Source organism: Python bivittatus, unplaced genomic scaffold (genome assembly GCF_059951505.1).
Source record: "Python bivittatus isolate LINGU-HERP-01145 unplaced genomic scaffold, Pbiv_v1 ctg000220_np1212, whole genome shotgun sequence".
In the NCBI taxonomy this organism is placed as follows: domain Eukaryota; kingdom Metazoa; phylum Chordata; class Lepidosauria; order Squamata; family Pythonidae; genus Python; species Python bivittatus.
This window is the reverse complement of record NW_028277048.1, coordinates 11809935-12098292: the sequence shown is the minus strand read 5'-3', so window position 1 is coordinate 12098292 and position 288358 is coordinate 11809935. Positions and strand designations below refer to the sequence as shown.

General features: G+C 40.2%; 7 protein-coding genes across 13 annotated transcripts in view; 3 read left to right on the top strand and 4 right to left on the bottom strand.

The window, feature by feature from the left end:
* The window catches only part of LOC103048663 (hepatic lectin-like), a 13210-nt gene extending 5046 nt beyond the window's left edge, over positions 1–8164 (top strand). Inside the window, exons 3-6 of the mRNA XM_007421422.4 lie at positions 1570–1611; positions 2413–2564; positions 4597–4709; positions 7140–8164. Coding sequence (XP_007421484.3) covers positions 1570–1611; positions 2413–2564; positions 4597–4709; positions 7140–7275 — 443 coding nt within the window. The 3' untranslated portion in view covers positions 7276–8164. The remainder of the gene's footprint in view (positions 1–1569; positions 1612–2412; positions 2565–4596; positions 4710–7139) is intronic.
* A 65903-nt stretch (positions 8165–74067) lies between these two features.
* Positions 74068–138648, top strand: LOC103048895 (LIM homeobox transcription factor 1-alpha-like). Its single transcript, XM_088138484.1, has 7 exons — positions 74068–74240; positions 127726–127958; positions 129726–129883; positions 132751–132828; positions 135487–135646; positions 137650–137808; positions 138494–138648. The coding sequence occupies exons 1-7, from the start codon at positions 74068–74070 to the stop codon at positions 138646–138648; spliced, it is 1116 nt and encodes a 371-aa protein (XP_087994610.1).
* CHCHD5 (coiled-coil-helix-coiled-coil-helix domain containing 5) lies at positions 125244–156980 on the bottom strand. 5 transcript variants are annotated; one of them, XR_015795658.1, is made up of 5 exons: positions 156713–156976; positions 155733–155873; positions 154138–154289; positions 152690–152803; positions 125250–130050 (listed from the first exon to the last, which is right to left on the bottom strand). XR_015795658.1 is itself a non-coding variant. In XM_025171873.2 (4 exons), exons 1-3 carry the CDS (start codon positions 156898–156900, stop codon positions 154139–154141), a joined length of 480 nt encoding a protein of 159 aa, XP_025027641.1. In that variant the 5' UTR covers positions 156901–156980; the 3' UTR covers positions 125244–130050; position 154138. The 5 variants fall into 5 exon arrangements, 4 of the variants coding, with proteins under 4 accessions (XP_025027641.1, XP_015744890.2, XP_087994031.1 ...); XM_025171873.2 differs by lacking the exon at positions 152690–152803 and having other exon boundaries at positions 125244–130050; positions 156713–156980; XM_015889404.3 differs by lacking the exon at positions 125250–130050 and having other exon boundaries at positions 151854–152803.
* On the top strand, positions 156977–192893 carry ATP13A1 (ATPase 13A1). 2 transcript variants are annotated; one of them, XM_007421412.4, is made up of 26 exons: positions 156977–157409; positions 160498–160587; positions 161256–161446; positions 162928–163000; positions 168488–168643; positions 169302–169371; positions 170366–170472; positions 172113–172242; positions 172620–172675; positions 173337–173463; positions 174082–174219; positions 176615–176735; positions 176905–177062; positions 177390–177565; positions 178992–179102; positions 180244–180369; positions 181217–181325; positions 181663–181862; positions 184000–184096; positions 184949–185130; positions 185488–185602; positions 186031–186227; positions 188345–188487; positions 188727–188838; positions 189825–189968; positions 192476–192893. In XM_007421412.4, exons 1-26 carry the CDS (start codon positions 157107–157109, stop codon positions 192584–192586), a joined length of 3543 nt encoding a protein of 1180 aa, XP_007421474.1. In that variant the 5' UTR covers positions 156977–157106; the 3' UTR covers positions 192587–192893. The 2 variants fall into 2 exon arrangements, with proteins under 2 accessions (XP_007421474.1, XP_007421473.1); XM_007421411.4 differs by having other exon boundaries at positions 185485–185602.
* A 132-nt stretch (positions 192894–193025) lies between these two features.
* MVB12A (multivesicular body subunit 12A) lies at positions 193026–215667 on the bottom strand. The gene is made up of 9 exons (XM_015889406.3): positions 215444–215667; positions 202692–202790; positions 202510–202606; positions 200646–200772; positions 200447–200557; positions 198516–198616; positions 194476–194540; positions 193652–193708; positions 193026–193438 (listed from the first exon to the last, which is right to left on the bottom strand). Exons 1-9 carry the CDS (start codon positions 215507–215509, stop codon positions 193376–193378), a joined length of 786 nt encoding a protein of 261 aa, XP_015744892.1. The 5' UTR covers positions 215510–215667; the 3' UTR covers positions 193026–193375.
* Positions 215668–215926: 259 nt separating this feature from the next.
* On the bottom strand, positions 215927–233438 carry DSN1 (DSN1 component of MIS12 kinetochore complex). 2 transcript variants are annotated; one of them, XM_025171804.2, is made up of 12 exons: positions 229731–233438; positions 229018–229054; positions 228163–228220; positions 227134–227493; positions 226071–226144; positions 225596–225668; positions 224903–224990; positions 223511–223570; positions 220950–221021; positions 220069–220216; positions 218546–218633; positions 215927–216873 (listed from the first exon to the last, which is right to left on the bottom strand). In XM_025171804.2, the coding sequence occupies exons 3-12, from the start codon at positions 228203–228205 to the stop codon at positions 216782–216784; spliced, it is 1098 nt and encodes a 365-aa protein (XP_025027572.1). In that variant the 5' UTR covers positions 228206–228220; positions 229018–229054; positions 229731–233438; the 3' UTR covers positions 215927–216781. The 2 variants fall into 2 exon arrangements, with proteins under 2 accessions (XP_025027572.1, XP_007421475.1); XM_007421413.4 differs by having other exon boundaries at positions 229996–233438.
* A 148-nt stretch (positions 233439–233586) lies between these two features.
* Positions 233587–275471, bottom strand: PBX4 (PBX homeobox 4). The gene is made up of 9 exons (XM_088137901.1): positions 275035–275471; positions 256082–256155; positions 245074–245315; positions 244161–244351; positions 242235–242370; positions 239890–240046; positions 235370–235476; positions 234504–234590; positions 233587–233775 (listed from the first exon to the last, which is right to left on the bottom strand). Exons 1-9 carry the CDS (start codon positions 275226–275228, stop codon positions 233683–233685), a joined length of 1281 nt encoding a protein of 426 aa, XP_087994027.1. The 5' UTR covers positions 275229–275471; the 3' UTR covers positions 233587–233682.
* Positions 275472–288358: the final 12887 nt, after the last annotated feature.

Below are 288358 nucleotides of genomic sequence, written 5' to 3'. Positions count from 1 at the left end.
CAAATTCTTAGTATTCTAGAAAAATCAAGTTCCTGAACCCACAAAACCTACATTAATTTCCAGCTGGCCTTGTACGATACAGTGCTATGTGCACCAGGGGACAAAATATAAGTATCTGCAGTTAATCACTGTACTTTACAACCCAACACTGTCTTTAAGGTTAGGTTATAAATTGTTTTAATCATGGTTTGCTGAACAAGTAGAGAAAGTCATGCAGATAAATAAAATAATCAGGCTTATTCAGTCAGTTTTTAACAGTTTTGCCTTCATCTCTTCTGTCAGTACCCAAATGGGACATAAAAACAAACCAGAAATAAGCCAAGATTCTGGGTTCAGACACAGGACTTACAAATCAATTGTTGTGGACATTTTATTTCCTGACCAAAATAAAATACAATGTAAAGGATCCGTCTGTCGATGGATTTATTTGATCAATGGTGAAATCAACTTTTACAAAATGGATGGAAAGGATTTAGGAAATGGTTCTTTTATGCTATTTCCCATTCTGCTCCTTAGCTACTTCATTAAGTATGTGATCCACCCGCTAACTACCTCATTAAACATTCCATATGCACGTGCAAAGGCCCAATCATGTACAAACATTATTTGGAACAGTCAGACATGTTCCAGCTGCTCTTGGCTAACTGCCAAAAGTTGAAAAGTTCATAATGAGTTGAGAAGTTCATTTGCCCCGGCACTGTTCATTTAATACAGCGAGGTTTGCTTTAATAATCAAAAAGAGAAAACTAAACTTACCTCTATTTCTACTGCTTCCGGCTTTTTCTATATTGTGGCAAGTGATTAGACAGATAGAAAGATAGAAAGATATATAAAATATAAATACTATGGCTTGCCACAACAAAATCATATTATTTTAAATTGTGATTTGCTGCAAAAAATAAACTATGGATTGTTACAATATAGGATGGGTTCTGACATTCAAAGAAACCACAATTAGGCAAAGCAAATCCTGATTAAAATTATGCATAAATTAGGCCAAGGAAGGAGGACAAAGAGGATTTTAAGAGTTTCAGAGGTAGATCAATTGCATTGAGATATCATGGATGGCCATCTAATCTGCACCCTTGAACCACAGTTCTGCCCCAGAGTTGTAAAACAATTCCACTTTTCCACCCACTATTTAAAGCGTATTCTGCCCCGAGGAGAGTTATGGTTCTGCTAAATATAGTCAAAACACTTGCAAATCAGCCCACAGTAACAAACCCCAAAATGCATCTATATATGTTTTAACTGTCTCCATGTCTCCCACAAATGATGCTTCTTTTAGCTCTGTACAGCAAAGAGGATGAAAGAACCTAATTTAAGTGGACTCCCCTCTGAAAGCCATGTGCTTTTCAAAGCACAAATATATTAATTGCGGGGGAAGAGAGAGAGACTTACTGTAATCTGTGCAGGATACTTTCCTATGAGGGTTGAGACATATGGTGTAAAATTGTAAAGTTCTTGCAAAGCTAGCCCCAGGCCTGCATTATTTCAAGGTGCTTAAGATCTTTTTTGAATATTGCTTCTCAACTAGTAATATTATTGTGTGCATTTCTATTCTTATAGAAAGGAGCAAATTGCAGCAACAAGGCCAAGGAATCAAAGACAGTAAGTAATTTTCAAGAAGTCCAGGGGCTCCAGGCCCTAATCGTTGGGTGTGGGGAATACTTGTTGAATTAGACCCCATCAGAGTTCACAATGGAGCCTGAGAGGAGAACACACACCCCAAATCATTGTCTGATTTATTAGGAAAGTCTTCCAGTCCACAGAAGGCTGCATTTTCCATGCAGGTTGAACTCCAGCACCTCAGTTTTAAGCAACTAATTTCTTTGCCTGCCATAGGATCCCGGGAAACCTGGCAAACTGAGTAAGCATTCTGTCCATTGAGTAAACACAGTCACTGCCTTGAGAATCAAATTCCACCATAAAATCTGCTTTTCACACTGAGTCATTGTTGAAGTGTGGAAGGCATCTTGGAGACCTTATAGTCCAACTCCCTGCCCAGAGCCATAATTTATTTCCACTAAAATTGTGGTTCAGACATCTCTAAGGCAATTGTGCTTCCCTCACTTCTAAATTCCTAGCATGCTTTCTTCCTCTTTTTAATATACTGAAGAATTCACTGAGAGCAAGTTTATTCCTATGAGTTTTTCCACAGGGGAACATCCCTTTACTTTCTGTTTCCGCTGCTCAGCTGTAGTACCCTTCCAGTCCCCAGCTGATCATACCTTACAACAAAGTTAGCTTTCTGCTTTTCTACTGCAGGCTAACTACATGCTTCCAAAATGCCAGTGCAGTGTAGCAGACACCAAAGCCATTAAGTCTGAAAAAAAAATGCTCTGAGCCTGAAGAACAGCCTTTGGAGTAATATACAAAGGGGCTCACTCTCAGTCTTTTCGTCTTTGCCAGTGTACCCATGTGGAGCCAAAAGCAGAGAATGGGACTATTTTGATGGTGCATGTTACTTCTTCTCCTTCCAACAACTCATTTGGCACACAGCTAAGAGTCATTGTGAACAACAGCATTCACAACTGGTGGTAATTACCAATCAGTATGAACAGGTAAGGATGCTGGGGTTTGTCTGAGGGTAGATGTAGGTTTAAATATCCCATAGAAAAGTTGTTACCAACCCCGGACTACCCATAGCAACATTGGGAGGGGACATTTCTCTGCCCACTACTTCTCTGTTACAAATTATTGCCTTTTTTTCTCCTTGATTTTTCAGGGAGAACCTAGCTGTTTCACCCCTGGGTGAAAAAGCAGCTAGGAGTTGATTTACACTGAAGACATTAAACAGATAAAATATGCTGAGATATGTCCTCTCCTGCATTTTCGAACAGAGCAAGATGATCTGTACAAAGTACTCATTATTTCGGTACATCAGCATGTTCATTAAAGCTGGATATTTTTTTTGTTTCCTTTTTGGAGAGCAGATTCCAGGATCCCTAAATATTGCACTACTGAATTGCTTGCATCATTTGGAGGGCAGATGCTCTGCAGAGATGAACAATGCTTTCAGCATATGTGTGGTTGCTATTGTCATTCCTTCTAAACATTGCATTAGAATAATCAAGGAACATATCCTCTTTCAGTTCTCATTGATCCTACTAAGAAAACTCAGTAGACAGTGGGTGCTTGCACATATGAATTCTACGCCATTTTGAAACCACTCTAGACCTCAGTCTTGGAGAACTGAACTGATTTATTTCTGGCTCAGCTGCATTGTGGAGAAACCCACTAAGAACTTAGGGTGTCTGTTGATATTTTTAAGTCACTCCATTTCCCCATTGAAGGGAATTCTTGCTTATCCCACCTTTCAGATCCTGTAAGAGGAAGGCTAACTTGAGAGCTTCGAGGTTTTCCCTCAGTTGCCACTAGCTAGAGAAACAAGCAGGGATGAAACTGAATTTTGTCAGTTTCCTACTTCCCTATACTGTCAGATTGGCTTGGGAGGTACCAAGCAGCTCGGTTTATTTATTTTTATTTATTTCAAAATTGTATAACGCCACCCAACTCTATAAGGACTGAGCAGCAATTAATCATTTAATACAATTAAAACAAAACAAAAAAAATCACCCAAGATTTTTGGCTGGGTGGGTTGTTTTCTTTCTCTCTGTTTGTGTGATGTAAGGGTGAGATTTTCAGGAGGGGCAGAGAAATCCCTGCTCATAACATTTCTGAGTTGGTGGAGGTAAAGACAAACACAGATTGCCTTTCAACTGCTTTTGATGGCTTAGGGAGTAAAAAGAGTGGTGGTACAGAAATGTCCATTTAATGGCACTGCTAGCTCTGGAAGACTATTTTCAATCAAATATGCCTACCGAAGTAACCCTCAAGCCATGTTTCATGCAGAAATACAATGGGCCAATACCTCAGTGGCAAGGATGGGAACACACACATTTTTCCAGATCTGGTTGAACTACAATTCTCAGCAACCCAACCAATGTGGTCTATGGTGAAGGAGGCTGGGAATTATAGTTCACAGAATCTGGACACCCACAAATTCCCACTTGTAAATGATGGGTGATGTAAAGAAATGTGATACAACTCCAGGTCTCTGGGAGAAGATTATTGGTTAATATAGGCTCTTATATTTTGATTTGTTTCTCAAAGCACACTAATGTATTCCAGCTCAGCATCTGTAATTAAAGCTGCTAAAACATTTCCAGAGAAATGGCTCCTCCCTACCAAAAAAGGAAGGGAGAGGTATTTCTCTTCCATGTTCTTTTTTGATAGGAAAGAAACATAGAACTAGTGGTGGAAAAAGACAGGAAAGCTGCAAATTGAAGATGATGTGTGTAGAGCAGAACAATTTCATAAGCAAAGCCTTACCAGGATGATCTCTTACACACACCACTCAAAGTCACAGCCATTGAATTAACCAAGACATATTTTTGAATAAACACTTTAGGATGGTCCTAAATTAAAACAATAATACTAATACACATATACTACTGTGGTTAGTTACTATGAGTACAGAACAAAAGTATAAGAATTCTTCCAGATCAATTCAACCTAAGCATTTTTCACACACTGTTGCTGCTGCTGTTATAACTTTGATTCTTCTTCCCTCCCCACCTTTTGGCACCCTAGAATTTCCTTCAGTCTCGAACCAGGGGTGAGCGCTACTGGATTGGCCTCAGTGACAACAATATCGAAGGGCATTGGAGATGGGTTGATAACACAGACTACAGAACCAGCTTCAAGTAAGACAAGCCTATGCAGTGCACTTCTCATATCCTACCATTAGCCAGGTGTCTTGACAGATTTCCTGATTTTTCCATCCTGAAAAGGCAGAAATGGGAGTTTCATGTAGCTCCTTCCATATTTAAAGTATTTGGCACCCTAAACTAACAGATACACAGACATGAACTCTGCCACCAAACCAAACTTACCATAATCCTTGGGAGAAAAGATTAATATAGGACTGCACTGATACAAGCCTCTCCATACTCTTTGTTCACTTGTTCTACTATGATGCAGGAGTAGAGAACCTGTAAACTACAACTCCCAGCAATCCCAACCACAAAGTTGATAGTGGTGGATGTCAGAAACTGAAGTCCAGCAGCCCCTGGATGTCCAGAAGCCTGCTATCTCAAAATGTTGCCATTGCACTGGCTAGGAGGGAAAGAATTGCAGGAAGAATAGCAGAGAAGCTATTCTAAAGCTAGAATAGAGAGGAATCTGCGGTGAAGAACTGCTGAGTCCCTGTTTGCACAAAAGAATTGCCTCTGTGTTGCCTAGCCATTCTGTATACTACACAATTCTATGCTGCACTGGACATTTTTCAGTTGTCTTCCTCACACCCTCCATTTAACTCCCACACACATCAAGAGTGAACTCTACCTGCACTGAACTTTTCCATGAAGTATTCAGATAATAGTATCTGACTGTTACTTATGTCACTGTCAAATACAATATTGACAACTGGCAGAATCAAGGAACAAAGATAGCAATTATTTTTTAACCATAATGCATTAGGGAGCCACTGGAAAAAAAACCACGATCATCCTTTAATATATAAAACAATGTATAGTTGATCTGCTTGAAATGACAATTCAGTGAGATCTTCCAAATGAAGGCATCATTTATATACTCATGCAAGATGAGCCTGTTGGTCACATGACTTCATAAGTCAGTTCTTGCCATTAGCAATGTAGCCAGTACAGCTGCCTCAGCCTGTGCTCTTTGGCCTCTCTCTCAACTCCTGAGATCACATCAGAGCAGTGCTTGGCACAATAAGATAAAGGAGCCTTAATGTAGAATTGCCAACATGCTACCAGTAGGAGTTTAGAAGGCAATGGAGAGCGGTCAGGAAGGGCAAGTACTGAATGGCTGGAAGTTCTCTGTAAGCTCTAGAGACTAGCAAATATGTAAACATGTCCATGCTTATAATGTCCTAATGTCTGAAAATAGCCAAAGCAGCCCATATGCATTGGGCTTGGAAAAATTTTGAGATGGAAAAGCTGGTCATCTAACAATGGCTTTATATATTGGTGGTCTCTTCTGCAAGATGACCTCACGGATGAAGAGGATCATTTGGCCATTAGAAGCAAGCATAGCTGCCTGCTTCTCCATGTTTTCATTGCCTGTTCATTTATCCCCTCTAACTAGAGTAAGAGCATAATGAAGTTTCTTCCACTTGCCTTGTTCTCTCCTTTCAAGCAGTTGTTCAGTTTGGGCTCAGAGAGAATGCAGATGCTTAAGTAACAGTGAGGAAGAACTGCTGAGCCTGTTTCAGGATGGAGCTCAATAAGCACAGAGGCATATCTAAAAATTCCTACAAAATCTGGAACCCACCCACTCATTCATCACTACTGTCCTTGTTGCCCATTCATTGCACACTGCTTTGTCAACCAACTTCCCTTTCACTGCTTGCTCACCTAAAAGGACAGATGAACAAGCAGTGTTAACAAGGAGAACATGGAGACTCAAGTAACTGGCAGTGGACTTCTACTGAGCTTTGGCCATTGACAAGAGGTCAATAATGTCAACCATTAGGGATATACCTGTTCATGGGTAAGAAGTACTATGGAGAAAGTGATGAAGGTGGCAAATGTGGGAGACAGTGGCCACCCAAAATCATTTTTAATGAATTAACTTGCATTTAATCCCCAAGAAGCAGCATGTCAAGATTGGGATTATGTGTGAAAAAGACTTTAGGGAATAGCCTTCAGATGTTGCTGAATTATAACTCCTAGTGTCCCTCACTATTGATTATGATGGCTAGTGCTGTTGGGATTTGTACATCCAGAAGAGCACTAATTCCCTACCTCTGCCATAGACACTAAGAGTCAGATGAAGAAACAGCCTTCTCTATAGATATAGGTATAGGTGTAGGTGTAGATATAGATGGTATATAGGGCATGACCTACAGATAGATAGTGTAACTACCGTGCTAATGTTAAACCAGTCCCAACCTGGCAGATACTCTGCTGAGCCTTGGAGGCCTATCTATGCTTCCTCAAGTTTCATACTGGAAAACAGTGGGATGTACATGTAATAACTGACTCAAAGCCACCACTGGAAAAGTACAGTTTGGATATACTTGGTGGGCAGAAGATGATGTGGGTGAAGAGGAAGGACATCTCTCTCTGAATTTCTCTCAGATTAATTTGACTATCTTCCTTATTTAGGAATTGGGCAAGAGGTGAACCCAATGACCATGGCAATAATGAAGATTGTGCCCAGATCCATGAGGCTGGTGAATGGAATGATGTATCCTGTAACACAAAAAGCTTTTATGTGTGCAAGAAACCTTTACCTTCCTAAAAAATCGAAGGGGAGAGAAATCATCTACTCTGGAATCACAATGATTCTGGAGAGCCAGAATGAAGCTATATATTAACAACAACAACAACAAGCAAGCAAGCCAGCATAATCAAAGAGCACAACAGAGAATAGAATAGAATAGAATAGAATAGAATAGAATAGAATAGAATAGAATAGAATAGAATAGAATAGAATAGAATAGAATAGAATATGCATGTAATCTAAACAATCTGTTGATGGAGACACCTTTGTAATGGTGGTGAAATAACTGTTCATATCCCAGGGTTCTCTGAACAAATGGATGGCAGGGCTTAATTTACACATGATCACACACAGCCACACAAATCATACAAAGGCTCATATTAATCTAGAAACATTACCCGTGACTTGGGATCATTTCTCAGTCTAATCCCTGAAATAGCTAGAATTCTCTGTAATAATTGTGAGGGAAATGTACTCTGAACCTGCTCAGAAGCCTTTGAATCTATGTTTATTTACTGTTCCAAGGCTGAACCTTGGCTGTGAAAACTGGTGCCAGTAGGGATAAACCAAGAAGCAGATAAAGCCCTGTAAGCCGATGGAATTCTATAGCATATATTAGTTAGGGTGATCTTGTTTAAATTAAAACAATAATACTAAGACTGCAGCCGGCATCCTTGCCCAAGAAACAACAGGTCTTCATTGTATTTAAATCTTCATTTGAAATCAGCACATCACCTTAGAAATAGTGGTCTCTATTGGCGCTAAACAAATTGTGCTTGTTCAAGTGAGGACAGGCAAAGTCTGTCTATTTCAGTCTTCGTTGTTTTCCTACCTATCCTTTCCAAGACATTTTGCAAAGCTGTACACAAGCCTCCTAATAAACTTATATTTAGACATCTTTGCTTCATGTGAGTGCCCCTGTGCTTTCCTCTAATAAGCTAATGGTGGTGTACATTTTTCCTATATATATGTGTAAGCTCAGAGATGCATTTATACGTATTTTTTAATGGCAAATCACATTCTGGACAGCAAAGGTGTCCATGTATGCTTCACATTACATAAAAGGGCAGGGGATGTGAAGAGGATAAGTTCATATAAAAACCCAGACCAAATGAATTTTCCTCCATCCCTCATGGAGAAAGCTGATAATATTGAATGAATGAAAATGAAAACTAATTTCCTAACTTACCTAATATATATCCAGTATCAACAACAACTGGGACCACTAAGAAAGGAAATGGAGAAAAATTATGTCTTTCAAATTGTTGGTGATTATGGAATTGCAAAGTGGGAAAGGATCCCAAGGATCATTTAGTTCAACTCTCTGCCATGTGCAGCAAAAACAATTAATCTTCAAAGCATGGCTGCCCAGCCTTTCCTTAAAAACCTCCATCCTCTGTAGATAGGCAGTTCCACTGTTGAACAGATCTTACGGTCAGGGTGTGTGTGTGTGTGTGTGTGGTGTGTATGTGTAATCTACTTAGATGCAGCCTAATGCCCATTATTTCTGGTCCTCATTTCTGTGGCAATAGAAAATAGTTCCTGAACATCTTCCCTATGTCACCCTTATATGTACCAGAACACTGATTCTGTGTCATATCTCCCCTAAGTTTGCTTTTCTCCAGACTGAACGCCCAAAGTGCTTTCAGCCTGCCCTCATATGGCATGTCCTCAAGTCCCAGTATCATCTTTGTTGCCTTCTGAACCTGCTCAACTCATCAATGCCTTTGTGGAAATGTGGTGCTCAGAATCATACACAGTTCCAGGTGTAGTCTTACCCATGCAGGGAATAAGGACTTCATGGGTCTTTGATATTGGATAGATCTATTCATTGTTATAAAAAGCAAGTTATGGAACACTGTAGCATCAAAGTTCTCGTTAGGAATATCTCTGGAAGCTGACCTTCCAAACCAAGTATTCAAAATTGACCCATTTCAGCTGTAAATCCTCCGTTCAGCAATACACAAATGGAACTGCCATACCACACAACCAAGCAGGAACTTACAGAATTTCCAGCAGAGAAATGGCAGGTAGCCTTGCATCATTCGGATGCTTTTTCCTGCAGAAATCTGTGATTTCAATAGAAAAAGCAGCTATGGAATGTAAGTGGAAACGGAGAAGAGGCTTACTGGGGCTAGTGTATCTGGACTGCAGAAATCTGAGCAACCATCAGATGACATAGCCTTTGCTGCCATCCAATAGATGTCCACTTTTGCAGCCCAGATACGGTAACCCTAGTCACATTTCTCTCCTACCAATTGCTTCTCTGCAAATTAGACCCTCCTAACTGCTTAGCAGTTTTGTGATTTTCACTCAGCTTCCTCAACATGTCAGATAGGGTTATCCTGATGGTGAATATGCCGGTCATGTTTGGCAACGTGGCTGGCTTTCTCTTGGGCTTGGCTGCCGTGTCTAATTCTTCTTCTCCAAATAGGAAGGAAGGACTGACTATGCGTGATAAGAGTCAAGACAATGGAGGGCAGGAAGAAGCTGGTTTTAATCATCCTCTGTTTTGAGAATATCACCCTGGCAATAAAGTTACAAAGTTATAAATGTATAACCTTTAATAATTTTCCTCTGAAAACTTTTCCTTAAAGTGGGGATGCAACAAAGAGCTTGCTTTTTAGAAATGAGTAAAAAAAAAAAAAATGACCCCTCATCCCTGATTGTTTAGGCCTGCCTAGGCAACCAATCCAGGAAAAAAAGAAATTAAGCAGAAAGCGGAAGGAGAAAAAGGGTGCTGATGCAGCAGCAAGAAGTAGGGAAAACAATGCCACTGCAAAATGACAAAAAGCAAAATAATCGTTTTTCAAGAAATATTTCCACACATACTCCCTTGAAAGCACTATTCAAAGCAGCTCTCATTCTCTAGCTGACAGTTCCTTCCTAACCTTTCCATTAACAACAGGGGACAAGGGAGTTGCATTCTGCCCCCCGCCCCCCAAGCATGACATGGTTCTTAATTCCCCTGAAGTTAATGAAATGAGTGAGGTCACTTCCCAACTTCAGTTTTTCCCAGTCACGCAGATCAGGTCCCATTTCAGGAGCCTTAACGTGTTTGAGGAACACACAAAAAAGCCAGAAGTGGACAGACCACGAACGAGGAGTGATTTGGACAAATGGGAGTGATAGGGAGAGTGACTATGTGCCATTAACTCTCCCTATTGTTTTGAGATTTGCCTACTTCTGTACTGAACATTGAAACCCTCCAACTCTGTTCACTGATGGTGGTCCATATCCAATGGGCATCGACTCTTCAGCACTTTGTGACCTACTGACCACAAGAGGGATGGCTGAGTGTAGAGAATTAAGGAATTACTTGTGTCTCCTCTTCATCTTCACCCAGCTGCCTTTTGTCTCAGGGTTTACTAATCTGTGGGCATTTCCTTCTGCCTTTTCCCTAGACGTACATGTTGAGGGCATCTGCTTTTGGATTCTCCTCCTGGTAGCCTGCAGATAGGCTTTGCCAACCTGTAATATATTTGCAGGAAACCTGTATCAAAATTCACATCACCAGCAACTCAGTAGTATAAACTGGGGGTGGACACAATCACTTTGGATTGAAGATGGCATAACAGCAAAGTTGTTGCCTGCAGTTCATCTACTTATTGGTTTGTTAGATTTATATCCTGCCTTTCTTCTAGGAGCTCAGTGAGAGTAACGTGGGGATCTCTGCTCATTTTATCCCAATAACAACCTTGTGAGGAGGGCAGCAGTGGAAATGGGAAGGAAAAGGGAGACAAATGAAAGGAAAACTAGCCAAATTCAGGCAAAAACTTACAACTCTGAATCACTCTGGCTGCCTGCCTCTGATGTCACTCTCATTTCCAACAACATCTCATTCCATGCTCATCCATGGAGAGCAGAAGATGTTGAGGGTATGTGTTTCAGTTATTTTTTCTTCACTTGTTTTTAACCTGATGTTAGCCACCCAGAGTTACAATTACAAGTTGGGAAGGCATATAAATCATTCAATGGATGATTAAATGCATAGTTAAATTATTCAATAAATACATTTGCCAGAGGGAGCTCTGTAAACAGACACAGAACAAGGGGATACATCGCCAGCACCTTTTACAGCCTAACTCAGCTTCAGCATAATTTCAACAGGCTTCTTCATAAATCACAGAGCCATGCATGGTTATAATGATTTGTCAAGCTATAAACTGAATCCCATTCATTCATCCGAGTTTCAAGGGCCAAGTAGTAACAGTCAATAGATTTTGACTCTTAGCTCAACAGAGTAGTCAAAATCATAGTGAGCAATCTGAATAAAGGGATCAGATTGAAGAAGCAAGATGGTTGCAAATATCTGGCTGTAGGGTTACAAATACAAGAAGTAGATATTGCCAAAACATAAAAATAAGAAAGGATACAAAAATAATTCCAGCACTGAAACCTACTCTGAGAGGTCATAAATACCTGAGATTCCTTAACTTCCCACCCAGGCACAGCTGAAGCTGAACAGCCTGATTTATTGAACCAGGCTCAGCAAAGCCTTGGCTTCAGTCGGTGAGGTTCATAGCAAGCAGCCACTCCTCCACCTTGCAGTCATTCATTTTTGACATAGTGCCAACAGGATTCCCAAGAGTTACATGACCTAGACTCTAGCTCAAGATCTGAAGCCATCTCAGGAATTAATCTGTTTTCCCAGTAGTTCTTAGGTTCAGCTGCACAGTTCCTGGGCGAATTGGTTATTCTGCTTGCTTGTCTTCAAATGAAGACGAAGTGTCCTATTCCTACCGTACTCCCTCTGCAGCTGAGTAGGGCTTATGATTATAATGATGATGGAACTCAGATACTAAATTTGGGGGTGGATATGCCTAGCATTTTCCTAGTGTCTTTTTTCTGAGCCATATCAGATTCAGGGCTGAAAACATTATCTGATCTAGAAGATGCTGCTGGTATGTTCTTGGAAGAAGCATCAGGGAAAGAATAGCAGTCTACTTACTGTATAGAACCATAATAACTGTTACCATTTTTATGGCAAATGGAGTCCTTAGCTTGTGGGAAGCTTCTGTATTGTCCCTTCAGAGAGTCCATGTAGTTATTGCTTTTTTAAAGTGTTGTTTTAACTTTTGGAAATGTTTATTTCTTTTTTTGATGTCCATAATTGTGGGGGGCAAGGAGGATCTATTTTTTATTTTTAATTTTAATGTTGGGTTCTCAGTTTATTGAATATAGTTTTTTCTCTTCTTTCTCTCTTGCATAGCTCTTTTCTTCTTTTTGTGGGGAGGCTCCAAGGAGGGAATATTGATCTCATATGAGACCAAATACAAGTCTCTTAATATTCCCACCAGTAAGCAAAAGCATTCCGGATCTTCCCTCTTTCTTTAGATGGAACAGTCTGTGTTCCCCCAGATTTCCAGCTGGTTTCAGTCACAGGAAACTATTGCCCTTTTCAAAATAGGTTCTATAACTTTGCCTCCCCAGGATTCTGATTGCTTGTTATTTATTAAAGATAGTTATTGTTTTCATTCTTTCAACCAACTCTCATTTGGAACAATTTCTCCTCTCTCTCCTTCACTTTACAACGAGAAGTCTTATATCCTCCCTGCCTGCACCCCCTTTTAAACAAAAAGTTATAGGAAATATTTGAGGAAACATCTAGTGTTGAGGGAAAATGCATTGGAGTTTATACCTTTATTTCTTTTTTTAAGAAATTCACAGTGTGCTTATCATCTATTCTACATTTTATTCTTTTCGCTTTGTTCCACCAGGAGGACCATCTTTTTTTTCCCCCCTGTTTGTGCTTGTTGCTGTATATCAGAGTTGCCTTAGCAATGGGAATTATAATGTTCAACCACATACTGAAAACCTGAGCGTTACTATTCTATGAAAAAAAATTGGAATGTAGCTGGACTGATTTTTTTTTTTTTAATACTTTGTCAGAAAGAAGCACCATTCCAGATTTAAAACTCCTGGTTTAAAACTCTCCCTTTTTGAACTGACATTGATCAATATGATTCCATGGTTAAGGCTTAATTTGCTGCTAAAAATTATATGCAGGGTATACCAAACGTCAGGCCCCAAAGGCCAGTCATAATCAATTTTACTGTTCTTAGGAATGTTCAAGGTCATGCATCAAATGAGTGAGGATGGGTTTAGAAGAAAATGGCAACCATCTTCTTCTAAACTTGAGGGACTATTTCTCCCCAGTTTTCCCTACCCATTCAAAGTGGTGAGGCAGGATGGGTGTGCTTCGGATACGCTGGCTAAGGAGTGCTGGTTGACGGGGCCTAGGTGAGGTGCCTTTTCTGCCTTAGCACCCGCTCTGTGGAAATTCCCCTCCCCTCTGAAGATCAGGATGGCCCCGATCCTGCTGGCCTTTCGTAACTCCTTAAAGACCTGGCACTATGCCTGGGCTTGGGGCCCCGAGTGTGTGCAGGGACCTATTTCTTAGTTGTATTAGTGATTATGGGATATGCTATTTTCTCGGCTGCTATGTCTTTTAGTTTTTGTGTTATTGCAATTGTTTTTATTTTATTTTAATTTTGTTTGCCACCCAGCATCACTTGTTGAGATGGGTGGCCGTACGAATTGAATGAATGAATAAATAAACCAATCTGAACATTTCATGTAATTAAATAATAAACTGTCTACGTGGCCTGGTTTTGGGGACACTCTGTATGTGTGTGGACACATTTGTGTGAGGGTCAGTGTCTTGCGTTTCTTCCTCTTTTTTTTTTGCTTTGTATTATTTTATTTTGGACCTAGATCAGTGTGCATATATACATACTATATATATATATATACATACATACATATATATGTGTGTGTGTGTGTCTGTGTGTGTGTGTCTGTGTCTGTGTGTTTATACACACACACATACAGAATATGGGTGCCCCAAAAAACAATCCAAATAATAAGTCAGTTATAAAAATCTAAAGCTTAATACCATCATCTGCTGAGGTTATCATCTAATAACCATGACCATGGCCCAATTTTGGCAGTTTTTTATACATGTTGTATTTAGTCTGCCAACAACAGCAAAATATAAGAAGTGTTCAATCTACCAAGGAAATGCCGTAATACAGGTGTGATATATCTATTACGAATGTCCTTCTTTAGTGAACAGAATAAGGAAACATGGTCAAATAATTTCACATTACCCTCTTGACATGAATACAGATGCTCAGCGTCAATATCTTTCGGCATTTGCCATATTCTATGGCAGACAGTGAGGCACTGAAATGGATATACTCTGTGTTGCTGTAGAACCTCCAAAATATTTAAGCAGTTTGCTGGCTGGAAAATGTTATTGGAGGGGTATAATCTCCCTATCCACATAATAATATTTTGTTCCTCCATATTCCAGTTGCATTCTTTAATACATTCGAAGACGTTTTGTGGGCCAGGTGCTATCAAGAGAGGGGAAGAGAAGCGAAGTGTCAAGAGTTCTCTTTTTAGCATTTTTACCCAGCTTGAAAATTGTTGGCAAATGTAAGGGGAGCCAACCCTCCAAGATAAAAACAGTTTCAGCCAATAGTTGATTTTGATTAGTCAGATGCTCACCTCCAGGGAGACATAGTTGGGCTTTAAATGGAGGGCTGCCTTGCGTACACAAGATGATACCCCAAAAATTTATCTCAACAATCTTGTTTGGATTTTTACTAGAGGGGAAACGCCTTTATATGCAGAAGCCTGGAAATCATACTGGGCTTGTACAACTATTTTCCTATAGGAAACACTGAGCCCTGAGAGACTTCTATATTTATTTAATGAGGTCAAATGTTGTAACTGATATGCTTCACAGTAAAAATTCATATTTGGCATCCACCCTCAACATATGGCAGTGGTTCTTAAATTGTCTGACCCAATTTACCCTTTTTCTCAGTCTTATATAATTTCATTACCCTCACCAAAAAAACAACAACCAAGAATCTGTTGTTTTACTCCTCAACTCACAAACAAACAATTACAAATTGCTCCATTAACCCCAGGATATGCCTAATTAACTCACTTGGGGGGAATTACTTCCAGTTTAAGAACCATTGACATATGGGAATAAAGAAGAGATTGATTGAATGATTGATTGATTGATTGATTGATTGATGGCTTTTTTTCTTGGAAGATAAACCTCTTTTTTTTTTTCTTTTGGCTACACACACACACACACACACACACACACACACAGACAGATGCACCAAGTTTCTCAGTTACCTGAAATGCTAATGTATAAAAAAGATAAGTGTTTTTAGGAAATAACATCAGGTTTATGGTAGAGAACATGTCCAACTGTGCCCTGACAGCACCCAAAATTTTTAGCCAGGAATTGGAAAACAGGGCAGCAGAGTTAAAAACCCTTTCTCCTATATTCTGTGCTAGACCCACAAGTCATGTCCCCTTCCCAAATAACATTGTTTGGAGCACTGTTGCTCTGGTACTTCTCTGCTGAACTAAAACTAAAGGCACATTTCACCTCTTACTTTCAGAGCCCACCATCAAAGTTTCTTGCATATCTGCAAGGTTCCTAAGTGTATTAGTATTTAAATATACATAGTTAGAAGAAAACAAGCTTAGTTCTTTGGCTTGTTCAGAGATACAGAGAGGCAACAGCTACCTTTGTCTGAGGATGATGCTTACCACCCATCTTGTCTCCTCTTTCACTTTCCCCCTAAACCAGTGTTTCTCAACCTTGGCAACTTAAAGATGTGCAGACGTCAACTCCCAGAATTCCCCAGACAGCATGCTGACTGGGGAGTTCTGGGAACTGAAGTCCACACATCTTAAAATTGCCAGGTTTGACAAACAGTGTTCTAAACCCTGAACTAACAGATGCCTACAGCAATAGCTCTACAGTAAAGCAGACAGATGATTGGGCTTCAGCCCAAACGTGTGAGAAAACATTGCTTTCCCAGCTTGTGAGAGGCCAGAACTCCAGAGACTATGTACTTCCAACATCCAGTTTTAGATTATAGAAATCTCAGAGCAGCTGAAATATTTCCAGAGTCCCAAAACAAATAGAGTAGAAGGCATGCTGAAGCTCAGCAATATGAGAAAAAGTTATTTCTATTTTTTGGTAATGCCAAAAAATATCTTGACTGGGTAAGCATGAGGCCTTTTACCAGTTGAAATAAATATAGATCAAGCTGCTTTTCCAAGGAAGCAGGTGGTTAAGTCAAAATGCACCATGCAGTGATCTGGAAACCCCTCCCTTTCTCACATAGTGTTCAGTAAGAAGGGAAATGCATTCTCAGAACTAGCAGAGACAAATTGTGGCCTATTCCTCATTCCTTTTTTGGGGGCTGCTTAAATGTTTCCCTCACTTCAAGCGCATGGTGCTGAGGCCCAGAGTAAATGAACCTCATCCATCAATGCTCCTTCCTCCAGGATTATTGAAAGTATTTCAAGATACAAAGAGTAATAATCTAGCCCCATGTCTCAGAAGCCACACAATTACATTGGCTACACTGATTTCAGTGAGGGGTCTGAATCCCAAACCAGATTTCAGAGATATCCAGGTTGAAGCAGAGTTCCCCTGAAGCAGGCTGAATCACGGGCTGATCAGCCTCAAAGCTTTATTCATGATTCAGAGGGTCATGGAGTTGAAGAAAACACAAATCTCACCACCGCCCTTCTGCTTTCTGTACCAGGAAAATGCCAGAGTGGGGAAAAGAGGTGGCAGAAACAGAATTGTGACAGGCTGCTTATAAGCATGGCAGATGAGTTCTCAATCAAAGCACTTTGCCAGGAAATGCTGAAGTACTACATTACAGGGTTATTCCAGCATGCGGAACTTTTTGCTAATTATACACCCAGGAGCATAAATGTTCCAAGGATTCAGGCAAAATTTGCCTTTAGAGGTCAATGAGAGAAGGGCTAGGACGTCCAAATGCCTCTGCTGTTCTTTGATTCACACCCATCTCTGTCTTGCTGAATGTCTCAGTTGGTCTCAATTCACAACAGGACACTAAAACTAACAAGAGAAAAACCTCACTCTTCCAAAAGACTGGAAGAATGTGGAGCTCTCCTTCTTTTCCATCTCAGGATGTAGAAGTTGGGGAGGGGGGAAGCAATCTGAAGTGAGCTGTCTCTGCCCAGTGTGGGAAGTTGGTCTTTACCCTCAAAGAGGAAAAGAGAATCTTCTGATGCTGGATACAAGATTGCAGTCTCGGTGAATTACAGTTGGTCAACTTGGGGGGCAATTTTAAAATTGGTTTTGTGAAAAACAGGCAGATTATAGTAAAACTGCAATGGTCTGTTCTTTTCATTCAAGTTCTTTCCACCTTCCTGTTACAGGGTGTCATTATTTATAGGTGAACCAATTAGATAAGCATACCTTTTGGCATGTTATTGATATTGTTGCCTAACACTTCACCAGCAGAAATGTCTTGAGAGTACCCCTCCAAGTTTTATTTCTAATGCATTATGAAAGCATTCCAACTTTATTTTTTTTTCAAATAATTTTATTACAAATTATAAGTGAAAAGAACAGAAGCCAATACAAAGTACAAAAAATACAAACAGAAAAACACAAAAGGAAAAAAAGGGGGCTGTGGAAAGGGAAAAAGAAAGAGAAAAAGGGGGGAAAGAAAAAGAAAAAAGAAGTAACTTCCCCCTTCATCCCAGCAAGTAAAGACAATTTTAATAACTTATCACTATCTCTAAATACAACATAATCTCTCTCTTCCCCATAGCTTGTCTCGTAAGTAAAAATGCAAAATCCAAATGCTTTGTCCATCGTTCTTTGTCAGCAAAAGTCCAGTAAGGGCAACCAGATATAATTATTTCCTCTTTTAGCCCTGATTGAGCAAACCAACCTTGTATTCCTTCCCTACGTTTTTAAAAATATTCCTTAACCCCTTCAAAGAGAGCCTCAGAGGTAATTTGCTGGTCATCTGTGTTTCAAAGCAAAAATCTTTCAGAACTTTAACAAATTTCTTTTGTATATCCAATAAGTAGAGTTTATCCTTTTGCTTGTCACTTGTAATAAAGTCCTTCAAAACCTTAACAGAGCTCTTTTGTATATCAGTAAGAAAAATATTATCCAAATCACTTTTCTGGTTTGATATCTGTATATCTCCTTTTGGGAGTAAGTCATCCATCAAATCCATTTGTGTTACATTTAAGTCCCACTTCAAAGTAATTTCATAGACATCCATTGCAACTTGTTCTTGTTATATAACTTCATTACAACATGCTCTATCCATCATGTCAAGCAAATGATCCATTCTATCAAGAAGCTTGGTAGAGATATTCAAAAACTTGCAGTATAAATTTCTGCTCCATATTCTTTATCCTCTAGCTCCCTCTAGTGTCCAATCTTCAAGGTCTCCTTATTGTGAAAAAGCCAAAACAATCACCATTTTCCCATGGGAAAATATCTCCTAATTAATTCAAAGCTATAATTCCAAATCATTCCAAATTCATGCATGGTTTACTCTGGTCCCTTAATCACAACATTCCAACTTTAAAACAGTTGATTTATTTGAGCTTTTGTTTTTAAACCTTCAATATCTACCAATGTGTGGCCCTGCATATTCGGAGTTCATGACACAATTCCAGAGAAATGAGAAGGGGGGGGGCACAAAATTCAGGCAAAAGAACAGTAATAAAGGGGAGAGTCTAATCTTTTGACCACATTCTGTTTTTTATCTGCTAGTAGGCTTGTTCTACTGTTGCTACATTTTGGTCTGAATTATACATAATTGTGGAACAATCCCTTGTAATTTGTCTCATTGTTTTAAAGTATTAGAACAAACACAAAAGGAATTAGAATCTTTCATTTGTTATGGAATACACTAAAACCATCCTATTTATTCTGTGAGTTCTCCTTGGCCAAAGTCATGCATGGTTCTGTCTGTCTGAAGCTCCTGGTTATTGGATTCTTCCTTTTCATCTGCCCCATTTTTGGTGTTTAGTTCACCATTCTCCAGTCCAGAGAATCATCTCCAGACACCATGGCCATTTGCTGAGAATGATAAGAGCTCTAGTTTGACATAATTGAAAGGCAACCAGTTGGAGAAGTGAGGATTAATCAGTCTATCCCTCTTCCCTCTCCCAATTTTTGGAGAAAAAAATTCACCTTTCAAATCTTAAATTCAATGTCCTCTCTCATAAAGGAATCTTCTATATAAAAAGAAAGCAGGTAGAGCAATGTCATAAGAATGGTATTACTGGCTTTTTCTACCAACAATCAAATTGTAAAAAGGGTGTTAAGACTCAGACAATAGTTTGTACCCTAAATAAAATGCAGTGTATGAGAATCCTCAGTTCAGACATTACTGTATACTTCGTATATCTTTGACTTTCTTGATGGGGAAAGCTGTTATGCAACTAAAATAAGTTCTAATATAAACCTTTCAGATCTGAACTGTATAATAATAGATTTTGCCTTTCGTTTCCGCTGAACAATAGATATATCTTAAATGTGTCTAAATGTGGATGTTTTGTTGATATATTATGAAAATTAAGCGGGCTCAGGAACCACAAAACCTTGAGCCTGTATAATAAGGTTTGGGAGAAGAAATAGAAATCAAGAAAGCTGGATCACAAGGAAATGGGATAACTGGATGAAGGTATGCCTGCCTTGAACAATAAACAGGAGCATTTTGTGTCAAATCCCTCTTGTTTATATGTTATTTAACAGATACTTCAGGATACTTTCAGATGGCCTTGCAGCTCCTTGTACCACAAATCAAAGGGCTTTGTGCAGCTCTTCTGCTTATCATTCCAAGACATGTCTAAAAATTGTTCTACAAATTGGTTCACAACCCCCCCCCCATAAATATATGATAAAATACTTTTCTTTTAACTTTTAATCTTGATCATCTCTTTCCTTTACTGCCCTCTGTAGTTGAGCACCTACCATCTGCTTTACAATCTTTCCTCAAAAGAGAAGGTGGAAATTGGGCAAAAGTTATCAAAAATGGCTGGGTCCAGGGTAGACCTCTTCAAGACAGAATCCACTATCACCTTCCTCAAGGCAAATAGCAGGATCTCCTTCTACAAAGAGGTGTTGACAGTCCCTCAGGTCCAGTCTTCATGTTTGGCTTAGGTATCCAAAGACATTAGGAAGTTCATGGATCAAGCACATGGCAGGGAATGTTCAAATCACAGAAAATCCTATCCAGTTCCTTAGGTTCCACAAATTCAGAAGAATCCAAGAAGATTTCAGGAGACCTTGCCTTGTGCACCACAGTGGACTCTGCTCAATTGACATTCAAACCAGAGCAGACATGGGCAACTTTATGTGCAAAGAAACCTGCCAATTCATCTGGCATGCTGCAGGCACTGTATCCTGCCCATATTTCCCCAACAACTATCAAGCAACCCCAAACAGAGCTGTCAAGAATCTGCAGACACAACAGGCACCAAAAATTAACCCTTTAATGCTCTTATCACCACTGTGTAAGCTCAAACTTGAGCTTGAACCAGTGCTCCATGACATTCACTTCTGATTTCTCATCATTGTCCCTTTAGGCATCTTCATTTCCCTTAGCTCCTTGGTATTTCAGAGAACTGTTTGGGAATGATGATAGTGCAGAGGTCTCCCAATCTCATCTAGCACCCTCACTATCTCTTTATTCCAGGAGTCAACCAGACATGAGAGGGAACTGTCTGGCTAATGGCCAGGAAGGAACCCCTGAAAAAGCCCTCTGGAATCCATCCAGATTCATGAGATGCCTGGGGCAGACCAACCTAAGGGGCTAACTAGCCAAGTAGAAGTCTGAGATATTTGCGATGCACAGCTTAATAAGGAAGTGATCTGATAATGAAAAAGGACGGATGTTAATGTCCTATCTAGATCATGTCTCATTTACTCCAAAGCAAATGAGATCCAGCATGTGCCCACTCAGGTGTATTAGGGCTGCAATGACTTGCCACAAACCCATGATCACTACAGAGGCTATGAACATTTGGGCCTCCCTGCAGAACATGAAAGTGGAAGTCACCCAAGACCAGAAGACTTGGGAACTCCAACATCAACCCCAAGAAGACATTCAGGAGCAATGGAAGAACTGCTGCTGAGTGCCTAGATAGGTAGATGGTACACCAGCAGGAACCCCAACTTGTCCCACACAATGGCATTTCCAACCAACCACCTCTGGGGCAGTGTCCCTTGCAACTTCTAGAGTCTAAGGAATCACCACAGCGATGCCACCTCCTTGATAATGACATTTTATTTATTTATTTATTTATTTATTTATTATTAAATGTATATGCCGTCCATCTCCCCCAGAGGGTGACTCTGTGTGGCTTACAATTAAAAACCAAGACAATAAAACAATAAAAATATAAATACCCCCAATTAAAACACAAATAACAAATCTATAAAAATAATATACAAATCAAGAAGATGGGGAAAGCACCATCACAACTGAGGCAAGACTTGAAACACCAGAGAGGAAAATCCCACAGGGCTATAGCCCTGTCACTTCTCTACAGTGACTCAGTTACACACACCAGGTCTTCATGCTTGTCCATCAGCATATTATAAATGGGCACCATATTATTTTGTATGGACCTGGCATTTACCACAGCAGCTGGAGGCCAAGGCACCCAGCCATTTGGCCACATAAGTCTCCCACTTTAAAAGAGGAGACCAGCATCAGATTGCTGATTTCCCTTCTCTAATGGCCTAGCCAGCATGATCATTTATATTGTGAATTCACAGGAAAAGAAGATTCCTACCCAGAAATGTAGCTACAACAAAAAAATGTTGCCTAATCAGGTTTCTCTTTTTCTGAAAGTTGCCTTTGGATCAACCCTGTGATACAGTTAAAAGGTAAACATTTTTTTTTCTTTCTCAGAATCCTTTTGTCTAAAACAGGAAAGCTACCTTTTTAAATTGAATGAAGTATCTGTATCTGCCATCTAGAACATAGCAATAAAATAGGAGCAATACATCTGGTGTTCTGTTGAGTCAAGAAAGAAGTTCTTTGTCAGAAATAAGTCGACATCTTTCTTTACCACTAGACAGAGACTCACCTAGCCGAAAATGACTGGCAGTATAGCAAAATCACATAATCTATGATTATTGGGGACTGCCTATAAATAGTTAACCCAAGAAAAAGGAGAAAAATAGAAAGCAGAAAGCATAAACAGGATGCTGATGCAACATCATGAGACTGAGTAAAATGATAGCCCTAAAATAATCATTTTTCAAGAAATATGTTTGCACCCCTCCTCTTGCATACACTTATGACCCCCAAACTGAAATAGGAAGGATATTCAGCCCTGACTTATTTCTACAGCTTTCATTTCCTTCTTACTTTTCCCTGTAACAAGAGGAATTATACAAATACCATATATGAGGAAGTGGTTGGTAACCTTAAATCTCTGGTGTGTATAGGAAAATAACTGAAACAGAGTCTCACGAATGTAGATGTGAAAGAAAGGAACTGGTTAGAGTAGCCAGACAAATTAAGAAGGATAAATCATTTGATAGAATAGAGGCAGTGAGGGATAAATTTCAAAATATCAAGCACTGATAAGGAGGAGTAAACAAGATTAGTATAAAAGCCAGTGGCAAGAATAAAGACCATCATATTTACAAAATAATGATACAAAATTCTGAGAACTAGTTTCCCAAGGCCACAGAGAAATAAAAGTAATAATAGAAGCACCAATTTCACCTGAAGTTTGGATAGCTTATTTCAAAAATAAATTTGAGGATATTAGATTATCAAACCAACAGTTAATGGGTATAGATATATTAAAAACATCGTTAAAATGGCTCCTAGTAACTGCTGCAGAAGTTAAAAAATAATTTCACAACTGACAGCTGGTAAAGCCCTGGGAGAGGATATGCTACCACCAGAAATTGTTACGGCATTCCCTGATTGTTGGGCTCTTATGCTCACCTCCTTGTTTACTTATATCAATGCTTCTGGGCAAATCCCTGTAAGTTGGAAAAATAGCGTAGTAATTCCAGTATTTGAAAAAGGAGATTCCACAAACCCTGCTAACTTTTGCCCCATAAATCTCATTGACATAGGGTGTAAATTATATACAAGGTATTTTTTAAACAGATTTATTGGGTGGATACTAGGCAAATAATAGCAGAAAAACAGATAGGCTTCAGAAAGGGACATCGTACTATAGATCAGTGTTTACAACATCTGATTCACAAATCAATGAATGGTCCCTCAAAATGCCTGTATGCACCATTTATTGACTTACCATTTGCCTCTGATACAATAAATAAAGGAAAATTATGGGAGAAGTTTTTAGCTACTGATATAGATAGAAGATTATTTTACCCAATATATAAATTATACGAAGACACTTACATGCAAGCATAGATAAATCAGAGCAGCTCCCTAACAAAGCAGATTAAAACCATAAAAGGTGTCCACCAGGGTTGTATACTGGCTCCTTTCCTCTTTAATTTTTATATAAGCAATATTGTAGAAGAGCTTAATAACCCTTCCTTTTATGCTCCATCAATAGAAGTAGAAAGGTCCCTATATTACTGTATGCGGATGACATGGTACTCATGACAACATTAATTGGAATGAGAAGAATCCTGACAGAATTTGGCACTTATTCTAGGAAGGAATATTTACAGATAAATTATTCCAAAACAAAGGGAGTAGTATTTGCTAAAAGACCAAAGAGACATAGATGGACACTAGATGGTAAGGACAAGTGAGGTCATTTAAGTATCTGGGTATCCAGTTTACTGAACCACTATCACATCAAACACGTATAGCATCAGCAAGAACAACAACCATGAGATCAATGAAAGCCATTTGCTCCTTTTCCTATTCAAAAGGAGGCTGGCTAGTACAGCCTGCGCTCAAGATCTTCCAGAGGAAAACAATCTCACAGTTGACATATGGGACCCCAAGCTGGGGTTTCAGTAAGCTAGAAGAATTAAAAGTGGTCCAGAATAAATTTGTGAGATCAATCTTAGCCTTACCCCCATGTATACCAGCAGCAATGTTGAGATTAGAAATGGGCCTTCCAACAATTAATATAAGGGTAAGGAAAGCAGTAATTTTATATTATAGAAGACTAGCCCTCGTGTCCAACACTTATTTGGCAAAACAATGCCTCCACAAACAATTTAACAGCAATAGATGAACTTGTGTCTAAGACTATTCTCACAATTATCGCTAGATCAGGGACTGTTGAATGGCATAAATTATCATACACTATTGAGGGACTACTTATTTTTTTTAAGATTTTAAGATAGAGAGCAGGTATGTAAGCTTAAGTTGGCCAAGTGGTATAGATCTTTTAAAGACGGACAAGGAATGTTATATTATTTAGTTTCTTACATCCCATCCCCCGACAAGCTTTCACAGAACTTCATTTTCAAACAATGTCAACAGCCTATTTGGATGGAAGATATAAAGGATTACCAACTACACATTATTTATGCATTTGTAATAATTCACAGGTGGAAGATCTGATCCATTATTTATTACATTGCAAATTATATCCGGAACCTAGAGCTAGATTCATCATGCCTTTGTTAATCCAACTGAATCTAGTCTAGCTTAGAAGAAAAACATCTATTTTCTGCTGACTGATGCAGATGAACATGTAACAAAACAAGTTGTGCTGTTTGCAATGGCCACAAGGAAGTTACAAAAGCAGATGTTGTTAACATTAGAGGGGATGTATTGAATTCATATGGATTGTTGTAATTTTATATGAATTTTCTAAAACCTATGGTTGCAAATAAATGTATATACAATACAAGAGGAGTAAAGAATTTTATGTATTTTTTGTCTGTGATAAATTTTAGCTGGATTTGATCTCCAATTAAGTTGGTTATAGCAGCAATCAGGATTGGGAACAAACAACTGAATAACAAGTGTCTTTGAGCCCGGATTAGATATTGTAGGAAGACAGGCACGTTAGTCTATGGTAGCCAAAAATCAGGAGGAGTCCACTAGCGCCTTTTCAGTCTAACAACTTTTATTAAAAGGCACAACCTTTCATGAACTACAGATTATTTTCTCAGATGCATGGAGTGGCTAAACTGATGTGGGATTTAAACTGGGATGAGGTGGGGAGAGAAAAAGGAGGGAAAGACAGACTGGTTATGCAAATGCAGGTTATATGTGATGCAGATTGCCAGTACCTGTGTTAAAATTCCATTGTCTTTCTTGAGACCTTCTGAGGTTGCCTGAAACCTTTTGATGTATGTGAGTTCAGCAACCTCTCACTCAGTGGTGGAGTTAAAGTCCCATTTTTCCAAAACAGTCAATTTGAGGTCTACTATAGAGTGTCCTGGGAAGTTGAAATATTCTAAAACTACTTTGTCCTTGTTTTGAGTCCTGATGTCAAACGTGTCCATTGTTTTATGTGTGTGTGTAAGTGTGTGTGTGTGTGTGTGTGTGTGTGGAGTTTGGCCTGTTTGCCCCACCTAGAATGCAGAGGGCATTGCTGGCAGATGGTGGCATACATTACATTAGAGGAAGAGTGTCAAGGAGGATCTAATCTTGTGTGTGAGTTGTTGGGACCTGTGATGGTACAATTGATTAAATGTGGGAGCAAAATAGACCTCTGGATTTATTGTAGGGTCTGGTTTCCATGTTAGCATTATTGTTATGATGTTTCTTGTTGCTTGTGAGACTCAGGTTGGGTGGTTGTCTGTATGTAGGTATGAGCCTGCCACCCTGTGCCTGAAACTATACAGTGTCATTGTCCAGTATAGGTTATAGTTTATTAATAATACAACCAGGGGTGTTCTGTTGTTCTATTTTTGTGATTTTTATTTTCATAAGTCCTCCTTAAGAATCAATTCAGCTGTATTGATTTATTGATTGATCTCATTAGGTACAGTTCAGTCTCCTGAATGCCTGGTTTAATTTTATCAGTTGAACATCTCTGTCAAGTGTATCAGAACAAATGCAGTTGACACATAAAGCGTGGCTATCAGTGATAAATTTAGTGGTGTGGTCTGGATGGAAGCTGGAAGCATGTAGCTATGCATGGCAATCTGTACGTCTCCTATATAATGTGCTGTTTATATGTATATTGCTTTACTGTGACTCAAGGAAGCGGATTATTCTATAGATAGGTTGAGGCTAAGATTGATGGTGAGGTGGAAGTTGTTAGGTCTTGATGGAATTTGATGAGAGATTCTTTTCATGGGTCCAGATAATGAAAATGTCATCAATGAATTTCAAGTAAAGAAGGGGATCAGGAGGTAAGAATTAAGAAAGCATGGTTCTAAATCAGCCATGAAGATGTTGGCATATTGTGGAACCATGTGTATGCTGTGGCTGTGCCACTAGCTTGCAGGTAGATGTTGCAGCCAAAGGTAAGGTAGTTAAGGGTGAGTAGAAAGTCATGCAGTCTAGGGCAAGGTGTGCTGTGTTGACATCAGTGATGATGTTCTTGATAGTTTGAAGTCTATGTTTGTGGGGAATGGTGGTGTACAGTGTCTCACCATTCATGGGAGCTAAAATGGTGTTATTAAGGAGGCTGCTAAAATAGAGTGGGTTTTGTATTTTGGGAAATAGGTAGAAGATGCTCCTGGGGTGTTTCCATATAGATATAATCTTGTATGCCATTAGGAAATTCTTGTAAATGATTACATAGTTCTTTCTGTAGCTGTAGGATCTGAGGATAAAATAGGCATCTTCTATCTACTTCCCAAAATACATAAACCAAGCAATACCATTGTCTCAAGTATTGGAAACATCACAACTGTAATATCAGGTTTCATGGTCTCTGTATTCTTATGATCTTATGACATCAGCATTCCCAGATGCATAAGAGACACCACAGACTTCCTAAGAAGACTGAAATCCACTGGCAATCCTTAACAAAACCATTTTACCTGTCATGGATATTGAGGCACTATACACCAACATAGAACTGGAAAAACTTATAGATATGCAGCTCAAAGCAGTTAGCTTCTAGCTTTCTTTCTCCTGCACCTTTAGTGAAAGGGAGGATGTGGGCCAGTCTGCACCTGGACAAGGTTTACCCAGCAACTACCAGCCTCCTTCTTAAAGTGAGAATCCACTTTCTTCAATTGCAACAAAAGGTGAAATGATGGATGATTTTTCTCAAAATCCATGTTTTCTGTTATACATGTTATGCTTCATTTTAGGAGTTCTCAGAAGACTTGGAGAGGCAAATAGAAGACCATTAGAGGAGAGACTGGGTTCTAGGGGAACCATGAAGAAATTGGTTAGGTGGAAAGGCCTCATTATAGACAGAGATTGCTTAATTCTCAGTGCCAGCCCTTGAAACTAACTCTGATAACTGAGTTAGATATAAATTGGGACATGAGTAATATATCTGAATTAGACAAGGGGCAACAGATCTCCCAGTGCACCACTTACTTCTTTTCCTGCTGAGCAACAAGGGCTGGGCAGCTTTTGAGGCACTATAAAAATCAGTGAACAGAAATGTGATTGGAATGGGGCAATAGGATCAAAGTAGACCATTCAAACTCTGTGGCCCTCTACTAGGTGGCACTCTTCATACGTTTTTGAATTGAATTGCCATCATCCTGTTAGCCATGCTGCCAACCCATCTGGAGGGCATCATATTTGGAGAGGATATCCAGTGGCCTGACAGCTTTCTGAATCCCTAAAGAGCAACCCTCCACTTGCCATGACAAGAAAAGCCATACCTCCACAAAGAAAGTGCATGCATTGCATGTCAATATTAAAAAAAAAAAAACCATAAGAGAATACTTGCTTCTCAAGAAATGGTGTTGAAATTTCCATCTAGAGACAATTGATTTTTTTCCAAAAGCCAGTGTGATTCAGTGGCTAAGACAAGATGATGATAGTTCCTCAATTTCTGGAACATATTTTAAAGGGAAGCAAAAAAAAAAGACGACCTCAGAGAATGATGATTGCACTCAGTACCAACGAACACAGGAGACATAGCAAGTAAGGGTTGGGAGAACCAGCTAAGAACAACAGATAAATTAAAGGGTGCCAACATTTGAATTAGGGGATTGACTTTTTCTGACAAAAGGGCAAGGAAGAAGACTTCCAATGTTTGTTTGTTTATAAACAATATTTTATATAATTTCAGTCAAATGCTGGATTGCAAGCTGAAAAATCTCAACAGCAGTCTCCATACAAACACAAGACATTGTCAAGAAATAACAACAAACTGAATATAAATCCAGATGGCACACATTAAAATCTTAACTTAAAACAAGATACTGAAAGACATATTATGTGGGCGTCTTCCACTGGGGATCAACCATGTTTGCATTCTCACCATAATGGTCTATATTTTTAAGGTTTCAGACAAACAATGGCAGAAGTAGTTTCAATGCAACTATTTGTGGAAATTATACTGAAAACCCAAACAGTGATTATTTCCTGATATTTATATTAAGAGTGTAATACTGAAACTACCACCTCATTAGATGTGAAGAAAACCTTTGATATAGTGCAAATTAAGTTTCTGAAGTAATCCAAGAAAAAAAGAATTTCTATTCAAATTTATCTTTTGGATAAAAAATTATTATTCCAATCCTTCTGCTTGGATAATATTAACAGGATTATTTCTCCTATAATCAAGATGAGATATGGATCAATATGCTCCCTATATTCTTTAATGATCGTTGGTGTTTAATAACCTAGTGATATTCAGGCTGTGCTTCAAGCAGAAAATTAATATAAATTGTTATATGTAGATGGTGTTTGTGGTCTCAATTATTATCAAAGATATTTGTCTCAGTTTGGAGAAATGGTAGAGCAATATAGTGTGTACTCTCGGTACACAATAAATAGGAATATGTTGAACATAATGCCAATCATAATAAAGTAACCATAGAAGAGTGTAAAAAAACTAGAATGTCATTGCCTGGGTTATATTAAATACCTGAGGATAATTATTCAAGGAGAATAATTGTTTAGTTGATATTAATATTTGAAATTGCATTACTCAAATAAAAGGGGATATGAGAAGAAGGGTGAAAATACCAATAAGTTTGTGAACAAGAATACATGTGTGAAAATGTTTATGGATTTTAAAAAGATATATATCTTGAAAGCATTGCTTAGATTGGCTCCACTTAAATACTTTCAGTAGTGAAAATAATACTGTTATAATTGTATAAATCACTATAAACCAGTTTTTAAAAGTAGACCTAGGCTATATGGAATGATATTGTCCAGTCTTGCTTCTCCACTAATAAGTAGCCACTTCAAAAGCTTTTATTAAGCCAACCTTTAGAGTCCCATGTCTTTCCAAGGAGGCACCGTCATATTCTTTGCAACAGTCCAAGTATGATGTGTCCAAAGCTCTTTATAAAAAGCCAACTTGAGGAATATAGTTCAACAAGACAATAACACATATTAACCTGAATTTCCAAGGACTAGTTCACTATAGTAATCAAATCTAACCACGGAGGAACTACCGATAAATAAAACCAAAGCATATACACTAGGGCTTCTTCAAATTAGGACAATAATTAACCCTTAAAAAGTCTCCATTGATGAGATCAACAAACCTGCAAACATTTTTTGGGGTTGAACTTAGTTTTTAAATCATAAGAAATGTATTTATGTTTCTTCAAAACTGGAACCATTGGTTTTTCATTGTAGAGTATTCCAGTTCTCTGTTCCAAGTTTCTTGTATATCATTCAAATTTATTTTGGCAAACTTTTTATATTGTTGATAATATTGGGTTGTTGATTTAGCATCCATAAAAGCCCAAGAACATCTTGATTTCTGTTCACTACCAATGGAAACACCATTGGTGGTAGATGTATGCACATCTGGTACTACCATTAAATTACTTGATTTAATTTGACTGTATAAACCAGGCTGAGAAATGTTATATTAAAGGCCTGCATAGAATTGTTTAAATCTTCATTTTCCAAAATAAAATGCATAAATAAAACAAAATTGAAATGACATCCATTCCAAATTCTCCCTTCTTTTCCCTCCTTTGAAAAATAAAAATGCACTAATTAATATCCAGCTTTCTAGTTCATCTGTTGCTACATGTTACACATACTGAGCACCATATTGTTTAAACTTGCCTTTCTCAGAGGTAATCCAGTTTCTTTGATGTTTGAAATGCTATACTGTAGCTCAGATTCTCCCAGCTGTTGGCCACCCTGTGTTGGAGATGAGGAGAGCTATACTATAAGCTTTGTTATAGCCTGAAAGTATATTATGAAAGGTATTATTTAAAACATACTGATTCTCACCCATGAAAGTTGCCTTTGGTCATGCTGGTTTAGTGTTCTGGATGTTATCCCAACACATCTGAAAGCATAACTTGGGGAGAAGCCATGCTTTAGACTGCAAATAATGGACCATGAAGCCCAACAGTGCCCCCACTGGCAGGAACAGGGAGACATTTTCTAGGGCTTTCTGCAATTTGACACACACACACACACACACACACACTCACCCTAGTGCATATACACATCATTAAGTGGAGATATGAGGCTGCATAAGTGAACAATCCCACTTCTTTTAGTCATCCTATGCACTACAGCTATTAGATCTGAGCTGCAAGATGGCCACCAGATGGTTGAAATAAGGTAGGAGATGACTACTAGATATTTAGAGCAGGGATCTAAAACTTGTGGCTCACTGGCTGCATGTACAGTAGCTAGCCAATCATTTTGCAGCCCTCAACAATTGTTTTAAATACTGCTAGACAACCCACGCCCTGTTGGGTTATTGTTTCCTTACCTAAACAAAGAAACAGAATTACCAAGAGCAAAAAAACAGTAGGAGTGTGAGCAACCTATGACTTGCTGCCGGCTTCCCCACTGACTTTGCTTGTGGGAAGCTGGCAGGGAGCATCAGAAACCCTTCCTTCCTTCCTTCCTTCCTTCCTTCCTTCCTTCCTTCCTTCCTTCCTTCCTTCCTTCCCTCATTCCTTCCCTCATTCCCTCATTCCCTTCCCTTCCCCTTCCCCCCTCCCTCCCTCACTTTCCACATATAATACAGGCTTGCACCATTTGCCTTCCCCTCAAGACCCTCAGAAGACCCCGGTGAAGCCGCTGCCGCCGCCTCCTCCTCCTCCTCCTCCTCCTCATCTGACCTGCAGAACTGCCTGCCACTTTGCTGGGGGAGTTGGAACAAAGGGAGTCATGGACCATGAGGAAAATGGCACCCCCACTCCCCATTCCAGCATGTCCCCAAGGGCCCCCTCCTTCAAGGGAGGAAGAGGGCTCATCCATTGATCACCAGCACCCTCCCAGCCAGCCCTACCTCGCCAGCAGGCATCCAAGTCACTCCCTTGCCTTTCCCTCACCACCAACTGCCATTAAGAGATTTCAAATTTCTGCCTCGTTTCCAAAGCAACCATTCTCTGCTCATTTGTCAGGCCTTGCAGCCAGCCGATTGGGCACAGGGGACAGAGGGAGGCAGGAAAGAGGTTGGGGATATGCCCATGATGATCATGTGACCTGGGCTGACCACAGTGGTGCAGCAGCACAGCATTGCTGAAGCAGCCACAAATTTCCCAAATTTCAATCCCACAAGAGTAACGGGTCCAGGATTTTGGACACATTCTGGAAGTTAGCCCATTTGAGATACGTTGAAGGAAGAGAGCCCTTGGGGACAGGCCGGAATGGGGAGCAGGGGTGCAGTTTCGCCCAGTTGAAGGTTACAGACCTGAGAGTTTTAGTAGGATATAGAAATATATTGCCCAGAAGATCAAGATTCTGAGCACAGGCTGAAGCTTGGAATGTGCTCCAGGACAGGATGGTGGCTTACCTTAGCTAAACCTTGTGGGTCTCCCGGCAACAGCACACAATTGGAGCTCCAAGGCCTCTTGGACTGAGTGGTGCTGTACTCCAGGAACTCCTACCTGCTCTTGCAGGCTTTGCTTCTAAGGTGGCCCTGGGCTTTCTGGGCATGATCAGCAGGGAAATGAGACTTGGCCAGGGAAGATGGGTTGGGAGTCTGGAGCTGTCCAAGGAAAAGGAGGAGAGGAGGGAGGAGGCACCTAGGAGGAGGAATACATCTGGCTACCCTGCCACAAAGGTATCTCTAGTGGCTGGGGAAGGAATGGGAAAGTTAAGCAAACCAGATTTCTCTATTAGGCAAAGAAAGGAAGGAAGAATCCTGGTACACAAAGAGAGAAGGGTAGGGAAAGTGATCAAGAAAAAGTCCAGAGGAAGGAAATATCTCTCTGCTCAGTAAGGGAGGAGGAGGGGGGGGAGATTTAAAGATTTGGGCAGCTCTTGCTGAGGACTGCCTAGATTATATTAACCTAGATATGATTTTGAAAAAGTACTATATATCACATCATTCATAAAAGCAAATATTGATGTTCTGGTTAATGTAAAACACTGCCAGCTAAATAACCAAGTGAAGTAACTTTGTTCTGCACAATAACAGTCTTTAATTCAATCAATGCAAGTTTAATGGCAAACTGTCATATTCTTCATTTTTTACTCACCAGAGCCTCTGATACTGATATATGAAACTGCTTCCATGTGGTGGCCTTCCAGCTGATGAATGAATAACTTGGTATAATTTCTGAGGATGAGATTCCTGAGTTAGAGTTTTCTGTATCTTTTCACTGCCATCTAATGGTTGCTCAGACTTCTGCATTCCAGACTTGGTAGCCCCCATGTATGATCGAAGTGTTTGCTTGATGATCATGAGAATTTGCTTGGGGGTTTTTCGTACAGAACATGCTACAAAACACAGTACAAAACTGTGAACTAAATGGATCGATCATCTGACTCATTCTGAAGCCACTTTGAAAAAGGCTGCAGCACAGAGACATTCTAGGGCTGTTTCTTGCAACATTAATGTTGACATCGTTTTTCACTCCAGTAGAGGGCAGTAAAAGCTCACTCGGTGCTCAGAAGTTCAAGCCAAAAGATGCTGCTTCCACGTCCTTTCTGAACCGAGCGCTCGCCTTTCAGAGTTAATCCCTTTTCTTCCTTCCTTGAAGATGCTCCTGCATCATTCAAAGTTGCATGCAATCAGGCATGTCAGCAGAGGTAGCACACCATGAAATCTATGTGGCTGGATCTCTCTCTCTCTCTCTCTCTCTCTCTCTCTCTCTCTCTCTCTCTCTTTGTGCTTTGAGTCAGTCTTCTGACTCAAAATCCCTGTGGTTTTCTTGGCAAGATTTTTCAGAAGTGGTTTGCCCTTGCCTCCTTCCTAGGGCTGAGGGAGAGTGACTGGCCCAAGGACACCCAGATGGCATCGTACCTAAGGCAGGACTAGAACTCACAGTCTGCCGGTTTCTAGCCAGGTGCCGAACTACTACACCAAACTGGGTCTCTTCTATACACCTATGATAAGAGGTAAGCAATCTGCCTTCTTTTGCACCTGGCCACCCTATCAGACATTAACAATGCCTTTGAGATAATCTGCAGTTAAATAGCTGGAAAACATATCAGCCGCTTGGTGCTGATATTAAGAAATCAAGCCACACCCAAGGCTTCAGTGGGTCACTGGATCACCTGGCAGAGACTAAGCTGACAGCTGCACTGTAACCCGCTGTCCACTTGCAATATTGTATCCAAAACACTCAGTCAACAAACCATCTCCCTTAGCAGTTATTTGTCATAATGGTAAAATAAGATGCTTAGCTTTCATTGCTGGGATTACTTGTAAAGCTTTATCTGTGTAGAGAGCACAAATTGTAAACTTGTGGCTGGATATACAAGAGAATGCTTCATTTTAGCTTTCTTTAAACTGGCAGGGATCTCAGGTTTATGCCATAGCTCAGTGTTGTCCAAACCTGGCCACTTTAAGATGAGTGGACTTCAGCTCCCAGAATTCCCCAGCCAGCATGGCTGGCTGGGGAATTCTGGGAGTTGAAGTCCACTCATCTTAAAGTGGCCAAGTTTGGACAACACTGCCATAGCTGAACATCTTTATGGCTTTCTTGTCTCTTCTGCAGTCCCATCTTTCTCCACACATTCTTAGCATCAGACTGAACACATCTGACAAAGAGTGGTACCCTACTCCAACAAGGGATCCTGTAGAGCATAAGGGACAAGCTTGCTCTTCTGCCCAGACTCTGGGTGGATTCTTCTCCTTCTTCTCCCCACCTTTTAAGTCAGCGCTCTTGAGGTCCTCCAGGCAATACATTGACTGAAAGCTGGTTCTGATCCCTCCGGCCATTTCTGCAATTTGTTCTGAAGCAGCGCTTCCATTTACGCAGAACACACTGTGTGTGAACTCACTGGATGCAATGAAGGGATGCCCAAAGAGGTGAGAAAATTATAAAAGAGCTTTCCGACAAAATGGAAAGAAAGCAGGACCAGAACTGCACACCACAAACTGCCTCAACGGAAATGAGCTGTGAGAAGGGAAAACACTGTTGCTTAGCTACAAAGAGAACATCCCAGTACTTAGCATTCCAGTTCCATCCATGCATATGACAATAATGCCACCATTAACTCCTGTATCTGGCATACTTTCGGGAATTTTGAGATGTGGTGGCTCAAGCCAGATTGGGACCACTGAATTTCTGAGGACAAACAGCCTTCATTTATTCTCCTTCATACTCTGCCCTACACTCTGACATTGCCAAGGCAAATTACAGAGGGTTAAATAACGCAAGCACAGCAGAGGGCAGCACCAGCTAATGGTGGTTGACCTCAAAAAAGCTAAGCAAGATGGGATCTGATCTGGCCACCAAGGAATCCTGGGATTGTTTTGTTTGCTGCTGGCAAGCAACACTTTCTCTTTTTTTTTAGATTTTTAATCCCGCCTTTCTTATTTTTATAAATAAGTCAGGGTGGCAAACATACCTAATACTCCTTCCTCCTCCTATTTTCCCCACAACAACAACCCTGTGAGGTGCGTTGGGTTGAGAGAGAGTGGAAGGCCCAAAGCCACCCAGCCGGCTTAGGAAACAAAGCCATGGAATCCACCAATCACCTGCTTTGGCATTGTAAAATAAGGACAGCCCCAGTCTCCAGCTTTATTAACATGGCACCATAGGGCTCAGCCACCTGGGCAACAAATTTTATGCTGGCTTTTCTGCCAGCTCAAGGGCCAGTAGAAGGAACTTGAAAGTAGTTGTCTGAGTATAACTTTAGTAAGACCTCCCTTGTAGCTGAAGAAATAGCTTGTCCAAATTCAAGGAAACAACTGGATGGACTGGAAGGGTTTTTCCCCACTATGGAATGGAAGCGCTATTCACCCATTTTTGAGTGGGTACAAAATACTGGCCTAACACTAGCTGTCCCCTCTGCCAATTCCTATCCTTCCTCTCTGGTGTCTGTTTGAGTCCCTCCCTGCCAAATGGGGTTGTCCTGATTGGCCCATGTACCCGTTGAGTTGGGCAAGGCAATTGGTTTACTCTTCTGGCTTTGCTGCCATCCTCCTTCAGCAAGTTGCCAGGCAGCAGGAAAAACGTCTGCTGCAGGAAGGGGGTGAATCTATTTGGGGATTCTGCCTATCTCCTCTAGGCTGGTTTGTCTGTCCCCACCCAACCCCCATTTGCATATCTTCCAAATTAAAATTAGATGAAATAAAGAGAGGCAAAGTACCCAAGCAGAAATAGGCCCGAGAGGAGAGTTGCCATGATTGCGCGACTAGCAGGTCCTATCGATTAGGGGAACTGAAGCTGACCAACAACTGCCTTTATTTCAAAGGCAGTGGAGGGAAAGTGAGTGAAACTGATAAAGACTTTACATGGAAAGTGGCAAATAACCATAAACATGCTCCATCTTTCCCATTTATTTGTTTGTTTGTTTGTTTTACTGGACTGATCAGCTGCTCCAATTGCAAATGGTGATGCCTGGCATATATCTCGACATTTGTGAAACGGGTAGAAACTTACAAGTACAATAAAACCAAAGCATATCTGCAGCACTGTACTTTTAAAATCATAATTATAGATTGTGCATTATTGTTATTATTGCATTGGCTGTGGCTGTTGCATTTGTACACTGCTTACAGTCACCTTGACTGAAGTGGTATATAAATTCATAAATAAATACTTCATATATAAATTTAATGTACTGATAAACATTTCTTTTTCTTCCCCAAACAAAAGAGGGGAGTTCTGTTCTTTGTCATTCAGGGTTCTCTTGGCCAGTACTGGAACTAGAAACCTCACAGGCAGTAATTCAGGAACTTAGTTCTTAGTACTGTATTGCAAGGACTTGGAAAATTGTATATTGGTGTAGGCTGGCATCAATGAATGGTCATGGTCTAGTTTTCTTTTGTTCTGACTTTTCTCCAGAACTGGTATTCTTAGAAACTGGCGCTCTTAGAAGTTCTTCAAAGTGGACCCATCAGGTGAGGAACCAATCAGGACCAGCTTTCTTGGACTCCCATGACATGGATCAATCAAAACTCATCTGGCCAGGTTCAAATGCCCGTTTCAGATGCCCATGGGCTGCTGAAAGGTATAGCACTAAGCAGCTCACTCTGCCTCTGAAGATGCCAGCCACAGCTGCTGCCAAGACATCAGAACAAAAGAAAACTAGACCACGGCCATTCAGCCCCAAAGCTCATCAATGCTTCACTTGCAAAACGATCAAAGAAGTCCAGCAACTACCAAACTGCTGGATTCAGATGGGAGATATCAATCATTGGTGTGGTAGAAGTTATTCATTTGGACTGAGAGTACCATGCAATTTTTGTGCCTTTTTCTTCTATCCAAGCTGCTCCTGGGTGGGTGGAACAGTTCATTTATTTATTTATTAAACCAATGTATGTAGCCGCCCATCTCACCACAGGTGACTCTGGCCTATGCACAACAAAGTTAACAGGTATTGCGGTTGTAACTAATACGCTGAGGCACTTTGTTTCTGACCTTGCTGGACCAAGTCTTCACTCCTCAATTCCAACCTTGTTGGAAGGTTGATGAGAAGCTGGTGTCAAAAACTTTGTGAGGGTGGGCATGGAGATAATGAGTCAGAAAGGAACTCAGAAAATAAAATGCTAATGGAAAAGCAGAGGCTGTGAGAGAGATGGCTGAGCGGACCCAGGGCTGGCTAGTGACCAGAGGACAGGGTTTGTACCCGTGTCCTCCAACTTCCCCCAAACACTCTGATTCCCTCCTATTAGCCATCTGACATTGCCTTCAAGGTCACATAATGGTAAAGCACAAGAGATTGTATATGCCTGCCTAAAACTAATTCTTTTCAAGCAAGATTCCCATAGTGTTCTCTTTAACAAGATTATTTCTGAAGGAAGGGATGGAGTTACAAATTCCAGCAACTCAACTATTATTAGTTAGAACCAATATATCCCCATATACATTAGGACAGATTTTATGATTCTCTTTCTATTAGAAATCTGGCAAAGAGGTAGGTCTCTTCACTGATAACGGGGAATTTTGCAGCAGACTGTTCACATAACCATCCTAGAAGCTTTATCGATCTGGGAACTAACTCTTACAGCAGCTGTCTTTGGATGACCCTGGAGTAAGGAGAAAAATACTACATTTACAGGCCTGTCTTGGCGACATGTATTTTTCCATGAGTTTTTTTAAAACACACACACACACGAGCACACACACATTTATTCATTTGTTTATTTATTATTAAAGTTATGTCCTGCCTTTCTAAAGTTACATAAGCACTCAAGGAAGGTTGCAACCATCAATACAAAGCACAAAAATATAAACCATGACAGGAAAATCTGTACAATAAAAATCAAAATTAAAATCAGTTAAAAGCTTAACAGAAGAGATGCATTTTGCCATTTTCTTTAAGACTGAGAGGGTGGGGAGGAAGACTATTCCATGGCCTAGGAGTTATGGGTTTTTTTTTCTTTCTAAACCTCCTGGAATATTGGGAAGAATACAATATATAAGTGGATGTATACTGTAGATACAATTAATAAATAAATATTGCTGAATATACGGAACAATGATGTGGCTGAGTTAAAACAACTTCTTTCTTCTCCATTATCCTCTCAAATTGAACCTACATATTTATTTGAAGAATTTATATGGCCACCTATCTCATATAATGATCCTCAGTGGATCCCAACAATCAATAAAAACAGGGATGAAAACAAAGCCACCCTTCCCACCAGATTCCAGACCAAACAGCCTCCTGATTCAACCCCCATTCAAGTCCAGAGCTTGGGAGAATAGCCCAGTCTTCACACCCTTCCAGAAGGCGAAAATGGTTGGGGATCCCTCAAATCTCAGAATAGTCCATTCTGTACTCAGTGTCATCCCTAAGGACTGAGTTTATAATGTCTGCCATGGCTGGTCCAAGCCCTGGACACCCACACAATTTCTATAATTGCCTCTCGCACTGCTTCTGAATTTGCATTTGTATGTTTGGCCATTTCCCCACTAGTGACCTATAGCATTTTATTGGCTCATCCCGCTGTTATTGCACCAAAATAACCATAACGAGGACAGGCTTTAATTAAATTGCTGCAGTGCTGGCTAGGTGATGCTATAAAACGCTATAAGTTGCTAGTGGGGAAATTGCCTCCTAAAAATACCATAATATCAAAGCTGCCTTCAGAGTTAAACAACAAGCTGAAGCCCATTCAAACAGCCAGCTTGAATATATGGTTATTTCTTTTATTTATTAATGTACTAATGTACTTTTATAACATATTTAACATGTTAATTAATATGGCATTCATTTTGCAATTGATGAAAAATTATTTAGAGTGGTTAAAGTGAAAAAGTCTAATGGAGGATCTCTCCAATCTTGCAGAATGGGCATTAAAGTAGGAAATAAAGCTCAGTCTAAACAAATGTAAAACTGCTCATGTTCAGGGGGAAAAATCATGGTTCTTAATTTGAGAAAGCCCATGCTGGTGATGAGATCTTGGGCAGCTCAATGAAGGTGTCCACGTCAGGTTTGGGGATTATTAGGAAAGGATATTGCCAAAAATAAATCTGGCATTTTCCTAATGCCTTTATACAGAGGTATACTGTGGCCTTAGTTGGAATCCTCCATATGGAACCAGTCACAGCATTTCCAAAGAATATTGTAAAGCAGGAAAAGAGCAACTGATACAATCAAGAGATTAAAAAAAAACTTCCTTATGAACATCACATTTGAAGTTAACTCACTTAGAAAAGATGAAAATATGATAAAGGTGACTAAAATTATGAAGGGTGTGAAAAAAGTGGATAGGGGAATATATATTTTCCTACTGTGGCTTTAGAAAAGGGATTTGAAGCATCACATGAATGTCCACCAAGAATGTTCCATGCATAATAAGAGATGAAAGAGTGAATAAATGGAATTTCATTGCACTGAGTGATTTTTGGATGGCTGGAAATTATAGAACTGGAGAAGCAAATGCCATGGGCAGACTTCTAATCAGAAACAAAGTAAAATTAAGACTTGGGAGAGCCTTCTCTAGACTATCTCAGATTATGATTCAACCACCTTCATCAGTTGCTTCTGTATCCCTTGCTTTCTGTTTTCTTCTTTATGTTATTATTCCCTATATCTATGGATTTGGGATACCCAAAAGAGGAGAATCTGAAAAGAGTCAAACCTGCAAACTGGACTTCAGGAGAGCACCTTTTTATGAATTCCAGTGGAAGGGGTTCATTCAAATCTCAAGATTTCAAAATCTTGAAATCCTGAAGGAGACAAGTGTCCAAGAAGGATGGGAAATCCTATTAAATGAGATACTGAAAGTGAAAACAATTTCTACAAGGAAGAAAAATGGAGAAATTTAAAGAGGTAAATGTGACTATATGTAGAGCTCTCTAAAATGCTGAAGAAGAAAAACAACATGGAAGCAGGGGCAAATAACAAAAAGAAAAAGAAAAAAAAGAATGCAGGCTAATTCTCCCAAACTGTTGGAAGAGTGTCACACAGGCTAATGTTCAGAATGACCTGAGGCCTGTGAGAAGTACAAAAACAACAAAAAGGGTTTTTTGAGTATGCCAGAAACAAAAAGAAAGCCAAAAAGGATTTAGCTCTCTTTCAAGGAGAGAGTGATGACTTAGTCATGGATGATGGTAAGAAGGCAGAATTTTCTTAACTCTTATTTTGTATTTGACCAGAGAAATGGATCCCATACCTGGTCATCATCATACCACTGGAGGAAGAGAACTACACATTTTATCCCTTCCAGACATAACTAATTCAAATGAATTCAAGTCTCCAGGGCCAAATAGATTATATCCTAGAGTAGTGAAGGAACTAGTGTACATGATCACAGAAGCAGACTTGATCATCCCTAAGAATTCCAGAAGGTCCTCCTTCTGGTGAGGTCCCAAAAGACTGGAGGAAAGCAAATGTCATCCCCATCTTCTAAAGGGGGAAGAATGAGGATCCAGGAAACTACAGACTTGTCAGATAGATGTCTATACTGTACAAGTTCCTCAAACAGATTATTAAACAACATGTTTCTGAGTAGTCAAATAGGCATGCTACAATTAACTGGAACCAGCATGGATTTGTTGCAAATAAAGCATGATAGAATAATTTTATACCCTTTTTTGAAAAAGTGACTGGTTTAGTAGATAAGGGGAATATCATAGGCATAATGTACCTGGAACTCAGCAAAGCCTTCAATAATATCTTTCTTAATAGTTGTCTTAATAAAATGGTTAAATTTGCGTGAGATCAAACAATCTCACAATTGACTCAGAGCCCTTGTTAATGGCTTTGCTTTGGCTTGGAGGATGTTTCAGGTGGGTCCTGCACTGTTTAACATTTTTATCCATGACTTAGAATAAAGAATTGAGGTGATGCTTTTCAAGTTTGCAGATGACACAAAGCTGAGAGGTGGGGCTAATACTCTAGAGGACAGAGAAAAGATTCAGAAAGGTCTAGACAGGCTTGGGCAATGGGCTGAAATGAATAAGATGGATTTTAAAAGGAGAATTGTAAAGTTTTATATCTGGGTAGGAAAAACAAAAGGTACAAATAAAAGATGGGAGAGAACTGCCTTGGTGGCAGTACGTGTGAAAGACTCTGTGTCTCTGTAGAAAGAGGAAACAGCGGGCTGATTCATAATAAAAAGGGTTTTATCATAAAAATATACATAAAAATACATATGTTTATATAACACGAAGGATTTGATTTGCTTTTGTTTTCTGTTTTTATTCCCAGGAATTACTCTTTCTTTTACCCCGAGTTCGTGCCATTGAGAAAAGCAACCAAAAGAGAAAGGAAGGAGGGAGCACAGAGGCTTGACATCAACCCAGTGTTTCTTCCTTCCAGTGTCCTTCTTGGCCACAAATTAAACAGTGTTTCAGTTGACCCCACAGTGTGAAGCAGATGCTAAAAGGGAAATGCTATCTTGAGGTGAGCTAATAAGAGCATAACATCCATATTGATGGGGAGTAATTCTTCCATTCTGTTCTGCTCTGATCACACATCCCTTGGAGTACTGTATCCAATTTTGGGCATCACAACTCAAAATGACAGTGACAAATTGGAATGAGTTCAGAGGAAGACTACCAAGAAACTCTAGGAAGTGAATCAATTAAGTGCTCTGTCTACTTTCTATTCCCTTCTGATTCTGCCTTCACGGAGGAGAGATTCTCAAGAATGGTTACACAAGCATCTGTATAATATTTGTCCAATTCTAAATGACGTGTGTTTCCCCCTTAAACCAAGGGAATGAAGTCTGTGGTCCTTCACATGTTGTTAGGTTCCAGCTCCCAGCTGCCTCGACCTACATGGCCAACAGACAGTCCTCTCCCCTTCCTATCCACCAATTTGGCATTTGGGGGCAAAATATGTTGTATGTTTGTAGAATGCAATAAAAGGGGAGAAGAATGTTTGAACCTTTTTCACCAGCTTATTGATTTACTTGTATATGTACAATCATGTAAAATATTAGATATATTCCCTTCCGTTCCCCAGCACAATACACCCACATCCAAAACTTCAGTTAAATGGAAAAACAGTCCTCCAAACTCATCACCAACCCTGTACCACAGACTAACTCTGCCTTAACTATAATTCTGGATTCTCAGAGAATTCTAATCATTTTTATCCTTTGGCAATCTTGGTGTATTTCCTGATGTCATGGACTACAGTACCAAATGTCCCCACATAAGGTGACTGTTGGTTGCATTAACTGATGTTAATAGGAGTTGCAGTTTAAAACATCTGAAGGAACCCCCCAGCTTGGGAAAAACTATCCTCTTCTGAGCAGCTAAAGATCTTGAACAACGTATTCCCACTCTTTCTCCAAACTGTATCTCCTGGGATTCTTTTGGAGAAGCTATAATAAAACATAAATATAATTGCATTTAAACAAAGCCAAAGAGCAAGCAATGAGTCCTACAGGGCCCTTTTCCTGTAGCATCAGAAAATCAGCTTCTCCTAATAGTAGCACATGATGCTACATGGTGCTGCCTGTTGGGCTAAGTAACTCTACATGCCCAAGGAAGGGTTAACTGTAGCAGCTAGTACTTTTTGTCCATATGTATAGGTGGTCCTTTGGTGGTTATGAGATTCTGGAAGACTCCTTTAACCTTGCCCTGTTGTCCCTTTTACTCTTTCTTTCTTCTTCTTCATGATTGCACAAAACAAGGTTTTTTCTCCTACTTCCTTATGAACATTGGTATTGTCTGAACTGTAAGTAGAGTACATGCTTGTTTATATGAAGATGTCATAATTCTTTAAGAGGAGCAATTGATGCAAGAAAGGAGAGAGAAAGTAGAGGGGGAAAGCGAAGATAAAAAGCAGAGCCAGAATCAGTTAAAAATAATAATCCCAAGATTATCCAATAATAGCTATTCTTTACCATGCATTTTGCTGCCTAAAATAACATGCAGTACTGCCCTTAGTCAGTGTTTCTGTTTCCCAAATGGCATTTGACCTCATTCCTGGGACCCAGAAAGGTGCAACATTACAGGATGACTCAGAAATAGATCACCTATCATGAGCCACCTATCTTATCACTTTTCTTCTACAACCTGTCACACAGAGAGTATTTCCAGTGGGATGCAGTAAAAATATAATCCCAGGATACTGGTTAGGAATGGAGGGGGGAAATCACAGGGGAAAAAGTAAGCATGGAAGAATTCAGTCATGCAGCTATTTAAGAGGCAAACCTGATGACTAGTGCAGAGAGGCAATAGGTACCTTGATATGAGGATGCGCATAGGAAAAGTTGAATCATCCTGTGGTCCTCTTTACCTTTCGTATAAAGAACTGATTGAATTATCTGCCCACAATGGAAGTTGATATCCAGAGCAGCAATTTATCCAGGGCTACAGCAGTCAAGATGGATGTTTCTAGTTGAGTATTTAATTTGTTTTTCATGGTTCACCTGGGTATCTCAGCTCAAACTTTGTTCAGTAATTGGTGACCAGGGAAATGAGAGGTTTTGAACGTGGGACAGGCCATTATTTGATGGAGTCAAGAGTGGATCTTGAAGAAAATTAATATGGAAGAAGAGGAAAGAAGTGAAAGAAAGTAAACTGGAAGGAAAATAACCGAAGGAAGAGAAAATATTAATACTGTATGAAAAAGTATTAAATATAAGATTAATCTCCAGACAGAATTAGTGGAAAGTGGATGTAAGAAAAAATAATGGGGAAGCTTCCTGAAACAGATTTTTTTTTAAAAAAATTATAGCTATGGAATGCCACAGAAATGTGTGAAGTTACGCTAATGGAAAGTATGGAAAAGGATGCTTGTGGAATGATGAAGTAAAGGAGCTTGATGGAATTTGGTGGAGCCTGAAGGGTTGAACATTGAGTGTTTGCATGCAAAGTTCTGGATCTGCAATTACTCCTGCTATTGTCTGCCCTACATCTATAAACCAGCATGCCCTATTACCCTTTCTTCCAATTTGGTACAACCGAACAGAAGTAGCTTTGATTCCTTTCCGTTCAACATAAATAACTGCCTAGGTTTGGCATCGATCCTTCTGAAATTGTATTTCCACAATATGCAAATACAGTTTCATACTAGCTGATAAGGTAAGCACCAGCGGGGTTCTCTTCCCTTCCAATCTGTAGACTCCACTTTCACAAAAATTCCACAGCTACCCTTCTGAAATTGTGAAAGTGCCTTACCTGGGGGATCTTCTGTGTGGGATAGGTTATTTTCACAAAAATTATCCACAACAAAAATATTTGCAGTTCCTTTGGTTAAAAAATCAAAAATGCAAAGTCTCCTAGACAAAAATAAGAGCACCTAGTGCGTTTGGCTGATCTTGAAAAAAAAAGGTTCATTGTGAACCAAATGTTCTTAATTTCTAGGGGAGGGATATGTTAGTGCTGAACAGAAAGCTGTTTTGGTCTTATCCTTGGTATGTGGAGAATGTGTTGTTATTACCTAAAAGTAAGAGAAGTATATTTTGTACCAAGTTAGAAACATTTGATTCTGCTCCTACTTAAGATTTTGCATGGCTGAACCACAGTTTTAACAAATATCGGCACTGGAATCCCTCAGTGCAAAAATAAGTTTGAGAACCACTCTTCTTAGTACTTTATTATTTGTTCACTATAATGAAAGAGGTCCAGTCATAATATTCGTCCCCCTCCCATACACACATTACATGTTATAGATGGGGAAGCCATGCCATAATCTTATGTATTCTACCAAGGTTCCTAGCCAGAACTTTGCCATAAGAATGGATTAAGAATGCTATCACTTGCCATCCATAGTGAAATAGGTGTGATTTCTAAGCAATAGTATCCAATCCCATCCAGGCCATATTTGAACGAGGCTGATAAAGCACCCTGTTGCAGACCTCCGTTCAGATAAGTGCACGTTTTTGCGACTTCCTAAAAAGATTGGAAAAGTGGATAGAGTCAGGAGAAGACATCGATCACTTAGACCAAAGGACAAGATGATAGCTCTTTCCCATTCTGTCAAACTAATTGGATTGGTAGCTGAATTTCACTTCCATACTGGCAATGTGAGAGTGTCATCCACTACAGTGAGGCAGGAGGCTAGTTGAAGGGGACTGGTAAAGATGGCATGACACACAGAGTGAGGACTTTCGGAAGAACAGCCAAGAGACAGACACCACTGCTTCCAATCATCAGCTGTCTGAATGGCTGGTCCTGGGCTGTCACTCAGCTTGAAATATCCCCCTGTACAGATTCAGAGCCCCTTCTGTTATCTCATTGTCCAGATTTTACATTCTAATAGAGTTTGCCTTTCTTCCTCCCCTCCAAAACAGGTGAATATCTGAATATCCATACCTTTGTTTTTCCAGGAGCCCTCTTGGAAATCAGGATGTCAGGCATGACTGTATCCAGTTAAAAAGCAGGGGGGGGGGGGGGGAGGTGCTATGCCACTGTGTGGCAAAGGAGGATAAAATGGAGGAGTGAGATGGCTTTATGTTTTAGAAAATTTAAAAGGTGGACAGTACTGAAGGTAGAGTTTGGTCAAGCTGCAAGGCCCTGGAGCTACACCCATGGCTTAGCACTAGCATGTCAGTGGAACAAAAACAGACTCTTGTGTCTTCCAAAACATGACAAAATACATTTAAAAAGACAGAAGAAACCAGATTTATAGTAGTGATGACAGAGTATTTGTGAAACTAAACAAAATCAAATGAAACGTTTAAAAAAATATAATCCAGTATACCTATGAAGCTTTTATGAACTGCAGAAGGTCTTTGCGCTGAAAAGTACCATATCATCCCTCGTACTGATGATATTTAGGGGTGAGTACTCAAAACAACATTATTCACATAAAAGAGGAAGATCTGAGCTGGCTCAGGGAATCACCAAGGACTGCAGAAATGGTGACAAGAGGGACTGTTAACCGGAAGAAAGACAAACTAAATGCCAAATGTTGATTAAGAGGGAGTAAAAAAAAAAAAATAAGGAGACAATGCAGAAATAGTTGAAATGGGTTGTTCACAGGCTACATTCAGCTTCCAGCCCTCTTTATTATACACTTCAAGCACCTCAGGATTGCACTGCCAAAAACTTCCCACCTGTTTTGGATTTTCTTATAGGAAAATTCTGGGGGTTTTTAAAGAAAAGCAGGGCATTCTAAGATAGGCTTGCTAGACCTAGAACCTAGACCGCCTCCCACAAAACTGAGAAATGGGCCCATCTATATCTGTGATATCGCCATATCGCTGCTCAGCCTTCGGTGGCCACTGGCTGTTGAAAATATTCCTTAAAAGAAAAAAAAAAGGCTCCTTGCTCCCAAACTTCTCACTGCTAGGAAATATCCTGCCATTCCAAAGAGCTGGTGCTATTTTTTTTTCCTTCTTTGCTTCCTTAGTGGATTTTTTTAATGGTTAAAAGAAGAAGAAGGAATAAGCGGACTCTCCTTATATCCCAGTTCTTGAAACTGCCAAACTGATGTAATCAAGTCATTTCAAGTTAAAGGAATGGCTTCTAATTTAATCCAGTTACTTTCTAAAAGAAATTAACATTGGTATCCATGATGTTTTATTTGGAAATAAGCACTCCCCTCCCTCCACCAAGGCTGTGGGACCCTAAGGTTCAACACTAGCTATGTCACTACTCAATCTACGGTGCCATACTACGCATGTCTGCTGAGAGATTAACCTCACTGAGTTCAGTGACATTCCCAGGACTTCCCACTCAGATTCCATCTTTCTAGTGGTATCAGATCAAAAAGCCACTTTGAGCAGAATAATGAGATACAGATACAGATATATAGATATATAGATATCAACAGCTTTAATAAATGGAGTCCCCATCCTTGCATTTATTTATTTATTTATTTATTTCTAGCCTATTCTAATTTATTCATTTCATTTTATGGAAAGATTTCAGTTTGTAGGTTAACAGCAGCAGCCCCTACACATAACCCATGGGGCTTGACCTTGAGGAGTGATCACTCCAATGGTTATATTCTATTTCTCACCCAGTGCAAACCTATCCATCTTCACTCCTAAATTCCTTTTATTTCACTGGAATTTATTCCCAGATAAGTGAGGTTTGGATTACAACTTAAAGAAACATTAATATACACTCATAGGACTGTTTCAGGTGTTTGTTCTCCTAACTGGAACATATTTTTTAAAAATATATGCCAGTATCTATTGATTCACATTTTTTGTAACAGCATGACTTATCAAAAAGCAGAGTATGCACATAATTAGATTGGGTTTGTTCGTTGTTGTTTTTTTCTTCTTCTTTAATGCCCAAGGTTTTTGTGATCTCTTGCTTTGTTTTAATTCTTACTCGTTTTTTTGAAGGAAGCTTCTGGGAAGCAAGCAAAAATCTGAGATACTGTAATGGTACAATCCTGTTCTAATGTATCTATCATAAGTGATGCATATGCTAAATTACAGCAGGCTGGAACTGTTAGAGCCATCACCATTATCAGCAGTTTTTCTGTATTGATTCTATATCCACCTCTCTAGATTACCTACCAAAAGAGCTCTGTGTGGAGTCTATGCACCCATGCTGGAATCTTAAAGGATGCTGATGTGATGTTAATCAATTTATGAATGAGACTATTCAGGCAGTGATGGATTAAATTAATTAATCTTTATATTCCTTATAAATACTTAGAAGTCATCTCCTCCATATTCATTAGGTTGTGTTATCCTGTGACATACACAAATGGCAAACCATTTACGTATTGTTACCAACTACATGGAGGTGTCCATGAAGCCACCAGGAGTTAAGGGACTATTTACCTTACGATGACACATCCAAGCATCAATTTTTTAAAAAGGAATTTCCCCCTTCTCAGAATAAAGTTTTATTTAACTGATTTGAATCAACATCAATGCAGTCTTTTTCTCAGAAGGAAGTCCCATTCAATTCAGTGGAAAATATGGATCATAGTCTAAGAGTTATTAAATTGCAGAATAGTTCAATTTTTTAAGTGCTATTGATCATTCAATTTTTGTAAAAGATGCAAATTGTTTGGTGAATTTTTTTTCATCTGGCATTTCAGTGGTGGGGGTAAAAGCAAAAGAAGGCATGAAATGTGAGCCTTAAAGAGAGGCTGCAACTACACTGTGAATCACTGATTGGGGTAGGCCTAAATTCTAGAATGCAGTACATTTCTGTGCAACAGTGTATACAAATGTGGAGCAACAGAAAAAGAACAGGCTTGGGAGCCATACCTATCCTTGAATTAATAGCAAGAAAAGACTGCCTCACATATCAGGACTGTGAAAAATCCACTCTGAGTGCTATCAGATGGGTTTGGGAGGAAATGCCAGACTTTTCACAGCAAAGAAAAGCACAGACAGGCACAAACACACATTTTGGCACAAGCACAAGCCAGCAAAGGCATCATGAAGACCATCTGTGAAACTGGACTGCATGGGCCACACTGGTCCAGAAAGACTCCAGGGGACAAGGCAATGGAGATGTTGTCCCAGCACTGTTAGGCTAGATGTTTTAGGATTACAACTCTCAGAGTTCCCAGCTCAGCCAAAATAACAGAGTGATTTGCAGCTGATTAGTGAGAATTTGAGACTTGTACCTTTTCAACATGGTCATCCCCAACCTTATGCCCTCCAGATGTATCGGCACTTATCACTCCTAGAATTCTCATCCACAATCATTCCAATGCAGGGGATGGGGAGGGGTAACAAGAACACAAAACAAGCCGCACCCCTCCAAAGATTACTTTGTTATAATCCCCAATGAATAATAATCCCCCTAATCTTTACTTGAAATCCCAATCCACTGTTTTACTTCTATATGTAAGTCATCCCAAGGCATACCTCATGACATGAAATAAGTAACTGGCATCATGCCGAAGTTACTATTGTATGCTGTATTTGCCTATGGCAGGTGGACCTTAGGATTTTGGAAATAAAAATTCTGTAGATACCACAACTGTGAAGTTTATCCATGTCAAGTGTGTTTGTTTTTGCACGCACACACTTGTTTTAGGAACAAACAATAAACATTATGTCAGTAAAGATGTGTCTCCTAAACTATACCCTCTCAGAATATAAACAGAGATGCAGAACAGGCATTTGGAGGGAAGAATTTGGGGGGGGGGGTACAAAAGGGCTGGCACCCATTGCTGTTCTTCAATAAACATTCTCCAGCTGCTCTCCTCTTTCCAACTTCATCCTTAGTTTGTTTTCAGTTTGGGCATCTGGCTGGGAGGTAAGGAGATTAAAAATTCAGGAAATGGGAGCACTTTCAGGCAAGAATCAGAAGATACCTCCTCTTTGTGCCCATCAATCTCTCCCAGCACATATCCCCTGTGCCCTGTTCAAAGTTAGCCAAAATAGGTTTTACAACAATAACATCTCGGCAAATAGAAAAGGGTAAATCCTTTTGCCAGTAAAAAAAGGAGAACAATATTACTCTATTATTATGCTATAAGCAGGGTCTTCTCTGGCAACTCCCTGAAATAGATGGAAATGTTTGTGGGGACATCTGTCCCTCCACACAGACACATAGCTAACCCAGTGAAGCCTATACAACAGAACTATAAAGGACACACTTCTTTCTAGCGGTAATATGAAGCATTCCAGCCAGGAAGAAATTCACTGGCCCAATCAGAAAGTTTTAGTTAGTAGAACTGAAGATTCCAAGAGTGAAATTCTGTCCAGCCAAACTGTGGTTGCTGTCTGCATGTGTCCACATGTGTGTGTGTATGCAGTATGCATTGCACATACCTGAACACTGAGGTATCACCAGGGAGGCTGTATTTTTAGAGATCTGGAAGAGGAGTCAGAAGATAAAGCTTTAGCCCATTGGGATCCAACAGCAAATTTCTGAAGCACTTGGTCCCATGTGGTTGCTGAATCAGAATCAGTTAAGGCAGACTGATTACACTGTAACACTGATGAGATCCTGAGGAAGCAGATATGGGGTGTTAAGGAGGGATCTGGGCAAGATTTATTTTATTTATTTAGCATATTTATATGGCCATATCTACCAAAGGCACGCTGGGTGATGAACAAAATAAAAACAAATCCAATTTCATCATCCATTAAAGAAAAACCAGGTTGAAGCCCCTAAAATATCTAAATAACAGCATAACAAATACCCCGCCAGAGCAAAATTAACACCCCAGTCCCAGTGCCTGGGGGATTAGCCTTCAGTGTTCCAGGAGGCCAGCCGGATCGGACTGTCCCTATCTCAGGAGGAGGCTGTGTTTAGGTTTAGAAGAAGGATATTAAGGTCAATTGATAGCTTTGTAGTTGATTTACTGTAGACTTACAAGACTTTATGGGCTGAACAATAGCAAGCAAAACTGTCAGTTCAAAAATATCCCTGATCTACCTGGTTTCATTCCCCATGATTATGAGATGGTGGCCTTTGTCTCACTCTTCATGCAGAAATGCTGGGACACCTTTAGAACAATATGTCAGAACAATCTCTGATCGGTAAGAAGCCCAGTGTTAACTAGTATTTGTATATATGAGTTTATTCCCATGAATTGCACATAGGATGCAGTTGAAGTTAATGGGATCTTCTCTCTGTGCCATGAGGCTGCTTCTCCATCAGATTGTCAGTATTTCAAAACTGTGTGTTGAAGGATCCGATGTTCAGTGGTGGTGGGCGGGCCGGAGGAACACAGCAACAGATCCAGACTGCCCAAAGGCTGCCTGCCCTCTTCTGATATTCTCACAAGTATAGAACACAGACCGACTCCTCATTTTGCCTCTGTGGGTCAATTGTTCTCCCAGCTAGACCACCCAGTAGACAGCAATGGTCCTAATTTATGTGGTGTACAAAAACCTACTCCGGGTAGGAGTCCATGTTCCACAGCCCATCCTGGGACATCATCGGATCAGACTCTAGATTGCTTTTCTGAAAAGCTCAAGAGCCTCTTGAACTATTTATAAAGAAATTATTGTTCTCTCCTCTCTTTCTCTCTCCCCCCCCCCCCACTCCTTCTCTGGGAATGCCAGGTTCTTGGGGTTTGTTGTTGTTGTTTATGTAAACAAATGGTAGCAACCTTAATCGGGAGAAACACCCCCCACCCCCACCCCCACCCCCATCAAAGCAGGGATGATGCTTCTAATGCTCCACTTCCATGAGTTTGCTTCCTGGATGGAACTCCAGTTTAGGAGCCCTGAACCCTAAACGTGGTGCCGGGTGTCTTCAGGCGGGGATTTATCCCCAAGACCCTGGCGACACGGGAGCCCACACCTGTTTACTCCGATGCCCGTGCCACAGAGGCCGAGGAGACAGAGCTGTGCAGCCCCACGCGGCGAGCGCTGCCTGCCCTCTCTTCGCGGGCTCCCAGAATGACAGGTAGCGTTATGGGTTCGGGGAGCGGGGGGGGTGTCAGCGCCTTGAGGGGCTTCGAGACATCCCTGCTGGCGCGCCACTTGTTATGTCTGGAGAATTCACGTTGAATTCCCCCCGATGCAAGCTTTAGACAATAGTGGGGGGAAGCCCCCACCCCCCTCATCTTCCCCCTCCCCCGCCTCCTTCTCCTCCTTCGCCTCCTCCTCTCCCCATTTCGCCGCCGCCGCTGAAGGCAGACGGGATCGGTTGAAGGAAAAACAGCGCCAGAGCTCGGTAGGTTGCGAGTTGGACGGCCGGGTGGGAAGAGGGATCTATAGATCCCTCGCTTTCCGAGGCTCGAGCGGCAGCCTCAGAAGGCGGAATGGTGGAGTGGCGCGGCGGCGGCGCGGGAGAGGGGGGGTCTCTTCAGTTTTCTCCTCTCCGTCTCTCTTCCCGCTTCCACCTTGGCGGTTAGTTCAAGGCTGTGGCTACGAACCCCGCAAGTGGGAAGGTTGGCCAGCGAAGGGCGATCGCTTGCTCCGAAAGCCTCCGTCTCCCTTCTCCGTTTTTCGAACCACTGGGAGGATGCCGGGGAGGGGGGCGGATAATCAGTCTAGTTTGTACGTTAAAATTAGACGCGACTAATCCTCACCCCTCCACAGAAATGATTATAGGCTCGAGAGATTCCCTCCCCCAAGGGGGTTAATTATCGATAGAAAGTTTACTTAATTATAGCGGGGGTGGGGGACGAAGGGGAGAGCGAGTTAGTGGATTTCAGCTGCCCGGAGAGAGACCTACAGCTGGCGTCCTGTGAGTAAACTGGATGGAGAAACGCGTGCCTCCTCTCTTCCTCGGTCGGGATCCTCCAAAGATACCAGCCAGCAGAAGGATAGATAGGGGAGGGTGCGGGTGGGGGGGCGATCTTAAAAGTTCAAGGTATCAACAGCTCTTATTCTTTAGGGCGACAAGGGACGATAGAAGGGACGAGTTCCCTCCTTTCCAGCAAGAGGCGGTCATTTGACCCCCGTGGAGAACCGGGCGCTGTATTAAAGCCTGTGGGATTGATCCACAAGGGTCTTGCGCTCTCTAGCCGGTGCATGTCGTGGGGTCGGTGGGCACACAGTCTATGGTAAATTCCAGGCTCCCTCGGAATAAGCCACGCTGTTTACTGAGAGGATCGCTCCCAAATAAATCACGCACATATTTAAAATATGCCAAGTTGCCAACCCATGCGAGAACATGGTTATTGGTCTTAGGTTTTTGTCGTCTCCCCCCCCACCCGGACAAGTCTAAGTATACTTCCTGGAAATCATTTTTTTTTTAATGTGCGCGCCTTTTAATGCTCCTAATTCTTTCTCTTTGGGATGAAGGGGGGAAGGGGGAGTGAAATGCTTTAATTAAGTACATTAGTGCAAGCAATGTACATTTCCAGGGACCTCTCGGGAGCTGAGTCCTTCCAAAGCCCCGTCGAGCCCAAGGAGAACAATTTCAGCAAGAACCTCCACTGTGGAAATTAAAAGGGACGGAAACTCTTCCAATTGCGCGAGGTGGATTTGGGCAAGAAAGGGGCCGAGAGGAAAAGTGTACAGGGTCTCCTAAGGGTGGGGATTAGTGAATTCGGAAGGCCGGTCGTGAGACATGGGAGATCAGGAAAGTCTAACCTCATCTGAGTTAGAAGAGAGGAAGAACCTTTTCTTTCCCTTCAGTCATCCTTCTTTCAAACCCTTCAAACCCTTTCTCTCTAAAGTGGGGGGGGGGGGGGAGGAATTAAACACTCAAAAGGACTTTACCAAACTAATGTATCATCCTTCTCTTTGTGGGTATCTAAGTGAATAACGGGTGGGTTGTTTGATACAGCCATAAGCATATGGAAGCATGAAGTAACCATTATTCCGGGGCACAAGCTGAAGTGTAATCGTGCAACTCAGTAGGAGTCTGCTCAGCAGAAAGTTCTACTGACTTCAGACGGCTTGCTCACGGGTAAATGGGGGTAGGATTGCACCTTGAACCTGTTAAGATTGCAATACAATGCCGTCTTTCCCCAACGACTGGCCCATTACGTCTCCAAGTGGAATTTGCAGATGGTTGCCAATGTTTTAAATGAGGTATACCTTTTGAGATGCTTCCTCAGGTATGAAACAGTTGATCTATAGCTTTGCACACAAGTGTGTGTATCTATCTCTATTTCTATCTCTATCTCTCTATCTCTCTATCTCTATCTCGAAGTCCTATAGTGTATCTCCGACCCTGCTTAATTTCATTGCTTTACGGAGGGTGGCCGGGTTCCAGGTGGCGGCCCCTCAGTTACTCTAACAACAATTTTGGATGCGTTCTGGGGCAGCGCCTCTTCTCCTGTGAGCTTTAAAGTTGCTTCTCATATCTGCAAAATGACAGGAGCTTTAATGTAAAATAATCGGCGGCCACTAAACTAATTAACATTTCCTTCAGTGGCTTAGATAAGATTTCAACCTATAAATCAGAATGCCTATTTTGTCCTTGCAGAGTGGTGGACTTCGTGCGTGTTTCTCCCTGGTTGTAGCCTGTTATTGCACATTGCGATAAATAAGACCATAACAGCATTTTCTACAATACTGAACAACTACTTCTATCGCTACCACTATGTCTCCTTTCCCACATTTTTTGTAGTATGGCTAAGGCCCAAACAGATCCCTATTCCCACTGGGCTATGCACTTCTCCATGCACTTTTAATTGGAATTAAAAATCCGTCTGGCAAATTCAGTAATGATTTTTTAGGCACACAACTCTCTCTTGAAATAAGGGCAAATGAGCAGGCTGAATTTCTGTTCCTTTCTTTTTTTAAAACAAGCATCCAGATTTGATAGAGGCTACAGATTAGGGCAGAGGGGAGGGAGGGAGGGAGGTCTCTGTTGCGAGAAGGCTACGTGCAAAGATCCCTAAATGTTCCCTTCCTCAACGGGGAAAAAATGAAAAACCTGTGGGAAATGTTCCTCAGAGACAGTACAGTTCTTCCTATACATATCTGAAGATTTCAAGGGGCTTTTTGGTGGTGGTGAAGAGAAATAAATTACAATATCATCCAGTTGTTTGCACCAGAATGTCCCAATGCTTCCAAAGTTCTTTGTTCCTCACACACATTTTAATTTAATTAAAGTGTGAAATTTAAACCAAATGCTTAAATCACATAGAATGAATGAATATGAATATATATATATATATATATATATATATATATATATATATATAAAGCCAAGCTCCCAAGCGGTCCCTCTTTTCACATTGACAGACTTGGACACAAATTCAAGAGTGGTGGCTCTGTTAAATTTACTGCAACCACAAAACCAATCAGTTGGGCCCTGCTAGAGCCAGACCTGTTGGATTAAGTGGTTGAAGTTTTCGTGGGAGAAACTCAGAGACAACCATATGCTCTTGGATAAATTGATTGGGTAACCAGTCCGAAGGGGGTTGCTTCAAGAAAGGTTGAAATGTAAAAGGTGGGCTTTATAGTCCCATCAAAGCTTGCAGTGACAGAAACTGTGTTCACATATTGTGCTAAGTTGGAATGGGTTTGGTTTGATTTTTGGCTTAGAATGTAAACCCAGTCATTGTGATTGGCAAAGCATGTTTTTTGGCTTAGTGCCACATGATCCCACCCGATTGTGGCCAAATCAACAAACCATAGTTAAGCAAACAAGGCTTGTGTGATGTATGCATCAGCCAGTGAGGCTGAATGGAAATGGAATTTGGACAGAAAATATATTTTAGTTAGAACTGGGAAAGAAAGCAGCTTATATCATGTCTCTTATGATTCAATCTATTCTTTTTCAGGGATATCTCTTCATTTGGATAAATGGCTTCTAATTAATTTCAAAATGTTATTTGGACACATTTATGTCTAGTTTTCCTTCAGATAGTTCAAACTATTTTATCCACACAACTGGATAAAGCAGGATAGTCTGTTCCTTGGACTACTGAAGAATTTCATCCCAAAGTACAGATTCGAACCATGACTTCCCGATTTGACCCAACAATCTCACCCACCCCTTATTCCATCCTGTTTGCTCCGCTTCTCCCACAAAGCATGTCAGATGGGTGAAAATAAGCTTATGTATATAAACAAATCCATTTACCTTAATATAGACATGTTTGCTTTTGCATATATCTATTTATTTGATGTTTAAAACAATAGCCTAAAAGATTACAGGATGATTCATACCAGGCAGACATTATATAAAATAATGCCTAACCTCATCTTCCTTCCTTCCTTCCTTCCTTCCTTCCTTCCTTCCTTCCTTCCTTCCTTCCTTCCTTCCTTCCTTCCTTCCTTCCTTCCTTCCTTCCTTCCTTCCTTCCTTCCTTCCTTCCTTCCTTCCTTCCTTCCTTCCTTCCTTCCTTCCTTCCTTCCTTCCTTCCTTCCTTGAGCATTTTCAAGGAAGTACTGAAATATAAATATCTGATGAAAAGAATATCCATAGGTGCACTATAAAATGTAACCCACGTCAGAACAAGGAATAGCCACTTCAAAACAAACTCGGATTTAGCAAATGGGTTCCTGACTTCGAAATAGGAAGGTACAAAGACGCAAAATGTAGCTTTACCAGCGGTTTTTGTAATAATGTTAAAACATCACAGAATCTGTTTAAAAAACAAACGCCTCACTTTAGCCATTCGTTTAAATATATCCAACGCGATCATGAATGAAAGAAACAACATTCCATATCTGGCCAAGTTTCTGTTACCATAAAAGTCTTTAAGCGGCATCTAGAGAGTTTAGTTTGTTTTTGTTTTTGTTGTTGTTGTTGTTATTGTTATTGTTGTTATCGCTAGTAGGGGAGAATTAAGCGTTTAGTCCAAAGCATTTGAAAAGATCTTTTAAAAATAGGAGATCAAAAGAACGGATTTAATTGTGCTGGAACACCGAGCGCGGAGACTTCCCAGTAGCCAAAGCTTCGCCCGTGACAAGCTTCGGCACATTCGAACCCTCGCGGCACAAGTGAAATTCTGCACCTTTGAAGAGAAAAGTTCCATTGGAACGTTGATTCTCGCACCGTTCTTTTTCCGTCGGCGGAGATGAGCAATCACTAGGCGCAGGGCGTTTCTGGAGGGCTCTGGCGATCGCGGCGGCGTTTGAAGGGACCAACCAACACTCGTCTTGGTTCTTCCCTTATTTCTTTATTTTTCATCGCTTTAGCCATCGCACTGATAAAAGGATTAAGAACTGGATAAGTGATCAAAGAGAGGTGCGCGTGTAATGGGTTCAACTTCAGATGGAAGCAGCAGGAATGGTCCTTGACTGGAGCATTCATGTAACCTCCGTCCTCAAATTTATCTACCCCTGGTCGATTTTCTACCTTATGCCATTTTCTGTTTTTTGCTCCAATCAATTATCCAACCTATCCTCTGCCTCATTTAATCAACAAGTTTTAAAATAATTTTTTATATGTCCCTACCAATAAAACCTGGCTGACTAGGAGAACGCACCTGACCTATACATGTTTTCTCAAAGGTAAGCCCAGGAAAGTGTGCGTAGGATGTTCCACAGGAATTATGGTATGCAGTTTACAGAAAAGCATGCATTTGATAGACGTAAGCTCCACTGAGCTAGATAGAATTTATTTTCAAATAAGTGGGAGTAGGATTGCAGTTAAAGTAATACAGTGAAACAGTTTCTTTCTTGGCTATTGGAACTGCAAGGATTCTGGGGCTGTTTCCACATAACACGCTAAGCCAGGATTGGCTTAACCATGTTTACTGAATAGGCCTTGTTGAATGAGTTCACACAGCATGCTAAGCCACAAAGAAGTTAACTGTGTTTTGATTTAATATATCAGTCTCCGATTCAAACATCGTATTGGGTTTGGATCCTTTGTCTAGATCTGAGGTCAATTGATTTGGATTGGTTATTGCCCTGAAGAATAACTTCAGATAATGAAAATGCTCCTATGAGTTCAAAGCCACACAGAAGAGGCTGTCTCACTGTGTCTCTGAATGATTTACTGTTTGGCTCTGCCCCCTTCTTTGCTTAATGTTTGTGTGTCTTTGCGTAGCGTATCTCTGCATCAAGCCTGATGCTGGTACATTCACGTATTCCCTCTAAATTGCTTAACTTGACCGAAAGCTTCTAGTTGCATTCCTGCATGAGTTACTCCACTGGTTTTGCCATTTTCTTATAGAGACACACCTAGAACAATGCACAAAGAACAATATGGGTTCTTTTGAGAGCACATTAATTCTTACCTTGCTATACAAATCAAAGATTGGGACTGCAAAGTGTATTTTAATTTTAAGTTGGGAAAACTGTATCCTCCCCATCAGAAGTTCAGCAAACCAAAATTTCCTCCCCTTCCCCCAAGAACGTTGTATCTCTAGAGCAAATAGTTGCACTTTTCTTTCCTTATTCATTTGCCCCTGCATAATTAAGGCCATCCTGCATCGGGTGCCCCACCCCCCAGTCAGTGTTGACTCCTGGCAACTGCCTGGACTAGTCCCGGTAATTTTCTTGGCAAGATTTTGGAAGTGGCTTGCCTCCTTCCTAGGGCTGAGAGAGAGTGACTAGCCCAAGGTCACTCAGTTGGCTTCGTGCCTGAAGGCAGGACTAGAACTCCTGGTCTCCTGGTTTTTCTAGCCTGGTGCCTTAACCACTGCACCAGACTGGCTCTCCCTCTGATCATACCTCATACAATATAATTAGCTAATCTAGGATCTCCAACCCCACTGGCATCCTTCAGCTGCTTGCCTCATTCTCATTCATTTATTCTTCCGGGTCCCTCTGCCCCAGCTCCATAGACAGAAGAAGCTTCATCTCAACAACCTTGCTGTGCAGAGGATGCCCAGAGCTTGCCCTAATCAGGATACCCCATCAGTATCAAAGTTTTGTCTTAAAACATTAAAAAAGCAAATAGTCTCGGAGCAGAGTGAGTGAACTTATACCAGTTCCTTCGCACTAGTTCAAAAGAGGGTTGAGAACAACCTCACTCACACTTTTTGTGGCCAATGCGGTCTGAGAGAGCTCTATCCTCTTTTTCTCATCAGCCAGCTACTTAATTGGGCATTAAGACACAAATCATTGTTAACAGCTACTATGCAGGCTGCACAAATCCAGGAAACCACTGGATGGCTGCAAAGAGGTAGAGACCGTACTGCCGTCTAGTGGTGGTTCAGAGAGTTGCAGTCCAGATCTGTTAGCCGTAGCATAATTCTCAGACAGTATGGTTATTACTTGTTTTGGGTTTAGGGAAGATGGGCACCATAGTACTACATATCTGGAGGGTATCAGGTTGTGGAAAACTAGGCTTATTGTATTTGGCATTGCACTTCCTATTATTGCAATACAATGGCTCTTCTATGTGTGCGTGGGGGGGGGGGGACTGTGCAGGAAAATAGGAATATGTGAAGGAAAGAAGCTGATATTTGCAAAGAAACAAACAAACAAACAAAATTCTACAGTAGCCAGAACATGATCATAGATAAATTCTTTATAACTACAATCCTGTGACACAGCGATTATAATTTTAATTTAACCTTAGGCTTAGCCCTAGAATATTACAAGCAAGTAAAAGCAAGGGCATTTCTTCTGATCATGTATAAACTGATTTGGCCTCCCCAATGAATAATCACAGACAGCATTCATTTAATTGGCATTAGAAGCAAACCTTTCCAGGTAGGAATTTCCCATATGACTCTTTTTAAAACTAATGAAGATCTCAGGTCTCCCAAGTAACCCTGTCATGTGTCTTTCATGCTATCTCTTGCCAGAGACATTGTTAAAAGTGAGGATATTTGTTTATTATAGAGTTGGAGGACCATAAATGAGTATGAAATAAGAAGTATGTGGATTTTACCTTGACCATGAGCTCCCTAACTGAATTCACTCATCACTCTAAGCTACAGACTAAGATTTGTTACATAACTATCGTTGTCTAGATTCACATAACACCCTAACTAAAAAAAAAAAAAACCCTAAAAAACAAAGCTAAAAACAAAACTCAGATCACATTGTTGTTTCACACAATGTGTGAACTCTCTCAGATTTATCTTCTCTGTTATAAGGGGATTAAAATAATTCATTTACAACTTGGAAGAACTATGGGGAGAGCATTGCCAACTGATCAGAAAAACTGTAGAACTGCTCCTATGCTTTTAGTGTGAATAAATCAGCAAGTAACTCTTCTTTGTAACATGAAGAAGAACAAAGCCCCCACCTCAAATAGCAGACTCACAGAATCATGGAGATGGAAAAGACAACTGAGGCCAGTTAGTGCAACTTCTGGCTTGATGCAAGAATTCCAGCAAAGCCATTCAGGACAGATGGCTCTCCAGCCTCTGTTTGAATACATCTAGCAAAAAGGAGCTCATTACCTCCTTCAGTAATTTGTTCCACCACTGAAATGTTCTTACTGTTGAGAAATGTGTTTAGTTCACCTGGAGCAGGGGTGAAAAAAAGATATCATTGGCAGCCCTGTATTGTGATAATGTCCACAGATTGCTGTAGACCTTTCAAGCATACTGTATATGGCCATCTATCAAGGGGTTATGGCCAGCAAAGGATATAGGCAGGCTCCCACAGCTACAAGAGCTGGACTTTTTGCAGTCAAGGACAATATGTTGCCCACAGATTGTCTATCCCTGATGTAATTGCTAAAGACAAATACAAGTTATGAGGTTAGAAAACAAATGATGACAGTTCAGTTCCAAAATCCAAAACAGTCTCTAACTAACTAGATTATTTACCCCATTTGGAGTTTCCTAGTTGGCAGGTTGAAGATGGATTTATGGAAAATACGCTTTCTTCTTTTTATCCCATCCTAGTACAGCATAAGCTGGTCTGCATCTCCTTATCTCTCCTATTTTGATGACTAGCTTCTCTTTGACAGGCCCGTCTTCTGCTGCCAGGCCTGGAGGATGAAGACTGAAGAGGCCCCGTCTTGTCTGCAGCAGGCCATGCCAGTGCTGGGCTATGGTAAGTTCCTGATCTTGGGGAAAATGTGGAGCTCCACAGAAGAGGATGTTGTTGGGTAGTGAGATTATACAGGATACACACTGTACAGTCCTCTAGTCCCTGCTGGATAGCTGCTAATTTGGTTCTAGTTTAGCATGACTTTAGGGAACTCCAATTTAGCTCCCTATACTCTGCTCAAAGGAACTGTGTCAACCCAGTTCACACTGCCTCCACTGATAGTCAAGAATGGAACCCTATACTTTCTGTGTTCACATAACACACTGAATAGGGCAGTTAAAGAATTAAAGAGCTAAAGGCTACATTTGTATAACACACTGAGCTTGGTTAGTTTTAACTCTGATTATTTGTTTGAACCGATGCACAAATCTGTCTGTTTATGGTTCAATATATGGTGCAACCCCCCAAAATAGATAAATTCAGTAACTAGGTTGTGTGAATGCCATCAGCATGGCTTAATGGAGCAATGTCATGTGGAAGATGACTGAATCCTCTGTGTGCCATGTCACCTTCTTAAAGCAGCCTGGATTAGCTTTGCTGTCCTCAGGTAAAGTAGAGGAAATCCCATCTCCATGGTTAAAGTTCACACCAACTGGCTTTTGGTGTCCATCTCTAAGGCTTTTGCTTTAGGAACGGAGAGAAGGAGACCCATCTCTTGTGCTTCGCTTCAAGGAGCAAAATGTCTACAGATGACTCGTTCTTTCTCTGCATCCCAACATTGGTTGATGCCACGTTAGTCAAATCAAGAAGAAAAATCAGAAAACAAACTGTGACTCCATCTTCTCCACAAGAATAAATATGAAAAGCCAGAGGAAAACCTTTCTCCATAAAAATAACTTTTCATACCAATGGAAAGTTTAACATTTTCACATTAGTCAAGAAGCTATTAGTAAAGTAGACACAAAGCTGGATATAGAGACACACAAATAAGGACTAAGTCAAACACTTTTAAACTCCAAAGCTCTTTGTTAGACAAAATATACATCTTGGTTCAGAAGGAAGAATATTATTTAATTGTTATTAATTGCTTATTTACATAGGCTTCCATACTATCTAATATGTTGGAAGAGCTTACCAAATCTTAGTAATTAAGTAAGGTTCAATTAAGGATAAAAGCACACAAGCAAGCACACAACATAGCAGTAATCTCAACCATTCATCCCCATGTCATCACTTCTTTAGAAAAGCGATCTTTCATCCTTTTCCATAACCCCTCTTAAAAAGCCATGTCTTCACTGCTCTTCAGAACAGTAACAGAGATGAGGCAATCCTTATATTTGGAAATAAGCTGTTCCAGAGACGAGTGTCATCATTGCTGAGAAGGCTCACCCCAGAGTCCCTGATGTTGACATTCCTTCAGCATGGCAACCTGGAGTAAACCCTTCATCTTGCATCTCCCTGGGTGGGCAGATTCTACATGGAATAGCCAATCTTGCAAATACCCAGGTCCTAAGCCATGAAGGGCTATAAAGGAGATAACCAACACCTTGAACTGCACCTGGAAGTTGATTGGCAACTTGTACAGCTCCTCAGTAGTGTGACATGAGAGTAACAGGCCAAGCTTGTTACTACTGGGGCTGCTGTAATTTGGACCAACTGTAGCTTCTTGTTGATCTTCACGAGCAGTCCCATGTAGTGCAAATTGCAATAGCCCATACATGAAATGACAAGACTATGGATGGCCCACAGCCTCTATGTGCAAGGAGGAGCCCTGATTCCAATATGACATTTGGGTTCTATGCAGGGAAGCACAACCCTTTCAAGAGTTAAAAATGGATTACTTCCAGAATCAGGAGGCTTCTAAATCCATAGCCACTCAATCTTGCTATGGTTAAGTCAAAGCTTTTTTTCCCCATCCAGACTCTTATACTCTCCAAGCACAGTGGACTTACACTGTCCCCCACCTCCAAATCTTGCAAGTGGCCCAAAGGATATTTTGTTTATACCAATTAATGCCACCAAGCCCTCCATGGGTCATCAACAAGAGTTATCAAGGCCTGAACCCAGATGGAAAAAGATCTAAATAATGACCTCATCAAGAGTATTCTGCAGCTACAATCCCACCCCTTTCTCAATAACCTTCCCTAAAACTACAGGCCAGCAGTTGATCAGAATAGATAGGTCAAGTGATGGCTTCTTGAGGAGGTGACATACCACCTCCACTTTCAAGGAAGGTAGCATAACCTCCTCGTCCAAGAATGCAGTGATCACCATCCACATCCACCCTCCCATCACTTTCCTGGAAGCTTTCATTAACCAGGTTGGGACAGGGATCCAATATAATGATGGTGGACCTAAACTGTCCACTTCTTCAGGAATCCACAGGCTCAAACCAATCCTAGATAACATCACAAGATAACGACTCTATCATGTCTATTAGGCTTGCCCAGCCAGCATGCAATTCCATGTAACTGTGAAAACTCACAGTTTTCCAGATGCCTCACAAACTCTTCCCAGTTTTCTACTCCTAATTTCAAGTATGAGAGAAAGAGAGAGAGAGAGAGATGCTGAACTTGTTCCTCATTCAAACTTTCCTTTGTGTAACTCTCTTCCTACCTTCAAAAGAAAAATTATCCTTCCAGTTGAGCTTGCTTCCTGGAGACTTCTTGTACACATCCATGTGATTTTCTCAGCAGCAATTTGGAAGTGGTTTGCCACTGCCTTTTTCCAGGTGTTTTCCCAACTTTCCAATCCCTCCTACCTTCTCACTGTTTGGTTCATATATATTTATACATTGTCATAGCATATATTATCATTATCCTTTTGAACTTCAATATATTGTTAGCCACTTCAGTGTTACATCATTTTAACCAAAAAGGAGAGCCTACATTATCCTACCAAATACACAGTATTGTATCTCAAGTCTCGCAATGAAGCATAAACAAGCTTTATCAGTGTAAATTCAAAATGCCTATAGTTGATTGAAAAAGCAGAATACCAAAAAAAAAAAAAAGATATCTTTGTAATTAAGGCTCAAAGGGAATTAACTGCTGGTAGTGCAAGTGTGATTGTTATTTTATTTGTAAATAGTTTTTTTCAATAAAATGGTACAGAAATAATAATAGTAATAGTAATAAATCATTGAAATAATTATGGAAACTGACCTATTAATATCCAGTTTATGTAAGATAGAGGTTTCCAAAGCAATACACAGGTTTTCTGATTTCTAGGGCTTTAGCCCTATTCTAACTTTTTAAGTTTCTTTTAAACACCCACATATTTTAGTACTGTGCTTTTCTCAGGAAATATGAGGGCTAGAGACTTGAAACAAAATATTAATTTAATTTTGGAGCCTGTTGTTGGTGAACATCTTCCATTCACTCATATGTGAACATGCATGTGGACATTTATGAGTCCAGAGAAGGAAATCTTGTCCCAGACTGTGTTACATCCATAGTACATTAGTGCACGGTGAAGGGTACGATTGGAAGATAGCATCTACCAGAAGAGAAGGAATAGATGGCAGGGGAGATACCCTGAAAGATTATTTATTCTTTGCATGGAAGATCATGCAAATGCAATGTCCTTGCCAAAGTGAGCCACTGTGGTCAAGAACTAAACTGGGTTATTACCATGGGGGCCAGACATGGTCTTCAGCTGGGTGGGAATTACTGGAGAGACACTTCTGAAGGTTCCTTGCTCAGAGAAAGCAACTATACAAAATTAAGCATTTTCTGTAAATTAGCCTCCATCTAGGCTAAGAGTACAGAGGTGAGGAAGAAGGTAGGATTCTTGCAGATTTTTAAGAACTGTGTAGAAAGATCTTTTGTTGTCCAATTGTTCTCTTTATGACTCTTAAAGGAAGAGGACCCCTTTCTTTACTGCAGAGTAAGTAGGTCTGGTCAGTGCTTTATTCAATGGGGCTTACTCCCAGGTTAGTCTGTATAGGACCACAGCCTGCACAACACGCCTGGCTTGCTCTGTAAGCACTGGTGAGGTCTGGGGAAAAATATATCCCACTCAGTAACTCTCAAATAAACAATCTGGAAGCAAATAATATGTGGAAGGGAATACAGAGACCGTTGAAATGGTATCTCTGGGACAATTATGCCAGAGAGTTTCCACTAACGCAGCAAACCTCGGCATTTTGCCGTTAAATAAACAGGAATAACACTGCACAAGAGAGGATTATTTTCACAAAGCCCAAACCATCTCCATTTCTTTATGACTTTTAATTTCAATCTGAGTGTAGGCATGATCAGGCTGTGGATGTGAGGAGAAAAACAGACCCCAGTTAGAAGAAAAAGCCTTGCTCCCAGCTATTACCATCTCCCTTTGCCCTCATTGTGTGTCTGTGTGTGTATTAAATCTGCCAAACACTGGAAGAGAAATATACAGCAGTTAGAGTATCTGTGAAAGTGAAGCTCCAAGGAATTGCAAGGCTGATTCTGATAAAACCTTTGTTATTTAGTTATGCTCACTACCGCTTGGTTCACTTACTCTGAATTAGTTCAGATGAAAAATTAGGTTTTGCGTATATGAAGAAATCAGAGAGCATGATTGTCATGCCAAAGAGGACAGGGGTCTCCTACCTTTAATAACCAGGTAGAGGAGGAAAGTTTCAAAGGTGCTGTTTCTCCAGAGAATTATACCTTATTCATAGCAATAACTCTGTCACTACGTCCCTGCCACTCTTGGTGCCCCTCCCTTGCAAACAAAAGGAATTTATGATGAATGTGGCAACTGGGGACTTGCTTCTCTTGTTTCAGGAAAGCACATGGCAATAACGAAATCTGCTATTCTTTTGATAAAGCCTACAGCGGTGTGCAATGTATTGCTTCTATATTGTGGGGGTAGATTAACCCAGCTTTCCCCAGTGTGATATCCTCCAGAGGCTTTGGGAGAAGAAATCCTGACATTCTGATGTCATGATATGCTGGCTAGGAATTCTGGAAACTGTAACCATCAACACACCAGTTCGGGCAAGACTTACTCTTGCGCACCTTCCACAATCTTAGCTCATGCATCTCTGTCAAGTGTGTATCCTCAAACATCTAAAAGACCTAAGTCTGCACAATCCATGATACTTGCTAGGTAATTGCAACAGGCATGTTCAGAAACACCTGAGGCTTGAATTGAAGCTAGCAATTGGGAAGTGAAGGGACAATACAGCAATCTAAACAAACTTGGCTTTAAAGCTAACTCACAGATAGATTTTCTGCTGTGCAGGGCTCCCAAAAAGTTTGGAGAGAAGCATTCTTCCTGCAAGTTTCCCTTGCCACTAATTACCCTCAGAGACAACAAAAATTATCATTTGCTCAGGTAATCCATACAGAAGCTAACAGCAGAGGTGATCTGCTGTTGTGTATTTGTGTAGGATAAACACAATTAAAAACAAATGAGAGCTGCCATGAGGTATAGCAGGGGAAATGTTCCAATTCAGATTCAGACATGTTTTTCTTTGGAATGCTGAATTCCATTTTGTATCCCCTTTATTGTTTCCTTCCCTCCCCATTATTAGAGCTCCTTGCCCACTGAACAGTCTTCATAGGACCGTTGGGACTAATTTCTTTCTTATGGTTTCCCTCCCCAAATATTTTTCCTATTGCTATTAAACTTAGTCTTCCCCTAAACTTGCAAATTCTTCTTCACCTGCTGATAATGTTCTTTTGACTGTATACTGAATTCATTACGACTATATTGATGATAATTTGCGTTAAGTATTTTTAAGAGAAAGTTGTTTCTTATGTTGCAGTGAAAGGCAACCAGATGAAATACTCAACTGAAATGCCTTCGCATTTAGAATTGAAGAATGTGCTAAAAGCCTATCAAAACTTTTCAGATGACTCCCCATGCCAGTAATTCAAATGCTAATGGAATGGGAAGATGTGTCTAATTCTTTTTTCTCCAGTAATGTACCTGCTTAGTGTCCCCCTTTGATTAATATATAATATATGTTTAATATGCTTGAACAATAAAGAATGGCCTTTTTCCTACTTTTTTCACACTCTTTGATGGGCTCCCACCCATTTCTACTTGGTTGGGGTTCTGATCACCAGTGAAAAGCAATTAAACAAGTAAATTGTAGCTGCTTTTGTGGCTCATGGATCTAAAAATTGAACTGCTTTCCCCCTTATTGAATACCATTCTATCCCCCCCATGTGCTTCCTCTTTGGATCAAGACAAATTAAATATTAAGGGAAACAAACCTCCTGGTTCTTTCATCCTTACCTTTCTTTAAAAATAAAAAGTAAGCTATTTCAAGACAATCAGGCCTGTGACCCAATAATCCCTGAGGTGTGACTTGTAACCCAATAATTCATGTCTAAATTGGCATACCTGATGCTGAGTAAAGACCCATACAGTATATTGTTGATGTAAGTCTTGTCAGCCAGGTTGGCAACCAGCTCAGTTATAATTTAAAATCTGTTTCAGCAAGGAAAAGCTAAGCTGATAGATTTCTCCAGTTAAGTTCTGGATGCAAAGCTTATTTTTTCTAAAATAGCTCTGCGTATACTACACTTACCACAACTAATAAAATATTTTCAATATATTAAAATTAATAGTATACTAACTCGGTTTACACATTGTACTAAGCCATAGTTTGTTCTGACTATACTCGAACTGAGAAACTGCTGTGTTGTGTGACGCTAAGAACGTTGAGGCTGACCATCAAGCGTTAGCAGGTGAACAAAGGAGAAAGGAGGCATCTCCCTTGCTGTGCTAAGCTATATTGCATTTCTCTTAAAATTATTCAATTTGTACTAAGGTAATTTTTTTTTTAGGTAAGTTGATGTAGTAGTCCTTTCATATCAGTCCGGATTTTTTTCCTCTGGAAAGCACAATTAGCTTTGTTTTGTTTTGGTTTTTCCGTAACTTACTGCTTTCTGAATTTGTATTCCTACCTATGAATTACCGTTTGCATTATGCAAATATTCCCCTTCTGTTTCTGTGATGCATTTGCTCTCTGCTGAAGATGGGACATGTAAGGGACTATCTCAGTAGAAAAAGAGTCACTTCTATTCCTGCTCTGGGTATGGAGGTGCTTGAAGCCTTTTCTATACATTTATTTATTTATTTATTTATTTATTTATTTATTTATGTATACATACTTAAGTACGTACAGTTTATAGTAGCCCATCTCACCAGAATGACTCTAGGTAGCGTACAGAGGATAAAAAAAAAGTAGCAGAATTTACAAAAACAAATATCCAAAAGCTATAATATAACATATGCGTGGGGTTGAAAAATAATTCCACTTGTAGTCAGTAAAGCTGTTCCTCAACAACCCAGGCAATGGGGCTTGTGTAATCTCCCACCCCAAATACCCATGGAACTTCCAGGTCTCAAATGCCTTACAAAATGCCAACGGGGTCAGGATGATCCAAATCCCTGGGGGCCGATTGTTTCACAGGGCAAGCCCAGTGACAGAGAAGGCATGGCTTCTAGATTCCACAAGATGATACTTGCCTAATAGACAGGACCTGGAATGTGCCAACCCTGCTGGTTTTGGTGGAGCAAGCAAAGCAATCAGAGATAGGTGGTCCCACAGGTAACCTGGCCCTCAGCCATAGAGGGCTTTATAGGAGATAACCAACATTTTGAATTGCACTGGGAAGCCCACTGGGACCCTGTGCAGGTTACAGAACAAAGGTGTTATATGGTAGAATACTCAACACAGCTCACACCACTACATTCTGGACCAGTTGCAGCTTCCAAACTCTCTCCAAGGGCAGCCCCCAGCCCCCCATAATAGCCATCTATAGCTCAGCAGTTGATGTGGTTTTATGACTGGGATGTATTGTTTACCTCAGGCACCATGGGCTGTTGTTTTAACTGTTGGTTTTAATCTTTGTATGCCACCCAGAGCCATTGTTGTGAGATGGGTGGCCATATAGATGATTTAAATCAATAAATAATTCAACTGGGAGGTGACTAGTCCAGTGTTTCTCAACCTTGGCCGCTTGAAGATGTGTGGACTTCAACTCCCAGAATTCCCCAGCCAGGCTGGCTGGGCAATTCTGGGAGTTGAAGTCCACACATCTTCAAGCGGCCAAGGTTGAGAAACACTGGACTAAAGCATGAATGACTGTGAGTAGGGCTTCCCAATCCAGAAAAGAACCCAAGTGGCACACAAGATGAACTTGTGCAATGGCCCTCCTAGCCCCAGCTGCCACCTGCTCTTTGAACAGGTGCCGTGAGTCCAGGAGGACCCCCAAATTGTTCACCAACTCTGTCTGGGAGAGTGCAGCTAATGCATATTAAATTACCTATAAGCTAGTTATTGTTTTTGACCACAAATATAAATGCCCGAGTCCTATCCAAAAAGGTATCTGAAAATGCCGTTGAGTTATCTGATGAGAGGGGTGGCCTATAAATGTTTTAAATAAATAAACAAATACAGCCTCAGACAGAGCAGCTGCTGGAGAAGCCTTCTAGGGCTTAGCTCAAAGGTGCAATAAGAATGAGATCCTTCAGGAAATTGACCCATTTTACATGTCACCCAAATGGAAGCAGCTACTTATTAGACCCCTTTCTTTAGTATTTATTTATTTTATTTATATATCAAATTTATATCACCGCCCAGAGTCCCCCACAAGGAGGGACTCTGGGCGGTTCACAACCAAACAATTTAAAATCAATAAAAACATAAATAAAACAGTATAAAATACAATTATTAAATATAATCAAATCCAAACGATGGTGGTATTCGTTCAGCCTGTGACCAGATAATATCGGTCAAAGGTAAGACTAGGGAACCAGACATCCCCAAAACGGACCATCCCCATCCCCACCCCATGCGTGATGACAAAACCAGGTCTTCAGTTTTTTTCTGAAGTCTAAAAGGGAGGGGGCCAACTTCACTTCTGGGGGGAGGGTGTTCCAAAGGGCAGGGGTTGTTGCAGAGAAGGCTTGTATCATAGTATATGATATCTATCTATCTATCTATCTATCTATCTATCTATCTATCTATCTATCTCATAGCATATATCATAGTATATGATGACCCTAATGATTTTTGATTCAAAACTCAAAAAAAAGAATAAGAGTGCCCCAGCTACATTTCCTAATGCAGCTATCTACAAAAGTAGCTTAACTGAAAGCCATTTTGTGTACTAATGATAGCTACATGTATTAATTGGCTTCAGGAATTATCCATCCATCCATCTTTCGCACTACCGATATGGCTGAGCCATATAATTATCTGAGGCCAGAGAGAAGGTTTTTGTTTTTGATCGAGTGGCTTTGTAAAATCTGGAAACTTTTCTTGGAATTTGGAGGGGGGGGGTTTATGCTTGAAAGCCATTTTAAAAGAGTAGTAGAATAAGTGTGAATTAATCGCCAGGACATCTGACTATACAAAGTAGAAGCTATCCTAAACAATTATTATTTTTAAAATATCTATAGTCAACAGAGAACAGCTGTTGTCCTCGCCAGAGCATTTCTGTAGTTCTAACTGACATCTATTCAATATAATCACAATTCCTACCCTTTCTTTTTGTGTATCGTATATATTTTTGTTATTCTGTAGGGTTCACAAATTTAGGTTTTTGGAAACATGCCACTGCTAGAACGATGAGCTGAATAAGGAGGACATCCCAAGATAGATAGAGATTTAAAAGATTTCCATAGCAGCCCATGTTATACAACATAACCCTGGGCAGCTCACAAGCAATAATAAAACAGTACAAACAGTAAAAAACAGAAAAGCCAACAAAGAACCTCCCACTGCCTCCAAACACAACACATCCCCAGACATCCGGGGGGGGGGGGGGACTTTAGAGCTTCACTGGGCTCCAGCCTCACACTATCTCAAGGCTTGTGGGAAATGCCAGGTTTTCAAGGTTTTTCAGAAGGACAGGAGGACAGGGGTCTGCCAGTTCTCAGGGGGGAGGGTGTTCCAAAGGGCAGGGGCTGCCACCAAGAAGGTGTGCTGCCTAGGTCCTGCTAGATGCAACAGAGAGCCTGGAGTGCATCCACCCTGTCAGCTCTAATGGAACAGGCAGATACCCTCAGGGAGAGGCAGTCCCGCAAATAACCTGGTCCTGTGCCACTGATGGCTTTAAAGGTGATAACCAGCGCCTTGGATCACACCTGGAAAGAAACTGGAAGCCCGTGCAGCTCACTCAGCAGCGGCGTAACATGGGTGAACCACAAGGTACCCCAAACTGTGGGTGCCACCAATTTTTAGATGGTCTTCAAGGGCAGTCTTATGTACAGTGCATTGCAGGAATCCAACCAGGAAGTGACCAGGATGTGAGTAACCGTGAGCATGGCTTCCCAGTCCAGGAATGGCTGCAACTGGAGCACTAGATGAATCTGTGTGAATTGCTCACCAGCTCTGCCCAGGGGAATGCAACCTTGCCAAAAGACAAAGATGATATCTCACCCAAACCAGGGAGAACCAAAAAACTCAGAGCTACTCCATCTTGCTAGGGTTTAGTTTTCATTGCACACTAATGTTGTGGTACACATTTGCAACACCAAGGAGTCAGCAACACTTTCTAGGAGTGAACTGGTAGAGGTGATCCAGGGCTGCTTTGATATTTCAGGTCACGCACAGTCCGGAGAAGGTGCTGCCAAATCTTGACCAACCTCTACTACAAATCTAGTTTATCTCCCTTCTCAATGGGATTTTCAGGCATGGCTGGAGAGAATTATGTCGCCTGAGTTAAATTTAAACACACAAACGAAAAAGGGTGTGAGCCATCCTACCCAATCTGGCCAAATTCTTTCTGTCCCTGAGGCAGAAATCTCCTGAAGCACCTATCTCTGGATGTAGTGGGGTAAAGATAACAGTATACGAAATAATTTGCTGCTCATATATAACACCAGGTGTTGCTCTACATCTAGCTAAAACTAAGTTCAAGCAGGGAACGTAAGAAGAGCCAGCAGCCCAGTTCTGTAAGCAGCCACTTGCATGGAAAACAAGGACCCGGCTTCTCATCCTTGCCCTCAGTAGCATTCTGGTAGAAGCCACCAGTCTTGTTACAATCCTAATGGATATTGCTTGTGGATTTTTGCAATCATATATTCATTCGAACAGAATCTTTACCTATTTTTTTTAAAAAATAGTTTCATCTATTTTTAATCTTATTTTAGACTCAAGAGAGCATCCTTGAAATGTGCTCAGAAACTACAGTTGGTACGGGCAGATGGCTGTCCTGGTTGCAATTTACCGGCGAGATTCCATTATCAGCGGCTTCTCATTTGTTTCTAGCCAAACTGAAGCTGCGGGTGCTTAACGATAAAAGCCTTGAAGTATGTTATTTAGTTATGAGAAATATTTCTGTACTTGTCATCCTGTTGGACAATCTGAACGCATTTTACAAAACGATGAAATAGTTCTGAAGTAAGTAAGTTAAAAATGGGAGGATAAAGCAGAATAAGCTTGGCTTGGGATAAGAGAACAAAGATTTCTTCCAAAATAACTTGCCCATGGATTACAGTATTCTTTTAGGACTTTGTTGTGGGTCTCATCACACAATGAGATATGTAATCAAGGTGCAAATGAAGAAGACAGCTTTTCTTGTGGTTGCCCCCTGTGTAAGAATTCTCAGACTGGTTCTATTTCTTTGTTAAGACATTTACATTTTGTAGAATCTAAAGGTTTAGTTCCGTTCTTCTCAGCTTTAAGTCTGTATTCTGATTTATTATTTGAATCTGATCTAACAGTTTGTTCTGTGTACTATGGGAGTGCTGAACATCCAAAAAAAAAAAAGATCTATAGGTGCTTGACGAGGCTCAGCTACAGATTTTTAGAACACATTTCAAGCTTGTCAGCCCGTTCTGTTTAGCATATGCCCTCTATCAAAACCCCATGTGGCAAGCCCCATCTTAAGAGGCATCCCCAGTTTCCTGTCTCAAAGTGGAAAATTCCTTTTCTAAGACGATGCCTAGCCTCACTCGGTGCCCATCTTAAAATCAAAATCTGCTTTTTGCCCTTGGAACAATGATGCCCATCTTTTTTTAAGTTCTCTTTTGCCCAGAAATCTTTCTGGATTTAGATAAATGCAGATAAATATGTTTTCTGCCTACAGGGCATATCACTTTCTTTTGGTTTAATCAAAGGATGAGTTAGCAGTGACTACCTTAAGTTCCACAGTCATTTAATGGCTCTGCTGTAACTCTGAGTTTTGTGATCTCTTTGTTAGTTGCCTCTAATTGTCCATGCGTTTTTCCTTTGCGCTCTGTTAATAAGCTCAGTTGAATGAGGAAAGCCAGTGGATGAAGTGTCTGTCGACCAACGAAGCCACTGACCGTTCAAGCACTTAACCTAGATTTCTTTAGTCATGTGACACCAGCCAGGCATTTGCCTCAAATCTTCACCTGCAATCAGGAGCCATTGCCCTGGAAAGGAGATGCACGGGTTTTCTTTTTGCATGCTAAAAAGCAGCAGCAAGCAAGAACACAAATCAGCTGGCACATCTTCTTAAACCCGCAAAGCATAATATCCAACGTGGCCATGCAGCTTCAGTCTAAGCCGCTGGGCAGGGATGTACATAATAAATCGAGCCTGCAAAATGAAATGTTTAAAAATGAAAAATAACAGCAGGGAAGGCCAAAAGCAAATGACACGTGCCTAACATAATCCAGCAAACTCAGCCTTGACTGAAGAATGAAATCCACTTGACAAAAGTTTTATGCCTGTTTACTTCCCTCCTGAACCAAATCTTCGGTGCTGGATGGGGTGTTTTTTACCCACGTGTACTGCTTCGTCTTTGCAGCCCCTGCTGAGAAGCCGCTGAAGGGCTGACATAGGTCAATGCCCTGATAACCCTAATCAGATGGTGCCAGATTATTACACACACACAATTTGAAATGAGTCCATCCTGCTTATGTCAAAATACCAGAAATGGAAAGATTGTCAGTGGAGGTGCTTTGCCACCTGTAAATTTTGGGAACTGACTAGATTAGCTTTCCCCACACTGATATCCTCCAGATGTTGGACTTCAACCCCAGCCTTGTCAGACAGAGCATGACATGTGAAATCTAGCACATCTGGAGAGCACTGAAGTGAAGAAAGCTGAGCATCTAGGGAAGCTGAGCTAGATAGATGGAAAGCTATGAGAAGATGAGTAGCAGTAGTTCTTAGAGCAACAATAGAGTTAGAAAGAAGGCAGGGTAAGGATAATCATATCTTCTGAGTTTCAAGGTTTGTGAAGCATCTGGATTTAGATTGTTGGAATTCATTATTTTGGGACGTTGACAGTTATAGATGCTTGACTTGGGGATTGTTTAGAGTTAGTAAGAGAAACCTCTTTTTTGAAAAATAGGGTTTGGTCATGTAATAGAATCCTTGTGGATTTTACTTCTTTATTTATCAAATTTATGTCCACTGCAATCGCCAGATTCTCAGACTGGGTATGCGGTCAAGTCCTTGGTTTCATTCATCTGTCCATGACATCGCCAGGAATCAAGCTCATTGGAAAGAGATTTTACTTATACCTTACCTGAAAAGTATTTGCAATAAAGACAAATTAAACTTAATAGTAAATGCACATATATGGTTGAATCAGAAGTTCATATTTTACAAGATCAAATTATAAAAAGTTTTAAAAGTCTAATCCATACTGTGCAAATACAATAGAATTATGCAATTTACTTGCAATTAGACATAACTTACTTGCAGAATATGGATGAGCTCTTAGGACCTGTTCCTTCAGGAATGTTTGCTAGATGGCACCTGGTCGCAATCCTGTACATAGTTATCTAAAAGTAAGTCCCATAAATTTCAGTGGCACATCGTTCTTAGGAGACAAGCATAGGATCACATTGTAACCAAGGTAAAATTCCCAGTTCAAAGGTAGGAAACTGCCCCCTTCAGATATTGCTGAACTACAATATCCAATCCTGCTGTTGGATATGTTCTACAAGATCTGGGGGGCTACAGGTTCCCTACCCCTGTTCTATGCCCCAGACTTTTACCTTGAACTTTGTGGAATGTTTTTGCTCATATATAAGTCAGGTGAGATTGTCAACAATGATCATTCTTTTCTCCCACAAGGCTCAGAGTCGAAAATGCGGGAGGTTTGTGCTGGTTGCAACACCCCAATCTCAGATCGCTTCCTGCTGCGGGTGAATGAGCGCTCCTGGCACGAAGGCTGTGTGAAATGCGCTGCTTGCCTCCAGCCTCTCTCGGGCACATGCTATTGTCGCAACAGGCAGCTCTACTGTAAGCACGACTATGAAAAGTAAGTGCTAGAAGTTTGACTGTCTGATTAGCTAATATATTTGTCTTTGTAAGTAATTCAAGTAAGTAAGAGGAAAAGCAAGCTCTTTTCCAGGATGATTGTCAAGGGATGTGTTTATATATGAATGTGTGTATGAGTATCTATCTATCTATACATACGTACACACACACATGCACGTAGAAGTGAGTTGATATATTTGCGATAATACATGTATGAACAATTTTCAGTCTATATGTAGTGGTAAATGGCTGGTGCTATCTGATGTCGCAACAGGAACCTGCAGAGGTTGTGGTGTCATCAGCTGTCACACATGCAGTTGTGACATCACAGAGGAGCAGAGCAGTTCATTGCTGAGCCGAGATTTAGACAACCTAAAAATTGGTGTTGTAGAACCACTTAGTCCCTTTCGTCAAATTGGAATGTTTGTAGAATGACATATTGTTGGTGGAAATCAACTGAGTAATTCTGGAACGTTTTTGACCTGCTATGTATGATAGAGTGCAAGTTTTTATTACAATCTTTTCTTATCTAAGGACCGTAGTTCTCAAAGGGAAGAAGACTTCTAATGAATGAGCTTACTGCCATGTGAACAGATTGTTAACAGTGTGTTGAAATCCATTCTTAGATGGAATCTAATGAAAACTGTGTATTAGTTTTCAGCAGCAAAGTAAATCTAGATTCTGCAAACAGAAAACTCAATTTTGAGGCAAGAATATATTATGAGTATTAAGAGAGCCTGCAGGCTTTAGCTTATTTTGTGATCATTTATTCGTCTGCGTTGAAGTTGGGTTTCAAGGAACCGTTTGGCAATTGAACAACACTACTTAGACAGTTATTGACAGAATGTAATGTAGGGATCATGAGTCAGTAATGCAATGCTACTACAGTTAGTATGAAGGCAATAGTTGTTAAAAAAAACACCTTTGGTGTCTGAGCTCCTAGTGGCTAGAATTAGGAGCAAAAATCAGACAAGATATTAAAGTTTTTCTCTGGGAGATAAAAATACCCAAATTAGGAAATATAAACAAGGTGTAAAAATAGACATATACAGTACATACCCCTCCGGCGACTCCCTTTTAAGGCAAGCAATGTGTTCTCTATATCTTATTCATTTCATTGATTGTTATTGGCCTGAGGGCATGATGCTTGACAACCATCTTTTCCATAAAGCAGTGTTGTCCAAACTTGGCCACTTTAAGATGAGTGGACTTCAACTCCCAGAATTCCCCAGCCAGCCATGCTGGCTGGAGAATTCTGGGAGTTGAAGTCCACTCATCTTAAAGTGGCCAAGTTTGGATAACACTGCCATAAAGGAAGTAACTCTCCTGGATAAGTGGGAGTCATTTTGGGGGTTGCCCAGAACCAAAGAACTCCTTTTCTTTTCTTTGATGCCTTTGAGTTAGTCTTGATTCCTGGCGACTGCCTGGACAAGTCCCTGCAGTTTTCTTGGCAAGATTTCAGAAGGGGTTTGCCCTTGTCTTCTTCTTCTTCTTAGGGCTGAGGGAGAGGGACTGGCCCAAGGTCAGCCAGCTGGCTTGGTGCCTCAGGCAGGACTAGAACTCATGGTCTCCTGGTTTCTAGCCTGTTGCCTTAACCACTACACCACACTGGCTCTGCAGTTCTTTACTGATTCCTAATTACATGGATTAGATTTAACTATATAGTTTAGAGGATGTTTTTCTTCAATGACGATTGTGTTGATAACAAAGAGATATGTCTGAATGTTTGAAAGGCTTTTTTAAGCTTGTGTGAGACAACCTATTTGATTTCATAATAACAGAAATTGTTGCTTACTTTTGAATCACTTCCAACAACCTTTGTGAATGGGAAAAACAAAACTGTTTCACATTTTAGTATGTTTTTTTTATGCTAATCTGACTTGGTTCTTTGCCTCAGACTCCCGACAATTTCACAATTATTTTAAAATTCAACTTTCTTTTCCCTCAGCTAAAACAACTTACTACACTCAAGTCTCCTGTCATGAATCCCTAGGGCCTTTGTCTCCTTTCCAGAAAAAATGTCCAGTGGTTTCTGTGTGTGCACACATTACATTTACTCTGTGATTTGCATTAGAAAAGTGAAGATGAGGAGAGAAGATTTAACCTTTTCCCTACCAGTTCCTTCCCCTTTCCCACAAAACATTCTTGACTCCAGCTGCTTTTATTTTTGCCAATGTTTCAGACTTCTATCTACCTGGCAAACATGGCTCTGGATACCTGAACCAATAAAGAATCAAGAGTTGGGTGGAGGGCACTGAAGTTCCTTTTACTCCCATGCAAATGTTTATCTTCTGAGAGCAATAAATAGACAGGAAGAAAATAATAATAATAATAATAATAATAATAATAATAATAATAATAATAATAATAATATACATGCTGCCCGACTCTCAGTTGGAAAAAAGCTCTAACTTCTTTATTACAGCCAATTGCAGAGGACTATACCAGTTTACTGCCTGGTATAGCAGTGTATATGGTAGGCATATGTGTACTTTTATCATTTTTCATGCTCTCTCCATCCTTTGGTGATGTTAAATGCCAAGTTTCTCTATTAGGGTCAAGAGAGGGAGAGTACAAGGAAGGCATGGCACCTTTTGAAATAATCATCCTCAACGATCATGGCTGTTTCTAGATCATGCAAACAAAGCCAAAGAGCTTAAATGGGGTGTGAACTTATGAAACCGTGAAGTAGGATAAATGAGTCCAGCGTTATCCAAGGTTACACTGTTTAGAACAAAAATGATTTGATTTCGAGAATTCTTTGTAAAATCTAATGCTGGATATTCTCGGAATATACAATGTGGTTAAATGTTGATCAAATGTATTTAATATATTGAAATTAATGGATCACAGTCAATATTTGAGATTCCATGATAGTTAAAAGTGTTGGATTATTTAATAAGTAATAGTGGTGATTAGCACCTGAATGTACTTATTAGTTGGCATGAAACCTCCTGTAACAGTGACATGTAACGGCAACTAATGTTTAACAGGATTTTACAGAGAATATGCAATGGTATTGACATTTGAAAACCTGTTTCTTGATTGATGTCAGGCAAACCAAGCTGGACATCTACAGATCTAAAGATCTTTAACTGTTTATTTTGTGATAAAGCCATACATTCTATCTACATGCTTTCTTGTTGTTGTTTTTTCATTTCCATAAATATTTGCAAATATTCATTTCAGTTTTGACTCATGGATCTTCATGCTAAATAGGATTTAAATTTGCATGTCCCATATCAAATTTCATTTTCTACCAACTGTTCCATGTTGGCTTTCATAACAATGTTAGCAGTTTGCTTCAGTGATATTGTTAATTGAATTGCTTTATCTATAAATAGATTTATCAATGTATCTATGTGGTGGATAAAAGGAAATTCATGCTTAGGGCTATGTGAACACTACAACAGAGAGAAGAGTCCAGAAAAAGAATTGAAAGTAATATTAAACACATATGCTTGAAAGTATGTAAACATCTTAAAGGTCAGAAGTGTTAAAGATTTCCTTTGACTAGAAAGAAAGTGTTGGTGTCCTAACTCCAAAACCAGATTAAAAAATAAATAAAAATTGCAGAATAAGCAATTCATTCTTAATGAATACTACTATGTCAATTGGCATTAATACATTGCAAAATCCAGCTTTCTAAGTTTAAAAAAATCTAATAGAAAAAACCTCCAAGTGGGACAACTAATTATTTTCTTAGTGTATTTTTAAAAAATCTCTACAAGTACACACATGAAATACCTTTCAAAGACAAAGAAGGAGACTCATGCTTCTGAGTACAGAAAGCCAATATCAGGCTATACCCGTATCATTGGGAGAGCCCTTGCAGTTACTGTTTTATCACAACCACACATCCAGAATGTTCCTGCATGAATTTGCTATCTTCTGTTGCTCCCCGTTGGCATTACTCCCTCTACCTTCTAGAAACTAAATCCACTTTTCCATTAAGTCCTTAGACCTATTCACAGAAAGAGGTGTGCAATTAAGCAATATTAGTCTCTGTATCTGATGGTCTTTCAGAGAGTCCCCTTCAACTTAGCATGTCAACCTGGAATCTCCCTTTTTAGGTGATAATATGCCTTGTTTCACTTGCTTACTTCAAAATTGTGCTAATCCAGCCAGCTGCCTTTGGAGGCCTTCCTCCTCATTCTGCTGAGAACAGCCCTGGACATTTGCCCTGCAATCATACATTTGGTGCACCCTCCTTGAACCCAAAGAATGCCAGTAAGCATGTGTAAGTTTCTTCTACTTGCCTATCCCTTCACTCCCCTCCCTTTCCTGTCCTCCTATCACCACTGTTGAGACTAAGCTTGTGTTGTATGCTCCTGAGGGCAAGGACCTTCCTTCTTTATTTACGTGATCTAGAAACAGCTATGCTTGTTAAGAATGATTAAATGAAATTTCCTCCCCCAGTCCTTGCACAAAGACTGTTGCCAGCTAGTGAGAATATCACAGATGTTTTGCAAAAATTCCTCCACCTTCTCGAGTATGTTATTATGGACTCTTAATAGAGGGCTTTTAGGTTGCAACTTCAAAAACAAATGGGCTGCAGGGAGCATCCACCACCCTGGATGTATTTCCTTCAACACTTTCCAGTGATAAGCTGGAAAAGAGCCTGTAGTAATTGCTCACCCTGAACATGTTTTGAAATGATTAACCAACACTCCAGATCCATTACATTCTGCTGCTGAGCCTGAAAGTACAAGGCTGGAGGAGAATAGGTGGGAGGTTTCTATCTCCCAACATCAGAGCTTTGATCAACAAGCAAGGGAAAAACTCATCGAGCTTCACATTCCCATTGACTACAGGGGTTACATACGTTCAGCGTTCTACTTTGAGGCTTCAATCCCAGGTCCAGAACATATTCAGCAAGGCATCTTATTAGCTCTCATTGAAATCAGCTTTTGGATAGAAGTTGTTGTCTTTTATCAATCATGCCACTGACCCATCTTGCCCAGTATGTCACTGGCATAGAGGCTCTTCAAAATTTAATGCTGGGCTATCTCCTAATGCCCCCAGGAGAAGACAAGAACTGAATCATAGAATCATTATAGAATCATAGAGTTGAAAAGGACCTTCTAGTCCACACATACCCTCCACCTACCCACCTTCACACCATCCCAGACAAATGGTTGTCCAACATTAGCTTGAAAACCTGCAATGAGGGAGCACCCATGGGGCTTAATACCTCACTGCTTAATAGCTGTCACTGTCAGGAAATTTCCCCAGATTTCGAGTTTAAATTTCTCTTTGTAAAGTTTCCACCTATAGATTCTTGTCCTACTTTCAAGCACTATGGTGAAAAAATCCACACCTTCTTCCTTGTGACAGCCCTTCAAGTATTGGAAGACCGCTCATGCCTCCCCTTAGCCTTCTCTTTTTTAGGCTAAACATATGCAGTTCCCTTAACCATTCTTCATAGGATTTAGCCTCCAATATCCTCACCATCTCTGTCACTGTTCTCTGCACTCCTTGAAGTTCTTCAGCATCCTTCTTGTATTGTGGTAATCTGAACTGGACAAAGTATTCCAGGGTTGACCAGTGCAGCACAGAGCAGAACTATCACATCCCAGAATCTCAACACCATACCTCTGTTGATGCAACCCAAGATTGCATTGGCTTTCTTGGAAGCTGCAGCACACTTATGCTTAATCTGGGGTCTACCAGGATACCCGGATTCTTCTCACCAGTATTGCTGCCGAGCCAGGGACTGCTTATGGATCTGTTTTTTTCTTACTTAAGTGCAGAACCTTACATTCTTGCCATTGAAGAACATTTTTGCATATCTGAGGAGCATCCCTTCTCTCTGGGTCATTTATGAAAATGTTAAAGAGCACCGAGCTCTTATTAATTGCCCCCTCTCTATGAGAAGTCTAACCCAAACCTTTCAAGGGCAGAGCAATATATTTTGCAAGGCTCTGCTCCAGTCTATCTCTTTTGTCCTGAAGATGCACGTGTGAGAAAGTGGTGTGGGGGCAATTAATACTAAATAATACTAGTAATATTATGATCCAGAATCTTTTGTCAGGATGGCTCTTTAGCAAAATGACAAAAGTGAGGAGAGAAAAATTGAGGTCAGCAGAGAAGAACCCCGGGGTCTCCTGAAGGTCGGAGGTGCCTTGCAAGTGCTGAAACAGTCTTATACCTATCCACACAGAAATAAATCCAGTCTCTTCCACTGGACTTTCTCCCAGATAAGCACACATAGAACTGTAGTCTTGATGGGGGGAGAGATGATACATAGTGCCACCCAGATTTCTGATTATATCAAAGGCTGGTAGCCTTAGCTCAGACTTTAGGTTAGCCTTATTCAACTCTGAATTGGATGGCAAAAAGTTAGGAATGGCGATGAAGCCCTAAAACAACCTCCTCTGTAGCCTGACATGTTTCAGATAAGTTGAACTACAGATCACACCATCCCCAGGCAGCATAGCTGATGATAGCTTTGCTCTAAAGTATCTTTTTTTTTTTTTAAATCTGTTTAATGCCTGGACAAGTCCCTGCAGTTTTCTTGGCATGGTTTTTCAGAAGTGGTTTGCCCTAGCCTGCTTCCAAGGGCTGAGAAAGAGAGAGAGACTGGCCCAAGATCACCCCCTAAGGCGGGACTAGCACTCACGGTCTCCCAGTTTCTAGCCTGATGCCTCAACCCCTATACCAAACTGGCTCTCAAAGTATCTAAATCTAAATCTAAAGATAAATTAAAATTAAATTAAAAAGATATCTAAAGTACCTAAAGGGCGGCAAATTGGAAAAGGCTATTTTAGGGGCTTTCCCATGATCAGAGCTAGGCCTTTTCATCTCACCCACCAAACATCTGCTACGGATACTATTCATTATTTAACAACTTTCCTGAAGAATTTAAAAGCTTAGAGGGTATTTGGACATTGTAGTTGGCTGTCCTAAGAAGGGTATATATATATATAAAATCCATATATGTTAACTAATAATGTAGAGATGCATACAGATTTAGAAAATGTTGCTATTATATGCTTTAAATGGAGATAAAGATATTTCATTTTAGTGGAGATCTGAGTACCTGCTCAAGCTGCTGCCCAGCTTGATGATTGATGATGGGCAACTTCAAGGCTCCATATTCCCTTAAGAAGGTTCTTAATAGTTCTTTATTACTGAACCTGCTTTTTACTGAACTATACATGGTCATCTTCATGATAGAGCTTTACATGATTATGACTGGAGGGAGAATGTGGATAAAGAGAGACATGATCACTCTAAAAACAAGAGTCATCTTGGGAAATAAATCACTGATCCTGGCTTCTCCCATCAGAATAAGCATTATAAGGGACTACAACTGAAATTCTGGGTTTATGTAGCTCTTGAGGATCCTATGCAGAGCTCAAAGTTGTAACAGTGTCAGTTAACAACACTACAAATTAGTTTGTCCTCTAATGATTAGAATACTGGACTAAGGCGTATGGAGACCTACTGTAGATACAAGTCTCTATTCAGCCATTGGGCTCATTCTGGATCAATTCATCCTCACCTCAACCAAGAGTTAAGCAAAATGGTCCTCTCCAGAGATTTTGGAGTACAATTCCCATAACATAGAATCAGCCATGGCTGATACTGATGGGATTTGTTGTCTAGAACATCTGGCAAGCGCAGGTTGCCTAGATCTGCCGAACCTAATTTTCAGGCTTGCTGTGAGAAAAATATAACACCTTTTCTGCTGTTTTGAGCTTTTGGGACAAAGGGTGGGATGTGTATATATTTCATAAATAATGCAAGGCCGTGCATACCATTCAGTAGAGAACTATGAATGGGCATGGCATGAGTTCAGAACTCTTGGTAATTTATTGGTGTTTTTTTTTTTTAATCCATTCCTTATCCGCCTTTCAAGGCATAATCTTCCCAAGTTCTTAAGCACAAAACATTAATTAAGATCAGATTAAATATAAGCTATTTTAAATAAAAAATAAATTATACTTAGAGACAATACAATTTCACAATGCCGCTAGCAACAATTGTTTAACAGGGATAGAGAGCACAGAAGGATTTTCAAAACTTGTTAAGAAGCAGCCACAAGAGAAATTAATCATTTTACCCCTCAGGAAGGCATTCATAGGTTAGAGGCCAATACTGAGAAGTCTCTCCATTTGTTTGTCCATTTTATTGATTTTGATGGTAGGCAAGCAATAGTCGCTCTGACAATTATTTGAAAACATGCACAAGTTCTTTCAATTTGCAGTACACTTAATAGTAAATGGCATTAATGCTGAAGGTGGACAGGGGTTAAATCTATTCCATGGTGCATGAATCTGCCATCCATCTCAGAAGTATGATAATGGTGTTGTTTTGAAAGGGAAGATTCAGGGCCCTCTATTGGCAAAAGGCCTGATGAGAAAGGAAATGCAGAGACAGCACAAGAGTCTTCTGAGAAGTTTTGGGGAAAACATCGCACATTACTCAGGAGAGTTCTCTGAATCTTGGCAGCCTCCTTGAACAGTTCCCTTTTAACTGTCCAGGCTTATCTTCCTTTTCAGAAGAGAGAGCACAGCCTCCTTCCAGGGACTGATGCAAAGCTTTGGCAGCAAATCTGGACTGGGGTAATAAAAATACCAGCATTTGCCCACTTCCTAGTGATGCATAGCCAGAGGTCACAAAAGAGAGAAAAAGAGATGTAAGAAGACACAAACAGGGCTTTCACTGCCTCTACATTTAAAATAGCTTTGCAGGAAAGAGCCTGGGCATTTTAATACATCATAAATGGAAGACAGGTCAGTGAGGTGATGAAAGAAAAGGCAGGGGATGTCATGGACAGTTTCAAATCCTGGACTGGTATTTTGGACTGTACGTTTGAAGAAAGATTGAGATGTATTGGATGGGAAGGCTGCTAGAGAGGATTCTGAAGGCATCAAGGGCTGCACTTTGGTTGGGTCCCATCACAGATTTGCCACTGTCAGTCCCTTTAGGATCCATGGATATCAGCAACAGATCCCACATAAACAACATGATTCTTTCTTTTCCCATACTTATATGCCAATTCACACGGGGATCATTTTTAATGTATTCAAATGAATCAAAATTGGACTTAGACTGTTTGGACCAGTGTTTCTCAACCTTGGCCACTTGAAGATGTGTGGACTTCAACTCCCAGAATTCCCCAGCCAGCATGTGTGTTGCTGGGAGTTGAAGTCCACACATCTTCAGGTTGCCACGGTTGAGAAACACTGGTTTGGACTATTAAACTGATGACATTGAATGAGGCAAATGCCGGTATAGTGACTCAATATCTCCTGGAAAACCTCTAGGAAAACACGTCAAGGTTTTAATGAACTAGATAGATAGATGGAATACGTTAGCCAAGGCAAGCTCTGTCGGCTGAATTCCACTGCAGAAGCCACTTTACACCGACACCCCCCCCCCCCCCCCGTGTAAACATGAGCTATATCTGGATTCAAGACTTCAGTAATTTGGTTGATTAACAGACTAGTTTTGTTATATTTTCTGAGGACTTCCTCAGTTCCCTGGTACAAATTCATCTTTATCCTAAGTAATATTAAACATTGCAGCTGATCTCTGCTGGCCATCAAAAGGTTTCTCCATGATGGTCCTCCATGTAGTGAGTCTAATGCTTAGAAGTTCAGTTCCTAAGGGATGGAGATCTCCCCAGTTATATTCTAGGGAGGCAAGCGATGCATAGTCTGGAGTTCAGAGATCATTGTGGCCTTGTGAACTCTGCCTGAAAAGATAAATTTGTCAGTGCTCTCCCAAGAGGACCATATCATTTAACTCTAAATAAAGTAGGAGAAGATGTTTCACCCCACCAGATGCAAAGAAATGGATTAAACAATCTAGGCATGTCTATTCAAACTTAAAACCCATTGAGTTCAGTAAGACTCACTCTCTAATAAGTGAGCAGAAGATTGCAGCTAGCAAATGATCCATTTTCATCACACTCAGTGCCATGCTGGGCTTATCTTTGCAAAGCTGAAGGGATCAGAGGAGCAGATTTTCTACAATTATTACTATTCTTGTTTTTGCTACCTTACTCTTGTAAATATAGAAATAATGCATATGAGTTGCAGAAGTGGTTTAATTTTCTCCCAGTGTTAGTGTCATGGCAGAGTATAGGGGACCATTCAGAGGAAGATCTATAGCTCTATTAGCATTCCCCAGTCCCAATTTCTGCCTCCAGGTCTTTCCCACTTTTTGGGGTGGTCGAAAAGAAGCAGCCTTAGCAGTTAGAAGAGAGGCAGGAGGGGAAAATGCCCTTATGAAGTTGGCACTACTTCTGATCTCAGAGGGGGGAATCTGAGGAATGGTCTGGTCCCTAGGATGCTGTCCTATCAGCCATAAAATTATAGCCTAAGAGCTGGAATTGAAGAAAAGAATATAAGAATAGCGCTCAAGTTGGCAAATAATAATAGTAATAGTAATAGTAATAATAAATGTTGCCAGAGACATGAAAGTACACTAAAGCACCCCCCCCCCAAAATTCACTATGTGAATGAGAGAGTATACAGCCTCCATGATTAGCTTGTTCCTCCCTGAATTTCCTTAGTCTTCTTTCAAAGCCATCCAAGTTGGTGGACATCGCTATGAGCTGCAGAGGCAAATTCCATGAGTTAATGAAGCACTGAAAAAATAATTAATAATTTTTATCTATCCTGTCTCCCACGTCCACCTTCACTGGAAGAGCCTATATTCTTGTATTATGAAAGGGGGGGGGCGGGACACACACACCTCTCTCTCTTTTTCACTTTTTTCCACACTGTGTAATGCGCTGAACTTTATTTATGGTTAGAGATTTAAATAAGAAAAGCAACACAAGTTCCAAGAAATAACAGGCAAAGGATAAAGAAAAAAGAAAAAGAAAATGAACTAAAATAAGGTAAAATGGAAGAAGAGAGATAGCACAGTGTTACATCATCGGGAGACATCGATAGTGGGAAAAGAACATGGCTAATCGAATTGTTTTTTTTAAAAATTGCCTAGCCTTATATATATGTCATAGGAAAGATAAAGAGCTGCAACCAAGTTTCTAAATTGTTGATAGACTAATAGAAATAGTAATTACACAGAACTTGGCTACCTTCCTGGATACTTCAGGATCCATGTCAGCCAAGAGATATGAGTTTTCTCCTTAGCACATCAGCCAGAACAGTCTAAGGGTCTATCAAATCTGCACACTCACCGACACAGAAAGGACACCCATGCCCAAGTTTATCAACCTCAGTCACAAGTCCTCTCCCTTACTGTCTTTTTCTCTTGGGGGGAAAAAAGGATGGCTTGGCTCTATTCCCTCACTTTTTCCCACTGGGAATAGATTCTTAGCAATGCAACCAGGATTCATTCCTGGATATTTAGATTGTCTAAATATGAAGGTGAAGAAAAGTTTGGACTCTAAGCACGGGTATCCACACCAGGATGGTGACGGTGGTGGTAGTGTAAAAAAGCCATCAAGATGGCAGGTGTAACAATGCAATCAAGGTCCCACCCTTTTTTAATGTGCGTCACATACACTGCATGCATGAAAAAAGGGAGTGGGACTGCTCAGGATGGGGATACAAAATGCTAACCCAATAAGCTGCTGTCCCTAACGGAAAATCAAAAGTCAAAAGGAAAATCAAATTATGCCTGTTTATTACAGGTGGAATAAATAGCATCAAGTATGCAGTTCATTATTTGATTGCCACTGTTTGAAAGGATCTTTTTAAGTAGGTGCATACTTATTTATATACATATTGTTTAACAGCATCATTTTATAGATCCCACTTGGTGCCTTGCAGATAAATTGGAGTTCCGTTCCTAGGATTCCCAATCTTGAGGAATATAAAGACTGGAGAAAGCCTGTTATAAAGTATAAAAATACATATCATTACCCCCAAGAAGCTACATTCAAGAAAGCAGGGTTTTTTTATTCAGGTGGGGAGGATGTGAGAGATGATAAGACTTGACAAACTCTGAGATATTCAATCTTATTAAAACAATATGCCCCAATGAGCTTTCAATTAACATGTAGAAGTTTGCAGTGAAAAACAGTGACTTAATCTAGTGGACCGTCATAAGATGAAGTGTCTCTAACTTCTGAGCCTCTCCCAGTGCAAAATAGATTATTAATTAATTAGATTAGATTATATCCTGCCTTTTATTCAGGAGCTCAAGACTCCCTCCTCCTAACTTTCTCTACAACAATTCTGAGTCAGGTTGGGCTGAGACAGAGTAACTGGGTCCAATGACTGAGGATAGATATAAAACCAGGCCTCCACCCTCCTAGTCCAACACCTTCACCCTTACACCATCCTAGAATGTGGGTGAAGTACCTCCTTCAAATAATAGGGCAAAGCCAGCAGACTGGGAAACCCAAGGTTCAACTAACAAATTGTGAGCCCCTCCATAGAGAACATTTGGCAAGAATTGGCTTCTATACAGCAGTTGTCTCCCTTCTAGCTGTCGTGGATGATGAGGCATCATGTTGGGCACGGCTGCATTAAATCATAGAGACAATTATGATTTTTCATGCCTTCTAACTACATCTGCAGTGTACATAATGCTGGTGTATGCTGAATAGATCCCTAATATTGAAGCCCAGCAGTCAACTGTATCTATTTAAGCAAGAATATTGCTATGAATGCCCCAGTTCCCCAAGCAGTGAGAAGTTCCAAGGGCAGTGCTTCCTTTGTAAGGAGAGGTCTCTAGAGACTCCCCCTGCCCCACTTCCAATATTTGGATTTATTTACAATTATACAACTTGACTCCACAGTTTAGCACTTTGATAAAGCCGCTGATTCACTGCTTTGCATCTGATCTCCAAAGAGATATCCTCTATCTCCAGATGATTTCATTTTAAAAATCCTAGTTCAGCTCTCTCTTGTCCACATCAAGCTGCCTTTTTTATTTTTTTCTTTATTTTTACATGCAGATAGTTTGCAAAATTGCTATCATTTTCCAGGGAAGTCTATACTTATTTCATAGCCATTCTGGGCTAGTTACCCATAATTGCTCTATCTAAAGATGTGATGAGAATAGATATGCTCTGACTTTTAAGGAGTGTGACCGAATATTCTGATCCCTTTAAGTACCTTTCACCCTAACCTCAGCATCTTTTACAGTGATCCTATAACAAATATACTCCATTTTACTGGTGAGGAATGTCATAGAAGGAATGAATTCAAATGTTAAGCCAAAGGATTTGACATAAATGTCGGGAAATACTTTTGAGCATGGCAGGATCCCGACTAGTAATTCATAGCAACTTGTATAGCAGCTGCAGAGTAATCCATCCACCCTTCTGCCTAACAGTATTGAGAACAGGCTTTATATCATTACAATGGTGCCTGGATGATGTTAGAAGAAGCTGTAAGTCACTAACGGAGAAATGGCCTGTGTGATCTATTTGTAGGGCAGAAATCTCTTTGGAAGGTGGTGTGGTCTTCTTACTTGGGATTTTTAAGCAGGGGATTGATGGCTGCCTCTCCAAGATGCTCTAGCATCAGCAGGATATTAGACTAGATGATGTTTGAAGTCCCTCTCAATTATGGGATTCTAACCGTGAACCAAATTTGCAGGTTGGAGAGCTATCGAGATCTCCTTGAAACCTTAGAGTATACTTTAAGCTAATGATTTCAAAATCTTTTTTCTTCCTTCCTTCCTTCCTTCCTTCCTTCCTTCCTTCCTTCCTTCCTTCCTTCCTTCCTTCCTTCCTTCCTTCCTTTCTCTCTCTCTCTCTCTCTCTCTTCTTTATTCCTCCCTCCCTCCCTCCCTTCCTTCCTTTCTTGGCAAATGAGTAGTGGAAATGTTTGTCTCCTTTAGTCTGCCAGTACCATATATCATAACTATTTTCAATCTCAGTCATGATCTGGCTGGCTTTATACATCATACTGAGCTATTGTTTGCTTCAGTCATGACTTGTTTAAAAAGCCTCCATATCTAATGCTAAGCCATAAACTATGGTTTGCAAATTTCAATGGCTGGATTCACACAATATGCTAAATCACAATCTTACCATCCTATGGCTTAACAGTATGTGAATATAAGTGGCTTTTTAAGGGGCAAGAGATGTAAACCAAGGGCTTCAGCATTTTTTCTTGATGTAATCTTAGAATCAAGCTACCTGTAAGCAGTGAGGTGGTGTAGTGCTTCGAATGTTCTACTCTCATAATCCAGTTGAATTCAAATTCACCCAACTCACAAGTTTGTGAGACTACTCTCTTTTTCTCATTTTCATTCTCATCCTAGCCTACCTCCTTGAGTTTTGGTGAAGATAAAATGTCAGAGGGAGAGCTGCATATGAGCTTGTTTCCTCCTTGGAGGAAAGGCAGGATATCATGGTAATAAATATATGATACTCAATCACATAGATATTTTTCCTGAGATTAACACAAAAACCCAAAGCAGCTGGAGGAAGCTGCAGTCTGGATCAAGAGCTTGCAAAGAGAGACACTTACCTTTTTCCTACTGGTCGTTTTTCTTATCAAACTCACCCCAAGAAAAATCTACAGCAGTTTCTCTGTGGAAATGCAGCAAGTCTGAGTTTAAATTTGCTCCTTGCTGTATGCGACACTGGTGACATAAGTGTGGTCTATTAAATGCACGAAACTTCTCTTAGGTTGGACTTTTTTCCATCCAGCCCATCTATGGTTTACTCTCACTGCCACCAGCTCTCCAGGGTATTAGTAGAGGTCTTCCTCGTCACCTTTTCCCTGATCCCTCAAAATGGAAAGGCCATCTGGGACTTTTTTGCCTACAAATCTTGTGTTCTGTGCTTGACCTGATTCCCTTCTGGCCCTTGACTATACCAATGTGGGGAGGGTTTGCAAACAAATGGGTCTGCATTCCTTTTACAACTTTCCTATAGATGCTTCTCGGCACTCATGTGTCAGCCGGGATGAATCAGGTTCGAGCCAAGTTCACCCCGGACAAGCAAATCATCTCCACATGGGACAGACAGGAGGGAAGGAGGTTCCTTGGCAGCAGAGGGCCGCCGTTCAGGTCCTTCCTGACAGCTCCTCGCCATCCCCCGCCTTTGCCTGCTCTTCCATAAAAACAGACTTCAAAGCCAAACAAGGGCGTCCAGGATGGAGGAGCTGAACGGCTTTATCATAGGGCCAGGCAGGCACGTTTCCTCCCCTTATGAATGAGGATTTACAGGGCAGGTGCCCAAAGTCAGTGGCCAGGATTGCTGGGGGGGAGGAGAGCAGAGCAGGCCAGGGATTGGGGGGAGTGGGAATGCTGTGGGGGGGGGGGCGGAGAGCAAGAAGCACCAAAAAGCCTTGGAACTGCAGAACTGGAGCACAACATCCATCTTCTTTTTAACATTTCATCTTTGCAGCAACAGGCTTTTCCTTCCCCCGCAGCCAGCTGCAGCTGTCAACTTATCTCTCTCCCCCCACAAAGAAACACTATTTCCTTCAACTTGTAAAGAAGGCTTTTAGCAAAAAGGTACTGTGTTTGGAGGGGTTTATTGAGGAGTGGGGTTTATTGGATAAGGAAGTGGTCGGTAACAAGGCAAAGGCTTTGGAAAACAAAAGTCATACATTCAATTCTTCTACTGATTTCTTCAACTACAGCTAAGAAAAGACCTTGCTTGAGACGCTGGAGAATCATTGCTAGTCAACACACAGCAATCTTTGCTCAAGTCTCTCAGACCCATTGGATTAAAATGCCGTTAAATCCAAGCAGCACAGCCAGGAAGGCTGGGAGGTGTAGTTCAAGACATCTGGAGGTCACCATGTTAGAGAAGCTGGTCTAGATAATTCTGAACTATCTGAAGCATTTATAAAGCAGCATCCTATGTCCTCAACTAAGCTAACTAGAGAAAAAAAGAGATGAAGCCTTTTATGTTCTTTAAACTTGTGCAGAAGAGTTCAGAAAGTCCAGGATCATTTTTATACCAGCACAACAAGCTGCAGCAGCCCAAATCCTCTTTTCCACTGGATAGAACTTGTAGCACCTTCAGAGCTAATCCATTTATTATGGCAATTTTCTCCAACAAAGGAGTTTCAAAAGGAGACTCCAAGACTATAATAGCTCAATTAGAGTTAATAATTAAATTTGGCTCTGTTTGGGCTTAAATAAAAACAATAGCCTCTTGCCTGACACTAACTAATTACTGCCATTGTGAATGCTCATTGTGCATGCTTTACATACTATTACACTTTAACTGAATTGTAACAGGATGCTTTGCTATTCCCAGTATACATATTTACATTTATTCTCCTATGCACTCTGGGGGGGGGGGTGCACACAGTTGTGCATATTCTGCCAGGTTTTCCCCTGCAAAACAGGCTTTCTATTTCAATCTCTGCTTGGTTCGCAGGATGCTTGAAAATTGTTCAATTTTCTTCTGATGTATTCTATTGTTGTGGGGTGGGGGTAATACTGCTTGTCTTTTACACATATAATTGTCCCTAGTTTCCCATGAGTCCTGATCTGAGAAAGACCCAAAACAGACATTCTTTCTGATGACTCCACTTGTGCTTTAATTCAGGTGTGAGATAGAAGGAGACTGTACAACTGCCAAAGAGATGATGGCATACTGAAGCTGAGTTCATGTATTACACTAAGCCATGTTTGGTTTTAAGCATGGTAGGTTAATTTGCACAACACTCTAAACGAGAAAACATGGTTTATTGACTAGTGCCAACATACTAAGCAAACCCAGACCAACCACATTATGGCTTAAGGTGATGTGTGAACATGGTAGCATATTCACACACAACCTTTAGGTAAATGCAAGAATCTCACATCTCACCCATAAGAATTCTACCAAAATATTCTTTTTTCTTTTAATTGAATCAAAGGAGAGTGATAAAAAATGCAGAACTTTTTTTAAATTTCTCTGCCAACCATGGTTTATACTTATTGCATCTGATGGACTTTAATCCATTCATGCCTGAATTTAATGGTAGATATAAAGGACTACAATTCCAATAACTTTTTTTGTCTATATTAATTAAACTTATGACTAATTATAGCACGTTGCCTATTCCTGCTTTAAAACCTCAAGGAGCTACCAGTCTGTTGTTTTTCATTGCAAAGGACAGGCACCACCTCTTTTCTGGAAGTTGTCAGTGTGAAAAACTCTCTTCTCGGTAAATCTTCTTCACAGTTAGCTTTGCATCTGATCAGCTAGGAATCCTTGACCTTGCTGCCTCTCCTTCTGAAAGGAAGGCTTGAAGAAGAGTCAGAGTTGCAGGCAGACAAGTACCAAGATCCCTTCTTCACCTCTGCCTTCATTTTAATGGCCAATTATTCCCCTCCATTTGATCAACCAGGTTGCCTTGCCTAGCTGGAATGAAGCAACTTACTCTTACTTGCACCAAGAGGTGAAGGAACCTGCCCTGGTCCAACCCCGAACTAAAAAAACAGCCAGAAAAAAATAAAGACCACAAGCATTTAAAAAAAGAACCTCATACAAGCTATGACCCCCTCCCCCATTTCTGGGTTAGGCATTTGAGGGATGAGGAAGGTTGGGGTAAGGCAAACCTTCCTTCTTTCTCTTGAGTCCTCCAAGTTGTTCAGACCAACGCTTGCTAATTTTCTCCTCTTAATCCCATGAAGTGCATTTATCATCTCATTTATCATATGGATAGATTTGGCGGACTGAACAGAAAGGGTCCAAGGCTTTGGAACGAAGTGTGCACAATACCTACAAAATAGCTTCCCCTTATGCAACTCTCATATTGAGAAAGGCAAAGGAAGAATTTGGGATCAATGAAGAGCAGCTTTGAATGTTAAAAGGGGAGACAATTGTTGCATGATTCATATTAATTATTGCATCCTTCTTCCAGGAGCTCGGAGGAGTCTATCTCTTTGCTCTTACTATTTATTTATTTATTTACTATACTTGCAACAGCCCCCTGAGATTACATAGGTTGAGGAAGAGGGCCGGTCATGGACTCTGCCACTTAATGAGCTTTAAAGGCTAATGGGGATCTGAAATTGAATCCAATACTTCAAGCACTCTACCATTGCCAGGGGGAAACCATCTTTCCCACCTTTCCTGCAAAACAGCATCAGAAGCAGAAAAGGGCAGTCTGTATTAAAGAAGACACCCCAAATTTAAGGCGATTTCTCTTCAAAAGGAAATAGAAATAGAAAACAATTATAAACATGTCTGATGCGATGTCCAACCTCCCCACCTTATCAATTTTGGGTTGCCAACTCCAGCTGAGACGCTCCCAGGGATTTCCTGCTCCCCAACAAATGTGTTAATGTGAACGTGTGTGGACGGGTAGGTGGATATGTATCTGCCAATAGTCATACTCCAAAAAAGAGCAAGGCCAAAAAAAATTATATTAATTATTAAGAAACATTAATTGCTTCTAAATATGGCACTCTCTTTATAACATTAGTTAATCCCCCGTCTGATTATGCCTACTTCCCTCCCAAGAAACACCCTCACACAGAGAAGCACGCTCTATGCACAAGCATTCCCTTCCTTCTTTGATTGCTCCTGCAGAAAACTGCCCCTGGAACCCGTTCTTGCCTAGCAGAAGGAGAGAGCGGGAAGCCAAACATTTTACAAGGAAGAGCAAGGCGTTGTTTGCCTCTTGGCTCAGTCAAGATGAGAGTGGAGGGGAGCATTTCACAGCAACAACACACTTCTTAATTGTACTCTGGGCCCATCTGAATGTGTTGTTTATACATTTGCCTTGATTATGAAGTTTGCCTTTTAATGTTCTGGGCTCTGTCAGTCTGCCAAACAGGGTGAACAAAGAGAGGGATAAAATGATGTCTAATTAGCATCATTAATCATAAGGTGGGTAGAGGGAGGGGGAGATTTCCTCTCCCCTTGAATACAGCATGATAGCAAAAGTTCCTGAGACATGAGGAACCACCTGAATCATGGTGATTGGATAAAGGAATTGGCAGTAGAACTGGATATACTGGTTTAGCAGGCTGCTTCTCTAGCAGCCTTCACCATGCAGTCACATGGCCATGATGATGACGACGATGATGATGATGATGATGATGATGATGATGATGATGATGATGATTGAAAATATATATCCCTTGTCCAAACGGATGTGTCCATAGCTCAAAAAGACATCATTATGACACTACTCACATTTCAAAACATATTCTAACATTTCCAATAAACATTCCATCAAGCTGTAACATTTCATTACCAAATGTCAGAATCAGTCAGAAGAGAATACCAATCCTTTGCTAAGAAGTATTTTTATGTATTGATTCATGGAATACAGTAAGTGTCTCATCCAGATGCAGACTGGAGATGAGATCCAACACCGAGTAAATGGAATTCCACATGAATAATAGCAGTTCTCTGTCTTCTCCTCCATCTTGCAGTCACTGTTACCACTATCCCATGCAGTACTCTCAAATCTGTTCCAGTGTCCCCCCCCCCCAGTCTCAGCTGCTGCAGGGAGGATGGGTTCTGTTCTGCTGAGAAAGGTGATTCCATTGCCAGAAAGACACAAGTGAATCTTAATCTATAACGGTGCATAGCAGCAAACAACCTTGGAATCCCTTTGGAGCTCAGAAGGAGACACGCAGTTTTAGAATTAAAACTGGTCCATAAGGATGGTCATCTGGCCGACTTCTGTCTAAAAGGCAATACCATTTAGTTCCCCTATTTTATACACATGAATTTAAACCCACTCAAGCTGCTTGTGGTGCCCAATTTTGTGAAATGATGGGGCTGAAGCCAGAAGATGCTCTGATTCATCATGACACTTTCTTCCAGATACTAGGTTGCTTCTCTTGGTGGTGGTCTTCCAGAACATAGTAAAAACTGAACTCTTCCATATGGCTTTGGGGAATGATTACGTGCCTTCGGAAACTGAGTTCTATTAATTCGTTTCATTGGTGCTGTTTTATTTATTGTAGTTTTGTTTTCTTTTTACTTCGACTCTATTGAGATTGGGATTATTTTTATTGTGTTTTACACTGCTGTAAACTGTTGTGAGTTAATTATAATTCAGTGGCATAAATACATTGAAGACAATACAACGAATGGATACATTGATCCTAAATTGGCTAATCCAGCAGGCTGCAAAAGCATGGACCTTTGTTAACTTGTAATGCTACTTTTAGTGAGAGAAAAACCAGAAGATAAGAGGAAACCTGTTACATGCAATCGGGGGTTTTACACCTTGAACAGTCTGAATGCTACTCAGATGCTTACAAGCAACTGTCTATTTGCTTGTGATACACATAGAGAGTGACAAGGAATGGATTGGGTTCAGATCACCATTCATTTTTCTGAGTAATCCTGAGTCAGTCAGTTTCTTCCAGCTGAATGTACCCCACAAATAGGAGGAAATGGAAGAAGAGCCTGTATGCCTTCAGAGCCGTTTGGATAAAACTGGGATTTTTAAAAATAGGATTGTTGTTATATCATTGCCTAAGGGCAGCTAGATTACATCTTATCTGAAATCTAGATTCAGTGGAGATCTGGGAAATAACCTGGAAAGTTACAATTGTTTGCAGATCAGACTTTAGGAGGGTAGCCAGATTGGGTCCCCCTTATGCCCACTCTGGCAAGCCAGGAGGAAATTAAAACCAAAATTCCAAAGAAGAGGGAAATCTAATTGTTCCTGCATCTGAGGCAATAACTGTGCAGTCCTATGCCCATTGCCTAGGAGAAGCCCTATTCCGTTCAGTGGATTTCCTTCAGAGTCGATATATACGCTGAAAAACAAAGAATTACAAGTCACCTGTCATGAATATAACCACATACATAAGATTTTTGCACTCTAACTGGATACTTTTCAGAGTTGACTCACTTTGTCCAGGGTGGGCTCGAACTCAGGCTTACCACCACCACCATCACCACCACCACTTTCACCACCACCACCACTCATATGCACAGTTTCCTCTTTCTGCTGCCTATTGCACTGCTGATTGCGCTGTTGTGCTTTAGGCGAAATGAGCGGCACCTCCTATCCATCACTGCCTTGTTGAAGCGTCTTTTTATCGTATTGGTGTGTTGGGCTCTTTGCTGGGCAGTCACTTTTCATTAGCCTGTTTGCCAGACTACGAGGTAGGCAGTAATGCATTGAGGCAATTGTAAGCACTGAACCTAATGACCCTATGGGAGGGGAGATTCTCTGCTTGCTTTAGAATTATCTTAATTACTTTACCTGCCATAGGGTTGGGGCAGGGAAGATGTTAATATTGAAGCATGAGCCCTCTCCCCTTTTCCCAAAGATTTGCCCTGATGGAATCGGGGGTGGTGGTGGAAATGGGGGTATCTTCATGTGAGCAAATCAAGAATTAAGAAGCCAGCTTCTGTGGGGAGGAGAAATTGGCTTGGGAGATGAAGGACATTTAGAAGGTGGATATAGGAGAAAGGGCAGAATTCCAATGCATCCAGAAATGGAAAAAGGTAGACTGGTTCTTTCATACTTTTATCCTAAAATAAACTACTATTCCAAGAATTCTATCTATCATCTATCTATCATCAATCTATCATCAGTTATATAATCACAGATGAAAATACTCAATTTTTCAGTAAAACCCAATAAAATATAATTATCTAAAATATTAATTTGTCTATCTCTGGATTAATCTAAATTCTGTATGGTAGTCCTGGAACATGATTTTATAAAACAGAGCCATGATTCAGAAAGCATTTAAGGGACCAAGAAGGACTTGTTCACTTCTGCTCCTATGCAGTTGTTTCAGTTACAATCTGAGTTTCAGAGCAATCCAGCTTTCCTTCCTGAAGGATAGAGTTGGACTGATGGGGATTTCATTACATAAAATGAAAATTGAGAATGGTGTTATGTGGGTATATGCCTTTCTCTCTGTGTGTATCCCTAAACCTTTCAAGAAGTTAGTTACTTGAAGGAACTGAAGATGGAGCTGTAGATGCTTAAAAGATCTTCAGTTCCTTAACCCTGCCAGAAGCCCCACTCAAGGAACAGCGATGATAAAAGAGATGACTTTACACTTAACATAGATGCTGTGCTCAGTGCTGTAGACTTCTCAAGTGAGGAACTCTGAATATTCTTTCTTGAAAACCTGTCCCTCAAGACAGGATATCCCTCAAGAGAGAATATATCAGAAGTTTGCACAACAAGGCTCCAAGTCAGAACACTGGCGTATTAAATTGCTGCAAACTTTCAAGATAGATAGATGATCATCATTGCTTAAACATTCAATGGGCTTTGAATATCATTTATTAATCATGTTATCCCTCCTCTGCCTCTCAGGCATCCAAGGAAGTAGGAATATAACATAAAAGTGCAATGAAAACTAAATGAAAACTTCTAAAGAAAATAAATAATAAACATTTGAATAAAGATACAGTAATGTTTATAGGGGAATAATCAAGAGTGAAATAAACCTCAATATGCAGATGATACCCAGTTATACATTTCCATCCCAGGTGATTTGAGTGATGTTGTGACTACCCTTTCATGGTGCCTGGAGGCTGTGGGGGTCTGGATGGGGAACAACAAGCTTCAGCTGAACCCTGGTGGCTGTGGGTTGGGGGCTCCTCTGTATCCAGAAGTTTACTATCTTTGGTTCTGGATGGGGTGGTACTACCCCAGGCAGACCCAGTGTGTAATCTGGGGGTCCTCCTGGACTCGTGACTCCTGCTCAAAGAGCAGGTGGCAGTCGTGGCCAGGAGAACCTTTGCTCAACTACGTGTTGTGCACCAGTTACACCCTTTCCTGGATCGGGAGGCCCTCTAGTCAGCCACTCAGGCCCTAGTTATCTCCTGTATAGACTATTGCAATACACTCTACATGAGGCTACCCTTGAAGAGTACTTGGAAGCTACAGCTGGTTCAAATTACAGCTGCAGAGGCAATTTTGGGTGCCCCAAAGATGGCACATGTTACACCTTTGCTACACGAGCTGCATTGGGTGCTAGTTTGCTTCTGAGTCCAATTCAAGGTGTTGGTTATCACCTTTAAAGCCCTACATGGCATGGGACCGGGTTACCTGAGGGACCACCTCACCCCCATTATATCTACCTGTCCCACCCGGTCAGGCAGGGAGGGTATCCTGTGGATCCCATCGACTAAAGAATGTTGACTGGTGGGGCCCAGAAGGAGACCCTTCTCTGCTGTGGCCCCCACCCTATGGAATACCCTCCCCTGAGAGGTGAGGCAGGCCCCTACTCTCTTGACCTTCCAGAAAGCAGTTAAGACCTGGCTCTGCTAACTTGTATGGGGTGAGAAAAGGGGCAACCAACCCTGGGGGTGGCTAGCACCTTGAAGATGCTCCCATATGTTAATATCTTTTCTATCAGCAGCACCTTGGAAGATATTATTATTTATATATGTATTTGGTTTTATTGTATTTCATACTATTTCTATTGTATTTTAATTAATATCTATTTGTTGTTTTTATTGTAAACTACCCAGAGTCACTTCCTCATGAGATGGGCGGTGTCCAAATCTGAAATATAAATAAATAAACCTTTAAGCCCAACTCAAAACCCAGGGGAACAAGAGAACCTTTTCTACCTGCCTAAAATATAATTTAAAGAGCCTATTTAATATCTCTGTGGAAAGTGTTCTTATTTTGAGTGCAAGCTGAAGCCAAGTCTGCCATCCCCGGGAGCTCTCCGATGTCCTGGAAGAGTTGTCCTGCACTGGTGATCAGAAAGTATACTCACCGTCTCTTAAATTCAATCCCTCTATAAGTGTTGCTCAGTAAGCATCCTGCAGTACGTAGAGCTCATGTCAAGATTTTTGGAATTAAGCCTGTACTCTCCTTTTGGCTTTCTACAATTGTATAAGGCGGCCTATGAATTTAGGAGAGAAAAAAAATGAATTGTTTCTTCCAGCTCCACACCCACATTTAAACTATTAGTGGGGATTATTTAAAAAAAAATCATAGGAAATGTGTTTGTTTGTTTGTCTAACAATACTTGTAAACTGAACCACAAAGCATAAGGACAACAGCCATCAAAACAACCAGTACAAATAATGAAAATTCTTATAATGGACACCCACAGTAAACAAGAGCCAAAGACACTGGAAGATAGTTTTTACCTACTTGCAAAATGCAAGAAGAGATGGGGCCAGAGTATGAACCAAAGTGTGAGGCTGTCACAGAGGAGATCTATTGCCTAGCTCTTACCTCATGAGCCTCTTGAGCAGGGGGGCTGTCAATAGCCCCTCTTTAGATGTTCAGACCAGACAGGTGGGTTCAGTTCTGCCAAGGTATGGCCCAATATATCCTGGTATGATACTGTATATGGCTTTAAAGATGATAACCAGCACTTTGAACTGGGTCTGGAAGCCTACTGGTAACCAATGCAACGTCCTGAAAATCGGTGTTATTCTGCACTGGCTTGGGGGATGGCAGTCTGCTTTTCTTAGTCATCTCTAAAGGCAGCCCCATGTGGAGTGCATTACAGTAGTTCAACTGAGTGGGATCAGGTTGTGAGGTACCATTGCCAGGGCAACCTGCTCCAGGTAATGTCATAACCAGCACAGCAGCTGCATCTGAGGGAAGCCTTCCCCTGCCAGGCCTCCACCTATTGCTTGAGCAGGGGCTCCTTGTCATTAGCCATCTCCTTCAGAGAAGCATGAATCCTTCAGGAGGAATTACCAGATGTTATCAGGTTGTCCATTTGTTCAGTGACAAATAGCAACTCCATCTTGATAGGATTTAATCTTAGCTTGTTTTGCCCCACCCAGATCCCCACACCCTCCAGACACCAGTTCAGAATCTACATAGTATCTGCAGCTTGGCCTGGGGTGGTTATGTATAACTGGGTGTCATCAATATAATTATGACAGCTCACCTCAAACCAATGGATGACCTCTCCCAGAAGTTTCATATTGAATAATATGGGGGAGAGGATCAATCCCTGGTGGATCCCCCATTGGAACACCCAGAGACATGAATGCTTCCCCACCATGATCAGCAACTAGAACTGTCCCAAATGGAATGGGCCTGAATCCTGACAGATCTAGATAACCCATTATCTCTAGGATCCTCTGTAGTTGATTCCCCATCACCTTCTCAACAACCCTCCCTAAAAGAAGTTGGAGACTCAACCAAGGTTATAAAAATGGTTGGATCCAGGGAAGGCTTCTTCAGGAGAGAGCATGCTACTGCCTCTTTCAAGGCAGGTGGCACTACACCCTCCCTCAAGCACTTACTATCTCCTGGATCCACCCACTTGCACTCTGCCTAGCTGACCAAAGGAGCCGGGAGGGACAAGGATCAAGCCTGCAGGTGGCAAAGTTCACACTAAAAAGAATCCCATCCAATTCTTTGGGTTCCACAAGCTCAAATGAATGAATCCCAGACTACACTAGAAGATGAAGGCTTGCTCATCACAGTGTATCCTGCCCTTTTGGTGTCCATCCCAAAAGAGATGAAACAACTTTATCCTAAAAAAAAAAAAAAAAAAGCTTGCAAATTCATTTATCTTGCCTGCAGTCACCTTTTCCATCCATCTTTCCCTGTATTCTGAATAGAGGTATCAAACAGGAATCTTTAGATGCCCTATTCACAAAGAAAACATGACACTTCGCCACTTTTATCATCACTTTATAGACTCAAAATTAGCCTTTGCCATTTAAAGGCTTTGCTCAATTTCTGAATGGTTTTTCTAGAAGACCATACTCCAGCCTCCACATCTGTCTCTCATCCAGTGTCCAAAGTGGCACACCATGGCTTGCAGATATGTGTTGATATTGGAAGGAGAGGAGGAGAGTCTTTTGGAATGTAGGTATGGTTATGCTCCCAAACTTTCTTTCATCCAGATAAAAAAAATGATAAGATTAGCCACCAACCCAAAGTCATAGGGATAAGTATGTGACCACAGTGAAATAAAACTTGTGCCCTCTTTGCTCATTCATACTGGCCATTAGGTCTATGGCCTGTTCTAAGGCTGGTTAGCAGCAACTTTTGCAGGGGGGTGGGTGGTCAAAATCAGCAAAATGGTGGATAAAGCATCACAGTGCAAGCCCCATCTCTTGTGAACTTGTGTGCAACATCCATGCACACTCAAAAGGGGCAGGGCTTGCATTGCAAAACTCTATTAGCCTTCTTGCCAATTTTAACTTCCTTCACTGGTGGCTAGGGAAAGCAATACAGGTGCTGCATGGAAAGAAAATATAAAGGAAATGGGAATGGTCTGAGCCGTTAAACCCAAAGAATAGATAATCAATTATTTACATTCTTTACAGGCCAACAAAACTAGCAGAAACCTTACATATGCAAACAATGTCTGCACCCCTCCCCATTTTTTAAAAGAATTCATGTACAAATAAACAGCAGTGTTATTCTTTATTGTATATCGTGCCTAGTTTATGTATTTGGGATAGTAACTCTATCCCTAATACATAAACTAGCTGTGATGTACCATAAACTAGCTTTATTAAATGTTATCCAAACATCCTCTGGATTTTGTTGCCTTCATATAATGATTTATGCTGCAACCAAAACATGCACATTCCTGTGCCCTGTGCGGTTCCAGATGTATGCCATCATTCAGCAACAGGCATACCTGTTGAGACTGGCTACATAAGTATTGTGTAAAAAATACCATTTCATACTGAGAAGAAAGGAGCAAGAAAAGGAATGGTGATCAGGTCGTCAGGTTTCATCCTTGGGAGAACCATCCTCTCCTGTCCAACAACCAAGTAAGAAGATGGGAACTGTGGGTGCAACTTCTCCTACTCATGTTCTTGCACTTCTCCAGCTTTACTGCTCAGTCTTCTCTTGTGCTTACTGGATGGTTCAGGAATCTGCAATATATGCGAATATGTATACGTACACACACACACACACATATACACACACACACATAACATACCCATACCTATATCCATACCCATGGATCTTTTTTTTTTTTTATCCGCATGCAATCGTGACCGATTCTGCGGCGACTGCCTGGACGAATCCCTGCAGTTTTCAAGGCAAGGTGTTTCGGAAGGGGTTTGCCATCGCCTCCTTCCTAGAGCAGAGCCCAGCTACACTATTCCCTTTTGGGGCAGTCAAAGTTATCAGTGCTCACAAAAGGAATAAGGAATAGTGAGCCAAAGAAAGGAAAGGCATAAGGGAAGAAAGGAAAGAAAATATAGCTAAAATTAATTTATGCAAAGATCATTCACTATGTCTCTCCATGCCTTTCTATTCTTGCAAGCCATCCTTGCTTCCGCCACAACCATATATAATTCCTACATGGCTGGTGCAAATTTCAGTATGAACTGACCCAGCTTGAACTAAAGTTCAGAACAGAAGGTAGTTTTCCTTCAAATGTTATGATTCAGCTATGGCTCCAACACTACATTCCAAAATATATTTTAGGTAGAAAAAATGTTTTAAAATGAACAAAAATCCATTTAGGAATGTATATGGCAAAAAATGTAAGGCAAAATATATTCAAAAACACCCATTTAGATACGGTTTAATAGGAATTTTCACCCAGATTTTTAAAAACTCTACAGATTCCTACAGAAGTGTAACAGAACAGACTGGGGAAATTAATGTGCGGAGAAGTGACAAGGACTAAAACTTGCTGGAGCTAGGAATGGACTAATGAAGTTATTTCCTTGCTGGAGCAAAAGTATTCCTCAGAAATAGGAATAGTGGGTGGGGGAAGCCAGGATGGTATTGTACTGCTGTGGGCGACAGCATGAAGCTGCTTTGCACAAACTCAGATTAAGTCTGTATCCAGTCAGGTATAATCCACATCAGATGGTTGCTGCTGACCAGGTTCTCTCAGGCAGAGGTTCCTTATAATTTGCTAGCTGGTCCTTTTTTTTAAAAAAAAATAGGATTGTGTGGCTTGAACCTGGAATGTTTTGCATGCAATGTATGTGATCTACCCCTGAACGGTAGCCTTTCTCCAGATCTGGAGATGGGGGGCCCTGAAGGATTCATTGCTCAGCATGGCCCAAAAGTGGAAACAGACAAGAAAGGGTCCAGAAATGTCAGGAGACCTGCAAATGGTCCCACATCTGGCTTTTGCTTCTCTTTTCCAAACAAGAGATCCTGCCTTGTCTTAGCATCTTCCAATCAGAGCAGCAGGGGCCTCTGTGCTCACAATTGTTTCAAAGAACAACTCCTTTTATTTTATTTTATTTTATTTTATTTTATTTTATTTTATTTTATTTCTTTTGACTTAATAATACCTTGCATGAATAACACCTAACTGAAAAAGCAGAAAACAAAAATTGCAATTAGTAAAGGAAAACTGTAAAGGAAAAGGAAGGTAAAAACTGCAATTAGTACAGTAAAAGGGGGGGGGGAGCAGTTACTATCCAGCAAACTTTCTCAAGGATTAACCGCCTGACATTTTATCTGTGTTGTTTTTTCAAGTGTTTGTGGATTTGGTGTGTGAAGCCTTTACATAAAGCATTTCAGACATGTAAATGCGATTGTAAAATTAATGTAAAGTGTTCATGGAGGAAAAAAATGCACATGGGAACTGACAAAAATCTTGCACAATCTACTATGTTGAAAATGAACCTACAAATGGGTAAGCGTTGATTATAAAATCACCAGCATCAGTATTGCACTTAAGAAGAGAGTTTTCATTATCGGTTGCTGGACCTAGGTGCGGGATCCAGTCTTTTATGCATCTGTACAGATTTAAGTCCCATTGAGTTCATCTGTATTTATTCTCAAGTGATTGGATATAGCTGCAGGGTTTTTTTTTTTTTTCTTTTTCTGAAATCCTGAGGTGTACTCTGATTCTGCCATTGAATCACCACTATTCTGGGTCTTTCTGCTCCAGCTTTATAAGTGGATTTTCCAAAAGGGAAAAAAAAATGGAACTTTTGCACTGATGAGGAAACTAGAAGCAAAGCAATAGGGTTTCCCTTAGGTATACTGCTCTTTTGCTATGCTGTATCCTTCTTTTCTGAAGGTAAAACCATGTTCTTTCAACCATTGCATCTCTCTCATTTCCTCAGCAAACAGTGACATACATTTGTGTGCACACACAAATACATACACACATACGCACCTATACATAGACAAAGTCTATTTTCTTAGCAAGCCATTCTTTTCTCTAGCAACCTGGTAAGACTTTTCTGGAGCCTTTTTTAAAAATCATAATAATAAGAAATTAAGACCCAAAACAGTGCAGACTTTAATCTAAACCCTCACTGTTTCTTTTTTTTTTTCCAGTCAATATTGCTTTCTTTTTTGTGCATCATATCTAATCTCTCTTCCCCCCCTTCTCCCCCTCCAAAGCAAAATTTAATTAAATAATTCTAATGAATGTTTAATGATGTTCTTTTGTCATTATTAAATCTGTAATATAGAAAAGAAGAAGCCAGAGTCTCGCCACCCCTTTCTTCGTCTAATCTCCCCCTCTCTCACTGTCCTCTCTCTGACAACGGCTGGCATTCAGGACCGCAAACAGGAAATGAGAAAAGGAGAAACAGGATATTGAGTTTGAATACTATCTGGATCAGTAATATCACCCCTAGCTACTAAGGGAAAGGAGCCTTTCCTCATGCCGAGAATATTAATATAGCCCACCACAGCTTGGCACGATGCAGCTAAGAAATCAATAGGAATTGATTAGCTAAAACAGAAATGTTCATAACTTGGAAGATGATTCTAGGCTAGCTTGGATGACCCCCATAGCCAAGAACTTGCTATGTGTGTATTTTGGGTAAGGAAAGTGGGTAGAAAATCCACCCAGGAGAATTAGTAAGATCAATTTTTTCTCTCACTGACTGGAAAGGAAAATCAGTGGGACAATAATGACTGAAAAGGAGTGGGTTTTTAAAGCACCGTCTGTAAAAAAAAAGTTGCTTTTCAAACAAAATGGCTGGTTTTTGATTGCCCTGTATGAAAGAGGTAGGGTTGTTTTGTACCTTGGAGGCATCAGCATTGTTTCTCCAAAGGTTGATTATTCTAATATGCAAGACTGGGCTGCCAATATGTGCTCAGAGCTGCCCAAAGCTTCTAGTTTGTTTTAAGAAAAATCCTGACAGCACTGGAGTTTGATCTAGATTCTAGTCCAATTTCATTATATGTTCAGAAGTACATCTAAAAAGATGAAGGGAGTGATGTGAACGCTTGGCTGACTGAGGGACACGGAGGACTGGCTGATATGTTGGCAGATTCGTCTTGGATAGGATGGGCAGAAATGTGTGAAACAGACAAATAGGTTCAGTATGTTCCTATCATTCATCTGTGTCTCTAAAATGCAAACACAGTGACCTTCTTCACCAGGGAAAGGGGACAGAGCAACTAAATGGTGACAATAGAACATTGTAATCTAAACACCTGAACCCATTAGACACACACACAAACACACCCAGTTTCTAAAGTCACTGTGATTTAGTTCCAAACATCCTTTAACTAGTTCTATTCTCCAAAAGCATCCAATATTTGTTAGGTTTTTTTAACCTTTCCAGAGGGCCACAACCAAATATTTGTGCTTCAAGCATGACTGAGTCTTGCTGAATATTCTGGCAGTCTATTCTGCAATCTGTTTTCAGTTAATCTTTTTGCAAATGATCCTTACACAAGGAGACATTCTGCGTTCCTCTAGCCAAACAATATTTCAGTCTTCTCATGCTAACTCCACTCTCCTGCCCAGGACCCATTTCTGAAAGGTCAAACCTGGGCACCATGGGTGGAGGGAGGATTGCATAACCCCCCTCCGCCCCTGACTTATGACCTCTAATTGGCCTCCTGCAGCTCTCCCAACTCTCAGGACGTCAGCAGGAGGAGAACAGTCTTTCCCTGGGTTGGAAGCTGTCTGCTGGGAGAGAATGTTGCTTTCAAGTAGATGGCTAACTCCTCCAGGAGAAGGACAATCACTCACTTGGTCCCAGGCAGCAAGGAAAGCCCCTTCAGTCATGACCGCTCCCACCCACCTCTAAAGGTCAGCTGGGGAGACTCACATTACTTTTATCCCTGTGTATCAAACTGACAAAGTAAGTCAGATTTGCAACAAACATTCCAATAAGAACTGGTTCTACTCAGGGTTCTCACCAGACACTCCATTCTATCCCCCCTCCAAGCAGCACTCAGTATTCCTTGGCTGCTAAAGATCTGTTTTTTGGGGGAAGCGATTGGTCATTAAAGGATTTTTCCCCTTCTTTCTTCCCAAGACTGCTGAGTTTATTCCCTTCCTATTTCTCAATAGTCCTGTTTTGGTTACGTACATACAATGATTTCTTAGCAGCTTTGTTGGCTGTCATCGTAGGGTTGACGGTTAGTGCTGGAAAGCTAATACTTCCATGTTAACTAACCTTTATTCCCAGACAAATAGAGAAAATCTAATATAGAAGGAGTCCACTGGGGGCTCAGAAAAGGTCCAGAGGGCATCCGCAACTAGGTGATCAAAGCCCTGCCCCTTTTAATGTGTGTCATGCACACAACACAGTAAAAAAGAGGCAGGACTTCCATTGCCCAATCACAGGCACCTTCTTGATCTTTTTTTTTTGACACTCCTTCAGGTATTAGTTGCAAATTTTATAGGCATGCATATATTATATGTGTATATGTATATGTATATAAAAAGAGATAATTGTGTAGAAAGAATTTCAGCAAATGCCAATTATTGGATCACATGAATTATTATTATTATGGTTGGTCGCACGGTCAGCCAGATGTTTAGACTGGATTTGGCATTTTTATTCACCTATCAAGTCCTTCCCAAGGACCTGGGACAGGCAGATGTTGTCGTTTGATGGTGTTAAAGGTATCGTCAGAGGGTATAAGCTGTTCCAAGCAAAGCTACCTTTTGCAATTGACTGATGGTGATTTTGTCAATGCCGATGGTGTTCAAGTGGTGCTCCGGATGTTTTGGGATTGCACCCAAGGCATCTATTACTATTGGTACTATCTTTGCTTTCTTTTGCCACAGTCATTCTACTTCTATTTGCAGGTCTTTATATTTTGTGATTTTCTCCAGTTCTTTCTCTTCTCTTCTGCTGTCTCCAGATGTTATTGTTATTGTTATTGTTGTTGTTGTTGTTGTTGTTGTTGTTATCCCACCTTTTCCCAGGCAAGCAGGTCATTTTTAAAAGTTTAGAATAAAAACAGAATATAGCAAGCTAAAATTATAAGTTATAAATAACAATAAAATACACACTAAGAACATGTAATGGTTAAAAGCCTGTGAAAAGATGTATCTCTCAGATTTCCTAAACACTGAAAGTGTAGGAGCCCAATGCGACTCCCAAGGAAATTTATTTTATAGTTGGGGAGCCTTGCAGGAGAAGATCCTCTCCTGTGAGCCAGAAAGGCAAGCACCTGATAGCAAAAGCATTTGCAATAGGCCTCTCCTATCCCACTCAACAACTGGACAGATTCATAAAAGAAGAGGTGGTCCGTTAGAGTCAGGCCCTCAACCATAAGGGCTTGAAAGGTTACTGCCAACATGTTAAACCGTGGCCAGTGAGCAGCTGGAAATCACACAGGTCCTCCAGTTCAGACCTCATATGATTCCAATATCTTGCACCAGGTAGCAACCTAGTTGCCACATTTTACACCAAGTGCAACTTCTGAACACTTCTCAAGAGTAGCCCCACTGATAGCACATTGCAGCCAAGATGGGAAGTAACCCATATGGGAGCTAATTATCACCAAATCTAATTGGCTCAGGCAGAGATGCAGTTAGCACACTAAAAGTGATGGTGTAAAGGCACTCTTTGCTCCAGCTGCTACCTAAGAATCCAGTGACAGTGGAGGACTGGCACTCCCACTGCTGTTTTAGAGGAAATGCAACTTGATCCAAAACAGGCTGAATCTCGATGTCAAATCTGTTTTTGTATATCTCAACTGCACCTCAGTCTTGTCTAGATTTAATTTCTCCTTACTCTGTCTCTCATCTAGCCCATTATTGAATTTAGGGAATGTTCAAGAGTATTGATTACTTCTTTGGACTTGAATGGTAAGAAGCAATAGAGTTGAGTATCACCAACATACAGTACCTCACTTCAAAACTCTGGATCACTTCCCTCCAATGATTTCATTAAGATGTTGAACAGCATAAGATACAAGATGCACTCTGGAAGTACCATAACTTAACAGCCTAAAAAACTAAGAGTGGCCCTCCAGCATCACCTTTGGGATGCAGCTTGACATGAAGGGCCAGAGTCACAATTAATCAGTATCGCCAAGGCCCAGCTCTGCCAGGTAGTCTAGAAGGTTAGAGTTACCAAAAGCTATTGAGAGATCCAGGAGAATTATCAGGGCTGTACAGGTAGTCCTCGTTTAGTGACTGCCTCATTTAGTGACCATTTGCAGTTACAACAGTGATGAAAAAGTAACTTTGTGGCCAATCCTTGCATTTACAACCTTCACAGGTCTGTAAGGCAAAGGAAAGCTGAAGTACGTTCATAAGCACGGTCACGGTTTCGCTTAGCAATCACTTCGTTTAACAACCAAGTTGCCAATCCCGATTGTGGTCACTAAAAAAGAACCCCCAAAATCACAATCACACAGCTGCCTCAGGTACTGCAAGGCCATCATCACCAATCATTTTTCCTAGAAATGAAGACTGGCCAGTAAATGCACCAGTCTCTCATGCAAGGGAGAGTGTCTTTGATGTGGGTCTTACTATGCGCTGAAACTCCCTCCGATATAATTATTATAATTATTTCAAACAAATAATTACAGTGAGTTTGCACATTTCAAAAGGAGTAAAAGAAAACATTAACGTTTGCCAGTGGCATCAGGGCCAACTATTTTAGTATTCATTGTGCATTTAATTTTATAGAAGTATAACAAAGCGAAATCTGTTGCCTCAAGATGCGGTGATGGCCACCAGCTTGGACATCTTAAATGAAGACTGAAAGAATCCATGAAGGATAAGTCTATCAGTACCTGCTGGAAATAGCAAAATTGTCATGATCGGGGGGGGGGGGGGGTGTCTCCGATTTGCATTTTTTCTGTTTTAATTTGTTCTCTCCCATTTCTGCATCAAATGCATATTTTGATACATGCATATTTGTATGAATATTTTCTAATAGCTGCATTTTCCCCAACAATTTCTCATATATCATTTGGTTTTGTGCACATTTTCCTGTAATGTAGCATTTTTCATGCACTGGTTCAGTTGTGAATTGCATCACAAAATTCAGGAAAGCCTCAACAGAGGCGCAGCAAGTGAAATTATTTCCTCGTTCCTCATGGCTACTGATCATTATGGCTACTAGGGCTGTGCAGCAATTTGGTCTCCAAAAGGTGCTTCAGAGTACCTGAGAGTGCCAACCTTGCACCTGTCCGCAACCCCGTAAAGCAGCCGTATCTTTCTCTGGATTTGCGTGGCGATTTCAGGGGGCAGCCAGATGCATGAAAAGGCACAAGTGCTTTAAGGTGTTCTAGACAGATGTTATGCTAGAAAGCATCTTTTGGAAATCAAATCCAAATTACTGCACAGCCCTAAAGGCTCTAAATAGCAAGGCCTTAACTTCCAGCTGCTATAGAACACAGATGGCAACATGCTATTTAATTCCTTTCCTGATTGTTTGCTTGACCAACTGATGATGCTGGGGGAAACAGGAACTTTGGTCCGATTCAACAGAGTTCTTCTTCTGTATCTGATCTGTTAATTCAGGTGAAAGCTTAAACAGAGCCTGTGTGGGAACAAGAGACACGTGAACTCTGCATTTTGGAGGCTCCTGGGAGCACAGAGAGATCTTAGCTTTGACTCATGCGTGCATGAATTCAATTTACCTTTGCAGTTGAAGATCTGGGGGACTGCAATGGAGTCAGTGAGCACAGGAAGGAGTCCCATCCCCAACCATTCATTTGAAAAGGACAGAAGAGTGTGTGTTGAAAAGAGGCATATATGCTTTTTAAAAAATATTAAGCTATGAGTAGGTTAGAATAGAAGGTGTGTTCTGGGTTTAAGAATCCTATTCTATTGCTTCTTCCCACTCTTTGGCCATTATTAATTGTTTATGTGCGATCAAGTCAATATCAACTCTTAGTGAACATATGGATAGGTTTTCTCCATGTTGATCTGTTTCTAACTTGGTCTTTCAGGTCTTCCAATGGTATGTTGGCCATTATACTGTAGTTTCTAAAGCAGCCTTTCCCATGTTGGTGCTAAGCTCCAGAAATCTCAGCCAGTATAGCCCTTCCTGGCCAGATATTCAGACAAAAGAAATCTCCAATTGATCTGCAAGGCACCAAGTTGGAAAAAGTTCTCATACAAAGCAAGGTATTGCCAAACTGGGGATAGGGACAGACAGTCGAAATGGACTCTGGGAATTCCTTGATATGAACATTATGCTCCATGTTGCTTCTCAGGTCCTTTAAAATGTTTTGGCAGAGTTAGCTTTCCTAAGAAGTAACCAACAAATGTTTTGAGCAGTTGATCGGGGTAAGGAAGTGCCATTTTCCAGCTTCCAGACTGGGCCATTTTTAAAAAGAGGGTCATTTCAAAGCAATAGAGCCTCCTTCTGAATTTTCCCATCAGCAGAGATACAGACTTGGAGGTTCACCAGATCTTCCCTCACCATTTGCCATGCTGGCTGGAACCACCAGAAACCTCTCAAGAGCCCCAAAATCCATAACCCTGACTTAGAGTGAAAATATCCAAGGCTGGCGTGATTCTCCACAACTCAAGCTGTTGAAGGCTGAAGTGGGTGAGACCATCTCTGTCCTTAGCTGGAAAGTAATTTACTCTGTTCATGCCACATGGGATCGAATGTATTCAGTGGCCAGATTTTTGGAATGCCAAGCAGGATGAGCTGTGAAATGTAAGGAGGAGGAAATTGTCTGGTATGCTAAGAGTTTAACCTCCTTTTTTTAAAAAACACACTACAACCCTGGAAGAATATTACTCAAATTCGGAGGGCCCTCTCTCCTCAGAACTTTGCCTGTTGGTTGCCTGTTCCACAGCCGGCCCAACTTTTTCTGACATGGATCACGTTTCTGGCAATACACCGAAAGTGAGTGTGTGGGGGCAGGAATGCCCACACTCCTCCCCCCCCCACCCACACATACACGCACACACATTTTCTGTGTTTGATATGACAGAAACCCTATGCATTCTGGGAGATTTTAATAAAGAAGACAGGCCTGTGAAATTTAATAAAAGAGTTCATCAGATTATACGGCGATGGCTCCATGCCACCGCACTAGCAATAATATCCACACAGCGGGGGTGGGGGGGTTTAACCCCTTGAGGGGCGGCACTGTATTAAATCTTTCTCCAGCATTGAGCTCACGGTGCTTTAATATTTATGAATCTTAGCAGCTTTGGGAACACAAGACTGGCGGTTTGTTTGTGTGCATGAGGGAGTTGGGAGGTGGTGATGGGGTTTTTCCCCCCTTGAAGTGCCCATTTTATCTCTGAGATGATGGACTCAAATGCTCACTGGTGGCATTTGCTAGCTCTGTCTCACTTTTGTTAGAGTTTAAGTAACAGCGGACCGAGATTTGTCTGAAGGAAGACATCCTCTGTCTCGGAGGCCTTGGCTTTTCTCATACCCCATATCTGAGATTCCTAGCGGCGGCTGGAGGATAGTGGTGAATCAGTGGGAAGCGAAAAGTACTTCTAATAATCAGAGAATCTTCCCTCAATTTACCCAGCTTCTTTGGAGAAGGAAGGCAGATGGTTCCAGCAGAAGAACACTGGATATTTTATTATGCTCCCTAGAAAATTGAAAATCCAAGAGTAGCAGTCCCAAGTATTTAAAATATATGATTTGGGGGGGGGGGACTACTGCATACACAGGGTGTACCAAAAGTAAGACCCATAGACAATTTATTATATAAATTACATTAAAAGTTCAAGTTGGTTTCCATTTTCTTCTAAACACTTCCTTACATTTGACACCCAACCTTTGAACATTCCTAAGTGTACAGTAACAGTTTCTCTGATGTTCATAAATTCTAAGGTGACGGTCTTCTTAGATTGTCTTTGGCCTATGGGGCCTGACTTTTGGTATACCATCACACACACATACACATCTTATATATCTGTATGAAAGAGGGTTTCATACTGTAAAGTCAAGTCCCTAAGATGATATCATGGTCAGACTCACAAACCCAACAAGATAAGATGGGAAGGATAGATGGATGTTCACACAACTTTAGAAAATAGGTAAAAAATGCTTTGCAGAAAAAGTAGTGTAGCAACACTCACTGACCTGTGGTTTAGACTCAATGGGACTGAAAGCGAACAACATCTAGAGGACCACAGATTCTGTCTTCGCCCTAAGAGAAAGCTGTGTACTTCTATATATTGCTGAATTATAACTCCCAGCTTCCTTTACCATAGGCCATGTTGGCTGGGAGGTGTAATTTAGCAACATCTAGAAAGTCACAGATTCCTTACTGTGGTCTAAGTGAGATCACTGTAAGATTAGTTCATGTTCATTAGAACAGGCTGACAGAGAAATAAGTGTTTGGGATAGGAGAAAAAAATCTGCATAATTTCCTGAAGGAGTCCTAGCAAAAATCAGCTGCTGCAAAAATCAGATCCAGTAAAAGACAGATAACTGATTCCTTAGAAAGTAAGGAAAATACAGCCGTTAAGGTGTAGAGAAAGTAGTTAGGAAAATGTTTTTCTTCATCTCTCATAATGGGAAAATATAATTGTTGAGTGAAATTACAGAATGGAAGATCAAGACTTCTCACTGTGCACAGATTAAATCATGGGATTTTTTTTCTATGCGATACAGGAATAATTACTCACTTAGTGGATAAAGAAATAGAAAATAGGATAGATAGGCTCATAAAGAACATACTAGCAATAGCTACTAGCCATAAGGGCTGTATCTGGATATAGAGTGCAGATGTCAACAATTCGAGTGAGCTATTGTCTCCATGTCTTGCTTGTGGATTTCTCATGGGTATCTAACCTGGACTGATCCAGCAAGATTTACGTTGGTTGTTCTCAAGCTCACCTCTTATTTTTTCCAAGAGCCTCTTCTCTGGTAATTTCTGCCTCTGTCAGTGGGGCTGAAGTCACACAGCATAGTCTTAAGCAGCCTGTCTCAATCTATGGCTGTCCAGATGTATTAGACTGCAACTCAAAAAATGCCTATTTATCATAACCAACAGCACCAGGTTGGGAATAAATGGCTAGAGAAGACAACTGCAGCATGGACCAGGGGGTTGGAAGAAAGATAAGGAGCTAGTAGGTCTTAGCCCAGAAATGTGTTACCCAGGGGTTTAGATTTATCACAAGTGGCCTATTAAATTTCGGGAGTCCCTGTGGGTCTTACTAATCTGTATATCTGTTTTGTTGCACAAGCTTAATTTTAACTGGATTTCCTTTGGTCCTTTAGTTTCAAAGCTGCTTGGGGCTTCTGTCCTGAAAATTAGGACAGATTCACTAAGTTAAAGTGGTACATTGCTTTAAAAAAATGTGCTTACAACATACCTCAGTGAAAGTTGTGTGATCTTAACTAGAGGGAATCCTAACAATGAGCAAGATTAAGGTAACCATGTGTCCTGTCTTACAGAGGACAATCCTCTATTAAAATTTAGTTTAAAGATTAAAAATCATAAGAAGAGAAGGCTGGGAGAATCTTGAAACTTCAGAAAAGATTCCTATAGTAGAAAGAAAGTCAGAATTCAAACCCATTTCTGAACACATCCTCTCATTAAAGGATTGTTCAGTTCAAGCTGTTTGAGAGACAACCACAAGAAGGGAATGTCAAACTTATATCTAGTGAGCACATAAATAGTAGATTGAGCATGCACACAAGTCACCTGGTCCCCTGCCATTCTCAGTGTTGTATTTCTAGTTCAATCTAGTAATTCTTTCTAAATTTGTCTTAATAAATGTATACCCATCTATTTCCCTTCCTTAGTCCTCTTTTTGGAGTTACATGTTGGCTACCTTAATGGATTTGTATTCAGCCAGCTATAGCAAGTTGGATTCATTTCAGATGAATGATGATATATATCTGAATCACAACTGATAATCAGGATCCAGCAATCAGGAACCACAGTGAAGGATGGGTCTCCCTTTCAGCAGGGTTTGAGACCTGGCTACTCAATGATAGTGAAAATAATCTGTCACAAAAATAAAGTTGGGATTTAGGCAATTCTCATGGCTCACAAAGACTATCGCAAGGAGGTATCATTTGGGGGGCAGGGGAATGGAACTAGGCATAATCTAGATGGGAGATTTGCCTGCTAATCTTATGGATATTCCTCTAAGCTTTTTGGCAGAACAGCAATTTACAACTTTAATAATAATGCTATATTTCTCTTTGCCCACCTTAGGTGGCAACAACTTATCCACCTTGGCTGATTTTGAAAAAAAAAGCTAAGCAGGGTTAGACTTGTTTAGTACTTGGATATGAGATCATCAGGAAACCCCATGACTATAGGCTAGAATGGGGAGTTAAAAAAAAAAATCAGTAGAAACACAATGGCAAACCATTTCTGTTCTGTTGGCCAGGAGTTGAGTCCAAGATGAGGGAGGCTTTACTTTCATTTTTATTTATTCAATATATTTTGAATACCTTAAGTCACTCTTCAGCTCATGAGGATTCAAGATGATGTACAGCAAAACCAATGGGAAATGAAATTCAGATATTTCAATTACTGAGAGTACTCCCAAATAGTTTTTCCCAATTTCCCACAGCTGTTGGACTTCATCTCCCATAATCCTCTAGACAGCTTATATAGAATCATGGAATTAAAAGTGGTCCTTTAGACAATCAAATCCAACCCCCTGCTTAAAGCAGAAATCAGAACATTCCTGCTAGATGGCTGTCTAGTCTCTGTTGGAACTCATCTAATGAAGGAGAACCTACCATCTTTCTGGATAATGGGTTCCACTATCAAACGGCTCCTACTGTTTTTTCCTAACATTAAATCAGAAGCTGGCTTCCTTCAACTTTAATTCATTATTTTATATCATGTTTTAGGAAATGAGGGAGAACAGTCTTGATCTTTTTTTCTGTATGACATTCTCCCAATTTTCTCAAGGCTAAACATTCCTTCAATCTCTCTTCATAGGACTTATTTTCTGGCTCGCTGCTGTTCCTGAACCTATTCTAACTGAACTGAATCCTTCTTAAAATGTAGTTCTCAGACATTGACATAATATCCAAGGTAGAGTCAGACCACCCCAGACATTGGATAAAACTGTTGTGAAATCAAAAAGAAATGTTAATGATATTTTGTCTAACTGGAATACAAGGGAGTCAATCATTCTTCTTTAAGAGTTCTGCTGCTATATACAATCTCAGTTTTCCAAGTCCCAGTCCTTATGTAGCCCAAAACATACCACCCACCACAATGAGAAGAAATCAACAGATGTGGGGGAATGCCAAGGTTTGTAAATAAAGGTTTAGGGGTAAGAAACTTGAAAGGCAGAACACCCATCTCCTGGTGTTTTAAACACATATCAAAGTACATACCAACTGCTATAGTTGGATCAATTCTTAATCTTCATAGGAGCTATCCCAGGTCCTGTAGTTTTAAAATCTAACCTGCTTTCTTTAACAAACTCTTATTATTTAAGAGCAGATCCTTATTACTTTTGCCTTCTGATGCCTATCTTCTGCCAAAGAGACAGAAAAAAGACTGAGCAAGGAGAATTGGTTCTATAATCGAGTTTCAAGAAGAAAAACACTAGGGTAATCATGAGTTGCTAAGTGAAATAACCAACAAAATGCTCATTCTACCCCAGAATGTTAGTTTGATTACACTGCAATCCATCAAAAACACTGTATGATCCAGTGAGGGCTAGGATGTCCTGTACAAAAACAAAAGTTAGTTAAATCCACTACTAGCTAAAACAGCTTTCTCTAACCAGATGTCCTGCAGATGTGTCAGGCCGATAATATTTAGAATATCCAGCCAGCCCAGCTGTTGGCCATAACTGGAATCTTGGGATTGAACACCCTCATAGATCTGGATGGAAACTGGGTGGGAAAGGTTGTGATAGGACTTCATCTGTGTTACTTCACTGTGACATTAACAAGACAAGTTCGAGGGCTGGGGGTGGAGATTTTCCATTTGAAATCGTACTTCTCCCACTGCCATTGTTAGGAAGACTCTTGGAAATGAAAAAGCTTTATTGTTATACTTCCAGGGTCCCTTCATTCCTTGCTCCTGGCCTGGCCAGCAATCTGGAAAGCGGCTTTAAACCTTCCACTTCAATATTTCAGGCAGCTGAGGATGGCTTTTGGAGCTCAGCGCTGAGTAAACAAACCCTCTCTTAAGCCAGGACTGCTTCATTTTGACTAAACCCTAACTAAACAAGGCGGCTTCATGAAGCAGAGACCCAATAGCCTTTGAGGTGGCCTCAGGTCCAGCTTCATTAACACCTTTTAATCCTACGGCCCAATTTTATATTCTCTAAATTATTCTTCCCAGGCTCAGACGAGGGCTCCCCATGCTGTTGTAACAGGGCAAAGGACTTCACAAGAATTCCTCGCTCCTCCCAGCCACTCGAGGAGAAAGCTTTTCCTATTTGGGTATGGAGGAAGGGGTCGGTTCTCCTGATTGGGCCAGCTTCTGTAAGAGTTTGTGAATGCCAGCACTGATGAATTCAAAAGGTGCGGGGGGGGGGGTGAGCCCAAGAGCCAAGAGAAAGCTTGGGCTACGATTTTTATGGAAGGGGAAAGTAGTTATCAAATGCTATGTCACAATCTGCTTTTCTAATACACAAAAAAGCTTGTGCTGTTAAACTAATAGCCCAGCTTTTAACCAGATCAAGGTGTCACACTGTTCTTCTTGGTAGACCCGGCCGTAACCAATGGAGGAGAAGAGGGACAAGCATCCTTGGAACAAGTCACTGCCTCCCCTCTTCTCTAGTGTTGGACTCCTGCAGTTATTTAAAGGAAAGGCATCCCCCACGTGGAGCAGTAATTGAATCATAAGCTGGACATTAAAATAATGTTGCAGTCTGGAGCATCCACAACCAGAGGCCAGGATTCTTCCCCTCCCTCATTCCACATAGAGAGGCCAGTGTGATTGGCAGATGAATTGTATTCCAACAGGGATAAGAAAATGGCTTCTTCTCCTATCTCTTCAGCTGGCATAGTAGTTTGAAGGGTTTGGGCAGCCTGAATGGCCTGGCCAGCTCTGTTCTCCAACTTCTTCTCCAGTAGCTGCCTCACTTTGCTTTATGGTGAGATTAGCTTTCTTGAATGTGATCAAAATCAGCCAGGCTCACTTCAATATATTTAGGATGAAAGCATTAATTTATTAATTAATTAAATTTGTATGCCGCCCATCTCCCCCAGTGGGTGACTCTGGGAAGCTCACAATGAAAGTAAGAGCCACAAACAGTTAAAAAAATTAATTAATTAAAAGTCAAACTACAAAAACAAGCCTTATACATAAAAACTAACAAACATTCAAGATGATGGGGGAGTAAAATCAATTATCCCACAAGCCACTTCCACTGGTGTGAGCCCCCATGTGGCCCCCAGTGAGAAATACACTGTTAATTCTGTTTCAGAATTCTCCCTCTGCTCCCCAAAATGCACTCTGCCCCACCTGTGTCCTTTTCCCACAGTATTTGTTTCTGATGCTACCATTGTTCCTTGCAATGACCTCCTTTTTCCATTATTAAGTGAATGTGCTTCATTGCACTCATTTATCTATGTAACCTTTTCCTTTTCTTTCTTTTTCTTTCTTTCTTTCTTTCTTTCTTTCTTTCTTTCTTTCTTTCTTTCTTTCTTTCTTTCTTTCTTTCTTTCTTTCTTTCTTTCTTTCTTTCTTTCTTCCCTCCCTCCCTCCCTCCCTCCCTCCCTCCCTCCCTTCCTTCCTTCCTTCCTTCCTTCCTTCCTTCCTTCCTTCCTTCCTTCCTTCCCATCCATATCCTTTATCAACACCATATTAAAGCCAGTTAACTGATTCAGATTTTTGAACCTGGTGTTCGCAAGGGCTTCCTTCCATAAATTTATAACTTATTTATTTCCTTCTTTGCATCCATTCCAGAATATTTTAAGGAACACTGAAACATTGATGGAATACATTCCCTTTTTGTTTTTTCATGCAGTCATTCATCAGAGACAGAGCTCCAGTATACACTGTGTTGATACATAAAATTCCCATATCATCCTCATATGCCATAACAATCTAACATTTGAGCATAGCTCAATTTCTTCTTGTCTTCTTTTCTGTGTCTCTTTCCAACACCACATGATTATAGAAGTTCCTAAGCCCATCTAATAGATTTTAAACTATTAAATAATTGGAATGTTCTTCAGCTTTCTGTAGTACAAAGCAATTAAGTGAATAGCTGCCGGGGGCGGGGGGCGGGGATGTTCATTTCCATCAACACAGAAAAAATCATAAGGCCCCTAGCTGCAAAAGTTGCCAAGCTTAAAGCTGAAGCCTGGGTTTACCTCAACTTCTCTTACATTTAACTGGTGTTTAGTGTAACTTGATAAACAAATTATTTCTCTGCAGATTTGCAAACTGGATTTTCAATTTTCCCTCTGTGGCTGTGAAAGTTTGTTGCAAGATTAATGGAGTATTTGATGGGCTGGAAAGCATCATCAGTGCTTAAGACACAGCCTTCTTGGCATCCTGTAACTATACTTGTACAATATTTTCCATAGGTCCTAGTAAGCAAAGCAAACAGCCTGGGAGTTATGGGAGCTGTCATCCAACACATCTACAGGATGCCAGGTTGACAGAGCAACATTGGCAAAAGACAATTCCATGTTCTGAGGTGCTTTTAATCTAAAGTTTTGATTGATGTCATCAGGCAAATACTGCCCTTACATACTTGCACTTTAATGTTTGATGCAAGTACATAAATTGCAGCATTAGCCTGATGAGGTCATCACATATATTTTGTCTTTTGACCACTCCCCACCCCACTGCAGACACCCAGGACTAGGAAGTTATTAATCTAAAGTGTTTGTGGATGTGTTGGGAGAGAGGTGTATTCCAGGAAGATGGGCCACGAACAAAGATCTGCAAGAGAGAATAAGTGGAATTGTTTAAGAGACTATAAAAACTGAAGAACTAAAGGCCATGTAAAACCCAGACTATTCATAGGCAGTGTTAATCATGGTTTATTGAATTAACCCAATATCTGGGTTTTTATGATGTATAGAACCATAACGTACAAGTGGGTTCACACAACATACTAAGCTAAAATGTGGCCATTTTTTGTGTGTGTGGTTCAGTGTGCCATGCAACACCTCCTTACACAGGAAGAAAAAGGGAAATGGCTGGACCAAATAAATGAATTCCAAATCCATCATTAGATCACATCTTCATCAGAATCACCAAAATGGCATACAAACTTTCAGGTTCTTCAGAATTCTTCAACAGACCATATGTTAAACAAAACAGAAGTTCAGGAGTAGGCATAACAAACTATTTAAATACTGTGCACACACTGCATGAAGCCATGATTTGCTTACTTGTGGTTTGTTCAATAAGCCACAATTGACCGGCTTCCTTTATCACATGAAATACAGGATACACACAAAATATCGAGCCCCAAACATGCCACATTTTTACTCAGCACACTGTATAAGCCTAGGCATACTATAATCTGAATCACAAATTGTGACTTTTTATTCTCATGATAAAAAGTATTATAAACTAGCTAATAATATTTTAGCCTAGACTGCTGTGCAAATCCAGCTCCTATGGTTAGTTTGTTGCCAATTTAGAAAGCTCATTGAGTAAACCATGGTCAGTTTATGTATGGGAGAAGTGGGTCATACTAATGTGACAAATAAATGAAAACACCTAATATTGGCAAAAGTGTTGGATCTTTCCACAAATCAGTATGTGGGAATCTATATACGTTAGCATGAAACTTAAGCTCAAGATAAAGATCTTCTTTAAAAATCCAGTGAACCCCAACTTAAGTCTTCCATGCTAGCAACTTCGTTTCTTTATTTTCTTATACTGGATTCAGACAACAAGGTCACCAGTGCCATTGATGCCCGGTGTCTGTTATGGTCTTTCCTGTCATTTCAGCACCAAGCTGTGGACAAGGAAAGTGCAAATTAAGTTTTTAGGGCTTCTGTACTTTTAATTAGAAATGCTCTGTTTATAGGTTTGGTCATTTCTGATGAGGATGGGAAGCAGATTCATAATGCCTTTTCATTACCTCCCATAAAAGGCTCCACCAAGGAGAAAAACCATATAAATGTATGGAATGTGGAAAGAGTTTCAGGTTGTGTAGAGAGTTTACTTTGCATAAAAGGATACACACAGGGCAGAAACCATATAAATGCTGGGAAGGTAGAAAGCATTTCAAACAGAGCAGTCAACTCCCTTCTCTTAAAAGGATCTACATTAAGGGAAAAAAACCCATATAAATGTATAGCGCATGGAATGATTTTAGAATTGGAATACATCGGTCTCAGTTATGCTGTATTGTGGTACGTTTTGTGTATTTTGTTATTGGCACTCTTGTTGTTATATTTTTAACCTATGTAAGCCACCCAGAGTTGCTATTTGCAACTTGGGTGACCATATAAATCATTTTAATAATAATAATAATAACAACAGCAGCAGGAACAGCAGCAATAATATCTCATAATTTCCCAGGATCATTGTTTACTGTAATTTAATTTACTGTAACTATTCATTCCATCCCAGGCTAGACTGGGAAGTTGAAGAAGGACCAGCAAACTGCATTGCCAAGAAAATTATATGGTTTTATCCAGAAAGTCATCAGAAGTTGAGCTCAACTTGGAGACTTGGCTGTATCCTGCTTTCATTCTCTGGAAGCTGGTGGTGAAAAGACAGGGCTGCTTTAAGGAGCTGCCAAGATGCAATATGGGAAGATCTGTTTGCACTCTGAAGCACCATTTTCCCTTTAATTCCCAAGCTTGTACATCCTTAAACACATAGCATTTCCCAGTTTAATTTTATCCTAGAAAGAATCCTTTGAGGTAGGTGAGGCTGAGTTAGGATGATTGGCCCAAAGTGCACTATGTGATTTAACTGATGTGACTAGATTTCCCAGGGGTTTAACCACTTCAGCATACTGCCTCCTTTTTCTTTTTCTTTCTTTCTTTCTTTCTTTCTTTCTTTCTTTCTTTCTTTCTTTCTTTCTTTCTCTTTCTTTCTCTCTGTCTGTCTGTCTGTCTGTCTGTCTGTCTTGGAGGGGAATAGCACTATTTCACTTTGCTGTTCTAAAAATGTTATAGAAACTTCAAAATCAAATCCTTCTTCCTCTCCTGTGGCAAAAGAAACTGAGTTGGAGTTGTTCTGGAACAATTAACACTCCTTGCCCAAATCCAACAGCAAGCAATAAAAGGAGCAGCAGCCATAAGAGGAAAACTATGAATCACATGTCTACAAATTCTTCAATGGGAGTGACCTGGGAGTAAATCAGAGGACTTGGGGAACATGGAATGGCCTTGCTGGATAATCCAATGGAAACTCTTGCGGATCCCTTGTTGTAATGCCACTTCCAGTAATGATGGAAAAGCTGTGTTTCAGCAGCCCACAAAGTCTTAGCTGAGGGTAGCCTAAAATGACAGCTGTTCCATCTTACAGCTAACACACAGGCTCCCCAAGTTATCGTGTCTGTCAATCCGGCCCCAATAATATACCAGTTTTCAATCCACTGGTGGCTAACTGAGCGGCCGCCAGTTCCCATAGCAACCTAAACAATATTACCCAGGCTTAAACGGATTCGGACGATATTAAAAAAGCAGCCTCTTTAGGAATTCCTGGAGCTGAGAATTTTAATTTTGTGTAATGCGAGCTGACACTGTGTTTATGAGACACTCGCTGGCTGTTTTCTTCAATTAGTGCAAAGAGGAGCGGATTTGTTTTTGAGGCTTAAGGGGGAAAGCGTTATTGAGTTATGGATAGAGGCAGGTCACCCTGTCGCTGCCATCAATCCCCTAAGATGTAAATTCAGGGGAGATTTCTAGTGAATGCTGAGGTTTTTTAGGCCCACAAAGATAACTACAGTACCTCATTCTCACAACGGGGAGAATAAGCCATGGGCAGGCTGACTTCTGAGCAAGCTTTGATTGTGAACTGAGACAAATAACTTCCCCAAAGATGGGGCTGGTTTCTTAAGGAGTAAGATACGCATAAATGACCCCCCCAACCCCCAAAGCCAGTAAGCCTCATTCAGCAGTCAAGGACGTGAAGTGTCCAAGCCTTCCACCTCCCTCCCCATCCAGAGGACGGACAGTAACAGTCCGATTTTCACAGAGTGGACATTCTGGCCGCCTATCTCTGGGGAAAAGGGACACTGGCTCAATTAGTAGGTGGGCTGTTAAGCAGGTGGCAGCAAAGCATTGAACCTTTCTCTTTCTGTCTGCTGTGATCTGGGAATCACCTGGCTATTTGCAGCCCAGGTATGATTGCTGCCTGACTGGGCGTTGAATAAAGCCTCCCTCCTTGGCAGGCCAATGGGACTGAAGTGTGGGAGAGAGAGAAAGAGATGCAGGCCATGCCCAAGTGGATCACTTTGAAGTTCTGCAAAGCCAGGAGTCTTTTAAATCTATCCAGTTTCTATCCTGCTCCAATCTGCCCAGTTAGAGCTAAAATACGTTTTATGTGGACATGTATGAAAATGAACCTTGGTGTGAAGGGTAGGGGCTTATGTTCTGGTAAGAAGCAGAGATCTCAGGTTTTAAAAAAAATGTCTACGCAGACAAGTCTTGGGACCTAAAGCTTTCTCTGCTGCCTGCTATTTCTGTGTTACAAAGTGCCTTACCAAATTCTACAGATGCACGCCCATGCAGCCAAGCAGAGACTGTGTGTGTGTGTGTGTGTTTCTGTGTACACGTGCAAGCTGCACGCACAGCAAATAGGCAGAGAAGGGAAGCAAACTACCTGAACTCGTTCTCTCTCTCTCGTTCTTGACTTTGTAAAGCTTCCCAAAACACATACAGTCAAGAAGAAAATGCATTGATTTTGAAGCTGCCAGAGAAGTAGCAATGTGTTTAATCCTTTGCTTTCCTTTCTTCCCTCTCTCTCTCCCCAGTTCTTGTTCTAGACTCTGCTAGTTCTCTTTCTAAAATGATCTCTTTCTAAAATGGTGACATTTAAAAAAAACAACGCATATTTGCATGTCTCATACAATTTTTTCCTGGCTATACGTTGGGAACATTTCCATAGTCAATAGCTGCAGGGAGAGATGGTCCAAGACTTTTGTATGGTACAGAATGGGATGAAATCTGCCTGCAAAACTATGGGCTATGAAAGTGGCACCAAAGAGTTTTTTGCATCTTACTGCAGCCATCTAGTGGTCATTTGGATTTTGCAGTTCAGGTGCAGTAAATTATATTAGTCTCTCTCTCTCCCCCTCTCTCTCTGTGTCTTTGTCACTGTTGCCTTCTGGTGACTACCTGGTCAAGTCCCTGCAGTTTTCTTGGCAAGATTTCCAAAGGGGTTTGCCCTTGCCTCCTTCCCAGGGCTGAGAGAGAGGGACTGGCCCAACGTCACCCAGTTGGTTTTGAGCCTAAGGTGGGACTAGAACTCAGGGTCTCCCTGTTTCTAGCTTGGTGCCTTAACCACAACACCAAGCTGACTCTCATAACTGTATTTAAATCTTATCAGTTGTATGTTTTTGGCAAATTTGTTCTAGCTGTTGTTTAACTTTTTACATTTTTTTTATTTACACAGGCTTTGTTTTTTGTTATTTTAACTTGTGAGCTGCCCAGAGTCACACATGGGAGATGGGCAGCTATAGAAATTGAATTAAATAAATAAATGAGAACAATATTTATGTCTGAATAATGCTTGGCATATTCTTCCCTTGGCTCCATTTCTACAGTTGATCCCATTTCCCTATCCTCACCCCAGTCATGCTAGGCCTACCGGATTTGGGCTGCCGAACTCCAGACAAATGGTTGTATGATGTACATGGTCCCAAAGAATTAAAGAAAGTTGTAAGTGGATTTTTATAGTCCAGATCTGGTAGCCCTAATTATGCTCAGATATGGGAAGCAACCCTAGCTTAAGAGGTAGACAGAGAACTCTATACGCTTTACTTGTACCTTTGTTACTGTTAATGTTAAACTTTCTGATTTGGAAGGCATATCTAGGTTTAACTTAATCATCTCAAGCAGTGTTCTCCAGCCTGTTCCCCTCCATGCATGTTGGACTACAATTCCCAGAATTCCTCAGCCAATATGAATGCTAGTTGCAACTTCTAAAAATTGTAGTTCAACACATGTGTAGGGCACCAAACTGAGAATAGCAGAAAACAGGTATAATCCATGGATGGATGTGATGAGAAGATAATGTGATGGTAAAATGATCTATACCTCTTCAAATAATGCATAGGGAATTATCTTATGAAATGCTACTTTGCACCAACAATTCCTTGAAAATAATAATAATAAAAAAAAACAGCATAGCAGAAAAAATGTTCTGTTTCAACTGATTCCCTCCTGTACTAGGTGTTTACGTTCCAAAAATGGACATTCACTCCTTACTTGCAGTCAGAGGTTGAGGTCCTTCTATCCTGAACCGTTTCCTCACCTCATCTAATTGGAAGAAATAACTGGTTATGGATGCGAGCCTAACGAGAAAATGTTGATCAAACAAATTCCCATGAGTAAGGAAAACAATGTCTTGTTAGAAGCAGTCTGCTATACAGTCTTAATTTCTTGGAATAGTATGCTTACTAACATGCCTTCTTGCAGTGCAAGTCATGAACATTTAATGTGCACAAAGGCACTGTAATCATTCTTCACATTTATCCCTCAAAAGACACTTCCTAATGCGCTTATAAAGACTATCTCTGTTATGCCCACCAAAGAAAGTGGGTCAAATAGTTCCAGTGTCTTATACATTTTTGGTCTTAGTCTGAAAAGGCTAAACCAGGTGCAGCGGGTGTCAAAGATGTGCCATAATCTCAGATTTCTTAAAAAGGTTTCCAGTTTGGAGCAATTCACTCTTCTTTCAAGTCAATTGATGCAGAGCTGGATGTCAATTAGCTCAGAGGCCAAAAGTGATAGGCTTCACAGACAGGTACACTGACGTTAGCTTTGCCTACCAAAATAAAATATACTATACTTAAGTCACTGAATATTGTAGGTATTGGTTGAAAGATAAGAGATGGTGATTTGTTTTGTTTTGTTTTTCCTGCAAGAGTTTCTCAGCTATCAGGAGCCAGGATGACTTTATCTGAACCTGGCAAAGTGGAATTTCATCAATAGTATCTCTAAGGTGCACAGCCCACACGTATTTTCCCAGTCGTTCCTCAGGCCCCGCTATCAGCCACGTTCTGTTCAGCAATGGGTGAATCCATGGCACTCCAAATGTCACTGAACTACAGTTCCCAGCATTCTTTTCATATTGGCTGATGCTGCTGTTAGTTCCAGTTCAGCCACATCTGAAGGACCACATGTTCCACCCATCAGTTTAATGTTTTCATCTTCGCCAATAACCTTGATGGGGAAGGCAGTTGGCAGATGCCCAGGAGATATGGATAGAAAAACAGGAGACTAGCTTAGACACAGAAATAAATCTCTGAAGCTGAGCCTGGAAGTTGGTACCAACTTCAAAGAACTTCTCTGCCACTAAAACACTGTGATTATTGTCTGGACAATATATTTTTGGACAAATTTTGTCTTCGCTGTTGCATCCAAAGTTCACTGCAAAGGAATGCTTACATGTTTGTACTTCTTTTCTACAGCTTTTTTACAGCTACCCATTCTTCAGAGCTGAAACATATCCCTAAGCAATCTTCTGTGTTGTCCTCCAAACACTTTTGTAAACTTTTGGTAGTTTGTATTTGCCAGATCTATGCAGGACTCCAGTTCCAAAGAGCAAAGGGTGATTTAGAGTGTGTGTGGACACACATATTACATTTGTTGGCCCATTCGTAAGTCACATTCATCTAATCTAGGAATAGATGCCGTTTTTTAAAGGAGTTGCTGACAAGTGTTACATGGGCTCCATGATCAGAAACACCTTTTCTATTCTGAATCCATACATATGACCTCCAGGAATTCACCAACAGCAGAGCACTCAACATTCAATAGCAACTGCAATAGAGGGTAGTATCTATCTGCCACCTCTGGCAACTTACAAACTGATATTTGCCAATATCTGACAAGTTACATGCAATAGGAGTGACAATCTGAGGAACAAATTTGACTGTAATCCTAAGAGTATATAGTCCACTTTATATCCAGCTTTACTTATTTGTGATTAAAATATTTGTACTGCGTTATTTTTTTTAAAAAAATCTTAAAACGGTTTGTAATTAAATTCAGTTAAAACTATTTACAACAGCATGGATTAAAACACTGTGTAAAACATACAAAATAAAATAAGCAGTAAAATAATCAAAATAATAACAGAGTAAGAGCAGAAAAAAAAAAAACATTCAAAATGTTAGCGCAGCATTTCCCCTGTGAAAACAGTAGGATGCTGAAGTCAGTTTTTGAAATAAAATATGAGATCAAAATCCAAGTTTCAAAGACTAAAAATTCACCCACTTTCTCTTTTCCACCAAAAGTTAATTTCAGCTCCATCTCCATTTGCATGTACTATATTTCTATTTTGCTTTTCCTCCCAGGTGCTCAGGGAAGGACATGCGGTTTTCTCTCCCCTCCCCACGTTGTTCTCAGAATAACTCAGGCAGAGAAATGGTCTGTGATCCTCTCGCGAGTGTTCTGGCTGCGTGGGAATTTGAACCCAGATCACCCTGGCCATGCTGTCTTTCCAAATGTGCTGTTTAATTTGCTCTCGGCTGTTTCCATTGGCCTGTCTGCCCGCCTCACACCTACGTGCCTCCTCCTTTCTCGGCCGCAATAAATCCAAGAAAGAAAAACGAGCGGGCATCTCGCCTCTCTTGCCGTCAGAACAGCCCCGGCCTATTCAAGCAGAAGTGCAAATCCAAGCGGAGAGGTATTAGGAAGGGATGAACCCGCCCTGATAAATCCTCTCCATCCCGCGCTCAGCGAGAGTTTGCTAGGAGGATTAACCCACGTCTTGTTCTCAATCCCGGTTTATGAGTTTCCCCGCTGGCTGGGAGGATCCTGTGTGTTTAAACAACGGGCTAATTAATCCTCATTTTATTACTTTCTCTTGTCAAGTGGCTAAAGAGAAGCTGTCAGCTCGGTGAGCCGCCCCACTCGCGTTTGTTTAGCTCCCAAATTACTTCATCAGAACCATCTGCTGCGAACGTCTTGGCTGGAGTTATTGATTTCTCTATTCAAATGCCTTGCTATGCCAGGAGGCGAAGACATTAAAGAAAATTTTAGGGTCACGGATCCAGGGTAGTGCTGTTTGTTATTATGATAGGGGAAGAATGCCTGTCAATCTGGCCGGTGATGCTACAGACAGAATCGGTTTGCAAACCTCTTGGAATTAGAGAAGCAGGCAAACCAAGCGGTTCCTCAGGAATCCTCTGATGCCAAAACTGAGAAAAATGTCAGGAGGAAGGACTATGACACAGTCCGGGAAACACTCCGGAGAGGCACATTTTATCATTATGGATATCTGCTTTGTTTTTCCAAAGTGGCACGCAGTACTTCTTCATGTCCAATATTGCTTTAATTTTACTTTTTAAAAACATGTATATCCCATCTGATACGAAACAAATGATTGAAATGGCAGTGTTTCTGCAACTGCTTACAACGGTTTAAACACCTTTTAGTTGCACAAAAAGGTAAGCCCTGATTATTAAAAGAGCAAGTTTCAGCATCACCCTTATTGTTATTGCTGTTTCTACTGTTCAGACATAAATCTTTAGATGATTTAGTTCAAGCATAAATCTTTAGATGGCATTCTTTTCTGGCTGCAAAAGAAGGGAACACATTTCAACTGGAGTAATTTTACAGTAATTCTTGACTCCGAGTGATTGCAAGGAGATGTTCCAGGCACTTTTCTTGGTGACAGGACGGAAGTCGATTGCTGCTGCGTTCTTCCAGCCTGTTTTTCATCTTCCCGTTGTGGCCTACAGCCCTCGTGCTTCTTGGTGGTCTCTCATCCAAGCACTAGGAACCAGGTCCAATCTTCCTACGTTTTTCAAGATCCGCCATAGTAGACTAGAGGCTGCCACATAGCTGGACGTGTGCATTTTTAAAAAGCAAATGAATTACAGTACCGATGAGAGGATGGTTCCTTAAAATTGTTCTCCTTTATAAGTTTGCCCAGTTCACTGACTTAAGGCTAAAATATTAAGTCACCTTTCCTAGGAGTATGCGGCCTCAAATATTTCACATACCTACTAACAACAATCCTTATGCTCTTTATATTACAGTATGATCTGAATCATATAAACCAACTGGGATAGTAGAGGCTAATACTTTTGCTGTATTAATAGAACTGAATCATGGGATGAACTGATGGGATTGAACTCAACAGTGGAATGAACTGAACCGAACTGTGGAGTGCAAGGGAGAAGGGTCCCTTTCCCCCTCTCAATCTGTCAGTCAAAGTAGAACGTGCAATTGCACTAGGATTGTGACATGACATTTCAACCTTTTGCCACCAAATGGGAGATCATGTGCCTCCTATGGGCTGTAGGTTGCCTATCTACGTAATAGGGCCCACTGGCAAATCAGATGGAAAGTAAATTGGAAAAATAAGCTTTCATTTCAGGGCAGCTGATGTATCAACACAGGCATGGAGACAAGAAGTCTACAAATAGGCAGAGGGGAGCGGGACATAACAACTTCAGTCTCTTCATCAGCTTGATGCCTTATCATCTTAATTACTTTGCCCCAATTCTGCCCCCCCCCTTTCTGTCAGGCTGTTCCAGACCAAATGCAGCGGCTGCCTCAAAGCTGTGGCTCCTTCTGAATTCATCATGCGGGTGCTAGAGAACGTCTACCATGTCCACTGCTTCTCCTGCTGTGAGTGTGAGCGGCGGCTGCAGCGTGGGGATGAGTTTGTCCTGAAGGAAGGGCAGCTGCTGTGCCGCAGCGACTATGAGAAGGAGAGGGAGATGCTCAGTGCCATCAGCCCTGCGCCCACTGAGTCAGGTGAGAGAGGAGAGGGTTCCGCTCAGCAGAGTTTAAACAATGACCTTGAGCCTGTGCAGAGAGTGCCTTTTCACCATTCTACGTCTCATAGCCTGTTCCCAAGCATCTGAGGCCACTGAAACACACACAACACAAACACACAATGAATAACTAATCCTCTTCACCTGGCTCCTTATTTCCAATCAAGAAACCTTAAGTACAATCCAGAATACACAGCATCACAGGAGAAAGTCCCTATTGATGTCATGAGTTTCGCTTCCAAAGAGGCAAAATGCTAAGGTTCACTGTGCCTGAATTCCTATTTCAGTGATGTGCACAGATTGAAGATTTCCACTTTCTTTCCTTGAATTCTGTCTCCCCAGTTATAAGGGAGGGCAGTTTAAAATACAGCTGGACAGAGCTCCTACATCCTGCAGGAGTGGAAGGTTGTAAGAAGTGAAAAATGCTGGAAGGCTGTAAGAAGTGAAAAATGCTGCATATGCCAAAGTTTCTGTTCCTACACAATCATGAGAAGGACAGATCTGTACCTCCTTTCCCCATACATCTTTCTCCAGTTGCCATGGATACAACTGTCATCATCCAGATTCCGGGGATGTTAAGATCCAAAGCATCTAAGTGCCACCATGCTTCAGAACATCTGAATCTGGGCCTAGCAAAGTTGTGGTTGGGCACCTGCTAAGCCCTACATCTGTTCAGAGTACCCACTACTGACCCAAGCCAATCTCTCATTTCTGATTGGGGAAAGAGCCTAGAATCAGTGGAGCAGTTCTGCTTCTCCCCAGTCTGAAGCTCCAATCAGAGAAGAGCACAGAAAGTTGCTATAATGGACTGGGGCCAGTGGGAGGGAGGGAGAACACATGAAATTCATGTGTGAGGGCTTGCAAAACCCTGCGTCTAATCTTAAACTGTGCATCCTAGTAACTAATTGGAATGAAACAATCTGAAGCATGCATGTTAAAAATCCTTTAGACTCACACACCATTAGTAAACATACAAATCTTCATTCCAATAGAAGAGGAGGTTCTATTCTTCCATTCTCATGTGGAGGAAGTTGTAAGAGAAGTGGAATGCACAGGAAGAATATTTAGTTTATTTCTTGGCTTTGTCTTTGTTCTTTAACAATGGGGGGTGGGGGGTGGGGGTGGGAGGGAGGGGACTTTGGAGTGCTTGGCCAAGAGGTTTTCCTTGAATCTGTTTCTGGAGTAGGTCTGTCTCCTCCTTGTATCTGTCCCCACTGCCCTCTCTTTTTGGGCCTAATTTATGTAAGTATTGAAGCAAAAGTTAGCTTTTGTCACTTGTTCACGTGTTCATGTCGGCAAGGACAGCAAGGAGGAGGAAAAGCAGCAGCAACAGAAGATCCCAGAATTGACCCTTAGCCTTCTTCGGGGTGTATGGCCCTTGGCACATACCAAACCACGCCAGCTCCTGATGCTGGGCTGCATAGATGTGCGATTGATGAAGTTCTTGTCCCTCACAACTTTTTACATTTTTTAAACTTCAGTTGGGGAAAATCATCCTCTCAATTTTTGCATTCAAGACTATCAGTTTTGTGGCAGGACCAGGCCTGATTTTAAAAAACCAAGATGAATGCCTACCTATTATATACTATCTAGCAGGATCTGCCTCGAGAAGTGTAGTTTGGCACATCCATTCAGGAAAGGCAGGTGGTTTGGTGAATGGAAGGATGACTAACCATACTGGGAGCCTGATGTTTCTAGGGAAATTTCCAGCCAGGGAATCCTTCATAATCCATGTTTTCTTTCATAGTGAAGAGTGAAGATGAGGATGGGAGCCACCCACATGGCAAAGGAGGAGAGGAAGGCAAGGATCACAAGCGCTCCAAACGCCCACGCACCATCCTCACCACGCAGCAGCGGCGGGCATTCAAGGCCTCCTTTGAAGTCTCCTCAAAGCCCTGCCGGAAGGTCGAGTATCACTTGATTGCTTCCTTCTTTCTTTAAAGGGACACTGAATGCAGGGATGGGCGACCGGCACCCCTGCAAACGTCAGCACCCTAATTTTGAAGCCACTGTGCAGATCGTCAGTTCCAATCTTTCATAATGACTAGCAGCGCCTTCTCTGTAGTCTGTTGCTTGGGAGGAAGAGAGAACAGGATGTTAGGGAGAGTAGTTCACCTATACTTTAGGCTTTACTCGCAAAGTGCAGATGACCACTAGATGTTAGGAAAGAGATGTAGGAAACATGAATATGTTGTTGCCATCCAGGGGTCTTCTAGCCCAGATCTGGTTGTCCTAGTCTCTGGCCCCACCTACTCTTGCGTCAGCCCCACCCACCCACGCACCCACCATGCAGTCCCAACAGTTACACCAGAGGGAATGTGGTTCTCAAGAGAAAAAAGATTTTCCACCACTACATTAATCACCACCACGTGTTACTTTGCAGACTCAGAGCAGGTCTGTATTGTACCTCTTTTAGCCATTCTTTGGCCTGCAGAGCAATCATTTTTGGAGGTGGTGTGAGTCATGGGAAGTGAGGAGGAGGAAGGAGGAAGCAGGGAGATACCATCCTAACTGCTGCTTTTCACCTGATGCTCATCTCCCCACTTTACTAGCTACACGCAGCTGCCAAAAAGCCACCTGACACCATCATTCGGTTTGTGAAATCTTCCAGCACACTGAGCTAGCAATGTGTCAAATTGCTCTATCAAAAGTGGGGGGGGGGGCACTTGTGGTCTATGGGGTTACAGGGCAGCTCATCCCTTTGGGGAGACCGAAGTTGATTGGCAGGGAAAATAATAAAAAATATACTTTCAAATCTCTCTGCTCCCAACTCCAAAGTGGCAAACTCGGAGAACTTCTTTCTTACTGGTTCTGTCCCTAGAAATACTCTTTGCCTGTGGGTGGGGAGCTATTATATTCTGTCTCTCATTCTCTTAGAGGACCAGCTGAACTGCAAACAGTTCAAACCTGATTTAACAATAACATGGTATGAAGAAACAATATGATCTATAACATGTTTCTCTCTGAAAGAGGACATCAAGAGTACCTTCTGAAATCCACCAGTGTGTCTATTTTCTTTTTCATAGGCCAGCTACCTCCTTTCAATTCCTCTCCCTTTTCTTTGTAACCCTGTCCACTTATTGCTCCCTTCCTAAATTCTTTTAGTTCCTGCGATTTTAAGAGAGTGTCCAGTTTAACCTTTACCCTTTACTTGCTTTAGTAGAATGAAAACAATCTACCACTTCATCCATCTTCCCATAACTCCCCTGCATACCCCAGTGAGACCACCACATTCTGTTTTCCTTTCCTCCGCTTGTCTTAGGGCATCTATTTTACTTAACCCAATGACAAACTGCCAAAAAGGGGTGATGAGTTTTAGTTCTTCCACCTCAATAATATTATGGAATATCCCACCATCTCCTTTGTAACAGCCAGACGTTAATACTTCAGCTGTTGGAGGCAAAAAACCTGCCTGCTCCTGTCTTCAGTACTGCCTAGGTTCTAGGTCTCTCTTTCCTTGGAAGAAACCCTTGTGCAAGCCCATACAGAAATGTGCTAGATTTCTGATAATACACTGAAAGATATCATATTTATTTTATTTGTTTTATTTATTATTTCAATGTGGAGGCCACCCGACTGGGCAGCTGACAGATAAAAAAAATGAAAAGAAAACAAAATTTATCAAGAAGAAAAAGAAGACAGGTGTCCAGGAACCCAAAATCCCCCAAAGCCAAGCAGCCAATAACCAACCAAAGGGGCTTGACCCATATCCTAGGCCAGGGCCTGGGAAAACAACCAAGTCTTAAGCAGTTTGCAAAAAGTTGGAAGGGTAGGAGCAGTACGAATGTCCAGAGAGATATTGTTCCACAGGAGAGGATCCATCACTGAGAAGGCACACTTCCTAAGGCCTATAAGATGACACTGCTTAATCAATGGGCCCCGGAGCATGCCAACTCTAGCTGACCTGACTGAACAGGTGGAAACATATGGAGGCAGGTGGTCCTATAAGTAACCAGGCTCTATGCCATGCAGGGCTTTATAGGTGATAACCAGCACCTTGAATTGCACCCAGAAGCCAACTGGCAACCAGTGGAGCTTGTGAAGCAATGGGAACATGTGCACATACTGCAACATGCCCATCACTGTCTGCCCAACTGCATTCTGAACTAGCTGTAACATCTGGGTGGTCTTCAAAGGCATCTCAATGTAGACCACATTACAGTAATCCAATTAAGAGGTGGCCAAGACATGAGTGACTCTCTGAAGACCATCCCAGTCCAAGAATGGGTGCAACTGGCACACAAGGTGAACCTGTGCAAAGGCTCTCTTGGCCACAGCTGTCACCTGCAGTTCAAGAGGGTTGTGCACCAGTCTTGCATGGGACCCCATTAAAGACTAAAGATGGAGGTCCCTGGAGCCAGAGGGGTCAAATGAACAAAGCCACTCAGTCTTGTCAGGATTGAGCCTGAGTCTGTTCTTCCCCCTCCAGGCCTCCATAGCTTCCAGGCACTGGCTCACGACTTAAACAGTATCACAGCTCAGGGTTGAAGTGTATAATTGGGTATCATCAGCATATTGATGATACCTGACCCCAAATCAATGGATGATCTCACCCATTAGATTCATGTAGATGTTAAGCAAAAGAGGAGAGTGAGTTGAGCCCTGCAGCACCCCACAAGTGAGGGGTCATGGAGCACAACCCACTCAAAGTCACCATTAGTGACTATGGGGAGGGCTTCCTTATTTTGACATGTATTTTGGTCCAGATTTCCAGATTCTGGAACTCTTTTTAGCTTCTTAACCACTCCTTTTCTATTTTCTACAATGGGCAGGTGAGAGAGACATTAGCAGCTGAAACTGGTTTGACTGTCCGTGTAGTGCAGGTCTGGTTCCAGAATCAAAGAGCCAAGGTGAGTGATCATTTCTGAGCTTTGCATTTGAATGACAGCGTATCTCCAGCCAAACAGGGGCAGACAAACTTCTGCTTACCCTAACTTTGAGCTAACTCATTTCCTAAACCTAGAAGTTCATCAACAGCATGAATTCCAAACCAGACATGATTGCTGGTGAGGATATATGGCTCCTAAAATACTCCCTCTCAATCCCAGTAAATTCTCATCTCTAACACCAGTGTGAACTTCCAACAACACTATAACAAATGGCTGACTGGAATCTATGTTAAGTCAAAAGTCATTAGGGAACCTTCTGTCTCACAAAAACATTGTTCCACCATGACTTCTCTGAAACCAAGTTGAGGGTTTTTTGGTCACCTGAAATAGGCAACCCACTTTCTCCCAAACACTGGATCTTTGATCCTGAATAAGGGTCACACTTTTATCTTAGTTTCCCCCTTTTTATACAGTTCTTGTATGGTTTTGTAACCATACAAGTTTCTTCTGGCTGGACTGGTTGGAGTCCAATAGTGTTTGGAAAATCACAGGCTTCCTTCTCCTGCTTGGTCTTCAGATTTATGAAAATGCCCCTGGGATTGAGGTGTGGTGTTGGTTTGTTGGTTTGGTTTTTTGGTTGGTTAGTTGGTGGAGGTTTCGTTGTACTTGAGACACTATGAGCAAAGTTGCTGGAGCTTATAATAAGAACATACAAATAACAAAAAGTTCATGGCATTATATATACAGTGGTGGCTCTACTTACGAACGCCCCTACTTACGAATTTTTTGAGATACAATCAGCTCCAGCCCCAAAAATTTACCTCTACTTATGAACTCGCCTCGACTTACGAACCGGATCCGCGGCCATTTCTGCCCGTTCCACGTGGTCTGCGGCCATTTTCCGCCTGTTCCACGTGGTCCGCAGCCATTTTTCCGCCCGTGCCACATGGTCCACGGCCATTTCCCGCCCGTTCCACATGGTCCGTGGCCATTTCCCGCCCATTCCACGTAGTCCGCGGCCATTTTTCCACCCGTTCCACGTGGTCCGTGGCCATTTTCCGCCCGTTCCACGTAGTCCGCGGCCATTTTTCTGCCCATGCCATGTGGTCTGTGGCCATTTTCCGCCCGTTCCACGTGGTCCGCGGCCATTTTTCCGCCCCTGACACGTGGTCCGCAGCCATTTTTCCACCCTGCCGCGTGGTCAGCGGCCGTTTTTCCGCCCCTGACGCGTGGTCCACGGACGCCGGAATGGATTAATGGTAATTACATTGAACCTTATGGGAAAATTTACTTCGACTTGCGACCAACTCGACTTGCGATCAGAGTCACGGAACGGATTAAGTTCGTAAGTAGAGGTACCACTGTATAGAAGAACAACAAACTCAGTATGCTTCAGAAATGCCTGAAAACTGAATTCAGTACAATATAGACTTAAAAGACTTCATATAATAGAAAAGCATGTAATAAAAGCATGCAAAATTTAAATGTTTTGACTCAAGGATGCTATTCTAAATATCCTGTCATTTAAAGACACACACACACACAAATGAGCAATCAAAATAATTCATTCAATGTTTTGATAACCATAACTGCCTAAGGTATGTGTTATATAGGCAGAAGTTTGCCTGGTGAACTGTTTCCTTTAATAGCTGGGGATGACTGCCCTTGCTGAATGTTTACCTGTTACAAAACCATACAAGAACTATATAAAAAGGGGGAAACTGAGATAAAAGTGTGGCTCTTATTCAGGATCAAAGATTTTTAATTTCTAAACAACTTTATTTCTTTATTGAGGATGTTTATATATCATGCACTCATAGCAGAGTCAGCCACAATGGTTTAGCCCAGGGTTCTCCAAAGTGGTCAACATCAGCCCCCAAGGGTTGATGGGACTATTCGTTATTGTTATTATTATTATTTGTAGTACTATTACAGTAGTATTTATTAAATTATTTTCATATAATAAATGTTTGGGGGTGGACGAACCATCTGAAACTTCATGAAGGGGTTGATGAGCTGAAGAGTTTGGGGAGCCCTGGTTTAGCCATTAGACAAGTACAAAATGAGAATTTATGGCTGTGGGTACCAACTTCATAAACAATCCTACAGCTATTTGTTGAACAGCAATTTCATCTGGGAGGGAATCACTAGGGGATAACATTTATTTTCCTGTTGCAAATACTTTTTACTTTCATTAATATTGAAAGCGTTTTTAGCTGCTCTTCAGTGAAAGCTCTCACTGCATCTCACAAAATGAAAATAACAGACCACTAAAACACTTGCCCGTTTCTGCAGTTTGAATTGTGTATCAGGCACAAGAGCATGGCAGGGCTCTGTTGCTGATCAGTTAGCCCTTGAAAGGGTGATGGTGGATGGCTATGGAAATCAGAAAGACTTCCCTGATCACGAGAACTATTAAGTAGTGGAACAGCCTGCCTCCTGGACTGGCAGAGGCTCCATTCCTGAAGGTTTTCAGGCAACGTTCAGACAACCGATCATCTAGGATGGTCTGAGGATTCCTGCCCTGGACTAAAAGTTCTCCAAGACCCTTTCCAATCCTTTGATTCTATGTATTGGGAGGTAATGGATCTACAAAGCAGGGGCAGGTCAAAGTCCCCCTCAGTCCAATTTAGGAGGGGATTCTGTCCTTCCTTCCCCCTTTGTTGCACACCTACCCAGGCGCATCCATACACCTCTTTGCAGATGAAAAAGATAGCCCGCCGGCAGCAGCAGCAGCAGCAACAGCAGCAACAGGAGCAAGAACAGCTGGGAAACCCCCGTCTAGGGACGGGGAGGGGAAATGGACGCAGCAGCAGACAGAGCAATGAGGACAGTGAAGGTAAGAAGAGAGGGGACCAACATCTCAAGAATGACAGAGTTCTTAGAGGTAGATTGGTCTTTTTCTGGTTGATGTTGCTTTCTCAAGTGTTCATTAAGAAACTGGTACCATCCCAGTCTTGTATCCATCTGTTTCAAATATTCATTTTGGAATGATTTTTGTAAAAAACAAAAACAAAAAAAACCCTGAATTTTAAAACATTTTGTGATGGTATGTGGGAATGACCTTGGGAGACAGACCTGCAGCCTAGGGAATGGTCTGATAAGAGGGAGCTCAGTCCACTGGGGAGGGGGGGGGGGAAGCACGGGAAACACTTCAGAAGGGACCCTCCCTAGTTTTCCAGAACTTTCAGTCTTGCAAGATTCTGTTTAATGTAACCTTACAATAAAAATAGTGCTGATGCTCCTAGTTGTGCTTCTTGTCTGGACTACCTCGAAGTGCCAACACTCCTAATTTGTGTGTGTGTGTGTGGGGGGGGGTGAATTGCAAATTTCATCATATCATTTGGAGAAGGGAGAAATGCAAAAAAGAGGGGAGTTCCAATTAGCCCACTAATCTAGCATGGAGCCCAGTATTTCTGCAAACCTTCTGCCCCACCTAATATTCAGACATACACGTACAAAACCCCAGCTTCCAGAATCTACTTAGAAGAATGCCACTGCCCCCACCCCTAAATTCACACAGTCCTCCTGAGAAAATAAAACATGCTCATCAGAACAGCCATGTTAACTACTTAATCCATAAATATATAACCGCAATGAAATCCTTGCACAGTCCTACTTGGGATCAAGGTATCTGGTATATCTGGACTGGCAAGTATCTTTTTCTGAAGGATTACATATATTTTGGATGAATAAGATTTCCCCACTGGAATTTTGTCACCTGTTAAATTCTGCCTGTTGCAGAGCCATTGCAAGGAGGGGAAGATATCTGAGGACCAAAATTGGATAAGATGGACTTTAGGCCCCAGAAGCATTATTCTGATCTAATTCCCACACACAGAGAATGAATGAGATGCTAACATTTCAGATTGGAGATATCCAAAATAACCTGAAAGGGGAGGGGGGGTGGGGAGAAACCTAGTAAAGCAAAGAGAAAAGTTCTAGTCCAACATCCCGTTGCTGTGATAAGATCTAACAACCCTTTTTCAGGCAGACAATTTTAATATTCAATAAATGCCTTTGTGGTTCAGTTACATTACAGTTGCAGATGCAGAGCAGGCAGCAAACCCACAGGGAACAATACTGGCTCAATAATTCTTGCCCTTAAAAGGAGAGTAAGGTATGGCATACATTAAATAGGAGAGCAATGAGTACTGACATATACAAAGTTTACACAGATTTGATCATCTCTGGTGATTGTGTGGAACCTGGTTTATGCAATCAGATCTCTATATTTTAACTAAACAGTGTTTGCAATGACTAATTAGAAGAACAAGAAGTATTCTGGTTACGTGTCTACCAGAAATGTAAACCAGTTTAACTATCTTGGCTTCCAACCTTCCTACAAGGCACCCTGGGAATTATATAGTTTTGTTGGGATGTTGGTGCTTCTGCTAGAGAGAGACCTATCCTCTCCCTAATTCCCTGGGAAAGGCCATGACAGTTATATTAACATTAAATGCAGACAAGTTTTATCAAAGCTCTGTCAAAAACCACATTTGGCTTCTAAGCACTCAAGAGTTTCTGCTCACTCATGCTAACTCTTTATCTGAAACATGAAAGCCAGAAACTTACTTAAAAAGAAATAAAACTGAAATTTCTGCTATCAAGAGAGCAATATAAAAGCAATTCCTGACTTTATTTTCATTACAAACATGTATCTTGGCTAAGAAGTATTGATCCATTACTATGGTTATAGCCTATATTCCCCAACTTCTATACTTTCTACTTGGAGAAAGTAGCTTCAATTATCATTGTTCTGTATCAAAGTATTATTGTTACGAACATCTCCTAGAGACGTTTTGCCCCCTCTTTACTGTGGCTTCACCAATTGCTCGACAGATAGCGCCAGCGTGCATGGCATAGATGGGCTCATGGTGCCCTACTCCAGGATCGCACAGCAGCAGCTGCTTCCCTTGGATCAGAACAGCTACAGCACAGACTTGTACCGGCAAGGACTCACCCCACCCCAGCTGCCAGGAGACCATCTTCATCCGTACGGTGAGCTCATCTTCCTCAAATTCCTTCTGCTTCTCCCTTCCAGATATCCAATTGCTGTATCGCCTCTTTCTGATATATCTGTAACATGTTCTTCTTTTTTGCCAGCACTATTCCAACGTGGTTGCATATGATTATGTCTCCCCAAAAACAGGAAGGCAGCCTTTGGCTATCTGAGCCACATCAGTCCCATCTATTCTTTCTCCCTTCCAAAGTGATCTGTGAACATCTATTGGGCAGTGAATTGTAATGCACCTGTCCTACATGACTGTGTGTGAGCGTTTACCCGACACTGAAAGTGGTACTTTTGCATTGGCCCTGAGAATGAGAGGAAGAGGAGCAAAGGGAAGAGGGCTGTGATTGCCTTGCCAATTCTTGGCTCTGACTAGTTCACCTGCATGGATTGAGCTACAGCAACCGTGAGGAACAGCAACAGCTACCACCCTTCTTAGGGAATGGGGGGAGATGGTTCCTTTTCTTTCCTTGAGCCATCACTAGTTGGGGCCAAGAGTTACAGATCATAAGGTCCCATGATGCCATAATAACTGGAGACCGACAAGAATCTGGTGGTGGTTGTATTTTCTGACCCATCAAGTTTCTCTCCCAGAGAAGAAAGATTGACTTACTCCAGCTTGAGAACCTTCACCTTCCCAAGCCATTTTTACAATCTCTTTCCTTTTCAATTTAGATTCAGAAGGTGTTTTCCATGACATGGACAGCGACACCATTGGCCACTTGGGTGATTGCCTGCTGTCTGCGGCTGAAGCCAACCTCCTGCAAACTCGAGTGGGCAACCCTATCGACAGGCTGTACTCCATGCAAAACTCCTACTTCACCTCCTGACCTTTGGTTCTTCCACCTGATATGTGCCACTCTGGGTGTAGGAGGGGGTAAATGGCATGAAGGGGCAAGACCAATCCATTGGGAAGAACTGTTTGGACCCTGTAACACTAATAAGGCATGTGAGGCTGTCAGGCCTTTGCGTGCTTATTCCTGGGCACTGATAATTGAACCATGGAGGACCTTGCTACACTGCCTTTACCATCCCCTCAGCCAATGTCCTCTTGATGGACAATTTCATATTGTGTAGCTGTATGTCTAGCACCGTGTTTTTTGTGTTTAAACTGCAGGGCATTACACCTAGTTGATACATCAAGAACAGAGGCAGGAGGTCTAGCTCTTGATAAGGTTTACATACTTTGGGGATACTTTTCCCAACTGTGTCTGTTTTTCTCAACTTTTATTGACACAAAAAATCCCCTTATCTGGAATGTGCTAATGTACCAATTAGACATCAAGGAAACAAATCCCCTAAAGAAAGTGTATCACCTTTACTTCAACAGTAAAAACATTTGTTTCTGTTAGGTCATATTCACTGCTAGGGCTTTCCACCTCCGAGAATTCTGGGATCTCTAGTTTGTTAAAGACAGTGAAGTTCTGAGCTCAGAACCCCTGCCTCCTCACAGAACTGCAATTCGTAAGGTTCTTCTTGGAAAAGGAAAGAGTTTATCATTGATATATATGATACTTACCTTCCCCCCAATAGTTGAGAGGTTCTGTGGACTTCTGAGATATGGTCTAGATTAAGGGCAGATAGCATGGGGACCTATGGATGTTGTTTGACTCTAATCAGCTCCAAAGAACACGGCCAGTGATTTGCTATGATGAAAGTTAGAGTTCAAGAACATCTGGAAGACCATAGATCTCCCCCCCCACCCCACCCCAGATAGATGAAAAACTGCCTTTATTGTACTGAATGTGCACTGCACTGGTTTCTGCCCAATCAACCTTTGAATATTTTAGGACTCTCCATCAATCTTTCTTGCTACAATTTAGCAATGCTTCATCCCTGAGCAAGTATTGGACTGTTGCCTGTTCTCATTTATCTCCTTGATACACTCTCTGCAACACTGAAAACTACACCTGAGCACCAATCTTTCTTGTTCAGTTGTCAGTTTTGCTGTGGTACTAAGACTCCCCAGCTGGGTTTCCTTGATCAAAAAGAATTTTAGAATAGGACACCCAGTTAAAGACCTCTTTGAAGGCTATGCAGAATCCTGAATAGCTCAACTATTCAGAATGGGCTCCTCGGATTGATTCTAAGGATGCTCTTCCTATGAATATGACTGAAACCCCCTGACCTCTTGGCTGCTTCTCCTTATTAATCAGCCATATGTACTTTCCATTGACTATCTGACACTAGCTGAAGACTTCATGCAAGATAGCCTCGGTGATACCCTGTCATTGGTCAAAGCAACTCAGCAGACCTCATAGCAATGCCTTCTTTTGCCGTTGTGACATGCAGTCTGGATCATTATACCAGTAAGGGTCCCCCAAAAGGGCACACTTTTCTCCTGGACCTCTGGGCCCCTCCTGATAGCCTTTTACATTCTACAGATCTACGAAGTGGGTTGAAGCACTTTTATTGCTGGTGAGCTATCACACACCAGGATAACACAAAGCTCTGTAATATGCCAGGAGGCAACCTGTTGTAGAGCAAATGTTTCTGGCTAAAATGATTTCCTAAAAGCAAACTTCTCTCTTTTAGGATGGTCACCAAGGTCAAGGCCCCCTTAAAGCCAATGGCGTACATAGCAATGTTAACCAGCAGCTCATTCAAAAGGAGATCCCAAGAATATAACTGTATATGAAGGGCTGGGGTGGAGGAGGCTGTTGTATGAATTTTGTGCTAAAAGGCTGAACTCTTTCAAATGCAAGTTCTCTGCCATGTTTTGGAGCTTAGCTCACATCAGTTTCAACCAGTTTGGCAAACAGTAAGAGGCTGCAGAAATTATAGTAAAACAACTCTCTGGAAGGCATCGTGCTGCTTATCCCCATCTTAAAATATTTAACAGGGCAATGGGTGGAGCCACGATTGTTCACTATTTATCTTTTCTCCTGTAGTTGATCTTAGTGGACAGCTGGATAAAGCAATCTGACTGTTGTAACTTCGGATAGTCATTCAGTCTGTGTCAGCATCTGCTATATGCACAGAGACAGTTGCGTCTAAGAAGAGAGACATACAGGTAGTCCTTGCTTAATGACAATTGGGACTGGCAACTCCATCGCTAAGTGAGACATCACATGACTGCAACTTGCAATTTCACTGTTGGCTTCTCCATTGACTCGGCTTGTCAAGAGCTGGCTGTGAAGTGCACAAATGGCAATCATGTGACTGCAGGATGCTGCAACAGTCATAAACACCTGCCAGTGGCAAAGCGCCCAAATGTTGATCATGTGACCATGGAGACACTGTGACAGTCATAAGTATAAGGACCGGTCATAAAATTACTCTTTCAGCACTGTTGTAACTTTGAACAGTCACTAAACAGGGCAGTCGCTAAGCAAGAACTACCTGTATTATAAAAAATAAAAGTCCATGGTGTATCCCTCTGTAACCATTGAGCCTAGCTTTGGACTGAAATGGCACACTTATAGCAGAAATCACTAGCTTAGCTATCATTTTGCCCTTAATCTAGTACAGGTAGCCCCCAGGTTAAGAACGCCCAGTTTAAGGACAACCCATAGTTAAGAATGGAGCCTTCTGTAGCAAAATTTGAGTTAAATACACAATGATTCAAGTTAAATACACAATGATTTGAGTTAATTACACAATACAACTTATACAGTATTATACAATAATACTGTTCCAGGTTACATACAAATTCGACATAAGGACAGACCTTGGGAACGGAATTCATCCCTAAACTGGGGACTACCTGTACTTCCAATCATCTGTCCTTCACTTTTTTAAAAAATTATTTTTTGGTATGAAATTGCACCTATTTAGCCTTCTGTCCTTATCCCCTTAAAATCCCAAAGCTCTCATGGGGCTGCTCCAGGCAAATACAGGATATTAAATGAGAGGTAGCCAGATTGCTACTGTGCACAGACAGCTTATGCTTGAAACTGCAAAATCTTCTGTAAGAGCTCAGAATAACAGGATTGATTGTAAGAAGGGTACCAGCAGAATGGCCCCACCTCTCAACGCATTATATCTGTGTTCTTTTTTCAATCAGAGATACCCTTTTTAAGATAGCAATAAGCCCTAAAGGATAGGATATTTATTTGAGTCCCTCTCTTTTCCTTTCAGTTCACACACTGTTTTTAATGTGTGAAGCCTAGAGCTGTATCTACAGAGGTAGCAGCTGCAGAGGGCCTGCACGGGACTTACTGCTTAGCAACATTCCCTACCCCCCACCCCCCAATTTCACAGGCCACTATTTCTGGTTGAGGATCAAAGGGGTTGTAATTTGCATCCTGTTAGAACTGATTGAAACCGGACAAGCAAGTGAAGTTTGTAAAGTTCCAAGGCCGTATTGGCACAGTGGCATAGCGGTTGAGGCCCTAGGCTAGAAATGGAGAGACCATGAGTTCTAGTCCCACTTTAGGCACAAAGCCAGCTGGGGGAAATTTGGGCCAGCCCCTCTCCCTCAGCCCTAGGAAGGAGGCAAGGGCAAATCACTTCTGAAAATCTTGCCAAGAAAACGGCAGGGACCTGTCTAGGCAGTTCCCAGGAGTCAACACCGACACAAAGGCATTATACAAACCAGGAAGATATCCTTCCCAAGACAGAATTGAAAGCATGAAACTATTGTGGCATGCATGGAACAGCCAGATGAATTGTGCCCTCTATGTATGTTTATACAGCTGTAGCTTCCTCCAGAAATATTTGCACTAGGTTTGGGTACAGTGAGTTTTGAAAAGGATTTCTGTGAAGCAAGCTCACAGTAATCAGTGCCCTCCAGATGTCATGCCTGCTGAAAAGAAGAATCTCACCTTTCCATGCCCGTTGTGATCCTCTGTTGTGTTGTGCTGATGTCTTTTGCATGTGCATTTGGAAATTAAAACAGCGAAAAACAGACGACTTGCCTGCCTACAATACACTGTTTGCATTTTCAAGTCTTTGACATTCATGCTGAACATGGGTGAAATTCCAAAAAAAGCTCCTTATACACTACTGGACATTAGCAGTAGTACCAAACTAGAGGGGGTTGCTTTGTGGGAAGATGTGCCACTTATTCTGAGCGCTGGTGATAAAAAGAGGCAACTGAACAACTAATCTCAAGTCTCCCAAACTTCTATGGCAGCCCCCAATGGCCTGTTCCTTTTCAAAATAATTTCTTTCCTTTTTTTCCTGCCAGGATCTGCAGATTGCAGCATCCCCAAACGTTTTGCAGAGCAGTTTTCCTGCTGTGACCTCAAACTCAACAGTCCTGGATAACATCTCCATTTCCTGATCCCAGGGTGCCTCCAGGTTCTGAAGATTGGCCTAGAAAGATACTTTGGGAAATCAGGATGGCCGATTTGGAGCTTCACCCTGGAACAGACTACCCGTGCCACTCAAAAGGAGTGAGTGAGTGAGTGAGTGTGTGTGTGTGCGCGTGTTTAAAGATAAAGACGCTTGATAGCTACTGCCGCCGCCGCCACTGCTACTATAAATCCAGGAGTTTATTTTTTCCTTTGGAAATTTTTCATATGGGCTTTTGAAAATATGAAGGTATCAGGACCCAAAGCGCCAGCAATTTAAAAGAGGTAAAGAGCAAACCTGCATGACCTTGTGGAACCTTTGAGTTAGGGAACAGGGTTGGGGGGGTGATCATTAGCAATGCAGAGGCCTCCCTAGGACCTTGCAGCATCTGTGCCCCAAACCTGACAGGGGCAAAGCTAAAGATCAGGGAGCCTTTCCTGTTAAAAAGCCAACAGTTGAAGGCAGTTTTTTCAGAAAACCAAAGCTAGTCATTTCACAGCGATAACTATTCCCACATCAGCTCTTCCATGGCAGCCATGTTTCTACGTAGTGACTGGGAGCAGGCCAGGGTGGGCAAGTCACTTAGCCCACTTAGCAAGTCACTCAATGGATGTTGAGAGGGGAGATGGGTAAATTCGGTTTCCACCAACTCACCATGGGAGGACTATCCTCTTGGAAAATGAGAGGGCCTAGCTGAGCCATAAACTACAACCACCACACAACTTCCAGTACTTCTGGCTATAACAGACTATCAACGGTGGCCAAACAACATAGCCATTGGAGAGATGTGCGAAGCTGTACAGCTTCTCATCCCAGAATGCACTATATAACCAAGATGAACCATCATCTATCACAAACTGCTCCCTTACTCTGGAAAGAAGTAGCCTCTCAGGGAATCATTTGGATGGGAACCCAGAGAGCAGCACATGGTTCCAAAGCCCACGAGGATTTCCTTGGAACATCAAAAAAGATACTGAGATAGAACTTTTGGGGTGGAGCGCAGCTGACCACCCGCCCTACATAGGCAGCAACAAATCTGACTGGCAGAGAACAGTGCCTGTCACTTACTAGACTGAAGGGGCACATCCAATTTTTGCAAAGTTACGGGCACCCTATGGAACTCCTTGTCCAAGGCTTCCATCATTCAATAAAAATGCCCATCTGGCTTCATGGAACCTTGCGGCCTTCCTTTCTGATGACACTTCTTTGCATATCCCCACATTCTCTTGAGCATCTCAAGTGCGAAAAGTTCGCACCTCCTACTAATAGTACAGCCGTTGTAGCTATTGTATGGAGTGTAGTCAAACATTATGGATACTTGTTTCCCACAGCACACAAGCATTAGCTGAGGAAGGTTACGTTTCTCTTAAAAAGAAACTAAGTAGTAATTCTGTGTCTACAAACACTTGGCTCATCTAGCTGTTGTTCTTAAAAATATAACTATGTAGCAGACCAGTGGGGCTATAAGCAACAGCAATACCTTATTATTTGGATCCTCTGTTCTGTTTTGCATGATTTAGTCCTTTGGGATCTGTAAACCCTCTCACTCTCCTACCGGGTGACACAAACACACCATTTATTTTGTTTAAAAAGGGGTAGCCACCTGTACGGTTATTATCTGCCTCAGGGATATTCCACTCCCCACAGAAGGATTGGACAACATGGCCTCATTTTGGAGGAGCAAAGAGGGGAGCAATGTATTGTGCAAAGAAGCAGTGCAGCACCAAGAGAAGTTTGATATTCACCCATGGGAGACCAGAGGGCTTCCAGACTAAAATTGGAAGATGACGACACAAAGGAATAAGACATAGCCAAAGAGAAGCCCTTTGGAAGGTCATCCTCACCCCAGAAAAAGCTTGATTTATTTTTCACAGAGGTTGAAAACAAAGGGAATTAAATCTGTTTAGCTTGTCTGGTTCATATCTGCTACTGGGCAAGAGAAGGGGATCTGCAGACCTACAAAGAAGGGAAAATCAGAGCTCCCCCATTGACGCTGCCAGGACGTGGTGTCTTTGGATAACTTGCTCAGGCTTGGGACCCTGGATAGGTCCAGTGCAGGGCATCCGCATAGAATTGGTGCTGATCATGGAATTATTGCTCACAAGATCAGGGCCCACAGATACCCATGGGCATGTTGAGCCTTCCTCAAATTTACAAGTATTCTCCCCCCATTCCCCTTTTGTACACACTTACAGGAACAGGACATGCAGGCACTTCCACAGAATGTATGAATGTTCACATATTTCACACCACATATTTCACACCACAATTCTATGAATGTGTGCATTTGCTCCTTTTATCATGAGAAGATCACTGGGTAGGTAATGTACAAAGAAGCCACATTGAAAAATGCTGCAAATGTTTGAATACTTGGCTTTGATTCTTTGCCCCATCCCTGTCCTCCACTCACTCCCTCATACCCATTAGTCACATATGATTTTTCTTGGAGATAAGCCATTCCCAATCAATGTGTGTGTGTGCCTGTATGTGCGTGTGCGCACACAAATGGAATGCAGTTCCCCATACTAGCCTCTCTGCCCATTGCAGAAAGAAGCCTTCCATCTCCAGCAAAGAGAACGCCGACACCAAAGGGCCTTGTGCTGATTAATGGACATTCTCAATAGCAAACAAGAAACGGTGTGTAAAATGAGGACATTTTTCCGCATGAGGAATTAAGGCAAAGCTGGCAAGTTGCTTGACAGGAGGTGGCAATTCAAGGGTGCTGTGGACCGAGGCAATATTCCCATATCTTTGTGGGGCTTTGTGGGATGGGGGTAGGGAGTTGACGTGCAGGAAGAAGGGCGACATGGAGCAATTCAGTCTTCTGCACTTGTGCCCATTAACACCACTACCCATTTAGAAAATTTCATTAATTAGCTTTCATGTGATTTATGTTGCACCAGGGAGGAAATGGAGGTGAAGCAAAAGCCTAAGAGACCTGCACCTTCGGTATGGCTTTTCTCCAAAAGTTTTCTTACATATTGAAGGCTGCTTCCCAGAGGCTGGTAATAGTAATGAGGATCATATGCCTCTGAAACCAAGAGAATGGAACAAATGGGTTCCTACTTGAGGCCTCCATCTCATCCTCAGATGCCAACATTCCCAGCTAACCAACTCTTATTTCTCTGGCTGGCAATTGCATGCATTGCATTCCCCACAAATCTGAAGGACTCCAGGTTGGAGTGGTTGTGCTAATACAGGTAGTCAAATCAAATCAAATTTCTTTATTATGGTCACTGACCACAGTTACTAATACAGGTAGTCCTCACTTAATGACTGCCCTGGTTAGTAGTTGTTTGAAGTTACAACAGCACTGAAAAAGTAACTTTACGACCACCCCTCACATTTACAACTGTTGCAGTGTCCCCATAATCATGTGATTGCCACTTGCATGCTTCACAGCCAGCTTCTGACAAGCAGAGTCAACAGAGAAGCCGGCAGTAAAATCACAAGTTGTGGTCATGTGATGTCTTGCTTAACAACTACATTGCTTAGTGATGGAGTTGTTGGTCCCAACTGTGGTCATTAAGCGAGGACTACCTGTACAGCAGTGGCAATCTGTACTGGCCCCAGCAGTCAGAGATCATATATCAATGAAATGTGGGGGTGCAGTTGTTTTGTTTTTTAATTCAAAATTATGGGTATGCATGAGAGCCTCCTCCCCAATTCCATCCTTAACCTTCCCACAAAATGGCTATTTTTCAGAAACACACTTTCTAAGCTGAAAGGGTAGAGAGGAGCTGGCATGAAAGAGTTGGCTCCCACCTCCCATTCTTAGCCTTAACACACACACTCAATTAACAACAACAACAAAAAGATAAAAAAAAAAAAAGTCCCTGCCCCTTCTGGTGATATTGTGACCATAAGTCAGGATGGTCTCCTATGGGCCTTTGGAAGGTTGGGAAGTGAGTTGTGGCTCCTGACTCCTCAAACATCACATTAGTGTGGTCATAACAGCTTCCCACTGCTCTCCATTCTTGCTCATTGCTAGACTGAAGGACAAAAGCACAGTCTCAGCCTGAGTCAGTGGAGCAATCTCTCCCTTCACACAATACATGATCATACTGATTGCTAGATTCCCCCCAATTAAGCAACTCTATAAAATGGAAATCAGAATGATAGTTGTCACCAGCAATAGACTGGTCCAGCCCTTTGTGCAAGGATATTAAGTGGGTCAGCAATATTAGAATTAGTCCTTGCTCCTGCAACGAGAAAGAATATTTACCCAAAGAACAAGACTGGGGGCAAGCCATCTTTCAGCCTAGTCACTTAAGAAGCTAAGTTTTCAAGAATTCAGTCAGTGGCAGCCTTGGGAGGAACAGGAAGTATATTCTACATTCAAAAAATACATGGCTACATCTATGTATACCCACCACATTACAGGTAGTTCTTGCTTAGCGGCCACAATAGGGACCGCCAATTCTGTCGCCAAGGGCTGCAGTCACTAAACGGAAAATCGTGTGACCGTGACAGGCTTATGATCTCACTTCCCATTTGGTCATTAAGCATAAAATCGTAAGTCATAAACCGTGACTTACGATTTTACTTCCGCCTACTCTATTAACTGTGCCTGTTGCAAGCCAGTTGTGAAGCGCCCAAATGGCGATCACATGACCGCAGGACACTGTGACAGTTGTAAATGCAAGGATTAGCTGCAAAGCTATGTTTTTTTACACTGTTGTACAAACGGTCACTAAACGAGGCCATCTGTAAGCAAGGACTACCTGTATTCCCTTCTAGGATAAGCAGCATTATATAGAAGGCAGAAAAGGAGTAAGAAATATAAGCCAAAGAAATTAAAAGCAGAGATAAGAACAAGAAAAGGAAACTAGCTAGACCCAGTTCATACCCAACACCACCCACTGTACCTCTTCACATCTTTCTATCCTTGCAAACCATCCTTGCTTCCACTGTGTCTATACTTCACTTCATATGTCGCCTTTTGTTCTTAGCACTCGACTCTTTTTGTGGAACTCATTAATTCAATCCAACCACAACTTTCTTGGATTTCCCTCTTTCTCTTCATCCGTGCATTCTTCCTTCATATATTTCTTTTGCAATTTGATCCTCGTTCATTCTTGGCACAGACAGTAAAGGAAATGACCTTAACAGAAATATCCAAGAACCGCTACCTAAGCAAAAGGGGCTGAAACGCCTTTTAAGTCCTGAGAAATGAGATAATATTCAGAATTGGCTCAGGCAGGTGCATCCCTGGTTCATAGTATAAGAAGGAGAAGGAGGTGGAGGAAATACAGCTCAAGCAGACTTGCGAGATTCTGTTAGTATAGCCAATCTCGATAAAGGTGGTTTTTAGCCTTCCTGTGGAGTTAATTTCCTGGCCTGATCTACCTAGTGAGGCCAACATTGATACATTAATGTTCAGATCCATAGTCCTTACTGCATCCCAGTCTAGTATTTGCTGCAAATAATTCCATTCTTGGCCAACAATATGGCATCAGCTCCATAAATACCTCCATGTACCTTCCCTCTCCCAACTAACGTCCCTCTAAACTCACCACATTTCTTATACATTTATCCATTGATACATGAAGCAAATAAGGGAACATCCATACTTCCTTGTCTTACTCTCTGCTAAACCATTCACCAAGCATTCTTTTCTTCCATCGCATACTGCTCTGAGGCATTTAGCAGCCAAACTTCATATGCAGGGAAAAAATTCCATAATTCAAACCTATCCTCTTCATCCTATGCTTTCTCTAAATCAACAAAGGTGCAATAAACCAGAGAGAACCGCTCCTGCCTGTGCTCCTGTCCTCTGAAGATACCGGTCACAGATGCTGGCGAAACATTAGGAACCAAAACTTCCAGAACACGGCCACACAGCCCGGAAGACCCACACCAGCCACCACATCAGCCATGCAATAAACCTTCTTTGTCAGTTTCATATGAGTACTCTGCCCATATAAAGCTACACGGCACTTTCCAAATTTTGATTATTATTACCTCTTGTATTCCTTTGATCTGAATTCTTCCAAGTATCTTCCAAGAACACTTAACAAACTAATCTCACAGGAGTTTTGCATTCACTCTTGCTACCTTCTCCTTTGTACAGGGGAAAAAAAATAACATTCCTCAAATTATCAGGCAGATACAGACTTCATACACACATTAAACAAGTTGCACAGCCACTCCATAAGCAAATCACATTCACAATTCAATATTTCTGCAATTATACTATCTATACCTGCAGCCTTACTATTTTTCAACATAACCGTAAAGTGTTCATTATCTCCTTCTATCAAGCTTTTCTTGGATACTAACACTTATAGTATTCATTTCGATTTCACTCTTCGACATATCATTATCATTCCCATACAAATGTCTAAAATACTCCTTCTAGCATTCCCTAACTTCAGTTTCATTCCAAATTATTTCATTGCTTAATTCTAAATTCCATTCATTTTGATCCTTGTTTAGTCCTACACATCTATTTCCAAATATTTATTTATTTTTTATCAAAACCTGCATTTTCTCCCTCTCTTTCTTTGCAGAGAGAGAAGATTCCTTGCAAAGAAAGTAATATCTTTGGAAGGATATCTTTCTTTCATCCTCAATTTTTGTAACAATTGTTTTCCCACTTGCATTTTTTTCTCATCCAGTTTTTTTCAAATCATCATTCCACCAAACATCCATTTTCATATTCTTTATTAACGTAGCTCCACACACTTCTGTGGAACTCTGTAACATAACTCTTCCTGTAGTTGTTCTACTTTCACTCTTGCTTCTTTCAATTTTTTCCTTCCTTATCCATTTTCTCCTAAGATCTATTCTTGACTCTACTAGATAATGGTCTATCTCACATTCAGAACCTCTCAACACCCCTATATCTTTCACTAATTATTTCAATCTTCCATCATAAACAATCAAATCATTCATGCTTTTAGATTTATATTCATTCCTTTTCCGGGCATACAGTGGGGCAAAGAAGTATTTAGTCAGCCACCAATTGTGCAAGTTCTCCCACTTAAAAAGATGAGAGAGGCCTGTAATTTTCAACATAGGTATACCTCAACTATGAGAGACAAAATGGGGGGAAAAATCCAGAAAATCACATTGTCTGATTTTTAAAAAATTTATTTGCAAATCATGGTGGAAAATAAGTATTTGGTCAATATCAAAAGTTCATCTCAATACTTTGTTATATATCCTTTGTTGGCAATGACAGAGGTCAAACGTTTTCTGTAAGTCTTCACAAGGTTTTCACACACTGTTGCTGGTATTTTGGCCCATTTCTCCATGCAGATCTCCTCTAGAGCAGTGATGTTTTGGGGCTGTCACTGGGCAACACGGACTTTCAACTCCCTCCAAAGGTTTTCCATGGGGTTGAGATCTGGAGACTGGCTAGGCCACTCCAGGACCTTGAAATGCTTCTTATGAAGCCACTCCTTCGTTGCCTGGGCAGTGTGTTTGGGATCATTGTCATGCTGAAAGACCCAGCCACATTTCATCTTCAATGCCCTTGCTGATGGAAGGAGGTATTCACTCAAAATCTCACAATACATGGCCCCATTCATTCTTTCCTTTACACGGATCAGTCGTCCTGGTCCCTTTGCAGAAAAACAGCCCCAAAGCATGATGTTTCCACCCCCATGCTTCACAGTGGCTATGGTGTTCTTTGGATGCAACTCAGCATTCTCTCTCCTCCAAACACAACGAGTTGAGTTTAGACCAAAATGTTCTACTTTGGTTTCATCTGACCATATGACATTCTCCCAATCCTCTTCTGGATCATCCAAATGCTCTCTAGCAAACTTCAGACGGGCCCAGACATGTACTGGCTTAAGCAGGGGGACACATCTGGCACTGCAGGATTTGAGTCCCTGGCGGCGTAGTGTGTTACTGATGGTAGCCTTTGTTACTTTGCTCCCAGCAGGTCATTCACTAGGTCCCCCGTGTGGTTCTGGGATTTTTGCTCACCGTTCTTGTGATCATTTTGACCGCACAGGGTGAGATCTTGCGTGGAGCCCCAGATCAAGGGAGATTATCAGTGGTCTTATATGTCTTCCATTTTCTAATTATTGCTCCCACAGTTGATTTCTTCACACCAAGCTGCTTGCCTATTGCAGATTCAGTCTTCCCAGCCTGGTGCAGGTCTACAATTTTGTTTCTGGTGTCCTTCAACAGCTCTTTGGTCTTGGCCATAGTGGAGTTTGGAGTGTGACTGTTTGAGGTTGTGGACAGGTGTCTTTTATACTGATAACAAGGTCAAACAGGTGCCATTACTACAGGTAACGAGTGGAGGACAGAGGAGCCTCTTAAAGAAGTAGTTACAGGTCTGTGAGAGCCAGACATCTTGCTTGTTTGTAGGTGACCAAATACTTATTTTCCACCATGATTTGCAAATAAATTATTTAAAAATCAGACAATGTGATTTTCTGGATTTTTTTCTCATTTTGTCTCTCATAGTTGAGGTATACCTATGATGAAAATTACAGGCCTCTCTCATCTTTTTAAGTGGGAGAACTTGCACAATTGGTGGCTGACTAAATACTTTTTTGCCCCACTGTATGTATGAATGGGCATGCTTAAATCACATATTCAAACAAACCAACAAACCCTTTTCTAAGACACTCATCAAATAGTCACCATGCCCACTCTTCATTAGGTTTCCACATGTACTCTTTTCTCACTGTTACTCATTTATTCATGCCACCTTACGGAGTAATTTCCCCTGCTCTATCATGCCAATTCAGAATACTGCATAATTTCCCCCCAAACTCTTATCCCATCAACTAAGAGGTATATGCAGTGTACTGACAGATGCAAGATACTCCAATTAACACTCCAATAATGTTTTAAGGAGTAAATCTAAATCCAGCCAGAGGCATTAGATATTTAAGACTGACCACTGTTGAACTTCATTAGGGTAACCTTGCGTGTCATGTCATTCGTCTTGTCATATTTTACAACAGGATTATAAAGCAAAGAATCAAGAAGGTTCTGATGTTAACAGAGTGCCCTCTACTGACTATAAATAAAATAAAAGTATTGCAGTCATGTCTCCTCTGAATCAAGCTTGTATCCTAGTGACTAAGTGGATATGTCCATGGAGTTTTCTTGGTAACATACAAAAATAGTTTATCTGTGTCTTCTTCCAGGATTTCTCTTTTACTTCCCTATCTGGTATACAGCTATGGTATTCTATGGTGACTTCCCATCTGAGAAGTAATTAGGTCTGACCCTGTTTAGATTTTTGAGGTCAAAGTTGGCTAAGCGCTGCCAACTAGCTAGACATAAACAGGATACCCTAGGGCAAGTCTCACAGTCCATGAGAGAACATCAAAATGCTTTCAGAGAAGTTCCACAGCAAATTAGGTTCCTTTTTTCTTCTGCCCATTAATCTACCTGGATCACTCTGCTTTGAGCCACAGAACACTGCAATTCTCTGTCTGCAAACTTGGGTCAGAAAAGATTATTTGGGGTCTTTGCAGTTTATTGCACAGTGCCTGCAAAAGTTCCAGGCCCAATAAAATGTATACCCCAGACACCTGGGTTTGCAAGTAAAGTTGAGATTCCACTGTCATGCCAACACAGCTAAATTTCACTGTGCCAAGCTGAGATGTCTTGGACAGCTGCAGATAAATGAATGATGCTGAGGGCTTGGAAGGATACCTGTGGATCTTCATGATAGGTGAGTAGCTGATGCCACTTTGTGGCCAAATCTTTTAGTCTTAATGCCACTTCAAGGAATAGCAAGGTTTCTACTGAAGAAATCAAAAAGCTGAACTGTGAAAAAAAGGAGGGAGAAGAGAATATATGTAAAATGAAATATCGCTTTTCCAAAATTGAATAGTAAGTTATACCTTCCAGAATCCAAAACAATCACATTTCCAAATGCAAGATAAACAAACAAACAACTATCATAGTCTTTCACTCATTTTACAAAGCTGGCTTGCCAACAGCTCCTTGCCTAGTCATGAATAAAGTATTGTTTCTTAAATTAAGAGCACCAAACCCAGCTTCACTGGCCCAACCAGGGGACTCCAGCCAGCTTATTGGTTACCTTCTACAGAGTATCTTACTTTGGACACATTATGCGAAGACCCAGCTCTCTGGAGAAGACTCTAATGCTGGGAAAGGCGGAAAAGAGGACAACCAGCAGCAAGGTGGATTGACTCAGTTACAGTGGTGATGAGTGCACAGATGGGAGATTTGAAAGAACAGGTTAGGGATAGATCATCATGGAAAAAAATCTATAATTGTGGTCATTAGGAGTCGAAAATGACTTGATGGCACATAATCGATCAATCTAGAGAGTGCAATGTATGATTTCATCAATCTCTTATGCATTTGCCTAGCCAGTAAGTGCAATGAAGTTCATCACTACTACTTTCCCCCCTTAAGAGAAATGCACAGCAGCAAAGGTTTCCATGTTATGTGCAGAAATGAGAATAAGGAGACAATAAGCTCCAGAGGAAGGAAGTTTAGACAAGTAGATCCAGAAGACATTTTATTTGCAAGAGTGAATGCCTCTGTCTTTTTGGCCCAACCACACCTCTCAAGTTTCACAATGATACATTTTGGTCTTGGGGTAAGAGAACAATAATTCTTTAACTACATTTTTGACTGCTGTGTCCCTTGTAAGGGAATGAGCTATTTGTTATTGGTTGTGCAACATATATGTCATACTTGTCAGTTATTTCAGCTTTCCTTACTCCTTTCCACCAAGATTACAATACCACTCTCAGGCCTTGCATCTAGAAAATGTTCTCTCCACCAGCCCTCAACCTCTAACCTAGAAATGTGGCTCATATTGTTCATCTGACTTTCCTCATGCCTCCTCTACCTTGCAGTTTTGGCTTTTTTTAGATTTTTTTTATTCTGCCTTAATTATTTTTATAAATAACTCAAGGTGTTGAACATACCTAATACTCCTTCCTCCTCCTATTTTCCTCACAACCACCACCCTGTGAGGTGAGTTGGGCTGAGAGAGAGTGACTGGTCCAAAGTCACCCAGCCGGTTTCCATACCTAAGGCAGGACTAGAACTCACCATCTCCTGGTTTCTAGTCTGGTGCCTTAACCACTAGACCAAACTGGAAAACATTTAGGGGCACCAACCTTATGTATTCAGTTTCACCTGGTCAGCACAGAGGAGAAACTTCTGGAGGTGTTCAGAACATTTGATTGAAGAACTCTGGTTTGTCTTAAGGCACTGCTCAAATGCAGTAAATGATTCAGCACAGTCTTGGCGAATCTTCTGAATAATTGGGCTATAATAAAAGTCCCACAGATTTATAAATAGGAAAAAATGGACAGACAACAGGGCAGGAACTTAGCAAAAATGATGGAATATATTGTTCTGACAGCTAGCAAGTTGCAATAGCTAAACACAGAAGACAAGGTACCTTCTGCTCCAACATCACTTCAGCTGTTAATTCACTGAGCAATTTTAGAGAAGCTAATATATATCATCCCCATATCTATAAAATGGGGATAACAACATTCAAGAACTTAAATGTGAAGTCTACAATGCATCATGAACAAAAAATGTTTTAAATCATAGGCATCTGAGGTTAGTCATAGCAATGGAAAATGTCACAATGCAAACCCTGCCTGTAAGTACTTGGGTCCTGATGTTGGATACAGATACTAAAATTGCAGGGCTTGCATCATGATGTCAAGATGTGTATTTTAGCATTCCCTCCACACCTTCCAGGGATATTGTGCTTTTAACAGTCTATATAAAGGCTTATTAAAACAACTGGAAATGCAGACACTTCCCCCCCAAGCAATTCCCTTTTCCTATTCTGTCCACAAACCCTCCTTTAAAGATTTTCTTCCAAATCTCATCATGATGTTCCCTGACCTAATGTAGCTCTCCCAGATTTTCTTGTAACTCATCACAATAGATTTGATCTTTCTTCTGCTGATACTTTACTAGGGCTGTGCAGAGATCCAGATTCAAACAGATGAATGCAATTTAAAGGGCGTATGGAATATCCCAAACTCCATTTTTCCCTGCAGTCATGTAGTTGTCCCCACAGCAGACACACAATCATGTTTGATTCAAGTGATATGTGCACCCACAAGGGCACTCCGGATGACATTTTGCTCTTCAAATTCAGACCTCTGCACAGCCTTATACTAGTCATTGAACTGTTCACTGAAAATCTTTCTACCTGCCAACGTACTGTTACTATGCAGAAGGTTGTAAACAAACGTGACTCCCTTCCTATTCCATCATCATCACTTTATAGAGCAGTGATCTACATAAGAGCACTAGCAACCAGTGGAAGATAAGAGAAAGAAAGTAGACCTTAGTTTTTTTCTCTGCCTGGGGAAATCAGGAATAAGGAGGGAAAAAAAAAACGTTCTCCAGTCACAAGTCTGTACGTATACAACACCAATAACTGTCTAAACCGCCTAGACTTAAAACCCACTGATGTGCTGATTTGACCTAACAGGTAATCAGCATGCCCACTCAAGTCACTGCTGGTATGCTGAATTAATATCAATGTAAAAGTGTACTTCAACATGCCAGATGCATATGGGGCTGGGAAAAGGCACGTACAGATAGATCACATCTCCAACAGCTCTGACAATACATTCCCTGCTATGAAATCTACAGCCGGATAATGGCGCGAGCGTCCCTCAATTAATCAAAGCTGACTCCCCACAAAGGCAAAAGAGCACTCCAGCCTGGGGGAACTTACTGGGATGATGTGCATTTCGCCATGTCGAGTTTGAGTTGGTGACAGTCCTGCTGCCAGGAGGAAGGGTTAGCAGCAACACACCGGCCATATTGCTCAGTTTCTTTGTGGCAGTACCGCAAGGTTACTTCCAGGGCCGCCTGCCTGTTGGGAGGGAGACACGTTTAAAAAAAAAAATCCTGAATGTATACTCTGCCTTTCCATCAGATAACAATAAAAAGATATGCCAAAATGTTTAATATACGTTTAAAGCAGTGTTGTCCAAACTTGGCCACTTTAAGATGAGTGGACTTCAGCTCAATTCTGGGAGTTGAAGTCCACTCATCTTAAAGTGGCCAAGTTTGGATAACACTGCTTTAAAGCATTATGAAAAATACATGAACGTGACTATTTCTAACCGATTTGAACACTATTCAGTAGCTAGCCCAGTTTACCCACCAAAGACCTGCCAGAACACAACTGTTTTCCCCTCCATTGGGACTTCGAGGCTTAATTCTACGGAAAGCATTCAGTCTCTCTCCAGGTGCACACCACAAACTTGCCCTTTGCTGTCCCTGGCTGGTTGCAAACACCTGGTCTCATAACTTGGAAAGTTTAAAAGATAACAAATGTATTATTGCGTAAGTTTTCCTACATCACCGTCCACTGCATGGGTTGTAAAGGTCACCAACTGAGACAGCTTTAAAAGGAGATCCAGCAAGGCTGCTACTTGTGATGACACGCTACCGTCACCTATAACGCAGCAAGTGTCGGAAAGCAGTAGCTAAGGAGTCGCCGTGCGCCGCTCTCCTGGCTTCCGAAACCGACCAGGTTGGCACCTGCGGGGAACAGGTCTCCGGATTATGTGCATATTTGATCTGATCCTGACGGTAATTCTTCTGGATTGAGAATGCGAATTAAACCCCGAGGAAGGAAGAAAAGCGGAGTTTTCCCTTGATCAGATAAAGGGCTTTGGAGCAGAGCTTTAAAGAGGTCACACTCACATGCCGCCCTCGGCTCTGGAAAGACACACTGGCTTCTTCCTTCTTCCCAACACGCATGCTCCCTCCCCAGCACGGGGCCTCTTCTGCGCATGTTTAAACGAGCCGCGGGGGGTGCGGTTTAAATCCAGCGACCAGGACACGAGAGAACGCCCTGCGGTTTCGCGCAAGCGTAGTTGGAACGACGCCATCGCTTCGCGGAGAGCCACGTGTATAGCTCATTCATGCGGGGCGTGAGGCTGAAGCGTTGGCTCGACCGGCGCTGCGAAGAGGCGACGCATGCGCACCTTTACCGCCCAGGCCGCGAGCATGCTCGCTCGGCGCGCTTCATTCGTGCCTACCCCGGAAGTGGAACAGGCGCGACCGAGGCGAGCCGGCGGCGGCTCCCGGAAGAAGGATGGTAGCGGCAACAGCGGAGGCCGGTCCTGGGCCGGGGGACGAGTTGGTGCAGGACGTGATTCCATACCGGCGGCGGTCGCGTCTGCTATGGGGGACCGTGTTGCCCTTCTGCGTGCTCTACCCGCTCTGGCTGTGGTTTTGGGGGGCGAGCGCCTGCGCCTGGGCTTGGGGGGCAGCCGCCGGCACCGAAACCCCCGAGGCCGCGCTGCTTTTCCTCGCCGCCATCGGGGTCGTCCACCTTCTCACGGCCTTAGCCGGCCTGTGGAGCGTCAACGTCCACTGCTTGCTCTACTGCTGTTGGGTCAGTCGCGCGCCGCGGAAGGAGCGGGGGACCCAAAGGCCACGCGGGGGCGGGGGCGTGTTGCCTTCGCCCAGGTTGGCGTGGCTTTCTCTGCCTTGGGCTTCTAAGATCAGGTCGGGGAGGTGGGAAGGAGCAGCCTTCCCATCCCCCCTCCGCCCCCCCAAATGTTTCCTGAGCACGCTTTACTTTCTGAAGAGGTGTCGGTGCTCAGGTGTGTCTGGAAACCGTCCCTTCCCACTTCCTTGCACGGGGGCTCTGGGCTTACTGGTGAGGTAGCCAGACTTTGCGCTTCTCTCTTTAACGAGTGCCAAGAGTGAAGCTGTTTCTCAAATCCAAATGCTACGAGACTGAAACTTCCTCTTGTGAACCCCTTGTGAAGCGACTGGGATTTAACTCACAGTGTATACAGAGGAGTTTGGAAATCGTACCTTGCTTCTGTATGTGCTCTACGTGAGGCTTCTGTTGTTGCGGGAACACATACAACATACTTGCTGAGGCGTTGCTTTTCTAAGCTTATTCTTATTTAATCATTGTTGGTGTCCTGACTGTAGTTTTGATGTGTTCAAATTATGGTGAATAGATTTTTGTTTGTATTTAAAGGTACTTTATTCTGTTAAAGTTTTGGAGCCTACGGGATGTAACAATATGATAGGAAGTGGTCATTTTAATGAATGTGTCTTTCGTTAAATTTGAATTAAGTCAAGATTTTCTTCTAGTAATTGACATGAATCAGATACTTTAGATTGCCTGTTTTTTTTAAAAAAATGAAGCTTTTTTAATGGTTTTTAAAGAATTGTTAGTTTTACTCTTATGATTTTATTTAACATATTTTCAATATTTTTGTAAATTGCTCTGGGTTTCTCCATGGGAAAGAGTCTTGAGATTCTTCTCCCCTTCCCCAGTAGTAGTTATTTTGGAAAGCTGTTTTCCAAGGTGTTTTCTTGACTTCCAAACGTGAGCACCTGATTGTAAGAGAAAGAAAGTAAGTGGTGATCTTATGAAAATTTTGCACCTGTAAGCAAAACAAAAGGGGAAATGTATCTCAGAGCACTACATCACTCATTTTCTTGGTTGGTCACCTGCTGAATGAAAACTACTCACCTCTATCTTTTCTTTTTTAAAATTCTCTTGGGTATCGTATTTAGCTTTTGTGGACATTGTGTATTCCCCAAATTTCCATTCTTGGAAGACACAATATTTTTCTCTCAGTTTTATTCCAAAGTTTCCCACAGTCTGTCAGTATCAGCGTATACATTAGTATATTTCAGTGCCCAATTTGGGAATTAGAGAATAGCTGACCAAACTGCCAGAGTGACAAAGAGACTTTTAAAAGTAGGATTTTTTTTTTACCTACCTTTTTTTTCCCTTGAAAATTAATGTAAAATGATTGCTGCTTGTGATTTTGCTGTGTTAAAGCTTCATTGCAGTGGTGTTTAGAACAGAAATTTGCACAGGATAGATGCTGCTTGTGCTCTTGGCAAAGGCTAGAAAGTTGATCAGCCTTTTTGTTTCATAGTAGTATCTAATCTCTGCTAAATTTGCTATATTTCCTCAAACCACTAGACTTTGTACTTTAGTGGTCATGATAGTAATTTGATTTTATCTTCCTTTTTAACAGGAGTCATATTATTGTACTTTCCTTGTATGGTTTTAATTTACTTGCTGCCTTTGAAAGAGAAAATGAAAATTCATGGGTGCATATGCAGCTTGTTTGCAAAAAAGTCCCAGCTTCAAAATCACAGAGCAGGATCTGCCCAAGACTGGAAAACTATTACCAGTTGGAATGGACAATATTGGTTAAAATGAACAAGTAGATTTTGGCAGTAGGACTACAGACCAACTGGAGTCATAATCTGAATTTACCAAAAAGTGACTGTTGGTGTCAGGGGCACTTGCCTTTGACAAAACATGAATAGAATGTAGCTAACAATGACTCTGATCTTAGGATAGGTTGATTCAAAGAAAGATCGTGAAACAATAGCTTTCTGTTTCTTTTATTGTCATTTAGTGGTGTTCCTTCCTCAATTATTTTCTCATCCATAACCTCCTGCATTGTTTAGAAGGGCTTCCAGCTTTCCAGATAGGTCATTTTGAAGGTGCACAGTCCTTATTATTTGCAGGCCTAGTGGAAGAAACCTTCACTACTTCTTAAATGATGTGTATTCTAAGGGAAAAAAGGACTAGATTATGGCATCCAGATATCATTGCTTTGCACAGCTGCTTTCTAGAATTGATATCATAGTTCATTTATTTCAAGTATTAGTAGATATTCTGTGTCTGATTATTCCAGAAATTTCACAGGTGACTTACACTCTTCCCATTAATTATAATACAAAATATTAAACCAAGGGATTCTTTAAGACCCAAAGCAAAGGCAGTCAAAGCAATAATTAAGACTTAAAATTTTTGATCAGTCAGTGCATATGATAAAGTCATAGGCTAATACTTGAAGCTCATTTATTTAATGCTAGGTGGGCACCTTTTGAGGAGAGCATTTCAGAACTGAGGCACAATTGCAGAAAGACTCTTCTCCCTGATGTTATTCACTGTTCATCAGAGAGCCTAGGGGATGCTCTCTTTGATGAACACAGATTAAAGGACTTGTTTGCTAGTACATGTAGGTCTCAATTAGTGCAGTTAATGAATCCCACAAAATGGTCACATTACTGAAATTCACACTATTCAAAATGATATTTCTAGGGAGAATGTGGTAATTGGTTCTAGCTCAATGGAGAAATGACAATCTTTTATCCATTTTGCACACACAAAGATTAGCAGCATCTAAAACTCCAGGTGCAACTGTACATGTGCTAGCCTCGCATTGACTGAATTTTGGGTTACTTTAAAAGCGACCTGGTATCAATTTACAATTCACACTAAATTGAATATCACATTATTCAAATGCGCACTAATTGCGACCTACCTGTATCTTAAAAAGGTTTCAAGTTGAGATAAAACCAGTAAATTGATACAAATATAACTCTACCCCCCAAGTGCAGCTGTTTAACACTTTATGGAGTAAATGCTAAATATTGCTTTATTTGATCCAAATTCTGAAGACTGATTGTTCAAAGTATTTTTCTTTCAGGTGCGCAGTCCAAGGAAAGCCACCTTGGCTAAAGTTGTGCCAACTCCAAATAATGGCTCTGCAGAACTGGTACCACTCCACCGAGATCAGGTGAGAAATTAAATTATGGTATTCAGTTGAGGGTGGTTCCTCTTTCTCGTCAACTTCTTATATCTCACTTAAATTTGTCAGCTGATTTTGACTTGGTACTGCGGTACCTTGTGTAAACAAATAAGGTGTCACAGAAATGTGGACCTAATCTCTTAAACAAGACAGGAATGTGCAATTAATGGCTTGGATCTTGAGTTTTCTTCTGCAAAGAAAAGAGCTTGTTTCAATCATAAAAGGGTTTCTAGTTTAAAGGAAGGAGTACCTTACTCACATTCCTCCCTATCTGCAGCAACCATATTGCTGGAACAATGTTCTAGTGGTACCCCAAGTTATAAATGGGAAGGATGTGAAATTTGTCTCTCCACTTTCCAGTGACATCCTCTTGCCAATAGAATGTTAGATAACATACAAACATTTACTTTTAGGAAAATTAAGTTAAATTCATTGGTGGCTAGCAGCTTTATTTAGTTAACATTCTTTTTAAAGCTGCAAATCACAGCTGGTTTGTATGCTGGGTTGTATCCCTTGTTGTAATGTTTATGTTTGCCTTGGTCTATTGCAACAGGGAGACTGGTGGGCCAGCTTCCTCATGCTGTGTCACGCATAATGGTAGAAATCTCCAAACTGGCCTCATGCACACAGAAAGTTAATTTGTGTATCCCTTCTAGGGAGAAGATGGACAGGAGGTACTTTCTTTTGAATTCCAAAAAATCAAATACTTTTGTGAACTAAGTGAAAGCAAAAAATTCCTTCCTGTGGCATTCCCTGTGGAGCACCCACTGCAGTATTATCAGAATGCTCGTGGTTACCAGGAAGATAAAGAAATCAAAGCAGCAGAAAAAAAATATGGCACTAACAAGTAAGTAGAGCAAAAGTGGACCACACTACTTGTCTGCAATATTTATCATAAATTTCTCAAGACAGAAATATTTAAGCTCTTGACTACTGAGTATTCAGGTTAATTAACCTATAGATATTGACAGGCTGTTAGTAATATAGTACCAGATTTACAGTCTTGGGGGATGAAACAACTTTTGGGTGGGCATGGCACGTAGCATTGATCTTCAGACTGATATGGAAGGGAGGTATCTGTTATTAATTAGCAAAATTATGTGAAAAATATTTTATTGTTTCTTTCTGCATTTGTTTGTTAAGCTGATGTGCTGCCTTTCCATAAATGGTCTGACCATCTACACTAAAGCACATGTCTGCTGAAAGGCTCCTAAAATCTAGCTTTACAGTCCTATCATTTGTAGCTTAACTAAGCTGAATATGGACACTTAGCAGCCAAGAGATTAATTTCTCTCTATCTTGAAAGGATCAATTTTATTCCAGTCTTGCTTCATTGCATGCAGTTGTATGAATCCTGACTCCCTGCTTTTACTCATTTTCCTCCCTGCCTACGTTCCCAGTAGTCCGTCACCCCATCCTATATGTCTGCAAGTTATATGGAATTTATGGAAGAGAGCTCTTCGCCTCTTTCATCCATCCACTTATATGAGCGGTCTCCTCCTCCCGAAAGGCCCACTGTGTTTAGGCAGGTTTTTGTAATAATCAAAATAATAAAAAGAAAACTGTTAACCCTCTTGAAGGCAGAGATCTGCTTTCCTGAGCCGACTGTAGAAGCAATTTCCCCCTTTATTCCCACTTCATAACTGTAACTTTGTTGTCTTAAAGGCTCAGGCAAAACAAAGAAAGCTCAGTTCTTAGTAGTTATAACCCAGCTTTCCCAAACTTGGCACTTTCCAAGTTTTTGTCCTTAGCCAGCATGTTCATGTGGGCAGGGGGAATGATAGGATTTTCAGTCCCAATGCAGATGAAGGTATCAGACTAGGTAGGGCTGCAGGAACAAATCTGTGATGCAGTCACATCATCCAGTAGGAAGAACTCAGACCCTTGTTGTCATGAAAGCTAAAATGGCAATTCTTGTTTCTCTAATTATTGGCGCGTGGTTATTAATATTGTATTACTTAATTATTCATTAATAGTGATAAATTATGGTCCCGACAATGGAAACTGAGGCATAGGAGCCGTCCCAATTAAGTAGTGCCTGAAGCTTTAAAGTTCTGCACTTGAAGAGCGCATTTGATGAAGCCAGAAGTGGAAATAGAGCATCGAGGGAAGTGGGTGAGGGAAATGAAATCTTCAGGATCCAAAGTTGAGGTGGAGAATCTGTGACTCTCCAGATAATGTTGCTGTATCTCCCAGAATTGATTAACAGTGCCCAGGCTAGCTGAGAATGCTGAAAGTTGTAAGCAGCAAAACTCAAAGTTTTGCAAATTGAGTGGGCTCAGGAAAACATGAGTGCTAAAATGAATGAGGATTCTGCTTTTCACACAGGGCAGAAATGGTTGTGCCAGAATTCCTGGAGCTCTTCAAAGAGAGAGCAACAGCTCCTTTCTTCGTCTTTCAGGTAACAAACACTATGTCAGTGCACAACACCAGCTCTATTTGTTTTTTGTTTCGCTTGTTTCTTAAATTGATAAAGAAACAAGCAAATTCTACTGTCATCCAAAACTGTTTATTTCCAGACTATTGTGATTTGTAAGCTTTTTCATTTATGCAGTTTCATTTGGCTAGCTAATATGGACTTGTTCAGACATCCTCAGCGGAGAAACTGGGAAACCAACCATTCTTTAATCCAGTTTACTTCTAAGTTGAGGTAGAAGAACATCTGACCATCATTTTGGTTCCTCTTCTTGCTGCTTATAGTTTATTTGATGAAAATCAAATTGTAATAGGCATATAAATAACTGAATTATTTTTTTATTGACCAAAGATGTATATTATAAGCTAAATCCAGTAAAGCAATAGAGTCCCATAAATGCAGATAGAAATGTCAATTCCTCTTACATGCAATAGGAATTATGGATCGTTTAACATACAGTAGTTATATGGTTTCTACAAGGAGCTGGACCAGATTATTCGAACGACCCTTGCCAGCGACAAACTCGTTCTGGGCAACTTCAATAGTAGGATGGGGACAGATAGCGACAACTGGGATGGAGTCCTTTGGAGACATGGGGTAGGAAAACTAAGTAGCTGTGATCTGCTGCTTCTGAGCAAATGTATCTAGCACAACCTGTGCATCACTACCACAATGTACAGACTTGCAAACAAGTACAAAACTACCTGGATGCATCCCAGGTCCAAACACTGGCACCTACTTGACCATGTCATTGTATGTCAGTGTGACCTTAAAGACATTGCCATCACTTGAGCCATGTGAGGTGCTGAGTGCTGGACAGATCACAGGCTGGTCTGCTCGGTCCTCAACCTGCATATAGCCCCTTTACATCGTAAGCAACCAAGGACTCTCAGAAAGCCATTCAACATCTGTAGACTGCAAGACCCAGACCAAGTTCAACGTTTCCAAGATGTACTTAATGAAAAACTCTCTGGCAATTTACCACTTGTAGGAACCTGTTCTGAAAAATGGATGCAGTTTAAAGATGTCAGCACGCAGACTGCAACAACTGTACTTGGAATGAAAACCTGGGTGCATCAAGACTGGTTTGATGAAAACCATGAGACTGTTTCAGTAGCCCTCCAGGCCAAGAACAAGGCCTGTGCAGACTCACAGAATGATTCATCATCTGTCTCAAAAAAAGACAAGTTTAAGCACCTGCAGTCCAAAGTACAGACAAAACTGCAAGAAATGCAGGACGAGTGGTGGCAGAGAAAGGGTGAGCAGCTCTGAACGGTATGCAGACATGCATGCCACAAGAGAGTTCTTCAGCACTATAAAGTCAGTTTATGGTCCTTCTAAATCAGGATGTGCCCCCCCCCCGCTGTCATCTGATGTGTCGAGCCTGATCAAAGACCAGGAAGAACTGAAAAACTGCTGGGCTGACACTTCTGCAGAGGAGGTGCCTAATGACTTCCATGATGCCCTCATTGTGGCTCTCTACAAAAATAAGGGAAGCAAATCAGATTGTGGAAATTACAGGGGTATCTCACTGCTGTCAATTGCAGGCAAGGTCTTTGCCTGCATTCTCTTGAACAGACTTGTCAGTGTCTTGGAAAGGAACCTCCCAGAGGTACAGCGTGGCTTCGGCCAGAACGGAATACAGCAGACATGGTATTTGCTGTGAGGCAAGTCCAGGAGAAGTGCATTGAGCAGAACAAGCCTCTTTATTCTATCTTTGTTGACCTGACAAAGGTATTTGACACTGTAAACAGGGAGGCTCTCTGGATCATTCTGAGATGTTATAGATGCCCAAGGAAATTCATGAAGTTGATTCACCTACTCCATGATGGAATGACAGGAGAGGTATTTTACAGCAGTGATTCGTCAGGTACATTTGTCATTTACAGTGGGGTAAAACAGGGTTGTGTGCTAGCCCCAGTCCTGTTCAAACTGTTCTTCACTTGCATGTTGTCATGTGCTGTCCATGGTCTGAAGGAGGGAGTGTTCATCAGGTACTGATTGGATGGTCTCTCTTTGACCTTCGCTGCTTGAACACACAGATGAAGTGCCTCCATACAGTCATCCAAGAAACCCTCTTTGGTGATGATTGTACCCTCCTGGCACACAAAGACAGTGATCTACAGTTGATGCTGAACAAATTCTCAGATGCTGCTTCACTCTTCAGCCTGACTATCAGCCAGCCCCTGCCAAATACCAACCCTGTAGAACCAAAAATCACTGTTGACGACACCCAACTGACAAATGTAAACAACTTCAAATACTTGGGAAACATCATCTCGAGTGATGGGTCATTGGACAAAGAAATTGACTCCAGGATCAGCAAGGCCAGCCCTGCACTGGGGTGACTGCATACTAGAGTGCTCAATTAACACAACATCCATATTGCCACAAGGCTGAAAGTCTACAGAGCTGTGGTTATCCCTTTTCTCCTATATGGATGTGAGTCCTCGACTTTGTACTGAAGGCACATCAAACAACTGGTGATATTTCACATGCTTGCTCTCCCCTCCATCCTTGGCATTCATTGGCAAGACATGTCTCCAATCTGGAAGTCTTGGATCACGCAGAGTCCACTAGCATTGAGTCCCTGATTATCAGAGCCCAGATGCGGTGGGTGGGACACGTCATCAGAATGGATGACCACTGTATGCCTTGCCAGTTGCTCTGCAGTGACATTGTGAAAGAAACCCTACACCTCTGTGACATCCAGCCAAGGGAACTAGAAGCTGTGGCTGCTGACAGAACCTGCTGGCAAGCCCTGTGCTATGGAGGCCTCCATCAGCTTTGAAGACAGGTGCTGCCAAAAACTGATAGAAAACCATGAGCAGCCACAGTTACTACAACAATGGACTTCCAGTGCCCCCTCTGTGCTAGACTCTGCACTTCCAGACTGGGACTGCAGAGCCACCTCCATGTCCACAGATGAACTGCACAACAGCATGTCTTCTTCGAACCCAAAAGACTACCATATATAGTTATATGGAACTTTTTCTTAAGATACAGAGCTTTGTCTTACTGAATTCAGAGTATCCAAATACTCTTAAATTTAGAATTGTATGTAAGGCAGTCTCCCCATTGCCATATTGGTTTTGAGAATGCTGCAAGAACCCTGGCTGTTAATTTTAATTCAATACATCTGGAAGACACCAAGCTGGGGAAGGATAGCGTAAGAAAAGGATGAAAGCCTTGCTGGTAGGGCTATGCAGACCCCTCAAAAGACATTTCAGGTCGTGAAAGTAGCCTTACCTTTTTCCAGGCTTGCATGACTGCTTTGAAAGTTGGTCCTGGCTGTCTCCATATGTGTATGCAATATGCAAACTCTTCATAAATTGAGGAGACAGCCAAGCACAGCTTCTAAAGCAGCCACCTGAACCTGGAAAAAGAGGCAGCTATTTTAATGATTTGAAAAGAGGTGCTTTTATGTGCTTTTGTGTATTCTGAAGTCTTTCAAAGGATTTGCATGGTCCTGTTGCTTATCAAGACAGTGCAGGAAGCGTCAAAGAAATGGGAGACTAGAAATCTGTGAAGGGATAAACATTTAACTAGCAAGATGTTTTATAGTTAAATAAATATTTGAGTGCAAAGAGGATGATTGTAATCACAATGCTGAGGATGAGGGGTTAGCAACTAGTTGTGCCCAGCGCAAATACTGACTCTGGTTCTTTCACGCGTTGTTCACAGTTAATATGGACACCAAATGAGGACATCTGTGTTTGCTACTCTGAAAATATATTTTGTGAACCAAGCCCATTAAAATAAAATGTTGCATAAGAGTAAATATGGGGGAGGTCTTTTTCTTCAATTATATCGCTTAAGATTGTATCTCTAGTTTTTACTTGATGGTATATTGCATTTTAATTCTTATATAATTAAGCCAGTGTGCTAGATAGTACTTTTGATGATGAGTCCTTAAATGTGCCCTGCCCATACTGAATTCAGTACTTTTCTGAGGAGTTAATTCACTGCTTACTAATCAAGTATAGAGAAGTTAAGCAAAATAGCATACGTGTGTGAGGCAGCTTTTCTTTTCAAATTCTACTTAATACATGTAATTCCTGTACGTTCCTGCTTCAGTGAGTGAAAGCAGAACTGAACTTCAAAAAAAAGAGAAAAAAATTACAATCAGCACATTCAAAGGTACAGGGCTTCATTGTTTTCAAACACACTAAGAGAAACTACAAATAAAAATATAAATATTATCAAATATAGATTCTGGCTTTGGACATGAAATTCTTACAATAGTCATCTTTTGGTGGAGATGCTGTGCTATTGTTTATTTACCCAGAGATGAAACAAAGTAAATCAAAAGTCTTGGATTATTTTAGTGCTTTTTTGTTTGCCTACTCCGTGCTCCTAGGACTGGCTTCTAAGTTAGAAAACAGCCAAGATCATTTTGTCCCTAACTATGCAAACTGTTCTTCAACGAGTGATTGAAAACCAAATGGAGTTTTCAGATACTATTTAATATTTTATTTACATCATTTGCATTTTATCCTAAAACTTAAAAAGACTGTTTCAATAACATTAAAAGGAATAAAATATATATGAATTCCAAAAGGGGTAAATGTATTTATTCATTTATATTTATATAGCTGCCCAACTCACCAAAGTATCATCGAAACAAATCAAAATTAAATCAGTCTTGATTTTCCAGTAAAGCAGAGTTTCAGACTGAGTTGTAGTGTAAAAATATGTTTTATATATTTGGTGGGATGGGGTGGAGAAGGACTCCCAGCGGGTGATGAGATGGAGGCCAGGCTTGTATAAACATTATTATTTATATAAACATTTGTTTAAAAAAATAAAAAATATCCACATTGGTATATGAAAAAACTTCTCTAGAGTTTAACCACTATGTTAGTCTTCCTTAGAATAATTCATTGTGCAGGACCAGTATTATTTTATTTTATTTTTGTTTTGTTTTGTTTATTTATCACATTTATATAGCCGCCCATCTCACACAAAGCAACTCTGGATGGCATTTATTTATCTCCTCCTCCAGAGTGGGAGGGGGAAGCTGGAGGACAAAGAGTCCTTCCTTGTATAATAAGTTTATGGCTAAAGTACTATTTACATTAGGGGTTTCTTGATTCTGTTTTTCATCATTGTGCTAACCTCATCTTTATTATAGACACTAGTGCAAAGATGGGAAATCTAAGACATCAGGTGCACATTCGGTCCAAAAGCCATTTTGGGTGATACACTTCAACCAGCTTTGCAGAAAAAAATGCAGTTGGGCATTTGCTGCCATTTTAAAACGGGAAACTAACAAAGGCGATGTGTTTTGCATTTTCTCTCTTTCTCTTTCTCTCTCTAAGATTTCCTTTTTAAAAAATGGCTGGGAGTCTACTCAGTTTTTATTACTGCTCTTGCTCAAAAATATTTCAGTGTGGCTCCTGGCTTCCAAAAAGTTGCCTACTGCTGCCATCCTGTGTGATCCATAAAGTCCTTTGTTTCTGCTTTTCACAGGTATTCTGTGTGGGCCTGTGGTGCCTGGATGAATACTGGTACTATAGTGTTTTCACTCTTTCCATGCTGGTAGCTTTTGAAGCATCCCTTGTCCAGCAGCAAATGAGGAACATGTCTGAGATCCGAAAAATGGGCAACAAACCCTACATGATCCAGGTAAGCAGGGGCAAAAGATGATGAGATACCTCATAAAACATTTGAGGCTGCAATGCCTCCTCCTCCCATCTGCAGACATTCTAATGAGCTGTTGGCTTCCAGAATACTGGAGGTCCCGTTGTCCAGGGTGATATGAATAACAGAGAGTTAGTTGCTATAACTGTTAAGTGGGCTTGTTAAGAAAGAGGAGCTGTCAGGAAAAGCAGAGTGGTTGTTTTATGGGGGTTTTGATAAGAGGGGAAGGGTTGCCTGAGCCTTAGTCAGAAGTTAAGTTAGAAAGGTGCCTAATTGTCTAGATCTTTTTCATTTGTCATCCATGTCCATAGATTTTTCTCCCCTTCCAGCATTCTCTGGCTCCTGAGATACCTCTTTCCATTTTTCTTGGCCTTGTAAGTTTATTAGTTTCTTCAAGGACAGTAATGATTAGTCTGTTACAGCAAAGTTTATTTGGAGAAATCCAGTAACAGGCTAAATTTTCAGACAAAGTGTATATCCATTCCATCCATTTTTTACTCTTACATTATATTATTTTTGTTGACAAGTACTTTTTTGGTCAAATGTACCATGGAAGTTACATGGGCAGGTACTGCTTCTGCAGAACTACTTCAGCCCCTCCAAAGGATCCAAAGTACCATTTTGCTGTCCCTTTGTTTTTCAGGTTTACAGAAACAGGAAGTGGCGGCCAATTTCCAGTGATGAGATAATTCCAGGGGACATTGTATCAGTCGGTAATAGAATTCCCTTATTTATTACAGATGAAAAACTATCTAGCTTTTCTATTTCAAAGGGTTCTTTGTCTTTTTTCTATATGCAGGCACTCCTAAATATCTGTAAAACTGTCAGGTATTGGTTGAGGATCAGGGCAGAAAGAAGTCTGTCCAAATCCGCGAGGCTACATTTTATGACACAATAACAATATTAACCAAAGTTTAGCTTAAGGGGAAGAGCTTGCTAGTAAAAATTGTTGCATTTATGTAAAATACTGCACTGAAGTTTGTGTGGCCATTCCCCATGTAATCTTCCTTGTGAACTTACAAAAGGTAGCATGCAATATGTAGAATGCTTTGGGGCCTCACTGGAGGGACTCAGGTGTAACATTCACGCAGTTACAGCGGGCCTCTCACGAGTGAGGGGAAAGAAGACACCAAACTGATTCTCCTTTGAGGGGGATGAGAGCGCCCAGACCGGAGTCTGGAAACTTCTTTTATTGAGTACATCAGAGGGCTGGGTTAGTACATCAGAGGGCTGGGTTAAGCATATATACGTCACACTACCTAATACAAGCCCATAACCATATATGGTAATACATGAAACACAAGGGATCATGTGCTCCGATTGAGCACGTGACAAGCTGTGGGGGCTTGCCTCCTGAAATTTGAGGCTTTTCCCCAGGTTGTTGCTGGTACTTTCCATGCTAGCTTCCTTGTTAGTGTACGACTGATTTTACTAGTCTGCACTAACAGAAATGCCTAGCATGTGATGGGGTGTTATAATGCAACACTCAGGGATGCATAACATACTAGTAAAGCAGGGGATTGATATTCCAGCAGCTTTTTCTTGCTGTCCATTGGGACAATCAGCCTTTACTTTTGCTGTCTAGACAGGCTAAGTTCAGTTAAGGAAAGAAGAGCAGCTTGCCAGTCTTTAACAAGGTTATCTAGGTCCTAACTAAGGCCATATCTTCTCACAACTCCTTTCTGAGCATTCAGCTTTTTTTTCTAGGCCGCTCTCCCCATGAGAACCTTGTACCATGTGACCTGCTGCTGCTGCGAGGAAGATGCATTGTAGACGAAGCCATGTTGACCGGAGAGTCAGTCCCTCAAATGAAGGTTTGCCTGTCAATGACTGCAGTTTGGTCAAGCAGTGTTGTCAGAATGCAGTGTTGTACAAGCTGCATCCCTGACCTAGAAAAGGAGACAGGATGAAGGGGAAAGAAAAAATGAGGTTGGGTAAACTACCTAACAAAAATCATGGTAAAAGTGAAGCTAGAGAAGAAAAGAGACAAAACAATGATTTCAAGTGAGTATAAAATGTGAATCTGAAGGAAGATTATGAAGAAGTACCTTCTGATATTGGAAGAACCGTCTTTGACTATTAGGTGTTGGGGGAAAATGATAGGGTTATATTCTTTTACGCAGCAAGGGGAATTATTAAAACAAGGATAACTGCTAAACGTAATTGCATTTAGTTAGCTAAATGTAATTGAAATAATTGTGTACATTGGATGGTAGGGAGGATAAATGGGATGGTTGTCACTTCCATAATTGCCATAAGTAGGAGAAGAATATGTTTGTTGGCATTTCATTGCACGTTTCTCATTCCAGTAAGTGAACTGAAACAGTTACTTCTCATATTGCGCTTCTGAATATTCATACAGGATGGCATATATTAAGGAAAATACACAAAACTGATATATTAGTGAAAAGTGCAAAATGCTATTAAAGGAAACCAAAGAGGGCAAATACAACATATTAAGAACATACATCATGAAGTCCATACAAATGTTTGTGTTGACTTTTTTTTTTTAAAAAAAAGCAAGCTAGTGAGGAAGTGGGATAGAACATATTCAAGGCTGGTATGTAAGAAATTGAATGAAATTAAACTTGGCAAATTTGTTCATCCCTGAGCTTTAGGTTACATCTGGCTGATCACTGCTAGTAATTGGATGTTCTGCTAAATTGGTTTGTTCTGGGCAAGAAAGTCTGTTTTTTGCTCTTAGAGCAGTGTTAATATTGGGCCATATCTATGAGAAACAGTTTGGTTCGGAAGGCTGGCACTGAACGAACGATACTTTGATTAATTATTGATCCAAAACAAGAAGAAATAAAATAATGGCTTGACCTGCAGTACAGAAGGTTGGATCACACTTTGGGTTTTGTTATATCTCCCCTCTGCTGCCCCTCCCCCCAATACATTGTGAATCTCTGCACTTCTGACTTCTGTGCTCCATTTTCAAAAGAGTACAGTTTAGTATTTCAGATGCAGTTCCCTGCTTAGTATCTCCCTATTGGACAGGGGGAACGTTCAACACATTGTGTTGTCTGTTCTCTAGATCTCTAAATTTCAAAATATCAGAACAAATTAAAAAGGGGGAAATGGTCCAGTTATAAGAGCAACAGAATGCAGCAATGTGAAACCATTAACCTACTAGCTTCACTCAACCTGTATACTGTAAAGATGATCAAAATAGAGAAGTTTAGACTAGGGTTAGACTCTCTTTGTTCTGCTGCTGCCCCATGGAATTTAAAAAACATGCATTGCTCTAGATCGTAATCTATTTGATTCTAGGGCCAACTCTAGTTTGGGTAAGAATAATTCTTGTAGAAAATATGTAATCTGTGTAAGCAAAAATGTAGGTAATGATAGAGAGCAAGGGTTGGTTGCTTATATCCCTGCCTATCTAAGCAAATTTTGTGAAGTAGCCGTTACCCACTTACTGTTAATGCTCAAATACTGTTTTCTCTTACAGGAGCCAGTTGAGGAGTTGGATCCAGATCATGTCCTGGATATGCAAGTGGATTCCAGATTGCATGTCATTTTCGGGGGAACAAAAGTTGTGCAGCATATTCCACCACAAAAAGCCAGTACTGGCCTGAAACGTATGTACTGGCCAAGCTAGCATGAACAGAATTGGGAGCAGGGCCAGGGGAAGAGATAGGAGAAAAATCAATGAAAAGAAAGACCAGAAAATCATTTCCTAGAATACTATAATCAGATATAGCTTCTCAGATCACTTCTGTCTGATTCTGAAGGAAGGTAATGCAACATAGAGTAACACTGAATTTACTGATAGATGTTGTATGCCGATCCAAGCAGGCTCTTTTCTGCAACTTCTAACTTCTGCCTTTTCCGTTTGATATGTGATGACTTTTCTTAGTTTGCGTAACTGTTGCTGTGTTCACGTTTGCTGAGGGGTTCACCCAGACTCCACATTTAGGCTTATAGAGCTGTTTTATTCTCTTTCTCCCCTCTGCAGCTGTCGATAATGGGTGCGTGGCCTATGTTTTGAGGACAGGTTTCAATACTTCTCAGGTAAGGACTGAGTATAAAACTTCTGTGCTTTATGCAGACATGCATCTTCATCTTGGGATTCATTTTTCCAGCTCCAGAAATAGAACTTGTAATTCAGAGCTCATAATTCTGTCTGATTAATTTATAAATCCAAGACATTTACCTCCACTACCCAACATCCTTTATAACTGGAGCTCTGTATCTTCTTTTGACCTTGAAGCAAAGATGAGATTGTGACCATATGATTACTGTTCATTTTAAAGAAAGCTAATCCTCTGAGTAAGCATTGTGGACCAAAGTTTCAGGTCTTTTAAAAAAACAAGGTGAACTTTTCAGTCTTCCTTCAACTATTTTGTGTTATTTATTTTTAATTTGATACTTTTTTTAGTTCCTAAACCATAATAAAAATGGTTCTTAAAACATTAGGCTTAGTTTTTAAGGGAGTGGCTTGATTGGTGGACAGGGTGTTGGTAGTCAAAGACATGTGGATTTTTTTTTTTTTCATAACACAACAGGGAAGGAAATTCTGCAATTCCAGTAATTGCAGTTCAGTATGTCTAGAGTACTCTAAACTGGGCAGCACTTCTCTCAGGATTTAGATATTAATCACATTTCTTCATGTTTTCTATCCTATCAATAATTCCTCTGAAGTAGCAGGCTGATTTCTCTTCCTCCCTCTCAGGGGAAGCTCCTACGTACAATCCTTTTCGGGGTGAAACGGGTAACAGCCAACAACTTGGAGACCTTCATCTTCATTCTTTTCCTCCTTGTCTTTGCCATTGCTGCCGCAGCCTATGTATGGATCGAAGGTAAATTTGGGCCTCTCTACATTTCTTGCTATCAGTGGTGTCCTTTCACTTGCCTTATCCCTCAATGCTCTGTGACTGAGGTCACTCACCAACCAAAGCCATCAGGTAGTTTATTTGATCATGGCTAAGTGTGTTATGTGAACCTACCTACTGTAGTCTATAAACCACATTTCATCAGTAGGAGTGGGAAGTGTGTTGATGTTCTACAAAAAGGGGCACCGGTTATCATGGCTGCGTTATTAAAGGGATAGAACTCTTATTAGTTTGGTTGTTTTATTAAAGAGATTGGTTGTTCTTTGCTGGATTCCAGGGCGTTGTAGTACATCCCTGTACCCAGGAGCAGGAAAGGATTTTAAAAAAGAAACAGACTATTCTTAATATATTTCAAGGTTGATTCTTTATCCAGGGAAATTTTTCTGTTGTTCATTCTTCAAAAGACTTCAGTATCATGCAAATATTCAGTAGACAGTTTGCTCTGTAGATGCAGACGCTGAGATTGTATGGTGTACTTATAGTTTCATTGTGCCCTAGCATGTGCTCTGGGATTTAATAGACATCTTGATGAGCTGTGCAGCAATAATATATAATCCAAATGTGTATCTGCTTCCTCTTTCCAAGGCACTAAAGACCCCAGCAGGAACCGTTACAAGCTCTTTCTGGAATGTACTTTAATTCTAACCTCGGTTGTCCCCCCTGAGCTTCCCATTGAACTTTCCCTAGCCGTCAACACCTCGCTCATTGCTCTTGCCAAATTATGTAAGTTCCAAGCTTCATATGAGAATGTGATTGCAGGCTTTGAAAGTGTAAAGTTTAAAGATAATGACATTTTTGTGTTTCTGGAAAGCACCCCTCTTTTACACTACAAATTGCTTATTGACTTCATTGGCTTAAAAAACAAACAAACTGGGACATTGTGATGTGTAATACTCTTAAATGTAATGCGGTTTGTACAGTGTAAAGAACTTTTAAGTATTACCTTCATTGGGTCCACTAAGCAGCTGGAATTTTCCCTTGGAATTTCCCATGGATTTCTGACAACATGAAAAGTTTTCACCTTGTGCACCTCCTTCTTGCCCTAATGCAACCTCTCCAGAGTGTTGGTCTGACACTCCCAGAATTCTCACAAAGTACACACAGCAATTCTGGGAATTGTAATTTAACGCTTAACAGCGGTAAAAGTTTGTGAAACCATTTTGAACCATTTGTAGTCCTGCAGAATTGTGACTTACTGCATGCAAAGTCTTATTAATAGACAAAGAGATTCTGGCTAAACAACACACCAGACAATGAACTGTGTCATGTTTTTATGGAACACATTGAGCCAATGTTAATTATTTGGGGAAAAAAGTATGAGAAACCTTGGTATAATCAGCAATCTTAAGGGGTAAGCTGAGATTTCTAAACAATGACTCGGAGGGGCCTTCCCTTAAAAAAATAAATAAATCACATAGTGTTGGTTGCTGCCATTGGAATCTGCTCTTTGCAACACATTTCTGGATGTGAATCATGCCCCAATTAAAGGAGATCGCCAAGATCGTTCATGTTGTTGACACTCATGACACTGGAAGAGCTACAAAACCATTGCCAAATTGTTGGCTTCCATGAATCCACATTCAGGCAGATAGCATGCTAATGGAGAATATACCAAGCCACTGTTACCAAGAGTAGTCAACCAATAAAAATCATCCCAAGAAGAAGGCGAAACTCTGAGGGTCACAAAGAACCTCAAGATAGCAGCAAAGGTTCTGCAGGCTCTTTTTGTATTGCCGGATGTCAGTATTCAGGAGTCCACCATGAGGAGAACACTGAGCAGGAGGGCATCAGGGAGGAAACCCCTGCTGTCCATAAAGTACTTTGCCATTAGTCTCATGTTCATCAAACACCACCTGGTTACTAGAAAGCGTTCTGTGGATAGATGAGACAAAAGTGGAGCTTTTTGGCATTACTGAGAACTGTTATGCTTGGAGGAAATGAAACACTGCATTCCAGCAAAACAAACTCATCAGCAAATTCTACAAGAGAATGACCAAATTTCTGTCTATGAGCTGATAAATGTGGGTTATGCAGGACAACATGCTGATACATTTATAACAGAAAGGCTGAAACAGAAGAAATGTAATGTTTTGGAATGTCCAAATCAAACACCTCACCTTAACCCAACTGAAGGTTATAGTGTGACCGGTCATGAAAGGCAGTCCAAAAATATAATTGAGTTGAAGCAGTTTTGTAAAGAGGAATGGGCCATAATATTTCTAAGCTAATGTGCAAAATTGGTCAACAGATACAGGAAATGTTTGGCCGAATCCTTGCTAAACTACCTAAAGCTTCACATTTTTCAACAAAGACAGTGAAGATTGGCTCAGTATCTTCAATAAAAAGACATGACATAGTACATTGTTTTGCATGATTGTTTAAATGAAATTTCTATCAATAAGCCTTAAATGAAACTCAGATCACATTGTAGGTCGCAGAATTCTAGGATTATGGATACTTTTAAAAGGCTAACAAACTTTCAACACTGGACATTGGAGATGGTCACCATAAAGATTCCTAGAGGAAGTTCTTGGCCTGTTCCTGCTTAAATGGTTTTATTATTTATGGGACTTCTGAGCTCATTGGACTGAGTGAGAAATTGCTTCCTTGTTAATGTGGCGAAAGAGCCATAGCTTTCTGTGCCATTAGCTTTTCTGCTTAATTCCTTCTTTCATTTCTGGGGAATCAAAGTCATACTAGCCAATAATTTCCAGGTTGCCTTATGTGGTGTTGTGGGTTGACGCATGCGTGTGTGCATGCATGTGTGTGTGTGTGTGTATATATATGCATTTATCAAAATCTGATATTAAGTTAATGCCCTTTACCCCCAGCTGTCTTGCATTTGTTTATATCACCCATCTTAGTATTAATTTCAATAGCAGCAAATTATATGAGTCCATCTCCCTGCTTAGTACAGACCCTGCCCATTGCCTTTATTCATACAAGGATGAGTGTAGTAGTGAGGTCTATATACTAAGAAGCAGGATGGAGATATTTATAAACTGGTAAATACAATGTGAGTGTAGGGAGAGTGGATAGAGGATATTTTTAAAAAGTAAAGAAAAATCCGACTTTTATTATTGCATGTTCACCCATAGCTGTGTTTTTTCTCTTGCAGATGTATATTGCACAGAGCCATTCCGCATCCCCTTTGCAGGCAAGGTGCAGATTTGCTGCTTTGATAAAACTGGCACACTCACCAGTGACAACCTTGTGGTGAGAGGTGTGGCTGGGCTTAGGTAAATCCAGGTTGAGAGAAGCAAAGTTGTTTAGAACTATTTGGGGTCCATTGACTTACCCACAGTTTCCTTTTCCTTGTTTCCTCATCATGAGAGATATCCATGGAAATTAGTTTTGTTAAGTTGGGAGTACCAGCTGTTTGAACATGGCCTTTTGATCTCATTGTAGAGAGGGGAAAGAAGTGACCCCTGTGTCAGACATTCCAGTTGAAACTCATCGGGTCATTGCCACATGTCATTCCTTGATGCAGCTGGATGATGGGACATTGGTGGGTGACCCACTGGAGAAAGCCATGCTAACTGCTGTGGAGTGGACTCTGACAAAAGGTAGGCTGGATTCTCTCCAGAGCCCTGAAGCAGCTTTTCCTGCCCTCTGTCTTGTAAGTCCACAGGCATTTTACAAAAACGTGCAGTAGATTGTAGGGCACTGAATATATTTTATGGGTCACTGTCTGGGAGTGCCTCTGTTCATGTAAAGGGATTACATGGCATGTCCCATGGTTGAAAAAGGGGAGAAGTTGTGCTCCTGCCATTTTGATAAATAGTACCAACAAGGGCTGCTTTTGTCTCCACACCCTCCCCCAGAATCCAAAGGGAAGATTACTGCTTGTAATGTTAAACCCTTTCAGGATTTCCCGATCTCTTTGTTTCCAGATGAGAAAGTTTTCCCCCGAAGTATTAAAACTCAGGGACTGAAAATTCACCAGCGCTTTCATTTTGCCAGTGCCCTGAAAAGAATGTCGGTCTTGGCTTCCTATGAGAAGGTCGGCTCCACTGATCTGTGTTACGTTGCAACTGTGAAAGGGGCCCCGGAGATGCTGCATAAAATGGTGAGCTGTTGCCTGCAAACTTCTTCCCTGTATGCATGTGTTGTTATTGTTTTTAAATTTGATTGTAAGTGATTTCAAAATATTTTACAGGAAGCAGCATATACATTTGTTTAATAAATACTTTTCAAGTTGTCACAAATTATGCTCCCATGAAATTGATGCCAGGACCTCAAATGTATGCAAATCTGAATTGCTTTGGCAAGGGAGATTCTTAATGGCTTTTGGACAGCTCCACAAAGAAGCTTGTGTTTCTTGCATCTACCTAACTGTTGATGACATCTTAAATGGCGAAACCAGATAGGGTTGGGAAGAGAACTCCAACTGTGCCATTGTAATGAAGTGGAGAAGTCCATGTCATTACTACAGAAAATCATAGCATATATATTTCATCTACACCCGTGTTTCCATTTGAAGCGTCATCAGTTTAACTGTGAGAACATTTTTCCAATTCTTGCAAGACCTCTGTATTTTTCAAAATAATATTATATTAGGTGGGAACAGAGCCTTTGCTTTAATTACCAGGTTGGAATGTGATGCAAGTAAGTTAGGGTTGCACCCAACAATCAGCTGTGCAATACTCTGGAAAGGAGAATAAGATGGAGGTAGTGCTCTGCTGCTGGCTACTCCAGGATCTGATCTGATATACTGACTCTTAACTTGATTTGTTCATTTGCTTTATACCCTGCCTTTCTACCCCAGTTAGATTCAGCTTCCTTGGTTACTAAGAGACCAGTCCTTCATAAAACTGTCCAGCCTTTTCTTAAAGCCATCTAAACTAGTACCTTTTGCAAGTGTGTGCTATGTGTGTGTTTTAAAAAAGAAGATACATGAAAATGCTGCATTCTGTAATATTTGTTTTTTTAAACGTATAGTTGCCCTTCAAGGCCATTTTTTTTTTCAGGGTAGGGAAAACTAGTTGACAAAGGATGATCTGAGTGTCTCAAGGCATGCTTACCCTTAACGTTTTGCTGAAAGGATGCTGTAGATTGGCCTTCTGCCAAAAGCCCCTTTGCTACTGATCCACAGACTGATAATTCTCCATTTGATCAGTTAACTCGTATTTTGTATGGTAAACTATAGAGAAGAACAAGAGCAGGTGCCTCCAACGCTCCTGGTGCCCTCCAGCTGTATTAGGGCTGCTGTTCCGCTGTCCTCAACCATAATGCCAACATACCTGGAAGATGCCCATTTGGAGAAACATGACATTGGTTGAGCCTTCTTTTTTGTGTGTCCAATCGGGAGGACCCTGTGCTTCTCTGCACATACTGAAAGTCTCTTCTGTATCCCACAGTGACGTGTGTGCTCTTCCTGCCTCCACACCCTTTTATGGTAACTGTAACTGTACAGCCAGTCCGGTCAGTTTGGTTAGAGAAGTTAATTTTCTTCCAGCAGTATTTATTGTAATGGCCGCTGTCTTTTTATGCAGTTCTCTCAGTGCCCAAGTACCTATGACCTTATTCACATGGAGATCTCACGTGAGGGAGCCAGGGTTCTGGCACTTGGCTACAAGGAATTGGGGCACCTCACTCATCAGCAAGTAAGTTTCAAGTCTTCTTCCCCCATTGCTGTGCAAGCTAGTATATGCCACAAGCTGCATCAGAAACTTGCTGCTCTGGGAGATGCAATCTGTGTATAATAGACTCATTGTCTGTCTAATTCAATGATCCATTAAATTTATAGGTAATGGCTTATATACTTCCTTTTAAAATGAGGTATCCCTTCCATTCACCCCCAAATCATATAATTTCCAGAAGTCCCACCTTCATCTCTTCTCATGGATGGGTGGAGCAACCAACTTAACTGAATTATTCCAGGCCCATTTCTTCTTGATAGCAGGCTGCCCTCTTTATGTTCTGAAGGAAAGATTAGTCTCATTGGAGATGGACAGAGTAGAGCCTGTCAATACCTCCTTCCTTAAGGTATGATTTGAAGCCCCCTCTCTTGTAAGCTAGGAAAGAACTACCCCATTCTCAAGAAGCGAAGGGAAGGTTGCTTCTCCCGTGGCAAAAATATGCAAAAGCCCACCTGGCAGGTGGCTTAGGCAGTGTTGTGATGCTGTATTTGAAATGCAAGAGACACAGTGGCTGCTTGGAAAGCTGCTCTGTAACAGATGCACAAGGCAGGGATGGGGAAGGTGTTAGAAAGAGACCAAGAGGGCAAAATAATAAGCTGTAGAAGTGCTAAGAAGTATATTATCATCTCAGGACAAGCATGGAATGAAAGTAGAATCATAAAAACATGGAAGTCATGAAGGTGTTGGAGTAGGGGGGCCTGACTTTTCATCCAGGCTCAGCCCCAGAAGCTCACTGGGCGACATCAGACCTGTCAGTTGTTCTCAGCCCAACCTTCCTCACAGGGTTGTTGTAGGGAAACGTGGGAGGAGGGAATGCTAGGTACACTGCCTTGAGCTCCTGAACAAAGGGCAGGATAGAAACTTAATAAATAAAATGAAAGCCATTGAGTGCACCCAAGTAAAAGGCCTTCTACTGAAAAAAAAAACAAACAGGTTTAAATGGAGTCTGGATTCACTTCTTGAATATGCTTAATTATATGACCTGTAAAAGGTGGTGCAATGATTCCAGAGTTGTTAGCGCTTGTGGGGGTTGAGGGTGGGAGAGGTATTACATTATTGTAAAAATGTCTTAGCTGTGCTCATCTTTTGTATTTCCTAACCAAAGGCGCGAGAAATAAAGCGGGAGGCTCTGGAATGTGACCTGAGGTTCATGGGCTTCATTGTAGTCTCCTGCCCTCTTAAAGTCGACTCGAAGCCCGTTATCCGTGAGATACTGAACGCGTCCCACCATGTGAGTTGTGGCTGAGAAACTGTGGAAGGCACCGACAAGAGGGTCCTAAGCAAACGTTTGAGCCAGCTTGCCTTGGACCCTCTTTCATCAATCTTTCTAATTCTCCATCCGCTTTTCCCACTTGCTGGTTCTTCACGGCTGTTTTGCCTCCTCTTTTACATCTTTCAGCTGTCCTTGGGCTGCAGAGAAGGGAAATCCAAAGGGATGGAACATATCTACTGTACCTTTGTGGAGTGAAAGCAGTCTATATACGTTCTTAGTTAAATTGGCTAGGGCAGCAGGATAACTCTTGAAGAAAAGCTAATCAAACAAAAGAAATCCTGCAGGAACAGATGCAAAAGCTAACCAGTCAGGCCTCCAGTTTTCCTCAGGAGCTGATACGCCCCTGGAGAGCCCCCAGGCCAACTTGGAGGAGCCCTGCCATGCTGTTTTGCTCTCAGCATCTATAGGTGCTGGGATATTGCCATGGAAGGTGAACAGTTCATCTTTCGGACAGCGTGCATTTCTCCTCTTTGGAACGGAGGACTTAAGCAAGCTGCAGTGTTTCCTTTCTGCAGCGTAGGTATTCCCCCTTTGGTCCATTATGCAAGATGGGATGTTTTAATTTGGAAGATATACTTCCAAAATTGCCTGGGGGAGGTGGGGGGAGGAAGCATACCCTTCAGCAAAGGCTGTTATTTTCAAGGACCACATGCCCGTATGCTGCTTTACATGTTTACATGCATGTTCTACAGAATGCTTTTTCAAGAAGGATTTATGAAACAGACTGCCAGTTCCACAGAGCAGCTTCACTGCACGTTGTGTATAGTCATGTGGCACAAACCTGCCCTTAACTCCTGCTCTACAGGTAGTGATGATAACGGGTGACAGCCCGCTGACTGCTTGCCACGTGGCTCAGGAGCTGCACTTCACCCAAAAGGAGCAGACTCTCATTTTGCAGCCACCTTATAGTAAAGGTAAAAAATTTCTGGGAGGGAGGGAGGGAAGGTGGGAAGGAAGGCAAATGCTGCTGCAACTTTGCACAGAGCACATCATCACTTTTTTGCAGCATTTTCTCTCCAGGACAGTGTGAGTCATCAGCTGGTCATTTTTCCTGGGAGCCAGTGAAATCACACTGCTGTTTTTGTTGCTGCTGCTGCTTGTTGTTTTCAATGGCTTTCCACTTGGCGATTTGTTTTCAAACTATGGTGTTCAGGAGAATTATTCCCCTTTTTATCAAACAGTGCTTTTCCTGGGTAGGGGCTACCAAACAGACAGCTGCCACCTTGTGCTTAATTCCCTTCTCTCCTCCAGGTTCCAGCTGGCAGTGGCAGTCCATCAGTGGCACCACCGTTCTCCCAATTGTCCCAGATTCACTGCAGGAACTGACCAGCAACCACAACCTGTGTATCACAGGGGAAGGTCTTGCTCAGCTGCAGGCTACAGACTCACAGCTGCTGCTTAAACTCATTCCACACATCCAAGTCTTTGCACGTGTTGCACCCAAGCAGAAGGCAGGTGGTCTTTATCTTTAATACCCTTCCTAGCTGTTCCTCAGCTGACCAGCACAAAGATTGTGGAGCTTTATTTTTTAGCAGTCTAGCATCTTGCCTGAAAATAGACACATCTCTTCAAGAAATAGTGGTAAGGGAGCAATACTTTCCAGCAGCAGTGAAGAAATGGTGGCCTTCCAAGTGGTGGTGGACTGTAGTTCCCATCTGTTTCAACAACATAGTTAGAACCAGTAGTGATGGAAGTTGTACTCCAGCAAGACCTGAGAGTTCACTCATTCCTGTGAATTCACAGTGTACCGCCTGATTATTGCAAGATTTTAAAGAGAAAGAATGGAGAGGGTGTCGGATAGAGAAATTCCAGAGAAGCCATGAATGTCACAGGATTGATTTTAAAGCAGTCCCTGTTTGAGGCAGGTCTCCTTTTCTGATGGATTCTTGTATCAATAAACAAGGGAGACACTTTATACAGTGCCCTGATGTATTGGGGAGGCAAGTGTTAAATACAACTATTGCAATAATGCATGAAAATGGAAACATTTCTTACCAGAATAACTTCTGTGTCCATCTTTGACAAGATTAACGTAAGAGCACATATTTACCTGCCTACCCACCCATCCTACTGTTCTCTTTCAGGGTAAGCAGTGTTATTCAGGAACAGAAAGCAAGCTTTCTTATGTATGAAACATTCCCATATACTTTTTATAAATGTGTTACCTGCCATGATGGAGCCACAGATTTTAAGCTAGGCAGAGCTATGGCCTTAGTGGAAGGTACCTAAGATTTCAGCCTGCTGGACCTTGAAAAGTCCCTTCATCCTGCTGACTTGCAGTCAGGCTTATCTGTACAGACCTCGCAAGGGCAGAGAGTCTGGCACAATTCTATACCCTGCAATTACATAAAAGTAGCAGAGGGTGCTCTTTCTCTGGGAGTAAAATGGGAGAAGGACACGCAGAGATGTACAGACTATGGCAGAGGTGCAGGAAGTCTTGTGCCTTCTTAGTTCATGCTTCTAATATTCCTAATCTCACATGCCCTAGCCTGCAACTTTAAATCTATTGAAAGCTGTTTTTCCCCCTCAGCTAAAAAGCAAAGTCGCTGAATTTGAGGCAAAGGCACCAGTTGTCACTACTCCTCTTTTTTGTAACTGTTGATTTGAAATTAAGGCTTGGTATTTGCCATGTAGTTGCAACCTACGCATGTTCATGTGTTTGAATAAAGAGTAACAGTACAACAATTATAGCGTTATCACATCTGGGCCACAGGTATCCGTATCCTTCTGCTGCCATCTTTTGATGGCCCAAATCTGAGAGCACTCAACCAAGTGTTTCTCAGAGTGGAGAAAGCGTTGCTGGCGAGTGCCTTCTTCCCGCTTCTCTCTTGGCAAAAGTATGCGAATGCAAAGCAACTTGATGGTTTCAGAGCCCTGTATGAAGCTGCAGTTTTCATTTTTTTAACCCAGCATATGGTGTTACATTGTACTGGGTTTTGCTTATTGCCAATGAAATAGATTTATTTTTCTAAATTGTAAATGTCTATTATCATTGTGTGTGTGTATGTATGTATACATACGTGTGTATATATATCTATATATGCTACTAAAACTCTCCCATCTGTAACCTTCAGTTGGGCGAAAGGGTACATCATAGGGCAACAATTTTTGAGCCACGGTACCTCAGGTGGGCTAACTTAAAGAATGCATCCAAAATCTGGGACCCATTATTCCCATGGGATTTAAATTTGACAAAGTTGCGTCTGCTTCAGCACCACCACAGTCACATGAACATTATTTCCAATGCTCCCTGCCAGCTTCCCATAAGTAAAGTCAATGGGGAAACTGGCAGGAAGTCGGAAGTTGTTCCCGCTCCCGCTGCTTTTTTGCCCACCCTTGGTTGTTCTGTTTTTCTGTTTAGATAAGGAAATATCTCTGAAACGTGAACCCAGTGGGTCACAAGTTGTCTAGTATGTGTGTGTGTGTGTGTGTGTGTATTCCTTGCCCAATCATAACCCAGTGAAATTCATGAGTATCAGACTTCATTTTTTCATTTTAGGAGATTGCAGAATTGTGAATGTTGAGAACCTCTGCCCTAGATAATTTTATGCAAATCCTCTTTGTTGACTCTTTATTTTCCCATTACAGGAGTTTGTGATCACAACACTGAAGGGACTTGGCTATGTGACTCTGATGTGTGGGGATGGGACCAATGACGTCGGGGCTCTGAAGCATGCTGATGTGGGTGAGTGTTAATTCAGTTCAAAGTTAAGCAATGGTTTGTTTGTTTGTTTGTTTGTTTTTTACAAAATTGATATAAACTTACAAACATACAGAGGACTTTTCCCTGACTCTTAGAGGAGGCATCCTCCAGTCTGAGAGAACCTATTATGACATGGGTAGCCAGGATTTAAAACCAAACAAAGTTGAAACTTTTTTTAAAGACTATTATTTTAATCAAAACTTAGCCTGTTTATCGTAAGGTTTAACTGCTTAATTATTAACTCTCCATAAATTGTTGTTCTAAAAAAAAAAGATATTTATTGGAACAAGCATCTAGAAGCATTCTACCCTTACCCAGGAGGAAATGCCTTTTAAAAAAATGTGTTGCTATAAAGTAAATTGTAGGTATCTGCTGACCAGGTAGTCTGAACTACCTGTTACTATCTTTTAACTGATTGGACTACTGGATTAAACATTTAATTTTCTTTCACAACTAATTGTATTGACATTTCTGCTAGGTGAATCGAATGGTTTGTTTAAAAGTCCTACCAATACAAAGTTAAATTATCCTGTTTTAATTTATTTATTGTATTATGTTTATATACCATCAAATCAAAGTTGAATTTCCACTTCAAAACCTCTGTTAAAAAACCCCGCAATTTCCATATTTCTGCATTTAATCTAGCTTTCTCCTCTTCTTACCTGTTCTGTAAGCAATAGCAGATAGAGCATTTTAAGTGTTATTAATATCCATGTTTAATGATCATTGGTTTTTGATTCATTAAAGCCTCCATACCTTGCCCTGTTTTCATCTGCCCTGAAAAAGCTCACCTGAGTTTGCCTGTGTCATCAGGGACATGATTCACTCTTGCAGGTGTGGCTCTACTAGCCAATGCCCCCGAGCGAATCCCAGAGCGCAGGAAAAAGCCTCGTGATGGGGTGGCTGATGGGAGACCTTCTGCCTCTTCTCTTGTCGGGAGCAACCTGAAGCTCACCTCCCGCGCTGCCAGGCACAGGCTCATGTCTCTTAGGGAGGAGCAGCTTGCCAGTCAACGAGTAGGTTGCTAGACCTGTTTTACGTCTCTGTCTTTTGCTGCTCTGGAATTTCTTTCCTTTGTGAAGTGCGGGGGCCGGGGGGGGGGGGAGAGACAGAACTCCATCCACAAAATCCCCGTTTAGTGCATGTAGAAACAGTGAGTACTCAAATGAATGGAAATTGTGCGAATACACCTGGGACTTCTTAAATTCCCAGGTACTTTGGATTAAGCAGGGCTTCTCCTCTTGCCTTTCCTTTTCCTGGAGAACAGCTTTTCCTTACTGGTGTTTATTCTAGAGATAGTGCTATGGATCGCTTGATTGGGAGCGTGCTGTATATTGAACTAGGATGTTTTTCCCTCCCCTTGTATCTAGCAGGAGAGGATCAGCCAGGTGCTAAAAGATTTGGAGGAGGAGCAAGTACCCATTGTGAAGTTGGGTGATGCCAGTATTGCAGCTCCATTCACCTCTAAGCTTTCCTCTATACAGTGCAGTAAGTATGGAAGGAAGGAAGGAAGTCTATGCTTATGGAGGAATGTCATGCACTTAAGGCCCACACTGCACTTTTGGTGCAGTGGCATACATTCATTTGGAAGGTTTATACTGAATGTACATAATAACCAGTGTGCGTTTTATGTTCATGCTATAACCGGTAGAGGGATGACAGCCCAACCCTGTATATTGAAGGGGACTTTTATCCCTTCTGAATCCTACCACGTGTGACTTGTGTATCACAACTTTCTGAAGAACCTAGGCTGAGCCACTTAGAGAAAGTTTCACTTAATAAGTGAGCAGAGTATTGCTGGAGGAAAAGTTTTGTCAGCTCTGAAATTGGAATTCCAGGGGTCTTTCTAGACTGAAGGGCAGTCAAGAGAGCACAAAGTAAAGGTCCAAGCAGAAGCTTTCTCTCATCCTCTGCAGTCTGTCATGTGATCAAGCAGGGCCGTTGCACATTGGTCACCACGCTCCAGATGTTCAAGATCTTGGCATTGAATGCACTCATCTTGGCCTACAGCCAGAGTGTCCTTTATTTGGAAGGTGTGAAGTTCAGTGATTTCCAGGCTACACTGCAGGGCTTGCTCCTGGCTGGCTGCTTTCTTTTCATCTCCCGATCCAAGGTATGAAGGAAGAAAGATGTCTTATTTAAGGTAGAGGGGAAGATAGGAAACGTGGTCGATGGTTGAAAGACCACAGATGGTTGAATTCATTAGAATTCAATAGGACCTTCATAAGAAGACAATTAGTTGCCTATTTGAGATATATGCTATAATTTTCACTTCTGTGGCATGTAGGGATATGCACAAAACCAAAAGAAAGGGTAGTCCTCGCTTACCAACCACTAGTTCAGTGACTGGTCAAACTTACAGCTACGCTGAAAATAGAGATTTACAACTGGTCATCATAATTGCGACCATCACAGTGTCCCTGTGGTCATGTGATTGCAATTCAGGCACTTGGCAACCAGTGCACAATTACGACAGTTGCAGTGTCCCATAGTCACATGATCACCAGTTGCGACCTTCACAGCTGGCTTCCAACAAGCAAAGTCAATGGGGAAGGTGGCCGGAAGTTGCAAGTTGTGATCACGTGAAGTCGCGCTTAACAATCACAGCTGGAACTGATATCATAAGTCAGCGTGGTCGCATAACATCATGCTTAACGGCTGTGCTGCTTAGTGACAGAGTTGCCAGTCCCTATTGTGGTCAGTAAATAAGAACTACCTGTATTTTGTTTCCAACTCAGAACAAAATAGCCCCAAACAATTCTGAGTTGACTGTGTTTCAGTGGAACAAAATTCAAAATATTTCAACTGTTTAACCACAAGGTTAAATTGGGTAGGAGCTCATGCGGAACCAAATTACAGAAAATCTGGCCAAGGGAATGCTTTTAATTTTTTTTTTTGAAAACATTAAAATAACCCCCCATATGAAACATTGTAGATACATAACTCATCCACTGAAAAAAATATGTTTAGATAGAATTTGTTACCAAAAAGGCCCACTGCCCTTCTCAACAGAGAATAGAACATTTCTTCTTTGAGATTTTCTTAATGTCTTGACTTTTTTTTAAAAAAAAATAATTTCATCCATTTTTTCTACAGGCACTGAACCCCATGTATTATGCCAGATCAGACAACAGATATGGCCTTTTTTTCTTTGCTTTTTTTTTGCGACCTTTTTTACAATGGTCATTAAGTGAATCACTGGTTGTTAAGCAAATCACATGGTCATTAAGTAAATTCTGGCAAAAAACGTCCATTGGGGAAGCTGGATTTGCTTAATGACTGCAATGATTCCCTTAACAGCTGTCGGAGAAAGTAAAATCAGCTCCGATTTGTTTATCAACCAAATCGCTTAGCAACTTAAATTCCAGTCGCTATTGTAGTTAGATAATGAGGACTGCCTATATAGTATACTTGAAACTGACACATTTTGATTCACGCTCAACAAAACTGCAAGTTTTGTTCTGGTCTTGAAACTTTTCAAAACACATGTTTTGCTTCATGCTGAGAACACCCAAACAGTCAGTTCAAGTGTCGAAGGCTTTCACGGCTGGAATATGATGGCTGGTGTGGGACTTCCGGGCTGTGTGGCCGTGTTCTGAAAGTTTTGTTTCCTAACGTTTCGCCAGCATCTGTGACCGGCATCTTCAGAGGGCAGGAGCACAGACAGGGCACAGAGAGAACTGCTCCTGTCTGTGCTCCTGCCCTCTGAAGATGCCGGTCACAGATGCTGGCGAAACGTTAGGAAACAAAACTTCCAGAACACGGCCACACAGCCCGGAAGACCCACACCAGCCAGTCAGTTCAAGGTTGACTGTTTCAAGGTCAGACATTTTCTACACACCTGACTTTGAGCCAGTTCCTCCCTCAGCCCTAGGAAGAAGGCAAGGGCAAACCACTTCCAAAAACCTTGCCAAGAAAAGTGCAGGGACTTGTCTAGGCAGTCACCAGGAGTCAAAACTGATTTGAAGGCTGATGAGAACTGCCTAGCTATAGCACTTCTACATGTGCAAAGCAGTTTTCAAAATGGATTTGAATTGGCAAAGACAGGCTTTTCTTTGACTTCTGTGTCTTGATTCTTCTAGCATGTTGACAGGCCTTTTCGCTTAGGGGGCATAAGAGAAAAGTAACCAGCCTTCAGGATGCTTCCCAATATTAGCAAGTGAATATTTGGAGCCAGGCTCCAAACTTCCTATGGAATTCTAACCCTCACCTATTTCTTCTTCTTTCCAGCCTCTGAAGACACTCTCCCAAGAGCGCCCACTCCCTAATATCTTCAATCTGTATACAGTTCTGACAGTGTTGCTACAATTTATGGTCCATTTTGTCAGTCTGGTATATCTGTATCGAGGTGCACAAGCCCGCAGTGAGCCCAAGTGAGTGCTGCTTGGATTTTACTACGAGGGTATAGAATCAGAAATAAAAATGCTTGAGTTGTATGGAAATACAGGTAAAATACATGTGTTCTGCAGATGTGTGGCCTTCAAATCCCAGAATTCTCAGTGATGTCCACGCTGCTAGGGGAATTCTGAGCATGGGAAGTCAGGTCATCTGGAGGATACTCAGGACTAGAAAGGCTGAGAAAAACATTCAAAGATCTTTCTGTTTCTTTAAGGAAAGAAGACTTTGTGGATCTCTATAAGGAGTTTGAACCCAGTCTTGTGAATAGCACTGTTTACATCATGTCTATGGCCATGCAGATGGCTACATTTGCCATCAATTATAAGGTGAGATATGCTTATTTTATAATTTCATGGTTGCCAATACTTTCTCTCCTGGTTCATATAGTGCTAGAACATGATGCTGCATTTCAAGACTTACATTGCAAGTGACATGCAAAGCAGTAGGTGCTATGATGAAACAGAATTGAACAAAAGGCTACAGAAAAACTCAAATGTGTGATTGTGCCATGCAGAGCAAGGAGGAATATGAGAATAGTAGAGCATGGGTCATATGGGTGAGCCTGTTAGGTGGTTTGTTTTGAGTGCTTGTTCTCAGCTGCTCTTTTTATGCTATTTCTGGTTTTAATTTTGGTTGTTTTATTGATACTAATCTGTTTTAATTGTTAGCTGCCCAAAGTCACGTACAGCTATATACATTTATTAAATAAATAAATATATATTTTAGGGAAATTGGGATCAGCCCCAGATTTCAGAATTTTGAGTTGCATTGTCCCATGCTTATGTGGAATTATTCCAGTAGAATAAAGAGTTTACATTACCAGTGGATTAGATGGTCCTGATGGCAGTTGCATACCTCACGAACATCTGACAAGGATGAGCTTTTTCAGAATTCCACTGAACCATGAAAGGAGATCAAAGATACCAGAGCCTTTTTGCAATTCCTCAGTCCTGTTTGACTAGGATAGGTTAGATACAAACTTGCTATAAGTTATAGCTAGAAATGTACATGTAAGGTTTCCTTCCATCTGCCATAGTGAAGTTTACAGTGAAGGAGAGGCTGCTTTCAGATGCAACTAGCATTACAACAGGAAAATACTCATCAGCTTTTTTTTTCTTTTTTAACAAAAAGTCTTGCCAAAGAAATTACATCTTGGTCAGTGGTAAAATAGATAAGTTTATCTGTCTGAGGCATCAAAGAAACAGTTCTTGTTAGTACGATGTAAGGCACCTACAGTTTATCTTTTAGTTCTACTCCTAAATTACTTGCTATGGCTTGGCCATCTGTCCACACCTTGGTTTTCTTTATCTAGGGCCACCCATTCATGGAAAGTCTTAGGGAAAACAGACCTCTGCTCTGGAGCATCATTCTTTCAGGACTAGCAATTGTCATCCTTTTGACCGGCTCCTCCCCAGAATTCAATGAACAGTTTGGACTGGTGGAAATCCCAACAGAGGTAAGTAAGCAAGATCTTTGCTAGGCCTGTCCTCTAAAATCCCCTTTTCCTAACTAGCTGTAGAAATTAAAGAGGAAAAAAATCTGCTGAACTGTTAAGAGACAAGTGTTCTGGGTTTGAGAACTTCAGACTTCTTTTTTGAATTGGAGATGTTTTTAACAAGTGCTTTACTTCCAGCAAATGCAAAGGAGTCTCAGGGGACTATAGAAGGCCCACAATGTAACAGGTAAACTACTGGACCTGCTGCTCAGGATACCCATTGACAGGTTATATTAATCTTAGAAGAATCTTTATCTCATGCAGGGACTTGGAGAACGAGAAAAGAACAGGCTTGCTATCAGGTTCAGGGCAAGTGATAAATTGGGACAACCTATGGTATGTTTGGGGGGAAGAATTGAAATTACTCAGACGCATAGTAAGTTAGACCAGGTCTAGGCAATATGGTGCACTCCCGGTGTTTTGGGACAGGGATTGAAGGCCTAGCCAATGTAGCAAACAGCAAGAACTGTGGAAGTTGTAGTTGGAAACATTTGAAAATCTTATATTGCCCAGCTCTTGGCTAATGAAGTATGTTTTTAAAAGTTCTTTAAAGAGTGAGTTTTCCCTGTAACTAATAACAACTTTAAAAATATAACCTAAGGAAGGGTTATACAGTGGGGCAAAAAAGTATTTAGTCAGCCACCAATTGTGCAAGTTCTCCCACTTAAAAAGATGAGAGAGGCCTGTAATTTTCATCATAGGTATACCTCAACTATGAGAGACAAAATGAGAAAAAAAATCCAGAAAATCACATTGTCTGATTTTTAAATAATTTATTTGCAAATCATGGTGGAAAATAAGTATTTGGTCACCTACAAACAAGCAAGATGTCTGGCTCTCACAGACTTGTAACTACTTCTTTAAGAGGCTCCTCTGTCCTCCACTCGTTACCTGTAGTAATGGCACCTGTTTGACCTTGTTATCAGTATAAAAGACACCTGCCACAACCTCAAACAGTCACACTCCAAACTCCACTATGGCCAAGACCAAAGAGCTGTCGAAGGACACTAGAAATTGTAGACCTGCACCAGGCTGGGAAGACTGAATCTGCAATAGGCAAGCAGCTTGGTGTGAAGAAATCAACTGTGGGAGCAATAATTAGAAAATGGAAGACATACAAGACCACTGATAATCTCCCCCGATCTGGGGCTCCACGCAAGATCTCACCCCGTGGGGTCAAAATGATCACAAGAACGGTGAGCAAAAATCCCAGAACCACATGGGGGGACCTAGTGAATGACCTGCAGAGAGCTGGGACCAAAGTAACAAAGGCTACCATCAGTAACACACTACGCCGCCAGGGACTCAAATCCTGCAGTGCTAGACGTGTCCCCCTGCTTAAGCCAGTACATGTCCGGGCCCGTCTGAAGTTTGCTAGAGAGCATTTGGATGATCCAGAAGAGGATTGGGAGAATGTCATATGGTCAGATGAAACCAAAGTAGAACGTTTTGGTCTAAACTCAACTCGTCGTGTTTGGAGGAGAGAGAATGCTGAGTTGCATCCAAAGAACACCATACCTACTGTGAAGCATGGGGGTGAAAACATTGTGCTTTGGGGCTGTTTTTCTGCAAAGGGACCAGGACGACTGATCCGTGTAAAGGAAAGAATGAATGGGGCCATGTATTGTGAGATTTTGAGTGAACCTCCTTCCATCAGCAAGGGCATTGAAGATGAAACGTGGCTGGGTCTTTCAGCATGACAATGATCCCAAACACACCGCCTGGGCAACGAAGGAGTGGCTTCGTAAGAAGCATTTCAAGGTCCTGGAGTGGCCTAGCCAGTCTCCAGATCTCAACCCCATGGAAAACCTTTGGAGGGAGTTGAAAGTCCGTGTTGCCCAGCGACAGCCCCAAAACATCACTGCTCTAGAGGAGATCTGCATGGAGGAATGGGCCAAAATACCAGCAACAGTGTGTGAAAACCTTGTGAAGACTTACAGAAAACGTTTGACCTCTGTCATTGCCAACAAAGGATATATAACAAAGTATTGAGATGAACTTTTGATATTGATCAAATACTTATTTTCCACCATGATTTGCAAATAAATTATTTAAAAATCAGACAATGTGATTTTCTGGATTTTTTCCCCCATTTTGTCTCTTATAGTTGAGGTATACCTATGATGAAAATTACAGGCCTCTCTCATCTTTTTAAGTGGGAGAACTTGCACGATTGGTGGCTGACTAAATACTTTTTTGCCCCACTGTACATTCCATAAATGCTGCTTATAGTTGTCAGTAATGGATTTCTGTCTAGTAAATGTGTGAAGAGTGGGACAACCAACTTACTAAATTCCTTGCTTATTGCAGTATGCAGTTTGGTATAACATAAGCAGCAAGATCATCACCCATCTTTGTTTCAAGAATATAGGACAGATTTTGTGTCAGGCTTGATATGTGCTGGATTTGAATGTAGTAAGGAAGAATGTTCTTTCTTAGACTTTGAACATCTCATTTTTCTATTTCAGTTTAAACTAGTGATCGCTCAAGTTCTGGTGGCCAACTTCTTCATTGCTCTGCTCATAGACAGAATCCTGCAGTTCCTATTAGGCAGCACAAAGCTCAAAGTGCCTTCTTGAGACTAATTCTTCTCCCTTGGCAGAAGTGAAGTGAAGGACACCCAGAAAGAGACACCACCAAAATACAGCACTACAAAAGGAATATTTATTCTTGGATAGCTGTTTTATTCCAGTTTGGGACTGGTAGGCAGTTTCTTATTGTGTGAGTCTGGAAACCACAACAAAAGTTGTGCAAGGGCCTACATTAATCTTCACATGTCTGCCAAACTGGACTGCAGTTGTTAACCTTTGTACTGCCTCTTCGTTCCTCCTGGAAAGGTGGCCATGAGATTTGATAATAAAATGGCAATCAGTGCATTTTAAAATATGGATGAATTTTGTCTTTGATTTAATGTATCCCTTTTTCCTCTATATTAAATCCTGAAGTGATGGTCATGTTTGCAATTTTTTAAATAGAGATCTGCATAAATAAGGTTGATGTGGAGCAATATATTTCATTTTTCATAAAAATCATACTTTATTGGCAGCAGTACACATTTCAGAATGTTTGAAATGGCCAGAAATAAGTACAGAAATAACTTTGCCCATAGAATAAGCCTCTATTTTTAACAAATTGTGCTTTGCATAGAAAATAGATATGATGCTTGAAAAAGTGCGTACAAAAGTAGCTCAATTTGTACCTGTAGCAAAATATAATACCGGCAGGATTATAGTTATACTAGTTTTGGCTATTAAAGCAGTGCCCCCAATAGCGCAGTCCCTTTGAAGCAAGTACTTCATCAGCTTAGCAGAGTCAGTCTGACCATCCCAAGGTCCCTAGTAGCAAGAACTCTCAAGGAAGTGTTGATGCTATGAAATGCTGGGTGGGAGTCTTGCAGCTGCAGTTCTTTCAACTACAAAACTGTAGTCATACTATGGAAAAGCAAAACAAAAAATACGTTTACAAAGAAGCAAGATCTCCATATTCAAAACCAGAAGAACTTGCAGCTCCGCTGTAATACATGAATATGTGTGTAAAGAAACAACACATTTGGCTTTGAGAATGCTAAACAAAATTGCATAGCTCTGATCTGAATGGAACAAAGATCTGAGCCTGAATTAGTCTTCTAAAAAATTTTTGCTCACCTCTTCCTCAATGTCAGCAAGAGACTTGATATGGAAGTTTTTAAATACAGAAAGGGCCTAGAAAATAAAAGCAAAAGCAGTCATTCCCAATTAATCCATTTATACTGTAATTTCTAGAAATTATTCCTGTCAATATTGCCAGAACTAAAACTGATTTCTGCACTAGGTAGGTTCCATAGTTCTTCCAATCCTACAATTCTTACTTTCTCCAAAACAGATACAGGAAAACATGTTTTCTAATTAACATTCAATCTAATTGAATTAGGCGAGAAAAAGCCCACTGAACTCTTCTGGTAGGTTTTTGAATGGTAACTATGAAAGCTGTCAGCACCCCACCACTCAACCTGACATTTTCCCCAGTACATTATCTGTGTTTCCTCAACTAGTCATCATCTCTTTTTTAAAATATTTATTTGTTGAAATTTTTCATATAATAACAACAAACCACCTGTGTCAAGACCACTGCTACCATTATGGCTGGGAATTTTGTGAGTGGTAATTTCAAGTTGGAGAAAGCCAGAACATTCATCAATCTGGGAATGGAACTCAGACTATACCGTTGGGTGAGGAGGTGTTTCCAGACATATCTGGAACACCATCAAGCTAATTCCAGTTTGGAGATCTATTTCTAGAAACTACTGAATTGCTTCTGGAATGACAATGGCCCAGAGAGAAACAGAATATTTTTGCAAAGTTTCATTTCCAGAATAATGAACTTTGCATAACTCTACAACACCCCTGTGTGTTTGCTCCTAGACAAATCTACAGTTTTTATCTATTTTTTCCTTTATACTGAAAACATGACTGCAACACAAAATACTTACAGTGGTACCATGAGTGACGCTGTTCTCAAACTTGGGGTGCAGGGTAAAAGGGACCCCATCTATGGCTAAGAGAGAAACAAATATTCAGGTTGTTCAGATGGCCCTGGGAAGCTGTTTAGTAAAATCTCAGGGGAAAAGTAACAATATTTTAAAGTGGGTGATGGTTTACAAGTCATCAAGATGGCATACAACAAATCATAATACTGCAGTAAAAAGTTTAAAACCATGTTACATTAGTAAATAGTAAAAGGTTAAAAATAATGTTACATTAAATGTAACAAAATACTTCAAACATAATTCAAACAGCCAGTTTAAAGAAATACCTTCATAGGTTTTCTAAACCCAGGGAGGGAGCAACATGCTGGAGAACCCTAACCCTAGCCCACATGCTATATAAGTCACCCTGCCAATGGTAGTGTTTTCAAGAGGACCGCTCGGCCAGTAATTACATACAGTAATTCACAGGAGGGACGTCCTGTAGATAGTGCAATACTTGATATATAAAATACAGGAAATTGCATCACTATCTGCAGCCTTATTTCAGTAATAGAATTCCAGGAACCTGCAAAACAGGTTAGGGCAGGGCACCAAGAACATTTACAGCCCCAGAAAATAATTGCAAACAGTGTAGGCTTTTTCAGTGTTTGATTGCTGTATTATGCCCCACTAAGCAACCAAGCTGCCACACTTGAAACTCGCACTCTTCTGTGATCAACTAGACTGCCTCAAGAAAGGCTGAGGCTGGCACCGCTGCTGCTACTAGAAAAACCAGGGGCGATGCAAGATTAAAGGGCACTCCAGGGCTACAAATTTGATCTTTCAAAGAGTGCAACTGCTTCCAGAACAGGTTGCATCCCAGCTCCCATGTCAATGTATCATTCTGGTCTGGATGTAATTTTAGTTTGTTCACTTTCCTCTAGCACCTTATTAAATTTAAACAACAGATGATGAAGTAGTACGGCTAAAGGCTCTACGCACATTAAAAGCACTTCATTCCAAACCACTTTCCAGCAGCTTCATATACCAAAGCATGCACACAGGCATGTACCAAACCTATCCTTTTCTGGTTCACAACATTTTAGGGATGGTCCAGGGGCTTTCCAGAAATTAATCTGAACTGGAAGCAGGTTACAGTGTTCCAGTTGAAACAGGCCTAATTTAGGGCCAGACCACATCCAGAACATCAGAAAACCAGTTCAAAGAATTAGTTTCTGGAAAACTGCAGTCCACCCCCTAAACGGCTAGATCAGTGCAAACTAGAGGGAACAGCAGAATGCTCTGGAACATTCTGAGTCTAGAACAGCAGGTTTTACACATCCCTATTATTAAACAACCTAAAGCATTAAATAAAAATCTTGTGCAGCTTCAGAAAAATAACCCCCAGCCAGTAACAGAACTGCTATAATAGAGTGGCCAAAGATGTCTTTCCAAGTGTCTTGAATACTAGCCACCGCCCCTGCCCCCTCACTCCTATAGCCTGGTTCCTGATAATCAGTATGATCCAGAGAAGTCTAAAGTTCCAAGGACTCTGACTTCTGGCAAAGCAATGGCAAAGTGAAGATGGCTCTGTGGAGAGTGCAGCTGGTGACTGCGGCTGAACAAGGAGCCGGTGAATGAATCGGCTTCTTGGAATTCCTCTCCAGACAAGGATGAGGATGTGGGATCACCCACACATGCTCCATATAGCAGCTCCTCATGAGGAGACCATAAAACAGTGGTCTCTGGAGGGTTTAGAGCCCGGGGAGCCGAGGGATTGCCATCTTGCCCAAGCCGCGGTTCAGAGCCTTCAAATGGACACTGGGTTTGCATACTTCCTCTCTTAATCACATCTGGAAATTGCTCGTTAACTGCTTTTTGGATATTAAGAACCTTCAGAAAGGCAAGCTTCATCACAATGGGTGAGTCTTCTTCAATCCTTGCTGAAAAAAGTGTTATGCAACTTTTAAGGATTTAAAAGGTTCTTATTTTGGAATAAACAGCAAAAGGGTGATTAGAACGTTGCTTTTGGAAAGTTATAAACAGACTAAGGGGCCAGATAGAGTTGAAATAAGGCTTTGAAATTAATTACAAGAATCCTTTCAGTGGGTTGTTTTGAATTTTATAAAAAAATATATGAAGAATTTGAAATTAATTAAATTTAATTAACATTCCTGTGGGAAAATATTGATTAGAGAAAAGCATGATAAGAGGGGATTTTGAAGATTGGACTCTAGAACCAGAAAGAACTAAAGATTATAATTAAAGGAGAAGAAATCCATTAATACAGAATGGAACAAAATACTCTGACTATGGAAGACTTCAAGGATATTTGGGAACAATGCACACAGAGGTTTCTCTGAAGATTGTCTGCTACTGTAAAAATGGGACTTAAAAAGGTTATAGAAGAGGAACAGATCTCACTGGACAAAACAGACTGAGGCTGATTCAAATGTGGATATAAAAATAACAGGCTACAGGAATGATATGGAACAAGAAGTTACACTGGATTTATAAATGAAACTAGCTGATGTCTTAATAATTAAAAGGGATATACAAATAAAAAACAGAAAGGTGACTTAGATAACCTGTTTGTTTTGGATTTGCAAATGAGACCTGTTAAAGTTTAGAAGGAGTTTTTGAGCAGAGACAAAGAGAAAATGAAAAGAAATCAAGTGCTGGGACATTATTTAAAGGAATTAAAAAATTAGATTGTTAAAAGCAAAGGGAAAGAATATAAAGTTGGGTTATTTGATCAAGGTTCAAATATGTATGTTATTTTTTCTGGTAACTCTTAATGGATTTCTGCTGACTAGGACCAAATGACAAGGTTTTAAAGATTTGTTTAAAGATAAGAGATGAGGAAGAAGGGATTCTTTTGTTGTATTTTTAGAGAAAGTGATAAATTATTACAGGTAGTCCTCACTTATCGATCCCAGTTGGGACCGGAATTTAGGCTGTTAAGCGATGCAGTCATTAAGTGAATCATCACATGACTGAACCTGATTTTATGACCTTTTTTGCGGCGGTCATTAAGCAAATCACTGCAGTCGTTAAGCGACTCACATGGTTGTTAAGCAAATCATGCAATTCTTAAGTAAACCACATGGTTCCCCATTGATTTAGTTTGCCAGAAGCCAGCTGGGAAGGTCACAAATGGTGATCATGTGACTCCAGGATGTCGAACCATCGTAAGTGCGAGCTGGTTGCCAAGCCTGGATTGCAATCACATGACTGTGGGGGTGTTGCGATGGTTTGGGCACTGGTCATAAGTCACTTTTTTTAGTGCTGTCATAACTTCAAACAGTCGCTAGGTGAATGGTCGTTAAGCGAGGTCTATCTGTATATAAAGGAATATAAAATTGATTTATTAGATTAAGGTTAAAATATATATGTGGTTAATTCTGGTAACTCTTAATGGACTTTTGCTGATTATGACTGAATGAATTTGTTTATTGATAAGAGATGAGATATGAGAAGAAGATATCCTTTGTTGTAGTATCAGAGAAGGTGGTAAGTTACTGAAATTGTACTCGTCTTGATGAAAGGGGAAGTCATTTCTTTATATATCTTTTTTCTGTTCTATCTATCTATCTATCTATCTATCTATCTATCTATCTATCTATCTCTATCTATTACACTTTTTAATTTTTTAAATTTTTTTATATTTTTCCTAGTTTGTATTAGTTTTTTATCTTTGTGTTTGTAAGCTCTAATAAAAATAATTATAAAAAGAAAATAAAGTTGCAAGGACTCCAGTTTCAAAACTGCTTCCTCCTTTAAGCAAGAAGAAACAACTCCCTCCTGCAAAGAGGTATTTTTAATCATGGCATCAGTTCTTCCCTGACAGATGTAAACAAACAAGTGGTCACCATATTACTGTGCTATATATAACAAAAATTTACATTCCACCTTAATTATGAACGGCAGCTATGGGACAAATCATGTCAAGCTTCAAGAAAGAACACATATGCCTACTGGAGCATTTCCTGCAGCCCAGTTCTATGCTCCTTTCTCACATAAAAGCAAAGAATGCCTCACCTCTTTGAATTGAAGGCACTTACCTGAAATACCGCAGGCATTTGATGCGTCATATATAGTTTCATGTCTCTTAATGGTAGCTTGCCTTTTAGAACCGAATGGCTTTTCTGATGGAGCGTCTACACTGAAAGGATTAAAATGAAGAAACACATGAGGTCTGTTGGTAGGTTAGGAACTATATTGTTTAAAACCAATTTAAAGTAAATAATAAAAAGTGAGTGAAACATATAGTTCTATGGTAATTAAAAAAACAACATATATATCGACAGAATAATGCACTTTTGATACCTGGGCAATCATGAAAGAGCCAGAATAATTATTGATCCCTGTATTCATCAGAACGGAAGATGGGTTTTCTCCACAAATTACTACCTTTGATATGGGGGATTACCTTGCATTCACTGAGAACATGGTAATAAAGACAATACTGAAAGTGGAGACACTGCTATGAAGTGTATCTAAAGTAAGCACATTAGCCTCCTCTCCCTTTGTCACTCTCTAGATTGGAAGAGGACGAGAGTTTGAGTCCTTGCAATGGAGAGCCTCTTCTGTCCATGGAAGCTGCATGTGAATTAGGGCTGGGATAACCAGATTCCTAAATCAGTGAAAAAGGAACTCTACTGGAGATTCTTGCTTGTTATATGTGGGGCCAATGAGATGATGGTGAAACTTAGACAATGACTCAACAGAACCAGAAGTCCTAAGCATACTTTGACCTGGGAGTAAGAGCCACTGAACACAGTGGGACATGTTATGGAATAAGCATGGATAAACTTCTGTTTTTCTGGTAACCCAACACAAAAAACGTCTTATCTGATTTGTCCTGGATACAGAATGGTTTTGTGTGTGTATGCATACAGGGATCAATTAATTTTACAAATCAGATGTTGTACTTTACAGGCAACTAATTTTAAACAGTAGTTATTAATTCATTTAATATTGGTTAGTTGTTTTTTTGCCCTGGCCTTGTCTCTAGCCAGTGTGTATATGTAAACCTACAAATCACACACTCACATTTGTTTGGTTTTTTTGTTTTTGTTTTTTTGGAGGGGGGGTAGTGGTATTCCAAGATTAGTTTCAGCTGAAATTGTCAGCCCCAAGTGATAAGGGTAAGGAAGCTCAATAGTGATCACGTTTTACTGTTCATTACATTCCTTTCTTTCTTGAGAAATGTCCTAAATGTAGGTGCTAACCTCTTAGGATGCTCGGCACAAGACAAGCTCCATCCCAGGAGATCAGGCATGAAAATTCCTGAAGAAACTTGGAGCATGTCATGATAAAGATCCTGTCCTTCTGAGACAGGAAAATGGAAACGATGGCAAGGAGCACTTATCTGCTGCCACTTTTACACAACCAGTAAATCTGAGCTTGTCCTTGCTTGCATCACAGGTATGGCATGAGGTTTTGATTAAATTATTTCATGAATGAAAGTTTAACTAACTTTTACCTAATACACCATCTAAAATTATCCTCGACTTGGTTAATAGAACATCTAGTTTGTTGTTCTCCATTTTCCATAAACCTTCTGTTTTATCTAAGAATGAAACTAGATTCTGACTTGGACATTTCCAGAAACAGACAAATAAACACTGCTTGTTTATTTCTTCTTCTGGTGTTCTGAGATGCAATCATGACAACCCTAGGGAAGAGTGGAATCTCTTCCCAACGTTGCTTCTTAACACCCCATCTTTCTGATTCTGCTATCGAATCAGCCCTTTTATTGGCTTTTTTCTTTAGTCCTACAAACCTACCCAAGCTGCTTTTCACCTGATGATAAAGTTATCTTGCTTCATATATAGGCTGAGTGAGACTCAGGGATAAACCGTTAGAAGTAGCCATAATGTTTCTGCATTTTGTATTAGATATGTGCCACTGAAAAAAGGAAATTATGACAGATCACACAACACCGGAATGTATAGGATTTATTATAGAATGAAAAATGATCAAAACTTACTTTTCTAGTGAAAGCTGGTTCATGTCTAGACTGAAGCTCCTTGGCTTGGGAAGGGGTTTAGGCTTGTGTATGTGTTCCTTTTTACACCAAAGGGCAAAACCACTCATTTCCCTAGTGGGAGGAATACAAATAAATCTTGTAAGTCTTTCAAAGCTGGGACAATGTGGGAGGGCAGAGGACATGGATAGCAGCACCTCACCCAATGCGCATGTAATTTGGGACCACTTTGCTCTTGCTGCTTAGTATGATGTCACACACAGCTGTTTCTGCTGCACCCATTGGGATCAGCTTGACACATAGCCTCTTCTTCTTGGAGATGGAGGTTTCTACAATAGGAGGCAGAAAAGTAAGGTTGCAGTCAAAAGACATTGGAACAACAAGCATCGTGCCTTCATAAGCAGGAAGATCACTGCTATGCATCCAAGAAAGGCCCAGGAACAAGCTTAACCTCATCTTGTGATCGAAGAAGCCTGTATATAGCTCCATTTAATGCAGAAAATCTGCATGTTATTCCATGAAGGCTAGTTCTACATCTACTTTGATGGTGTTTCCAAATGTGTACATAGGTACAACAGATGCTCTAAATTAAGATGGGCCACCTTTTTGCAGTTGGGGGGGGATGCATTTTAAAAATTGACAATACCCTGCAAAGGTCATGGGAGCACGGTAGGAAGATGTTTTGGCTTATTTTCTGGTGGATTCAGTAAAATAGATGCCTTAAATCTAGGTTTCGTTCTTAAAGAGAAACCTGCAAAATCATCCTATCAAATACTGGTCTTTTGTTGCCAAAAGTGTGTTTATGGGTGTTCTAATGGCCACCCAAGAAGGTCCTGGAAGCCTGCTCTTAATAAAAATGGCAAACTACTTGAAAATGTACACACTGATATAAGGTTCCAATGTAGAATATTTGAAACACAAATTATTTTCACATGCTGCATGTATAAGTTTCTTTAATGACAAAGACCAACCAAATCTATTATAAAATGCTATACATATGGAAAGTGCACACATCCGTGCATGCACACACGCACGCGCACACACACAGACACATATAAATAGACTTTCTACCTTTGAAGGTTCAAGGGCTTTTTCAACTGACTTTAAGGAAATGATTCAGAAATATGTAGAACAAAATGTGTCTAGATATGGACTAGCAAACCTCATCTTCAAATACTATAGGGTTTAGCTTGTGCTTTATAAAATAATAGCCCTATAGTAATAATTCTCCATCAATTATATTTTGAATAACTGAATAAGAATTTTTTGCTGGGCGTCACAGTAGAGAAATTTCAACTACACATAGTAAGCTTATATATTTCATTTCCTAATTTTTCCTATTAAGTTAATTTAAATTAAAATAATTTAATTGCACATATGTGTGTGTGTAACATATATTCAATTAGCACATGAAATATAAGTTTCTGTATTTTTTCTTTTTCCTCTTTTTGCATACAAAATAAAACACTTAAAAAAAAAGAATAGATAAGAGTTATTAATGTTTGTCACAATAACAAAGTTTGACAGTTTGTCCCAGTCGACAAGGTTAGGTAGGAAATAGATTTGGGCCTCCTGTTCATTTGTAAGATTCACCATTACAAGAAAGCAAAAAAACTTCAGTGGCAACACAAAATATTGCTATATCACAGCAACTGGAAAGAGTGGAAGAAAAAGAAAATTGAATTCATGACCACTCATAACTGGATCAAACAGAAGTATGTACAGACAGATGGGCACCTCTCACTTTAGGGAACAGAAGCATTATAACTGTCATGGCCCTTACAGTTTCTTTCATCAGATAACGGAAATAAACCCTGTTAGAAACTCTTATTTGTGTGCTATGTTCATTTTAAATTTACTTTTTGGGACCTTAGCCATGATCTTCCATGTTTATAATAGTCAAAATTATAGCATGCAATCTTCAGTAATCAGTTCTACAGATTAGCTATTATGATTGTACTCTGCCCTAAGCAACATGCCATTGTTTAGGAGAAGACATATTAGACTGTTATAGCAAGTTTAGAACAAACCAAAATAAAATCAGCCAAATAGCCAGGCAGACTCACTTGGATCCAGAAATTCTTTAGCATAGCTATATCCAGAAGGTAGCAGTGATTTCTCACTCAGGATCATCACATCATAAAGTACATCTCCAGCTGGATTCTGAAAAGAAGCAGATGCCATAACAGTCACCAGCCACACTACCTGCACCTAGCCTATCTCAATCTCAACTGAGCGTCCTTGTTACCGAAGTGGTTATAGATGAAGTAAAGCAGAGGTAATAGCCATATTTCTGTGCAAATCCTTTCCCAAAGTTAGCAGGTGCTCCTTCCACAGTTGTTGTGATCTAAAAAGAACAAGAGAAAGAGAAAGACTTTTACGAAACAAGGCAAAAAAGAACTAGCAAGGATTTTTCCAATCCTTCCTAGAGATACAGGAGACCGAACCCAGGTCCTCTTGCACACAAAGTACGTAATCTACCAGTGATTTATGATATGTTGACATGTCCCCAGATTCCCATATGGAAGTATTCTGAACAAACAATTCGGAGTGTTCAGAATATAGCAGTAGGCTTTGGAAACCTCGGGACTGAGTTATAACAGTTGAAGAAAATGTAGCAAAACAATAGCCTATATATGTGTAATATTTCAGTTTAGGTTTAGAAGAACAGATTAATCTCATACAGATTCCCTCTGAAAATATTTTTAATGTTTGATGACACTGGAAAGGCTTGGTTTGCTAGATAAAAGGCATGTGCACACATATGCATACAAAGGGATGAAATAAATTCTGCACATTAATTAGGACCCATGTCATTCATCGTTTAAAGAAATATCCAGGAATTCACCCATTGATCAGAGGCTCTCTGTTAAACAGCACAACAGGAGCAGGTGGTAAAGCATGAAAAGAGTAAGCAGGGCCGGGCAGGCAGCTAACAAAAAAACCTTGTATCCTGGGACAAGCTGAGAACATCACGAAGTAGTGAAGTGGGGAAGGACCAAATTACAGTGGTACCTCGGGTTACGATCTTAATCCGTTCTGTGACTCTGGTCGCAACCCGATTTGGTCGCAACCCGAAGCAAATTTTCCCATAAGGTTCAATGTAATTACCGTTAATTCGTTCTGGCGTCCGCGTCAGGGGCAGAAAAACGGCCGCGGACCACGCGTCAGGGCGGAAAAACGGCCGCGGACCACGCGGCAGGGGCGGAAAAACGGCCGCGGACCATGCGGCAGGGCAGAAAAACGGCCGCGGACCACGTGGAACAGGCGGAAAAATGGCCGCGGTCCATGTAGAACGGGCGGAAAATGGCCGCGGACCAGGTGTCACGGCAGAAAATGGCCGCGGATCTGGTTTGTAACCTGAGATAAATTTTTGCGGCCAGAGCTGGTCGCAACCCGAAAAGTTCATTAGCAGAGGCATTCGTAACCCGAGGTACCACTGTACTTAGGATTAAATATAGCCAAACTGGTTTGAAGCTTGTGGGGATAGCAGTATTCTCATGCCTATGGAGGCTGGTGACTAACAAAAACATCAGACATGATTCCTCACCGATTCATTATCACAAATGGCTTGAAACAATTACCCTCTACAGTATAGCAATTCAGGGATCAGATCTCTCCTACTTCTCCTGGAATTTGTTCCTCGCTGCCACCACTCAGCTACATTGCTAAGACCTACCACTATCTGTCACAGGTAAGCCTGTCCAGTACTAACTTTTCTCATTTATAGGATTTCCTTTTCTGATAGTAGGATAGTCAAAAGTAGACATATTAACTAAAAATCCAACACATCGTTTTCAGCAATAAATGGATTTTACTGAACATATAGAGATGACAATTATTTGGGATAATATTGATTTATCCCACTCAAAACAGTATCCTAATGCATAAAACTATAGTAGGTGCTTTCTAAATGTTTTAATACCCACAACAAGGCTTTAATTTTGCTCCTTAATTTGCTTATTCTTCAGGCTTCTTTGGTGATAGTCTTAACCTCCTAATTATCCCAGCTTTCTCTTCATTTTTTCCCCTAAAATTAGTCCTTAATTTTCTAAACCCTTGATTTTGTTTTCACCACCAATCTTGCCCAATTTTTCCTCACTGCCACTTCCCAGCTGACTCCAACTCCTAAATTTATTCAGGGACCATCTTTCCCCACTGACATCTACCTGTCCCATCAGGCCCATCAGGAGAGGCATGTTGCAGTCCCATCAGCTAGGGAGTTTTGTCTGGTGAGTCCTAGGAGGAGAGCCTTTTCTGCCGTAGCTCCCACCCCATAGAATATCATTCATGAGTTGAGGCTGGCCCCCATCTTGGGGGCCTTCCGGAAGGCCCTCAAAACATGGTTTTGTCAATGGGCTTGGGGACTCCATGGTAGAGTGCAGCCTGTCGGATGACTAAATGAATGTTAAGTGATGTACTCTCAGTATGCTTGCTGCCATTTTGTCTTTTTATTTTGTTTTTATTTTAATTTAAATTGTTGTTTTATTGGGGTTTTTTGGATTTTGCTTTTATGTATTTTGTTTTATTATATACGCCACCCAGAGTCACTATATGAGATGGATGGCTATACAAGTATGATAAGTAAAGAAATAAAATTTCTAGACACTTGTCAAAGGCATCACTCTTTCTTGCTTCCAATAGCAAAGCTTTAACTAACTGTTAGAGATCAACTGTTTGAATGTTACTAGTATAATTGTAGCAATTGTCACAAAAGCCCTACAAATAGGACCTTTCATCCTGTTTTGGAGATGGGAATATGGAGCAGAGGACTGCTTAGCTAGAACAATACTTCTAACTTTATAGGTAAGATAAATACATTTAAAGTGTCTTTATACATTTTAGATAATTCCTCTGGCATCATGTACCAAGGATACATCATTTTATAAAAATTCTCTTTGAGATCGTAACACAATGTAAATTTCAACCCTTTTAACCACATATTTCCCCAATGACCCATCTGTATATTATAACCAAAATTCTTAGCCCACTTGATCATACATTCTTTAACCTGTTCTTCCTCTGTTTCAAATTTCAACAAAAATTTGTACGTTTTAGCAATTACATGTTCATCATCAGTATGCAATTGTATTTCAAATTCTAACTTACTTTGCTCCATACTTTTTATCCATTTTAAATCTTTCAAATAATTGTAAATGGGAAAACCATTGACAACTATATTCTCCTGCTATTAACTGTTCTCTTAATTTGATTTTAAATTCCCCTTGATAGTTTTCCAATAAGTCCCGGTACATCAACCATTTACCTTTATCTGCCATTTCTCTTCTATAATATGCTTCTTGAGCTGAGATCCATAAAGGTGTTTTCAGGCACAACCTGGGTTTATATCTATTCCACATTCTCAATAAGGCATGTCTATTAAAAGGATTTTTAAAGTCCACATTAATTTGAACTTTATCGAACCATAAATATGCATGCTATCCAAACCTCAGGTCATGACCTTCTAATTATAAAATATTCTCTTGTTTCTAAGAAACATCCATTCTTTCGTCCAGACCAACAATAAGCAACAAAATACAATTTCAAATCTGGTTAACCCATCCTCCTCTTTCCTTTCCATCTTGCAACACTTTATATTTAACTCGTGGTTCTTTCCCGTGCCATATAAATTTAAATATGTCTTTTTGCCATTGTTTAAATGATACATCCATTGTCAAAACAGGTATTGTCTGAAACAAAAACATCATTCTTGGCAAAACATTCATTTTTATCACAGAAATTCTCCCCGACAGTGACAATTTTAATTTCTCCCATCTTAACATGTCCTTCTTGATTTCATTGCATGTCTTAAAATAATTATTTTGAAATAACATACAATTCATATTTGTCATAGGAATACCCAAGTATTTTACTTTTTTTTCAATCTTAAAACCAGTTTTCTCCATCAGTTCTACCTGATCTTCTAATTTCATATTTTTTGTTAACATCTTTATCTTCTGATTATCAATCGTGAAACCTGTTAATATACCAAGGTCCTTTAATTTTCCCATTAATGCTTTTATTCCCTCTGGTGGGTCACTAATGCCCTCAACTTGTAAGTTTCTTTTTAAGTCTTAACTCACATAATTCTCTGATCTTATCTCATGTCTCTATTCAATAACTCAAGAACCAAAACGAACAGAAGTAGAGGCAGTGGACATCCTTGTCTTGCCCCTTTTTGAATCTCACAAGGTTTGGCTAGTTCTCCATTAACAATTACTTGTGCTTTCTGAGAAGTTTAAGTCAATCTTACCCATTTAATAAAATTATCTCCAAGGTTCATATGTTCCAGAACTCTTAAACAAAAAAATCCAATTCAAATTGTCAAAGGCCTTCTCTGCATCTAGGAATATCAATGCAGCTTGTTTTCACTATGTTGCTCCAAGTATTCCAAAATATTCAAAACATTTCTAATATTATCTTGTAGTTGTCTTTTAGGTAAAAATCCACATTGATTTTCATGAAAAAAATCCTGTAAAATTATTTTCAACCTTTCAGCCAAAATCATGATAAACAGTTTGTAATCATTATTCAATAAAGGTATTGGTTGATAGTTTCTTGTTAAAAGTCAAATCTTGTCCCTCTTTAGGTATTAATGTTATATTAGCCTCCTTCCAACTATCAGAAATCTTTCCATTCTGCAAAATAATATTCATTTGTTATATAGGTTGTAAAAGCTCATTTTCAAAACATTTATAGTAAGAGGTCGTCAACCCATCTGGACCAGGTTTTAGTCTTTTTGATAGCTTCACACAGCTCCCTTATTGTTATAAGTCCATTCAAAATTTGTCTCTGATTGTCTGTAATCTTTGGTAAGTTCTGTTTGTGCAAGTATTCATCCACTTTTTCTGAGAAAATTTCTTGACCTTTGTATAAAGTAGTATAATACTGATCAAACGCTTTTTGCATAATCACATAAGCTATTATTACAGTATTCCCTTCTTACAACTTTAACATCACTTCCTTTCTTTTCTTTTTTTTCGCAACTTGTATGCCAACCATTTCCCTGATTTATTTGTAAATTCAAAATTTCTTTGTTTTACATAGTTCATCTTTATTTTCATCTCACTGTTAACACAGATAATTGCCTCTGTAAAAGCTTAATTTAGTGAGTTACAGTTATCACCCCTAGAGATTTTTTAACTCTTCTTCCTTTTTTTTAAATCTTATCTAAAATTGTTTGCATTTTCTCTTGCCTTTTCTTTTTATATTCACTATTGTGTTGTATAAAATATCCTCTTCAAAAGCTTTATTTGCATCCCAAACCATCCGTACTTCTGTGCTTTTATTAAGATTATTCTCAAAAAATTCCTTTAACTTCTTTTTACAATCCTCCACCATTTCTTTTTGTAATAACATCTCATTCAATCTCATTCAATCTCCACCTAAAAGATTCATTTTCCTTTTAAAAGTTAGTCACTGGATTATGATCTCTACTTTACAGACATTATTAGCCAAAGTCTTAGAAATCCAAATCATATCTATTTTTGAAAAAGATCTATGTCTTTCAGAAAATTCTTTTGAATCTCCATTTTTATGTCTCCATGCATCAACAAGCTCCAAATTATCCATTAAATTAAAAAAAAATCTTTGGTATTTACTCTGTGTTATTTTACTATTTTTCTCCGAAGTTCTTTTTTTCTAGGGAAACAACTCCATTCCAATCCCCCAGGAGACACCAATTTTCATATGTAAAATCCAAAGTTTATCCATAAATCCTTTGTAAAATGTTGTTTTATCTTCATTTGGGACATAAATTCCCAATAACAAAGTCTTAGCCCCCTGTAGGGTAACTTCCACCCCAACATATCTGCCACAATCATCAGTCAATATAAGTTTTAGATATAGTTGGGGGTTTATATACTAAACAACTCCATTTTTTTTTCAATCCTGCTGAAATAAATTCCTCTCCCAGATTTTTGTGGCTTAAATATTTTACATCTTTTTTCCTAATATGTGTTTATTGTAGATAAATCACATCAGGTTCTAATTTTTTCAAATAGTGAATTTTTTTTCTTTCTTTTGAGTGGCATTTGCCCCATTTATATTCCACATTAAACATTTATAATCCATAATTAGTCCAAGATTTTGGAAAAGTCAATATCTATAGCACCCAACATGGAATCTTCTTCAATGTCTTGAATCTGTTGTGGCATTTATTTAGTCTCATCTGTCACTGTTACCTCCCTTTGTGTCTCCCTCCAGTTCTTCCTTAATTTTTTTCAAAAAATCTTGCTTTCTCCACAAAATTCAACCTAAATCTCTGTTGTTTAAAAGTAAAAATCACCCCCTCCCAACTTGTCCTATCTAGATGGAATCTTCTTCTGTTTAAGTTTGTCAGAAAAAAAGTACTCTTTCCTCTTGCATAGTATTCTAATTGGGATTTCCTTAAATACATCTGTATTATCAATCCTATTAAAATGCTTCTGTGGAACTTGGTATCTTGTCTTCTTCCTGACAAAGTGCACAAGGACATCCCCTGGAATATTTCTTAATTTTGCAAAATGCATATTGATCCTAAAGGTCTTATCAATCTCTGTATCAGTACCATCTTCCTCCCAATCCAGAAAATCAGTCAGAGACTTAACAATTACTTCTCTTCTATCCTCTCCACGTTCTTCTGGGATTGTTCTAAATCTTAAGCAGAATTCTTTTTCTCTCAGTTCTAATGATGCCAAATTGTCCAAATCCTTCTCCAACTCTCTATTTATAACCTCTATCTTGCTTTCCAAAACTTCTACTTCGTCAGTAATTTGTTTTAAGTCTACAGCCAGTTGCCCTATAGATACTTCAATTTTCTTAACTTCTTTCAGATCTTTTTTCATCCCTGCAAATCTTTCTTCCGTTTCCTTTTTAACTGCTGGAGTCATCTTTTTGCCAAATTTTTCAAACATTTTCTGCAATAAATCTGGTGAAATACCTGTATTTATCTGTAATTTGTTCTAGTGAACCCCTGCATCCTTCCCCCAGTTTGGCAGCTTTTCTTGTGGTTGCCACGATGAGTAAGTGAAAATATGTCAATTACTATGATGAAAGTAAAAGTCAGGCTTTTTTTCCCCCTACTTTGCTTCTCTCTATTTTTAACACTTTAGTCCCAATTGGCTCTCTATCTTTGTGTTTTGTAAAATCCATCAATTATTACTGTCCTTGATAAACAATCAACATTTCCACAAAGGTCCGGTCTGTTGGTCTAATTAATTGTACTATTTTCAAAGGCACTTTCATCAGAAAAATATTTCCTTCTATTTTTTAAAATCACTGTCCCCCTTGTCCATTTGAAACTTTCTTATATCATAATTAAAAACATTGTTAAACTTTTTGCTTTTAAATTAAAATCCTTTAAAATAGCATTTTTTTCCTCTTCTTAATTTTAAAAAGAAGGCACTCACCAAGAGTTTTTGATCTTCCCTGCCATTCGGAATATCTCTCTTAGGTTGTAAAGCAATTACACTGCATGCACAGTTATTAGGCAAGCATGATGGAATGGACTTATGAAGGCCAGGCTCAGGGAGATAAGCGTGTTCTTAGCCCCCAACAGGAGCGTGGGAAGTTCAAGATGAGGCTGGCACCTCCCTAAGGAATTCACGGTGTTGTGGCTGGCTGGCTTGGGAACTAGGGTGCAGTCTGGGGAGATTTCTGTCTTGAGGTTGAAGCTAATAAACGCAGCAGAACTGTATTTGGATTGTCTCTTGGAGTTCTTTGGGCTGAACCTGACAGCAAGTGAGTATTTTGACCATATCATCATTTTTATGCATTTTTTCCACCTCCAAGCTGTATAAACCTGAATGCTTATTGGATATAAGCAGATCAGGTGATGTGTATTTGTGTAATGAGGGAGGGTGTGGCCTAAGGAGATCAACACCCTATATCAAGGTGTGCATAATTATTAGGCAGCTTCTTTTCCTCAGGCAAAATGGGCCAAAAAAGAGATGTGACTCTGAAAAGTCAAAAATTGTAAAAAGTCTTTCAGAGGGATGCAGGACTCTTGAAATTGCTAAGATATTGGGGCGTGACCACAGAACCATCAAACGTTTTATTGCAAATAGTCAACAAGGTCACAAGAAACATGTTGAGAAAAAAAGACGCAAATTAACTGCCAAAGATTTGAGAAGAATCAAACGTGAAACTACCAGGAACCCATTATCCTCCAGTGCTATCATATTCCAGAACTGCAATCTACCTGGAGTGCCCAAAGTACAAGGTGTTCAGTGCTCAGAGACATGGCCAAAGTAAGGAAGGCTGAAACTCGACCACCACTGAACAAGACACATAAGTTGAAACGGCAAGACTGGGCCAAGAAATATCTGAAGACAGATTTTTCAAAGGTTTTATGGACTGATGAGATGAAAATGACTCTTGACAGACCAGATGGATGGGCCTGTGGCTGGATCAGTAACGGGCACAGAGCTCCACTTCGACTCGGACACCAGCAAGGTGGAGGTGGGGTACTGGTATGGGCTGGTATTATTACAGATGAGCTAGTTGGACCTTTTCGGATTGAAGATGGACTCAAAATCAACTCCGAAACCTACTGCCAGTTTTTAGAAGACACTTTCTTCAAGCAGTGGTACAGGAAAAAGTCTGCATCTTTCAAGAAGACCATGATGTTTATGCAGGACAATGCTCCATCGCATGCATCGAAGTAGTCCACTGTGTGGCTAGCCAATAAAGGTCTCAAAGATGAAAGAATAGTGACATGGCCCCCTTCCTCACCTGACCTAAACCCTATTGAGAACTTGTGGGCCCTTCTCAAACAGAAGATTTATGGTGAAGGAAAACAGTACATCTCTCTGAACCGTGTGTGGGAGGCTGTGGTTGCTGCTGCCCAAAAAGTTGATCGTCAACAGATCAAGAAACTGACAGACTCCATGAATGGAAGGCTTATGACTGTTATTGCAAAGAAGGGTGGCTATATTGGTCACTGATTTTTTGTTTGAAATGTCAGAAATGTTTATTTGTAAATTTTGAGTTGTTTGTTTATTATTCTCACTTTAACAGATGAAAATAAACGAGTGAGATGAGGGAATTTTTGCTTTTTATTTAGTTGCATAATAATTTTGCACACTAATAGTTGCCCAATAATTGTGCACACACAGATATGCTCCTAAGAAAGTCAAACCCTCACTTTTACTTTCTTAAATATTCAGGTTTGAGGTTTATTAACATTTTGGATTGACCGAGAGCACTGTAGTTGTTCAATAATGACATTCATCCTCAAAAATACAACTTGCCTAATAATTGTACATGCAGTGTAAGTCATAAAATGATTAAGTTGGTGAGGCTTTTGCCAGTCAAATACTCATAAAGGCTGCACAGCAATTTAAGGCATGTTATAAATCCCTCAACTCCCAAACTGCTCAACCCACAATTGACCACAAGAAACTAAATTCCTGCAGCCTCCTTGTGAGGAGCAACGCTGATAGAACACAAGTGAGTAATCCCCCAATTTCTCCTTCCTCCAGAGAAATTTCTGTCAGCTGAAACCATCTTCTGGCTGGCAATTTCACCGCTGTGCTGTCTCCGCTTGCAGAGCCAACTCACAGAGATGTCTAACTGGCCATAACACCTCACCCCAAAGCACTTCAAATGTATGTTGGAAATGTGAACAGCATGAAGGGACATTTTATCATGCTTGCTGGACATGTAAAAAAGCTAAAAAAAAAATGGATTCAAATACACACTTTTATGCAGAGGATTTTAAAGTTCAATATTCAATTGAAGATGCAACTTTTCCTTTTAGGATTTATGGATAAATGGTTAGAAAAAAAGCCATGAAGATTATTTCAGCATATGATTACTGCGGCAAGATTACTATATGCACAGAGATGGAAAGATTCGATACTACCCACTATGGAGGAATGATTAGTGAAATTGACAGATTTTGCTGAAATGGATAAATTGACTTCTTTGATTAGAAAAAAGACACTATCTACATTTATTGGTGACTGGAAGCCTCTTAGAGACTTTTTGTGTAAAAATGAAAATAATGAACTTGTGATTTAGGGTTCTGATGATTAAACAAAATAGATTATAGAAAGAAGAGTAATATGATGTAACTTTAGAGAGAGAGTTTAAAGTACATTTGTACTTATAACTGCTGTGAAGAATATTGGAAGCGACTTTTTTCTTTCTTTTCTATTTTTCTTCAATTTTTTTCTCTTCTTGCATTTTTTGCTTTTTCTTTGATTTCTTTCTTTTTTCTTCCTTTATATTAATTTCTGTTTTTATCTTCTTGTTTAAAAGTTTTAATAAAATTATTAATATAATATAATATGATATAATATAATATAAATGTAAGATACCAACTGGGGGATTTCCTACATCACATTAATGCACATCTTTGTTACAAGAATGGCACTCCCAACTTCATTTACCTGCCTTATAGAATAGCATTTCCAAGTGAATTACTTCTGCATAGAAGGAAGATATATTCCTATAGTGACACAAACACACCTGTGCTTTTTATAGCATGTCCACAAAATTATTTTCTTACAACAGAGCTTCCCAAACTCCCTCAGTTCACGGCACTCTTAGTGTCTCAGTAATTTTTTCACGGCAATCTGCAGTTCCCAAACTGTGTGCAGCTGCAGCCCAGGCAGTTTGGGAACCGCAGGCTTAACAGAAACAGTGAACTCACAGGGGCGCTGTGGGATAGTTTAAATTTTTGAGGGAAATGCAGCGATACTAGGCTAGTATTTCATGTAGTGTCCAACAGATGTTGAGTATTTCTGTGTTTCCCTCAAAAATTTAAAATATTTTGCAGCAGCAACTGGAGGGTGCCATGGCACACAGTTTGGGAACTGCAGCCATTCATTCATTCATTCATTCATTATTAAATTTGTATGCCACCCATATACATGTTCCTTTTTTCTCTATAATCATGTAATGGACATTTAGACAGCTTTAACAGGAGACTAGACACCATGTAGGAAGAATAAGTCTGTTCATGGTTACTAGAAATCCATGTACATCCATGTCTAGCTAGGACCACTTGCTAGAGGATAGCAGCAAGGAAGAACTATTGTCCTCATGTCCTGATGGCAGACTTATTCCATCTGGTTGGTCATTATGAGAAACAAGATGCTAGATGAAGCAAGCTTTTAATCTACTCATCTACTAATCTACTAATATGGCTGCAATTATATGATTGCATACTAGATCCCTAGTGTCTTCATGACACCTCCATGTATTTTTCTTGGCAACAGTACAAAAGTGGTTTTCTATTGCCTTCTTCCACAATATCTAGTTTACAGCTTGGGATTTCCTAGTAGTCTCTCATCCAAGTACTAACTAGACCTGCTCTACCTAGCTTTTTCAAAGGTCAATCAGAAAGAAGTTCACTCTCAACATCTCTCAATGAAGTATTCTGCAATAGTTTTATTATGGTAAAATAACAGATTTGGTATTATTGTTATTATTATTGTTATTCCATCTGCTTTGTGAGGATAATCCCCCACAGCATATGTTATGTATAATTTTTATTTATTTATTGTTATATTGCAGTCACCTGCTCCAATCTGAAGCTTCTGGGTGGCATAAAACAAGTATAAAATCCAGAACGATCCTAACAGATATGTGCCCCCCAAATCAACCAAAATACAGCAGAATAAAAGCGGTTTAGTAGTTTTATGGGATGCCAAGAGAGAGGGTGCTTCATGGACCTCAGCAGGAATAAAATTAAACAACACAGAAACAACTACACAAAAGATCTGCCCAGGCCCTATGGACTTTGCATGGGGCAGGGACTCCCAGCAGACCTCATGAAATGATATTACTGGATGGACAAATTCAAATTTAGTAAGAGATGCCTAATGTATCCCAAAGCCATACCATACAAGGCTTAGTACGTGATTACTAGTATTTTGAATTGGGCCTGAAAGCATACTAGTAACTAGCGCAATGACTTCAAAATGGTTGTCCTGCAATGGCTGGATTGATCCATCCACAGTATTGCCATCACATTCTGGACCAGTTGCAGCTTTCAGATTGTCTCCAAAAGCTGCCTCACATATAGCGCATTACAGTAGCCCTACTGTGCAATGATCAAGGTATGAGTTTCCATTGCCAGGGCATCTTTGTCAAGATAGGATCATAACTGATGGATCAGCCAAAGCTGGGCAAAAGCTCCTTTGGCCACTGCTTACCCTGCTTACCCAAAGGAACTTCTGTTTATACTGGCTCGGCCATTTCAAATTGCCAACCTTACTAAGGGTGGCTATGTCTTTCTGTACTTCTATGTCCAAGATTCCTTGAGCAGCTCTTTTGGACTTGTTCTCCAGTTGCACAAGAGACAGGAAGCCCACAGCTTCTTATATAATTTGTCAATTGTATAATTCAGGAGGTCTGTAATTGGGATTTTATCTGCTCTAGTAAACACAACTTTTGAAGTCTGTCAGTCTCCATTTCATTAATTTTACACCATATGCTCTGATTTTAGCCAGTGAATCGATTGTATAAATACCCAGTTCGGCTCTAACTGCAGCAGCAGAGTCCTTTTGTCTACACCCAAAATACTTCTTAGGTGCTGGGACTGTGTTTGTTCTAACAGTGAAGTAGAATTTAAGCCCCAAACTTCCGCTCCATATAAGAGCACAGGAGTAACCTTAGCTTTATATACTTTGATTATTGAGGCTAGGGAACCTGGATAACTATGATTTTTTAATTTAAGCAGTAGATTTAAACGTGCCTTTGCTCCGAGTGAGCTCCGTTGACGATGACAAACCCAAGACCCAGTCTCAGAGAAAGATCCCCCCCCTCCGCCCCGCAGTCCATTTTGAAGGAAGAGACTGACAGAGGAACGGGAAAATCGTAAGCCAGGGCGATGGGAAGGTCCAGCAGAGGAAGTCAGTTGGTCGGAACTAGCTTCCTACCCTCCTGGTCCTCCCTGAAAGGAAAAAAGACCGCGAGTCTCGCCCTCAATCTCCCGGCCGCGAAAAGAGGGAAGGTCTCTCAGAGACGGGGCACTACCAGGGAAGGAGAAGACGAGACTACTTTTCTCACCGGAATCCAGCTGGCAACCGGCACATTAGACGAAGTCCAGCCCAGCCCGGTGAGCGGAGTGATCATGCCAGCTCTAGGACGGTTCAACCGTCTTCAGATTCAGGAAGCCGTTAAAATACGAAATAAAACGTACGCGAGGATGACCGTCCGCAATCTCGAGACGAACAGAACGAAAGGGAGGAAAACCTCCAGGTACCTATGAGCATTTCGGCCCGCCCCGAGAACAGACGTTAGCGTTCTTGCTTCTAATGGGACCTACTCTGATTGGCCGGCCTCTCTTGCACGAGCATCCAATTAAAAGTTCGCGCTTGCTTGCTTGCTATCGTCAGAATACCGGAATAACGCTATGCGCACGCGCTGCGTAAGATCGCGGTGCCTTTTTTTTCCTGCTACGTTGCTTTTTACAATTTCTCCCTTGAATTAGGAAGGTTCATCAAAGGGGCGTCTTGAGGAAAAGAATGAAAGCACAAATTCGGGACCGAGATCTGTAATGTTACTAAGCTGTCGAATGCTAGAGGGAGACGCCAGCATGTTCAAGGGAACCCTGTCAAGTTTAGATGTTTGATTTCTACTTCTTCAAGTTTTTGCTGACAAGTTCTAGACAATTCTGGCGGAAAAAAAGGAGAAAAGCCCCATGAAGATTTTGCTCAGTCCGAATGAATGATATGAAATCCACAGGATATCCACAGGAGTTGGGGAGACTTGAAGCAGAATATCCTAAACTACGGCATTAGATGAACTAGGGCACTCCCCACTACTTTTTATTGCATATTAAATGTGCAATACATGTCCTGCCCCCCCCGAAATTCCTGTTGGGGGGGGAAGGGAATATACCAGAACGTGGGATTCCAGAAAACATTTTTTGTCATTCCAGTTTGAAATCAATAATACTTATTCTGTACCAATATTTGCCTGACTAGGTGGGTATTAATTTTCACCACATCTACCAATAAAAATTTTATTTCTGATTGGCAATCAGAATATTAAAGAGAGTGCACAAGACAAAGCAGCTAAAAAATACTGTAAGATTTTTTCAGACTTGCCTACTATTCACAGGATGTTCAAGGTAGCGTGGAGAAAAATACACTCAAAGAGAAAGAAAAGATGCTATTTCTGGCTGTTCTCTTCCTTTTTTTCCCCCCTTCATCATCACACATGGGTGGAGAAATTAGCTTCTTTGCTCTTTTCAGTAACTTAACAGCCAAGCCAGTTTTTAAGTTGCTAATAGCTATGGCCTACCTAGATATTTCCAATGTCAGTTTTAGAAAGTCAGATGAAGAATGAGGCAGCCTTGAAAAGATGCCTGTTACCAAAACAAAATTGCAACTTTCTTTAACACTATGGAGGTGGCAGTACAGATGATTTTGTCTGGAGAAGCCTGAGAAGTTTCCGGGCTGGTGATTTCTCTAATTTCAGGAAAGTCCTTGATGCTGAAATAGAAATAATATTGTATTAATGCCAGACACTTAGTCTATTAATTGAAAGTTGGAGAATAGCAAAATCATCATCTGTGGAAACCTAATAGGACACTAAAAGTCTTATCATAGATCTGCTAAGCTTTATGGTCATGTGATCACTTGAGAAATTGGAAGTGTGGTATTATTCCAGAAGTTAAGGAATGATTGTTGGAGATGTGATCTATTTGTTTTGGAAAAGGCAGTATTTTCTAGTAATCAAAGGATGTAGCAATATTTATCACTATGGGAGAGATTTTCTGATATGTTACAATATTATGTACTGATATTATAGTGAATTTATTAGTAAACTAGTGACTATTAATAAGTATAAAATATAAGGTAGATTTTTTTCTCTTTTCTTAGTATGTATTCTTTGTTAGGTGTTGTCTAATTTTTTTTTCTGTTTTGGTTCCTACTTTAAGTTTAAAGACTGTTTCAACGATTAAGAATGTTAAATAATAAAAAAATCTACTGAAGCTCCAAACTTGTCGAAAGATAATGCCATTTTTTGCAGACTAGGTTAATTGTGGATTCAGACATAACAAACTATAGTTAAAACTACAAACAAGTTTCAAATTGTGGTTTTGTTTTCTGAGATGGATTTAGACAGCAAACTAAGCAACACCTTGCCTTAGTGTTGCATGAATTGCCAAACAATCTCTATAAAGCAAGACACAGACCTCCCCACCACAACTCCTGGTGATATTTTTGATGTAAAATCAGCCCCAAATAAACCTTTCTCATACAATCTGTTTTCTATTCCAGTGGATGCCCAAATGCACTGAGGCTGCATTGTATAACTGAATCTGTTAATGTAACATATCTTTCCAATGTGCAGTGCAGCAGAATTTCTCTTAATGCAGAGTAAAATCAATATGACTTCTGAATTGCATTATTAGCAATACTGATATTCATTGGCATGGGCTTGTAAGTAGGTTGGATCCAGAGTAATCTTGCCACAAAGCAAAAAGCTATTTCTATTTACAGAAAACATAAAGATCTAATGGAGGAAAAGGGGATTTTTCTAATGCTTACACCACTGTTACAATGTCTCATACAGTACTGCTTTGTAAAGTTCCCCAATTACCCAGAACAACTTTTCAGGGTAAAACAAATGTTTGTGTGTTTCCAGTTTCCATTCTGTGGGAAATGAGGAACCCATCAGTCATGACAAAAAAGCCCAACATTAATAAATGTAATAAAATTAATACAATTACACTCTATGAGTTTAATATTTTTCCTACTATAACAACAACAACAACAAAAAAACCACCCATACCATTTAACTCCTAGTGCTTGATGGGGAACTGGTAACAGAAATCTAAAGCCTCAAAATAATAGAGCTGAAAATCAGGTTGAAATAAATCAGTAGGAATGGAGAACAACAAAAACTCACTTTCAGCCTTTGGCATACCTGAAATTAGACTTGTGTTAGACAGAATGTATACATACACCAAATTAATCCTTTTTGTAACTTTTATCTTTCTGTGCACTGGGCAATATGTACAAGGCAGAGTTACTGGGAGTCAGGCAGTGTACAAACTTAATAAATAAATATAAAATAAGCCTTTGATACAAATGAGGAAAAGAGAACACTAGGAATTTGTTTCAGTTATACAAAATTAATAGCCACTCCATGACTTACCAAGTTGTGCTGATAGCTTCTGGAGATACAATGTAATGTCTTCCACGTAGGTCTGACAAACCTTTACCATCTGACTGATTTCATCAAGCTGAAAACAAATATCATTTAAAAGGTGACAATCCAACAGAGATGGTCTATTCTGATCCCTTTAAATGACCAATCCCCTCTCCTATTCTAAACTAAGTATTGCTGGGGTGCATCATTCAGAACTTTCAGATCCAATCAAACAGTGGAAAATGTTTAAGAAGCTCCCTCCTCCCTAGGCAACAAGCATACTCTTAGCCTCCTTTCAAAATTTCATTCTAAGACCTTCAAGGTCTGATTCAAAGATTCACCCATTTTGTGTTGGTAGCTCATTATCGTTTACAGTCATCTAATTCCACCCCAATCCTCCAGTGCTGACTGACCTCTTAGAATAGAAAACAGGATGAATTATCCTCTTACTGTGTGCTATGCTTTATACTGAGGTTCTGAATGGCTGATACTCTTCCATCCCGTTTTTTCCAAATTAATGGAAATATGAAACATGAAATAGGACTTATTCTCAGTTTTCTGTAGCCAGCACAGGGAGGTCATGTATCCCTATGGAATACCCTTTTTAATCATCTCTACCCATTTATGATCTCAGTTCTACAAAGCTCAGAATATAACCTCTAATACAGAAGCTTGCATAAAATTTAAAGAATCTAGCTTTCATTTCTTATGAGAACCTACAGTGTAAAGGAACAGAAAAATACACCTGTTTTTCCTTTTAACTGGCATTCTAGACTCTTCCTCTTCACTTATTCTGTAAGCAAATAACACAAGTCTAACCTAGCTATTCTTGCCATCTTTTTCTTTGCTTTGGGGTTTTTATTCCTTACAAAGATGGTGTTGGAGTGTCCCAGATTTATCATTTGGCCCTGCACTGCCTCTCCTAGTCAGCCCTGGCAGAATTTCTAATTCTAGTATATTATTTGCTTTGAGATTCTTTCAAAATGAGAAATTCCTAATCATTATATTAGTCCTTGAGCCATGCTATCACTTCGGGTGGATTTATCCTCATCTTCAACCTCTGCTCCTCAGGCTCAAGAAAAATGTTGCCTCCTTCCCTGACTAGTCTAGTATCCAATGTCTTCTGCCCCAACAATCCATGTTCAATTGATCGTTTTACTTCTACTACAAGGCCTTCAGTTTCTAAGTTCTTCTAAAGCACACAGAACGGCAAGCCATCCACAGTGGATGCTTTCTAGACACTAATTTGATCCATCATCTTTGGTAGAATCTATTGCTAATCATCCTGGCCTCCTAGATTATCAGGTCTTCCAACTTGGCATTACCACCTGCCTATTGTTTCAGGGGAGATGGAGAAGAGCAAAAGTATATAGGTAGTACAAATGCTGTTTGTGAACTGCTGTAAATTCTCAGAAGAGAGTTCTGCCTGTTTTTAATGCAAGGCTCTTTCCATCATTTAATGGTTCCACCGTGGTTTTGGCATTCCTTACTGTTTTTTTAAAATTAATATTATAACTGCCATCACTCACCACTCTCTCTAGGCAATAAAAGACTTCTCCTTGACAATCCAGTATTTTCTGATAGTCTGGCTTGGCTTGAAGTACATGGGCTTGGGATGTCCCAAGGTAGCTGCAAGATTCCTCTGGCGCTTGTTTCAGCTTGCATGACTGTAACTGCCTTAAAAGATAAAAAGGCAGATGACAATAACCAGTATTTGTTGGCCAGTAAATTCACTTTTACAGGGTATGTGCCTGTCAGACTCTGGTCCAACCCTCATCATTCTTCTGGGTTCCCTACCCCTCCCTTTTTTCCCCAGCTAGACACCAACCATCATTCTCAAGCAATATCTGACTGGGCAACAGTCCTTTCTTCACCTGTTTTTTGAGATGAGAAGGGAATCCTTCTCTACAGGATAAAACACAAAATCCCTTTACTGGTGTTACTATCAGGTTTGTTGTACGTTGGCAAACCTTGTATGGCTCTTAAAGACATCAGCCCTCAGTGAACAGTTAAAATAAGATTAATAAAATGAGAAAAATTCCTGAGCAAGCATTAACTGGATTATATATCTGTATTGAACCCTTACTTAAAACCCTTTCCCCATGCTGAAAATTGGATCTCCTCTCCTTATCTTCAACAGCCCCCAACCTCCATCAACAAATTTGGCCAGCTCATTCTACTGCCTCCTCACTCAAGTTGTTAAATGTGGATTATTTGGAAATATTAAAAAGCATCAGTTTCGATATTTGGGGCTTAACTACTAATGGCACTTAAAATGTGCAGGCCCTGTCCATACTCACTTTTCTGTGCTTTTCAATTAAATTTCATTATGTGAATTTTATAGCCTTTGGCATTATAACCCTACTTTCAAAATAATCTAAGGATAGAAAAAGGCAGCCAATATTCTAACCTGGATATTTCTTCAACTTTTTTCTGGTAGGACAGAAGTAGCTCATCCCAAGCTTGATTCTCTGCTGAAAACCTGTTAAAAATACAAGTTATAATTTGCTTCAGCACTAGAGACATTAGTGCTGCTATTTGCTGTCATTATCTTGAAGTAGCCTTAAAAAAGAGGCCACTTGAGAATTGTATATGACACTACGTGCTCCATCAATACTGTGTACTCTTTGTCTTCCAGATTCTCTTGGGATGCTCATAAACCAGTCCCATTCAGCCAAGACTCCCTGTTATAATTAACTAAATTTTCATGTAATGAAAACAGATATAGGTAATCCTACACATGGCTTTAAACAAGTTTGGGAGTCAGATTTATGCAAGCACTTAGATGACACATTATGGCAACGCTCATGAGATCTGGGGAATTATTACCTGCTTCAATACAGGAAGTGTATTTTAAGATCTGACATTGACATTTAACCCTGTAACAATCTTGCATATAATACATAATTACTCTGTGAGATGCTGGAGGGGTTATTATAATCAAAATGGAATCTGCTTCTATCTTTAAAGGTTCAGCTAGTTTTATAGTTTCCTAATGAACATGGCTAGGGGATTCATGATAAATAGCTTATAAACTGAATAGCCTCTTCTTTGTCCCAGTGTCATTCTGTTTTAATAGAGAGATAAAAGACTTTAACCAATGGGTTTTTTAAAGTAAAAATTTAGTAAATTAATAAATAAATATTAACAAGAAAGCATTCTTTAAAGCTTTTTTTCCTTACAGGAACAGAAATTGACATCAGAGCACTAAAAGACTCTATGAACCATTAAATGGGCTAAATTTATAAATAGAAAAAGCTTACAAAGCACAAAGATCCTTAAAAGCTTTTATTAGTCCATGGTAAACAAGTACTGCAATTACATTATAAAAAACATACCACAGATCAGATTTAGAAAAAAAGCAATACAGAAAACAATGGGCTAACAACACTTGGTGTTCCACAAACAGAAAAAAAAAGAGCAAATAAACAATGGCATTCCAGAGAAAAAGGCATAGTGTGGAGATTGCTGTGAATTTTTGGTTCTAATTACTCAAGTACATTTTTTTCATTAAAAACCTGAATAACTTTTATGATTAGCTGGATTAGCCCAACATCCTCTGAGTTGTCAGCTTTCTATGGACGTGTAGAAGACCCTTTTCTCTTTCTGTTGGAGCTAATGCTCTATTTAGTGGAATGCTCCACTAAATTACTGCAATGTGTTATATGCTGGACTGCCCTTGGATACGGCTGAGAAACTTCAGTTAGTTCAAAATACTGTGGCAGGGCTATGACTGCAAGGGGGCAATAGGAACATAATATTTAAGTTCTTTATGGTCTTCACTGGCTTCCAGTTTGTTTCCAGTCCCAGTTCAAGATGGTTGCTTTAACTACAAAGCTATTTATAGTTTAAAATCTGAAGAGACGCCTCTTCCCATTTGTCCTACTCATGTCATATTTGGAGGGCCTGCTCAGGATATTCCTCCAATCCAGGGGCATCTTTATTATCTTTCTGGCACTAGGCAAATATTATTATTATTCTCCCAGAACTTTTAATGTTTTAATCCTACTGTGATTTTTAATTCTTTTATTGCTGCTTGTATTCTCTATTAGCATTTTAATGTTTATTTTGCAGATTTTATTTTGTACTGTGTTTTTATAAAAGCCTTTGTTTTTATTAATTGCTTTCACCTACTATTTCTAAATGCAACTGTAATTTTTAATTGTAAATCGTTTTGGGATTTCTTTTAATGGAAAGCAGTATGTAAATGTTTTAAATAAATACACATTTTTATTCACTCTCATGTGGCATACTACTACTGATATCTTAAGAATAAGAAGAGGCCATGGGTGTTTGCACTTGTTCCTGGGGCAAATTGCATGCTGTCACTCAACTTATAGCCTTTAATCATACATCAAAATTATATTATGCTAATGAGAAAAAACATGTTCAAGGTTCATTCTCATTTGCATGGTTATTAGTTCAGATATAATGTTGAACTATGTTTAACCGTGATAGAGGAGGAAGAATTTGAACCAGATGGGAAAGAAGAGAATATTCAAGGCTATAATCAGATGACTACTTTTTAATACAGCACTAATTTAATCAACCTTCCCTTTAGAAAGGGAAATGAAAACGAAAACATTCGCCTTTAGAACAAAGATACATCCACACTTTACCACTTTACTGTCTAGGTGTAGGCAATCTTTTCCTGGCTAGGTACAATAATTTGTTCTTTGACCTCCAAGGGTTACAAAAGTATGGTGGTGAAGCAGTGATGTAATTGGAGGACACAGAATCTCCTCTTTTTTGTGGAGTTTGGAATTTTAAAGTTAAATAGCTAAAGAGTTTCGGGGACTGTTTTCAGCCTACAAATTATGAATTGCCCACACTTTCTGTAGTAAAATACTACTACACTAAAAAAAGCCCTTCCCTAGATACTTCCATCAAATTTATTCTCCACTGCAAATTATCAAGTTGATCACTGTAGCACCCACATTACAGTACATGTGGGTATTGATTCTGTCTTACCTCGCAATTGTGTCCTTTAAAGCAGCCAACGATGCACTGAATGCAGGATCTGACAAACCCCTAAAATAGATAGAAGATGCAGAGAATTAAGAGACTATTAATGCATATAATGAGAAGGTTTACATGGGATTCTTATGCAATCAGGATTCAACAGAAGAGAATATCTGTAGCTCGGGGTTGAACTGTTGGGTTCTTGGTGCTCTCTGAGCTTTCTGTCATCTAGAAAGCAGATCCATATTTTTGATGTTTGTGTGGGAGTGCTCCTGCTTCTAGACATTACATCACAGTCTTAGCTAAGAATCCTGAGTGGTGAACTCATGGGTGTTCCTCTGATTTGTTTATTTGTCCATTGAACTGAAAGTAAGTGGTGTGGCAAAGGTTGATGAATTTCATGATTCTGGGTGTTTTAGTCATAGTGTATTCTGTTAGGTTGGGTGTGTGTGTAGTAATGCCACAATGGATTCTTTTGGTAGTTTTGAATCTATGCACATGAAGATTGCTATGACATCAAATGAAGCCATAATTTCATCCTCTTCTATTCTTAGGCCCTTGATATTCTGGAGGCACTGTAGTGGTGAATTGATAGAGTATTTCTTCCCATCTATGATATGTTCAAGTTTTCTGGTGAGCTCTTTAGCTGCATTGTATGTTGGGGTCCCTGATAGTGATACAATTGAACAAAGTGATATGTTGGGCTTGTGTATTTTGGGATGTCCATAAAAGCATGGGAGGGCAGTTCTACCATTTTTCACTTGCAACTGTTCTTATTTCGTGATTTGTCCTTTCTTGCTTAGAAAGTTAAGGGTTTTCTTGATTTGGTTGTCCAGTTTCCATACTGGGTTGTTATTTATGGGATTATAGGATTCTTTGTCCTTCAGTAGTTCTTTGGCTTTCCATACATATTGTGTTCTGTCCATGATAACAGTGGCTTGGCTTTTGTCTGCTGGGAGGATAGTGATTTTTTTTGGAGGCAGCATTACCCCATTTACATACCATTTACAATATAGAATCAAAAGCCTAGAAAGAAAACAAATAGCCTAGAATACATCCCCTCCAGCAGTGAACACCCAGATAAGCAGGAAACAGCACATGAACAATCAGGGAAGAAACAATATTCTAATCAAGAAACCATCAAGGAGAAAGCCACACTCCCGCCAAGACTGGTAGGGCAAGCTATTAGATACAGTCAGCAAACCCCAGTCTCCCTTGCACTAATTTTGTTACACAGCCTGGTAATGAAGCTTCTGCAAGAAAATAACCAAGCTCAGAGACCACCAAGAACCCAAGAAGTAGGGCACAATTTACTCCTGATTCTTAATAACTGTGTCAGGTACATGTCCATAAGAACATGTTTTAGTTGGAACATATAAAACAAAGGGTTAGTCATTATACCATTTTGGGTCATCAAAGCATTTCTGCAGAGTTCCATCTAGCATCAGTTTCTTTGTGTGGAGCCTCAGCTCTTCTGAAAGTGAGCTCACTGGAAAAGATAATGAGAAACCACACTGAATAGGATGAAATGCTATATGAGAGACCAGTTTATTCAGATTAAAAAAATGAGCTTTCTGTGTCCCAGTAAGGTTGAAGGGCAAGTTTTTCTGAACCTCTATTTGTCTACCACTGTTGATTTTCCCTTGTAATACAAGAAGAGAAGGAAACATTGGGCATATTCCTAAATGCAATTTCAGTCCACATAATGGGTTACTAAAACTAGTGTTTAAATAGTAGAAGATAGTGTTAGCCAGTACAATAGTTTTGTATGCCTGCGGTCCTGCATTAATTGGACAGACCACTGGTACATATGCTCATTGCAAATACATGCATGATAGTATCTGAGGTTTTTTTCCAACAGCTATGTTCAGTGAAGACCAAGAGCCAAGTTAAGACATTTAAGAATGAAATATGGCATATTTCCTTCAAAATAATCTATCTGAAGTAATTCTGACAAGTTTTTAGGCTGCTGAGCACCAACTTCACAAAATACTTGTTTTAATCTCAAACAGGCTTGACCAAATTGACTCCTAGGTGCTCTGCAGATGAGACACAACTCTTTCTCTCTTGAGGTAAACCAAGGATAAAACTTACCATTCTGCTGAAAAGTTTCAAAATTAAAGCCTTCCATGTGCCTTAGAGACTGCTCAAGCTTTTGGGCAGAGTACTAACAGGAAAGAGAAGAAGATTTAAGTTTGGTATTTGGTCTTTAGAATGTTGACAGAATTCACATTATAATTAACTTTTCACCAATGCTACTAGAAATAAGAGAATTTTTAACCATACATGTACAGCAACCAAAACCCCAATCAGCTCTCAAGTAACCAAATTAACAAAGTTAGCACTTTTACAATAAGAACTTCACTGCTAGTTAGGACTGACCCTAATAAGAGCCATTAGTTTAGATAGTGGCTTGTGCATACACACAATATGTAGCCTGAAGGCCTCCCCATTGCTGCGTCTGTCATGCTACCATCACCACTGAATCCACACTCCACAAAGAACAGTTCTGTGTAGTCACCACTTTTCCAGAGTTAAATCTTCCATTAAGATTTAACTTGAACTTTACCTGGAAACTCGAAAGAAGAAGTGCTGTCATTCTGTCAGCCTCTGGCAAATCCAGGCTGATTGCCTTACTCAGTTCTGAAAGTTCAGCACAATGTCATTTAAAGTACAGTGAATTAGCCAATTTTATTCCACAGTTTAATGTCTTTTTCCAGTATTGTGTGGTATGTTAATTAGTTGTCTGATTGCTGTGCTTTAATAGCTGCCATTTTTGGCTATTATTTCAGTTTGGGAAATAATTCGTCTTTCAAATTAATATTACTATATTTTAGCGACTCCACAGTATGCCTAATATTTGTGGACAAGTTAGATTTCTAACAACCCACAAGCATACCTTGAAGCAAGCCTTACTGAACACAGTACTTATTTCTGAACAGATAAGCATTATTACAGGACAGAGCTTCCCTCAAACCTGGTGCTTGATGTGACTTGATGTTCAACACATTTAGAGAACACCAGCTTTTGAAATAATAGATTAATAACTAGAGTGCCTTATGCCCAAAATACTTCACAGTTTTTACTCCTTAATTAACTCTGAGTTTGTAAAGAGCACTTTTTGAAAATCATAGTGCAACTATTTGAAGGGCAGGTGAACACTGTTTTACACCAGGAATGGGCAATCAATGGCCTGTATATAGCACCAGAACATGCCCTCTGGAACTCTTAAAGCCACTCAAAATGGGCAGAACTAACATTTTTGAAAATATTTTTAGTGTTTAGTGTTTAAGAAATGCATGGTCTTAAGGCATCTATTCTACTCATTAGCTCTGCTAAAAAAAAAACCCAAACAAAAATGGGATTAAAAGTTTCAGTTCTTCCAATCTAATGTCAAGGGTTGTTCCCCCCAGGAAGGCAGAAAGTCCGTTTAAGGAGAAAAAAAAAAAAAAAGGCCAATCCCAGTATTATACAGCATCCTGCTGGATGGTTCAGCTAGAAGCAAATTTTAGGGTGCTATCTGTTTAGGAGTAGTTCACATAGCTTCAAGAACTCAACTCATTTTGCCTTCCTCCTACAAAGTGATTCATCCTTAATCACTAAACCACTAAATTTGCACTGATAAGACATACCAAAAATGTCCATGTGAAAAGGCGGCAGTGACTTCCGGCGACTAACCCCCAGTTTCAGACTGTGGCGACTCAAGGAGCGACGTGCAACTTTGGGGCTAGGGAGCTGTCCAAAGGATACATTAAACAAAGTTGAAGCATGGCCTGTTTCAGGACCAATACCCTGCAGGGATGCTTCCTCAAGGCCGTGGCAACACCCATTCTTCAGACTAGGTTCTGGATGGCATTTCGGTTTGCTAGACTCTGCCAACTTCACTGAATGGCTGGCTGTCATTTCAAGCGGGATCCCATTGCTACAACTAGCAATATTATCTGGTTTGACAAAGCATTTGGCAGCCATTGTCTCTTGGCTGTATGCATTTTCTGCAAACAAGGAAAGTAGAGAAAATATACTTCATGTCAAAACAGAAAAAGATTGGAACTCAAAGCAAAATGACAAGAGAGTCAGCATGCAACTGAATTTTTGAACCATATAAATTTAAAACATGTGCCAGTTTGGTCTAGTGGTTAAGGCACCAGGCTAGAAAGAAGGAGACTGAATTCTAATCCCACCTTAGGCATGAAAGCCGGCTGGGTGACTTTGGGCCAGTCACTCTCTCTCCGCCCAACTCACCTCACAGGGTTGTAGTTGTGGGAAAAATAGGAGGAGGAAGGAGTATTAGGTATGTTCGCCACCTTGAGTTATTTATAAAAATAATAAAGGCAGGATAAAAAAAAAAAAAAAAAAAGGTTGTAAACAGAGGGAAAAGAATCTGACACAGGAATGTTCTATCAGTACAATTTATTTTACATTAAGAATATTTTGGATTTGCTTTTCACCTAAGGATTATTCAAAGCAAAGTATAACAGAAATAAGAGATACATAAGCTCCAAAAAAAGTGGACAAGGAGATAGGAAAAGAAGGACTGTACAATCTCCTTAACCTGGTGATTTAGAAGGGCCCACTACCATTGGCCATGCTGGCTAAGAATTATGGGAGTAGCAGTAGCAGAAGACCAAACAAAAAAATGTTATTTGTCTTAATTCTTTTACCCAGTATCTCAGCATTTTTTCCACATTCAAAGGCAGACTGCATGTCTCGAGAACTGGTCTAAAACCAAAAATACATATTTCTCATGAAACATTATGGATAACATTAGATCATTTTCTTTTCCACAAGCAATAAACCAGACAATAAAACAAAGTTATCTTGGTGTTTCTGCTGTGATAGAAAAGCACAGTAATTTTCTTTATTGCTCCAAGAACATTCTTCTTATTCAAAGGATTCAGCATGCTTAAAGATTCATGTGTTTTTTTGCCCAACTCTACACAATGCAATTGCTTCCCAAATTATTTAGTCTGATTCCATAAATATTTATACGGACCCACAATGTTCCATAGGATTCTCACATGATTTACAGCTACAGATTGATAAAAAGATACACAAATGGGAAACAAATATAAAAATAAGCAAAAAACTATCTATGCTTAACAAGGAATGCATTACATATTCTACTACATTTGATCTTTAAATAGCTCAATAACTTCATTTAGATATCATCACCCGATACTTCTTTTCCCTCTTAGGTAATGCCAACCCCAGATGAATAAATGGAATGCATAGTCAGATCTATCAGATATTAAATCAGCCTAATTTTTCCATCTCAACCCCTGAACTGTAAAGAACAAGGAATTGCCTCTGTTAAATATATAGCCTCTGTTCTATTTTATAGATGATTGTATTGTAGTGGAAGGCCAAGATGTATCAAACTGAATTATCGATTACTATATAACAGCAGAAAAATGTAGGAATCCCAAGTATGGATTCATTTGAATTAATCCTAAAGTTTCTTACCAGAGCATTAAAACTTATATGTTTTAAAACTTTTAGTTAACAGTTTCATTTACCTGTTGAGCCAAATCCTTTGGAAGAGTACCTTCTGTGCTGAAAAGTTTAACAACAAAGAATTCTTATTAAGCCTGGTTTTCTAACCTTTAAAAACAAAGTTAATCTAAATAACTACAATCAAACATTGCTTTTTAGGAATTTCCCAGATGTTGGTTCACTATCCAATCATTACACATCTAAGTATCATCAGCATTTTCCCCAACAGTATAGTATATGGAACTACAATCAGAAAACCCAGAATCAAGGCGAGGCTATTGAGTTGCATAGAAAGAAAATGTCAGTAAGTACAGCCTGCTCAAGCTAAAGAAAGTGTTGTCTATATTTGCCACTGGGCCTTAAACAATCACTAAACAACAAACATTAAATGCAAGATAGGAATGGCTAAGAACCCTTCATCTATTGAATATTTGACTATAAGAAGGTCAAAAGGGCTACCATATCTGGGCTGCAAATATCCAGACGACCACTGGACATGTAGTAGTAGTGAAAAACATTACAGTCCAGATACATTAGCCCTACATTTAAAGACATTAGTCCCACCAAGCAGCAGCGTCAAAAACCCACTCCAGTCAAAAGTGTATCGGTATTGCAGATAAAGAAACGCTGCCTACTTTTGCACGCCGACTACCTCTTCCTTCTCTCCCACCCGCCACCGAAAACGTAAACAAAGCGATGAAGCAGTGAGTCTGCGGTATGACCCCCTTAGACTTACAAGCCCCCCTTGAATGCTCTAGTGTCCGATCAGCCTCTCACGGATCGATATTTGTAGCCTAACTTGTCTAAAAGGAGGGGGGCTCCATCCCCACGCTCCTTTGAAGCGCCATGACGTCACTGCCTGACAACACAACCCGTCATTCGACGGGAGTTGAACCGTTAAGAAGCAACCGTTTTTCCCAGGCTTTAGAAGCGCCTGGGAAAGCCCGAGGAAAAAAACGTGGGAATAAAACACAGAAGGCAAGAGGCCGCCACCCACTTACTAGCCCGAACGAAGCTCCCCTTCCTCCATTTCCACAACTCTTCTCACCTCCACCTAAATAAAATCAAATCAGCCCGCCACCGCACATGCGCATTTACAACCTGACCATCCCCCGCCAATAGCTTTCTAGGACAGGCGGGCTTTTGTTTTAACAAGGCTGCTTTGGCGCATGCGTATTTCTTCTCAGCCTCCCGTTTGCGTGCCGTAGAGTCTGAAGTGTTTGGGGAGAGTGTAATTTATTTAACAATCAAGGACTAAGCCTCCTCTCACCAGTTTGGGTTTTTTGGGGTTTTATGGGCGCGTTTGTATCACCTGCAGGAGCAGAATGTAAAAAAGAAAAGACACTAAGAGACCCTTGGGGACTTCTAAATACAACAGCCGTTATCCGGGGCCGATATAATCCAAAGCGTTTGGAGTACTCTGGTTGCACAACCCACCTCTCGACATCTCTCTGCTTATTTCATCCCATTGCTTGTCCTCCAGCATTTGCAGAATAAGGAAAATGTTTATATTTGGAAATCATAACTACAAAAATATTTTCTCCTCTCCCACCTCCGATACAGAGGAAATACTATAAAGAAACCGGTACAGAAAAACGAAGAAATCCAGGATCTCTGCAGTTATATAGCATATGTTCTTCATCTATCACCCTGAAACAATGGAGCAGTCGGTTGTTTTTTTAACCAGATTTCATTTTATATGATTAAAAAGTGATTCTCTTTTTCATATTAAACATTGTGGTGCAAAAGCAACTCATTCTCGATTGCCGTTACAGGATGGAGGGTTGTTTTTCCCGGTATATATACATCGGAGAAGCTCCTGGAAGTTGGCGGCATAGGTCCGCTTCAGTTATCTGCCCCCCGCCCCGCTCCTGCTTAAGTCTGTTACTCAGTTGTATAGAAGCTTATTATTTTTCGACATTGCAGAAAAATATTCCCACTGCTGGCCCGACGCCAGAATTCCAGATTTCTCTATTTCTAAAGGCAACTCTCATAATCACTCCAGCAGACCGGTAAATCGGTCCCTTTCTATGTTTATATACCGATAACCTGAAGGTGGTCCACCACACATTATCTCTGTGCTGAAACTTGTATCAACTTTTGTATTACAGTATTTCATATTTCCATTTTAAAATGAAAATATTGTTAGGCAATTTATATCAATTGTAGATTTCTAAAATTTACATTTAATTCGCTGGGTCTTCCTTATCATTGTTCTCCTTTTAAAATCCAGGAAATACGACGTCACATCCAACACGTGATCGTTATAGCTGCTAGAGAGTGGCGGCGGAGGGTGACGGGTCTGATTTAATACTTCACGGCAAAACAATCACTGGAAAAAATGGGATCTGCAATGGCAAGCTCTTCCTTTGAAGAGCTTAGACAGGAACAATTGTAAGGTATTTGAATTAATTTCACAAAGATAAAATGAAGTATGTTTCATCTTTTTCTGGCTTATTCAAAAAAAGATACTTTAGCTTATAGGGCCCTTATAAAGTAGTCTCTCTGAACACCTAATTACCATGTGAATGTGCCCCCCTTCCCTTGGCAAATGTCAGAATAGCCAGAAAATGAAAAATCGAGGTAACTACAGGAAATTAACACACATTATTTGAATCAATCTCAGGAAACAGCCAAAATGAGGATTCTTCTGTGTTCTCAATTTTTTTTTCTGTACAGGAACAGCTTTGTGCCCAAGTCACATGCAGATGTCTGTTTGAAAGATCATCATGCCACAGGAATTAGAAATTGCTTTTGATGATCAACCATTACTGGAGGCCCTGGAAAGCTATATAGTTTATCAGCTTCTTAAACAATCAAACAAAAATAGCCCCTACCCCAAATAGTCTTAACTCATCTGAGAATATGCTAATGAATATCTATATTGTTAAGAGACATAACCAAAACAGAAGTGATCAAGCTACACATCATTTGTAGGCAAAGAAGTTTTAACACAGTAAATATGCTGTTACTACTAACTGTCAAGATATTTTTGAACTGAGGGAAGAGTTAAATTCTAAGCAAACAAGCCAAATCCAGGGTCCATCACTGAAAGAAAATGTTTAGTTTGGACACTGCTCTGCCAGCCTTTTCTGCAGTAGTTGATACTCAAAGTAGTTGAAATATGCTGTTTCAAATTTTTAAAACAACCATCTGTTTCTTAGTTTAAAGAAATATCTTTACACCAAAAGAAACAAAATGTAAAAGAAAACTCATAGCAAATGCTTCATCTGCTGCATAAGCCAAGATTCCTCTCAACTTTAAAATCTGAATTGCCATAGCTATCAACAAAATCAATTACTGGGGTAATTGTCAATGTCTCCGATCTACTCCTTCAGACACATTTAAACAGGCTTTTTATTTATACCAGCCATTCCCAACTAGGCAGCCTCCAGAAGTTTCAGATTAGAGTTCCCAACTGAATACCTGGTTGGGGAAGACCAGTCTATTTCATCTTAGAGATGTTTAGCAGTGGATCATGTTAATAAACACATTCCTCAAAGTTGTTTTAAGTGCAAAGTGTTGATGCAATTGCAGTGGGAAACTGTTGGTCCTATTTTAAGTACTGTACTGGACAATCTACTGAGTGGTACTGATTGCTGCAAATGTAGAGTCATTTTCCATAGAGCTTAACTCCAAAAAGGAAAATATGTGATTGGTCTAAACATCAAATGACAGTTAATATTTGATAGTTAACAGATGAACAAGTATGCATCCATACATGGTAGTAGTAACCATGGCAAGAAATTTCATCAACTTCTTTAGTTACATTAATTCTCAAGAGCCTCAGCCAACATGACTATGGGAAGGTAGTAATTGTATATTACAAAAGGTTGGAGGGCCAAAGGGTACCCATCACTATAGCCTGGATATGTCTGGATACAAGAGACTGCAGTGTGAACTAATCTCTTATTTTTTACCCCAATCTACTGGTAAATACCATCTGTCAAATGTGAAGGAAAACTTGGAAAAAGGCAGAAAGGAAAAAAAAGACTTTGGAAGTTTATTCTTTGATAAAATTTAAACTGAAAGTGATGACTTTGCTACTAACATTTTCCTAGATGCACAAAAATCTATTCACAGAGAAGTCTGTGTATATTCTAAGACATTAAATTAGAGCTACATGAGAGTGACACAGAAGATGAAGTTTCTACTCAAAGAGCAAAGTCCAATAATCATTTTGGTAAAGCAATAGCCTGTTCTGGTTAATGAGTTCAAAGAAAGAGTCTTCCTCTAGAAAATTACAATACAGAGAACGCATACAATTACAATACAAGAGGGGCTATTTGTTAGTAACTAGCATCTAAAACAGAATTTTTATAGTAAAAACACATAGAAATTAAAATCAGTTGCATTTTTTTAAAACTGGAAAAATGGAGACGACTTTTAAGCATAAAAGTGGTAATTCATTTTTTAAAAAAACAATTTGTTTTGGTAAATGAAGCCAGTTCCTTTAGAACCCAAAGGGTAGAAGTCAGAAGAACTCAAGCACATCATGCTGAGAGGTAGAGAGGTGTCCATATATAATCACAATCTTCCATTGGTTTTCTTTTTTATTTTTATTTTGTCTGAGGTAATTAGCTGTGTGTGTCAAGTTGTAGAATCAAAAGTATTGGCAAAAAAAAAAGAGCAACATTGACAAGATACACTAATGACCTCTTTCCTCTCCTCAACAGGTCCTAAAAAATTTAATTAGATGCATCTGAATTAATGCTTCCTGGATCTCCGGTAGGTGAAGTGATTGATGAAGGGGTAGTAGCGTCCTGCCAGCTGCCATTAGCCTGAAGAGGGAATAAAGGTATTTTGTTGTTAAGTCCACAAGGTGCTACTACTTGCCTCTTAAACCACTCTGATTATGATTTCCCAAATTACAATAGGAGAGCATTATGCCATGTGCAAGAGACGGACTTTGTTCCATTATGATTAGCCTCATAGCAAACATCTTCACATTGTAATTCACTTTCTGGGACACAGAAGGTAAAATATTGAGTGAATGCTGCTTCTGCTGTATTTGTGTCATGGCTTCTTTTTTCCCAAATGGGACTCCTTTCCTCTCACCCAATTTCTCCAGCTAACTTGTCTAAATGGTTAAAGCTTTACTGCCTGTTGATTCTCAAACAATTATGGGAGCACTCTCCTCCAATGGGAGGGGATTGGAAGATGCTTCCTTCTAATCCACTGGGCCAAAATGGATGAGTAGGTAAGCCAGCTTCTCTTTCTGACCATCCCTAACCATTCACGGTTCTTTGCAGAGAAAGATTTTCTTACAGTTTACGCATGAGGGATTTTTTTTGATCCCCCTGAATAACAAAGACTAGCAATAGGCTGCCTATTTCCCCCACTCTTTGAAGCAGCACTGTCTTGTGGCAAGGTGATAGCAACACCACAGTTAATGCCGCAGTAGAGCTCTATTTTATTTGCATCTGCAGAGGTGGTTATATTAACCAACACTGCCATGTCAGACTTCCGCAGCTCAAGACATTCAGTTTCAAAATCTGAAGCTCCTTACATCAATGCGCTGTGTCGAATATAGGGGGTTCCCCACAATGCTGTCATATCTTCCTGCCTGGTGTATGACATGGTGTAAGGAATCCATCTGTAACAATATGACCAATTTGTCAAGCAAACAAAAAAGTGCCAAAACAATTATGTAAATGCTATAGTTGCTGCCCCAAACCCTTCTTCCTTTCTATGATCTGTCGTGTTTTAGTGTCCAGTTGGGCTGCACATTTATTCTCAGCTCTTAACTACTTATATTGCTTTTCTGCTGCAGATTTAAACAATGTGATACAAATGCATGTTACCAAGAGGAGATTGCTATTAGCATTATAAGGTTTTTTAAAAATAATGAATGGGCTTCTCTGTGCCCACCAATTTTGGGAAAGGAAAAAACAAAAAAAAACAAGAAACAAGAAACAAGACAACCCCATTCTCTTCCTCTGGAATGTATAGCTACATTCATTCTGCATTATTGTACACATATATTACCTTTCCCCCTGAAATCCAGGAGAATATATCAACAACATTACAGTAATGGACAATCAGGCCACGTATACCAGTCCTCATAAGGCTACAGGCCAGGCACAGAACCAAATTCATTTAGCCAAAAGTTCAAAGGGCAGCCAGTTCTAGCCCAGTACAGAAGATTTCAAGTACTTCCTTGTCCAAGGAAGCATTTGAAGATTTAGATCAAGTCAAAGGCCCAAAAGGCATTTATTTATGGGATAACCTGTCTCCTAGTAGCTATAGACAGACTTTTTACTGTTCAGGAAATCTTAAAATCTGTTTATCTTACAATGAGAGTCATGCCCTGGGCACCTGGATTAAAGTATTTATGGTCACAGAGGACTGTTACCCCAACATTGTTACACCTACCTGTGACTGCACATTGGCTCCCACTGGTGAATTCTGGTAGGAACTGAGTGACTGCAGGTTTATAAAGGAATCTCCAGAATTTGTCATTTTAAATGACCCAGAGGAACCTGAAGAGGAAAAAAAAGTTATCTAGTTATGTCTGCAACCATTCATTTTTCTATAACCTGTCATAAATGATAGCCCAAAGAGCTATTGTGCTTGAAATTTGATTCCACAATCTATCGCTTTCTATCTTTGCATAGTACTCAACTTCCAGGGCTTAGTGAATAGTTCTTGACCAAATACAGTCCAGGTTATTTCATGAATCCAATTCAAGATCTCCTCATTTTCCTTTCTACCAATACACCCACTCCTCGTTTAGCAACCAAGTTCCATTCTAATGACCAGATTATTAAGTGAAATGGTCGCTAAGTGAATGTGTGACAGAGAGAGACACACACACTGCAAAGATCACTGGTTGCTGAATTCTTTATCATTCAAATAAAGTTCTTGTACAGCTACACCAGCATTACTGTCATTCTGGTGTGCACTGTTGTCAAGCGTACAAAGTTTGGTCACAAATGCACACACTGGTTGGAAAATGAATTTTTTATTTCTATTTGCAAATGGTTGCTAACCAAGGTAGTCACTAAAAGAGGAATGGGTGTAATTACAAACTGAGTCCCTAGAAACTCTGAGGTTTCTTCAAAGGCCACCAGGTTCCTTATATATAAAATGGTACACAACAAGATAATTAGACCAGAGGTTCCCAAGCTTTCTCTGTTCAGGACTCCCCTAGAGGTTCCCAAGCTGTATGCCATGACACTCCGGGGCACTGTAGTAAACTCATTAACAGTTCCAGTTGTTAAGTAATAAAATATCCCATGGCGCCCTTGTGAGTTTGCTGTGGCATCTCATTTGGGAACCATGCAATTAGATTGCTACCTGATATCCCACTGCAATCCATAGCTTTATGAGAGGGATGCAGTGCTATTTTAAGTCACAATTTTTGTTTTTAGGAAGACTTTATGAGATTCAATCAGTCACACATGAACCTATGCAGTTTAAAATATGCACCTGATTTTAAAAAAAAAATACACAGAAATTCTAGAGCATACAAGTCTGACAAGAATCTCCTCAAAGCCTAAAAATCAATAATCGATGTTAATAATGTAACTGCAGATACTCAAGTAGTAATATATTATATTACCAATAATTAATATATTACTAGTAATACATTAATATATATAATAGATAAGAGGGCTTGTGTATTACTGAGACCTCTCTCTCTCTGAGTTTTGCCCTGCCAGGTTTTGGGTGTGGCATCAGCCGAAACCTCAGGGCAGGAGTGGGGGCGTGGCAACTGTCATCCTAGATTCATATATATGAATTATATATGAATTATTTTAATATATTAAATTTTGATTATAATAGTAAAATCTAATACAAACTAAACGAAGGAAAGAGGATAGAGAAGAGTAAAAAGTGCAAGGAAAAAAGAAAAAGAAAAAAGTAAGAATATAATAAAGAGAAAAGAAATATATAGAGAAGTAACTTTCAACTTTCATCACAAGTATAAACAAATTTAGTAACTCTTCACCCTCTGTAAAGTTACAAACATTTATCTCTTCATCCCATATCCCATCTCTATAAACAAATCCATAAAACATCATCTTTTGAATCCTGGCGTCAGCAGAGTCCATAAAGGGTAGCCAGAAGTAACAACCTATCTTGTTTTAACCTTGATCAAGTAAACCAACTTTATATTCCTTTATATTAACAGTCTTCATCTTTAGTTCATTCAAATATCGTCATAGGATTTGATTTCTCTTCACTTCTTCGTCCCATTGCACAGAGTTCTTCCAGGCTTTAACAAAGCACTTTTGTAAATCCATAGGAAAGAATTATCCAGGTCACTCTCTTGGCTTGTCATTTGTATTTCCCTTTAAAATTTTAAAATCTCAGCCAGTTTCTTTTTGTAGATCCAGTAAAACATTCTTTTCTAAATCATTCTCTTGGCCTGTCAGTTGTATATCCACTTTCGATACCATCTCTATCGTGACAGATAAAATCTGTTCTACATCTGTCATTTCTTCAATAACATCTTTTGAATATAGTCTGTCCATAGAAGCAGACATCATTGCTGACATTGTTGATATTGTGGCTATTTTCTGATTCCATTCTTCAAAAGTTTCCTTCAGTATTTCTATTGTCATAATGTTTTGCATTATCTTACAGGCCTTTATATCTTTCCTCTACCTAAAATCTTTAATCCCCTCTAGTGTCCAATTTTTGAAATCATGAAATTGCTTATCTATGTTGTGTCTTGTAAAAAACAAAACAGGATCTATTTCCCAAGAAGCTGCTTGTACTTTATAATTAATCCCAAAATCTTATTGTAAAAGTTTAAATATTCCAATTTTATCTGGACCCTTAGTCCATTTATAACTTTCTAAGATTAAAATTTTATTTAGCTTTTTGCTGTTTATTTAAGATTCTTCAAATTCTTAAGCTTATAATTAAAATTCAGAAAAACCAGATTCACTCGGCAGGTTCAGCCCAAGAACGAGGCAATCCAGTACAGTTCAGTTCCTTTATTAGCTTGTACCTAACAGACAGAATCTCACCAGACTAAACCTATGCTAAAGCAACTAGTGGATATACCCCGTGAGACTCTAGGGAGGGGCCAGCCTCATCCTCTTCATCTTCCCACACTCTTGTTGTGGGCTGAGGAGGTGCTTGCTCTGGAATGCCTCTCCCCCCTCCTGACAACCTTGAACTTCCATTCTAGAATCTTCCCCACTCATGCCATCCATTACAGTTGGGCAGCTATATAAATTTGAATGATAAATAATCAATCTACATGCCCAGTTTGCAGAGAAAGAAGCAAGTACAGGTAGTCCTTGAGTTATGATGGTAATTGGGACCAGAATTTCCATTGCTAAGCAAAGCAGTCATAAAGCACAATGTCACACGACCACAAAGTTTACAACGGCAATCCCAGCAGTCACTATTGCTGTCCTTAACCAAATGCCACCAGTCATTAGGCAAGGACCCACTCTGATCCAAGCCATTCCCACCTTGGGCCTTCCCAGCCCCCGGCCCTGGTAAGGTAAGGGACTGCCTCCTCTTCAACTCCCCCCATCTGCCTATCTCCCCACCTATCCTCTGCCCTTTTGGCTTCCCTGTACAGCGGTGCTCTTGGTGGTGCTGGGGCTGAAGTAGAGGCCCAGGGCCTTCAGCAGCCAACCGTCACTGCCCTTGGGCCTCTACTTCAGCCCCAGTGCTGCCACTGCCAAAAGGGCCAGGCCAGGCACGCTGTCTCAAGTGCAGGAGGAAGACAGCGAAGGTCAGCACAGCAGGGCCTATGGAACGCAGGGCGACTGGGGCTTGGCGCTGTGGCAGCTGGCTGCAGTGTGGGGCGTGAGGCACTCTCCTTGGCAGTGGCCCCAGCAGTGCTGGGGCTGAAATAAAGACCTGGGATCAGTGGTGGCTGGCTGAAACTAAAGGCCCAGGCCTCTACTTCAACCCCAGTGCCACCGAGGACTGACATTGTGCAGGGCAGCCAAAAGGGCAGAGATGGAGGGGAGATAGGTAGGTGGGTGGAGTTGAGGCACCCCTGCAGTCTTAAGTTTTGATCACATGACTAAAGGGGCGCTGCAATGGCCATAACTTCGGGAACCAGACATAATATTCATTTAGTGCTGCCATAACTTCAAATGGTCATTGAACGAATGGTCATTAAGTGAGGACTACCTGTATATGTTAGGAGTACAGTCACCATATGATTAGCTGATACTATGTCCAACTTAGGATTTGGTGGGGAACACTGGCCTCCTAATATCAACAATACTACTTATGGGAAAAACGTAAAGGTACTGGGATGATTTCACGAAAAATGAACTGGGAAACCAAATTATTTACAGAAAATCATTAACTGGTACATTAATGAATATATAGGGGTTAGCAAAGCAGTTCGAGTTCCCAAGCTGTTTCAAGCAAATTTTTCATCAGAAGGAATTGAAAGCACTAACTGACGTATCCTATTGTCTAGTCAGGCTTGTCAACAAAGAGGCATTTTAGTTTTAAATGTAGTTTTTACATTTCAGTTTTTTTGTCTAGTTCTTGTAATTAGCATTTACCCTGAAGAACAACTGTCTCAAACATGTTAGGAGCTGAAATTGCTTCAGTCAATCATAATTCACTCTGGAGAGCCTTCTGGTACTCAAGATCTTGATTTCTTTCATTATTATATCCTAACATAAGGCAACTAGGAGGGCTGACAGAAAACAACAAAAGAATTTAGACATATAGTGTGTCTAAGCCACTTTCAAAAAGCCATCTGGGGAAATGGGCAGCATATAAATTTAATAAATAAACAATAAAATAGATAGATAGATAGATAGATAGATAGATAGATAGATAGATAGATAGGCCAGATTGGTTCACTCATATGTTTTCAGCTTCTGAGTAGTGTTACTTTCCCATTGCTGGTTTCCCCAGCAGGTGTCCTCCTTTAACTGCTGCCTTTCTACACTCACCAGAATTTGGAGTGGGGGGAGAGCTTGTTTGGTTGCCTTGGGCCACCACATTGGTTGCATCCACTGCTGTTTTGGCTGCATAAATATTGGCCTCCTCCTGGAATTTCCCCATATTTTTCTTGTACCGGATTCTCTTGTTACCAAACCAATTGGAGACCTGTAACACAACAATAACTCCATTAATGTGTAAACAAATCACACTATCTAGTCAGCTAGTATCATCCTTACAGGATAGGAAGACCAAGCAAGACTGCTATCGAAGTGGGCAAAATGTAGTCATCCTTCAAGTCCCTATGGCACCAAGCCAAGTACTAACACATCCATTTAAAGTACCAGAAATCCTTTAGCAGAAACGTGAATTTGTGCTTTATAAAATCCCTTTCTGAAACAAAATAAACTCTGCTGTGAAAGATCTTGTTGAGCTTAATTTTTATTTTAGTCATTGTGTTTATATGCCACCTGCCCAGAAAAAATGTATGTGTTATATACCAATAAAATCCGTATTAGAGACATATTAACTCCCATGATATAAAAAAATAACACATTAAAATGATATCCAAATTAGGTGAGAGCAATTTAGAAGTTGTCAGAACCTTCACAATCAATCGCCTTGCTAGTTTGCTTGCTGCATTTCTGCCATTACAGTGATGGGGAGGAAGGGGGGGGGGAAGGCTGGGAGGTTAAATGTTAGGTACAGATGGACTGTTATCTGGTTCTCAAGAATGGCCAAGGTCGTACCAGCATACCAGCATGAGACCTGGAGAGAATTTTCAACATGTGCAAGAGAGACTCAAAGACAGAAGGGGGGCAGGTGAAAGGGGAATGAGGTAAAATGAAATTCTGGTGTGTGCGGGACTCAGTTCCAGCTTTCGCTTTAGAGCTGTGCACTACTTGCCATTAAATGAATTTCTCTTTGAACCTGCATTGGTTTCAATGGGAGTTGCTTTCATTGGGAACTGAGTACTGCAGTTCTAATAGAAGTTAAGATGACAGTTAAAAAATAAGCTGAATATAAAAAACTGATTAAAACACAAAGCAGCAAAGAATACATCTGAATAGAGTGCTCAATGATACCTCAGTACATTAAAATATTTGATTAAACAGAAATGATTTCATATGCATGCAGATTATTAACTAGATTCCTTTGGAATGGAGTTCAAAAGGCATCCAGAGCCAAGTGCTAACTTTGAGACACTGCCATTCTAATGCACATTAGAGCACATACATAGGCCACAAATATCTTGCTTTTGATCCCACTGAGTCAGAAAATAGCCCAGAGAAAGATAGATGTGAGGTCCAACTTAACATTACAGCTAGGTTCTACTACAAATTCATGCTGCCTCTGATCTAATTCCAGAGTATGGCCATAACATGTTTTGTTTGTTTCTGAATTACTGTGATGTCCAAACCCATACCAAATAAGAAACTTCTCAGATAATACTAGCACTGGTTGCTCTGTAATCAAATAGATTTCTTTTCAATAAATTAACCAAAGACTTTTAAAATCTTATGGCAGGTTTCAGATTTGTAGCAAATATTGGATTTCTAACCTAATGAAAATCATCCAAGATTAGCTTGCATGATTCTACCAAACTTTATGAAATGAAGAAATGTAGGTACTTAGTTAATTCAACAAAAAGCCATTCTGAACAGTAACACACTGAAGGAAATCATGTGGCAAGATGTAACCATTAAAAAAAAATCTTCCAAGTAGGGTTTATTAGTGGGCCAAAGGAATTATACAGAGAACTGAATCTAGCGATAATATAGCAACATCTGGGACAGAATTCCATTGCCCTTCTAGTCAAAATTCCAACTCTGTGTGGACTGATTTAAGATTATTTATTCACTTATAAAATCATGACCAAGAAAAAAAAATACTGATTTAAAAATCCAAGCTTTCAGAAGGGAATTTAGATATATTTTTAAATTAATACAAAAGCCATACTATTAGTTTAGCCATGAATATACAATTTGCCAAAAGCAGAAGTAGCCATGCTAGCCAGGAAAAAAAAAAAAAGAATACCCAACTCCCTATTAAAGAACCACCTTTATTAGCTTGGTTCAAAATTATAAAAAGCATGCAATCTCCTGAATTTTCAAGAACTGTCCATCATATTGGCTGTGCAAGCCACACCTGCAGTCAATTATGCCTTAGAAAGAATGTGAGAGTAGCATGAAAATTAGACATGCAAATCAGATTCTATTCAAGTGACGAGATGGTATCAGATGGCATCAGGGCTTCCCAAAGATTGCTGGGATGAGGAAACAATATAGAATTACTGGTCCCTCATTTCTGGAAATCAGAAATCCATCTGGTAAGTATTTTCATCTACACAGCCTACCTGTGAGACTGTAATGCCTCCTTTCTTTGCTAGTTCTTCTTTGGCTTCTTCACTGGGGTAAGGATTACTCAGATGAGAATAAAAATACTCATTCAAGACTTCTGTTGCCTGCTTGCTGAAGTTACGTCGCTTTCGCCTGAGAACACATTGGAATTATTCATAAAGCCTAATATTAAACTAAAATATAGACTGTCCCAAGAGCTGGAGGAAAAGTCAGCAAGGACTACAGGAAAATACATAAAAGTTTGGCCAAACCATAGTTCTTAAATTGGAGTTGACTACTTAAGCTTTCCAAAACATAATTTATATTGAGGCAAAAATTAAAATATAAATACAAAAATATAAGTAATAGAACTTTCATACTGAATATTTTCAATATTTGAAATTCTATATTCCTATATGGTTAAAGCAAACTATTGATGCTTTAGCCAAACAAGAATATAAGAAGGGAGCATGCTATAATGCTAAACGTTGACACTAAAAGTACAGCCAAGATTACTGCTCTGCACACAAAACAGTACTTCCAAAATGATAGTATAAACAAAGTATCAGCAAATCTTAAGAATTAATTCCCCAAATATTTAAACTATATGATTCAAGATTGAAAACTTTAATCAACATTGAAAACTCTAATTCATACCACAACTGCCTACAGCTACCTAGAGTTCATGTTTTCCTTACAGAACACACAGTTCCCATCCCGTTCATTATTACAGGTAGTCCTCACTTAACGACCATTTGTTCAGTGACCATTCAAAATTACGACACTGAAAAAATGGATTTACGACCTGTGCCTGAAAATACAACCATTGCAGCGCCCCCACAGTCATGTGATCAAAATTCAGGTGTTTGGCAGCCTGCCTGCACTTACAATCACAGGGGGGCTTCAACTCTCCCCACCTGCCTATCTCCCCCCATCTCTGCTTTTTTGGGCCTATGCTCTGTCACCCCAGCTGACCTTCGCCGTTTTCTTGCTCCTGCTGAGAAGGCATGCCCGACCTAGCTGCTGAGCCCTATGGGGCTGACTTCTTGCTGGGAAGAAGGGAAAAAACACTGAAAGCAGTCTTTCTTTTTCATTCTTCGCAGCGTTCCCTCTCATCCCTGGGGGCTGGCTGAAAAAGCTCCGTGCCAAAATCCAAGCAGGATTTTCAGCCCTGGAGAAGCTTCAGAAGCCTCTCAACTCTGGGGCTGAAAATCCAAGTGGCTCTGAGGCCCTCATACACCCAACCCTCTCATACACACCCTCACTCCCTCCCCCACCCAGCAGTGCTTGGGGCTTGCAACTTCCTGCCAGATTCCCCACTGACTTGATTGTAGGAAGCTGGCAGGAAGTTGCCTCACCTAATGAGCAGGGCATTCACATAATGATGGCAAACAGGACTGCGGTTGCTAAGCAAAGCGATCATGTGATCATTTGCTTAACAACCGCATTACTTAGCAACCTAAATTCCGGTCCCAATTGTGGTCGTTAAGCAAGGACTACCTGTACTCTGTTCTACCCTTAACAGATTCCCAAAGAGTAATATTAATAGGATCACGTAATTAGAAAAAGCAGGCAGCAAGTGACAGGAAGGGTTCTCCAAAACCAATATGGAAAATATGAAAAGTTCAGAGTTGACAGCTCTATTCTAACTTAACAGCCTGGCTTCCCAAATTGTGCAAACATGGCAAATTTAATTCAGCCACCTATGTTCATATGATCTCAGGAAATCATAATCACTGTGCCTAATCATGAAACCTGCTGAACTGCACCCCGAGCTTACAGTATCACTAAGCTTAAACAGCAGTGACTAGGAATATGGTTTATTTTCTGTACTTCTAATGTGGCTTGGTATTAACTTGCCCTATGTGCATACTGTAAAACTTTTACAATGTTTTGTATGATCAGTATCTTGGACACAGGAAACAGTCTTGATCATGTATTACCTTGCATCAAGAAACCTCGATCGCAAAATCATCACAGCCTCACACGTACTTTGTTTCAGCTGCATCTGGATGGTGCTGAATTTTCCATGAATTATATTCACCATACGCTCTATTTCTTTGGGTGAGATTGGCCTTGTTCTACTCTGTTCCCGAAGTAGGTTCATAACGTGAGTGGTGAACTCACTGCAGGCCTGGAAATAAGTATAAAATAAGCACATTTAACTGAAGCAAAAGGTCTCTTGAATCAGATCTGACTGTATGTCTACCTTTTAATCCATAATTTTAAAGCCAGACTAAAGAATTCAATAGAGGAGAACATGGATTTGATATCATTCTGGGCTTGATATGTAATAACTACTGTATAACACAGGTCTGACTAAAAAAAAAATTGCCTAGAGTTATGTCTTTATAGTAATATGCATATATCCAACCGCTTTCAAGTAGTCAAACATTTACTTCTATCATTGCTTTATTTATACTGAGATTCTATAAGCATGGTAATGAAATTGCCTGTTAAAAGTAACAGTAGTACAGTATAATGAAAGTGAAAATATTAACAGGCAACCTAAATAAAATCTCCCTATGAAACATAGAAGCTAGTGTCAGCTTCTAAATAAGAAAAGCTACTATCCATGCAAAATCTGGCAAAATGGGGCACTTTTGAAGCAAAAAAATCATATGAATCTATTGATACAAGTGCATTTAATGCAGCTGAGTATCAGGAAAGGTCACTGTCCTGAAGTTTTTTTAAAAAGACAATACTAAATTATACAATTTATTTTTATTTCACATAGTAGTTGGATTATTATAATTTTTGTAAAAACCAAATACTCCCTGATCTGTGACCACAAAGGAAAAACAATTAATTGTTTTAAACTGAGAGGATAAAAACTCTTCCATGCAGAAAGATCACCTGTTCATATTTCTCTAGCTCAGAGTGGTATATCTGTCGGATCTGTGACAGCTTGGCCCTGTAGTCAGAGTGTTCAATGCTATTGTCATTTGGACAGCCACCTGATGTTGCTGCTATGGCCGCTGGTCCTCCTCTTCCCCGCTTCTCAGGCCCGGAGACACCCTCAGCCAGCAACATGTTATCTAGTCTCATTAGCTGAGCATCAGGGGGATCTTCTTCCTGAATACCACGTATACTTAACACTGGATAAATATAAATAAGGAGCAGACAATTAATTATGATGTGATATTTCCCTCATTTTCTCTTTGCACAGATATTAGCAGACATGATTTCAGAGGCAGATACATGGCACACGAACAGAAGACCAAAGACTGAACATTTTCTTTTGTTGCATACGTAACTGGAATGCAGAACCAAATGAAAAGCTGAAGCTACAAAGTAGCATTATTAAAAACATTACAGTAAAATGCCATCTTCGAAAATTACATATAATTACCAGTAGTCTCTTCAGAATATTTTAAGGTCAGTGCCATTTCTCATATAGCCATATACATTCCACACATCTGTAATAAAATTCCCTCAAACTGAGCTCAAGCCCTGATGACTACATGGGCACATCAATGTATTTTCTTAGCAACAATATGGAAGTGGTTTGCCATTTTCTTCTTTTGTCATTTTTTTTAAACTTCCTAATCCAATCTACAACCCTCAGATTTCCTGATGGTCTCCTATCCAAGTACTAATCAGGGCTGACACTGATTATCTTTTAAGATAAGCCAAGGTCATCTAGGTACTGCCAGTTGTTGTGTCAACACAAAACAAATTCCTGTAAAGGTTAATACAGGTAGTCCTCAACTTACGATGGCAATTGGGACCAGAATGTCCATCGTTAAGCGATGTGGTCACAAAGCATTACTGGATCGCTTAGCAATGGTAATCCCCGTAGTCCCGGTTGCCATTGTTAACTGAATCCCACAGTCATTAGGCGAGGCAACTTCCTGCCGGCTTCCCACAACCAGAGTCAGCGGGGAAGCCAGTGGGAACTTTCAAGTCCCAGGCAGGCAGGTACAGTAGCTGCTGCCAGGTGGGGGAGTGAGAAGGTGGGTGGGGTTCTGGGGGAGGGTCAAATAGGTGGGTTGGGGAGGGTGCGCAGGGGTTGGGGAGGGTGTGCGGGGTTGTGTGAGAGGGGACGCACAGGTTGGGGAGGGTGCACGGAGGTGTGGTACAGGTCAGGGAGGCTGTGCAAAGGTTGCATGAGAAACGCCACCTGGGTCTACATGGTTGCGCAAGGAGCCATGCACCCCAGAGAGGTTGCATGAGAGGCACCATGTGGGTCGAAGAAGATTCACAGAGGTGTGGTGCAGGTCAGGGAGGGTGCACAAGAGGCGCCACACAGGTCAGGGAGGGTGCATGGAGGTGCGGTGTGGGTCAGGGAAGGTGCATAGGGGCACGCAAGAGATGCCACATGGGTCGGGGAGGGTGTGCGAGATGCGCGAAAGGTGCTGTGCGGGTCAGGGAGGGTGCACGAGAGGCGCCACAGGTACATGGGGGGGTGTGAGTGGCCAGCGTGGAGTCTGGGGATGGTATGCGGGGATGTCTGAGTGGCCGGTGTGAGCGTAGAGGGGCTGGGGAAGATTGTGCGGGTGGGGGAGACTTACCCCAATGACTTGGAATCTTTCCTGCCAGCTTCTCTTTTGACTTTCTGGGGAAGCCAGCATGGAAGGTTGCAAATGGTGATCACATGATCACAGGGCACTTGGCAACTGACTGTAAGTGCAAACAGGTTGCTAAGCACCCAGATTGCAATCATGTGACCACAGGGGTGCTGGGACAGCCAGATCTCCGAGGACCAGTCATAACCACCATTCATTCAGTACCATTGTAACTTTGAACAATCGCTGAACAAAGGTCGTAAGCTGAGGACTACCTATATTCTATCACCAACTATAAACTGGGTACCTGAATTCTATATAGATATGATATGTGGAATGAATTATTTACACAGTAAATAACAGTATGAAGTAGCACTTCAAGAGAGCAAAAACTCCTAATCATTAAGGTAAATATTGGTACATAACTTCTAAAGACTCTCTTCTCTTTAAATTAGAGGATTAGGTAAATTCAGAGATTGAATTTTTAAAACAGAAACTAGAAAGCAGTTTCATGCCACCTCCTTCAGTGAAAAAAGATGCAAACAGCTGACACAAAGTAGGGCAATTACAAGGCTGTCTGGGCTTTTGTCAGTCTACGGATGACAGAAGACATAAGGAGTGCCTGGCAAACCATTTTTTCTAAATCTCATTTTCATATCACTTTTCTTCAAAGGTCAAAATGGCATGTAAAGTTGAGCACTGATGATGTTGCCTAATCTGGTAATCAAACTTCTGCAAGAAGAAAACCAAGCTCAGAGAACACCAAGAACCCAAGAAGATTTCTATACTGCCCTACTTCAAGCAGCTCAAGGCAGTTTACAAAGAAACAAAAACAAAACCATCAAATCACATAGACGTATACATATTACAAAAGCAGCCCAAGTCCAGGTCCATCATCCATGCCATAAGCCTGTTGGAACTGTATGAGCGTAATGGCTTTGCAAAAGCAAGCAAGGTACAGACTCCCATAACTATTAACATGGAGATTACAAAGTAGGCTAGCAACAGTAATCAGAATCTCAACCTCCTGTTTATCCTTTCCTAGCCAGCTGGATCCCAAGAAATAGAAATGGCTGAGCAATGACAATATCCACCTGGGAAAAGGGGTAGCTGAAGACCGGACTGGTCAATGATAGCTCTAAATATGGAACATATATAGCAGCAATAATAGTATATTATTATTATAACAGCTATGACCATATAAAGCATGCTTTTCTCAAAGCCAGCTGGGTGACTTTGGGCCAGACACTCCCTCTCAGCCCAAGGAAGAAGGAAATGGCAAGCCACTTCCAAAAATAGTACCAAGAAAATTTCAGGGATACATTCAGGCATTTGCCAGGAGTCGAATGACCTGAAAGCACCAAATTAATATTAAAAGAAACAGAACCCAGTTACAGATTTTTGGAGGTTATTTCCAATAAATGTTGTCACCAGTGTAGCAACACCACTGGCTATTTCTATGTTATATCCATTATTGCAATACCATCTGTTGTATCAGAGCATTGAGAGAATCTACACACTTGGATTCTAAGTGTTCCTATGACTATTCAGATCATCAAACTTCTACACAACCTTTAAAAAAAAAAAAAAGCTCAGGACCTCTAATTCATGAATAATTTTTATTAAGGCCTAAAGCATTAAATTAAATCGTTCATTACAGCCAACAATGTGGGTTTTTTATTGCATGTTAACTCAAGTTACTATGCAAGAGAGCTAGGTAATATTTTTTCCAAACAAAAGAGTAGATTTGTCTCTGTTAATTAGTGGAGAGAAACTGCTATCTTCATTAAATAACCTCAAAATATTACTTGAACCAATTACTTTAATATTTATCCCAATCATCTAATTAATCAATTAAATTAGTAATAGTTCAAGAAATCTTTCAATTGGTTGGCAGCCCTAATTTTTATGGATGTTTTTAATGGACAATTGTGAGCACCATAAACCCCAAGAACCTGTGCAGTCGTATACACTAACATGCCATGGATTGTTCTGATTCCTAATCATAACACTCTCTACATATTCATTAAAATGGAAAATAATTAGACTGAGCCAAGTGAAATTCCCATCATTTCTAATTAGCTCTTAATTAAAACACATCACAACCTAAGGTACTGAGACCTCAATCAATATGCAAATGCAATCATTGCAATATATTTACATATCATTAATTAACATGCTGCAGTGCTGTAATGAACTGTATGAGAGCACCGGTGCCAAAACAAGAATGATATGCAATTTGTTTAGGCTCATTTTCCAATCCAGATTTTTCTCTTCCATACGGCAATAAAGCAGCAGGGCTCATATTCCTGGCTTATGATGGAACATTTTTTGTTAGCGGAAAGGAAAAATATATTAACTGAAATATGCAAGCAGCAGATACAGGATGCTCGTGCCAATATAACTGATGTAATAGTTCACACTTCAACCAACTACTACTTGACTATAGTTTCTTTAAATTCTGTGGAAGACAACTTGATATTAGGAAGACAGTAGTACATGTCATTAAAGGAAGTGGTAAGATTTTTAGCTCAGAGAGGTTTGAGGGATATATACAGAATTATCATACTGCAAAACCTGCCTAAAGCATGTTTTATAAATCTTAATGTAGAACAAGGGATATAAGAAATTGGAGAACTTTCCACTTGGTCCCCTGAAGATTTTCTCACCTTATCCCATCCCTCAGGATTTCACTGTTACTATCCACCCTCAGCTGCACTTCCATGCAAGGTAAGAAAGTAGAATCTCTTCAGCAACCTACTCTCCTGACCTTCTGGAAAGGTGTGAAGACCTGACTCTGCCAACTTGCGTGGGGCGAGAGGGGCAACCAACCCCAGGGGTGGCTGACATCTAGAAGATGCTCCCATAGGCTAATAACCTTTATTTACCATCAGTATCTTGGAAAACATTATTTATGTATGAACATTTTTATCGTATTTTAATTAATATTTATTCTTGTTTTACTGTAAACCGCCCAGAGTCACTCTTGAGATGGGCGATGACTAAATTTGAAATATTAATAAAATAAATAATATAAACTTATCTTCTATGAACAGCAAGAGTTTCAGGTAGAGGCCTCCCTTTAATAGCTCATCTGTTGCTATTCACATGAGGTAGAAGGCACTTTAATTAACATAGATCTCAGCAGCTTATGTATTCTGTGAACATGTCCACAAGAGTGAACTTCATGTACAGTATCTTCATATCATTAATCAGCCATTGTTCAAATAATATAAAACCTGTCTGCATTACTGTTATTTTGGCACAACAATGGTTGGATGACCCTAGATGATACCATAAATCACAGCATAGAAATGACCTGACTCGGCCACTGAGCGTGTTGTCCTTGCTCAGTTCAAAACACAGTTCCAGTTAAAAATGAGCTGCCTTCTAAAAACACTGAACATTCTGATTTCACCCAGCTAATGTAAAGTCCTATGTACTTTTACTTTGGAGAATGCCACATTAAAGTTCAGTGGAGCCTCTTTATTTTATAAACATTTTAATTTGCTTTGCAAGGTTAAAATAGAGATGTAAAAACGTATCTTTCTGTGTAAGGTTTCTGAGTAGGCACACCCAGGATCAAGCTGCATGGCATATTTAATGTTGTTAAAATGGTATTACCACTGCAGGTAGTCCCCAGTTCCCAAGGTCTGTCCTTAAATCGAATTTATATGTAAACCAGAACAGTATTATTATATAATACTGTATAAGTAGTATTGTGTAATTAATTTGAACCACTGTATATTTAACTCAAATTTTGCTACAATTGGCTCCGATCTTAATTATGGGTCTGTAAACCCGGTGTTCTTAACCCAGAGACTACCTGTACTGAAATGCATGGGGTATGCATTTATAAAGATGGAAGATAATTTTAGCATCTAACTGGGTGTAAAACAGTTACATCTCTGACTCATAGCTGGGCTTTTTCCCCCCTCTTTTTCAACTCACTGCAATGAAAGGCATCCAAATGGCAATCACAGGACTAGAGAAAGTTCTACAAAACAAAACAAGATACCAAAACTATCTTAGTTGACATACATCAAGCTGTTCTGCTCAGGTCTCAGATATCAGTAAATAAGTTACATTATATGGGATAAATGCTGGGACAAAGGTGGCAGACCTGCATTTTCATATTTCTACCCTATTTACACAGAACACAGCTGGTCCTCTTTTGACAAGCTAATAAGCAAAGAGCCTTTCTAGTTCTATCAGTTTATTTTCCTCACGCCTATTATTCTAGTCTCTTTTCTTTATTACTCACTTCTTGAATGAGAGCGCAGTGATTGGAACAATAGGCTCAGGGATGGTAAAATAACAGAAAGAGAAGGATTCAGCACCCATCTCCCACTAACTCTCCTTTTCCTTTTTTTAGTCATGTTTTTTTACATTTTGAGGTTTTATGTATTTATATATATTTACGGTTTTAATGTTTTGTGTGAGTCGCCCAGAGTCCCTCACTGGGGGGAGATGGGCGGGGGAGAAATTTAATAAATAAATAAATAAACTCTGTCTATTGTTAAAACAATAACAAAGCATCTCTTTACGTGATTAAAATAGAGATTATTTGATTGGCCATAAGCAACTCTAAACTAATGTAATATGGTGACAACAGTGAGGAGGAGACGAGGTAATATATATTTTCTCCAAAGCTATTTTAACCTTTTACATAGCTCTTTATTGTACTCCTACAACTACTCACACTTTTCAACGGTATTGGCAAGGATGTTTCTATTGCTGTACCCTGCTTTCTGCCAATGAGCATTTTATACAAAGAAAATGCTTTACAGTCTATCCTGTTGCAATGAATAACAAAAACAGGATTTTTAATTTCAAGAAGTTTTCCATCCAACTCTCATAAAGACAGCTAAAATTATTTCAGACCCAGCTAATTCCAAGGAGATGTCTGAACTATTGGTAGCACTTACAATTGGAGCCAGATAAGATTTCAATACTGAATTTGCATGGACAAAATCTGAAAATCTAGCTAAAAGGGCAGGATCGTTCCAGTAGTTATGCTGCAGTACGTTCTTCTCCACACCCTATTTTGAACTCCTTCCTCTAGTACATATACTGTATTAATTTCATCTTATATTAGTGCTTTTTTAAAAAAAGAAAGAAAGAAATATCTGTATTTCCAATGATTCCCTGTTTTCCAGACAGTAGTGTTGTAGCCAAAAAGCATATTTTGTTGAATACAGTTATTTCCTCTTGTTACTGATCGGTACACTCAAGCATTAAGATGTAAAATAATTCTGTTTCTTACTTTTCTATTTTCCTTAGAATAAACATGGCCACAACATTTTACCATGGTTGCTGAAAATGTGATATGGTTACCACAGTCCACATGGAATTGCTTCATAGACATATCTAGGCCATACCAGTTTCCATTTTTGTATTAGCACAACCGTCTGCAATTATTTCAACCCATTTCATTTTCAGTATTTCCTTACTAAAGAAAGAAAATAAGAATACTGTGTACCATGACATTCAGGGACCAGAATATTCTGATGATATCCCGGCCTCATAAAACACAATAGGGGCACTTATTAAAATTAATACAACAACGCTGTATTAATTCAGAAGTTTAAAAATGAGAACCAAAATGCAAAGGAATGATCAGAATGTATAAATGGGAATAATAGAATGCATTTTGTGACAGAGAACCACCACACTGTTTTGTTCTTACAATGTTAATGGTAAGAATGCAGATGTTAAAAAGATAGCAAGGGTTAAAAAGATAGACAAGGGAACACAAACAAAAAGCCAAATACTTTACATTGATTCAAAGTTAAGAACAAGCTTGGGCCCCTAAACAGTTAAAGCTGAGCATCAGCCCTAATGCTACAGTATGACCAGGTCTTTGTTTGCTCAAAGCTATAACATCTGCTCCCCATAATTTAAATAAGGAACAGACAGGCCATCAGACATTCAAAAACCTATGAGACCTAAACAAATCCTCTGTAACTATGGGGCTGCAATCCCTTGTCCAAATATGTTCAGATTAAAATGAATTTCAACTTGAGGGTTTTAAAAAACACAAATTGCCCAGCCAGAGAGGTAAATTCTAGCAGGAAGCGCATTTCATTAAGTAGAGGTTTTGAATCAGTGCCTTTTCAGCTGTGGGAAAAGAGAGAGAAATTTAAACAGACACATTCTCCTAATTTTGCAGAGCTATCCTGCCATAAAAGGCAACTGCTGTCATAAGAAAGAAAATATGCTACCAATAAAGTTCTTATTTAATACAAACATGCCCAGGTTCCTTTTTGTACAGTGTTTCTATAGACTAGAAAAGGCTCAGAAAATCAATATAGCCAATGCTGACTCTTCTCTTCTAAGGAACACATGGCATTTCAAAGGGGGAAAGCCACCAAGAATACTGTCTTTCATTGGCCTGTCTCTTACGATTCGGTTACCTGGAAAAAAACATAGCTTACTTACCTGCATTACATGTCATTGTATAATATATGTGTCACAAAATTTGCAAAATCACTTGAATTTTGGCCGCTAAAATCTTACATGAACCCCTGGTCTCAGCAAATTAATAAAATGTATCTGATCTGAGTGAACAATAGACAAATGTAGCATTATAGCTATGGCTAGATACCAATATTGACAGAACGTAAGGGAATGGGAGAAGCATACTGTTTTTCATCATGTATATGCCCATTTCTTGTTTCTTCTTTATTTCAGTGGTCAAATACCAGGGTTCTGAAAGTACTTGAACCCCTAAAATGATACAAGAATTGGTGTAATTCTCTTTATATGAATAACACTAATTTCATTGGAGTTGGATAAGAAATCAGTATTTCACTTATTTTTAATAATTACACATTAATCTATGCATCACAGAGGTTCTCAAACTTTGTGATACAGCAACTGCCCACTGCAACTTGGCCCAGGCAAAACAAGGAGCAAAACCCAAAGCAAGTTTTGACAGGGTTACATGTGGTCCAGCAGCACAACCTGACAATCCCTGGTTTACCAAGTTATGAAAAACCTTTTTTTAAAAATACCTGTAAAATGAGCTAGCAGATAGAAAGATGAGTATATTGATCACAGAAAAAAAAGCCACTATTATACCACTCCTCAGTTCTTAGCTACTTATTTCCCATTTAGAAGAATGAGCTATCTCCTGTAAAATCTTATCTCAATTGTGAGGTAAGAGTTTCAGGTAAGGTACTAGTTTATATAGGGATAATTATATGTTTATTTTACACAGTATTAGGATTATTGAAATTCACGTATCACTTTGAACACTTAAAGGTCATATGTGTTTCATGTGGAAAGGTAAGAAATGTAAAACGATGCTTAGAGTTATGTGATAAAAAGAATGTTTGTGGATTTAAGACAAAAGTGGGGCAATTCCTTTGAAACCACTTATTCTGAGCATTATCATTAGAACGAGAAATAAATGAATGTGGTGTAAAAGTTACAATCCGTCACAAAAATATCCCATGCAAATCCCACTGAGAAAGGACTCAATAATACTCTTGTGCAGCTATTACGATACTAATATCCCTATCACACACCCATTCTTTTTGCTCACCAAATCCTTAGAAATGGTTTCAATTAACTGTGGTAATTCTTACCACCAATGCTCTGAAACACAGAGAATAGCACATAAGGCAATCAGTGCCCTTCCAACTGATTAATAGGAGGAAACAAAGAAAAGCATTTAACCAAAGCTACATCTCTAGTTATGGTGTTTTCTGTTTGACATTCAAAACATCTATATTCATAACTAGGAGGGGGACCTACAAAACTGGCAAGGGACCTTGCCAGCAGGATGTCATTCCTCTGCTGCATTTATTAAACCTGTAGAGAAGCAATACCATGAAACCACCACAACTTAATTTCTGTGAGAAAGGAGGAAAATCCAGAAAGCAGAATGAAGCAAGTTTCCACTCATGGAAGAACAGCCTACCTCCAAGTTCCAATGAGATCTTGAACATCTCTTGGAAATTTGGGTTAAGTATAGTTCTGTAGAGCCACCACTCAGCCAGAAATAAATTAGTTTGGATGCCAAAGAGAAACACTGAGTTCAGAAAGGTACAGGGCTGACTCAGAAATGTCAGAGATGCCCCATGTGGAGCCACCCCAAGTGCTCATTCTAGAATAAGCAAAGAAAGAGAAGATTTATATGAACAGTTATTCAGAAGGGGGTTTCAGAACAGGCAACTTTTTTCATTCCTGTATGACAATTTTCCTTGTTCTATGTAATTATTAGAAGTAGAGAAGCCCTGTCCTCTTTTATATTTGGTCCACAAAAGTAACTAATTCATGTGTTAATTCCATATGGCCAGAAGATAATCTAACCACTAGCTATAACTCTCAGTTAACTAAGCATTCATTCCAGGTAAGCAGCTACTCATTACTTAAACCATTCTCTGGGATGAAGGACAGGCTAAAAACCTTCATGTAACTTATTTGCAAGCACACGTGAATTATTCACTGAAAAGAGAAAAGCAGTGTGTGAGATATGTCATTCATATGAATTTTAGAAGCCCTCCAGCCCAAATGACAGCCAACATTATCTGCTATTTACAGATCTTTATGTCGTGTCACCTGAGACTGCTAAACGATTTTATGCCAGACACAGCATAAAAGGCATCACCTGCCATTATCATGGTGACTGTGTTAATATGAATGATATGCAAATTATATTCATTATACAGAAATTAAATTATACAAATTAGCCATACAGCTCTCTAGAGCAAGACATTTCCATTGTGGCCTTTGGTGTTCAACAAGTTGTTTATCCCATAAAATTAGGTTTGTCTGTAAAAAGGTTAGTTTTACATATAACAATCTTCATACTGAATTCAAATTCAATCAAGAGAAGAAAAAACACAAAAGGTTTAATATAACAAAGTAAAATATTGAAAAAAGTGATTGAACATCACTTGTCAGTGTACAGCTGATAACAGTGGGTGATCTTAAATAAATGCCATTAATAAAGTTAGCATGGAGAGAGGAACAGTAAATGCAGGTTGATGCCAGTCTGATTTCTTGACTGAGGAAAATATACTAGGTACCTGTTTGTGGTTATTTTAAAATGGCAAGAGAAACAAAAGTCTTTTTCTGAACCTTAGTATTTTGTTCAAAACCAAACACAAACTATTGCACAACGTTGCACAATACTTTGTAGCCTGAAAATATTCAGTTTACTAATAATTTAGGAAAGAATCCTATACCGAGATTTAGGCTGCTAAAGTCCTAATTAATTCCATGACCATGTTTCAAATATCAGCTTAAGGAGCAAGAGAACTGTTGTATATCAACTATATTTATCCAGTTCATTAGCTGGAACTGTTACATTTTCAAGTAAAAAATAAATGAAAATGCCAACAAACCTGTTTTTTCTTTAATATCACATAGCACACTGAAAAGAGCAGGTTTCATTCGGTGGCAATTCAAGGCATGTTTCCTAAAGAAACAGAGAAAGGGAAAGCAGAATGAATGACAAAGGAAAAGAACAGAAAAATGAAAACAAAGGGGTAAACAAAGAAGCAGCAATGCATTTCATTCAAAAGCTAGAAACCATATTGTACCAGAAAATTGGTCTACGAGGTTCATTCACAGCCTGAAATACTCTATTGCCTATATTAACTAAGCACCGAGAAAGTTAAACTTGTATAATTGCTTAGATGACTGTATATTTTAAAAGCATGTGGAAAGCCTCAAGGCTGCATTTTGTACAGTATAATCTTTCTTACACTTCCATTAACATGGCTGTCTGCTTTAAAATGAGGTACACCAGGAAAAAACACACAAAAAAATTGTGCACCCTATTTCTTAACTTTGCACCAACAATGCCACAGAACTGTCAGAATACCAATATGATATTCACTCATAAAAGGCTGAAAGAGAGCTCCCACCCATCTTAAAACCAAACACCAACCTGGGTCATCTACTAAGGTTTTCATACTCCTTCTAATGGGCTAGAGGGAATGTTCACCACTAACTGTCATTTCTGCTTTTATTCAAGGCCAATCAATTCTACTTCTGATGTTACTGATTTCATTGTGGAATTAACTGGATAGACAGCTTTGGCAGTTACTTGTTCTTGATCATCTGGATAAAAGAACAGAAAAGCATAATGTATAGGAATCCCATAACTATAAATGATACTGAGTCAGAGTGCTGGACCAACAAGTTCAGAATTCCTTGCTGTGTTAGAATTCCGCCTTCAAGATGATATTTTATTTGGCAGTAATATAAACATATATTGCCATCCCAAATACATGTGGAATAAGTACAGACGTAAAGTAGTGGTGGAATACACAGTAGTACTCAGTCCCTTTATTTTAGTAATGATGATTTTTTCACAGAGTATGAAAAATATGCTGCATCATGGAAACCCAAAGGGCTTGAAAAGGCCTCTGAGTGCCATGTTTAGTAATTCAAGTGTAGAGCAAAAGCTACAAGTTGCACTTCTGAACCAATATGTCCAACAGTCTTCCAGATGTTTTGTGGCGTTTCAGATATGAGACCATATCCAGCACCTCCTGCTCTGGAAAATTTAGTTCCAGAAAACTTTCTGGCCATCCCCAGTTCAGCATATTCCAGAAAGAATATGAAAAAAGAACTGCACATGCCTAAATACAAGTGCCCCATAGATCTATCTAAGGAGTCTATTCCAAACTGGCTGCACAAACATAATTTCTCTCTCTAAAGATGAAATGGTACGTTGGGGGAAAAAAACCCTCAGAAAAATTAATTAAGGAATTCCTCCCCAGGTCTTTCAAAATGTATTTTCCAAAAAATTGCAAAATTTTTTTTTATTATATCCTAACAATCATGTTATATATCATTTACCATACAGATTTAGCTATAGCTCTTTTTTCCTCTTATCTCATGTTTTTAATTTCTTTTGTTTGCTATTTCTTATTCCTTTTCCAAGCTTCACATGATTTGCTTGTCCTGAAAGGGATATGTGTTTGTATGTAAATGCATCTATATATATAAAATGGTCATATACTGCTACCCAGCCTTTACTTCCCAAAATGATTTCTAAAAGCTGTGTAGTGTAGAAATATTTTTATGAAAGACTATTACAATCAGAACTTTACAATTCCTGTATCTAGAGGATAAATAATCAGTGCAACTAATCAAGAAAAAATATATTTATTTTTCAAAGAATTTCAGAAAGCCCATTTTGCTCATATGTTTGGTTCTTATTGACTTTTGATCTAGAAGTTGATGGCTCAGTTTATATCCTTCTCTCAAAACTCCAGGAGTGGGGTACACACTGGCAGCAGCAACTTTTATTCATATCTGTAAAGAATGCTAAAAATAAGTCTTGCATGTGTTTCAATTTCCCCCAAATTTCCGTTTTGTAGCTTCAGAATGAAACATTATCTCTCTAACTTATTAGTATCTGAAGTTCAAAGTTATGAAAAGAAACATCCTCGGCAATCAGACATTTATACAGGAAAATGCAGTTATTTAAGAACACTTTCTATTTTTAAAAGTCAGTTTCCAACTTATTCATCTTTTCCACCAGTTATATTTGGAAACAGTTCAGAAAGCATTTTTATCCCAACTGAACCAATCACACTTCAGGCTGCAATATCTGCATCTTACTTACCAGATATCTTCTGTGAGATCATGACATGAACAGAGACTCCAAATCAGAACTGATAAACCACAACAGATAACAACTTTTCTTTTACACATTTCTGGCCATATCAAGAATAAGGTTTTCTTCTGAAGTAGCCAGTTTGTTTATATTTTTAGCTTTCCTGAACAAAGTAGTCATAAACCAAAATATATTGTGTCAAAGGCTTTTGCCGTAACTGTAGCTAGGCTTCTGGTTTTATAAACTTCTATCTCTAGGGCAGAATTTTCAGCTTTGTATGAAGGTGCATCATCCCAGAACAGCAACCTACCACATCAACTGAGACTTTATGTACAAGTAATAAAATAGATTATTTTTTATTGTGTTTTGTAATATTGCTTGTATTGATTATTTCCTATTCTTATACTGGCTATTGTATCTCAAATCTCTTAGAAAAGCAGCCCAAGGACAGGACAGTCAAGACAACAGATGAGGGCTACAGTGGTGTCTTTTAGCAAATACAGCCCATGTTAACTAATATGTTTTTGAAAAGTTCTTCATGAAGCATCTCATTCCACTTGATATTTGGCCATTTCTGCATCAGCTTGAAGCAGCACTTTAAAAAAAAAAAAGAGCTGCTATGATATTCATTTGTTTGCATACAAGAGTTCTTAGAGAAATGGCAAGTGCACTGGGCAATAAATGCAAATACTGTATAAGGCCCTTGACAACACATTCCCCTGGCCACTAGCCAAGCTTTATATGATTCTTGAAGCAGGTTTTTTTTATCAGCCTGTTAGAATCATGTATCAGCTTACTGTGGTAGATGCAAACTTCCTAATTTCAGAAAGCATTTTTCACAGAAAGCTGCAGAAGTTTCTAGAACATGTTCCAGGACCCACACTGTTCATGTGAGCAACTGGCTAGGTCCACTGGCATTGTTGCACTTCCTGAACTCAAACTGTGCCCAGGGATACATTCAACATCGCAAGCTAAAAAGCAGTAGTGATGTGCAGGCTGACTTTCAAATATCCTTAATGTCTGAAGCAGATTATATTGTTTCAAATAAAGTAGAAAAAGCATTCAGAACATGGCTTCTGAAATTCTTTTCAACCCTATTTACCTGCAGTAGTCACAGGAGGCATCTGTACTTTCTTCTGTGTAACCAAGTAACATGTTGCATCTGTGCGTTATGTATGTGCGTATTTCTGTTCTCCCCTCATGCACCGTCTGTGTTTGCCAGTATGTGTGCACTGAGAAGCACAGGGCAAGTTGGCATATATGACTGGGAGGGAGGAGGGAGGGGGCTTAGAATGAAGCAGTTGCCAACATTGGATGAAATTTCATTCTGTGAGTTTCTCTGGAATGGGTCTGATTTTATAACTCATGAAGAAGTGCATGGGGTTCTCTGCAGCATTTGCTCAGTCACTTGTAGTCTGAAGCGCTCCCCATCCTGGTTGGTGAAAGGGAGATGACAGGAAGCTGGGCCAGAGTGGTGGTAAATGCATCCCTGAGAAGGCAGTGCTGCTGTCCTCTCTGAAAAAGTGGTGATGCACTCCCTCCTCAAGAAACCATAGCTCAACCTAGTGATGTACAATTATCAACCTGTCTCCAACTTTCTCTTTGGGGGAGGTTTTGTATATTCAGTAAGCCTTGGGAGAAATGACTTATCTGGACCCATTTCAGTCAGGTTTCAGGTCTGAGTACAACACAGAGAAAGCACTGTTTGCATTTATGGATGATCTCTGAAGGGGCTTGGATAGAAGTAGTGCAACCTTCCTGATCTCTCATCAGCTTTCTATACCGTTTACCTTAATATCCTTCTGGGTTGGAGGGTGGGTATCACTGTTTTGCAGTAATTCTCCTCCTTCCTAAAGAGATGGGAAGGAAGAGACCTTCACTTGTGGGGTACCACAGGGCTTGTAATTTTCCCTGCTCCTATTCAGCATGAAGCCACTGGGCAAGATCAACTGTCACCATGGAGTCAAGTTTCATCAGTATACTGATGAAACTCAGATTTGTATCTTGACCCCTGACCAAACAATTGATGCAATTAAAGTCCTGTTTAAGTGCCTGGAGGCTGTCCATTGTGGATGGGGAAAAACAGGCTGAGACTCAAACCCAGAAAGACGGAGTGGCTCCGGGTTTGAAGGCCTGCCAATTCCAGAGCGATATCACCTTTAATTCTGAACAGAGTTGCACTTCCTCAAGTAAAACTGGCTCACAATTCAGGCGTCCTCTTGGACTTACAGGTCATACTTGGCAGCTGCACAGCTCCATCTTGTTCACCAACTGCAACCTTTCCTGGAACAAGAGGCATTATTCACTGTCACTCAGGCCTTGGTCATCTCTCGACTAGACTACTGCAATGCACTCTACACGGGGCTGCCTTTGAAGAATATTTGGAAGTTACAGCTGGCTTAGAATATGGCAGCCCAAGTGGTCATGTGCAGTCCTTGAGGTGAGGATCTCTACATTGAGAGCTGCACTGGTTGCCATTTAACTTCCAGATGCAATTCGAGATTCTGTTTTTCACTTTTAAACCCCTTCATGATACAGGTCCTAGATATCTGCTAGACTACTTTAACATCTGCCCACCTGATAAGATCTAGTAGGGCAAGCTCTTAACATGTCCTCTTGATCAGAGACTGTCACTTACAGGGACCATGAAAGCATGCTTTTTCAGTCACTGCCCCTCTCTTCTTAAATAGTATCACCACAGACATTCAGGTTGCTCCCTCTTTCCTGATCTTCAGAAAATGTTCAGATAATCAGTGAAGACTTGGTTATTTTATCAACCTTTGTGGGCAAGTCTGTTTTGACTGCTACTCTGGATGAGCAACCATTTTATTTATATTTTGCAGAACATATGACTCCCAGTGCATAGGATAATTTATAATGTGCTTCTGGTTTTTAATATTGACCATTATGTATTATTTTGATCCAAATTATGGATTTGTTGCAAACAAATACAGTAAATCCAAACCACTGCCTAACTGCTCTCCAGTAGGGATATATTAGGGAGGAAAAGTTTTTTGCAACCCTAAGTCTGATCCAACCCATTTTAAGACAAGATTTCTTTTGCTGACTTCTCTCCTCACACCAAATGTTGTCCCAGTTCTATCAAGTTTTCATACAGTTAGTGTACTGAGCCCCCTTTATATATTTCCAATATTACATTGGTTTGGAAAGAATAAAACATAACTGAAGATTCTGACTTCCAGGAAAGGAATTTCAAATTTTCCAGAGCAGTTTGAAAACTACTGAAATATCTCAAATCAAACCAATAGCACACAGTTAAATAATCTGCCTCCAATGGTAAGGAGAGGGGATACCATACAATTCCATCCTCAAAAGCTTTACCATCTAATTCTGTTATATAAACTGCTCTGAGATTTTGAAAAAAAAATCATGTAACTGGAAACTAAGAGAGACCCTTGAATGTGTCAGTTCACAGCAAGCCTACCATAACTATTATGAGCACTGGTCCAGAATGCAGTGGTGTGAGCATGATGGGTACCCCTAGGTTTACTCACATTACACCCTCTGTTGCGTGAGCTGCGCTGGCTCCCAGTTTCTTCTGGGTGCAATTCAAGGGGCTGGTTATTACCTTTAAAGCCCTATGTGGCATGGGACCAGGTTATCTGTGTGACCATCTCTCCCTAAGGACATCTGCCCGTCTTATCAGACTGGACTGGGTGGACACTCTCCTAGCCCCCTCTTTTAAATGTTGCCATCTTATGAGATCTAGGGAATGTGCTTTTTTCGTGGCAGCCCTTGCTCTATGGAACACCCTTCCCCCTGACATTCGGCAGGCCCCCACCCTTTTAACCTTCCGAAAAGCACTTGACCTAGCTTTTCTCCCAAAATGGGGTGAACTTCTTGTGGGCTGCATGTGAAAGTTAGCTATGGTGCCAGATTTGTTCTGGTTTTAATACTTATAGTTTTAGTATTTTTATTGTACATAGATGTTGTTTTATCTTTGATTGTGAGCCACCCAGAGTTTGGTACAAAATGGGCGGCTACATAAATGTTTTAAATACAGTAAATAAAATGAGCAGTGTATGGTGATCCTATTTCCTATTAAATGCTACTTATCCAGCAACACAAAAATATAGCAATAACAAATTTTACAAAGTATATATACATTTGTCAGTATAACAATCCTTTGTGAATAGTACAAACATCCTGAAAAATACTAACAACGCATGTTGAACTTTATAGCTTTCATTGAGTAGATATCCTGAAAGCTATAAAGTTCAACATGTATTATTAATATTTTCCTGATTTCCACAGTTCCATGATGTTCATACCTACATGTGATCATCCATTTTCTCTCCAAATACAAAAGTTCTAAGTATATTGTATGGGGACCTGCCTTTAGACACTATGGAAATTGCAGTTATATCCAAACATACCTGGAAGTTGCTATCTGGAACTGGACAGTAGAAATGTATCTCAGTAGTGTTCAAACAATTGCACTGGCATCTAGGCCATTGTCAGACATGATTTAATGTGCTAGTTCTTACTTTTGGGGAACTGAATACCTGAACAGCCACTTATATCTGCCTTTATTCATTTATTTAAACAATGATTTATGCACCACTAATTTCCCAAAAGATTCAAGGTAGTTTACAGTACCATACAATAAAAAATAATTATAACCATTGACAGCCTAATTAACTAGGGCAGTCTAGTACCTTGAACATTTCTTCCCTTAAAGATTATACAAAGTAGGCCTAGTTGGATGGGACAGACGGTCCTGTAGATAACTGGTTGCTAAGCCGGCTTTAAAAACAATAACCAGCAGTGTGAATTAGACCTCAAAGCAAACTGGTATCCATACAGGGATCGGAGTATAGGTATTATGCTGCTAAACCTGATACTTCTAAATAGCAAAGAAACTGCCACATTTTGGAATAATGGGGGCTTTTGAGAAGTTTTCATAGGGAGCCCTATTTGTTTGTTTGTTTGTTTGTTTGTTTATTTATTTAATTTGTATGCCGCCCATCTCTCCCAGTGGGTGACTCTGGCGGCTTACAATAAACGTAAAAGCCACAAATAGTTAAAAAATGAATACCCCCATTCATTAATTAAAATTAATTAATTAAAAAGTCAAACTACAGAAAGAAGCTCTATACATAAAAACTAAAAAACATTCAACATGTACCAAACATGTTATATTAATTTCATCAATAAGGTCAAGTTGTCCTGGTCCAAAAAAGGCTGACAATTAGTAAACCAGCCAGAGCTGGACAAAGGCCCCCTGGCCAAGGCCTCAATTGCTGCTCTAGCAGGAGCTATGAGTCCAAGAGAATCCCCAAATCACAGACCTGCTCCATGAGGGAGACTATAACCCTGTCCAAAGCCAAAATTGAAGCCAGAATTAATTCAGATCAATCGCCTACAAATAGTAGCTCCATTTTGCAGGTATTTAATTTGTGCTTGCTTTAACCCATCCCAGATCTTCACAGACTCTAGATACGTGGCCAGGATTTCAACAGAATCCCCAGTACAATTTAGGTTGGTGGATGTACAACTGAGTCCAACTGATGATACTGCACATGTCAATGAATGACCTCTCCTAGCAGCTTTATATAGATGGTAAACAGCATGAGGGAGAAGATCTAGCTTAGTGAAACCTCAAACTCTCTTAAGGTTTTCAGGGGCACTGCTCCACAGGTTGCCAGATGTGAGACCGTGATTGACTCCATTTCTGGGTTGGCAGTGGAGATCCCCAGACTTATGGCCTTGGGGGACTTCCATCTGCCTTCTCTGGGAGTGGGGTTGGAGGCAGCTCAGGAGTTCATGGCTACCATGATAGCCAGGGACATATCCCAGGTCATCCAAGACCTGACACAGGACAGTGGTCACACACATAATCTGGTTCTCCTGTTGGAACAGTGGCAACGTGATCCAGAATTGAGGGGGAGTTTTAAGTATCTCCCTTGTCCTGGTCAGACCACCACTACCCGCTGCAGGGAGGCAGGACCTATTAGATCGGTCCACCCTCAGTGACTGATGGACTCTGATGGGTTTCAGAGGGAGCTGGGGGCTGTTCCTGTTGGTCTGCCGCACATCCCATCTGGGGTCCTGGTGACCATTTGGAATAAGAGGGCTGCTGAGGCCTTGGATAAGATCACACCTATGAGACCTCTCCCCTCTCAGGAATTCCGTCATTCACAGTGGTTCACAGAGGAATTGAGGGAAATGAAATGAGAGAAGAGACGTCTAGAGTGTCACTGGTGCTCAACAAAGGACAAACTCAATTGAACACATGTTAGAACCACTACTAAGGTCTACCTCATAGCAGTAAGAGCAGTGAAGCGACAATACTTCTCTGCCCTTATTGTGTCCACAAATAGCCTTCCTGCAGCCTTGTTTTGGGCGACATGTGCCCTCTTGGGTAGAGAGGGCTTGAGGATCCCCCTTTACAGGGCCATGCAAAAGAATTTCCATGGCATCTGCCGGACGAAGTTGCTTGAATTCATTCTCAGTTGAATGTTTTTGTGCAGGTTCTAGGGAAATGTCCGGGGTAGAATCTTGCCTTGTTACCTGGGAATGGTTTTAACCTGTTGGGCCTGAAGAAGTAGACAGGATTTTATGACTGTGAGCTCAGCCACCTGCTCTCTAGACCCATGCCCCTTCTGGCTAATCAAAGATGCCAGGGAAGTGTCATGTGGGTGGGCTCTAGCGGTGGGGAATTCTTCCCTAAGTAAGGGGGTTGTTTCTCTGCCCCTTAAGGAGGCGCTGGTCTTCCCCCTCCTTAGGAAACCATCATTAGATCCTACTATTCTAGACAATTTTTGTCCAGTATCTAACCTCCCCCTTTTGGGGAAGGTAATTGAGAAGGTGGTCATGCAGCAGCTTCAGAGGACTCTGGATGAAGCAGATTATCTAAACCCGTTTCAGTCAGGATTCAGGCCTGGATATGGGATGAAATGGCACTGGTTGCACTTTTGGATCACCTCTGGCAGGAGTGGGATAGAGGTTGCACATCCATCCTTGCTCTGCTTGACCTCTCAGCGGCCTTCAATGCCATTGACCCAGGTACCCTTCTAGATTGGCTCCAGGGATTAGGGGTGGGCAATACTGTATTGTGCTGGTTCTCTTCCTTTCTCTGGAGTTGTTTCCAGTTGGTGATTGGAGAGGAGCTATCCCACTGCTGGTCACTACTCTGTGGGGCTCCACAGGGTTCGGTGCTCTCCCGTCCTATTTAACATCTACATAAAGCCGCTGGGTGAGATCATCTATCACCATGGGGTGACCCAACTATACTTAAGCGAAGCTGATGATGTCCTATCCTGGTGCCTGGAGGCTGTGGGGGCCTGGATGGGGAAGAACAAGCTTCAGCTGAACCCTGGCAAGACTGAGCAGCTCTGAGTTTTGGGGCCTTCTGGCTCGGGGACTATGACATCTTTGATACTGGATGGGGCTGCACTGCCCCAAACAGACCTTGTGCACAATTTGGGAGTCCTCCTAGACTCACGACTACCACTCAAAGAGCACGTGGCAGTCATGGCTAGGAGGGTCTGCACAGGTTCATGTTGTGCACCAGTTGCGCCCATTCCTAGATTGAGAGGCTCTGCTCACAGTCACTCATGCCCTGGTCACCTCCCAAATGGACTACTGTAATGTACTCTACCTGGGGCTGCCCTCAAAGAGTATCCAGAAGCTTCAGGTGGTGCAAAATGCAGTGGCATGGGCAGTTATGTGTGCCCCTAGAATGGCGCATATTATACCTCTGCTCCGTGGGCTGCAGTGGTTGCCAGTTTGCTTCCAGGTCCAATTCAAGGTGCTGGTTTTGTCTTTAAAACCCTTCATGGCATGGGGTGGGTTATTTGAGGGACCGCCTCCACCTGACTGCATCTGCCCATCCCATCAGGTCCAACAGAAAAGGTATGCTGCAGGTCCCATCTGCGAAAGAGTTCCACCCTGTGGAACATTTATTTATTTGTATTTATTAAATTTGTCCCTGCCCATCTCCCCCCAATGCCCCCCCAGGTGAGATTGGCCCCATCCTTGACATCTTTCTGGAGGTCCTTTAAAAGATAGCTGCATCAGCAGGCCTGGGGATCTCAAGGCAATGGTGAATTGATGAGACGGCTGCATTATTTTTAATATCAATTCTCTCCACTATCTTGTTAATAACAATATTGCTGATGTTTTTCAATTGTAGTTTTTTTAACATTTGGATTTTATTATTGCTTTTATTGTAAGCCGCCTAGAGTCACTTTATTATGAGAAAGGCAGCTATATAAATGTGAGAAATAAAGAAATAAACAGAAGCAGTCACAGGCTTGACTGCTTTTCCCCATGACACATACATCAACTCAAACCACCCACTTAGGAAGAAGCAGAACCACTGTGCATCAGGGAGTCTGTCCCAAGTCCTGCAGGTAATGTTCAGTGGCATTAAAGGATGTTGAGAAATCTAAAAGTATCAAGAGGGATGCACTTCCCCTATTCAAGGTCTGACAAAGGTTATCAGCTAGAGTGACCAATGCTGTTTCTGTCCTGTATCCAGGTTTGAATCCAGACTGAAAGGAATTCAGAAAATCCACTTCATCCAGCATCCTCTGTAGCTGAATCCCTACTACCTTCTCCAACAGTTTCCCTAACAACTATTAGATCATCATCCTAATGGCTGTCCAAAGTAGCTGGATTGAGAGATGGCATCTTCAAAAGGTGTGCCTCTTTCCAGATGGCAGGTATTACTTCCTTCTTCAATGAAGCATTAATCATCCCCAATTCCAGCCACATACAGTACAAATTTCCTAGCTACACAAACAAGCTTCATGCAGCATGGATCAAGTTCACAGAAACACTGAGGCCCCTGTCCAAATCTTTGGTATTCACAAGCTCAAAAGAATCTGAGAATGTTCCTCTAGACATTGACCTCAACCTCTCACTAGACCTTTTCCAAGTGGAGCCAAGCTTAGTGTGAATGTAACCATCTTTTTCTTGCAAACGTGTCACAGCAGTCTGCTGGAGGACTTTCTCTCCCATCTTTTCCTAAAAGATCATGTATAACCTTGAACAACACCACTGTACCTGAACCCAAAGACAACTTATCATCATAGTGTACTCCCAAATGTGGATACACATCTGTGATTGGTTGGTGGCACTCTGTTTTCCTTCATCATTGCTCACTTGTTTCAGTCCCTATAGTTCCTCAGCATTATAGCAAAATCTTATTTCTACTACCTCTTTCTTGAAGATAAGGTTTGTGTTTCCAGGGAAAAGGCCTCGGTAATGACGCTCGGTCTTAAGAGGTTTGACAAGGAGGTCGGCGTAGTATCTGCCTTGATTTTATTTAGCATGGGCCAAATACCTTTCTCATTTTCCCCAAGTGCTTCTGATATGAAAGTTTCTTCCTGCTGGTTCTCACAATGTTCTTTTATTCCATAAGCTTGCCTAAGAAAGCTTATTTGAACAGTGGGATATGAAAATAAACATGGTTTCTTAATCATGAGGTCACAATCACAAATGCTTTTAAAACATATGACAATAGAGAGAGAAAATAATTTAACAGCTATTTCAGTTTTAACTCAGTGTCAAATTACACTGGTTTTATATGCATACATGTAAATGTTTTATACATTAACTTTTGGATTTTTGTTATATTCTACGGTGCAAAGGCTTTTATATGCAAGTCTACCTAGATCTGACACTCTGGAGGCAGGGAGGATTGAAATAAAATAAACTTAATTCAAGTACATTTTAGTTAAATCAATACAAGAAAAATTTAAATCAAAATGTAAATCTCTAGTCAAAAATAGTTAATAATCATTTTCTAATAGAATTAGATTAATGGTGTTTAATGTAACCTTACTGCATATTTCTTAAACTGTGCAATATTTCGGATCTGAAGGGGAAAAGATGGTCTCACATAACACCTGTCTGCAACTCCTTAAAGCAGCTCCATCTTTCCTGAGTTCACATGGCCTCCCTTCACAATTGCAGAATGATCCTGACAAAAGACCTATGTGGTTTATGTTCTGAAGAATCCTTTTCCCTTCAAATCCAAAGTGCTTCACAGTCCTATTCATTCATTTTCAGAAATATATGTAAGTTTAATTTTTAGAAAGACAGAACAGATCTGGGCATTTTTCACATGTACTGGTTCACAACGGTAAAGAAAATTCATTAAAACATTCCCAGATTGGATTTTTTATAGCTGCAACTATTATAACTTTTCCCCTTTCTTAATTGTTTCAATACAGCTCACCTCAATGGACAGAACCCTCACAATCAAAAACATTTCTTAGGACTGAAAATCTTGTTAACTTTTTATTTCATCTTTTACTGCTCTCCCCATCTTACACTCTCATATTCAAACTCCTTCCCCTCCCAGAATCTATATTCATTGTACTTCTTTGCCTTCATCTTTAAAGGAAAAGATGTAATGGCCTGACTCTACAGTATTTTCATGAAAACCACCTGTAGGGCAGATCTATAATATCTAATTTCCATTTGCTGCTGTTAAATATGCAGTTATAAAATATTAGTTGGTTATTATTGCTGTTTTTTTAAAACTAAAGTCTTCAAGGCAAGCTCAATTCCTGTTGACTACATGGACACAGCCATTAAATTTTTCTGGAAGCAAAACAAGTGGTTCGTCCATGCCTTTTTCTAGGGTATTTTTTCAATACAGCAGTTTAGCCTACAGTTCTGAGATGTCCTAATGGTCTCCTATTCAAGTACTAATCCAGCCTGATTCTACTTAGCTTTTCAAGATTAATCAAAAACATTTTAAGAAAACTTTAACATCAGATTCAAATATTTAAGTCTAATTTTAAATTTTACATTATTTTTAAATCCTTCCTTCCTTTCTTTGCCTTATCTGGGAGAGAGTCTTATTTCATTATTTGGGAAAATAGTCTTACATTGAGGGACGGTTACTTGAATTTACCTCAAACTTCACAAATCACAGTAGTCATGCAGCACAAATCCAACAAAACAAACCAACAAAATACGCACAAACTTCTGCTTACACTAATGCCCCATTCCATAAAGAGAGCATCCTACTGAATATGGAAGATAGCAGTTTGTGACTGCTTTATTTCACAGAAAGTCAGATGCAAAAATTCGGAATGACTACATAACTTTAACTCCAACCAAGTGCAAGTTCACAATGGCATCACTTCCACAAGCAGTATAATTTTGCATGAAGGCAGCTGCTAAACAACACACCCACCAAGGCTCAGATTGTCAGCAGACAAGAACAGCCATATTAAGGGAAGTATAGAGCTGCCAACTACCTCGTGCAAGTAGTTTACTTGTACTAAAGGACAGTGTAAAAATCACGTTTCTATTGATTAAGGAGAGTAAAAAGCAGATTTCTGCTTTCAGGACTAAACAGTACTCAGAAATTAGCAACAAGTATTGTGAAATATTATACTGTAGTACAGAAACATTCTACACTCTTGATTCTAAAGTTAAATACTGAGAGTTGTAGTAAGTAGCCAGACCATATTACATACAATGTTTGTATGGTGTTTCATACATAGTTATATCCAGTACTACAGATTTCAAGGCTAATATGAGTATGCTTGGACAAATCAAATGGAAATGTTATTAACATGACTAAGAATACATTTCAGGACATTCCGATGATGATTTTTTGGGGGACAAGAGCCTTCTCTCCTAACTGAAGTAACATCTCAAGTTCCAGAACTAGAGGAATGTGTCTTGATGTTCTGCTGTACAAATACCACCCTGACTCATGCTGCACCTTCAGCCAATTCTTTCAGCATTATGTCACGCACAGCAAACCACAGGAATGTAGGAACTAACATATGAATGAACAGAGAGGAAAAGAAGGGAAAACACTAATTCAGGAACAAGAGAGGTAACTTTCTGAAGGTATACTAAAAGTGTAATTTACACACAATACTGTATTTGGAAATTACTTTGCAATAGAGCAAAGTAGAGAGTATTGTTTCACTTTTTGGTGCCACGGTCACAGATTAGTACTGAATAAATTATAATTAAATATACCTTAGAAGTGTTATTTTCTATATGAATGAATGGACGCATAACACACCTCACACTGTATACATCTAATAAGTTATTTGCTTGTACAGTGGTGTTTCAACAGCTACCTTGAGTATGTGCCAGAGTTGGAAAGTAGGGCATAAATCAGATATATTAAAAACAGTGTTTTTGCAAGCATTTGTATAAAGGCAACAATCTTTAACCACTTGCAAAATAGTAAAATAAAATTTAACTGTATGTTTCTTTTAGCAGAAGCAATTTGCACAGGTAGAAAGGGCAGCAATTCCACATTACCTCAACTCTCTAAAGACTCTAAAGATATATGAATGTTGAAAAAAATCCCATCCAACTAATAGACAGCTATCAGATCACTGCAGTGAACTTAGCAGAGCTTATTTCTAAACAAATACGGCAAAACTTTGAGCTGAAAATTTATACATCAAATACATATATTCCCAAGAATCATGACTGAACCTTGATCTCCTTTGTGTTTCCTTGTTTGTTCTAAATCTAGCTTGGGATAATTCAGTCACTGGAATAGGATGGAACCCTTTTTTTAAACAATTGTGTTACTAAAAAAAAATCATTACAGGGGCACACTTCAGGAGTACTCTTTCAATCTGTATACCCATACAACTCCTGCATCAAACCTGCAATTCAGAATATTAGTCTCTGAATGTTATCAAACAATCATTCTATAATAGAATATTTAATATTCATAAAATTATTAATGTTCATTTGATTATGAAATCACATACTTCATCAGTGCAAACAGAATAACAACAGTGCTAATTCACACTGCTGTGGTGTTTCTTCATCATGCAAGTTACATCCCATAATTAATTTCAGCCATATGAGAAAATACAAAAGAGATCACCATGCCCCTTAAAAGAGGAGGCATTTCTCAAACTGGAATCTTATTAAACAGAAGCACCTTAGCCTTCCTGGAGTTTACAACAATAGCTTCAGTTTAGGACCAGGTTCTATTTAGATCATGCTTTTTATTATCCATCTCTGCAGATATCTGAAGGTGGGGGCACAGGTAAAACTAATGTCCAGAAATTCGGCATAGATCATGCCTGCAATTTCTACTCTTCTCTAATAATTTCAATATTTTGATTAATTTAGGATAAGGTATACACAGTGCTTTACTAGAACTATGAGAATATATTACACTGAAAATGGAGTAGTATTACCCTAGCATAATGCTAGAACAAGTGTACTACTAACATCACAATCTAATGCAAATCTGGGCATTCTTACAGCTCAATCCTGTATAGTATTAGTCAGAAGAATGTCCCATTCTGGTCCATGAAACAGGCTCCCAAACAGGGTTTCAGCAGACTTGAATTTAACCGATTTCATCCCAGATTTGCAGGCAATTATTTTAAAAATGATGTCCCAATTAACATACAAATGTAGGTAGTTCTGTGAGAATGATACAGAGGCAAGTCTTTTACTTCTAACCTGTTTGTATACACACACTTTCTCTCTCTCTGTGTATGTATTTACCACTCCCTCATCTCTAAGAAGAAGCAGATACAATGAAGAAAAAGAATTCCCAGACTCTATAAAAACCTAAGAAACATCAAATGGTATTATCCTATTTTCTTCTCCAGTCTATCTTCAAGTTTTCAAGATGCCATTTGTCAATTGCAGCATACAGTTTCAAAGAAATAATAATCAGCTCTCTTCCAACTTATAAAAACATATCCTGCCTAGTTATCTAAAAAATTAATATATTTTAAGCTACTAGGTGAGCATTTCACACATCGGATCCAGACTAAATTGTTCCACCCTACCAGTCAGGAATCTAGTGGCAAAGATGTGAAAAACAGAGTACAGCCTTGCATCCTATGTATGTTAACTCCTCAGCTAGCAAGATTGATTCAAGATAATTATAGACAGTTACACAATTGACTGTAAAAGGTAAAACTGTCCAACGAACATGTTCCACTAAAAAAAACTATTACAAGGTAAAAATATTGCTATGGTTTAACAATATGCTCATTTTAGCTTACAACAAGCAACACCATTTGCTGTGGGGAGTAAGCATGCACTTGGTACTTGTCTCAAGCTGCAAGAAGACAAATGATGCAGCAAAAAGAATTGCTTGACTTTTTACTTGTTTCATTGGGGGAAGAAAAGAAAAAAACACCAATTTTCACAGCTAAAGCAGACTGCCAAAGTCTGCACATGTTAAATCATCTATTATATGGTTCCTTCATCTTGCAATTCAACTCATATTTACAATCCCATCACTCAAACTGCTTTAGGCAACTCTGTGGTTGAGTTTCTACCTGGGCTAAACAACAACTACGTGTCCACTTACCCAAATACTTATACAGGTAGTCCCCAGTTTAAGATCGAGCTCTGTTCCCAAGGTCTGTCCTTAAGTCGAATTTGTATGTATAAGTACTATTGTATAACTCAAACCATTGTGTATTTAATTTGAATCAATGCGTATTTAACTCAAATTTTGCTACAATAGGCTCCGTTCTTAATTATGGGTCTTAACCTGGGGACTACCTGTAGTAAGTTGGGAAGCTACTTTACACAGAGCAGCTCATTAATCTATGTAGCCTAAGACTACTAATACTAGCAGGCACTGTTTTCACGAAGACATTTTTGCAGCTCTGCTTGGAGATGTCAGAGGATGAACTAAAGAACTTCTGCATACAGAACAGTTAAGAATCAATACTAAGCAACCAGATAGAGAATTTGTTGGTCTTAGCCCCAAAACAAGCATATTTAGACAAGTAAATTAATTAAAATATTTGGGGATAGTAATTTTCTAATCTATTTAATCCACAAAATATTAATGAACCAACTTGGATATATGAAATAGCCCTTCATCTTTTTGGGTTGCAACACACTGCTACTCTTCTCTGAGTCTGTCACTAGATTAGGCAGAATGCTAAACTAGTTACTTAAATAGAAAAACTAAGCAAAAGCCTCAGAAGCTCATCCCTTCCCTCTCACCTCTCAAACCGTTTGTGACCTTAATTGAAAAATAAAAGCATATATTGAATTTAAACTCATTATACATGGAAATAAATTCTATCAAAGAAAGTAGATGCAGCTAACACAATATTCAGACTAAACACTTCTGAAGCCAAATCAAATGCAATATATTCAAATAAGGAAATATATATTTTTAATTGTTTTGTACTGTCAATGATAGAAATAAGAAATTCTGCAAAAAATATAACATATTCCAAGTCTCAATACAGCACTAACTAAAAAGCATTCTCTTGCCATGACCATTCAACAAGTTGCCCAATGTGATAGCTATCTGTTCCTCACGTCTTCAGTCTGGCCACAGTATTCGTAATTGTGGAACCATCCTACCCTCACAATTTCCCTCAAGGCAAGGAAAAACAAAATGAATTACCTTTCAAGCTGCGTCAGATCCCACAGCAGAAAGTAATGAGGCAAATCCTCAAACAAGTGTAATAATAATCTTTGTTGTGGGGAAAATAGGAGGAGGAAGCAGTATTAGGTATGTTTGCCGCCTTGAGTTATTTATAAAAAAAATAATAAAGGCGGGATAAAAAAATCTAAAAAAAAAACCTGTGTAGGTGTTTCTACTCCAAATGTTCAGCTCAGTCTTCAGATTAACTTTCATTTCCACTACTTTCCTAGTTCTTGCAGAGTTACTCTTGGTCATTACATCAGTTCATTAGTAGTGCATAACTGTGACTACCTCAACTCTACTCACTACATACAGTACTAACAATAGACCAGAATTATCCTCTCTCAATTTTTCTCTCACCATCACAAGCCATGTTATTCTAACACTGCTTCTGCATAAAAGGACATAGGACAAATATATTCACTCTCTTCATTTTGGTCATGATTCATTCCTAAATAAACTGTATACATTCCTGATTATTTTTTCTCTTGAGTTCCAAGGTCAAACACCGTGCTAAGCCATGATTTGCTTAACCACAATTGACTGAATAAACCACAGTTGGTTTCATATAACATGCTAAGCCATAAAACATGGTCTACAAACCATAATAATGGAGTTCTCAGAAGCCACAATGTAGTTTGATTTTAGCCAACTGTTTCATAAACACAGTCTCATATTGGCTTCATAAGTCCATTAGGATTAAGAAGCCACATTTGATTTCTATAGCTTATCTATAGATCTATAGATTATCTATGATTTTGATTTCTATAGATTTCAAGGAAGTCACCAAATCAGACTAACCAGTATTCCAAGACACATGACTAAATCTCAGGGCCTCTTTTTGTATTATGCATTTTAGTGCTACACATGGTCCACTTATCAAAGATACATAAACTGACTTGGTGAGGACTCAAGCCTATCCAGTGTAATCATGAGAGGACAGTCCAGAGTCAAGTACTATCGGCTTAACATTTCCAATGCTTCCCAAGCCTTTTGTCTTTGCTTACATAGCTAATTTCACCAAACCTAAGTTTCAGATATGCCCAATTCCTGTTTGCTCGGACCCTGGCCTCTTAAACCTCCTGCCCCAAATCTCTATATTCTAATATGTATATCACAGCAACCGTGATCTTCAAAGATCCAACATCCTCTGCTACTCATAACCTCCCAGCTCAAGTGTCGCAGGCCAACAGCATGTTTCTACAAACTAAAAAGCACGGAGGACGCTCCCCCACACGCAGGCAATCTCGTTTCAGGATCTCTCTTCCCCGCCCCGCCCCGCCCCGCCCACTCCCATGCCCGGGGCCACAATGTATCCAGGTATTTCTCACCTGGCCTGTGCTTCGTCCAGGCTCTGATCGGTGATGGCCATAATCTGCTGCAAGATGTCACCCGTGTCCTGAAGTCCGGGGGCTGCCTGGGGCTGGGGTGGGCCTGGAGGCGCTTGGAGTCTGTGGGGCGAGGGATCTCCGGCGGCCCCGGGGGGAGGCTGGAGACCCGCCAGCAGCCGGGATGCCTCTTCCATGGCAGAGGCGGGGGATATGGGCAGCGGAGGGAGGGAGCCGCCTCGGGCGCGGCGGGAGGGGGACTCCGGGAGCTGCTCGAGCCCCTCGCCTCTTTTCCCCCCAACGTACACACACACTCACGACTGACACAGAACAGGCCCCACGGCTCCTCACTCGCGCCCGCTCCGCCCCCGGCCCCCGCTGCGCGACGGGGCTCCGCCTCCTCAACTGTCGCCTGGCGCAGCGGCCCAGCTCCTGGAGCTGCCCGCCCCCTTCCGGGACAAAGCCAGTCTCTCGGCGACTTCCACACAATTGCCGCCTCCGGGAAAGGGGGCGGAGCTAAGGGCGGTTAACTCCCTGCTCCAGGCTCGAGCCCAGTTCAGCCCACCCCCCAGCGCGCGCGCCCGCCTGCCTCCCTCGGTTGCGTCCCGCCTTGAAAGCGAGAAGGGGGGCGGGTCGCGTTCTCAGCCCTCAACCGTCACAATCCCGGAGGTTCCAAAGTTGAGCATTTCCACCTCCTCGCGTTCAGAGTTGATTTTTTCCTCTGGGTTACAGTTTCTTCGGCACAGTGCCAGGCAAACGACTTTCACCGGACACCGGCCCCTGTCGCCTCAGCTCCCACGGGAGAATGAAACGGTTTTCCAGCCGCCGCTTCTCGTGCCGGAAGGATCGTTTCCTCAAGGGCTGACCCCTTGACTTAGGCGGCTTCAGCTTGAGCTGCCCCTCAAGGAAAGAGTCGCCTCCCGCCACAGCAAATCGAAGGGGCTGCTCCTAATACTCTCAGTTCACGACACGGACTCGACATTTCCTCCAGCCCAATTTCATCTCCCAAGCAGGCTTCACACACCAACTGCCTTTCGAGGGCAAGTTCGGCAATTCACAAAGTTAAAATAACGACAGATGAACGTAACGTGATTAAAAGCTGGGGAGAAGATGAAGGGCAAAATGGAAGGGGGAGAAAAACTCAACAAATTCCAAAACCAAGCGTCACGTGTTTTGTTAATATAACAAACACACGAACTTGGAGGAAGACACTTGAGAAGGACTTTTTCTCTTAAAAGAAGCCCTAGACGTATTTTAAACACATAAATCAATGCTATCAGTAAGATAAAGCTTGAATAACAGTGGCATCATGGAAAACAATGTTTTAGAAAGTTTATTATGTAGTCATAGCTCATAACCAACTGGCAACTTTACCCTAAAATAGACTTTGGTGCATTGAACAAGTTATTAAATAGTACCAGTTGGGGACATTTTGGCAGCATAATACATTATGCTTAAGATCTGAACTAAATTTTCTTATTAATACAGATCTTTTTATGAATATACAAATAAAATACTATATTATAAAGTGATGTGTGTATGAAAAATCTATTACTGGATACCCTTTTTTCATAGACATCATTTTATATGTGCTTTCCTAATCATTATCATTATCATCCTACACACATAGACAAATAACAGAGAAAACATAACTACAGAAAGAAAATGGACTTGGCACATGAGCCAAGTAGTTACTTATTTGCATATACAGAAATGCCTTCAGCTTCTAATGGTAAAGATTCCCTTAAGGCCACATGGTGTTTTTTCTTCGACAATATGGAATTGAGTTCCTATTATTTCAGGATGTTTTTTTAACCTCTTTTAATGTGATTTTTTCCTTTTTATTGTATTGTTACAAGTCTTGATACATTGTATTATTTTAGTACAGTGAAGTTTATATAATTAAAGATTAAGTTATCTAAACAATAAAATGTCAGTACTGTAAAGTATTGAAAATTGAGAAGAGAAAGAAATACAATATTCTATCAAAATTAGTTACAATTTAGGATATCAATATTACAAGCATTAAAATAACTATAATAAAATATTTAGCTTTTTTATCCAAAGTTGAATGAAGTTCAACTTCTTGGTATAGTCAACAATCCTGGAGTTTTCTGGTGGTCTCTCATGAAAGTACTAATTAGGATTAACTTTTGCTTAGCTTTTTCAAGATCACCTAAAGGCAGCCAGGTGCTGTTACCTTCTCTAACTGTACTTCTGTCATATATGATACTCTGCTAATGACAAGTAATGTGGTATAGTGGCCAAGGTGCTAGACAAAAATCAGCTATGGAATTGTGACATTTGGCCTGTTATTATCTCTGAGACCAATCTGTGTCACAGACAGGCTTGCAGCAGGCTTAAAACTAGGGACAATAGGAAGACATACCAAAGACAAGAAGTGTCTCTGGGCAGCACAACATTTAAAAGAAGAAAATTGGAGAGAGCAGGGGGCCTCAGCCTCATTCCTGGCTGCATCCTGCTCTCACAGGATAGTTATTGGGATAAAATTAGAGGAGGAAGTGTTATATATGTCAGTGAACTCCTGAAAATAAAATGATCTAAATCTAACAATTCTTACTAGGACTTCCAGCTTCCCTATGGTTATTATTAGATACAGGAAACAAACAGGAAAGGATGACCCTTATTGTCTTGATCTGTTTGTAACTGATGCATACGGAGAAGAGCGCTAGAGTAAATATACTAATTTTTAAGTACTATGTTTATATTTCTTGTTTTATTTGAATGTTTGGCTTGTTATATAGTTTACCTATGAAGTAGAGCTAGTAAAATAAAATGTAATGTCTTCTTAGTGTTCCAGTCAAACAATTATACCCTCATTCCATTCCTCCCCCCATCCCTTAACATTCTGGGATCCTTATGTCTTTTATTTTCCCATCATATATTTTGTACTGCTGCAATAACAAGTCCACCCTGCTAATACCTCTCTTATGTTGCTGTCTGGTTATACCAGCACTTATGCCTGAGCCTCAGAAATAAATAAAATTATGATAAGAGACCTGCCCTGCCTGAACAAAAGGCATCTTGTTTCTTATGGAAACCTCCAAGCAGAGTAAGAGGACAAGAGCTGTTTTCTACTAATATTATATCCCCAGTAACAAGTATTCCAAACTCAGCGTGGCATGGAAACTTAGAAAAATCAATTATTTGAATGAATTACAGTTAAATTAATCACAAGTAAATGAGGTACCTTTGAAGATCACATGAAACTTCAGGTGATATGAAATATAGCAGATAAAAGCCACCACAAGCACATAGCACCTGTTCAGTAGGCTCTGCATTAGCTCCCAATAGATTTTTGGATGCAGTTAAAAATCTTGTTTTAATCTATTAAGCCAGGTGGAACTGATCTGTCTTACATGTTTCTCATAGGAGAAGCTATTAGTAGTCCTTCAGTTCAGTGTTTTTCAGAGGTGATTGCCTCTGTCCTATAGAATAGCCTTACCCTGAAGTCAGGCTGGTCCCTCCTGATGGTATTCTAAAAGCTGGCTAAGATTAAAGTGTTTCATTAAAACCTTTTGGTAATGATGGAGTGGGTGCCTTTTTATTGTAGTTTGTTAGATTGGTTATGAGTTTTTATGTTAATGTTAATTGTGATGTTGTTATGGCTTATGAAATTCCCACCAGGAATCTATTATGTGATTATGGTGGTAGACAAAAATTGCAAATAAAAACCTTAGCCAGATGTGAGAAACAGTTCAAAAAGTCTAATGGAATGGTTGCCACTGGTTGAGAGATGGTGAAAGATAACTGATTTTACAGCAGAATCATGAAATTGCTCTACTTCCCTTTATAGTTTATTAAGATATCATCTTATCAGACTAAATATATATCAGTAACTGCCTTGGCTAGACAGTTGGATTTCATAACAGGGAGACAATAAAAGCATACACATTTCCCTTATAAACTGAAGTATTAAGAGTTTTATGTAACCGTACAGGGCTGCTGAGGACCAAGAAAGAGATATCAGCATACTTGAAAAAGCCCCAGGGATTACAAATGTAAAATTAGAGACCTAATATGGTAATTGAACAGATTATTTTAGAAAAGGACATGACATTGGACCATTGAAGAGCAGCATGTCATACTGCAAGATTATGTAGTAAGTCTCACATGTGACATATAAAAATATAAACATTCATTTATAAGGAAATGGGCCTTTTTAGAGACTCAGTGAAGTTTCCTGATTTTGCCTGATCTCTCTAATATTCACTTTTTCCTACTGTAAATTTTGAAAAACGTTATTTTTTCAAAATATGTTTTCTGGTTTATTTTACTTTTTGAATTACATGTCACATTTTCTTAATAAGAACATTAGACAGTTCCTTATATTCATTTATCTGGGAATAAGTCAAATTGAATGAAATAAGATTTGCTTCAGAGTAAACATGGTAGACAGAAATAAGATAAAGTATATAAATAACTCAAAACTTTGGATCAAAAGGATTCTTTGTCCCAGAATGATTCTAGAAAACTGAAGGAGGCAATGAAAAAAGTTACCTAATGCCTAGACTGGTGCGGCAAAAAAGTACAACCTGGGGACTGTATTTAACTGCCAGAATCCTTTCCGTAGCCCTCACAGTCAACCCTCCACCCTACCCCCATGATATATTTTGCCCTTTTTTTAATTTTGGGAGACTGAAGTGCAAAATCAGTGCCATTATAAAGGCTTAGAGGACGCATTTCACCATTATTTCCATCTAAATCCCTTGCTTTTCCTACTTTTAGCATGTGGCTTTGACATCCTATACAAAGCCCGTGCAGATCTTAATGAGAGCTGAATACTCTTGCTATAGATAATAGTAGACATTAATACTATCACAGTATCCTAAAAGCTTCTTGAAAGTATGGGTTCATTTGCCCAAGCCTACTCAAACCCAGTATGAAAATGCAGTATCGTGAGTTTCAGAGTTCTCTTAGAATATTGCAACCAGACTTTTAAACACTTTAAAATGCAAAAAGAAAAAAGATTTAACTTTTAGTAACAAATCTAATGATATATCAAGACAGGACAGGAAGGATTCATCTAATCAAACAGAAAAAACTGTAAAATTTGTTACATACATTAATAATGCAAGCTGCTGATGTTGCCGTGTTGATGAAAAAATATAAAATACATATATTTTTATATTTTTTTATTCCTACATCAATTTAAGCTACGTGGTAAAAAATATTCTTTAGTTTTAATTTTGTTTCCAGTAGTAAGTTTCAGATAAAGCTGGAGGATATGCTTGTCTTACAAATAGAATAAAAACATAATTTTACCAAAATTTAATAAATATAAAAAATACTGAATTTTTACAAGAGGTCACCGTCAAAATTAAAATGATGACTGAAGTGTAATTCCATTACTATAGAGGAGTCATTCCTTAATATCAGGACTTAAATCGTATTGCTTGTATTATGATGCTTTGAGCATGCTAATATTTTAATGTTTTGCTTTATTACTTTATTTCCTTATTGCATACTATTATAATATACATGTCATAAAATATTTAGGCCAAAAAAGGTAGAAACCATATCCTATAAATAATCGGCAATAAGATTTTTACAAAGATTATCTAATACAATCATAAGTTATTCCTATACATGATTTCTTCATATTCTTCATTCTTTAACAGAGAAGTGCCAGTACATACTGAATCTGTTAAAATGTATTTTCTTGCTTACTCTCTTTCATTCCTCCTTTTTCACTCACCACTATATTCAATGCATACATTATGCCTGGTCATGCTACTGTGATAGCTATTTCAGGGTGGAACCCACGCTTCCTACATTTCCACATTTCCCAAGAGCTCAAAAATTTGGGAGATCTCTCATTTAGACCAATTTTTTTCTAATGTCTCAAATTTTACCTATTACTTGTATATGCTTGGCACAGACATACAACAATTAAATGTCGCATATTTCTATGTAGTTCAGTGAATCCAGATTTTTTTAATATAAACAGTATTTTTTAATTATAAAGGAGCACAGTTCTTCTGTTCATTCACACTAACTCAGGTCCAGTTATTATTGTGAGAACAGAGAAAGCTAACTACTATAAACATGAAGGCTTGATTGATTGAGAACATTACTTGTGGTTATTGCTTTCCCTATAGATTTGAAGCTTGAGTCAGTTCAATCAATAAATGCACCAATATTAATAGGAAGGTACAGCACTCTGCCTGGAAACCAAACATTATCCTCTGCAGGGAAGCCTGGAGTGTGCTGGGAACTCACTCAGCAACTACTTCTGCTGATTCCATGAAATTTTCTACAAATGAATATTCACAGACCTTTAGCTCACAAAGGTAGCAGGAGCTGCAGTTCTGCACACAGTTAGGCTACTGAAATCCTGTTAAAATAAATGAAAATTAAAAGTTAGGCACAGGCCATATTCTTCATACTAGAAAATGTATGCCGCATGGTCCAGCAAGTACAGATGTAGATATGGAAAATTTATGAATATATTTCAAGAAGAAAGCATTTTGAATTAAGTTATTATTTATATGAGGGTGGAAGAGAGCAACAACCATAGTTTCAAGCTAAATACATACATTCAATTGCTGAATTCACTTACTAGATTTTAAACAGAACCTGTCAACTCTCTGCATGTACATCACTTCATACTAAATCAAACTGTAGTAGCAGTAACAGCAATAATATATGAAGCAGTTGTGAATTAGATTAGAATTTGGCACATTGTTTAATAATGAGAATGTTTAACTGTGGGATGAAAACAATCAGGTGGGGTGGATTTTCTGTCAAATCTAAGGCTACAAAACCTTTTAAACCATATGTTTAAAGTCATTTAGTTAGCTTGATAACATGCTGAAAACTAGAGGGTACAAGGCTATCAAAATGATTCTGATGTAATGGTTATATTGGTACAGTTCAACTGAACTGCTAAAGGTAGATGAGAATAGTGCAGTGCAAGAACAAGGCTGATGGATGAATGATAGTAACAATACAATAAAAAAGGGGGGTGGGAGAACTAACAGGACTGATAGATGAATGATGGTGAACAGAATGTACCCCAGGTGAGTGGAGAAAGCGAATAATTGTCAAATTACCAAAGAAGAGCAATAGCACTGATTGAAACTGTCCCCGGCAAGGTCTTTTGCATCCCACCCAAGTGACTGATGGATGCAGTGGACAAACAACTGTGGGAAGCAGGTTTTGCCCTGGATGTTCATGCAGTGAACAAATCTTCACATTATTCAACAACACTGAACAAGTAGCACATTCCAATGACCCAGGCTAAGGAACTACATTGACTTCACAAAAGCTTTTGACAAAGAGTCATTATGGGAAATAGTAAAAAGATAGGGCATCCCCCAATGCTTTGTCAATCTTTTGGCGAAACTTTACCTGAATTTCAGTTGCTGTGTGAAAACTGATAATGGCTTCATCACCATCATCAACACAGCAAAGCTGCATTCTTTCTCTGTTCCTGCTCCTTCTAGCTATGGACTTCATCGTAAAGCAACGAATGGGATGAATTTTGATATTCACCTGGAACAGTCAGTAAAGGCTTACAGATTTGGAATTTGCAGATGATATAAGCACTGCTAGTGGAATCAAAGAAACATCTACAGGACATGACCGCTAATCCAAAAAGGAAGCCAGAAAAATTGGGCTAAATAGTAAAAAAATAAAGACCATACAAGTTGGTAACGCTCAAGGAAATACACTGGGGGTTGTCAGATACCACCATACCATAGTTCACCTACCTAGGAAGTATAATCTCTAATGACAGAGGCATTGCGGTGGATGTTAACCACAGGATTGAAAAAGCATCAGCAATATTCCAACAATTTGTCTTCACCCACTATTGAGACTGCAATAAAAGTCACACTCTACAATACTATCATTCTACCAACAGCAGTATACCCCAGCAAAATGGGGGCAACATAGATAGCACAAAAAAATTCAATGTATTTCATCAGTGCTGCCTATGAAAGATCCCAGCCATCAGCTACTGTGATCTCACAATGAGATCATACAAAGCTACAGGATATTGTGATAGACAGCAGGATACACTTTGGTCACATTCTGAACTTGCCAAACAAATGTCTTCCCAAGACAGCTATGTACTAGATGCCACCTGGGGGAAGAGAAAGAGAGGCAGACCTTCCAAGAAGTGGCACAAATCATTAGAGAAGATCTGCAAAACATGACAATTGCCTGGGAAGAAGTGGAAACTGCCACAGTTGATCAAAATCAGTGTTTCTCAACCTTGGCCACTTGAAGATGTGTGGCCTTCAACTCCCAGAACTCCCCAGCTAGCCACACAACTTCAAGTGGCCAAGGTTCTTCTTGAACCATCTTCTTGAAGGCCACACATCTTCAAGTAGCCAAGGTTGAGAAACACTGATCAAAATGGTTGGAGAGCCATCACTGCCCAAAGTGCTCCATAGCCCAGGCAGACCTAAATGGCACAGTTCATGAATCAGGGACTGCCTGCATGTTGCCTGTGAAAACATTACTTTATGGTGCAAAGTAAGTATGACTTTCTTCCCAGAGGTTTGGGTAGATGGGAATACATAATTATTTATCTAAAATAATCTGATCACACCTTTTATTTAAAAAGCACTCAGAGCAGTTAATCTGCAGTAGCCACCAATTTCTATTTTAAAACCAGGAAAACAGATGACATGCCAGAGTGTGAACTATGTCTTCCCAGCATATATGCGTGTTCTAATCTGCCAAAAAGGCGGGGGAGGGGGGAATGGAAGTTTTGGACATGTTGCCAAGAAGTGGATGAGGGCTGTTTTTGCTTCTGTGCAGTGATGTTGCATTAGGCCAGCACTATCTATTGTGTCCCCTGTTTAACTCAAGCTTTTACATTTCTGAAAAGGTAGAAAGGCTGCAGTTAATTTTACAGCAGATGAAGATCACTTTTCCCCCGTGATCTGTTACATTCCAATATTATACAATCTCCCTGCGTGCAGAAATAGAGCATACAATCACAGAAAGAAATCAGATCTAGAAGTTTCATCTGCATTTATTTATTTATTTATTTATTTATTTATTTAATCAATTTCTATAGCCACCTATCTCACCACAGATGACTCTGGGCAGCGTACAACAAAGCTAAAAACAGTACGATACATTAAAAAGATATAAAACAAAACAAAACAGAGAATAAAAGGAAGTTAAAAATGAGGAAGCCACCTCACTAATTCCCCCGTCCCCTGGGGTCTCCAGACCTGCTGGTATAACCAAGTCTTGAGGGACCTCCAGAAGCTAAACCATGATGAGGCCAGCCTCACCTCAGGGGAGAGAAGATTCCACAGTGCAGGCGCCACCGCAGAAAAGGCCCGCCGCCTGGGGCCTGCCAAAGGTATTTCCCTAGGTCAGTGTTGTCCAAACTTGGCCACTTTAAGATGAGTGGACTTCAACTTCCAGAATTCCCCAGCCAGCCATGCTGGGATGAATTCTGGAAGTTGAAGTCCACTCATCTTAAAGTGGCCAAGTTTGGACAACACTGCCCTAGGCGGTGGAACCTGTAACGTGCCCTCCCTGTACAAAGATGTTTTCTCCTGCCTTAGGAATATGTTGCTTTCTCAGTGACAATACAATAAGCACACATCCGCAGCAATAGCTGCCGCTCGGCAAACGCCCTCAAACTCTCAGAACCATTCTCATGCCCGTAGCGGTCATCAACATAGTCACAGACAACTACATAATTCTAATGCAACTACCACAAAATTCTGCATTCAGCTGGTGGCCCACCCCCATCCCTTTCTTTCTCACGTTTCTTTTTATGGACCCCTCTGCCCAAATTAAAAACCTGTTCCCTCTTCCCCTTTGCTCTACTGAAAGCCTGTGCAAAGGCACCATAGCATCTTTGCCTAGCAGCTGCAAAGAGAGGGGGAAGGCAGAACTGAGAAGCCAAGACTGGCAGGAGTTCCTGCCAGTGGGAAAAATGATCTGTCCCTAGTTCACAGGGGGCCAACATGGAGTTGTGTTGAACCACGACTGAGCTAGAAGTAAAGCAACTCAGCTCACCAGTTTAATGATGATGTGAGCTCACGGGGACATGGTACCAATCGGGGAGCAGCGCCAAAGCCCTCTGTGGAAATGGCCTCATTCTGTTCTGCACAAGGAGGAAAATGAGGCAATATGGGCTGCGCTGCGGCAGCTAATAGCATTTTCAAGTAGCAGCTAATAACATTTGTTCATATACCATGGAATGGCATGTATTTTGTTAAAAAATTATCTCCCTCATTTTGCAGATTGAAGGCATTCAATCTACTTTACTGTGCTTCCCTTTGCACATACAGTGAATAGATCTTATTTGTTTAGATATGACCCCAATTACATAGTGAATACACTTTCTATCCTGTTAAACCTATTCCTCTCTCAATGGGAACAATAACAACACTGCAACATCGCTGGATATATATGAGCATTTAAAAAAAAACTCCCTGGGAAAAAGGAAAAAAGGTTATTATTTCTATGGAATTTATTTTAAACAGTAAATGGAACATAGAGTTGGTGGGATGGGGACACTGGCTCATTGTGAAGATCTTATTTTATTTTTATTTGCTTTTTAAAAGCAGCTATTTGCAGAGATCTCATATACAAAGGACAGTCACATTTTGTGAAAAGTGATCCAGAAACATTTAGCAAACCTAGCAATTACAAAGCAATTTCCATAAAGAATAAATATAGAATAAAAGATACAGCTAAAGATAAGGTTAGTTCCAAGTAACAGTGAGTATTAATATTTTTTAAAATGTGGGACCCATATTTTTTTTTACTTCTTTAGCCCACAATCCTAGCTAAAGTCCTAGATATAACTGAAACTTCAGTACAACCAGTGCAGCTTCATATTAACATCAGGAACTTTTCCCCATATTCATCTGAAGGCATTATATTAATTAACTGATTTATATAAATATTATATTCCACTTCTCAGTGGAAGTATGCATCATTCAGGAGGGCTGACAACAATTAAAACCAATACAAAATTGAAATGATCTTGAACAAAGCAACAAAACAAACAGGTTAAGCTTGTGGCAAAAATATTACAGCAAGCAATTGAGTTGTTTTCCTCAGCTTTCTGTGGTCCTCGAAGAAAATTATATTTTACAACTCAGAATAGCTGCAGACTCTGTGCAGATTCAATGGTGGTAGTAAAGTACAATTTATTCCCCCCATCCTGCAAAGCCATAGTGGTCTGAATCTCTCTCCGTGATCACTATGGCCCTAAATTCCCTGGAAAACCCAAGAGGCAATTGACTCCATTGTTTCCCTATCCCAGAGAGTAACCAGGGCTTGACAGAATCATTACAGTAGTTTAGTGATAGAAGGAAGAATCCAATACTATCTTAAACAAATCTCAAGCCAAAAGAATGTCTGTTATTAGCCTGGTATTTCTGTTATCCTGGTTATTGATAGGAAGACTAGGAAGCCCCAGTTCACTCACAACAAGATAGCTTCCCGTGGTTGTTGAAGTCTCCCAGAACAACTTATCTTGGGTACTCTGGCACCATGCTTTAAAGCATCTTAGCTACCTCAAGCAGTCAGACACCTGGCCAACAGCATGGATGTTCTACAGCAGAATGCCCATTCTGTCCCAGGTACTTACCATCACCCCAAACTGGCAGATTGCTGAACAGGACCTCTAGTTAGAGTAATAGAAGTATAATAGATCTCAGGAACTCTATCTCCATGTTCCCTCTTCCTTCCTTGTCTTTGTTGATGCATTTGGAGAGAATTCTGGTTGATAGAGCAGGGAACAATTAACTCTATCCTGTTTATCTGTGCTTTGATAATATATGTTGTGGCATCTTTCTCCTCAATAATTAAATCTTAGAGTCCTGTTTACTGACCTGGCATTCAAGGAGACTAAGAATTCTCCAGCCAGATGGACTGAAGGTCTGTCAGAAGTTTCAGCCTGATTGGTGATTTGTCAAGCATAATTATAGGGAACCTCTGAAAGAAAGGGTTTGCAAGATATGTTTTATTTTATTTATTGGAGTGGAGTTATTGCCTTTGTTTCTTTAATTTCATCCATCATATTTGTCAATGGTTGTGATAATTCTTCAAACTCTTTATAATATCGAGCTATCAGCCCATCTGGGCCTGGTGCTTTTCCAATTTGATTTGTTTTATTGCTTTTTTCGTTTCTTGAACAGTTATAGGTGTACTTAATATTTGCCTATGTTGATCATTAAATGCTTTGATAACCAACTTTTCAATATATTTATTCATAGCAGCTTTGTTGATATTATTCTTGTAGTATAAACAAGAGATGTTTCAAATTATTTCCCCCTTTCTGATTTATAACATAAAATTATTGCAGCTTTATAGAATTTGGCATTTTTTTATGGCTAGCATAGATAATCCTCTTTTTTAAAAAAAAGTATTGATGAATGCCATTGAAAGCTGGTTGAAAGTAATCTGTATCATTTTTTTCAACTGATACAAATGATACAGTCAGAGCATATAGGGGTTTACTCAACCCACCCCCCTCCTGATTTGAGTGAAGCTTACTCCCATGAAAATGAGAGCTTTTGTCAATTAACCTTGGCTGAATTATTGCTTTTTTAAACAATTCGTATAGATCATGAAGCACCTGATGCTGGCTTAGAAAGACTGGATTTATAAACTGAACTGAAATACAAAGTCTGCGCTGTCTTCAGAACGTCTCTCCCATTCCGGCTATGAAACAGAAGCCAGAGCACCACGTATGTTGTATTACTGCGATATATACTTGTAATATATTTCATCCAATTTGCTGTCTCTGGATTATGGATCGGAGGGAGAAAAAGCATTGGATGTATATTAAAGATTACATAGCTGCCCCAGATCATCCTCTGACTAGTCTGCTGTGCTTAAAATCAAAATGAACAGAGACTGGCAAAAAAATTGCATTTGTCCATCTTTTTATTGCTATTGCACAAGTTCTTTGTGAGACTAGAAATAAGATATATAGTAATTGTTCTTTATTAGAAATCATAGCACATTCTCCTCAGCCCTGGCTTTCTATAGTTGAAGTTTTTTCTGGGTTTCCCCCTCCCCACCCCCTTTGGAGCCTGCAGTAAGACAAGTATGAGCGGAACCAAAAAAATAAGTGTGGTAGAACACAGGAGGCAGCAAAACATCCAGACTTCAAAGGGACATTGTATATGTCATCTGTAACAGCTGCCAAACCTAATCCAGTTCCTAGTTAAGTAATATCTTGTCACTGTCATATACTTTTCCCTTTTCCAGTTAATTCCCTAGGTGTTTTAGAACACTATATTCCCTTTCCACGCAGTGGAATGAAAAGGATCAACCTAAACCATCTTTTCCTTGCTCATAGATAATC

Coding starts and splice junctions, on each gene's coding strand:
- MVB12A (XM_015889406.3), bottom strand. CDS start 215,509: ATGATCACTCCGCTCACCGGGCTGGGCTGGACTTCGTCTAATGTGCCG. Junction 200,558..200,645: donor CCAAATTACATGCGCATTGG/GTGAGGTGCTGC, acceptor TCCTCCCACTAG/GGAAATGAGTGGTTTTGCCC. Junction 193,439..193,651: donor TTGCTGACATTGAGGAAGAG/GTGAGCAAAAAT, acceptor GCTTTTCCATAG/TATGACTACAGTTTTGTAGT.
- DSN1 (XM_007421413.4), bottom strand. CDS start 230,024: ATGGAGGAAGGGGAGCTTCGTTCGGGCTA. Junction 229,055..229,995: donor GGGGAGCTTCGTTCGGGCTA/GTAAGTGGGTGG, acceptor TAAACTTTTCAG/CACAGAAGGTACTCTTCCAA. Junction 228,221..229,017: donor CAAAGGATTTGGCTCAACAG/GTAAATGAAACT, acceptor TTTTGGTTTTAG/ACCAGTTCTCGAGACATGCA.
- CHCHD5 (XM_025171873.2), bottom strand. CDS start 156,900: ATGGCGTCGTTCCAACTACGCTTGCGCGAAACCGCAGGGCGTTCTCTC. Junction 155,874..156,712: donor TCCAGAGCCGAGGGCGGCAT/GTGAGTGTGACC, acceptor CCCTCCCAACAG/GCAGGCGGCCCTGGAAGTAA. Junction 154,290..155,732: donor GCGAAATGCACATCATCCCA/GTAAGTTCCCCC, acceptor CTTTTATTATAG/CCCAATTATTCAGAAGATTC.
- ATP13A1 (XM_007421411.4), top strand. CDS start 157,107: ATGGTAGCGGCAACAGCGGAGGCCGGTCCTGGGCCGGGGGACGAGTTG. Junction 174,220..176,614: donor CATTGCTCTTGCCAAATTAT/GTAAGTTCCAAG, acceptor TTTCTCTTGCAG/ATGTATATTGCACAGAGCCA. Junction 189,969..192,475: donor TGGTGGAAATCCCAACAGAG/GTAAGTAAGCAA, acceptor TTTCTATTTCAG/TTTAAACTAGTGATCGCTCA.
- LOC103048895 (XM_088138484.1), top strand. CDS start 74,068: ATGCGGGAGGTTTGTGCTGGTTGCAACACCCCAATCTCAGATCGCTTC. Junction 129,884..132,750: donor CCTCAAAGCCCTGCCGGAAG/GTCGAGTATCAC, acceptor TACAATGGGCAG/GTGAGAGAGACATTAGCAGC. Junction 137,809..138,493: donor AGACCATCTTCATCCGTACG/GTGAGCTCATCT, acceptor TTTTCAATTTAG/ATTCAGAAGGTGTTTTCCAT.
- PBX4 (XM_088137901.1), bottom strand. CDS start 275,228: ATGGAAGAGGCATCCCGGCTGCTGGCGGGTCTCCAGCCTCCCCCCGGG. Junction 256,156..275,034: donor CTGGACGAAGCACAGGCCAG/GTGAGAAATACC, acceptor CTGTTTCTTTAG/GAAACATGCCTTGAATTGCC. Junction 242,371..244,160: donor TCGAGGTTTCTTGATGCAAG/GTAATACATGAT, acceptor ATGTGTTCTCAG/GCGAAAGCGACGTAACTTCA.